Here is a 288,358-nt window from a genome sequence, read left to right as displayed (position 1 = left end):
AGAGACGGTGGTCACGTTAAGTGGAGGACCGCTGCAGGTAACCGAGGACGCTGCAGTCGAGACAGGGTGCGGCTGCAGCTGCGGCTGCGGCTGCGGCGGCTGTGCGGTTGTGCGGAAGGGCTGGCCCCGCTGTCTGTAGCGGCTGGCGACCTGCACAGAGAGACGCTGCGTGGACAGATGTATGTGTGCATACAGGTGAGAGCACAGCTCACTGTAAACAGTGCTGCCAACACGTCGTCCGCACAGAAGTAGCAGAGGCACAATTCCAAAGACTGTTGTTACGAAATATGAATTACCGCTGAGCCAATCAATATACCCAGTGCTTCTGCACAAGTAGTTTAGCACAGCAAACAACAGTTTGTACAAAATGAGGCACAAACTAAAGCTACGAGGGTGGTTTGAAAACTTCTTGCAATCACAACAAGAGGTCAGCGCTAGCACTACGATTTGTTCACGTGATATCCATTGCACTGTTGCCTGTAAACACATGCCACGGCAGTGCTCTTGGAAGAGAGCTGTGGCTGTGATGTGACTCATTTATTATTCCCACGTAGCGATTTTCGAAGATGGAAGAATATCTAGATTCGAGCAGTGATCAAGTATTCCGTAAAGAGAGGTGTGGAACCAATTACCAGAATATACTGTGGGATTCTGCCCCCTCATATTCAACTGTTGCCAAGTCGACGAATGATTTTAATTTTGGTCGGCAGAGCTCAGAAGTTGATCCGCGCTGTGGTCGTCCTTGATGTGTCACTACTTCAGAAATCATTTCAAAAGTGCACAAAATCGTCATGGAGGATCGCCGACAGATAATACGTGAAACTGCTCACTCTTGCCAGATATCGTCTGAAAAGGTGTATCACATTTTAACTGAAGAATTAGAAATGAAAAAATTATCTGCAAGAGGAGTGCCGCGACTCTTGACGCTGTAACCAAAACGCATGAGAGTGGACATATCAGAACAATGTTTTTCCTGTTTTAGGAGAAACGAACAAGATATTTAGCGTCGGTTTGTGGCCACAGATGAAACTTTCCTATTATGATCAAGGTGATTTTAGCCCGTGAACATATCACGTTTTATCCATATATCTTTATTACCACGACGTCTTTAGATTACGTCGCCTCAGCTCCCCCCCCCCCCCCCCCCAGGCTAACTACCGGCTTTAGGTTCCTCCTGTTTTCATAGGTAGCTTCCCCCCCCCCCCCCCCCGCCCCCCAGGCTAACTACCGGCTTTAGGTATAGTTTTTAAGAGTTCCTCCTGTTGTCATAGGTAGCTTCATATATAACTTACCTTCCTAGCATAAGCAACCGTGTGCGGTTATTTTTAGGTTTCATCTCCTATTTAGCTCGTCGCTTGTTATATCCATTTCATTTTCTGATATAAGTTGATCCACGGTTGGGAATATATTGGGAATAATGGGCTATTTGGCCCCGACCCATGTATAAACGTTTTCGTATTCGTATAGGCATGTGCATTCAAGTAACTTTCCTCGTCTTGCGCATGTGCATAGAAGGATATTGATTCCCCGCCACCAAAAGAAGCAAAGACAATTCCTTCAGTGGGAAAGATCATGGCATCAGTGTTCTGAAATGTTAAGGGCATTCTGTTTGTAGATTATCTCCCCACTCGGCAAACAGATACTGGAGAATACTATGCTAACCTCATGGAGAAGCTGCAACAGAAGATAGTCGAAAAAAGGCCACGGTTAGCAAGGAAGAAAGTCATCTTCCATCAAGACAATGCGCACACGCACTCATGAGCCGTCGCCATGGCAAAATTACACGAACTGACGTACGAATTGTTGCTACAACCGTCTTATTCACCTGATATGGCTCCGTCAGACTTCCATCTCTTCTCAAACCTGAAAACTTTTCTTGGTGGCCGAAGATTCGATTCACATGGATAACTGATGTTCGGAAGTGACAACTATTTTGCAGGTCTGGAGGAAACTCATTTTCGAAATGATATCAATGCACTGGTATACCGTTGGACAAACTGCATTAATCTACAAGGACACAACATTGAAAAACAAAAAGAAGTTTCAGTGATGAAAGTACTTTTTTCCAATCCATTTCGAGAACTTTTCGAACCACCATGGTACATGCAAAGGCCAACAGTTACGCTGATCCAGCAGAAGAACTATTGCACAGGACTGTTTGACTACACAACAACCACACATATTACAATGGTAACAACTTTTAAATATAAGTAATGTGGTTCTGTGATCATGAGATGATTTTTATAGATCGTCTATTAGGCAACATCTGTTCGAGGCAACATGGGGAGAGCAGAATGAAATTATCATCCTGCAGTGGAATATGATGTGATATCATATTTCTTGGCTGAGTTAAGCCCTGCCAGTAAGTATCATAGGGAGAGCAACTTTAAAACTGAGCAGGTAGTAAATTCAAACAAGGACAGACCACGCAATATATATATATATGGTGGTCCATTGATAGTGACCGGGCCAAATATCTCACGAAATAAACATCAAACGAAAAAAACCACGAAGTACGAAACTCGTCTAGCTTGAAGGGGGACGCCAGATCGCGCTATGGTTGGCCCGTTAGATGGCGCTGCCCTAAGTCAAACGGATATAACTGCGTTTTTGTTTTTAAGTAGGAACCCCCAATTTTTTATTACATATTCGTGCAGTACGTAAAGAAATATGAATGCTTTAGTTGGACCTCGTTTTTCGCTTTGTGATAGATTCAATAGTCACATACCTATAAGTGCGTGGTATCACCTAACATTCCGCCAGGGCGAATGGTATTTGCTTCTTGATACATTACCAGTGTTAAAATGGAACGTTTACCAATTGCGGAAAAGGTCGATATCGTCTTTACGTATGGCTATTGTGATCAAAATGCCCAACGGGCGTGTCCTATCTATGCTGCTCGGTATCCTGGACGACATCATCCAAGTGTCCAGACCGTTCGCCGGATAGTTACGTTATTTAAGGAAACAGGAAGTGTTCAGCCACATTTGAAACGTCAACCATTACCTGCAACAAATGATGATGCCCGAGTACGTGTTTTAGCGGCTGTCGCGGCTAATGCGCACATCAGCAGCAGACAAATTGCTCAAGAATGGGGAATCTCAAAAATGTCGGTGTTGTGAATGTTACACCAACATCGATTGCACCCGTACCATATTTCTATGCACCAGGAATTGCATGGCGGCGATTTTGAACGTCGTGTACAGTTCTGCCACTGGACACAAGAGAAATTACGAGACGTTGATAGATTTTTTGCACGCTTTCTATTTAGCGACGAAGCGTCATTCACCAACAGCGGTAACGTAAACCGGAATAATATGCACAACTGGGCAACGGAAAATCCACGATGGCTGCGACAAGTGGAACATCAGCGATCTTGGGGGATGCTCCCATTTTATCGATGGTGCAATGTTTGCTGATTTCCTACTGATGTTACTACAATACGTTTCAGTGCATGACAGAATGGCGATGTACTTCCCACATGATGGATGTCCGGCACATAGATCGCGTGCGGTTGAAGCTGCATTGAATAGCATATTTCATGACAGTTGGATTGGTCGTCGAAACACCATACCATGGGCCGCAGGTTCACCGGATCTGACGTCCCCGGATTTCCTTCTGTGGGGAAAGTTGAAAGATTTGCTATCGTGATCCACCGAGAACGCCTGACAACATGCGTCAGCGCATTGTCAATGCATGTGCGAACATTACGGAAGGCGAACCATTCTCTGTTGAGAGGAATGGGTCGTTACATTTATTGCCAAATACACCGAGGTTCACGGACGTCATTTTGAGCATTTGTAGCATTAATGTGGTATTTATAGATAATCACGCTGTAACAGCATGCATTCTCAGAAATGATAAGTTTACAAAGGTACATGTATTACATTGGAACAACCGAAATAAAATGTTCAAACGTACCTACGTTCTGTATTTCAATTCGTAAACCTACCTGTTACCATTTGTTCGTCTAAAATTGTGAGCCATATATTTGTGACTATTACAGTCCCATGTACCACAAAGTGAAAAAAGTGGTCCAACTAAAACATTCATATTTCTTTACGTACTACACGAATATGTAATAAAAATGGGGGTTCCTATTAAAAAAACGCATGTCGATATCTCTTTGAGGTATGGCAGCGGGCCAACCATAGCGCCAATTGGTTACCCCCTTCGACCTAGACAAGTTTCGCCTACCAGCGCCTGTGGACGCAGTTAGTATACCCATATTTTTCAGACTGTGATTAAACTATTTCCTGGAGAATGAGTGAGTCAATGTGATTGAAAATAATCAGAGAGACTTGACAAGAGGCAATGCTCAAAGTATATTTGTGAAAAATATCATGAAATCATTTTTGCACATAGAAAATGGTTAAAGGCTGATGTATGGTGAAGATACAAGAAAATGTAAGGAAACTCAAAGAAAATGACTGAAGGGTGCATCTGTTGTGAGTGTGTGTGTGTGTGTGTGTGTGTGTGTGAGAGAGAGAGAGAGAGAGAGAGAGTGAGAGAGAGAGAGAGAGAGAGAGAGAGAGAGAGAGAGAGAGAAAGGTAAACGATAACATTGGTTACTGGTTTAAAATTGCTCGTATGTTAATTCATAACAAATTACGAAATATAGGGCTATCATATATTTTCTCAGTGCAATACACAAGTATAACAGGTGTATTTAGACATGGCAGTTATAATAAGTAAGCCAATTGACAGAAGTTGGTATGGAACATGTTGGCAAGTAGAAACGACTGTGGCAGGAGTTTGCATTAGACATGGAATTTACAAGGGAGATAGTAATCAAGGAAACGAGGGCATGGAGAAAAAAAACTAACATTTTAACATATAAGAATAGAATTTTACGTCAGTAACCATTTGGGATGCCGATATTTCAAATGATTCATATCTTTGATCTTCCAGATCCTTTGTTGTTAAGAAAAACTGTGCAACGCTCTTTCTGACACACATGCATATTCTTTCTTGGCCAGGCGTGCTGTATTGGCCAGGTGTGCTGTTTCGGCAAGGCGCGCTGTCTTCGCGAGGTGTGCTGTCCTGGCAAGGCGTGCTGTCTTGGCAAGGCGTACTGTCTTCGCAAGGGGTGCTGCCTTGGCAAAGCGTGTTGTCTTGGCAAAGCATGCTGTCTTTGCAAGGTGTGCTGTCTTGGCAAGGCGTGCTGTCATGGCAAGACGTGCTGCCTTGGTAAGGCATGCTGTCTTTGCAAGTTATGCAGTATTGGCAAGGTGTGCTGTCTTTGCAGGGTTGCTGTCTTGGCAAGGCGTGCTATCCTGGCATGTCATGCCTACATGGCAAGGCGTGCTGCCCTAGCATGGCGTGTTGTCCTGGAAAGTTGTGCTGTTTTATCAAGGCGTGCTCTCTTGCCCAGTCGTGCTATCTTGGACAGACGTTCAGTTTTGTCAAGCTGTGCTGTCTTGTCAAGGAGTTCTGTCTTGGCCAGGCATGCTGTATTGGCCAGATGTGCTTGTCTTGGCAAGGATTGCTGCCTTGGCAAGGCATGCTGACTTCGCAAGGAATGGTGTCTTGTCAAGGCGTGCTGTTTTGACAAGCGTGCTGTCTTGAAAAGTCGTGGTCATGGCAAGGAGTGCTGTCTTGGCAAAGCGTGCTCCCTTGGCAAGGCATGCTGTCTTGGCAAGGCGTGCTTTATTAGCAAGGTGTGCTGTCTTGGCAAGGTGTGCTGTCTTGGCAAGGTGTGCTGTCTTGGCAAGGTGTGCTGTCTTGGCAAGGCGTGCTGCCTTTGCAAGGCATGCTGTATTGGCAAGGTGTGCTGTATTTGCAAGGTGTGCTGTATTGGTAAGGCGTGCTGTCTTCGCAAGGCGTGCTGTCTTGGCAAGGCATGCTGTCTTGGGAAGGCGTACTGTCTTCACAAGGGGTGCTGTCATCGCAAGGAGTGCTGTTTTGGGAAGGCGTGCTGTCTTGGCAAGGCGTGCTGTCTCTGCAAGGCGTGCTGTATTGGCAAGGTGTTCTGTCTTTGCAGGGTTGCTGTCATGGCAAGGCGTGCAGTCCTGCCAAGGTGTTCTGTCATGGCAAGGCGTGCTGTCTTGGCAAGGCGTGTTATCTTGGCAACGCGTGCTGTCTTGGCATGACGTGCTGTCTTGGCAAAGTGTGCTGTCTTGGAAAGGCGTGCTCTCTTGGGAAGGCATGCTGTCTTGGCCAGGCATGCTGTCATTGCAAGGTGTGCTGTCTTGCCAGGGTGTGTTGTCTTGGCAAGGTGTGTTGTCTTGACAAGGCGTGCTGTCTTGGCAAGGCTTGGTGTCTTGGAAAAGTGTGCTGTCTTGGCTAGCCTTTCAGTCTTTCCAAGTGTGCTGTTTTCGCAAGATGTCCTTTTTTGCAATTCATACCCTCTTGTCAAGTTGTGATGTCTTGGCACGGTGTGATGTCTTGGCAAAGTGTGCTAAAATAGCAAGGTAAGTAGTCTTGGCAAAGCGTGCTGTTTTGGGAAGGTGTGCCAACTTGGCAAAGTATGCCATCTTGGCAAATCGTTACATCTTGGCGAAGTGTGTTGTCTTTACATGGCATGCTGTCTTGGCAAGTTGTGCTGTCTTGGCAAGGAGTGCTGTCTTCAAAAGGCACCTGTCATAGGAAGGCATGCTGTCTTGGCAAAGTGTGCAGTTTTGGCAAGGCATGCTGTCTTCCCAAGCCGTGCTGTCTGGTCAAGGCATGCTGCCTTGGTGTCTTGTCTTGGCGAGGTGTGCTATCTTGGCAAGGCGTCCTCTCTTGGCAAGGAATGCTGTTTTGACAAGGCATGCTGTCTTGGAAAGGTGTGCTGTTTTTTCAAGGTGTGCTGTCGTTGCAAGGTGTGCTGTCTTGACAAGTTGTGGTGTCTTAATCTGATGTCTTGGCGAGACGTCCTGTCTTGGTAAGGCGTGCTGTCTTGGCAAGGCATGCTGTCTTGACAAGGCGTGCTGTCTTTACAAGGCGTGCTGTCTTGGCAAGGCATGCTGTTTTGGCAAGGCGTACTCTCTTCGCAAGGCGTGCTGTCTTGCCCAGTCATGCTGTCTTGGAACGACAATGCAATTTTGTCACGCCATGCTGTCTTGTCAAGGCCCTCTGTCTTGGCCAGGTGTGCTGTATTGGCCAGGTGTGCTGTCTTTGTAAGGTGTGTATTCTTGGCAACTCGCGCTTTCTTGACAAGGCGTGCTGTTTTGGCAAGTCGTGGTGTCTTGGCAAGGTGTGCTATCTTGGCAAGGCGTGCTGTCATGGCATGGCATGCTGTATTGACAAGGTGTGGTGTCTTGGGAAACGTGATGCCTTGGCAAGGCATACTGTCTTCGGATAGCGTGCTGTCTTGGCAAGGTGTTCTGTCATGACAAGGCATGCTGTCTTTGCAAGGCGTGCTGTCTTCGCAAGCATTGCTCTCTTGTCAAGGCATGCTGTATTTGCAAGGACTGCTGTATTGGCAAGGTGTGCTCTCTTTGCAGGGTTGCTGTCTTGGCAAGGCGTGCTGTCCTGGAAAGGCGCGCTGTCATGACAAGGCGTATTGTCCTGGCATGGCGTGCTGTCCTGGCAAGGCGTGCTGTTTTATCAAGGTGTGCTGTCTTGGCCAATCGTGCTTACTTGGACAGACGTGCAGTTTAGTCAAGCCGTTCTGTCTTGTCAAGGAGTTCTGTCTTGGCCAGGCTTGCTGTATTGGGGAGGTGTGCTTGTCTTGGCAATTTGTGCTGTCTTGGCAAGGCATGCTGTCTTCGCAAGGCGTGCTGTCTTGGTGTCTTGTCTTGGCGAGGCGTGCTGTCTTGGCAAGGCATGATGTCTTGGCAAGGTGTGATGTTTTGGCAAGGCATGCTGTCGTTGCAAAGCGTGATTTCTTGGCAAAACTTGCTGTCTTGGCAAGGTATGCTTTTTTAGCAAGGCGTGCTGTCATTGCAAGACGTGCTATCTTGGCAAGGCATGCTGTCTTTGTCTGCTGTCTTGACAAGGCGTGCTCTCTTGGCAAGGCGTGCTGTTTAGGCAAGGCGTGATGTCTTTGCAAGGTGTGCTATCTTGGCAAGGCTTTCTGTCTTGGCCACGTGTGCTGTCTTGGCAAAGCGTGCTGTCTTTGCAAGTCATGCTGTCTTGGCAAGACGTTCTCTCTTGGCAAAGCATGCTGTCTTTGCAAGGCATGCTGTATTGGCAAGGTGTTCTCTCTTTGCAAAGTGTGCTGTCTTGGCAAGGCGTGCTGTAGTGGCAAGGTGTGCTGTCATGGCAGGGCGTGTTGTCCTGGCATGGCCTGCTGTCCTGGCAAGACATGCTGTTTTGTCAAGGCGTGCTGTCTTGTCCAGTCGTGCTGTCTTGGACAGACGTGCAGCTTTGTCAAGTCGTGCTGCCTTGTCAAGGCGTTCTTTCTTGGCCAGGCGTGCTGTATTGGCCAGGTGTGCTGTTTTGGCAAGGCACACTGTATTGACAAGGCGTACTGTCTTCACAAGGGGTGCGCCTTGGCAAAGCTTGTTGTCTTGGCAAGGCATGCTGTGTTTGCAAGTTATGCAGTATTGGCAAGGTGTGTTGTCTTTGCAGGGTTGCTGTCTTGGCAAGGCGTGCTGTCCTGGCATGTAATGCCTACATGGCAAGGCGTGCTGTCCTAGCATGGCGTGTTGTCCTGGAAAGGTGTGCTGTTTTATCAAGGCGTGCTCTCTTGCCCAGTCGTGCTGTCTTGGACAGACGTTCAGTTTTGTCAAGCTGTGCTGTCTTGTCAAGGAGTTCTGTCTTGGCCAGGCATGCTGTAATGGCCAGGTGTGCTTGCCTTGACAAGGATTGCTGCCTTGGCAAGGCATGCTGCCTTTGCAAGGAATGGTGTCTTGTCACGGCGTTCTGTTTTGACAAGGCGTGCTGTCTTGACAAGTCGTGCTGTCATGGCAAGGCGTGCTATCTTGGCAAAGCGTGCTTCCTTAGCAAGGCATGCTGTCTTGGCAAGGTGTGCTTTATTAGCAAGGTGTGCTGTCTTGGCGTGCTCTCTTGGGAAGGCATGCTGTCTTGGCCAGGCATGCTGTCTTGGCAAGGTGTGCTGTCTTGGCAAGGTGTGTTGTCTTGGCTAGGCTTTCAGTCTTTCCAAGTGTGCTGTTTTTGCAAGACGTCCTTTTTTGCAAATTCATACCCTCTTGTCAAGTTGTGCTGTCATGGCAAGGTGTGCTGTCTTGGCAAAGCGTGCTCCCTTGGCAAGGCATGCTGTCTTGGCAAGGCGTGCTTTATTAGCAAGGTGTGTTGTCTTGACAAGGCGTGCTGTCTTGGCAAGGCTTGCTGTCTTGGAAAGGTGTGCTGTCTTGGCTAGGCTTTCAGTCTTTCCAAGTGTGCTGTTTTCACAAGATGTCCTTTTTTGCAATTCATACCCTCTTGTCAAGTTGTGATGTCTTGGCACGGTGTGATGTCTTGGCAAAGGGTGCTAAAATAGCAATGTAAGTAGTCTTGGCAAAGCGTGCTGTCTTGGCAAGGTGTGCCAACTTGGCAAAGCATGCCAACTTGGCAAATCGTTACATCTTGGCGAAGTGTGTTGTCTTTACAAGGCATGTTGTCTTGGCAAATTGTGCTGTCTTGGCAAGGAGTGCTGTCTTTGCAAGGCAGCTGTCATAGGAAGGCGTGCTGTCTTAGCAAGGTGTGCAGTTTTGGCAAGGCATGCTGTCTTCCCAAGCTGTGCTGCCTGGGCAAGGCATGCTGCCTTGGTGTCTTGTCTTGGCGAGGTGTGCTATCTTGGCATGGCGTGCTCTCTTGGCAAGAAATGCTATTTTGAAAACGCATGCTGTCTTGGCAAGGTGTGCTGTTTTGGCAAGGTGTGCTGTCGTTGCAAGGTGTGCTGTCTTGGCAAGTTGTGGTGTCTTAATCTGATGTCTTGGCGAGACGTCCTGTCTTGGTAAGGCGTGCTGTCTTGGCAAGGCATGCTGTCTTGACAAGGCATGCTGTCTTGACAAGGCGTGCTGTCTTGGCAAGGCATGCTGTTTTGGCAAGGCGTACTCTCTTTGCAAGGCGTGATGTCTTGGAACGACGTGCAATTTTGTCAAGCCATGCTGTCTTGTCAAGGCCCTCTGTCTTGGCCAGGTGTGCTGTATTTGCCAGGTGAGCTGTCTTTGTAGGGTGTGCATTCTTGGCAACTCGCGCTTTCTTGGCAAGGCGTGCTGTTTTGGCAAGGTGTGGTGTCTTGGCAAAGTGTGGTATCTTGGCAAGGCGTGCTGTCTTGGCAAGGCATGCTGTATTGACAAGGTGTGCTGTCTTGGAAGGCGTGATGTCTTGGCAAGGGATACTGTCTTCTGATAGCGTGCTGTCTTGGCAAGGGGTGCTGTCTTGGCAAGGCATGCTGTCTCTGCATGGCGTGCTGTCCTGTCAAGGCGTGCTCTCTTGGCAAAGCATGCTGTCATGGCAAAGCATGCTGTATTGGCAATGTGTGCTGTCTTTCCAAGGTGTGCAGTTTTGGCAAAGCGTGCTGTCGTACTGTCTTCGCTAGGGGTGCTGTCTTTGCAAGTTGTGCTGTCTTGCCAAGTTGTGCTGTCTTGGCAAGGCGTGCTGTTTTGGCAAGGCATATTGTCTTGGCAAGGCATACCGTCTTGGCAAGTTGTGCTGTCTTGGCAAGGTGTGGTCCTTTCTCAAGGCGTTCTGTCATAGCATGGTTTTCTATCTCAGCAAGCCATGCTTTCTTTGCAAGGTGTAGTGTCTTGGGAAGACATGATGTTTGGCCAGGCGTCCTGCCTTGGCACACACTGCAATGGCAGCACACACTTCAATGGCAGCACACACTGCAATGGCAACACACTGCAATGGCAACACACTGCAATGGCAGCACACACAGCAATGGCAGCACACATGGCAAGGGTTGCAGATATTGGAAAGGCAGCACACATTGGAAAGTCACTCCATATTTTAAAGGCACCACACATTGTTAAGGCTGCAGTTGCAACGTGTGCTCCCTCTCGTTGTATGTGGTTTTCTAATGATGTGGCTTTACAGTCTGTTCTGCGTTTCCAGTGGGTTTTGCCTATCCAGTTTCTGATTCTTTGCCAATAACTGCGCCATTCCAGTGTGTGCTGCCTTTACAGTATGTGCTGCTTTCCAGTGTGTGCTGCCTTTACAGCGTGTTTCAGGGTTAGCAATGTGTGCTTCCTTTGCAGCATGTGGTGCTTTTGCAGTATGTGCTGACTTTGCAACATGTGCTTTCTTTGCAGCATGTGCCTCTTTGCAGTGTGTGCTGCATTTGAGCATGTGTTGCATTTTCAGTGTGTGCTGCCTTTGTAGCTTCTGCTGCTTTCACAGGGCAAGCAACCTTCACAGGGTATGCATCCTTCATAAGATGTGTAGTATTTGTAATGCTTGCAGTGATTGCAAGGTGTGCAGCATTTGCAAGGTGTGCAGCATTCGCAATGTGTGCAGCTTTCACAAGGTATGCTGCCTTAGCAAGTTGTGCTTTGTTCACAATGTGTGCTGCCTTTGCGATGTTTGCAGTCTCCACAAGTGAAGCTGTCTTCGCAGTGTGTGCTGCCTTCACAATATGTGCTGCATTTACACAGTCTACTGGCTTCACAGGGTGTGCTGCCTTCACAAGTTGGTCCTTCTTCACAATATGTACTGCCCTTGCAGTGCCTTATTTCTTTACATGGTCTTCTTCCTTTGCATGGTGTGCTACCTTCGCAAGTTTTGCTACTTTCGAAAGGTTGACTGCCTTCACCAGATATGCAGCTTTTGCAAGGTAACCTTTCAATGGCAGCACACATTGTGAAGGCAGCACACCTAGCAAATGCAGTACAACTTGTGAAGCAGCACTCCTTGAGAAGGCAGCACATCTTGTGAAGGTAGCACATGTTCTGAAAATTGCACATCTTGTGGAGGCAGAAAACAAAGCATAGGCTGCACATCTTGCAAAGGCTACACACTGTGTCATGGCAGCACAGCTTGCAAAGGCAGCACACCAAGCGAAAGTAGCACACATTGCAAAGACAAAACACAATGCAATGGCAAAAAATCTTGGAAAGAGGGAAAACCTTGAAGAGAACAACTGCCTTCCAAAGGCAGCACACCTTATGGAGGCTGCACACATTGCAAATGCAGGACACCTTGCAAAGACAGCACATTTCCTAAATACAGCACTCCTCCAAAAGACAGCACATATCCCAAAGGCAGCACACCTTCTGGAGACAGTTTACTCTTGTGCATAATGTCCACAAACTCAGGGAAGAAACATAGGATGTGAACTTACCTTCGCATTCCTGCCGATTTTTGCGGGAACGGTCGCAGCATTGGGCACCTGGCAGTATGAGTGCTGGGTTGAGCTTCCGTCATGACTTCTGGTGTGGTGGGCGCCCTGTCGCTCCACATCAGCTGTGCACACGAGTGCTGCTTGCTCAGTGCAGCTGCTGCGCCACACTTCTGTGTGCAGCACGTTCGTCTCTGTTCCACAGGTGTAGCTTATACGAGCGACCTTCCAAGCAGTTAATAATTAATGTATACCCAGCCATGTCGCTGTTTTGTGCTCTCATGTGTCAATTTAGTGGTACTCTTTTCTTATGTTGTATAATTCAATAGAAGAGTTCTAATTAGGAGATTGACCTCTTTGACATAGAACACCTTTGATATTTTCTGCTAAAATGATATTACTTTAATGAAATCTGAAGAGAGGGACAATTTCGTATTTAAAGAAACTCTTCTCGATTACGTCGTATACTGCTGGAAGATATATATTAAATATCCAGGTATAGCACTCAGTACAAGCTACAACTGTATGACATGTCAATTTTCAATGTGATCGATTATTATACGCTCTTTCGCCAGTATCACCGTCTCCATTTCATCTCCAGTTCCAGCATTAATTACAGCACTATATCCCAACACATCGTGTAGTGCAGTACCCTTTACTTCTCTAACTAGAATAATACCTATGTTTGCCTCATACATAAAGTCTTTCGAGCTACTTGCTTTTAGGGAGCTCCCTACGCTGTTTGTGTTTAAAGCAGCAATCCTCTAAGCTTGAGATGGGTTCATAATGTATCACATTTCATAAATCCAACTCTTTCATCCCATGCAATCAGTATGAAAGCTGTGGATAAGTGTCACATACATATCCACCTCTTTCGCTTGGTTTGGATAAGGTAACCATTCCCCTCCCCTCATGCAATCTTAGTAAGCATGCAGCGAAAATCGTGCACAGACACACATGTGAAACTTTTAACTTGACCGAATCTGTTCGACAGCTGTGATTCAGGTCCTAGTGTAATGCCACCATGTGTTTGAAACCTCCGGAAACAATTCTGTTGCATGGTTCATACTGATGTCTCGATATCGCCATCGTGTAACTTACAGCAAGTATTACATTAAGGAATATGGGAAACATTTACCACCTTCCGATATTGTTGAAATTGTTAGTAAGTAGAATAAAAGTAATCTCTGGTCAGGAGAAAGTAAAAGCGATTATTTGTTTCCACAGACAGAGCTTAACACTTCGTATCAGTACACTGTCCCATCCAAGGGGCAGATTCGTTACTCTGTCGTATGCATATAACGAGATAACGGAAAGACTTCACGTCACAGCTACTCAGATTATGGGGCTAGGTAACCTACACACATCGACATAACTCACTTCTTGTTTGCTCAGATAATATTAATTTCGTAAGTAAAATGACATTGCAAGTTGTTGTTGTAGTGAACATATTCTAAACGCTTAATGCAAAGACATTATTAACACACGGTCGTCCTGACTGACTATGCGAGGAAGTAAATTAACTGGCTCTGTTAAGAGATGTATATAATTTTGAATCGAATGGCCTGTGACACACTTGTCTTTATCAAGGGCATCAAGTACAGCTTTTGTGAATTCTACTATGGGTGACTCCGTATTTTTGCCACTTTGGAAACCAAACTATCATTCGCTTAAAAGATTGTATTTATTAAGGTAATTCATTAATTTTACATTCATAATTGCTTCTATTATTTTTGAGAATGCTGATAGCAGGAAAATGGGCCGGTAGTTTTCTATGTTTTCTGCATTACCTTTCTTAGGCAAAGGTACAACTCTTGCCTGTTTTAACTGCATTGGAAATCTCCTTGATGTGAAGGATTCATTTACTACATTTGTTAAGGGGCACTGTATAATCTCCATGCCTTGTTTCATCACACACATTGGTACCTCATCTAAGCCTACTTAGTTTTTGTTTTTAGTTTTTAATTGTTTTACTGACTTCATTGTCTGTGGTTGGAAGTAACATCATTGTATTTTATGCAACATTATTTACAGGTGTTATATTTGTTTAGAGGAATTTTTACTGTAACTTCTCTGAAATATTTGAAAAATGCTCGTTTAAATAGTTTGCTAAGTGCTGTGGATCATTTATTACTTTATACCCTTCCTTAGCCGTATGTTATTCTGCATTTGTTTGCCTCTCCCCGTTTCCTTTTGCATAACATCCCAGACTGCTTTGCTTTTATTCTCTGCATTAGGTATTATTTTTTCATTAAATGACTTTTTTGCAGCAATCAGAACCTTCCTATAGATGTTGTTATATCTGTGATGGAAATGTAAGAATTCTGGATGGTTGGGAACCTTTTTCGTGAAACTGAGGTGTTTAAGTGTTTGGGAGGACTTATAATACCTGCTGTTATCCATCTGTTTTTGTGAGATGTTGATACAGGCATGCATACTTCTGGAAATGCCTTTTCAAAGTTCAATATAAACAATGTGGAGAATTAAGAGAATTTCATATTCACATTGGTTTCCTTATACACTTCATCCCAGCTTGTATTTCTAGTTCTTTTGAAAAATCTTTTATTTTGATTTGTGATAGATGTCATTTGTAGGCTTGTAGTTTAGGGACTGATACAATGCTTGACTTTACTGTGGTTATTTGACAAAGATGGTCTGGTAGTCCGAGATCTTTTACAGCTACATCATGTTTTTTCCTGTCGATATTTGAAGCCGCATGGTCAATTACTGATGTCATTCCCATAACTCTTGTTGCACTATTGGCCAATAGGGACATGTAAAAACTCTGAATGATATGAAACTTCCTGGCAGATTAAAACTGTGTGCCCGACCGAGACTCGAACTCGGGACCTTTGCCTTTCGCGGTCAAGTGCTCTGCCATCTGAGCTACCGAAGCACGACTCACGCCCGGTACTCACAGCTTTACTTCTGCCAGTATCCGTCTACTACCTTCTAAACTTTACAGAAGCTCTCCTGCGAAACTTGCAGAACTAGCACTCCTGAGAAACTATCTTATATGTAGGGACGCCTTTCATACCACCATTATAGCTCATTACAAAAATTACTGCAAAATATTGAAAAAGGTTATCCAGAAAGCTAAACACCTGCATTATGAGAAGGAGATAAACACGTCCAGCAATAAAATAAAAACAGTATGGGATATAGTTAAGTCAGAGAGAGGTAAGACCAGAAATGAGGAGGAACAAATAGCTCTAAAAATAAATGGTACCCTCGTAACAAATGCATGTTGTGTTGCAAACCATTTAAACAAGTATTTTGTCTCTGTTACTGGTAGCATGGGGTAGTCCGGTTCAGTAAATAATGCAATGGAATATCTGAGACCAGTGCATGCAAACCATCTCAGTAAAATTGAATTGACACTTACTTCACACATTGAAATGGAATCCATCACAAAGTCCTTGAAATCAAAGCATTCTAGTGTTTATGATAACATATCAACAAAGTTAATAAAGAGTGTTCATGTGAGCTTTGTCATATCTTAATTTCTTTGTGTAATCAATCACTTTTCACAGGAACACGATGTTGGGGCGTGAGCGGAAGACGGCCTAACGGTGTGTGGGACCGTAGCCCAGCTTCATGGAGACGGTTGCGAATGGTCCTCGCCGATACCCCAGGAGCAACAGTGTCCCTAATTTGCTGGGAAGTGGCGGTGCGGTCCCCTACGGCACTGCGTAGGATACTAATGTCTTGGCGTGCATCCGTTCATCGCTGCGGTCTGGTCCCAGGTTGACGGGCACGTGCACCTTCCGCCGACCACTGGCGACAAGATCGATGTACTGTGGAGACCTCACGCCCCACGTGTTGAGCAATTCGGTGGTACGTCCACCCGGCCTCCCACACGCCCACTATATGACCTCGCTCAAAGTCCGTCAACTGCACATATGGTTCATGTCCACGCAGTCGCGGCATGCTACCAGTGTTAAAGACTGCAATGGAGCACCGTATGCCACAGCAAACTGGCTGACACTGACGGCGGCGGTGCACAAATGCTGCGCAGCTAGCGCCATTCGACGGCCAACACCGCAGTGCCTGTGTGTCCGCTGTGCCGTGCGTGTGATCATTGCTTGTATAGCCCTCTTGCAGTGTCCAGAGCAAGTATGGTGGGTCTGACACACCGGTGTCAATGTGGTCTTTTTTCCATTTCCAGGAGTGTGTGTATATATATATATAAAGAAACTTCCACATGGGAAAAATACATTGAAAACAAATATTCCAAGACTTACCAAGCGGGAAAGCGCCGGTAGATAGGCACAATGAATAAAACACACAAACACACACACAGAATTTCGAGCATTCACAACCGGCGGCTGCTTCATCAGGAAAGAGGGAAGGAAAAGGAAAGATGAAAGGATGTGGGTTTTAAGGGAGGGGGTAAGGAGTCATTCCAATCCCGGGAGCGGAAAGACTTACCTTGGGGGGGAAAAAAGGATAGGTATACACTCGCGCACACACACATATACGCATATTCATCCATACATACACAGACATAAGCGGACATATATGTCTGTGTATGTGCGGATGGATATGTGTGTGTGTGTGCGAGTGTACACCTGTCCTTTTTTCCCCCAAGGTAAGTCTTTCCGCTCCCGGGATTGGAATGACTCCTTACCCTCTCCCTTAAAACCCACATCCTTTCGTCTTTCCCTCTCCTTCCTGAAGGAGCAATCATCGGTTGTGAAAGCTAGTAATGTGTGTTTGTGTGTGTGTTTGTGTGTTTTGTTCATTGTGCCTGTCTGCCGGCGCTTTCCCGCTTGGTAAAATATTTCTGTCAGCTTCTTTCCTCTTATACAACTCTTCTATTTATTCCTTCTATCATTCCTTTGACATGAGACATATCTGTGACTTGAAATATGAGTCGGCTAAGTTTAAATGAAACTATGGTATAGTATTTAGCCTAAGTAAGATTGAACATATAGGTATGTTATAGGAGTTGCTTATAGGCTTGCATTGTGTCACTGAAAAAGCTGTTCAGTTAATAGTGTAATAGGCTGCCATGATATATTGTATCAAAAGTACTGGCAGCACAAATGGGTTACAATTTTGGAACACATTTCAGTAAAATTAGTTTGCTGAGTACCTCACACTAAGATCTTAGTGCTCTAGAATTTTCTTACAAACTTTTTCCATCTGGAGACTGTTCAGGGAATTACATCAGTGTGGAATGGTTTGCTAAGAAGTGTGAGGTCTCACCCTTCAGTGCTATAGAACTACATCATACTCCATTTTGTACAATATAAAATCTACTATGGCCAGTCTCTCACTGTCAGTAGATGAAAATTGTACACTACAGCTTCAGAAAACTGTGACACCAAGAATGTGTGTCAGTGAAATTAAGTTATGCCAAAACAGGTGGCTTTTGCTTAGGGTTGTGTTTGGAAACAAATTTAAATTGAGTAAACACATACACAAACTTGCCAAGAAATTCAGTTCAGCATGTTTTGCTCCTAGAGGCATATTTTCACTCCTTCTTGTCTTATGGAATTATCTTCTTGGGCATGCACCTCAAGTTAATCAAGTGTTCATTCACTAGAAGTGGGCAAAGAGAATATAGTATGAAGTAGATAACCAAACATCTTGTAGAAGTCCTTTTGAGAATCTTGGAATAATGTCATTAACTTCAATATACATCTAAGCCTGCTCCTTAACAGTTTTTGTTGCCTACAATAAAAATCAAATTTCAGCTGAGCTCCAATTTCTCATTCCCAGTATTCGCCTTGGGAACATGGGGAAACCATGGAAAACACATGTCAGGATAGTACATGACAAAATCATTTTTCATTAGACTTTGCCTCAATGTTTTGTGTTCAATGGTGAGTTATGTATTGCAGCATAGGCAACTGCAGAGTGGAGCAAGAAAAGGCACTTGCCCCATCCTAGAATCTGTGTACAGCATTTTAATTCAGTACATAACTCAGTACAGAATTCTCTAGAATTTCTGGCAGTAACATTTATAAAGCTACTAATGTGCAGATTAATGCTGCTTGGCAAAATGAAAAATAGTTTGACTTTAGCAATGACTGCCTAATTTGGGAATATTTTGGTTTTCATGTTGATCACAAGAAAATAATGTTTTTCCTTTGCATGGTGGCAGTTTTGGCTCTATTTGGTTTTATTCATTCATTCATTCATTCATAGACTATTCTGCACAAAAGCACCAAACATGTCAGATACATTACAGAAATTATATATGTAGGGATATAAAACATTAACAATGTGGGATAGGATTAGATGAGAACAGGGCACATGGCCTAATCAATGGTGCCATACCCAGTATTCGCCTTGGCAAGATGGGCAAACCATGGAAAACACATGTCAGGATAGTCAGATAGGGGATAAACTGTGGTCCTGAAATGTGAATCCAGTGCATTAAGACTGGTGTAGCCACCTCACATGGTACGTGATTGAAAGGGGGTGAGAAATATGTAGTCTACATTTGGCCCATTCACCTATCTGCTTGTGCAAGCAGGCTCATGCTTGTACCTCACTAGTGAGCTACCAGCTGACTCACAGTAAGTACTGGTAGGGCTAGAGCAGTGGAGGGAAGAACAAATTGGAACTAGGCAGCTCAGCATGAAAAGTTGTTGTCAAAGAGGCTATCCTGCTGTCTCTATCAGTTCTAAGCAGATGTTAATTTCTAGGTGGCTAATTAACACCTTTTGTTACAGATTTATATCTTAAAGCTGTTGTACTGGTGAGAAATTATGATGAAATTAAACTTACATTTCCTTTTATTGTTGAGGCAAAGAACACGGAGCAGTTATATACTAGATATGACATTTGTTAAGTCAGATGCAGCTGTATGATGAATGTCAGTTTCAGATGAAGTTTAAATTGATATCTGCTTCTATTTTGTTACTACTTTATTCACACAATAAATATAGAAACACTACCTGTCAGGGAATACTGCTTATTTTGCTTTTCGATAAGGAATTAATGTCAGGAACCACTTTTTTTAGCACTGCTGATTTGAACATAAGCTCTTAAGTTTGGTCTGTCAACAAGCTTCTGTGAATAGATGTCACTCTTTTCGTGGGGGGAAATGTTGCTCACACAAACATATAAGTGCTGGCGTTGACGTAACTTTAGCTGTAAACTGGTGAAGTTGTGGAAACTTGTGTTGAAAAAGTTTTTATATAGGTCGACGAGAATTATTTTTTTACAAATCTCAATACTCAACTTGCAGTCACATACAACACTATAAGTTCTAACTGTAGTTAGACACCCTGCACTAATCTGTTATAATGTGACACTGGTGCATCTGACCTCTGTTTTGAAGCTCCTAACCTGACCGTGCTGCTGCTTTTCATTACATTTTAAAAGAACTACTCTCCACTTTAAGCACTGCACCATTAACTATAGGTTTGTGTATAAAACTATGGCAGGCTTAACATACTCTCATTCTTCTTGAGACAGTGCACCCTTTGCACTTCCCCCACACTACATAGTGATGGCTGACAGACACATTTCACTATGAGCACTCACCATCCAGGTAGCAAGTGAGCGTGACCACTACTGCTCACACAGCTGCCCCCTGTTGTAAATTGAAATGCACAAGAAGTAAATCAGTGATGGTACATCATGTAAGATTGATCTAAAAATACCCAGAAAAAAAGATGTTGGAAACATTATGTAACACTGCCAGAAAGTATAATGCTCATACACCTGCTGAGACTGTATCAGCCACAACTAGGCAGGCATCACATTCCTTTTCAGAGAAGGTGTACTGCATTGCATCTGAACAGAGGCCACAGAAAAGCAACAGAGGAACATTCTCTGCAGGGACATAGATAGTACATCAGTTAAGAGAATCAAAAGAACTCAACCAGAAATGAGGGCTTAGTATGTCTATAAGCTAAAATATTCTTTCATAAATGCTTAGCTGGGTGGTAACATACTCACCTCCCATGAATGCAGGCCCAGGTTCGATTCCTGGCCAGGTTGTAGATTTTCTCAGCTCATGGACTGGGTGTTGTGTTGTCCTCATCATCATTATATCCTCATCCCAGCACGTAAGTCATCCAGTGTTGCATCGATTGAAATAAGACTCACACTTGGTGGCTGAACACACCCAAATAGGGACCTCATGGCCACTGATGCCATATGATCATTTTCATTTTTGTTTTATATTGTAGAGGCATCTCTTAAAAGAAATGATTTTTATTTTGCTCTAAAAGCCACTTCCATCTCCAACCTCTTTATGTGTGTTGGCAGTGCATTGTAAAGAATGACATGGAAGTGGCTTGCATGAACTTGATGGAGGGAGGAGGGAGGGGGGGGGGGTGTTCTACCTTGTTCTATATGGAGGGACCCACACTTGTAAGTATTGTAAGTGTGGAAACTGAAGTTAGTTTGTAGGTCATCAAATCTATCTCTCATCATCAACACACATTTATATATGTAAGCAAACACAGCTTTTTAACTAAGGGCTGGCATTGAGCTGTAGCAGAACTTTGTGACAAGATTTGAATAGCCCTTTTCTGTAATCTAAAAATTTCATTTAACAGACTATTGATTTTACCCCATAAAACTATTCCAAAAGCTACAAGAGACAGAAAGTAATCAAAATAAGCCATTCTGGCACAAACTGAGGAGTAAGCCTTAGAAATAATTCTTAGAGCTAAACATGCAGAACCGAGTCTCTGAAAATGTTTGATTACATAGTCTTTCCAGATTAAGTCTTGGTCAACATACGTTCCTCAAAATTTTATGCATGATTGCTTTTTTGACTCATTTCCACCCAGTACCAGAAGGAGATCTTGGTTTTGATTAACTATCCCAAATTGTATACAGTTTGTTTTCTTCACATTATGGGTCAGCTAATGGGCATTGAACCTTAACTGCAATGACTTGAGGTCTATATCAGTTGTGTTGGACAGAGATTCATTAACATCACTCACTATTACACTAGTGTCATCTGCAGCCAATATGGATGCGAATCTCTACAGGAGAGTGCTCTAATGTTGTCACCACTGTTTTTGCTATCTCATCCTCATGTAGCTCTTTTTGAACTGAGAAATGAATTGACCCAACACGCTATGGTGTGGATTCCAGCAAAACATAAGCACAGCAGCCCTATGCATGCCTTGTGTCTGTCCCCAGCTTCTTGAAGTATGCTGTCTTCCATGGATACACAATAGAATTTCAATACTAGATTACTGTTCATCTGTGGACAAAGACACTCAGTGATGCTTTGCAAATGCTACTTTCATGATGCAACTGGGCAGATAGAAAACCTACTTACTAAGCAATGGCAGGAGAACACACATGAAAAAGGTATAACGTAAGCAAGTTTCTGCATCCAGTGTTTCATTCTTCCAACAGCATGGATGACGGGCATTGAAGAAGGGTGAAGGAAAGGGACTGGTGAGGTTCAGGGAATGAGGCAAAGTGTGGATAAGTCAACAAGAAAGCCAGTCAGGGGACATTTATTGGACAGAGTGAGAAGCTTATCCCATGCTTATGGTCTTTCCTTCTCATCCAATCCAGCAAGTTTTCCAAACCAGAGTTCTGTCTGACTTTTCCAAACTGTTCTCCATTTCCTAAACCTAAGCAGTCCTTTTCCTTCACCACTATTCCTTCCCCTTATCCTTTCTGCCATTAGGAGGAGTTACTGGCTCCAGAAACTTGTATGTGTAATATGATTTTGATTGATAAATTCTACTTTCAGTTTTATATGGCAAAAGTATTGCAGTGGTTTCTGGAGAACACAGTCACCTCTATTTATCGTATGAGTCCAGATGTTTCAGTTGAACCAGTAAATCTCATTTTACGATTGAGCAGTGAGAAAAAAGTGTGAATTTTCAAGGTCATAAAGATGTCCTCTCCAGTAATTAAACTTCTTTTCCTTTCAAGTTGTAACACAGTGTGAAATGCAGTCAAAGAGCAACAAAGTTTGCTCTCTATTTGTCCTGAGTTTGCAATATAGCAACAATCTGAAGAGATGAGAACTTACTAGTTTCTCTCCTAGGCTGTTAATAGTAGTTACTACAGGCCAACTTGAGGGTGGTTTTGAAAGATTTCTTACATTCATCTACTTGGTTGTGGGTCTTACATTATGCTTTATGTTGCCAAGCCTCGAGAGGGTCATTCTCAAAATACGTTTTGTTCCATTTCAGTTCAGTCAGCCAAATAGCATAAAAAGACCATGAGACTGATGAAATAAAGCCGTTAAGGTGATAAGATGTGTTTTTCAAGCAGAGAAAATGTTTTAGATGGCAGAACAAATAATCTTCAGTTGCCCAAGTTGCAATACATTTTGTGTGCTTCTTGTCAAATTTAGTTCCCGAGGCACAGCACATTGTCTGACTCTTGGAGTTGATAATATAAAAAACTGGATATTTCACAACTAGGAGTCCCAGCCAGTTCAAAAGAAGATAGAAAACATTCCTCATTAGCTACTTATTGTACAAATTATCTGAATATCCTGATTCGTGGAATGATAAGTTCTGTTTGCCACAGTGCAAGTATCAGTCTTTCTAGTGAAGCAGTAGTGTACTGCGAGCAAGACCCAGATTTAGGGCTGTACATAACAATTTTCTTTGAAAAATACCAGTGATATCAAGTAAATATTAAGCTACCAGTAGGAGATGAAACTGGTAATGCGCCAGTATTTTTAAAGTACTAGCTTTTAAATCAATGATTAATGTGATTGGCATTAACATGTACAACATTAGGCAAGATGGTTATAGCTTATTGTCAATATAGACTTAATTTCTCTGATTTCTTTGTCTTTTGTCAATGTATGTCTTTGTTCATTCCATATTATGGAAGGTTATCTGTCTTTATTTTGTCTATGGAACAAATCTACACTTCAAAAGTCAAGGGTAGTGTGTAATGGGTCCACCTCTATCTTGGGATATGCCTGAAATGTTGAATAGAATAAACTCCATATACATAATTAAGGTGAGGAAACTAGTAAGTTCTCTTCTCTTCAGATTGTCACTCTATTGCAAACTCAGATCAACTAGAGAGCAAAATTTGTTGCTCTTTGCAGATGCACAGCATGCTCAAACTCCTACAGGATTCAGTGAAATGCCCTGAGGAATGAGAATAATGAGCAAGGAGTGCCATCAGCAGAACATGAGTGTGGTGGTATTCCCTGCAGTTGTAACGTCCACTGTGTGTATGTGGCACAGTTGTCGGTGCATCTGCCTAGTAAGTTTCTCTTCCCCTCCAACCCTTGTACCAGAAGAAGAACCCAGTTGGACAGAAATCTTGGAAATTTCAATACCTTTATGTGTGTTTTGTCTTGCTGCCACTTGCAGAATAGCTTTGTTATCTGTTCAGTTACATTATATTTTAAAAATTGATTATTCTTAGTGATATGTGAGATGATGGACTGATAAATCTTCAGTGCTCCATGTGGTCTGGCAACAAACAAAGGTTGTGTTGCAAAAGTAGCTGTATGAGTTTCACCTCTGCAGTGTCTTATTTACTGTGCACTCTTAATACTCACTTCTGAAAATTTATTTTTTAATTCAGCATTGGATCACTGTTTAGTGTGATAATGGATATAGCAGAGCACACTTACAGTTCACAGGTACAGGGTAAATTGCAGCTTCAGCACTTATGTTACACTCCTGGAAATGGAAAAAAGAACACATTGACACCGGTGTGTCAGACCCACCATACTTGCTCCAGACACTGCGAGAGGGCTGTACAAGCAATGATCACACGCACGGCACAGCGGACACACCAGGAACCGCGGTGTTGGCCGTCGAATGGCGCTAGCTGCACAGCATTTGTGCACCGCCACTGTCAGTGTCAGCCAGTTTGCCGTGGCATACGGAGCTCCATCGCAGTCTTTAACACTGGTAGCATGCCACGACAGCGTGGACGTGAACCGTATGTGCAGTTGACAGACTTTGAGTGAGGGCGTATAGTGGGCATGCGGGAGGCCGGGTGGACGTACCGCCGAATTGCTCAACACGTGGGGCGTGAGGTCTCCACAGTACATCGATGTTGTCGCCAGTGGTCGGCGGAAGGTGTACGTGCCCGTCGACCTGGGACCAGACCGCGGCGACGCACAGATGCACGCCAAGACCGTAGAATTCTACGCAGTGCCGTAGGGGACCGCACCGCCACTTCCCAGCAAATTAGGGACACTGTTGCTTCTGGGGAATCAGCGAGGACCATTCGCAACCATCTCCATGAAGCTGGGCTACGGTCCCGCACACCGTTAGGCCGTCTTCCGCTCACGCCCCAACATCGTGCAGCCCACCTCCAGTTGTGTCGCGACAGGTGTGAATGGAGGGACGAATGGAGACGTGTCGTCTTCAGCGATGAGAGTCGCTTCTGCCTTGGTGCCAATGATGGTCGTATGCATGTTTGGCGCCATGCAGGTGAGCGCCACAATCAGGACTGCATACGACCGAGGCACACAGAGCCAACACCCGGCATCATGGTGTGGGGAGCAATCACCTACACTGGCCGTACACCTCTGGTGATCGTCGAGGGGACACTGAATAGAGCACGGTACATCCAAACCGTCATCGAACCCATCATTCTACCATTCCTAGACCGGCAAGGGAACTTGCTGTTCCAACAGGACAATGCACGTCCGCATGTATCCCGTGCCACCCAACGTGCTCTAGAAGGTGTAAGTCAACTACCCTGGCCAGCAAGATCTCCGGATCTGTCCCCCATTGAGCATGTTTGGGACTGGATGAAGCGTCGTCTCACACGGTCTGCACGTCCAGCACGAACGCTGGTCCAACTGAGGCGCCAGGTGGAAATGGCATGGCAAGCCGTTCCACAGGACTACATCCAGCATCTCTACGATCATCTCCATGGGAGAATAGCAGCCTGCATTGCTGCGAAAGGTGGATATACACTGTACTAGTGCCGACATTGTGCATGCTCTGTTGCCTGTGTCTATGTGCCTGTGGTTCTGTCAGTGTGATCATGTGATGTATCTGACCCCAGGGGTGTGTCAATAAAGTTTCCCCTTCCTGGGACAATGAATTCATGGTGTTCTTATTTCAATTTCCAGGAGTGTATTTTACAGTAGTCTTTCATACACTTATATGTATAAACTACCTTATTGCCTGCTGCTTTGCTCATGTAGACTGCATGCTTTGCAGAGATTTTTGTTTCTCTTTAATTGAATCTTTATGTTATTCACAACTGCAACTTCTTCTAAATGTTTCACACTATGTAAGGGCCTAGAAGCCTAGTCTTTTCTGAATGTATCTCTGGCCAAAAAGTAACTGTGATAGATGGGTTCCAATGTTTTTGTCAACCATACCTTTTGAATTCTGGCAGTGATATTTCCACAGAAACTATCATGCCCTGACAAATATTTCTTAATATTCAACCAAGAAGCTATGTACCAACATTCATAAAAATGGCTTAAAAATTTTTTTTATGTAACAAAATATTTTCTTTAAAATGGCCATACAATGTTTCACCTGCTTAGGGGTTGAATTTCTAAAAACAGTGAAAAGTGTATTTTTTTATTTCCTACAGAGTACCAAAATTAAAAATTTATAGATTTTGCCTTAAAATGCTTTCATGATGAAACAGTTTCATGAAACATTTCAATGTTACGGGTTGAATTTCCAAAAACATGAAACAGGTATTCCTTTATTTCTAATTGAGAATTCAAAAAACCAATTTTCATAAATGTTGTTTTCATATTAGTTCTTTAATAATGATTTATTTCCCACAAAACATCAGTTTTCATAGACCTGTCTTCAAAATTGCCTTATTAGTGCTATATTTTGAAAAAATATTTCATCCCCTTTTTCACCCACCTAGGAGCTGAACTTCAAGATTTCTCTTCTTTAACAATACCTATAGTGTAAGATCAGCACCCACCACAAATTTCAAGTTCCTACCCTCAGTGGTTTGGACTTGGTGATGCTGAGACAGTCAGCAAGTAAATGAGAAAGTCTGTCAGGACTTTGCCTAATTTTATGGATAGATTTAACAAATGAAACCACAGGTGAATTTAAAACTTTGCTACTAATCTAATTTGCTAGTTACCAGCATCAAATTTCAGCTTCTGCTCCAACACTTAACTGTCCATTAAACACAAGAAAAATTCCATGCGTTTTTCACTGGCACCATCTATATAGCATGTTATAGGATTTTGCCTTATTACCACAATTCTTTCTAGTTGTTTTCGATTAGTCTCAATGTATTCCTTGACATTGTATAAACATGGTGTGTTCATGTATTCTCTTAGTTTCATTTTGAAGATTGGTAGAGCTTTTACATTTTTCAACTGTGGTAATCTGTAGTCAGCTGCTGTTGATGTAATAATCATCTTTGATTGTTGTTGTGTAATTGTGCAGTTCTGAGCTTAACACTAACACATAAATTTACTTGGATATACATGAGTGTCACATATACGTACATAGAGTGGACTGTTAAAATTTTAAATTTCTTGAGTAACTTTTGAGAGGACAGTCTTCCAGTATACCTGATTGCTTTTGTTGCAGTTTCAGCAATTTGTTGATATGCACTTTTGCTCCACTCTCCTGTATTACTGTATTATACAATAAATGTGGACGAGTTCTGCAATAGTACAGCTTTGCCGGTGCATCTATATCAACTGTGTGTGACATTTTCTTCATTTAAAATACACTGCTGCTTTCTTTTGAGCAGGTCTTTTGCATATGATTTTCCCAAGACATAAATCTATCCATTGTCAGTTAATATCAACTTCTGCAATGTCCAATGTGTACTTCCTTTTCATTTCTTCTTCTCTTTGCAAGTATTTCCAAGAAGTTTGTTTTCTTTTTATGTACAAGTGGATTGCTTACACTTAAATTTTTGTTTGCTTTTCCAGTGTCTGTAATAGCTATTATTTCTAAAAGATTTAACAAACTATAACTTACAGTGAGCTTCTCTCACGGTTTCTGTCAAATAATTCACATAAAGTGGAGATATTATGGACTGAGTATTGAGTCAAGTACTATCCTGTACATTACTACCTTAAAACTTGGTTAAAAAGCTCTCACTGTATTGTTTATTTTTGTATTTTAAGTCTACACATTACACTCTGTTTTCCACAAACGATTTCATTAGACCAGCTTCATACCGATAACATCTCATCTATACATATTATCTAAGTGAATAGTATGGCACACATAGTCTTAGGCTTTTGAGATATCCTGAAATAAACAACAAACTTTCCCCTGTACTGATTCTGTTTACCATCGAGCTAGTTACTGCTGTTTTTCTGTACTTTGCTTACCTAAATCAGTGCTGTGCTTCATCCAGGATGTTTATTTTTCTATGAGTTTTATAACTCACATTCAGATTCTTGTTAACCTGTTGGAACATGGTTGATTTATGTTGATAATATTGGCTGTGTCAATAGGGATCTCAACAGTGATTATTATCTTTTTACTATACAATAGTTATTGAGTTAGTTCTGTGGTATTAATGTGATCACTGTGTCAAGACCGATGTATGTCATTTACTTTTTTCTAAATAAACATTCTTGACATGGTAGCAGTCTGACATCGTAAATTTAAAAAAAGAAGACTGTCATTCAGAAAGGTACGGACCAGTTGCAAACAAAAAAAGAAGATTGTAATTCAAAAAGTGTGGTTGGTGAAATTGGACATGGCTGAGATTAAGGTACTGTTGTCTGTTCAAGAAGGCTATGGGAACTGGAAATGGAAAACAAAAATGTAACTGAAAATGAAGGAATGAGAAAAACCATTAATAAGTGGTAGAATGAGAAATACCCTCTGCAACGTATTTAATACTGGTCTTCAGAGAATGGATTTACATGTAGATAAACCTCATTGTTTTATGCAGATTTCCAGTCCTATAAGTGACATTTCCAATATGTTGAGAGTTTCAGCATTTTCCTGCATTTGCACTCAAACTATATTTCCAGTTCCAGTTTTATTATTTTGTAGTTCAATTACCTGACCATGGAGATCTGGAATAAGTGTGTTAATTATGTGTCCCATTAATTTGTTTAAATGTACATTTGTAAAAATATTATCTATTAACAAGTTTGATGATTCAGTGCTCCTTGTTGGGTATTTACTTGCAGCTTCATGTTATGTGTATTAAAAATATCATCAAAATACTTTCAACAACTGCTCAATTTCATTGTATTTATATTTAGCTCAGCAACTGCTGTTACATAAAGGAAGTTCATTAATAGCTTTGTAAAATAGTATTTAAAATTCTGCAAGGAAATCTTTAATCAAAGCAGTCAGAGGGTGGTATAACTCTAATTGCTATCACAAGACACTTGACCACCTGCAAATTTCTTTGAAGTACTGATGCTTCAAAATGAATTTTTCTGCAGTTTGTAAATGGCCACTGAACACACTCACTTTGATTACTATCCACATACAGTCTATCTCATCACTTTTATGTTGAAATATGGAAAAAATGACACACTATTATAAGCTTGTAAATTGTACATCTGTATTGCATTTACAACAAGTCCATGTTCTGTTATTACAAAGATATTTGGTTCATCAGTAGCAAGTAATGGTTCCGTTGTCTGTTTTTTTCCCTTCTTATTTTAAATCACCTCTACTATTTAAATCTCTTCTTGTCTGTCCATAAGCTGTGGAGTTCCTACCACACAGTAAGTTGCTGTCAGTCCATTAATCCACTTAGACACTGCATTTTTCATCTTGGTATCACTTCCAAAATGTTTCCCACTCAGAAAAGCTTTGAGCTTTATTCAAAAGTGAGTCTTGCACAATTTTGTTGTTCTCTTGATTCCTCAAATTGTTGGTGACAAGCATTGGATGTCCAGTTCCATCACACAAACTTGTTCATTCTTTGTCAATTGCTTAACAAAATTTTCTCATTTTTTGTTCCTTCATTACTCTACCAGCATACATTTCCTTTTACTGGCTGTAAATTTCTGCAGGTTTCAATTTCCAAGTGCTCAAAAATCATGTAACATCTATGGCTTTGCAATTGGCAGAACTATGAATTATACAGTTCCAATTTGAACCATCAGGAAAGGCAAAATAACAACTTGTTGGGCTGGCAGTGACAAGCAATCCAGTCACTAATTTGAGCAGGGCCTGATATCAGTCAATACAATGGTAGTGAGCAGTACATCACTATTTGCTAGATCACCCTAATTTCCAGAAAGGAAAATGTGTTTCAATTTCTTTTCTGTGTTACATTTTTGTTTCTTTCACATTGCAGACATCGTAATCCTAGGTTTTCATGTCTTCAGCTTACATAGTCCTTAGTGACTTTCCATCTTCTTATACTGCAGCTGCTGCTTTTAGCAATAAGATAGCTGCTTAAATTTCCTTTAATTTTGTATGCTAGGCTTCCAGTGATTTTGCCTTTGTGGGAAAAGTGGTATGGGATGCACTCAGCCTAGTGAGGCCATTTAGTAGTGGTTTCAAGGTCATTCGAGATTCATAGGAAGAATGTTAAGTAAACGTAACTCAACCATGGAGGAAGTGGATAGTAAGGCACTTCCTTGAGAATTGTTCATCAGCCTGTACCTTTAGGAGATAGGACTGATAGAAGAGAGAAAGAGAGAGAGAGAGTGAGGTAGAGATAGATAGATAGAGAGAGAGAGAGAGAGAGAGAGAGAGAGAGAGAGAGAGAGAGAGAGAGAGAGAGAGAGAGAGAGAGAGAGAGAGAGATGCTTTTCAGCATTGGATTGTTTAGCCAGCAGTAGAGCGTTACGGTTATGTTTAACAAACTCCATTGGTAGATGTTACAAAAGAGGTGTTGTGAATCATAGAGAGGTTTGCAGATTGAAATTCTGAAAGAGCAAGTTCTGGGAAGAATCAGACAACATGTTACCTCCTCCCACATACATCTGAGGTAATGGCTTTGATGAAAATATTGAAGAACTTAGAGTCAATACAGAGGATTACTGACAATCATTCTTCCCATGCACCATCAGCAAGTGGAACAGCAAAGGGGGAACAGTCAGTGGTACCAGAAGTACCCTCTGCCACGTGCCATTTCTTGGCTTATGAAGTAAAGTGTAGATGTAGATGAAGAAACCTGACAATGACTGGGAGAGTGGTGTGCAAAACACATACCCCTACATACCGCACCTGGTGATGCCATTGGCAGAGGATGAATGACAATTGGCTGGGACCAGTTGGCCCATCTAGGGTCAGAACATGGAACTTTACTTGTATTTCTTTTAGGATACAATTTTTTTGAAAAAAGTGGTCCATTTCTATTCATAACACCTCGTAACTGTATCATAGTGCCTCGTGCCTAGTAATGTAACTGAACTAGAAGGAAAGAGAAATATACCTATATTTACACAAACATATCTTAATAGTTGAACTTACCTATTCCTTATACACCAAATCAATTTCTCAGTGATGCCTTCAAGGAATGGCTTTTTTTTACTTATTGTGCCATAAATTCTTTCTGAATTGAAGTATTTGCTAAAGAAGAAAGTCTCTCTTCTAAAATTACATTTCTCAGGTGTGTTTTTATATGCTTCAAGCAAGAAAAACTTTATTTGACAGATGCTGTAATTGAAGAAATGGACAAAATAAAGGCGAATGGTATACAATGATCTGTAAAAATGACCTTATCATCATTAAGCAATTTGAACATCTTTCTGGTGAAAATTTTTGTTTACTTCTCATCAACATATGAAATAGGGAGTTCACTTCATAAGCATTGTGTCTTGGAAAACACGGGTGCAGAGAAATGTTGTAAGTTGTCATGCATACAAACAAAGACATATGTTTGGAGTAAAAACCAGTATTCATAGTAGATAAATAAAATTTTTCAAAGTGTTGCAAGGAAAAAAAAATTACTGAATGCCACTTCACTTACTACATGTGCACTGCTGCCCCTGTACTGATTTCCACATGACAGTAATTGTAGGAGACACAAGTTGAAATAAACATTGTTGCAGAATTATTAATTGAATCATTTTCGATTTTTCTGAACTAAATACAGAAATTTTAATGAAATAAGAACAAGTTGTTGTGTCCCAGGTACAAACTACTAAATGGAAAGTCAGAATTAATTACAACTTGGAAAATTAATTCTGAAAACAAGATGAAACGTAACTGAGTGTAATGACTTGTGTCCATGTCTGTACCAAAAGTTTGTCTCCTCTAAACACTATCACAGTAACAACCCATGACTGAGAGAAGATCTGCTCCATATTCCAGGAGGTCCACCAGATGACACCCCTTCAGAGCCATGACAGCCTGACGTAATCATGTGGCGTTGCATCCTCATTGGCTCCATCCACTCCAGCAGTATGACTGCTGCATCTCCTGTGCCTCCTCCCCCCTCCACCTCCTATGAGCACTTTGATCTATGCTGTGCTGGAGAATTGGCACACAGTGCTCAAGAAGAGTGTGACCGTGTCTTACATGCAGTGATTGCACTTCTATGAATGCACAGCACAACACAACACAAGTGATCAGTTTATAAGCATACCTTAATTGTGTTTCAGAGATGCAGACACCAAATATAACTAAACGTAGTTAAAATAATTTAATTACTCTGTTGTGGCTACATATACCTACTATAACAGCAAGATTAATGAGGTCAATGGCTGTTCTCTAAATTCATAGGCCAATGCTTTTCCAGGTATATTTTACATATTTAGAATATCAATGTAGAGTTTTTAGTAATGACTGAACATTATCTAGGAAATGTATTTAGTTGACTTTTATGTAGTATCAAAGTATAGATAAACAGCAACAACATTTTAAACAAGAGTTCAATATACTTACTGACCACCAAAACAGCAGCATGTACAAAAGCTGTGAAAACAAAGATGTCTCAGGGGATGTTTATCAAATCCTGGTATATCAGTTAGAGACAGTGAAACTCACTTATAATGCAGAGAAAAATGAGACTTTGTTGTTGTGGTCTTCCATCTGAAGACTGTTTTGATGCAAGTCTTTACATTAGTCTACTTCTGTGCAAGCCTCTTCATCCGTGAATATCTACTGTACATACTACAATTTCAAGCTGCTTATTGTATTCATCTCCTGGTCTCCCTCTACAATTTAACCACTCACACAACCTCCCACTACCAAACTGATGCTTCCTTGGTAGCTCAATATGTGTGCTACCAACCAATACCTTCTTTTACTCAAGTTGTGCCATAGATTCCTCTTCTCGCCAATCTCTTTGAGTATCTCCTCAACTAGATTGGTCTACCAATATAGTATTCAGCATTCTTCAGCAGCCCCATATTTTAAAAGCTTCTCTTCTTTTCAAACCTGATCTGTTTATCATCCACGTTTTATTTCAGTAGAAAGCCACATTTCCAAGAACTACCTTCACAAAATACTACTGACTCTTAAATTTATATTGAGGCTAACAAATTCCAATTTTTGAAACATCTGTAACATGCTATAGCAAGTCTGCATTATGTTTCCTCTCTACTTCAGCCATTATCAGTTGTTTTGCTGCCCTAACAGAAAACTGATTTACCACTTTTAGTTTCTCATTTCGTATTTAATTCCTTCAGCATCTCCTGATATAACTCAATTGCCTTCTATCACCCTTGCTTTATTTTTGTTGATATTCATCTTATAATCTCTGTTCTAGATGTTATCCATTATTTTCACCATATGCATCTGCAAAGTGCGTAAGAGGGGGCATTACTGCCCTCCCCCCCCCCAAACCCCCCTTCCCCCATGGATCTGGATCCAGAGATTCTATTCATACATTGATTGGATAAACATTAACTCTTTGGGATATAATAAGTTATTTTGTGCCACCTGTAAAAATTAGTTTTATGGCATGATGTGAATCAAAACTGACCAGCTCATTATTATAAAGAATGACAGTTTTAGAGTCTTGACCTCCCCTAGCCCACACTCACTGGAAAAATTTCTGTGAGTGTCCATGCATTCAACTGCTCTCCAGGTCCTTTTCTGTCTCTGATAGGATGACAGTGTCATTGGAAAACCTTGAAGTTTTTATTTCTTCTCCCAAAACTTAAATTCCCCTTTCAAGTTTCTCCTTGGTTTCCTTTGAGTCTTCTCACCATATGGGTTGAATAACATTGTGGATAAGCTACAACCCTGTCTAACTCCCTTCTCAGTTATTGCTTCTCTTCCAAGTCCTTTGACTCCTATAGCTGCAGTTTGGTTTTGTATAAATTGTGGATAACCTTTTGCTCCCTGTATCTTATCTCTGGCACCTTCATAAATTCATAGAGTATATTCCAGTTCGTATTGTCAAAAAATTTCTCAACATCTACAAATGCCATGAACATAGGTGTGCTTCCTCCAACCTATCTTCTCAGATTAGTCATAGGCAGATTATTGCCTCATGTGTTCCTGCCTTTTTTCATATCTCTAACAGACATTTACTGGGTGACCATCTACCAATTTCTCCATTCTTCTCTAAATAATGTATGTAAATATTTTGCAATATGACTTATAAAATTGATGGTTTGATAGTTTTCACACCTGTTTGCATCTGCCTTCTTTGATATTGAAATTATTACACTCTGCTTAAAGTCTGAAGGGTTTGCCTTGTCTCATATGTTTTGCACACCAGATGAAACAGCTTTATCATGGCTGGCTGTACCAAGAATTTTCGTAACTCTGAAGAAATGTTGTCCACTGCAGGTGCCATGTTCCATTTTCGGTTTCTCATAGTTCTGCCAGATACTTGTCACAGTATATCACGTCCAGTTGATCTTCATCTACATCCTCAGTCTTTCTAAAATATTGCTTTCAAGTTGTTTTCCCTTTTTCCTTTTCTATTTATTTCTTCCACCTTTCCCTTAACATGAGATATTTCTGTTACTTACAATATAGGAGGTGGTTAAGTTTAAATGAAATTATGATATTGTATGCATATTAAGCAAGACTTGATGTTTTGGTGGTGTTACAGCAGTTGCTGAAAGGCTCTGAAAAAGCTATTCAGTTAAAAGCTTCATGAGTTGCAGGGGTATATTATATCAAAAGTTTTGGTAATGCAAATGGGCAATATAAAGAGTGGGAGCATAATTCACTGCTATTTGTTTTGCTGAGTACCTCAGACCAAAATTACTAGTGGTATACAATGTTGTTACGAGTGAGGTTATTAAGATATCCAACAGTGGGGTATTAGTTTGTAATTACATAAGCATGGAATCGTTTGCTAAGACCTGTCAAGTCTCCAACCTCAATGTCCAAGTGCTACATTATATTCCATTATGGAGAATGTAAGGCCTTCTATAGCCAATCTGTCACTGCCAGTAATTGATAATTGTACAACACAATTGAAGAAAATTGCAGCTCCAAGGATACATGTGACTGATTATTCTTTTGCGTCATTTTTGGTAACAAGTTAAAACTGAGTAAACATATAAATAAACTGTTCAATATGTACAATTGAGTATGATTTGCTCCTAGCAACATCTCTTATTGTCTTGGTATAAACAATAGTTTATTGGCTTATACTGCATATTTTCATTCCTTTCACTCCCACAGAATTCTCTTCCTGTGCAGTGCAACTCAGGTAAACATAGAGTTTATCCAGCAAAGTGGCCACAGAAAATATTATATAAAGTAGGTAACTGTACATCTTGTAGAAGACCTTTCATGGATATTAAGATACTTGCACTAACTCCTCTTAGTAGTTTTCATTACAATAAAAATTAAGTTTAAATTGAACTGCAATTTACATAACATTACCAGATAGAAAATAATTGTCACATTGACACTGCCTCATGTGTCTTGGGTTCAGAGAGGAGTTATGTACTCTGACACAGGTAACAGCAAGGGGGAACAAGGGTACAGGCTTATTATTGAGTACAGAATTCTCTAGACCTTCTGGAAATGATTCTCTGTGACATTACTAATCTGCAGGTTAACACTTCCTGGTACAAGAGGAAATACTGTGACTTTTGTGATGACTTGCTGTCTTGGGAATATATTTGGTTTTCACATCATCCACAACAAATTATACTGATTCCTTGGCACAGCAGCAGTTTTGATGTCATTCCATTTTATTTATTTATTTATTCACCCTAGATGATTTAATACAACGGTATTTGACATGTGAAGATACAGTATACAAATAATATGTACATATATAAAACATTAAAAGACAATTAGGTGAGAATAGGGTAGGAAGTTAACCATATTATATAACACTGCCATAAAGTATAATGCACAAACACACGAAAACCTGCTGACACTATATCCACCACAACTAGGCAGAGACCACATCCATTTTCAGGGGAGGTGCATTCCATTGCATTTGAACAGGGGCCACAGAAAACCAACAGGGAAACGTTCTTTGGAAGGAAAAACACAGCATAGACTGTACATCAGTTAAGAGAATCAAAATAACTCAATAAGTTAAATAGCTAAATAGCTAAAATATTCATTAACATTGTAGAAACACTTCTCAACAAGAAACGATTTAAATTTTGCTCTAATAGCCATTTCCCTCTCCAACTTCTTTATATGTGTTGAAAGTGCATTAAAAAGAATGACAAAAAATGGTTCACATGTCTTTGAACATAGGTCTTTCTTCCTTGTCCTATGTGTATGGACCCACAGTTGCAAGTATTATACCTGGGGTAATTAGAGTTAGTTTTCCGGTCACCAAGTCTAGCTCCTGGAATCAACACATATTTGCATATGTTCAAGGAGGGAATACGACTTTTTTGTGTTAGCACTAGCAGAGCTATGTGATAAGACATGAATAGCCCTTTTCTGTAATCTAAAAATCTCATTTGACAGACTATTGATTAAACACCAAAAAATTATTCCATGGGCTGAAGGTATCCAAAAAACCTATTCTGGAACCATCTGGAGAGCAAACTTTAGAAATAATTCAGATAGCAAATCTTGCAGAACTGAATCTCTGAGAAAGTTTGATTACATGGTCTTCATAGTTTGTCTTGGTCAATACACATTCCTCAAAATCTTATGCATCATGCCCTTTCTAACTCATTTCCATCCAATACCAGAGAGAGACCTTGGTTTTGATTCACCTTTCAAAATTGTATATAGTTTGTTTTCTTCACATTAAGGGTCACCCTATTGGCACTGAATCTTTAACTGTGAGGACTTGAGGCCTCTTATCAGTTGTAGTGGGCAGATATTCCTTAACATCCCTCACTATTATACCAATGACATTTGCAGTCAAGATGGATGTGAATCTGTACAGAAGATAACTGTAATAGTGTCAAAAATGTTTTCTCTATCTTCTTCTCATGCCTCTATCTCTGAACTAACACAGTACCCTGTGGTGTGGATTCCAGCCTGTCATCTGTCTACATCTACATCTATACTCTACAAACCACTGTGAGGTGCATGGCAAAGGTTACATCCCATTAAACCAGTTATTAGGGTTTCTTCCTGTTCCACTCATGAATGGAGTGTGGGAAGAATGATTGTTTGAATACCTCTGTGCATTCAGTAAATTTCCTAATCTCATACTCACATGACTTGTAAGGGGTTTTAGTAGATCCCTAGAGTAATCATTTAAAGCCCATAGTCAAAACTTTGTTAACAAACATTCTCAGGACAGTTTACATCTTCCTTCATGAGTCTTCAATTTCAGTTCCTTCAGTATCCCTGTGACACTCTCTCATGGATTAAACAAACCTGTGACCATTCATGCTGCCCTTCTCTGTATACATACCTGTTAATCCTATCTGGATTAATCCACAATTCAGCAATATTCTAGGATGGGTCACACAAGTCATTTGTAAGCAGTCTCTTATGTAGACTTATTGTACATCCCCAATATTCTGCCAATAAACTGAAGACTGTCACCTGCTCTACCCACAACTGAACCTATGTGATCATCCTATTTCATACCCCTTCACAGTGTTACGCCTAGGTATTTGTATGAGTTGGTCGATTCCAACTGTGACTCACTGATATCATCATAGGGTACCACATTTTTTTCATTCTTTCAAGTGCACAATTTTACATTTGTGAACATCTAGAGCAAGTTGCCAGTCTCTGCACCATATTGAAATCTTCACACTTTGTAATCTTACCCTTGCTCAAACCACCAGCTGATGTTCACTCACTTCATAATTGACACATTTCATAAGCTTTGAGAGGAGTAAGATTTACAAATAAACTTTCTTACTTATCTTCTTTTCTTGTCATTGGCTGCAGTTTGATATGTCTGGTGGTTGATTCATGAGGCTGAAATTTATGACATTTTAGTTTCCATATGACATGATAATGTTTTTTTAATGATATTGTTAATACACATAACATGAAGCTGCAAGTAAATACCCAACAAGGAGCACTGAATCATCAAACTTGTAAATAGATAATATTTTTACAAATGTACATTTAAACAAATTAATGGGACACATAATTAACACACTTATTCCAGATCTCCATGGTCAGATAATTGAACTACAAAATGATAAAACTGGAACTGCAAATATAGTTTGAGTGCAAATGCTGAAAAATGCTGAAACTCTCAACATATTGGAAATGTCACTTAGAGGACTGGAAATCTGCATATAACAACGAGGTTCATCTACATCTAAATCCATTCTCTGAAGAGATTTTCAAGACTCATTATGCTAGGAAAAGCCTACGTAATCACAGCTTCATGTTATGTGTATTAACAATATCATCAAAATACTTTGAACAACTGCTCAATTTCATTGTATTTATATTTAGCTCAGCAACTGCTGTTACATAAAGGAAGTTCATTAATAGCTTTGTATAATAGTATTTAAAATTCTGCAAGGAAATCTTTAATCAAAGCAGTCAGAGGGTGGTATAACTCTATTTGCTATCACAAGACACTTGACCACCTGCAAATTTCTTTGAAGTACTGATGCTTCAAAATGAATTTTTCTGCAGTTTGTAAATGGCCACTGAACACACTCACTTTGATTACTATCCACATACAGTCTATCTCATCACTTTTATGTTGAAATATGGAAAAAAATGACACACTATTATAAGCTTGTAAATTGTACATCTGTATTTCATTTACAACAAGTCCATGTTCTGTTATTACAAAGATATTTGGTTCATCAGTAGCAAGCAATGCTTCTGTTGTCTGTTTCTTTCCTTCTTATTTTAAATCACCTCTACTATTTAAATCTCTTCTTGTCTGTCCATAAGCTGTGGAGTCCCTACCACACAGTAACTTGCTGTCAGTCCATTAAGCCATTTAGACACTGCATTTTTCATCTTGGTATCACTTCCAAAATGTTTCCCACTCAGGAAAACTTTGAGTGTTATTCAAAAGTGAGTCTTACACAATTCTGTTGTTCTCTTTATTCCTCAAATTGTCATTGACAAACATTGGATGTCCAGTTCCATCATTCAAACTTGTTCATTCTTTGTCAATTGCTTAACAAAATTTTCTGATTTTTTGTTCCTTCATTACTCTACCAGCATACATTTCCTTTTACTGGCTGTAAATTTCTGCAGGTTTCAATTTCCAAGTGTTCAAAAATCATGTAACATCTATGGCTTTGCAATTGGCAATACTCTGAATTACACAGTTTCAATTTGAACCGTCAGGAAAGGCAAAATAACAACTTGTTTGGCTGGCAGTGACAAGCAATCCAGTCAATAATTTGAGCAGGGCCTGATATCAGTCAATACAATGGTAGTGAGCAGTACATCACTACTTGCTAGATCACCCTCATTTCCAGGAAGGAAAATATGTTTCAATTTCTTTTCTGTGTTACAATTTGATTTCTTTCACATTGCAGACATCATAATCCAAGGTTTTTATATCTTCAGCTTACATAGTTCAGCTTACATAGTACTTTCCATCTTCTTACACGGCAGCTGCTGCTTTTGGCAATAAGAATAGCTGCTTCAATTTCCTTTAATTTTGTATGCTAGACTTCCAGTGATTTTGCCTTTGTGGGAAAAGTGGTTTGGGATGCACTCAGCCTAGTGAGGCCATTTAGTAGTGGTTTCAAGATCATTCGAGATTCATAGGAGGAATGTTAAGTAAACGTAACTCAACCATGGAGGAAGTGGATTGTAAGGCACTTCCTTGAGAATTGTTCATCAGCCTGAGGCCTTTAGGAGATAGGACTGATAGAAGAGAGAGAGAGAGAGAGAGAGAGAGAGAGAGAGAGAGAGAGAGAGAGAAGATCCAAGAAAGAGTGATGCTTTTCAGCATTGGATTGTTTAGCCAGCAGTAGAGCATTACTGTTATGTTTAACAAACTCCATTGGTAGATGTTACAAAAGAGGTGTTGTGAATCATAGAGAGGTTTGCAGATTGAAATTCTGAAAGAGCATGTTCTGGGAAGAATCAGACAACATGTTACCTCCTTCCACATACATCCCATGCAATGGCCCTGATGAAAATATTGAAGAACTTAGAGTCAATACAGAGGATTACTGACAATCATTCTTCCCATGCACCATTAGCAAGTGGAACAGCAAAGGGGGAATAGTTAGTGGTACCAGAAGTACCCTCTGCCGCGTGCCATTTCTTGGCTTATGAAGTAAAGTATGTAGATGAAGAAACCTGACAATGACTGGGAGAGTGGTGGGCAAAGCACATACCCCTACATACCGCACCTGCTGATGCCATTGGCAGAGGATGAATGACAATTGGCTGGGACCAGTTGGCCCATCTAGGGTCAGAACATGGAACTTTACTTACTTAATTACATTTGTTTTTTTAGGCTATAATTTTTTTGAAAAAAGTCGTCCAGTTCTATTCATAACACATAATAACTGTATCATATTGCCCATGCCTAGTAAGTTAAAATTACATTTCTCAGGTGTGTTTTAGCTTCAAGCAGGAAAAGCTTTATTTGAAAGACGCTGTAATAGAAGAAATGAACAGAATAAAGAAGAATAGTATATCATTAAGCAATTCGAACACCTTTCTGGTGGAAATTTTTGTTTTCTTCCCATCAACATATGATTAGGGAGTTCATTTCATAAGCATTGTGTCTTGAAAAACAGAGGCACAAAGAAATTCTGTAAGTTTTCAAGTGCACAAGTAACAAAATATGTGGTATTCTTTAAATTGTTTTGTGGTATAAGCAAGGTGAACAAACTGAATCACATCTCTCTTACATTGCCATCAAGCAGTGATCCAGAATTTCCTGACAAAGCTCAATACAATGAGGAAAACTCAATTCTAAAAAAAATACAGACTAGCACATTAGCAGGATTCATATTTATAACACACAGCACTAAACACTCTACAGATGGAAGCATGCTCCAAGTACACACAGCCACTGCTTTAAAGTCTGCCATCTGGAACCAGAAGTAGCTGGGAATAAAACTTCTATCTATATCACTGCATGATCCCTCCACAGACAAAGTCAAGCAGGTGATGTCACAATAGCCATAGCATACCATACATGTTTGGCCTGTGGTTCCAACCATGAGTCTGGGCCATGAGAGAGGAAAGCTTCTTATTGCAACAAGGACATATGTTTGCAGTAAAAACCAGCATTCATAGTAGATAAACAAACTTTTTTAAAGTGTTGCAAGAAAAAAATATTGCTAAATGCCACTTCACTTACTACATCTGCACTGCTGCCCCTGTACTGATTTCCACATGACAGTAATTGTAGGAGACACAAGTTGAAATAAACATTGTTGCAGAATTATTAATTGAAACTTTTTCAACTTTTCTGAACTAAAGATACAAATTTTAATGAAATCGGAACAGCAAGTTGTTGTGTCCCAGGTACAAACTACTAAATGGAAAGTCAGAATTAATTACAACTTAGAAAATTTATTCTGAAAACAAGATGAAACATAACTCAGTGTAAGAAAATTTATTCTGAAAACAAGATGAAACATAACTCAGTGTAATGACTTGTGTCCATGTCTGTAGCAAAAGTTTTTCTCCTCTAAACACTATCACAGTAACAACCCATGACAGAGAGAAGATCTGCTCCTTACTCCAGGATATCCACCAGATGACTCCCCTTCAGGGCCATGACAGCCTGACATAATCACGTGGAGTTGCATCCTCATTGGCTCCATCCACTCCAGCAGTATGACTGCTGCATCTCCTGTGCCTCCTCCCCCCTCCACCTCCTATGAGCACTTTGATCTATGCTGTGCTGGAGAATTGGCACACAGTGCTCAAGAAGAGTGTGACCGTGTCTTACATACAGTGATTGCACTTCTATGAATGCACAACACAACATAAGTGATCAGTTTATAAGCATACCTTAATTGTGTTTCAGAGATGCAGACACCAAATATAACTAAAAATATAACTAAACATAGTTAAAATAATTTAATTACTCTGTTGTGGCTACATATAACTACTACAACAGCAAGCTTAACGAGGTCAATGGCTGTTCTCTAAATTCACAGGCCAATGCTTTTCCAGATATATTTTACATATTTAGAATATCAATGTAGAGTTTTTAGTAATGACTGAACATTATCTAGGAAATGTATTTAGTTGACTTTTATGTAGTATCAAAGTATAGATAAACAGCAACAACATTTTAAACAAGAGTTCAATATACTTACTGACCACCAAGACAGCAGCATGTACAAAAGCTGTGAAAACAAAAATGTCTCAGGGGATGTTTATCAAATCCTGCTATATCAGTTAGAGACAGTGAAACTCACTTATAATGCAGAGAAAAATGTGACTTTGTTGTTGTGGTCTTCCATCTGAAGACTGTTTTGATGCAAGTCTTTACATTAGTCTAATATCCGTGAACATCTACTGTACATACTACAATTTCAAGCTGCTTATTGTATTCATCTCCTGGTCTCCCTCTACAATTTTAAGCACTCACACAACCTTCCACTACCAAACTGATGCTTCCTTGGTAGCTCAATATGTGTGCTACCAACCAATACCTTCTTTTACTCAAGTTGTGCCATAGATTCTTTTTCTCACCAATCTCTTTGAGTATCTCCTCAACTAGATTGGTCTACCAATATAGTATTCAGCATTCTTCAGCAGCCCCATATTTTAAAAGCTTCTATTCTTTTCAAACCTGAACTGTTTATCATCCACATTTTATTTCAGTGTACAGGCATACTCCCAGTTACTACCTTCACAAATTACTACTGACTCTTAAATTAATATTGAGTCTAACAAATTCCAATTTTTCAAAAATCTTTATCATGCTATAGCAAGTATGCATAAATGTTTCCTCTATACTTCAGCCATTATCATTTATTTTGCTGCCCAAACAGAAAATTAATTTACCATTTTTAGTTTCTCATTTCCTATTTAATTCTAATTTCATAAGTTTTGAGAGGAGTAAGATTTACAAATAAACTTTCTTACTTATCTTCTTTTCTTGTCATTGGCTCTAGTTTGTTATGTCTGGAGGTTGATTCATGAGACTGAAATTTATGACATTTTAGTTTCCATATGACACAATAATGTTTAAGTAAGCCTGCTCCATATTTCTCTTTTTTTCCTTTTTCGTTATGTCACATTCCTCTATATCACACTGTCTTTACAATTTTCACTTCTATATCACCACAAATTACGTTGTTATTGCTAAACATAAAAGAAACTTCTGATCACTTCAGAGGCATGCCTGCTACTACCGCATTCTGAGGTATTAACAATATTCCAAAGAGTTTTCAAATCAAAACTGTTTAGAGACTTACTTGACAAAAGAAGAATCTTCACCAAGCTACATCATTATTTTGTAAATAAATCCAGAAATAAATTTATTAATTAGTGTCAGATTGTGTGATTAATAATAGGAATTTTAAGTGCACCATATACTTTGTAATTTCAAATGTTTTCAAAAGAAGAGTAATTTTAACTGTACATACAGAGGTAGTACATATTACTTGTAACAAAGTAATTTCTTTTTACACATTTTAGCCTTAAATGTATGACATCATATACAATACAATATGAAATTATTTTAGTTAAACAACTGAGATATTATCAACCTATACAATATTTGAAAATATTTTTCATATTGATTACTTCTGTTCAATAAAGGTGATGTTAGAGGAGAGTGTCCCTTTACAACTTAGTTATAGGTAACTACATCATTTGGAAGAAGACTAATTTTACTATTAATATTTTCTGCAAGATCGTTAATAAACAACGTGAACAGCAAGGGCCCCAACACACTCACCTGGGGCACATAGAAAGTTACTTCTACAGCTGATGATGACAACATCCATACATTTTAAGATTTCCACAGACGGCTAAATAAATAAATACATAAATGATAACATGTTGTGTCCTCCATACCAAAAAGTCCTCAATCCAGTAACAAATTTCACTTGATACCCCATATGATTGTACTTTTGACATTAAGCATAGGAGCAGTTCTGAGGCAAATTCTTTTTGGAAATCAAGAAACACTGCACCCACCAGGTTGCCTTGATCCACAGCTTTCAGTATGTCATTTGAGAAAAGTGTGAGTTGGGCTTCACACAATTGATGTTTTTGGAAACCATGCTGGTTGGCATTGAGGAGGTCATTCTGTACAAGGAACTTCATTATATTTGAGTTCAGAACGTGTTTTAAGATTCCACAACAAGACAGTGTCAAGTATACTGGATGACAGTTTTGTGCATCACTTCCTGTGTATCTTGTACACAGGTGTAACCTGATCCCTTTTCCAAGAACTGAACTAGATGAATATGACAAATCAACCAGAAACACCGTCATATTGGCTGGGACAATCTATTTTTAATAGCCTAGGACAGAACCTAGGCCAACACACTATTGTGCAAGCTGGACAACTACACAGTATAATTTGTTGCTCTATGACTGTACTTCACACTATGGTAAAACACCAAGCGAGGCTTACTGGACAGGATGAGTAGGAAAGGCCATAAGCATGTCATAAGCTTCTCATTCTGTCTGGTAAGTTTCCCTGAACTGGGGTTCCAAGGGACTTTTCCAAACTCAAACCCTTTCTCTAAACCTCAGCAGTCCTTTCCTTTAACTCATCTTCCTTGCCTATCAACCATTGTGTCGGAAGATGGAGCCATTGGCTATGAAACCTTGCATATGTAATACTTTTTATGTGTGTTCCCCTGCTGCCTCGTGGTGAGCAGAATTCTTATCTATCTGATTAAATTATGAAATTAGAACTTGAATTGTATCACTAGTCTTCTTGTTTGACACATGAACAGTAATCTGCTACTGAGATTCTGTGGTTCGTTCATGAGAGATAGCATTTCTGAGGAAGCAGGGGACAGTAAAACAAAGTGTAGGGCTATAAATATAGAGAGATGCTGAATGAAACATTTTTGGCTGTCAAGACAGCAGTGTGTGATGCCCTCACAAAATACAAGGAAATTCTGGTCACGTGTAAAGACCACAAACATGCATTGTGTGTAAGGGCTATGAAGATGATGATATGAGAAATTAGGGCTCATATGGAGGCCTATAGACAGCAATTGTTTCCTTGCTCTATTTGCAAGTAGAACAGGAGGGCAAATGACAAGTATTGCTGCAGGGTACCCTCTGCTATCCACCGTATGGTGGCTTGTGGAGTACCTGTGTCAATGAAGGTGTAAAATCTGGGATGGAATGTAACAACATTATGAAAAGGAAAATTGCCACTCAGCATGTAATGGAAATGCTAAATTGCAGACAGGCACAACAGAAAGACTGTCACAAGTAAAGTTTCTGCCAGCAGGGTTCTCTCTCTCTCTCTCTCTCTCTCTCTCTCTCTCTCTCTCTCTCTCTCTCTCTCTCTCTCTCTCACATACACACACACAGAAAAAACCCTTGCAATGCATGTGTCTGTGTATGTGTGGAAAAAAAACCCCTTGCGATGCATGTGTGTGTGTGTGTGTGTGTGTGTGTGTGTGTGTGTGTGTGTGTGTGTGTGTGTGTGTGTGCTAGTGTACACCTGTCCTTTTTTCCCCCTAAGGTAAGTCTTTCCGCTCCCGGGATTAGAATGACTCCTTACCGTCTCCCTTAAAACCAACATCCTTTCGTCTTTCCCTCTCCTTCCCTTTTTCCTGAAGAAGCAACCGTCGGTTGCGAAAGCTAGTAATTCTGTGTGTGTGTTTGTGTGTTTTGTTCATTGTGCCTATCTACCGGCGCTTTCCCGCTTGGTAAGTCTTGGAATCTTTGTTTTTAATATATTTTTCCCATGTGGAAGTTTCTTTTATATATATAAACCTTGCTATGCATGTGTCTGTGTATGTGCGGATGGATATGTGTGTGTGTGTGTGTGTGCTAGTGTACACCTGTGCTTTTTTCCCCCAAGATATATAAATGCAACTCCCACACACATGACTGCGGTCTCTGGCAATTGTGTGCTTTAGTCTATTTTTGATGAAGGCCTTGTTGGGCGAAAGCTTATTTGTGACAGTCTTTTTGTTGTGCCTATCTGTGACTCATCATCTCCACTATTTGGTGAGTGGCAACCTTCCTTTTCATAATAGCGGTAGATGTAGATGGATATGCACTGGCACCAGAGTGAGTGTCTAGTTCATAGTGAATGAGACAGAAACTGAAATTGAGAGTAGAATAGCAAAAGCTGAAAGTCTTAACTCTGTTTTCAAATGTCTCTTTACAAAGGAAAATTCAGGAGAATTCCACCAATTTCAAAGATGAATGAAATAAGAATTAGTGTCAGTGGTGTTAACAAACAGCTGAAATCGTTGAAATTGAACAAAGCTCCAGGCTCTGATGTAACCGCTTTCAAATTCTATACAAGATATGCAGCTGAGTTAGGTCCTCTTCTTACTGTAACCTATTGTAGATATCTCTAGTCGGTTACAGGCCCTAGATTACACTTTATGTTTCCAAGTCATAAAAGCATAGTTATCAAAATACACTTTGCTCCACTTCAGTCCTGTCAGCCTATCAGTACAAAAAGAAGCATGATAGTGATGTAATAAAACCATTAAGATGATCAGATGTGTTTTGCAAGCAAAGAAAATGTTGTAGAAGGCAGAACACCTAAAGAGCCTTTTTTTTCAAATTTGCGCTTTCGGGAGTATTAATGTTGGTTATTTTTTATATTCAACTGTGTTTTCTCAGTTCTTGTAATTTTTTATGTTCCAGATTTTTTATTTTCATTTCATACATTGTGCAACTATAAATACATGTTCTGCAAACATTCTAAAGCTTTGTTTCTTAACTCGTGGATATGGTGAATTTAATCATATGAGGTTGAAAGTTTAGATTGTAAAATGAAAAAAGTAGCATCCATTTTAATATTAATAATATAAAGAAAGTATTTTAGATATATAATTCAAAATGGTTAGCAGTACATTAAAATAGCAAAGTAATTTATTTTAAAAATATTAATTACATAACTATCAGTTGCTTGAGGTATAATAAAGTTTGTGCACTTCTTGTAAAATTTAGTTGCTTAGTCACAAAACGTGTCCTGTCTCACTGAATTAATAACATAAAAAACCTTGCTATTTCAGAATTTTGTTCCCTCTTGCAAAAATTTCTGAAGATACGCAAAAGTATTCAACAAGCTCTCATCTAACATAAAGCAAAAAACTAAGAATCCCAGTCAGTTCAAAAGAAGATAGAAAACTTACCTCATTAGCCACTTCTTGTATAAATTATCTAAATGTATATATTCAAGGCCTGAAAATTTCTGTTTGCTACAGTGCTAGTAGCAATCTGCACAGTAAAGAAGTAATGTACTGAAAAAAGGACACAGTATTTACAGTTGCATGCAACTATTTTCTTTGAAAAACACCAGTGATAGCAAGTAAATTTTAAGCCACCAGTATGAGATCAAACTAGTGATGCAACAGTATTTTTGAAGTAGCAGCTTTCTTTCTGAATTATGCGACTAAATTTAACTGGCATTAGCATTTGTAATGTCAGGTAGTATGGTTATGTATTATTGTTGGTACAGGGTGGTATATGGACCAAATTTCTGTGATTTGCTTGTCTGTGCTTTACGTATGCCTTAATTCATTTCATATCCCTGTGGAGCCCCCTTCTTCTTTTGGTCTACAGAACATAAAGTTTTTTGGTCTATGGAACATGATGGATGAATGACTGAATGAATGAATAAACTGATTGGATACCTAACCAAACACAGATAGTTACAAGCAAAGATGGGTACATCATCTGAGAATTCGATACATCAGTACTGTGTGAGCCTTAATATGTCTCCAAACATTATGGTGTGCAATTGTAGGAGCTCAGTTAGTGTTCCTTGTGACCTCCTTGACATGGTTCAAATATGTGTCCAGCAAGTATTGGCAGTGATTTCTGGAGAACTGCTGTGAATGTGTTGTGAATCAGCTTCGTCTCACATGTACTGTATCAGTGGCACACCAGGAGTGTGTGTGGTTGCAGAAAGCAGTGAAAAGCATCATTCTTCTGAGATTCCTGCACTTTCCTCACTGCTTGTGTTTAGGAATTGCCCTGCTGATGTATGACACCCACAGTTGCTAAGTATAACAGCAGCTTGCACTGTCTAATTACTCTGATCTACATCTATATCTACACTTCACAAATCAAGGGTAAAGTATAATGTGCCTACAACACTAGCTCAGGGCACTCCCAAAGTTAATTTTACAGCTGTTAATTTTGTCCCATTAACAAGAACAAGGTGAAAATTGTCTACAAAGGCATCCAGGATTCAGTCACAGAAACTACTTCCAATACTCAGTAAGAAATGTAGATATTGGTATTCAAATTTCTCTTCATACTTAGGAGAGATAATCACCTGTTGTATCCAGTGCCAGCCCAAACCTTCACTCTTTTAATTCAGGCAATTGAATTATTAAGTGTGACAGCCTAAGAAGCATGTACTCAAGATCCCACAACTCAGTGTGCTGTACCCTATATGTCCTCTCTGCTGTGCTACAGAGTTTCATGTTGGTTGTAGGAAGACAAGCTGGAAGGGGCAGACAGAAAGAAACAGTTGGCTCAGTCACACCTCTTGCTGTCTACTTCTGAGGCAGGTAAAGCGTGCTTCATTAGGCCACACATTGAGCTCAGGACACATGGTTTTCTGATCTGCCAGAGGGTACTTAACATTGTAGCAGTTATTAGAGTGTTTGATACATTCATATTTCAGCACACAACGTTTTAACTGATTGTAGTTCACATTCATACAGAAGGGTAGGGATTAGTTTACCAGCTGATCAGCCCTTTAATATAGCTGTTGGTGAGGTGGTAAATGTGTGGCTTTTCAATCATAGTACATTGTCTGACTTTCTCTTTAAATTGTTAGGGAGAAGGTTTTAAGTTTTATCTGGGTTGTTTTCACTTTTTCAGTTTAGCTGATGGGTAACCCACAGTTTCATGATTTATTTTACCTGCATTTCTTCAATAGATGAACTAGAATTTGAACAGTACAGTTAAATGTTGACAAAGTCAATCACACACTCTCTCTCTCACACACACACACACACACACACACACACACACACACACACACATACACACACACACACACACACACAAACACAAACACAAACAGCTATAAGCTCATTTTTCTGAATATTAGGCTGATAACAGGCTCCTTGACATTGACGAGGTTTACAGACATTTTTTTTTTCTTTTTGCACTTCTTTTGACAGCTCTTCATGAGCTAACCTGGGTGTAAAGTTGTCATTACTGGTCACACATATTGCTGTACAACTCATTCAACCATCATGTTTTCAATAGTTACTCAGTTCCATGTTCTGTATCTCAGGAATCTGTCAACTAATACATATACATGAATGCAACAACTTGTAGGGATTAGGAACGGAACAGTCACATTATTTGAAAGAGAGTGTTCCAGTCAACATTGTCAAAAGCTTTCTCTAAGTCTACAAATGTTAGAAAGGTAGGTTTACCTTTCCTAAATCTTTCTTCTAAGATAAGGCATAAGGTTAGTATTGCCTCACGTGTTCCAACATTTCTACAGAGTCCAAACTGATCTCCCCCGAGGTCGACTTCTACCAGTTTTTCCATTCGTTTGTAAAGAATTCGTGTTAGTACTTTGCAGCTGTGACATTAAACTGATAGTTCGGTAATTTTCACATCTGTCTACACCTGCTTTCTTTGGGATTGAAATTATTATATTCTTCTTGAAGTCTGAGGGTATTTCACCTGTCTCCTACATCTTGCTCACCAGTTGGTAGAGTTTTGTCAGGACTGGCTCTCCCAAGGGTGTTAGTAGTTTTAATGGAATGTTGTCTACTCCCGGGCCCTTGTTTCAACTCAGGTCTTTCAGTGCTCTGTCAAATTCTTCATGAAGGATCGTATCTCCCATTTCATCTTCATCTACATCCTCTTCCATTTCCATAATATTGTCCTCAAGTACATCGCCCTTGTATAGACCTTCCATATACTCCTTCCACCTTTCTGCTTTCTTTTCTCTGCTTAGAACTGGGTTTCCATCTGAGCTCATGGTATTCATACAAGTGATTCTCTTTTCTAGAAAGGTCGCTTTAATTTTCCTGTTGGCAGTATCTATCTTACCCCTAGCCTCTACATCCTTACATTTATCGTCTAGCCATCCAAGCTTAGCCATTTTGCACTTCCTCTCGATCTCATTTTTGAGACGTTTGTATTCCTTTTTGCCTGCTTCATTTACTGCAGTTTTATATTTTCTCCTTTCATCAATTAAATCCAATATTTCTTCTGTTACCCAAGGATTTCTACCAGCCCTCGTCTTTTCACCTATTTGATCCTCTGCTGCCTTCACTACTTCATCCCTCAAAGCTACCCATTCTTCCTCTACAGTATTTCTTTCCCCATTACTGTCAATTGTTCTCTTATACTCTCCCTGAAACTCTCTACAACCTCTGGTTTAGTCAGTTCATCCAGGTCCGATCTCCTTAAATTCCCAGCTTTTTGCAGTTTCTTCAGTTTTAATCTACAGTTCATAACCAATAGATTGTGGTCAGAATCCACATCTGCCCCTGGAAATGTCTTACAATTTAAAACCTGGTTCCTAAATCTCTGTCTTACCATTATATAATCTATCTGATGCCTTTTAGTATCTCCAGGGTTCTTCCATGTATACAACCTTCTTTCGTGATTCTTGAAACAAGTGTTAGCTATGATTAAGTTATGCTCTTTGCAAAATTGTAATAGGTGGCTCCCTCTTTCATTTCTTATCCCCAATCCTTATTCACCTACTATGTTTCCTTCTCTCTCTTTTCCTACTCTCGAATTCCAGTCACCCATGACTATTAAATTTTCATCTTTCTTCACTTCCTAAAAAATTTCTTTTATCTCATCGTACATTTCATCAATTTCTTCATCATCTGCAGAGCTAGTTGGCATATAAAGTTGTACTACTGTAGTAGGCGTGGGCTTCGTGTATATCTTGGCAACAATAATGCGTTCACTATGCTGTTTGTAGTAGCTTACCCGCACTCCTATTTTTTTATTCATTATTCAATCTACTCCTGCATTACCCCTATTTGATTTTGTATTTATAACCCTGTATTCACCTGACCAAAACTCTTGTTCCTCGTGCCACCGAACTTCACTAATTCCCACTATATCTAACTTTAACCTATCCATTTCCCTTTTTAAATATTCTAACCTACCTGGCCTATTAACGGGTCTGACGTTCCATGCTCCAATCTGTAGAATGCCAGTTTTCTTTCTCCTGATAATGACGTACTCTCGAGTAGTCCCTGCCTGGAGATCCGAATGGGGGACTATTTTACCTCCAGAATATTTTACCGGAGAGGGCGCCATCATCATTTAATAATACAGTAAAGCTGCATCTCCTTGGGAAAAATTATGGCTCTAGTTTCTCCTTGGTTTCAGCCATTCGCAGTACCAGCACAGCAAGGCCATTTTGGTTAGTGTTACAAGGCCAGATCAGTCAATCATCTAGAATGTTGCCTCTGCAAGAACTGAATAGGCTGCTGCCCCTCTTCAGGAACCACACGTTTGTCTGGCCTCTCAACAGATACCCCTCCATTGTGGTTACACCTACAGCGTGGCCATCTGAAACACTGAGGCACGCAAGCCTCCCCACAAACAGCAAGGTCCATGGTTCATAACTACACGTAATTTTACATCTTCATTGTCAAAGCAGGTCTGTGTTGACGATTTATATGAATCTGGCACTGATATATGGAGAGTTGAAATTGCTGCTTCTGTGCCATAGGAGTGTTTTACAGCTTTAGAGGGATTGTCGTACCTTTGTGACAGGTTTCTCTTTATCGTCAGTTGAGGTGGCGGGATTACGGAAGTGTCCGATTCCACCCATATCCTTTGACTCGTGACGTAAGGGTGTTGTTTGTCACGTCATTACACCGTGGAGTTTATGGGTTGGTTGTGTTTGTAGATGTCATCTTGTTGTGTTTGATGGTCCCTCTAGTAGTCTGTGTGTATGTGCTTAGTGTAATGTGTTGTATTGCGATTATTTGAGCTCTGGTTTAGGATGTAAGTATAAGAATTTTGGTGTCAGAATGGAAAATTTTTAGATCTTCGGTGCACTGCTTAAAAAGAAAATGCTACAGGACAGACTGAATAAAAGTATGCTGTCTTTCCTCTTTGTCGGCCAGTAAAGGGGAAGGATTTCTAAGTGCAAAGCAGGCAGTACTGACATTTTTAGGTTGTGCCAAGAAGGCGAACACTCTGAACAAATGTTCCAACAGTAATTAAACTTCATTCTAGGCAACTGATTCCTCTTTTTTTGCTATTTGGCGGTCATAGTCTCATCACTATTTACTGCCTGAGGCTAATGTAAGGTTATTCGCACAAGATCAGATATTGGTACCACATCCATCTGCAGAGATGCATGTCACAACTACAATGTGGTGTGTAATGTCATGGTGAGGGTGGATGTTTTTGAGTCTGTCTGTGTTTGTAGTTGGTGTCATGTAGTATTTGGTGCCACTCTCTCATGCTGGATGTTTGTTAGTGAGTTGTTTGACATGAATTGAATGTTTCAGATGGCTGTTGGAAGAATTTGTGCTGGCATTCTGATGAGTTACTTTGAATTTGCATATTGTGGCTGATGGATTCAGATTTAAATTTTTGTTTGTTCTTCATTTGTGTATAAGATACAGATATTTGTGAGTAGGTGATTACATGTTGCAATGGGTGATGATATCATAGCTATGTCAGAGTTCCTATAGTTAGTTGGACTGATGGTGAACAGTTTTGGTTTTTTACTTCTTTTGTGTGTGTGTGTGTGGGGGGGGGGGGGGGGGGGTGTCAAGTGCTTCTGTGTTTTTTGTTATATATTCTGTGTATGGTATGAGTTTCTTGAGTATAGTTGTTTGTATATATTGAAACTGGTGATGTATTTGGAAAATAGTGATGTTGCAACATTCCATAATTTTCTGGTGTTCCTTGTTTGAGTGTTGTCATTGTGTTGGATTGTGTTTGGTAGGTATCATGGCTATTGATGTACCATCGTTGGTAAGAAATCATTTCTGTAGTTGATCGTGTGAGCATGATTTGGTTTGTTGTATTGTGGACTTTGCTTTAGCCAGAGTAAGTGAAAGTGTGGATAATGGATTTTAGAATTTTAGAGGCGGTTTTTTTGTACAGTGGGGTTCATATTTTGCTGCCATATAGGTCAAGTGAAATTTGTGTCATCGAGTTTTGGATTTGTGTGCCAGTTCACGGTATCTAGGGCTTTGTTTGAGCTATATGGATGAAGTAAAATTCGCAACACAATGTTTTAGAGTTGTATGTTTTTTCCTGGTATGGAGGGCTTTGTTGGAAATACATAGGTCAGGTGAAAATTGTGGTGTTAAGTTTCTGAGTTGTATATGGGTTATTGGTATTGTGGGCTTCATTTCAGATCTATAGACCATGCAAAAATTACAACACACATAGTTTTCATTTTTGCAATTCTTTTGTGTTAAATTTTAAAGATTTTGTGCACTTGGTATTTGGATGAATATTTGTTTTGTAGTGATATCATTGTTCTTACTGTCATATATTTCATTTGTCCCCATCAGAAACCCACTTCTTCATTCACTAGCCTTTTAAGTTTCATTCTGTTGCTGGTGTTAAATATCACATGTTATTCATGTTTGCTCGCTGGTGTAGTAAGTGGCTTCATGGTCACCATATTGTACATTTCTGAAATGGATATGTACACCATGTTGATGACATTACTACTTAAAACACTCGATTCAAGTCATGACCTTCAGTTATGCCACTCTATTTTTATAATAGCTACAGCAGAGATCCCTTTATATAGACTCACTTTGTTTTTCAGATATGGTTTGTGTGTGTTTTGAACACTTAAAAGTAATACTATGTTCCAAGGATCGTTGGTCCGCTTCTATCAAAATGGTGTATTTTACATTGGTGGATCCTGTAGTTATAGCAAGATGGGAGAACGAAACATGTGCACATTGAATGTGGTGAGAAGTATCTACAGTTCACACCTGGCCACAGCTGCCTAACTCCAACAAAGCTGCAAACATGCAATAAGTATGTACCATCTGATAATGGTGATACAAAACTAGTCATGGTAAATAAAGATTGAAAAATAATGGAAAAGGTGGCCAGTTGCTGTAATTTATGAAAACCTTTATTCATCACACTCACATTGTCCCACATATATGAGGGATAGACCTTAAAGTTTTAAAATTGTGTTGGTTAATGTCAGAATATATTAGTAGGGAAATAACATAAAACCTTTGTGGCTTTTGTTGAATGTTTTTATGAGCCTTTGGAAGATTGAGTGACAAATGATTACTATGTTTTGTTCTAAACTTTTATTATAATAACTTAGTGGATGACAAACAACTGGTATCACAGGGTTGCTGGTTGTATACAACATTCCACATACTTAGACTGAACAACAGCAGCACACACAATGCAAATGGAGCAAAACATATGCTCAGATTATTTTTACTAACGTCGTCGTCAGCATCAGTGGGAAGTTCATCAGTAGGGGTGGTGGACAGGGCAACAGTTGGCTCTCCACTTTCTGTATCCTACTACTCCAGAGAAAATCGTGTGGTGCCTAAAAGTCAGTAGTTATTGCGAGCACATTGCTGCCAGCCAGATGGCACCCTGCACCACGGGGTGTACAGGAAGAAAACACACACCAACCTATATTTGCAAGCTGTAATGTAACGGAATACTGAAGAGTGCGATAACACCCTTATAGTCGCATCTGCCCTTGCAATTTCATTTCTATGACTTCTTTTATTTAATATTATTGTATGAAGTATTAATTTTGCACAAATCTTTTTTATTATATTATTCTATAATGTGAACCTTATTTGTTTATTTCTGGAGAATATGTTGGCACCAGTGTGAGCCAAAGACATTCTTGTGTGAAAGGTAGAGAGTCGGACATTGTTAAGGTGACTGTTGGAGTGAGTTAGTTGGACTGTTGTGGGGAGAGCGTGTTTTTTGTGAGGTGGACTGTTGATGGGAGTACGGAAGGAAGTCTGTTGTCTTATATGGAGAGTATCTATAAATAGTATGTGATATGAAGATTGAAATTATTGTGAAAAAGTTAAATTAACAAAAATGAAGAATCAATAGTAAAACAAAAAGCGAGTACCAGTTTTCATTACCACACAAAGACCCGGACCTAATATTAACAATGTTAGATGGATGGAACGCACCATGGCGAGAATCAAGACAATGAGACCAAATTCAGCATCTAAATGTAAGGTATTTTAATTAGTTTTAGTATTCTGTGATGTATCATTCTTTTGTCTAAATATTAAGCTTAACATCGTCTGTTGTAGATACCGACCACCCAAGCTGGCGGGGTATCGTCAATTGATCATCATAATCTCAGGGTTTGAAATAGCATTTAAATGAATTGAAATTTTGTCGCTTGATATTTGATTTTCACCCTGGACGAAAGAGGGTACATTACAAAGCGGATAGCTGCCACCATCCTGTGCAGAGGAATGGGGTGCTAAAAACACTGGTGCACAGGGCACACACCATCTCTGATGCAGAGAGTCTGCCCCAAGGACTGGTACATCTCAAAACTGCATTCCACAAAAACGGGTACTCGGAACGGCAGATCAGATGTGCTCTCCACCCCTCCTCTACAGTACAGCGTGTGGAGACAGAGGAAGTCACAGAGAAAGAGATAGCCACTGCCTATATACCGTATACTCGCACACTATCGGGAAAAATAGGACGAATATTGAGGAAACACTGAGTAGGAGCTGTCTTTTGCCCACCAAATAAAACGCAAGCATTATTGGGAAGTGTAAAAGACAATCTCTGTTTGTGGAAGGCTGGCATATACCAGATTCCGTGTTAGTGTGGGAAGTCTAACATTGAACATACAGTGCGCACCATTGAAGATCATTGCCGAGAACATCAGAGGCACACTGGACTTGGGTACCCCAACAAGTAGCAGGTCATATGACTATGTTCATCTGAAAACCACAAAGTGGACTACCAACATACCAGGGTCTTGGCACAGACATCTAAGCGTCGTTAGAGAGGCTATTGAAATTCGTACCAAGCAGAGACTCAGCAACCGAGATTGCGGCTACAACTTCCGCAGGGCATGAGAACCCACATTGAGTCTAATTAAAAAGACACTCAGCAAAGGAAACAGACGACTCGGGCAGACGTGGCAATTATACCTATGCCACCAGAGATGTCAACGCCAGTGTCTCACCGACCGCTGACACGCGGGCACGGAGCGTGGAGAGAACGCATCGTGAGGGGAGGTGATTTAAGATGGCCGCCCATCCTCACGAGCTCAGTTCGTCAGCACACATGACGATGCCGACATGTCTGATCGGCGAAATATTGTGCCTGTTGGACACTATGGACTTACAATACACCTGTGGACTGTTTGAGCAAGAAGTACGCTGGGAGAAACTGAAGAATCACATGACAATTTCTGCTAGTCAGCAACTTGAACATGCATTTATCTCTTATTGTGAGACAATATTCCATTTAGTTTTAGGTTTGCCATCAGATGTTAATTTCAAGCAATCTGAACATGAATTGGATGAAGAAATACTGAATTTTCATCTCTCCTGGAAAACTTATCAAAGACTCACTGTGCACCTGTTTATAATATTCAAACAATGGAAAATCCAGGATGGAATGTAATGAAATGAAGTCATGTGGCTAATGCCTCCCGTCACGTAGACGGTTTGATGGGTGCAGGTGTTTCAAGTTGATACCACTTTGGCGACCTTTACATCAATGGGGAGGAAATGATGAAGATTAGGACAACACAACACCCACTCCCTGAGCAGAGAAAATCTCCGACTAGCCGGGAATAGAACCCGGGCTCAGAGGATTGACATTCTGTCGCTCTGATCATTCAGCTACTGGGGGCAGACGTGGAATGTAATAATATTGTGAAAAGCAGAGTTGCTTCTCACCATATAGTGGAGATGCTGACTTGCAAATAGGCACAACAAAAAGTTTTTTGCCAGTAAGGTGTTCGTCAGAATTAGATGACAAACACACACATACATGCTCATGCAAATGCAAATGCAAATGCAAATCACACACAAGACTGCTGTCTCGAGCAACTGAGGCCACACTGTGAGGAGCACCACCAGTGCATGATGGGGGTGGTGACTGGGTGGGGATAAGGAGCAGGCTGGGGCGGGGAGGGGGAGGGATAGTAGGGTATGGGTGGTGGACAGTGACATGCTGTTGGGGAGTGCTCAGGGATGAGATGGATAGAGGCAGCGTAGAGGGAGGGGAGGGATAGTGGGAAAGGAGAGAAGTTAAAAGACTGGGTGCGATGGAGGAATGAGGGCAGTGTAGTGCTGGAATGGGAACTGAGAAGGGGTTGGATGGGAGAGGACAATGACTGATTAACTTTGAGGCTAGGAGGTTTATGAGAATGTAGGATATATTGCCGGGAAATTTCCCACCCTGCACAATTCAGAAAAGCTGATTTTGGTGGGAAAGGTCTATATGTCACAGGCTGTCAAGCAGTCATTGAAATGAAAGATCTCGTGTTTGGCAGTGTGCTCAGCAACAAGGCAGTCCACTTGTTTCTTGGCCACAGTTTGTTGGTCACCATTCAGGCAGACAAACAGCTTATTGGTCATCATTCCCACATAGAATGCAGCTGAGCTTGTAGATCACATGGCTGGCTTCACAGTTAGCCCTGCCTTTGATGGGATAGCTGATGTTTGTGACCTGACTGGTATAAGTGGTGGTGGGAGGATGTATAGGACAGGTCTTATATCTAGGTCTATTACAGTGGTATGATCCATGAGGTAAGAGGTTGTGTAGAGGTGGATGAGTTACTGTGTGGGTTCTGTGGACAGCAGAATACTCCTCTGTGGCCAGATGGTGGGACTTTGGGAGGTGGTGGAAGACTGGAAACATAAAGCGCATGAGATTTGTTTTTGTGCAATGTTGGAGGATAATTACAGTTTGTGAAGACTTCAGTGACACCCTCAGCACGTTTTGAGAGGGACTGATGCAGATACAACCTCCAGGAGTGGCTAGTCTGTGTGGAAGGGACTTCTTGATAAGGAAGCTATATTTGGCTGAATATTTGTGACAGTCTTTTATATGGTGAGTAGCAACTCTCCTTTTAATGATATTGCTATGTTTAGAATAAGGTATAATGAGCCAATTATAACACATTCAGCTAACGATACACAGCTTCTTATTTGTCATCTGTCCAGTTCTTTTTCCTTGATTTTTCCACACATCACCTCTTCTCTGCTTCTGACTTCAGATTGATCAGTCTGTGAGAGCATATATTGGGCTATAAAAATGAACACTATTTACAACAGTTTCTCCTAGTAATAATCAGTTTGGTTTGACCTTTTGTATGTGACATGATCTTGAAGAAGTAAAACAAGCAGAAGTACCAACAATTATGACCATTGTTTAATTTGTAAAAAACAAAAAATAGAATTACCAATACTGTGACCTACCAGGCAGCATTTTTTAAAATTAATGTCTTAATACATTATTTCAATGCTTTTTTTGATCGGAGGTATTGGTATGGCACACCATCAAAAATCGGGCACTGGTTATAAAAACAAAAGCAGTTGTTTGCTTTGGAATACTGACACCAGTAACTTTATCTGAATTGCTTTGTCATCTCACAGCAATGAAAAAGGAAGATTAATGTTTCATAATATCATGAAGAGGATAGTTGTCACTCACCATATAGTGGAGATGCTGATTCGCAGACAGGCATAACAAAAAGACTGTCAAACAAAGCTTTTGGCCAATCAGGTCTTCATTGGATTTGTTATAATGACCTGTTTTATATGTCTTTTGTCAGTTATGTCCTTGCTCGCCACAACCACCCAAAGAGACTGATCAATGAAATTGATCTTATGAATTTCTGTGTGTTGGAGGAATGGGGAGGTAGAGGGATCTGCTAGTATAGATTTATCATTTAGCCAATATAACAGAATTTAAAATAATTTGATAGTAATCAATGAAATCAAAATATTTTGTGATTGGCTCTGCATGGGATCTGAACCCTGTCACATTCATCTTTTGTCATAATATATTTGGTTGCACTGATAAGAAAAAACTTCTGAAACAGTACACGACATGACCTGCATGACCTGCAGTCAAACGGAAACAAAACTAATTGAAGAGTTAAGTTAACTGTGTATTATTTAAGAAGTAATTACCATAGTTGTGAATACATTTATGCTACTGTGAGATACTTGGTCAATCCCTTCACAGATAAATGTTTGTGGTTGCCTACAGAACCATGACTGTACTCATGTGAGCACCTCTTGGTGTGAAGCAAATGGATGGCCAAGAATGTCTTTCTTCAGCACTTTAAAAAATATGGAAATAACATGGGGAGAGTTTGGGACTGTATGGAGGTTGTGTGAAGGTTTCCCAGCAAAAGTTGGCAGCATAGTTGAAACATTCGTTACTTCTTTAGTTGCTTTTATATGGATGTTATATGGCAAACTGGATAGAAGGATTGCAGAGGATCACTTCGGATTTTGAAGAGGAAAAGGAACAAGAGATGCTATTGGCCTGTTACGAACTATAGAGGAAAGATATATGAAACATGATAGTGAAATCTTTGCTGTTTTTATAAATTTAGAAAAGGCTTTTGACAGAGTTCAGTGGAACAAGCTGATGGGTATTTTGAAGAGGAAAGGAGTAGATTGGAAATACAGACGACTGATATGGCATCTATATTTACACCAGAAAGTAAGGATGAGGATTGGAAATGAAATGTCAGAAGGAAGCAGCATTGGATGAGGTGTTGGACAAAGTTGTTGCGTTTCCTCACTGTTGTTTAACGTATACCTTGAAGAGATTATTGCGAAAAGCTTAGATGGGAAAAGAGGTATATCTATTGGCGGAAAAAGGATAGAATGCATCAGATTTGCTGATGACATGGTTTAGTGGCAGAAAGTGAGCGGACAGTGAATAACATGCTGAAAGATCAGAATGAAGCTTGTGTGGAATATGGGATGCAAATAAACACAGCAAAAACAAAGAATATGGTCATCAGTACCAGACGCAGACTGTCCAATATTAAAATAGGACATTCTACCATTAGCCAAGTAAATGAACTTAAATATCTTAGAAGCACAATAACTGGAGGACTCAAACCTCCGCCGGGACCAGCCGCAACAGTCCAAGACTGCAGTGCCTCAGACCGCTCTGCTAATCCCGCGCGGCAAAACGTTAAAATATAGAGCATGGAGAAACTGTGTGATTGTGCAACTGTTACGTTCATCTGTTGCAGTTTATGTGATGAACAATTGTGTTTTCATCATTTCCTTGAGAGTGATTACACTCACATTCTGATGAACACCTAAATTGGATAAGGAGGCACACCTCACTCACTTACCAAGTGTACAAATTAGGTGTGTTGGTCATGTGACACATGTATTTTCACTAGTGGTGTGTATGACATACCAGATGTGTTTCATGGCAGAGGGCTTGGTTGACTTGTTGCCTTGTCATCAAAGGTTTGCGGTTCCCATTCGAAAGCCGCTACATTTCGGTTGCTAATAGAGTAGTTGTGTAGAATCAGCTGTCGTTATAGGTCCCTTCCTTACAGTTCACTGTTGTAAACAGGCGTTACACCACAACACAGGACAAATTTGAATACAGAGCGACTCTCTATTGCAGGTCTTATCCTTCGAGCGTCCAATACTTCTATTTTGCGTTTTTTTTCTTAAGATTGGTATACCTCCTCCTTGTTCTCATGCTTCATCTGCATCCAAGTTTTAACAGGCTGTTCACTGGGTCATCTTACCACTAAATCTGCCGGACGTGCGATTTGGAGTTTCCCTTGTCAGTGAGATATATTTATTAACAGGTTTATGTTGACAAGGTCGGTCCACAGATGTCGCTGCATGTTGCGCATCCTGTATCGACGATACAAGCACCTTCATTTGAGAAAATACCAGACTTCTCCAGTAGTACATGGCTGGAACTGCTTTAAGCAGCGTCACGCGCAAGAATCAGGCAGTTCCCATTTGAATAGCGAAATAGTGAGCTGGTGATTCTTTTTAAATGTAATACGAAGAACTATAACGCGTCAGTAATGTTTGAAGTCTTTACTGCGGGTATATATAGCGTGAAGACTATAGTGACGTGTACACTCTCCTGCGGTACTCCACAAGGTTACCGACCTTCGGTTGAGCCATTCCAGCACTAATCAAAGCGCTAGTTTTTCAGGTGCCAGCCAGCCAGCCAGCCAGCCAGAGGTACAGCTGAGCAGAATCAGCTGCTGCAGCAGCAGCTGCTGCTGCTGCAGCGCCATTCCTGCCAGTCATCGTCGGCCTCAGCTTCTGCGCCAGCAGTGTGGGACTCTGGTTGTCGTCTGTCTTCATCCGTCTTCATCTGTCCCAAGTTTTTTCCTTCTTCTTCTTCCCCTTTCCTTTTTGTCCTGTGTCTTTTTGTTTATCCTTGTCGTCATGTCAGGCCCCACCACCACTATGACCACTACCACCACAGCCACAGTTTACACGTCCCCCTCTGCCGCCACCACCACCATTACATGGTGAGCCCAGTCACACCCCCCCCCCCCTCTTTCCATCCCTCCTCTTCTCACTCTCCCTTCGCCTTTGCTTTTTGTCGCCCCCTCTCCAGCTTCTTCCTCCTGCTCCTCTCCCTCTGATCCTTTCCCCCCACTCCACCTGTCACTGCGGCTCCAGCTGGGGTGGTGGCCCGTAGGGCCGCTGCCCACACCCAACTCTCCCCATCGCCTTCGCCATCACTGCCACCACTGTCGCGTTCACCGTCACCATCTCCGGCGCCGTCTGCTGCGTCCACGCCAGGACCTGCCAGTTCCCGCCACCTCCCTATAGCTCCCATCCCTCATATCACCACCCAGCCTTCTCCCGCCGTTAAACGCCCTAGTGGCCCCGCCACCTCCTCCGCTCCCAAAAAGGCCCTGCCCCGTCCTCCTTCCCCCTCCCAGGATGCCACGGATGTCTCCCCACCTGCCCCTGCTCCCTCCGCTTCCTCCTCCTCCTCCTCCCCCCCTTCTTTATACAAATACCTCCTCTCTCATCCAGATCCTTCCATTCTCGAGGCCCGGAATCTCTCCCTCCTCCTCTGTCAACACGTCCCTGGTGCCCCCATCTCTCTCCTCACTCCCAGACGGGATTCCGTTCTCATCTCCTCCCCCAGCCCTACCATCCATACTGACATTCTCTCCCACCTCACCATCACCTGTTTTGGCCGCAACGTTTCCCTCACCCCTGCTCTTTCTCCATCTCCAACCCGCCAACCCCAACCCCCGTGTTGCCCGCCGACCCACACCGCTGTGACCACTTGGCTCAGTCCGTCGATCACGGAGGACACGGAGGAGGAGGTGTTGGCGGAGCTCAAGGCGCATCCCACACTGGAGGTGCGGGCAGTCCGCCACATTTTCAACTCAGCCTGCCCCACCCCACCCACTTTATGTGGGTTTTCTTCGAGGACACCCCTTCCATTGACCATCTCTTGAAGGAGGGTGCCCTTTTCTTCAACCAGCGCTATAAGGTCGACCCCTCCCATTCCCCTCCTCAATCCCTGCACTGCCAGAGGTGTCTGCGCTATAGCGCATACCCAACAGCTGAGTGCCGTGAGGCCCCCAACTGCACTTTCTCCAGCAGTGCCCTAACCTGCAAACCTTCCCTTCCTGCAATCTCCCCCATCCCACCTACTCCCAAAAGTGTAAAGCTCAACTCTCTCCGACCACTCCTGAGCTCACTGTACCTGTCTATCCTCTGGACGCTCCCACCCCTCCTGGCAATTCCTTCCATTCCCCCCCCCCCCCCCCCCCCCCAGCAGATAGTTAGACACTGGACTCGCACTCGGGAGGACGACGGTTTAATCCCAAGTCCGGCCATCATGATTTAGGTTTTCCGTGATTTCCCTATATTTCTCCAGGCAAATGCCGGTATGGTCCCTTTGAAAGGGCACGGCCGACTTCCTTCCCCGTTCTTCCCTAATCTGATGAGACCGATGACCTCGCTGTCTGGTCTCCTTCCCCCAACCAACCAACCAACCCCCAGCTGAGGACACATCATCAGGTTCCTCACCATTGTCTTACTAAACGTCCACAATTTCCAGCTCCCTCGCACCCTCCAACAGGTCTCCCTCATTTTCCACTTGAAAATGTATGCCACCTACTCCAACAACCAGGCCCATTTCACCTTCTCCCATCTTGACACCCTTATCTAAATCCCTGTCATGGTGCGACAGCACCTTATCCTATTCTACCACATCCGCTGCCTTCCCCCCAACAAGAACCTCTTCCTGCACACCCTTGCCACCCACCACGTGAACCCTTCCTCCTCAATGAAACGTTCCTCCAACCCCACCACATTGACTACACATTGCCCTACCTCCTTCACCGCTCCGATAATCCTCTCCCGATTGAGCGTGGCGGAGTTGCCATTGGTCACCACCGCCAGATCCCAGTTCGGCTCCAACCTCTCGTTCCCGACCCCACTGAATACCTGATCCTTAGTCTCCTCTTCCCTGGTTTTACCGTTACCTGCGCCACCATCTATGCCCGCCCTAACGTCCCCATTCCCTACAACTTCCTCTCCCACATTGACCGTACCTTCTCCTCCTACGTGATCGCCGCCAACCTCAACATCCATAGTCCTTCCGCCGCCCAGTTACGGCGGTGGCATCGGTTCCTCTCCTCCCTTCAAGGGGACCTCACCCCATCCCCCAGCACACCCGTCCCAAATCCAACTCCACTCCCGATGTTATCCTTTCCTAATCTAACCTCCTTGGCCGCATAACGGTGGATGTCCTGGAGCCTATAGGTAGCGACCATCTCCGTGTCCTCCTCACCATTTCCGATGGTCGTCGCCCCCACCCCGACCCTCGTCATGACCCTCCCTCAAAGTACATCCATGACTATTCCCGTGCCAACTGGAATGCCTACCGGGATACCCTCTCCACCCAGGTTGATAGCCAACCCTTCACCTACCACCACCCTTATGACGTAACCCATGCTGCCACCTTTCTCCAGCAGACCTCGTCTGAGGCCACGGAGGCCCACGTCCCTACTGTCGCCATCCACCCCCACTGTCCTACCTTACACCCACAGGCCGCCCTCCTCCTCCATGAATCCTGTCGTCTCTACCGTGCCTACCTCCACACGCGTGACCCGGACACATGACGATGCCACTGGCAACTCTGGCAACACATTCGTAATTTCCTCGCGGCCAAGAAACGCCGGGACTGGCGGCAGAAATGCACCCGTTTAAATGCTATCCTGCCTATCAACTCGTCCAAGTTCTGGTCCGCCTTCCGTCGCCTTACTGGAACTAAACCCTCCCCCTACTATCCTCTTCTCCATGATGATCACCCCTTCCCTGACTCCCTTATTAAGGCCAATCACTTTGCCTCCTTCCTCTCTGATGTATTTTCGATCCCCGACGATCCCCAGTTCGATTACTCCATCTTCCTGGATGTCAGCAATCGAACTGACACCTCTGTCCCTCCCCTCGTGCCAGGTTTCCAGTACTTGGACACCATTGCACACACGGAACTCAATGCCCCTATCACTACACAGGATCTCATTGCTACACTCCACACCAAACCCAACACCGCTCCTGGTCGCGATCGTGTCACCTACCGTCACCTTCGTGAAGCTCCTGTCAGTTTCCTCTCCATCCTAGCCAGGCTCTACAATGTAGTCCTGTCCACCGGTTACTACCCTGACCTGTGGAACACCTCCCGTATCCTGATGTTCCTTAAACCTGGTAAACCGCCGTATGCTGTCCCCTCCTACCGTCCCATCAGCCTTACCTCGGTCTTCAGCAAGGTCCTGGAATCTATCCTCACCTGCAGAATCCACCAGCATCTCTGCTAGCACCACCTCCTTCCCATTACCCAGTGTGGCTTTCGGCCATCCTTCTCTTCCGACGACCTTCTCCTTCACCTCACTCATCTCCTATCCAAACAGCTTAATTCCTGTTGCTCTTCAATCTTCCTCTCCCTGGACCTCAAACATGCTCCACCTCACTCATCTCTTCTCCGAATAGCTTAATTCCCATCACTCTTGAATCTTCCTCTCCCTGGACATCGAACGTGCTTATGACCGCGTATGGCATTCCGATCTCCTCTTCAAGCTCCAAACCTTTGGCCTTCCATTAATTACATCCGTCTGATTGGCTCCTTTCTCTCCTGCCGTCCTTCCTATGTCACCATCCATAACACGGATTCCTACACCTTTTTTCCTTCCGCCAGTGTGACCCAAGGCCCTGTCCTATCTCACCTTCTGTACCTTTTATATATGGCGGACATACCATCGCTGTCACCCCCCGTCCACCATCTCCAGTTTGCCGATGACACCACCTTCCTGGCCCTTGCCCCCACCCAACAGTGCTCCCAACACCTTCTCCAATCCCATCTTGAACGGTTCACTGCTTGGTGCAACCAGTGGTTGCTCAAGGTCAATCCCTCCAAAACCCAGGCGATGATTGTAGGCAAAACCACCCCTTCCTTCCGCCTCCTTGACTTCTATCTCACCGTCTATGGCCGCCCTATCGCCCTCACCCCCACCCTCAAGTACCTTGGCGTCACCCTCGACTGTCAACTCTCCTGGACCACACATCTCCGGACAATCCAAGCCAAGGCACGCTCCCGACTCTGTCTCCTCAAGCTCCTTTCTGGCTGTACGTGGGGTCTTGACCCCTCCACCATATTCCACACCTATAAATCCCTCACCCACACTATCCTTTGTTATGCCCATCTGGCATGGGTCTCCACCCCTCCTACCTTTTACAAATCCCTCCAAATACTTGAACGCCATGCTCTTCGCCTCGCCTATCGCATCCGTCTCCCCTCCCTCACACGGATCCAGTATGATCTCATTCCATTCCCCCACCTCCTCCTTTTCCTTGAGAGGGTATGGATCCTGTACGCCTCCCGCAAACTCGACCCTGCTCACCCGCTTGTCTCGCCCATCCTCTCCCGCCCCCGCCTTTATTCCCCCGTCCCACCCGGTCTCCATCTCTCCACCCTCCTTACCCTCTCCCAAGGTGTCTTCCGCCAGCTCCCCCTCACTGATGATGTCCTCCTTCCCTCCATATACCCCTCCTACCAACTTTGATCCTCCTTTCCTCTTCCTGTGTCTGTTCCTTTGGGCACCCTCCCTCCCTCCTCCCTTTCTTCCCACTCCTCCCCCGGGCTTCCCCTCCCTGACCCTCTACTCCTCCTTCCATTTCCTCAGCCACTGGCGTCTTTGTTCTCCCCTCTCCACTCCCCCCTCCCTCCCGCCCTTCTTTCCCTCTCAGCAGGTCCCCGGACTCGCACATGCTATGTGGACTTTCACGCGCCGGAGATCATTGCCATTAGTGTCTCGTGTGTGCTGTCATGTTTAGTGTTCAGTGTTCACCGTTTCACTCCATAGTTCACTTGTGCCAGACTGGACCTGTTCTGCAGATTAATTTTTACTTATGATGATGGCAGACTAACATGCTAATACTAGCAATGAATTGTTCTCCTTGTCAAAATAATTAATTTACTGACTGGACAAAAATATATACAAAAACTTGTCAGCCACACAGCAGGAGCAGCACTAATTATATATTTACTGATGAACATAAAAGACTATTCCCCTAATTTTATGAGATTGGGGTTTCACAGAGAATTTGTGATAACAAATTGATTTCTGAAAGTATTTGTATGGAGTGTAGCCATGTATGGAAGTGAAACATGGACGAGAACTAGTTTGGACAAGAAGAGAATAGAAGCTTTCGAAATGTGGTGCTACAGAAGAATGCTGAAGATTAGATGGGTAGATCACATAACTAATGAGGAAGTATTGAATAGGATTGGGGAGAAGAGGAGTTTGTGGCACAACTTGACTAGAAGAAGGGATCAGTTGGTAGGACATGTTCTGAGGCATCAAGAAATCACCAATTTAGTATTAGAGGGCAGCATGGAGGGTAAAAATTGTAGAGGGAGACCAAGAGATGACTACACTAAGCAGATTCAGAAGGATGTAGATTGCAGAACGTACTGGGAGATGAAGAAGCTTGCACAAGATAGAGTAACATGGAGAGCTGCATCAAACCAGTCTCAGGACTGAAGACCATAACAACGACAGCATATGTGTCTCGAGTAAGTTTTCTTTCATCACTACACTCTTCCCAAGAACATAACCATGAGATGAAGCACTGTAAGAATTTTTGTGTGCGACAGGATTTACTAGTCACTGGTTCTTGGAAAATATTTCTTAACCTCTGTCACTTGAGTAATGTTTTTACATTTACAATATTCCACCAACAATTTATTATTTTTATGAATGTTGCAGTACTTTCCCAGTTGCTAATTGCTTTCTTTGAACCAAATGTGTCCAAAGCAACAACTGTCATATCATTGAAAATACGCAACACTAACTTGACATTTTGGCGCTCAGTTGAGTTAGAAAATAGAGACTTCAAAGTTGAGGAACTGCCATATTGCAGTAGTTCATCTTTTTCTATCAAGTGCAATTCTTTCAGTGCTCCAACACAAGACAAACCTCCCTTCACACTATCACTGAAGTCAGGAAAACACAAGAACTGCTCCTTTTGGTTAAACTAGTTATTGCATATACACTTCAAAATATGGACAGTGTCCACAAAATAATACAATGGGCTATTTGGAGAAGACTGTACAGGGTGATCGTACTTTACTTTCACATCTGGAGGAGTAGAAAACTTAAGACACTGCTTTCTTATGAACTGCATTATTGTCTGCTACTATACCAACCACCTCAAATCCAACTGCTTCTAATTTAAGAATGACTGCTTTAATGTAAGAGAACAGAACATCACCCTGAATAGTATGAACTGGCAGAATAGATACAACATCCTTGTAAGGCGATTCCATGCTCTGAACCATAAAAACATAGGCGCTGGTTGGACACAAAATTTTTTCAGTGTTAAAGGCACATACTACAACATTTCCAGCTTTGTAATCAAGATGAGACTTCAGATGAGTTTCATCCATCAACAGGAGCACAGTTTTATCATCTGAGGATAAACTACATACTTTATTTGTGATGTAGCTCATAAACTGATGACCCTGTTGCTCAATGATGGGATTTGTTGAGAGTTTACTACAAAGCCTTGAAAGGGTGTTAGGACTAGGCATAGAAAAACAGTCAGTGTTCCTCAAAAATTTGTAAGCATGTACTAATGACCACATTATCATGGAGTTAGTATCATACCTAAATTGAGTTGAACTTCTGCACTTCAAGACTGAAATCTGTTCCTTCAAAAATGTAATTTTAGTTTCGTTTCCTGGCAACTTCTCTAATAAATTTTGCAATAACTGGTCAATTAAAGACAAAATGTTATCCACAGGAGCCTCAGAACTATTATACAGAAGATAAATGTTCTTAAGAACATCACTTACCACCTGTATGTTACTTACTTTCATGGGAAATTTCATGTTTCCAATACATTTCACTTCAATATCATTATTGAAGACACTGAGTAATAAATCAGTGCTTATAACTACTTGGCAAAAAATTCTTGGGTAAGGACTATGATTTAGTAACACTATGCTCACACTGTCAGATTTGTTTATCACTACCCAGTCACTGTGGTTTTCACACTCACTCAACTTTGTTCTCATTTGTTCTGAACTATCGAACGATATTGCATCAATCATTTTCGCATGTGTGTCCACACTTTCTTGGATAGCAACTCGAAGAGCACGATTTCCTAAACGCCCCCTACGAATTTCTGGGTCCTCTCGTACTGCAGTTTGATGACTCGACAAGTAAGATGGGCAGCCAGGCAACTTCGATGGGATAGCATCTGAAAAATTAATAACGAAGTATGAAACCGATCTCACAGCATATAAGTGAAATACAGATAGTTCTTATGCCACTGTACTTTACTAAGAGCGTGTTACGTAACTCACCTTTTCTCAAGCGTCGACGATCCAACGGTGCTGTCAAGAGTATACCAGTTTTCGGGTCATACATGCTGGTACTGCTTACAATATCGTCCTTGTTCAAATGCAGTTCACATGTCTAAAAACAAGCATACAGTATGAGATTATAAATACATTCTTCTGTTTACTGTATTTTGTTCAGGTGGACTACATTTCAAGCAACTACCACACACTAACCAAACAAATACACTGATACCTACAACAGAGTTCTTAAATGGTGTCCAGCCTCGTCAGATGGAAAATAAAATACACTGACTTTAGGTCCATTATTGTAATTGCCCGTGCAATTCGGCATACAACAGCTTCGGGGCATCGTCAGTGAGTATAGATCAAATAACTACTCACGAAATGCACAGAATACAATATGGATATGCTACGAATCACTTGTGTCGGTATCTAGCTTCTCAGACGTCACAGGCTCACGATATGAGGCCTTATTTCTATGTGGCATTGACGCAAAGCGTGTATCTTCTCTGCGACTCGGCGCTGCAGTCTGACGCCGAAATAGCTCCCATTCCCGCCGCTGAGCGGCGCTAATGGTAGCTCAGTATAAAAACTCGGCGCATCGATCTGTCGCCGAAATAAATCCCTTTCCCGCCGCTGAAAGGCGCCACTGGTAGCTCAGTGTTACAACGCCGTGTAGAATTTAAAAATAGAGAAAGCGCAAATAATTGCTGAATGTAAAACAGGAAATTATAATTCACATATATATTGTTGATTGTATTTACTATTACGGAAACATATGCCATGACTGAAGGACCAGGAAAACATCTCTACTCATTCAAATCACCAAATCGTGCGTCTATATAAAATAGTTTGTACGCTCACCTGCGCTGCGCTGTACGTTGCCAGCTTCCATTCTGATATGTTCAACAATTTTTGGAGGGTCAACGAGCCCTATAAACAGGACAATCAGAGCTGAAATTATTATATGTCATTGATATTCGTTTGTGGCCCGATATTTGCAAAGAAACTATCATGAGATTTTTGCATGATCATGTAGGTAAAATTGTCAATTTTACAATGAATTAAGAATGCTTTGATATTAGGCATAGAATTGTTAAGGCTTGCAGTGAAAAAGTAGAAGCCGCGGTGAATTTGCGTTTCCTGCAAGTTACATCATACCCTGCTTCGTATCATGGGCAGAACAAATACTACATTATTTTTTAAACTGGAAGTGATCTGTCTGCAGTCTCGAGAAAACGGATTCTATAAAAACCACTCCGTCATGAAAGTACGTGCCAAAGAAAAAACCAGAAAGAATTAGTCATAAGGCCCACATATCTCACAAACTGTTCGAGCTTTCAGAACCAGATTTTTGACAAATGATAGCACACAAAGATCAGAGTATTTTGCCATATTATTATTATGCGAAACTTTCACATCTGGTGCGACAATGAAGCAACTAAGATTTTTTCAATGCAATAATGTAATTCTTAAGGACCATCCATATCCGGTGAAACGAGAATTTCTGTGGGTTTTCTGACAAAATAAGTAAAGATTTTTGGCGTTTATGCTATTCTGAGAATGGGTTGTTTTTTAATCTGTTGACCTGACTTGCCCTCAGTTGCTAGTTTAATAACACTCTGTTTCATGATTCTGTCGCAATTTCAACTGTATTAGAATGTTAGTGAGATGAATATTTGTAAACTAATCTGTGTTTCGACAAAAGAAGCTGTGTTTAACATGGCAACAAGAGAAGTTATGTATTACTCAAAACTGGTCATAGTTCTTTGTGAATCCATCTCTCCTCTACTACCTACTTGGTATGACTGACAACTAGAGACGTGACCAGTGGTGTAACATTTCCAATGGCTTCTTCTTTCAGCATTTTAGCCTCATGGAGCATATTCTCAGTCGCTTTTAAAGTAGCGTGATATGGATAAAGGAAGATTAAACTATGTCCTTTGGCGTCAGCCAGATTGTCACCCTGGTACTGTGGGGCTTTCTGCTCGTACAGCATTTAAAGCTCCATTAACTTCACCTTATGCATGCTATGTTCAACTCTATCCAGTGGAATATTTCTTTGTACTTAGAACCAAATATCCACTTTCATCTACTGCGTTGTTGTAGCTTTATCCTTGACAACAGAGTGGTATGGCTCAGCGTCCACTATTATTCTCGAATTCAGAGACATATTTGGCAGCAGAACATTATTTTCACTGCCAGTGAATGTGTTTCTTGAACGTCCATTTTTATTGTGAATATTGAGTTTTCAGACATACTGCACTGTTGTCATTAACACAGCACTGGCACAAAACACTCATTCACAGTACCTGACGACTATAGAACACTTCAACGCCAGAAGATATCACTTCACAACGAGAGCTAATGAACATTGGTGCCTCTGATGCGTGACACCACTTCGTATTGTTTGCCGTCGGCGTGGCAACAGGGGCGTTTTACCAACCGAATTGCTGGTAGCGTGGTAGGCAAAGATGGCTCGGCTCGCCTTAGCTCTTACTTGGGCAACGGCGTCTCGTCCTCGATGCTGAGCCAAACGTCAAAAGTCGCAACTAATTTTAAATGCACAATAGTCTCTCTTATGACGATTACATGCATCTTCCATTTACGTGGGCAGTAAAACGTTGCACACACGTGGGCGGTGCAGTTGTCCCATCAATTATTAATCCCCATCTGTCCAAACCATGCCCGAGCAAAGCCTAATAGTGCACCATCATCTATAAAAACGTAAAAGTCAACAAACATTGCTGGAATTCCCCCATCAATTGTTTAAAGAACGGTTCATAAAACCGACGATGATAGCAAACATAGTTGATTTTACGAGACCTACATTCAATTTTGAAACATCAGAAAAAAGCATGCCGCAATGTTTTTATTTTTAAGTATCCCAGCAGAAGAGCGTAAGTTGTGTGTGGTCAGAGATAAACACGAACAACCAGAAATAGTTATCTATTTCCTCACAAATCTACTCACATTTCTAATGTTAAGTTACTCTTCGCGCAAAGATACCTACCGATGTGATTGATGATCTACTACTACCTTTACATAAATCAGACAGCTACACTAAATAAAATAAATCTTCCAAAGAAAAATAATTTTTTGTCATCAAATGTATTTTGTTGTATTAAATCATTTTAGTACAGAATTTAAGAAAAGAAGCTTGAATAATCTAGTCCCTAGCAGTCTGTGTCTTCCCTAACCTCCGACAACAAACAGCACATCTGTGAAGGAGACCACGTATAAGACGCTGCTGCGACCTATTCTTGAGTAACGCTGGAGTGTTCGGGACACATAGTAGGTCGGATTAAAGGAAGACATCGAAACAATTGAGAGCACGGCTATTACGTTTGTTACAGGTAGATTCGAACAACACGTATGTGTAATGGAGCTGCTTTGGGAACTCAAATGGCAATACTTGGAGAAAGATGTCGTTCTTTTCGAGAAATACCATTGGAAAAATTTAGAGAACTGGGATTTGAAGCTGGCTGCCGAACGGTTTTACTGCCGCCAACATACATTGCAGTAGGGGGGGGGGAAGAGTAGGGAGGGAGGCAGGAAGATGAGACAGGAGAAATTAGGGCTGATACAGGGGCATGTACACAGTTGTTTTCCCACTCTGTGTTTGCGAGTGCAGCAGGAAAGGAAATGACTACAAGTGGTACTGGGTACCCTTCGCTAATCGCCCTAAGTGGCTTGCGGAGGATCTATCTCTATGTGATTACTCTGCTGTTCACAAAAAAGTGCTTGGCAGAGGGTTCAATTACCAACCTTCAAGTTGTCTCTCAACCATTCCACTCTCCAACAGCTCGCGGGAAAAACGAGCACTTAAATTTTCTCTGTGAGCTTGATTTCTATTATCTTATCGTGATCATTTCTCCCTATGCCGTTGGGTGACAATAAAATGTTTTCGCGAATGGAGTAGAAAACTGGTGACTGATATTTCATGAGAAGGTCCTGTCGCAACGGAAAACGCCTTTGTTTTGATGATTGCCATTCCAATTCATGTATCATGCCTGTCGCACTATCTCCCCTACTTCGCGACAATACAAAACGAGCAGCCCTTCTTTGAACTTTTTCGATGTCATCCGTCAGTCCCACCTAATGCAGTTCCCACACCACACACCAATACTCCAGAATAGGGCGAACAAGTGTGGTGTAAGCAGTCTCTTTAGTAGACCTGTTGCTCCTTCTAAGTGTTCTGCCAATGAATAGCAGTCTTTAATTCGCTCTACCCACAACATTATCTATGTGATCGTTCCTATTTATTTACTTCTAATTGTAATCCCTAAGTATTTAATTGAATTTACAGCCTTCAGAATTGTGTGACTTATCGCCTAGTCAAAATTTGGCGGATATCTTTTAGTACTCATGTGAAAAACTTCGCACATTTCTTTATTCAGAGTCAACTGCCCGCACCTTACAGATATCTAATCTAAATCATTTTTCAAGTCGTTTTGATCATCTGATGACTTTACAAGACAGGTAAATTACAGCATCATCTACAAACAATCTAAGATGGCTACTCAGATTGTCTCCTATGTCGTTAATATAGATCAGGAACAATAGATGGCCTATAGCATTTCCTTGGGGAGCGCTGGATAATTACTTCTGTTTTACTCGATGACTTTCCTTCTGTTACTACGAACTGTGAGCTGCCTGACAGGAAATCACGAATCCAGTCGCACAACTGAGGCGATACTGTGTAGGCATGCAGTTTGGTTAGAAGACGCTTGTGAGGAACGGTGTCGAAAGCCTTCTGGAAATCTAAAAATATGGAATCAATTTTACATCCTCTGTCGACAGGACTTATTACTTCATCAATATAAAGAGCTAGTTGTGTTTCACAAAAACGATATTTTCTGAATCTGTGCTGACTACGTGTCAATAAATGGTTTTCTTCAAAGTACTTCATAATGTTCAAATACAGTATATGTTCCAAAACACTACCGCAAATCGACGTTAGTGATATAGGCCTGTAATTCAGCAAATTACACCTACTTCCCTTTTTGGGTCTGGTGTGACTTGAACAATTTTCCAGTCCTTAGGTACGGATCTCTCTGTGAGGGATTGGTTGTACATAATTGCTAAATATGGAGTTATTTTATCATCATACCATGAGAGGAACCTGACTGGTATACAATATGGACCAGAGGCCTTGCCTTTATTAAGTGATTTAAGCTACTTTGTTACACGAGGATATCTACTTCTATGTTTATCATCATGGCAGTTGTTCTTGATTGGAATTCAGGAATATTTTACTTCGTCTTCTTTGGTGAAGGAGTTTCGGAAAACCGTGTTTAATAACTCTGATCTAGTGGCACTGTCATTGGTGACTTCACCGTTGTTATCACGCATTGAAGTTATTGATTGCATCTTGCCACTGGTGTGCTTTGTGTATGACCAGAATCTCTTTGGGTTTTCTGCCAGATTTTGAGACAGCATTTCGTTGTGGAAATTATTAGAAGCATCTTGCATTGAAGAACGCGCTATATTTCGAACTTCTGTAAAACTTTGCCAATCTTGGGGAATGTGCGTTCTTTTAAATTTAGCATGCTTTTTTCATTGCTTCTGCAACAACGATCAGACCTGTTTTGTGTACTATGGGTGATAAGCACCATCACTTAATAATTTATTAGGTATATATCTCTCAAATGCTGTCGATATTATCTCTTTGGCCGTGCAGTTATAGGCGATTCAGTCTGGAACCTCGTGATCGCTACGGTCTGTAAAGGAACTGAAAATATTGTGATTTGATCGCAGAGGTGCTGAAAAATTGTTCCAGTGACACACCAGAGAAATATCTAGTAAACTTTTTATCTTTGAGAGACATAGGAACAATTTCGCCCTTCGTTTTTTGTTTCTTGTATGAACGACTACCTTTTGTTCTGATGGGCTGGTGGGATGTCATACTGTCTAATTACTAGTGTGTGTGTGTGTGGTAAATGAATGAGTTAAAAGACGCAAGATGTGTTTTATATTATTTTCATCGCACAACAAGCCTTATTCCCATGCCTATGGAGTATTTATGTTAAGCAGAGAAGGCGAGTTTTAGGTGGAACCGAAGATCTTCAAAACGGCGCTGCTCAACAATAGAGGTACGTGATTGTGCTCTCTACTTTCCTTTCGCGGCCGCTAAAATTACTTCCGATTCGTTTTGCCGAGACATTCAGAACCTGCAATCTTCTTTTTCTTATAAAAATACTAGTCCGATGCAAAAGAAATACTCTTGGATTTAAATAATTGCCATTCTTTTACCCAGGCCACGGGGAATGATAGAACGTACGTGCCTCTACTCTGAATGTACGTTCGCAATCTCCGAGTGTGATACGACGAAATTATTTCACAATGAAAATTTCTCATCAGACCGCAACCACTCGCACACGAATGTACGTACCCTCTGAATGTATCTAGTCAGTCACGCGCGTGTTCAAAAGCTTTACTTTTAATATTCAGTGGATTACATTTCCGAAATTAATTTTTGTTTATGCTGCAAATCGTACTTCACGCGAAGTATTTATTACGTAAGTTACAGGCTCAATTTAATAAAAAAAAAGATTCCGAATAATAGAAATAAAGAATAACATTCAAACAAATCAAACCTAAATAAACAGAAAGAGGGAACGTTACAGGTCGCAGGTTCGAATCCTGCCTTGGGCATGGATGTGTGTGATGTCCTTAGGTTGGTTAGGTTTAAATAGTTCTCAGTTTTAGGGGACTGGTGACTATAGATGTTAAGTGCCATTGTGTTCAGAACCATTTGAACCATTTGAACTATCTCTTTGAAAACATTCCACAACTTTTCTACACTTACATGATCAGATCGGAAGGAGCATTTTTATCAGCTTTTTAAATCGATATACTTTGCATCTCGTTTTGTTGGTTGTAGGTGTTATGGTATTAAGCGTAGCAGCAACTGCCTTGTGGTCACCAATCCCTGTATTCGTCACAATACTCACTATTTGTCCAGGATTATTTGTTGCTATAAGGTAGAGTATGCTTTCGCAACCATTTACGCTTCAAGTGGGCTCATGGATTAATTGTTCAAATTAATTTTCTGAGAAAGCATTCAGCACAATTTCGGATGACGTTTTATGCCTGCCGCCGGCTTTAAACTTATAATTTTTCGAGCATAACAATGGTAGATTGAAGTCACCACCGACTTTAATTATATGAGCAGGGCATTTATTTGAAATGAGACTCAAGTTGTCTTTGAACCGCTCAGAAACTATATCTTCTGAGACGTGGGATCGGTAAAGCAATCCAGTTAATAGTTTAGTCCAACTGTCAGGTATAACCTCTACCCCTTACTATTTCACACGAACTATCTACTTCAATTTCGCTACAAGGCAAACTACCTCTGACAGCAATAAATATTCCGCTACCAACTGTATTTAACCTACCCTTTCTGAACACTGTTAGATCGTTTGAAAAAATTTCGGCTGAACTTAATTCCAGCTGTAGCCAGCTCTCTGAACCTACAAATATTTGAGCTTCAGTGCTTTCTAAGCTCTGGTTCTTTTCCAACACAGCTACGACAATTTACAACTACAATACCAATCGCTTGTACAACTACCTTAATGTGTTTTACATGCCCACTTTTAGATGGTCGCCTCTTCTGTGGTTTCCTGAGAACCTCTAACCTAAGAAAACCGCCCAGTCCCTTCCACACAGCCACTACTACCCGTGTAGCTGCCTCCTGTGTGTAGTGGTCTCCTGACCTATTAAGTGGAACCTGGAAACACACCACCTGATGGCGCAAGTCAAGGTATCTGCAGCCTACACGTCACAGAACCGCCTGAGCCTCTGATTCAGACCCTCCACTCGTCTCTGCAGCTAAGGACCACAGTCAACAATCCTGCAGATGGTGAGCTCCGCCTTAATCTCGGAAGCAAGATTGGCAGTCTTTACCATTTCTACCAGCCGCCCGAAAACAGACATAATCTGCTCCAATGCAAGGCGACACACGTCATTGGTACCGACATGAGCCACCACCTGCAGTTGGCAGCAACCTGTGCCCTTCATGGCATCTGGAAGCACTCTTTCCACATAGGGAATAACTCCCCTCGGAATGCACATAGAGTGCACACTGGATTCCTTCCCCTCCTTGCCAGCCATGTTCCTAAGGGGCCCCAGTATGAGCCTAACGTTGGAACTTCCAACTACCAGCCAACCCACCCTCTGTGAATGCCCAGACCTTGCAGGCCGAGAAGGTTCCTCTGGAACATGGTGGATGACTGCATCCAGCTTGGATACATCGTCAGCCACAGATAACGCCCAAAACGTGTTCGTCAAATGAATCAGGGAGGCCCTATGATCGGGCCCTTGGGAAGTTTTTCGCTTCCTGCCAGACTTTGGAATGATCTCCCACTCGAGCATGGGTGTGGGGCCAGCCTCAGTGCAGACCGTGCCTAGGGTGGTCACAGCAGTGGACCAGTCAGGGGACACACGGGGTGTGCCCGACGTCCCTCGCATCCCCGCATTCGATCGCCCACAGCGACACCCCTTGGCAGCAGCCTCAAGCCGTGTGACAGAATCCAATGCAGCCTGGAGCTGTGAGTGAAGGGTCACCAACTCAGCTCGCATCTGTAGACAACAATCACAGTTCCTATCCATTACTGCAGTCGCTCCTGTCTGAAGTTTGTAGAAATAGGTGACAAGCGAATGGTGTACTCGACTTATTAGTAGCAGGAACTTGTGGTGCACTCTCACTGACCGTCTAACTGAGGGGAAATATTTTTCATTCCAGGACACAATGAGAGGTAGTCGTAACTCTGCCATTACGTGAAGTATCGTTAATGAATGCTGATGACAGAAAAATTGTTACCAACTCTTAATGCAGTAAAAGTTACCCAATCTTAGCATTTTAAGAAAACTAAAATGTGTGATTGCCTTAGTCTTAAACCAGTATTTATGTCACCAAGAATATATATTCTGTCCTTAGTTCATTATGCTAAAAAGTGGTCAATTTTCTCTCAGGACTGTGCAAATGCTTCAGTATTTGTGTCTGGCATACAGTGCAAAAATATATTTATGATTTTTAACATTCACTGTAACAGTGCAGCTGCTTCAATTTCATTTTCCATGCTTCTGTCACCCACAGTAAGCCCACTGTAATGCCCAAGAACTGTAACCCTAACAACCTGATTAATGTAGTCTCTTCTGCGATGCCTCTTCAGCACCACACCAGTCTTGTAACTCATTCCTCCATTACAAAAAAATGGTTCAAAAGGCTCTGAGCACTATGGGACTTAACTTCTGTGGTCATCAGTCCCCTAGAACTTAGAACTACTGAAACCTAACTAACCTAAAGACATCACACACATCACACACATTCCGGACTGCGCACCTAGAACCGCGAGTCCACCGCGGCCGGCCCCTCCATTACATAACTGACTTTATAATCAACTCTTTTCATAAGATTTGAGAGGAATGAGACTTACAATAACCTTTTTACATATCTCATTTGATCACATTTGGTTCCAATTCTTCATGTCTAGGGGCCCATTCCAGAAGCTGAAATTTTTGACATTGTAGGTTCTCATGATTCCAATTGATGTAAACAATGCTGAAGTATTGCCTGAGCAGAAATTTTTGCTTCTGTAATTATTATTCTTTTACATTTTCACTGTCTTTACAATCTACAATTCAGAATCAGAAATTACACTGTTATTACAAAAATTAAAACATGTCTGATCACATTTTAGTCTGAAATATAACAAATCATGCACAAAATCATAGGTAATTCTTCCAGAAAACAGCTGAGATAATACTGACCAGTTTAAAATGAAATTATTTCTGATATTGATTACTTCTGTTCAGAAAAGTAATGCTAGAGGAGGTTGTTCCTCTACAATATCCTCCTCACAAAATTTGAAAGCAATGTTTTTACAATATTTTGTGACAGACCGTAAGGTTTTCCAAATAGTGACAGAATGATGCCAAAAGATAGAATACAGCTGTATAGAAGTATCTGATATGTAACACATTACAGAAAACATAAAAGAAATATCTACTATACATATATCCGGATATGGTATTCCAATTCTCTGATCTGTGGAACATACTGCCCCAGAATACAGTTGTATAGAAGTATCTTATATGTAACACACCTCAGAACACTTAAAAGAAATATCTACTATACATATATCAGGATATGGTATTCCGATTCTCTGATCTGTGGAACATACTGCCCCCAAGACAAATAATGCAAAGTCAAAACCACAACATTACAACACTAAACTGTAGAAACAAATACAGAGACAAGATAAATTACTAGAATTACAAATTTCAAGTTTACATCCATAAATATCAAACCTTCAAATCTTCAAAGAAGAAGAGAAAAAATTCAGAGCCTAACTGTAAGACGAGTGAGCAGACTCGAAAAACACAATGATGGGTACAGATCAGAAAAATATACTTAATCATGAGAAGGAATGTAGCACAAAATCAATCAGCCACATGAAGCCGAGTATTTAAGGATACAAAGGGCATATGAACAGTCCATGCAAAGTCCGAGAGTTGGCACCACCGGCACGTATCGAGGTTATGTTTAGTTAGTAGCATCTTTGGAAAGAGCGCACAACAAGTTTCAGCCACATTGGTATATTTCTTTGTGTTTGGCATTCTTGTGAATCAAAGAAGTCGAGTGATTGTCAAAAAAATGGATGAAGAAGTATTTTGTGTGGTGATTAAACATTACTTTATGAAAGACAAAACGCCTCAGGAGACTAAAGAGAAGCTTGATAAACATCATGGTGACTCTGCACCTTTGTTTAGAACAATTTATTAATGGTTTCAAAATTTTTGAAGTGGCCATTTGGGCACAGGTGGTGCTGAATGTTCTGGACGCCCTGTGGAGGCTATGACTACAGAAATAATTGATAAAATCCTTGATATGATGATGGATGACAGAAGTGTTAAGGTGTGTGAGATTGCTTGTGCTGTGGGCATCTCGAATCAATGGGTACATAATATTTTGCATAAACATTTGAACATGAGAAAGCTATCCGCAAGGTGGGTTCCGCTATTGCTCACGGTTGACCATAAATGGAAACGTGTGAAGTGCTGCAAGGATAGTTTGCAGTTGTTCAGGAAGAATCCGCAGGACTTTAAGCACCTTTTCATCACTGTGGATCAAACATGAATCAATTACTATGCTCCTGAGACCAAAGAACAATCTAAACAACGGGTTACCAAGGCAGAATCTGAACCAAAAAATGCGAAGACAATTCCTTTGGCTGGAAATGTTATGGCAATTGTCTTTTTGGATTTGCAGCGGATAATCCTCATTGACTATCTGGAAAGGGATAAAACTATTACAGATGCATATTATTCATCTTTATTGGACCATTTGAAAAACGTGCTGCAAGATTGAACCGGTGAAAAGTCCTTTTCCATCGCGACAATGCCCAACACACACCTCAGCCATTGTGGTCGCAAAATTAATGGACATAGGATTCCAACTCGTTTCACATCCCCCCTATTCTCCAGTCCCTCAGGTTACTATTTGTTTCTCAATTTGATGAAAGTGCTGGCGGGACAAAGATTTTATTCAGATGAGGAGGTGACTGCAGCAACTAATATCTGTTTTGCAGACTTGGACAATTTCTATTATTTGAAAGGGATCAAAAAATTAGAAAAGTGTTGGATGAAGTGTATAAGTCTAAAAGGAGACTATTTTGAAAACTAAAAAAGTTTTCCCCACAGATGTAAGTAGTTTTTATTTTTGCACGGACTTCTCAAATGCTCCTCGTATGTCAATTTACGAAAGGACAAATTAATCATAAAATATTAGGGCCTATCCAGTCTCTGGACTGAAGACCACAACAACAACAACAACAACAACAACAGGCATACAATGTAGGGACCAACCCATGAATTCAAACCACACATGTACAAACCAGCAAAAAATCTTTCAACACAACTAAATGAATAAAGTTCACAATCATTTCAATCATATGTAAAGAATAATTATAAGAAGCATCTAGCCTCAATCAATAGTTGCATGCTCTCCTTGAGCACACACACAGTGTTGTGATGACAAAGGGTACACAAAACAGAGTTAAGCATGAGTTTGCCCACAATTAAAGTTTCAGTCAGACACAATAGTGCAATACTCACGATAAAAAACAGGTGAACAGAGTCATAATTAGCTTCTGAATGATGACATAATCGAGTAGCTTGAGGACAAAAATCAGTGTATGAAAGCTGACATATCTGTATCATATTATATTGTATATACTAGTAATGTCTTCCATACTATTTGCTAGTTGTTCATAAAAACAAACCTACTTATGTAAAGGCCTAATAGAATCATTTACAATTGGTAAAAAAAGAAAAACATGAATAAAGGGAAAACCATACTGATTGAAAGTTATATAATGTATTGGGATGTCAGTCCCTCTACTTAAAAAGAAACGTCTGTATATGTGGGATACCACTCTCTTTGGCAGTCTTGGCTAACAATTTACAAATCTCAGTCACAACACTGATGTAGTTGAGAGATGCATGAGTACATTACTCAGCATCTAATATCTCTTGTAAGTTGACTGGTCCAGCAGGGTACAGCCATACCACCAAATAATTGTTCCCAAGTCATTACAATGACCAGAATGTCATCAGCATGCACAATTAATTTTGAACTCACTTCACTATGCAAGACAGAATCCAGGGCTCTTATGAATTCAGCTGCATATACATTTAGCCCAAATGGCACAACACAGTATTGAAACCACTTACCTCCAGACAAAAATTCTGTATTCCTTGCAGAATTAATTTCAAGTGTTATCTGGTGAAATCCAGAGGTGAAGTCCAAGATACTCACGTATTTTACATAATCAGATTTGTGTATCAGCTCATCCATGTTCTAAGGATGGTCATTCTCTCTGATAAGAAATTTAATAACATGTCTAGAGTACAAAACATTTCTTACTCCACCATTTCTCTTATCACAAGTAAATGATTATTGAAATCACTCCTAATTCTCTCAATTACACCCCATGTCTCCATTTTATGAAGCTCTTTCCCTACAACTTTTCTTTTTGAAAATGGTATATTTCATCGCTTGAGAAAGACAGGTTGATGATCTATATGGTAGAGCATACACTGACAGCCTTTCACTTTCCCTGGTTATTTACTAAGCACATTTCTAAATCCTAATAACAAAACCCTAAGTTCTTGTTCATTAAGAGTTGTAGCTTCCCTTTCTTACTAATCTACTATACATTCAAGATCTTGATCCTCAGTCTCATCAAACACATGGTACTCACCTTGGTTCACAATGTTTTGCAAACAGTTACAACTTTTCCCACAGTTTAAAATACAGAAATTTGTTTTCACATAAGTATTAATTTCTTAGAATGCCCATCCAAAACAAGCCTCAACTTTCACTATTCAACCAATATCGAGAATTATATTTTCCTCCAGGCTAGGGGTAACCTAAAATCCATGTTCAAAAGTTTTGTTTTCTATACTAAACATTGAAAGTACCTGAGATTTTACGAATTCACATTGCTTACCTGTAGCTCCTCTTATCTTTACACCCACAATGGACATTTCCACAAAATTTGCACTATACTCAATCTTGTCTCTAAGTTATTCAGATATACCACATATTGGGCTACGTGTATCAGTTGAACACTTACCTTCCCACTCGACAGTTTCAATCTTAAAGTATGTTGTTGTTGTGGTCTTCAGTCCTGAGACTGGTTTGATGCAGCTCTCCATGCTACTCTATCTTGTGCAAGCTGCTTCATCTCCCAGTACATACCGCAGCCTACACCCTTCTGAATCTGCTTAGTTTATTCATCTCTAGGCCTCCCTCTACGATTTTTGCCCTCCATACTGCCCTCCAATACTAAATTTCTGATCCCTAGATGCCTCAGAACATGTCCTACCACCTGATCCCTTCTTTTAGTGAAGTTGTGCCACAAACTTCTCTTCTCCCCAATTCTATTCACTACCTCCTCATTAGTTATGTGATCTACCCATTTAATCTTTAGTATTCTTTTGTAGCACCACATTTCGAAAGCTTCTATTCTCTTCTGATCCAAACAATTAAGTGTCCATGTTTCACTTTCATACATGGCTACAATACGTACAAATACTTTCATAAACGACTTCCTGATAAATCTATATTTGATGTTAACAAATTTCTCTTCTTCAGTAACGCTTTCCTTGCCATTGCCAGTCTACATTTTATATCCTTTCTACTTTGACCGTCATCAGTTATTTTGCTCGCCAAATAGCAAAACTCCTTTACTACTTTAAGTGTCATTTCCTAATCTAATTCCCTCAGTATCACCCGATTTAATTCAACTACATTTCATTATCCTCGTTTTGGTTTTGTTAATGTTCATCTTATACCCTCATTTCAAGACACTGTCCATTCCGTTCAACTGCTCTTCCAAGTCCTTTGCTGTTTCTGACAGAATTACAATGTCATTGGCAAACCTCAAAGTTTTTATTTCTTCTCCATGGATTTTAATACCTACTCCAAATTTTTCTTTTGTTTCCTTTACTGCTTGCTCAATATACAGATTGAATAACATCAGGGATAGGCTACAACCCTGTCTCACTCTCTTCCCAACCACTGCTTCCCTTTCATGCCCCTCGACTCTCATAACTGCCATTTGGTTTGTGTACAAATTTTTCCTTTGTTATATTTTTCTTTGGTTTTGATGAGGATAAGGTCACCTATTCTAAAACGCACTGGATTCACTCCTTTGTCATTTCTTCTCTTCCTTCCTGCTGTTTTCTTTTTCATCATCTCTTTAGCCAGTTTTGTCTTTTAGTCTTACCTGAGGGAAATCCACTTCTGATCTGATGATGTTGCTGGGTCTCGCATTGAACATAAGCTCATATGTGGCAAATCCTGTCAATTTGTTCCATAAAATGTGGATAATATTTTCAAAATATCGAATATGACCTGCCCAGGCTGTGTGTTTCTTACTGCAATAAATCCTGCACGGTCTATTAATTCCCTTCATAACCCTTTCACTCATGTTACCTTGTGGAAAATAAGTAGAAATCTTTCTGTTTTATCTTGTGTATTGCCATACAGTGTTCAAACCTCTCTGAAACAAATTGTGGGACACTGTCAGGCAAAAGTGATTTTGGTACCACTACATTGCAGAGATAATCAGATGTCAACTTGTCCATTATAGTATTATTATTTGCCTTCTTAATTGGATACAGATTTACATATTTTGAGAATGTGTCCAACACAATGAAAATATACTTGCAACCTCATGTAGATGTAGGCAATGCTCCTAGAAGGTCACCTGCTATAATCTCTTAAGTTCGCTAGGGAAGTCAGACTGCATTAAGCCTTTTGATAGCACAACGGTTGTCTTTACTCTCTGACATTTATCACACTTTTCTAGTCTCTGATTAACCCTTCTCCACAAATTGTTAAATATTACTGTTTCCTGTATCTTAGCGACTATTCTCCTGATCCCATAATGTCCATAGCTCTCATGTCAGTAGTCAATAAATTTATCAACATGTTGGTAGGGAAGCATAACCTTCCAGTCCTGATCATTCAAATTTTTCCTGCTAAAACAACCCTTTGTGTGTATTATAGTACTGTTTCACCTTTGGAATGTTTTAATACTGCTTAACCAACCTTAAATTTGTATCCTCATTCTGGTACCTTCTCATTTGCTTGCAAATTTTCCTCATTTTATTGTTCTTCACTCCCTGCAAATAAAGCAACCTTACTTGTTCTTCATGGTTCTCAGTACTGTCAGTATCCTTCTTCCCTGCTGGTATCCTAGACAACACATCAGGCACAATATTGTCTTACATACCTTACCTCCAAATCAAATTGTTGGAAATACAAAGCCCACCTAGTTTACCTGGTGTGTTTCAGCCTGCACTTCTGAAGGTAACTCAAAACCTTATGATCTGTATACACTATGGTCTTATGTCTAATCAAATAGTACTCAAACTTTTGAGATCCAAATTTAATTGCCAAAGCCTAATTCTGAAATGGAATAGTTCTTTTGGTGTGGCTGTAATGTTCTACTAGCAAAAGGGATAGTTTTGTGTTCAGCCCCCATCCCAGTAGGTACTAATTGGAAAATTTCTACCCCCAAACCAAAAAACTTGCATACAGAAAGTCAGTGAAAAATTTGGAAGTCCTAGCATTTTATTATTTACTAATTTGTTTTTCAAACTCTTAAATGCATCCTCACACTCCTCTGTCCAATCCCACCCCACATTCTTTCTCAACAAATTACCAAGGCAAGGATAGTTAAATGACTGGTCTGATGTGAAATTTCGGTAGAAGCCATACAAGCCAAACCTAGCTTTAAGATCCTCCTTGTTTTGGGGGTGTGGGAAACCTGCAATGGCAGCAAACTTTTCTGCATCAGGATGTATACCTTCCTCATTAATCCTGTGAACCAAAATGAAATTTCCTTCTTTACAAATTCTGATTTACTTAATTTTAGTTTCGTGCTACCTCTATACATAGCCCTCAGTTCTTCATTCAGAATCTTACAGTGCTTCAAACATTCTGCACTCGCTACTAGGACAGTATCAACATAGACTGTTATTTCATTAGTTAATATCTCACATAGCACCTTGTAAACAGCTCTGATAAACACACACACAGACAAGTTCAGACCAAATGGCATCACACAGTATTCGTAACACTTAACTTCATATAAAATTGCTGTACATGGCCTAGATTCCTTGGCCAAACTGATATTCCAATAGCCACAAGTCACATCAAAAGAAGTCTGAAACTTACATCCATGGAACTTTTGCAAAATGTCATCTATGTTGGCTGGTCTATCACCCGTCCCAATAATGATTTCATTAAATTTCCTGGCATCCAGAACCAACCTGACACCACCATTCTTCTTCTTTACAACCACAAGTAGGTTATTATACCTGCTAGTTGACATTTCAATAATCCCCCATGAGAGACCATCTTTTGGATTTCTTTTCTCTCTGCTTCCTTTTTTGAAAATGGACTAATATAAGGTTTTCTGAAAAAATGGTTGAGGATCCTTAAATTTTAATTTGCACTCAAAATCTTTTACCAAACATGGGCTGTCTGAAAATGCCTTACTGGTGCTTTTAATTCTTCCCTTTGTTTATCTGTAATGTTTATTTCTCTCTTCTATACATTTACTACTCATTAATGTTAATTTCTCATTAGTATTCTGTACTGTTTTGTTTGCCCTTTCATCACAATCTTTCACTACCATCAAAACTTTCTTATTTATTTCTGAAATATTAGAGCTGAATACCTTAATTCCTTTTTAATTTTTTCTTCAATTCATCATTTAAGCTAGACAGGACAGTTTTAATGCTATCAGTTTTATTTTCCACCCTACTATCATCTTCTCTCACAGTCATACTACTCAAACTACTCATAATTTGCCTTAACATAGCTTCTAATTTTCTGCCTGCCATAAACTACTGCATTTGCTGGCTTTTTCTACTAGATCCTTCCTCCTCAACCTTAACAATTTCACCCACTTCAGCACTGTTTACATCATTGTTGCTCACATCACCACACAATGTAGATGATGCTTTTAGCATCATATCTACAATATGACCTTTGTCCCAATCATTCAAAGTTACATTCATGTCTGATTTATGACCACTATCATATACTAAATCAGTTCCCATTAAGTCTTTCTGTTCACTAAAAAACGTAACCTCTGTTGTCCATTCTCCCCCATCACACTGTCTTGCTTTTTAAGGCCACTCCTTATGAAACATTTAATATAAAATGGCTTTTGCTATTAATTACCTTATTTTTATTCACCTGTCTCCCAGTGCTGCTTCAGCTACTCCCACTCATCCAGAATCCACTTGTTTATATCAGGTGAGTTGAGTCCAGTTGGCAGCCTGATTGGCTGCTGCGGCTGATCCAATGAGCTTGATTCCTGGTTGGCTGCTGCAGCTGTCCTTCATAATGACTGCTCCAATGGGCTTCATTCAAGAATGGCTGCTGCATTAAACATTTGTAATGCCTGCAACTATAACCTTGCCCAGGATTCATTGATTGGTAAATGTTGATAAGCTCATTAATAGGTTGCAGGCAACATCAGCACAGTGCTACATTAGTTTGTTGTTGAACATCTATGGACAGTAAAAACCTAAGCACACAGTTCACAGTTCTTGCAGAATAATATGATACATGTGACACTATTTTTCAAATAAATTTAACAGACATTGTCACTGGTTGTTGTAACATGTGGCCTATTTGAGTTACACTTATTCCACTTTTAAGTTGATACATTGTTGTTAATCTAACCAGTATATGTTTCATATATGAAAATCAGCCATGGACTGCCTGTCTCTGGAAAAAAAACTGTCCTTTATATATCCTCACAATACTAGGCACTAAAACTATACATTATTTGATGTTTAAGTTACAGAAATTACAATTAAAATGTCACTCATTCAGTTAAATTAATACATCAAAAAATTCCTTCCTTATAACGGTTCCTTCTACTGAAAGGTTAGGCTGAATTATTTTTTTAAATAATGAACTTATCTGATATAGTTATACAAACAATACTTTTGACAAATCTGTAAATTATTTTGGAATTAATTAAGGGCTGGCTTTGCTAATATGTTTCTGAATAGACCCAAATAAATATTTTAAAAAGGCTAGTTCTTCATCTTCCAAATGCTTATAACTAGTACAGAATTTATATTTGTCTATAAGCCAACAATAGAATCTAAATCATGAAATAATAACTGATGTCACCCTATAATGATCTGTAGAAAAAGATAATAACTAGGAATGGTCAAAATAAATTAGAGATTTAATTATCTTCACAAAACTAAGCACAAAATTAGACCTAGTCTGCTATATTCCTTAAGACTGTGGTCAACCTTTCTCTTTTATGGAGATGCAGATGATACTCATGTATGTTATTGCTAATTAGTCAAAAATTAAAAAAATGAATTTATGGAGCCAGATTGCAAAACAAGAGAGGAAGCAAAGAGATCCCAGCTTGTTTCATCACAGTGTCAGCAGTAAGGGTAGCATGTCTGTAAAGGAGAAATGGCATTGTGCTCCTCAACATGTAGATTTTAACTATTTAAATACATTGCATAAACATCAGTTAGCTGATGGGTTACTAACAAATTTAGAATCAGAATTTAAGAAATCAAATTTGTAGCAAAAACAAAATGTGCAATTTATCTTTTGAAAACAATGCCTCAAAGCAAAAGAAACATTAGAGGTTATTCATACTGATCTGAATAGGCCTCACTCAATTCATGGTTTGCTTGGTGAAAGATTTTTCTCATTTTTATTGATGACTATGGTAAAGCAGCTAGACTCTACACTCTCAAACTTAAATATCAAGTTTGTGATTGTTTTGTGGAATATGTTAGTGAAACTGCAAATTTACCTAGGAAAAAATATTACCAAATTGAGATTTAACAATGGGAACTAATATTAAAATTCAGGTCTGTAACTGTTTATAAGAGAGAAAGGAATAATTTTAAATGCATGTCCTCTTTGTGTACACAAATTAAATAGTGAAACTGAAAGCTAAAAATGTCAGTTTTAGATATATCAGGACTCCTGTTAGTTGAAGCAAGAGCAGACAGGAGACTTGCCATGAAGTAGTTTGTGCAGTTCCATATCTTAAAAACAGAACTTTACCTAATACTATAGAAAGGAAAACTTCTTGTGAAATATTGTCTGCAAAGAAACCTAATGTTAAATATTTAAAGTTATACTGAATTGGTGAGCATAGGGAAGTGGATGGGGTTGCGGATATGTGGTGCTAAATGGGAATGTGGGTTGGTCTGGGAGTGTGTCAAAATAGTCAACGCATTTTTGGTAAACATTGCAATTAGATGGTGCAGCAGCTAATGTAGCCACATAGTAATCAATAGATTTCCTATTCAAGTCCCAGTCTGGCTTACATTTTCATTCATTGTCCCATTGCAGCTGATATCATTAGTTGCTTCTCTTCCCTTCCCCTTCTCCCCCCACCATCATCAACTTGAATAGTGTTGGAGCAGGGTATTTGTACATTGCCACAACATCTGGGAAAGACAATTTGGAATTACAAAGCAGACTAACGAATTTTAATAGGGTATAGCAATGTAGGAAGCAGAGTATTGACTTACAAAAAGGGTTATCATTTCCAGACATGTTGATGTTGCAGAAGATGATGTCAAATATATTTATGTTAAGGAGTCTGAATAAGGTTGTGAATATTTTAGTGGTTCTGAGCGAAAGGCATGTACAAAGAATCAGTAAATGAGCAAATGGAAGCAAGAGGTATCAAAATTTGTACAAGCAATCATAAACTAGAACAGGAACCAAGGTTGAGAAACTCACCTAAAGAACATAGAATGACTGATTGATTTTAATGATTGTGTCATGAGTAATGCTCTTTTAAAAACTTCTGTAGTGCTGATAGCCCAGAGAATTTTGAGGAAGTAATAAATAGTAATGAGTCAGAAATTTGTAAGTGAGCACTGGGTAAGGAAATTGGATGTTTAAATAAGAATAAACTCTGAAAACGAGTAACTGAACTAGTGAATATACACTGAGGTGACAACAGTCATGGGATACCTCACCATATCGTGTCAGTCCTACTTTTACCTGGCATAGCACAACAACCTGATGTCACATAAACTCAACAAATTGTTGGAAGTCCCCTGTAGAAATATTTAGCCAAGCTGCCTCTATAGATATCCATAATTGTGAAGGTATTGTCAGTGCAGGATTATGTACATGAATTGAGTTCTCAATTATCCATAAATGTTTGATGGCATTCACGTCTGGTGATCTGTGTAGCAAATCATTTGCTGGAATTCTCCAGAACGTTCTTCCAATCAATGATGGAAAAGTGTCGCCTTGTTGCCTGGTGTATTGTCATCCTTAAAAATTCTATTGTTGTTTCAGAATATAAAGCCCACAAATGGCTGCAAATAGTCTCCAAGTAGCTGAACATAACCAAATGGACCAGAGGATCCAGTCCATTTCATGTAAACACAGCACACATCATTATGGAGCCACCACCAGCTTACACAGTGCTTTGCTGACAATTTGGGTCCACAGAAAGCAATATGGGACATACAGAAAATATACCTGTCAGAACAGTGTGTCAAAATTTGGCGTTAATGGGCAGTGGCAGAAGAACAACAAAAAGAAATTATATTTATTTGCCACTTGCTTTGATACAAAAACTGACAATCCTTTTGTGATTCTGCTGTGAAAAGGCATTCATTGCAGAAGAAATGGATGTACAGTCTGCATTATTTTTCTCAGAACTTTATGTGGTGGAACCACCAGTACATAAGGCTGAAATAATAGTGTTTGTGAGTTACTGAAAGCATCATACGGCTTGATGGAAATTCCTGGACCATAGTATGATTGTTGGATGAGTTTTGAAGAAGTCAGGGTTTTAAAAGAAGTAAATGTTATTAATTCCTGTATGTATTGATGACTACAAATTATGTTATCTTTATAACTGAGGTTGTTAATGATTTGCAAATAATTTGTTGTAAGGGGGAAATATTAGAAATCAAAAATCTGTTATCCTGTGATTTCAGATGAAAGGCTTAAATGAATTAAAGTATATCATTAGAATGAATATTAATTATAATTATACTGAGACAGGAGAGCTATAATAAATCTTAACTAGGAAATATCAGATTGAACATTCATTGTTATGCAGTAGTCCAGTTGAAGAAAATTTGAAACTAGAAATAGCACAGGATGAAATTGTTGGTTCTAGAATAGAAAAAAGTTCATTGTCTTCTAACATACAATTTCAAGCCATTGACTTAATGTACAAGAGACCTGTCAAAACACAAAAACTAGTTTACAGTTTTCCTTATAATACCTGTAATATAAAATATAGAGTGGAACAATTACTCAATTAAGCAATTAATAATTTTTCTTCAAAACTAAAAAACTTGTAAAAATTCAGTTCTAAGTATTTTCTGCCTCCTGCACAAATTTTCTGGTTTTCATTTATGACTTCCTCTACTTACTGAATAGTAACATTTGTGCACTAGTTACTGATATAAGGACTTTTTCAGTGTTTCTAAATTTATGCTTATCAATTCACTTCCTTTCACGTTTCTATAAATTTTCATACCCATATAATTTGGAATTTGAGTATAAATTTTAAATCTGGGGCACCATAAAGTTATTTTGTTTTCTGGTGTTGTAATCATGTTGAAAATGATTTGGTACTAACAAAATCAGGGTTATTGTGTACAAAGATAACATTTAATATGCTTACATTTTTTAGGAGAGGTTGACATGGTTTCCATTGCCCTGCGTTGTGTGTATTTCTAACGATGGTTTTCCGACGTTTTAATATTCAACACATATGGTTTTAGTTCTCCAAAATAAATACCATACATGCAGGAGTAGGTTTAATAATGAATTAAGAAGGAGGAGCATGGGTAAGCTACTACAAACAGCATAGTGAACCTATTATAGTGGCCAAAATGGACACAAAGCCCATACCTACTACAGTAGTACAAGTTTATATGCCAACTAGTTGTGCATATGGCGAAGAAATTGAAGAAATGTATGATGAGATAAAAGAAATTATTCAGGTAGTGAAGGGAGATGAGAATTTAATAGCCATGGGCGACTGGAATTCGACTGTAGGAAAAGGGAGAGAAGGAAACATGTTAGGTGAATATGGATTGGGGCTAAGAAATGAAAGAGGAAGCTGTCTGGTAGAATTTTGCACAAAGCATAACTTAATCATAGCTAACACTTGGTTCAAGAATCATAAAAGAAGGTTGTATACATGGAACAATCCTGGAGATACTAAAAGGTACCAGATACATTATATAATGGTAAGACAGAGATTTAGGAAACAGGTTTTAAACTGTAGGACATTTCCAGGGGCAGGTGTGGACTCTGACCACAATCTATTGGTTATGATCTGTAGATTAAAACTGAAGAAACTGCTAAAAGGTGGGAATTTAAGGAGATGGGACCTGGATAAACTGAAAGAACCAGCGGTTGTACAAAGTTTGAGGGAGAGCATAAGGGAACAATTGACAGGAATGGGGGAAAGAAATACAGTAGAAGAAGAATGGGTAGCTTTGAGGAATGAAATAGTGAAGGCAGCAGAGGATCATGTAGGTAAAAATACGAGGGCTAGTAGAAATCCTTGGGTAACAGAAGAAAAACTGAAATTAATTGATGAAAGGAGAAAATACAAAAATGCTGTAAGTGAAGCAGGCAAAAAGGAATACAAACGTCTCAAAAATGAGATCAACAGGAAGTGAAAATGGCTAAGCAGGCTTGGCTAGAGGACAAATGTAAGGATGTAGAGGATTATCTCACTTGGGGTAAGATAGATACTGCCTACGGGAAAATTAAAGAGACCTTTCGAGAAAAGAGAACTACTTGCATGAATATCAAGAGCTCAGATGGAAACCCAGTTCTAAGCAAAGAGGGGAAAGCAGAAAAGTGGAATGAGTATATAGAGGGTCTATACAAGGGCGATATACTTGAGGACAATATTATTGAAATGGAAGAGGATGTAGATGAAGATGAAATGGGAGATACAATACTGCGTGAAGAGTTTGACAGAGCACTGAAAGACCTGAGTTGAAACAAGGCCCCAGGAGTAGGCAACATTCCATTAGAACTACTGACAGCCTTGGGAGAACCATTCCTGACAAAACTCTACCATCTGGTGAGCAAGATATATCAGACAGGCGAAATTCCTCAAGCATCAAGAGGAATATAATAATTCCAATCCCAAATAAGCACGTGTTGACAGATATGAAAATTACCAAACTATCAGTTTAATAAGACACTGCTGCAAAATACTAATGCGAATTATTTACAGATGAATGGAAAACTGGTAGAAGCCGACCTCAGGGAAGATCAGTTTGGATTCCGTAGAAATGTTGGAACACGTGAGGCAATACTGACCTTACGACTTATCTGAGAAGAAAGATTAAGGAAAGGCAAACCTATGTTTCTGGCATTTGTAGACTTAGAGAAAGCTTTTGACAATGTTGACTGGAATATTCTCTTTCATATCCTAAAGGTGGCAGGGGTAAAAAGCAAGGAGCAAAAGGCAATTTACAATTTGTACAGAAACTAGATGGCAGTTATTAGAGTCGAGGGGCATGAAAGGGAAGCAGTGGTTGGGAAAGGAGTGAGACAGGGTTGTAGCCTCTCCCCGATGTTATTCAATCTGTATATTGAGCAAGCAGTAAAGGAAACAAAAGAGAGGTTTGGAGTAGGTATTAAAATCCATGGAGAAGAAATAAAAACTTTGAGGTTCTCCCATGACATTGTAATTCTGTCAGAGACAGCAAAGGACTTGGAAGAGCAGATGAATGGAATGGACAGTGTCTTGAAAGGAGGGTATAAGATTAACATCAACAAAAGCAAATAAAGGATAATGGAATTTGGTCGAATTAAGTCGGGTGAAGCTGAGGGCTTTAGATTAGGAAATGAGACACTTAAGGTAGTAAAGGAGTTTTGCTATTTGGGGAGCAAAATAACTGATGATGGTCGAAGTAGAGAGGATATAAAATGTAGACTGGCAACAGCAAGGAAAGCATTTCTGAAGAAGAGAAATTTGTTAACATTGAGTATAGATTTAAGTGTTCAGATGTTTCTGAAAGTGGAGTGTAGCATTGTATGGAAGTGAAACATGTACAATAATTAGTTTGGACAAGAAGAGAATAGAAGCTTTCAAAATGTGGTGTCACAGAAGAATGTTGAAGATTAGATGGGTAGATCACATAACTAATGAGGAGGTACTAAATAGGATTGGGGAGAAAATAATTTTTTGGCACAACTGGACCAGAAGAAGGTATTGGTTGGTAGGACACGTCCTGAGGCATCAATGAATCACAAATTTAGCACTGGAGGGCAGCATGGAGGGTAAAACTTGTAGAGGGAGACCAAGAGATGAATACACTAAGCAGATTCAGAAGGATGTAGGTTGCAGTAGGTGCTGGGAGGTGAAGGAGCATGCACAGGATAGATTAGCATGGAGAGCTGCATCAAACCAGTCTCAGGACTGAAGATCACAACAACGACAACAACAACAACAACAACGACAACATTATTACTGACTCAAAGTAGCTGTAATGTGTTACTTTTCTTATCCTTATACTGGTAGTGTTGTACAATATCCTCAATGCAAATGCTAGGGTATTTAATTTGGTTGCAAGGTACTGTATATGTGATCCCCATGATAGATTTTTATCTAGTTGCATTCCTTGAAGTTCACATTCCTAGCTTCCTGGAAATCCTGGTTTCTATGACTGACCTGAATGTCATTTGATTTTTGTTTGTTTGCTTTAAACTGTATTAACTCAGTCTTTTCCATGTTTAATTAATAATTAATAGTAGTAATAGTAGTAGTAGATTTATTCATCCATAGATCTCTTTTTACATGGGTATAGGACATGTCAAAGTATTTACAAATTTAGATAAATTTAAAATAAGCTAATTCACATACACATATATTTACAGACTTCTAGTTAGTGACAATCATTAGTTCTACTCCTGGTATACAATACATTTTTTTTTTACAAACTAGTTATTAAATAATGTAATGCCACATTTTTCACTCATATCTCACGGTCGGTCACTGCAACTTCCCATTTGCTATCCTGAAAAGCTGAGTCAGCTTCCCTCCATAATGAGTGAGATGTTGCTCTCAGAAAGAGGAAGAGGTGTTAGCATTGTGCTACGCATAGCTTAGGGGGTAAGTATTTCTAGAAAGGAAAAAGAAAAGTGAGGGTGTTATTTGGAATGCTGGATATTTTATAATCATTATTATTATTATCATTTATTGGTACAACATTTTTTATCAATTCCCTACTCTGTTTTAACTAAGTAATCCTTCAATGTATAAAATGTATTGCATAACAGGTACTTTTCTTCTGCCTTCTCAAATAAGTGTATTTTCGAAAATTTCTTTACTCTCTTTTGGTAATTTATTGTACAGTTCCATTCCATGATGGAAAATGCTGTTTTGATTTTATGTTTATTTCTTCTTTGTAAATTTAAGTTGAGTCTATCTCTTGTTGTGCGGTCATGGACAGAGCTGTTTGAGCAGTAATTATCTATGTTATTTTGATGTGTACAGCTGACTGGTAAATGTATTCACATGGAGTAGTTAAAATCTCCAGTGTTCTTAACAGATCTTTACAATGAGCTCAACAAGTATTTTTGGTTATCATTCTCATGGCTCTTTTCTGAAGTTTGAAAATTGTGTTCATGTTTTGTGCATTTGTTCCCCAAAAAAGAATGCCAGAGCTAAGAATTGAGTGTACATATGAATAATATGTAACTAAAAGACACTGCATGTTACACACTGGTCTAGGATTCTAAGGGCATAACATGCTGATGACATTCTGTTTGCAGGTACCTTTGTATTATAGAGGTGCCATCTACATTTAATTTAACATTGTCATTTTTTCTCTTCAAAGTCAAATTCATGGCATTAGTTTTCTTTACGTTAAGTCACTTCATTACTTATTGACCAATCACAAACTTTCTTGAGAGTTTCATTTGCTTACTCAGCAATAATTTCTCTTGTTTCCTCAGTGTCTATAATATTGCTGTCATCAGTGAAGAGGACTTTTTCACCATGACTAACACTACTGGGAATGTCATAGATGTATATCAGGAACAGTATTGCTCCTAATATGCTATCTTGTGGAACCCCTGTATTAATGTATTTTGGTTCTAATAAGTGTTTTACTAAATCTTTAGATCTATTTGAAGGACGTGTTATCTCTACTCTTTGTAGCCTATTTGTTAGGTATGATCAAAACCAGTCATTAGTTATCCATCTTATTCCTAATGTTTCTAATTTATTTAATAGAATATTGTGCTCAACTGTACTAAACACCTTAGAAAGATCCAAAAATATGCCTGTGACACACTTGTCTTTATCAAGGGCATCAAGTACAGCTTTTGTGAATTCTACTATGGGTGACTCCGTATTTTTGCCACTTTGGAAACCAAACTATCATTCGCTTAAAAGATTGTATTTATTAAGGTAATTCATTAATGTTACATTCATAATTGCTTCTATTATTTTTGAGAATGCTGATAGCAGGAAAATGGGCCGGTAGTTTTCTATGTTTTCTGCATTACCTTTCTTAGGCAAAGATACAACTCTTGCCTGTTTTAACTGCATTGGAAATCTCCTTGATGTGAAGGATTCATTTACTACATTTGTTAAGGGGCACTGTATAATCTCCATGCTTTGTTTCATCACACACATTGGTACCTCATCTAAGGCTACTTAGTTTTTGTTTTTAGTTTTTAATTGTTTCACTGACTTCATTGTCTGTGGTTGGAAGTAACATCATTGTATTTTATGCAACATTATTTACAGGTGTTATATTTCTTTAGAGGAATTTTTACTGTAACTTCTCTGCAATATTTGAAAAATGCTCATTTAAATAGTTTGCTAAGTGCTGTGGATCATTTATTACTTTATACCCTTCCTTAGCCGTATGTTATTCTGCATTTGTTTGCCTCTCCCCGATTCCTTTTGCATAACATCCCAGACTGCTTTGCTTTTATTCTCTGCATTAGGTATTATTTTTTCATTAAATGACTTTTTTGCAGCAATCAGAACCTTCCTATAGATGTTTTTATATCTGTGATGGAAATGTAAGAATTCTGGATGGTTGGGAATCTTTTTCGTGAAACTGAGGTGTTTAAGTGTTTGGGAGGACTTATAATACCTGCTGTTATGCATCTGTTTTTGTGAGATGTTGATACAGGCATGCATACTTCTGGAAATGCCTTTTCAAAGTTCAATATAAACAATGTGGAGAATTAAGAGAATTTCATATTCACATTGGTTTCCTTATACACTTCATCCCAGCTTGTATTTCTAGTTCTTTTGAAAAATCTTTTATTTTGATTTGTGATAGATGTCATTTGTAGGCTTGTAGTTTAGGGACTGATACAATGCTTGACTTTACTGTGGTTATTTGACAAAGATGGTCTGGTAGTCCGAGATCTTTTACAGCTACATCATGTTTTTTCCTGTCGATATTTGAAGCCGCATGGTCAATTACTGATGTCATTCCCATAACTCTTGTTGCACTATTGGCCAATAGGGACATGTAAAAACTCTGAATGATGTTTATGAAGGTGCTGCTGGATTCAGTTATGATGTTAGTTCTGATGTTAATGTGCCCACCCAGAATTATGTTGACCTTTGTACTTGAGACCTTATCTAGAACTTCTCTTAACTTATTGAAAAAAGTGTCCACACTACCACTTGAAGATCTATAACACACAAAATGATTAATTTCTTGGTGATATCAAGCCCTGTTAACTCAATAACTGATATTTCGAAGTGTTTCTCTTTACTCACAGTACTGAGGTCATGGCTTGATTTGAACTGTGTTCCTTTTCTGATATAAATGCATGATCCTCCACCCCATGAAGTAATTCTGCAGTAAGAGTTTGCCTTTTCATACAATGATAATACTACATGTTGGATTTCTGTGTCCCTACGGAGCTTAACTTCTAATAGTTGTATTTTATTTTTTATTGATTGAATGTTTTGGTGGAGGATTGCTAAGTTTGTGAAATGCCCCATGCTACTCTTTCCAATGCTTTGTTTTTCTTTGTGACATCTGATATATGTGATAGTTGAGGTGTTAAAATCTGTCTTGTGAGTGATTGTGTCAGTACTTTTTAAAGTGCTGGAGATACTCCTTAGATTTTTCCTAAAAAAAGACCTACTTTTCCTACCTATGACAACAGGTATTTGACCATGTGTGGCCAGAGACTCCCCCCCCCCCCCCACACACACACTTCTATAAATCAGCTGTACCAAACTTCCCTTCCCAGTCTTGTTTAGGTGTAGGCCATGCCTAGTGAAACCCCACCTGTTGATAGTCCTGACTGGCACCAGAGAAACATGAACAATGTCGGCTTTCGTCAGAGCCATCCCTAACCCACAATGATTCACCTCACAGCTCCATCAAGGTGTGGTCGATCATGATGCTGGAACACCTGAACAAAGTGAACGTTGGTGTAAGATCAGCACCCACCACAAATTTCAAGTTCCTACCCTCAGTGGTTTGGACTTGGTGATGCTGAGACAGTCAGCAAGTAAATGAGAAAGTCTGTCAGGACTTTGCCTAATTTTATGGATAGATTTAACAAATGAAAACACAGGTGAATTAAAAATTTTGCTACCAATCTAATTTGCTAGTTACCAGCATCAAATTTCAGCTTCTGCTCCAACACTTAACTGTCCATTAAACACAAGAAAAATTCCATGCGTTTTTCACTGGCACCATCTATATAGCATGTTATAGGATTTTGCCTTATTACCACAATTCTTTCTAGTTGTTTTGGATTAGTCTCAATGTATTCCTTGACATTGTATAAACATGGTGCATTCATGTATTCTCTTAGTTTCATTTTGAAGATTGGTAGAGCTTTTACATTTTTCAACTGTGGTAATCTGTAGTCAGCTGCTGTTGATGTAATAATCATCTTTGATTGTTGTTGTGTAATTGTGCAGTTCTGAGCTTGACACTGACACATAAATTTACTTGGATATACATGAGTGTCACATATACGTACATAGAGTGGACTGTTAAAATTTTAAATTTCTTGAGTAACTTTTTAGAGGACAGTCTTCCAGTATACCTGATTGCTTTTGTTGCAGCTTCAGCAATTTGTTGATATGCACTTTTGCTCCACTCTCCTGTATTGCTATATTATACAATAAATGTGGACGAGTTCTGCAATAGTACAGCTTTGCTGGTGCATCTATATCAACTGTGTGTGACATTTTCTTCATTTAAAATACACTGCTGCTTTCTTTTGAGCAGGTCTTTTGCATATGATTTTCCCAAGACATAAATCTATCCATTGTCAGTTAATATCAACTTCTGCAATGTCCAATGTGTACTTCCTTTTCATTTCTTCTTCTCTTTGCAAGTATTTCCAAGAAGTTTGTTTTCTTTTTATGTACAAGTGGATTGCTTACACTTAAATTTTTGTTTGCTTTTCCAGTGTCTGTAATAGCTATTATTTCTAAAAGATTTAACAAACTATAACTTACAGTGAGCTTCTCTCACGGTTTCTGTCAAATAATTCACATAAAGTGGAGATATTATGGACTGAGTATTGAGTCAAGTACTATCCTGTACATTACTACCTTAAAATTTGGTTAAAAAGCTCTCACTGTATTGTTTATTTTTGTATTTTAAGTCTACACATTACACTCTGTTTTCCACAAACGATTTCATTAGACCAGCTTCATACCGATAACATCTCATCTATACATATTATCTAAGTGAATAGTATGGCACACATAGTCTTAGGCTTTTGAGATATCCTGAAATAAACAACAAACTTTCCCCTGTACTGATTCTGTTTACCATCGAGCTAGATACTGCTGTTTTTCTGTACTTTGCTTACCTAAATCAGTGCTATGCTTCATCCAGGATGTTTATTTTTCTATGAGTTTTATAACTCTGTTTTTAATAGCTGCTTCTAAAATTTTTGATAAAGTGGATATAACCATTATACATCTATAGTTTCCAGGATCCGAATGTAACCACCTCTATATACTGATGCTACTTTGACTGAATTCAGACACGTGGGGGACAGATGCTTCTCAGTTAACAAGCTTGCTATGTTTACCAGACGTCTTGCTGGATACTGTGATCAGTGTTTAATTACTTTTGCAGATATGTCCTCTATGTTCTCTGCATGTACATTTCTCAGTGATGTGATTTTGCAAGGTGTGGGAAAAGACAATTAACCAAAAATGCAGTACAGTGATAATTTATCTAACTGAAATTGTTATCTAAACATTTAACACATTGTTTACACATTGGTTTACATATTTTGTCACATAGTTCACCATTGTTACCAAAAATACATTCAGATTCTTGTTAACCTGTTGGAACATGGTTGATTTATGTTGATAGTATTGGCTGTGTCAATAGGGATCTCAACAGTGATTCTTATCTTTTTACTATACAATAGTTATTGAGTTAGTTCTGTGGTATTAATGTGGTCACTGTGTCAAGACCGATGTATGTCATTTACTTTTTTCTAAATAAACATTCTTGACATGGTAGCAGTCTGACATCGTAAATTTAAGAAAAGAAGACTGTCATTCATAAAGGTACGGACCAGTTGCAAACAAAAAAAGAAGATTGTAATTCAGAAAGTGTGGTTGGTGAAATTGGACATGGCTGAGATTAAGGTACTGTTGTCTGTTCAAGAAGGCTATGGGAACTGGAAATGGAAAACAAAAATGTAACTGAAAATGAAGGAATGAGAAAAACCATTAATAAGTGGTAGAATGAGAAATACCCTCTGCGACGTATTTAATACTGGTCTTCAGAGAATGGATTTACATGTAGATGAACCTCATTGTTTTATGCAGATTTCCAGTCCTCTAAGTGACATTTCCAATATGTTGAGAGTTTCAGCATTTTCCTGCATTTGCACTCAAACTATATTTCCAGTTCCAGTTTTATTATTTTGTAGTTCAATTACCTGACCATGGAGATCTGGAATAAGTGTGTTAATTATGTGTCCCATCAATTTGTTTAAATGTACATTTGTAAAAATATTATCTATTAACAAGTCTGATGATTCAGTGCTCCTTGTTGGGTATTTACTTGCAGCTTCATGTTATGTGTATTAAAAATATCATCAAAATACTTTCAACAACTCCTCAGTTTCATTGTATTTATATTTAGCTCAGCAACTGTTGTTACATAAAGGAAGTTCATTAATAGCATTGTAAAATAGTATTTAAAGTTCTGCAAGGAAATCTTTAATCAAAGCAGTCAGAGGGTGGTATAACTCTAATTGCTATCACAAGACACTTGACCACCTGCAAATTTCTTTGAAGTACTGATGCTTCAAAATGAATTTTTCTGCAGTTTGTAAATGGCCACTGAACACACTCACTTTGATTACTATCCACATACAGTCTATCTCATCACTTTTATGTTGAAATATGGAAAAAATGACACACTATTATAAGCTTGTAAATTGTACATCTGTATTTCATTTACAACAAGTCCATGTTCTGTTATTACAAAGATATTTGGTTCATCAGTAGCAAGTAATGCTTCTGTTGTCTGTTTTTTCCCTCCTTATTTTAAATCACCTCTACTATTTAAATCTCTTCTTGTCTGTCCATAAGCTGTGGAGTCCCTACCACACGGTAAGTTGCTGTCAGTCCATTAATCCACTTAGACACTGCATTTTTCATCTTGGTATCACTTCCAAAATGTTTCCCACTCAGAAAAGCTTTGAGCTTTATTCAAAAGTGAGTCTTGCACAATTTTGTTGTTCTCTTGATTCCTCAAATTGTTGGTGACAAGCATTGGATGTCCAGTTCCATCACACAAACTTGTTCATTCTTTGTCAATTGCTTAACAAAATTTTCTCATTTCTTGTTCCTTCATTACTCTACCAGCATACATTTCCTTTTACTGGCTGTAAATTTCTGCAGGTTTCAATTTCCAAGTGCTCAAAAATCATGTAACATCTATGGCTTTGCAATTGGCAGAACTATGAATTATACAGTTCCAATTTGAACCATCAGGAAAGGCAAAATAACAACTTGTTGGGCTGGCAGCGACAAGCAATCCAGTCACTAATTTGAGCAGGGCCTGATATCAGTCAATACAATGGTAGTGAGCAGTACATCACTACTTGCTAGATCACCCTAATTTCCAGAAAGGAAAATTTGTTTCAATTTCTTTTCTGTTTTACATTTTTGTTTCTTTCACATTGCAGACATCGTAATCCTAGGTTTTCATGTCTTCAGCTTACATAGTCCTTAGTGATTACACTTCTATGAATGCACAGCACAACATAAGTGATCAGTTTATAAGCATACCTTAATTGTGTTTCAGAGATGCAGACACCAAATATAACTAAAAATATAACTAAACATAGTTAAAATAATTTAATTACTCTCTTGTGGCTACATATACCTACTACAACAGCAAGATTAATGAGGTCAATGGCTGTTCTCCAAATTCATAGGCCAATGCTTTTCCAGGTATATTTTACATATTTAGAATATCAATGTAGAGTTTTTAGTAATGACTGAACATTATCTAGGAAATGTATTTAGTTGACTTTTATGTAGTATCAAAGTATAGATAAACAGCAACAACATTTTAAACAAGAGTTCAATATACTTACTGACCACCAAAACAGCAGCATGTACAAAAGCTGTGAAAACAAAGATGTCTCAGGGGATGTTTATCAAATCCTGCTATATCAGTTAGAGACAGTGAAACTCACTTATAATGCAGAGAAAAATGAGACTTTGTTGTTGTGGTCTTCCATCTGAAGACTGTTTTGATGCAAGTCTTTACATTAGTCTAATTCTGTGCAAGCCTCTTCATCCGTGAATATCTACTGTACATACTACAATTTCAAGCTGCTTATTGTATTCATCTCCTGGTCTCCCTCTACAATTTTAACCACTCACACAACCTTCCACTAGCAAACTGATGCTTCCTTGGTAGCTCAATATGTGTGCTACCAACCAATACCTTCTTTTACTCAAGTTGTGCCATAGATTCCTCTTCTCGCCAATCTCTTTGAGTATCTCCTCAACTAGATTGGTCTACCAATATAATATTCAGCATTCTTCAGCAGCCCCATATTTTAAAAGCTTCTATTCTTTTCAAACCTGAACTGTTTATCATCCACGTTTTATTTCAGTAGAAAGCCACACTTCCAAGAACTACCTTCACAAAATACTACTGACTCTTAAATTTATATTGAGGCTAACAAATTCCAATTTTTGAAAAATGTGAATCATGCTATAGCAAGTCTGCATTATGTTTCCTCTCTACTTCAGCCATTATCAGTTGTTTTGCTGCCCTAACAGAAAACTGATTTACCACTTTTAGTTTCTCATTTCGTATTTAATTCCTTCTGCATCTCCTGATATAACTCAATTGCATTCTATTACCCTTGCTTTATTTTTGTTGATTTTCATCTTATAATCTCTGTTCTAGATGTTATCCATTATGTTCACCATAGGCATCTGCAAAGGGCGTAAGAGGGGGCATGTACTGCCCCCCCCCCCCCCCCCAAACTCCCCTTCCCCCATGGATCTGGATCCAGAGATTTTATTCATACATTGATTGGATAAACATTAACTCTTTGGGATATAATAAGTTATTTTGTGCCACCTGTAAAAATTAGTTTTATGGCATGATGTGAATCAAAACTGACCAGCTCATTATTATAAAGAATGACAGTTTTAGAGTCTTGACCTCCCCTAGCCCACACTCACTGGAAAAATTTCTGTGAGTGTCCATGCATTCAACTGCTCTCCAGGTCCTTTTCTGTCTCTGATAGGATGACAGTGTCACTGGAAAACCTTGAAGTTTTTATTTCTTCTCCCAACACTTAAATTCCCTTTTCAAGTTTCTCCTTGGTTTCCTTTGAGTCTTCTCACCATATGGGTTGAATAACATTGTGGATAAGCTACAACCCTGTCTAACTCCCTTCTCAGTTATTGCTTCTCTTCCAAGTCCTTTGACTCCTATAGCTGCAGTTTGGTTTTGTATAAATTGTGGATAACCTTTTGCTCCCTGTATCTTATCTCTGGCACCTTCATAAATTCATAGAGTATATTCCAGTTCGTATTGTCAAAATATTTCTCAACATCTACAAATGCTATGAACATAGGTGTGCTTCCTCCAACCTATCTTCTCAGATAAGTCGTAGGCAGATTATTGCCTCATGTGTTCCTGCCATTTTTCATATCTCTAACAGACATTTACTGGGTGACCATCTACCAATTTCTCCATTCTTCTCTAAATAATGTATGTAAATATTTTGCAATATGACTTATAAAATTGATGGTTTGATAGTATTCACACCTGTTTGCATCTGCCTTCTTTGATATTGAAATTATTACACTCTGCTTAAAGTCTGAAGGGTTTGCCTTGTCTCATATGTTTTGCACACCAGATGAAACAGCTTTGTCATGGCTGGCTGTTCCAAGAATTTTCGTAACTCTGAAGAAATGTTGTCCACTGCAGGTGCCATGTTTCATTTTTGGGTTCTCATAGTTCTGCCAGATACTTGTCACAGTATATCACGTCCAGTTGATCTTCATCTACATCCTCAGTCTTTCTAAAATATTGCTTTCAAGTTGTTTTCCCTTTTTCCTTTTCTATTTATTTCTTCCACCTTTCCCTTAACATGAGATATTTCTGTTACTTACAATATAGGAGGTGGTTAAGTTTAAATGAAATTATGATATTGTATGCATATTAAGCAAGACTTGATGTTTTGGTGGTGTTGCAGCAGTTGCTGAAAGGCTCTGAAAAAGCTATTCAGTTAAAAGCTTCATGAGTTGCAGGGGTATATTATATCAAAAGTTTTGGTAATGCAAATGGGCAATATAAAGTGTGGGAGCATAATTCACTGCTATTTGTTTTGCTGAGTACCTCAGACCAAAATTACTAGTGGTATACAATGTTGTTACGAGTGAGGTTATTAAGATATCCAACAGTGGGGTATTAGTTTGTAATTACATAGGCGTGGAATCGTTTGCTAAGACCTGTCAAGTCTCCAACCTCAATGTCCAAGTGCTACATTATATTCCATTATGGAGAATGTAAGGCCTTCTATAGCCAATCTGTCACTGCCAGTAATTGATAATTGTACAACACAATTGAAGAAAATTGCAGCTCCAAGGATACATGTGACTGATTATTCTTTTGCGTCATTTTTGGTAACAAGTTAAAACTGAGTAAACATATAAATAAACTGTTCAATATGTACAATTGAGTATGATTTGCTTCTAGCAACATCTCTTATTGTCTTGGTATAAACAATAGTTTATTGGCTTATACTGCATATTTTCATTCCTTTCACTCCCACAGAATTCTCTTCCTGTGCAGTGCAACTCAGGTAAACATAGTGTTTATCCAGCAAAGTGGCCACAGAAAATATTGTATAAAGTAGGTAACTGTACATCTTGTAGAAGACCTTTCAAGGATATTAAGATACTTGCACTAACTCCTCTTAGTAGTTTTCATTACAATAAAAATTAAGTTTAAATTGAAATGCAATTTACATAACATTACCAGATAGAAAATAATTGTCACACTGACACTGCCTCATGTGTCTTGGGTTCAGAGAGGAGTTATGTACTCTAACACAGGTAACAGCAAGGGGGAACAAGGGTACAGGCTTATTATTGAGTACAGAATTCTCTAGACCTTCTGGAAATGATTCTCTGAGACATTACTAATCTGCAGGTTAACACTTCCTGGTACAAGAGGAAATACTGTGACTTTTGTGATGACTAGCTGTCTTGGGAATATGTTTGGTTTTCACATCATCCACAACAAATTATACTGATTCCTTGGCACAGCAGCAGTTTTGATGTCATTCCATTTTATTTATTTATTTATTTATTCACCCTAGATGATTTAATACAATGGTATCTGACATGTGAAGATACAGTACACAAATAATATGTACATATATAAAATATTAAAAGACAATTAGGTGAGAATAGGATAGGAAGTTAACCATGGTCTAAACCAAGTAATTACCTCACCATTCATCTTGGCAACTTGGGGAATTATTGTAAATCCAAGCCAGAATGCCCAGATGGGCAATTAAGTCCTCCCAAATATAATTCCAACACTAGACTGGTGTAGCTACCTCACTCAGTGCATGATTATAAGGGGACTCTTAGAAACATTGTCTGTATTGCGATTGCAACATGCAAAAGAACTTAATCAATGAACAAGAAATTTGGAAAATTAAAACTCTACTGAAAAGTACAAGAGGCACAATAAGTAAATCAGTGATGTAGCTAAGTAATGAAACATTGATCTAAGCAGCCCCATGAAAAAATAAAATTATGTGAACATATTATATAACACTGCCATAAAGTATAATGCACAAACACACGAAAACCTGCTGACACTATATCCACCACAACTAGGCAGAGACCACATCCGTTTTCAGGGGAGGTGCATTCCATTGCATTTGAACAGGGGCCACAGAAAACCAACAGGGAAACGTTCTTTGGAAGGAAAAACACAGCATAGACTGTACATCAGTTAAGAGAATCAAAATAACTCAATAAGTTAAATAGCTAAATAGCTAAAATATTCATTAACATTGTAGAAACACTTCTCAACAAGAAACGATTTAAAGTTTGCTCTAATAGCCATTTCCCTCTCCAACTTCTTTATATGTGTTGAAAGTGCATTAAAAAGAATGACAAAAAATGGTTCACATGTCTTTGAACATAGGTCTTTCTTCCTTGTCCTATGTGTATGGACCCACAGTTGCAAGTATTATACCTGGGGTAATTAGAGTTAGTTTTCCGGTCACTAAGTCTAGCTCCTGGCATCAACACATATTTGCATATGTTCAAGGAGGGAATATGACTTTTTTGTGTTAGCACTAGCAGAGCTATGTGATAAGACATGAATAGCCCTTTTCTGTAATCTAAAAATCTCATTTGACAGACTATTGATTAAACACCAAAAAATTATTCCATGGGCTGAAGGTATCCAAAAAAGCCATTCTGGAACCATCTGGAGAGCAAACTTTAGAAATAATTCAGATAGCAAATCTTGCAGAACTGAATCTCTGAGAAAGTTTGATTACATGGTCTTCATAGTTTGTCTTGATCAATACACATTCCTCAAAATCTTATGCATCATGCCCTTTCTAACTCATTTCCATCCAATACCAGAGAGAGACCTTGGTTTTGATTCACCTTTCAAAATTGTATATAGTTTGTTTTCTTCACATTAAGGGTCACCCTATTGGCACTGAATCCTTAACTGTGAGGACTTGAGGCCTCTTATCAGTTGTAGTGGGCAGATATTCCTTAACATCCCTCACTATTATACCAATGACATTTGCAGTCAAGATGGATGTGAATCTGTACAGAAGATAACTGTAATAGTGTCAAAAATGTTTTCTCTATCTTCTTCTCATGCCTCTATCTCTGAACTAACACAGTACCCTGTGGTGTGGATTCCAGCCTGTCATCTGTCTACATCTACATCTATACTCTACAAACCACTGTGAGGTGCATGGCAAAGGTTACATCCCATTAAACCAGTTATTAGGGTTTCTTCCTGTTCCACTCATGTATGGAGTGTGGGAAGAATGATTGTTTAAATACCTCTGTGCATTCAGTAAATTTCCTAATCTCATACTCACATGACTTGTAAGGGGTTTTAGTAGATCCCTAGAGTAATCATTTAAAGCCCATAGTCAAAACTTTGTTAACAGACATTCTCAGGATAGTTTACATCTTTCTTCATGAGTCTTCAATTTCAGTTCCTTCAGTATCCCTGTGACACTCTCTCATGGATTAAACAAACCTGTGACCATTCATGCTGCCCTTCTCTGTATACATACCTGTTAATCCTATCTGGATTAATCCACAATTCAGCAATATTCTAGGATGGGTCACACAAGTCATTTGTAAGCAGTCTCTTATGTAGACTTATTGTACATCCCCAATATTCTGCCAATAAACTGAAGACTATCACCTGCTCTACCCACAACTGAACCTATGTGATCATCCTATTTCATACCCCTTCACAGTGTTACACCTAGGTATTTGTATGAGTTGGACGATTCCAACTGTGACTCACTGATATCATCATAGAGTACCACACTTCTTTTCATTCTTTCAAGTGCACAATTTTACATTTGTGAACATCTAGAGCAAGTTGCCAGTCTCTGCACCATATTGAAATCTTCACACTTTGTAATCTTACCCTTGCTCAAACCACCAGCTGATGTTCACTCACTTCATAATTGACACATTTCATAAGCTTTGAGAGGAGTAAGATTTACAAATAAACTTTCTTACTTATGTTCTTTTCTTGTCATTGGCTGCAGTTTGATATGTCTGGTGGTTGATTCATGAGGCTGAAATTTATGACATTTTAGTTTCCATATGACATGATAATGTTTTTTTAATGATATTGTTAATACACATAACATGAAGCTGCAAGTAAATACCCAACAAGGAGCACTGAATCATCAAACTTGTAAATAGATAATATTTTTACAAATGTACATTTAAACAAATTAATGGGACACATAATTAACACACTTATTCCAGATCTCCATGGTCAGATAATTGAACTACAAAATGATAAAACTGGAACTGCTAATATAGTTTGAGTGCAAATGCTGAAAAATGCTGAAACTCTCAACATATTGGAAATGTCACTTAGAGGACTGGAAATCTGCATATAACAACGAGGTTCATCTACATCTAAATCCATTCTCTGAAGAGATTTTCAAGACTCATTACGCTAGGAAAAGCCTACGTAATCACAGCTTCATGTTATGTGTATTAACAATATCATCAAAATACTTTCAACAACTGCTCAATTTCATTGTATTTATATTTAGCTCAGCAACTGCTGTTACATAAAGGAAGTTCATTAATAGCTTTGTATAATAGTATTTAAAATTCTGCAAGGAAATCTTTAATCAAAGCAGTCAGAGGGTGGTATAACTCTAATTGCTATCACAAGACACTTGACCACCTGCAAATTTCTTTGAAGTACTGATGCTTCAAAATGAATTTTTCTGCACTTTGTAAATGGCCACTGAACAAACTCACTTTGATTACTATCCACATACAGTCTATCTCATCACTTTTATGTTGAAATATGGAAAAAAAATGACACACTATTATAAGCTTGTAAATTGTACATCTGTATTTCATTTACAACAAGTCCATGTTCTGTTATTACAAAGATATTTGGTTCATCAGTAGCAAGTAATGCTTCTGTTGTCTGTTTTTTCCCTCCTTATTTTAAATCACCTCTACTATTTAAATCTCTTCTTGTCTGTCCATAAGCTGTGGAGTCCCTACCACACAGTAAGTTGCTGTCAGTCCATTAAGCCATTTAGACACTGCATTTTTCATCTTGGTATCACTTCCAAAATGTTTCCCACTCAGGAAAACTTTGAGCGTTATTCAAAAGTGAGTCTTCCACAATTCTGTTGTTCTCTTTATTCCTCAAATTGTCATTGACAAACATTGGATGTCCAGTTCCATCATTCAAACTTGTTCATTCTTTGTCAATTGCTTAACAAAATTTTCTCATTTTTTGTTCCTTCATTACTCTACCAGCATACATTTCCTTTTACTGGCTGTAAATTTCTGCAGGTTTCAATTTCCAAGTGCTCAAAAATCATGTAACATCTATGGCTTTGCAATTGGCAATACTCTGAATTACACAGTTTCAATTTGAACCGTCAGGAAAGGCAAAATAACAACTTGTTTGGCTGGCAGTGACAAGCAATCCAGTCAATAATTTGAGCAGGGCCTGATATCAGTCAATACAATGGTAGTGAGCAGTACATCACTACTTGCTAGATCACCCTCATTTCCAGAAAGGAAAATATGTTTCAATTTCTTTTCTGTGTTACAATTTTATTTCTTTCACATTGCAGACATCATAATCCAAGGTTTTTATATCTTCAGCTTACATAGTTCAGCTTACATAGTACTTTCCATCTTCTTACACGGCAGCTGCTGCTTTTGGCAATAAGAATAGCTGCTTCAATTTCACTTCCAGTGATTTTGCCTTTGTAGGAAAAGTGGTTTGGGATGCACTCAGCCTAGTGAGGCGATTTAGTAGTGGTTTCAAGATCATTCGAGATTCATAGGAGGAATGTTAAGTAAACGTAACTCAACCATGGAGGAAGTGGATTGTAAGGCACTTCCTTGAGAATTGTTCATCAGCCTGAGACCTTTAGGAGATAGGACTGATAGGAGAGAGAGAGAGAGAGAGAGAGAGAGAGAGAGAGAGAGAGAGAAGATCCAAGAAAGAGTGATGCTTTTCAGCATTGGATTGTTTAGCCAGCAGTAGAGTATTACTGTTATGTTTAACAAACTCCATTGGTAGATGTTACAAAAGAGGTGTTGTGAATCATAGAGAGGTTTGCAGATTGAAATTCTGAAAGAGCATGTTCTGGGAAGAATCAGACAACATGTTACCTCCTTCCACATACATCTCATGCAATGGCCCTGATGAAAATATTGAAGAACTTAGAGTCAATACAGAGGATTACTGACAATCATTCTTCCCATGCACCATTAGCAAGTGGAACAGCAAAGGGGGAATAGTTAGTGGTAGCATAAGTACCCTCTGCCGCGTGCCATTTCTTGGCTTATGAAGTAAAGTATGTAGATGAAGAAACCTGACAATGACTGGGAGAGTGGTGGGCAAAGCACATACCCCTACATACCGCACCTGCTGATGCCATTGGCAGAGGATGAATGACAATTGGCTGGGACCAGTTGGCCCATCTAGGGTCAGAACATGGAACTTTACTTACTTAATTACATTTGTTTTTTTAGGCTATAATTTTTTTGAAAAAAGTCATCCAGTTCTATTCATAACACATCATAACTGTATCATATTGCCCATGCCTAGTAAGTTAAAATTACATTTCTCAGGTGTGTTTTAGCTGCAAGCAGGAAAAGCTTTATTTGAAAGACGCTGTAATAGAAGAAATGAACAGAATAAAGAAGAATAATATATCATTAAGCAATTCGAACACCTTTCTGGTGGAAATTTTTGTTTTCTTCCCATCAACATATGATTAGGGAGTTCATTTCATAAGCATTGTGTCTTGAAAAACAGAGGCACAAAGAAATTCTGTAAGTTTTCAAGTGCACAAGTAACAAAATATGTGGTATTCTTTAAATTGTTTTGTGGTATAAGCAAGGTGAACAAACTGAATCACATCTCTCTTACATTGCCATCAAGCAGTGATCCAGAATTTCCTGACAAAGCTCAATACAATGAGGAAAACTCAATTCTAAAAAAAATACAGACTAGCACATTAGCAGGATTCATATTTATAACACACAGCACTAAACACTCTACAGATGGAAGCATGCTCCAAGTACACACAGCCACTGCTTTAAAGTCTGCCATCTGGAACCAGAAGTAGCTGGGAATAAAACTTCTATCTATATCACTGCATGATCCCTCCACAGACAAAGTCAAGCAGGTGATGTCACAATAGCCATAGCATACCATACATGTTTGGCCTGTGGTTCCAACCATGAGTCTGGGCCATGAGAGAGGAAAGCTTCTTATTGCAACAAGGACATATGTTTGCAGTAAAAACCAGCATTCATAGTAGATAAACAAACTTTTTTAAAGTGTTGCAAGAAAAAAATATTGCTGAATGCCACTTCACTTACTACATCTCCACTGCTGCCCCTGTACTGATTTCCACATGACAGTAATTGTAGGAGACACAAGTTGAAATAAACATTGTTGCAGAATTATTAATTGAAACTTTTTCAACTTTTCTGAACTAAAGATACAAATTTTAATGAAATCGGAACAGCAAGTTGTTGTGTCCCAGGTACAAACTACTAAATGGAAAGTCAGAATTAATTACAACTTAGAAAATTTATTCTGAAAACAAGATGAAACATAACTCAGTGTAAGAAAATTTATTCTGAAAACAAGATGAAACATAACTCAGTGTAATGACTTGTGTCCATGTCTGTAGCAAAAGTTTTTCTCCTCTAAACACTATCACAGTAACAACCCATGACAGAGAGAAGATCTGCTCCTTACTCCAGGATATCCACCAGATGACTCCCCTTCAGGGCCATGACAGCCTGACATAATCACGTGGAGTTGCATCCTCATTGGCTCCATCCACTCCAGCAGTATGACTGCTGCATCTCCTGTGCCTCCTCCCCCCTCCACCTCCTATGAGCACTTTGATCTATGCTGTGCTGGAGAATTGGCACACAGTGCTCAAGAAGAGTGTGACCGTGTCTTACATACAGTGATTGCACTTCTATGAATGCACAACACAACATAAGTGATCAGTTTATAAGCATACCTTAATTGTGTTTCAGAGATGCAGACACCAAATATAACTAAAAATATAACTAAACATAGTTAAAATAATTTAATTACTCTGTTGTGGCTACATATAACTACTACAACAGCAAGCTTAATGAGGTCAATGGCTGTTCTCTAAATTCATAGGCCAATGCTTTTCCAGATGTATTTTACATATTTAGAATATCAATGTAGAGTTTTTAGTAATGACTGAACATTATCTAGGAAATGTATTTAGTTGACTTTTATGTAGTATCAAAGTATAGATAAACAGCAACAACATTTTAAACAAGAGTTCAATATACTTACTGACCACCAAAACAGCAGCATGTACAAAAGCTGTGGAAACAAAAATGTCTCAGGGGATGTTTATCAAATCCTGCTATATCAGTTAGAGACAGTGAAACTCACTTATAATGCAGAGAAAAATGAGACTTTGTTGTTGTGGTCTTCCATCTGAAGACTGTTTTGATGCAAGTCATTACATTAGTCTAATTCTATGCAAGCCTCTTCATCCGTGAACATCTACTGTACATACTACAATTTCAAGCTGCTTATTGTATTCATCTCCTGGTCTCCCTCTACAATTTTAACCACTCACACAACCTTCCACTAGCAAACTGATGCTTCCTTGGTAGCTCAATATGTGTGCTACCAACCAATACCTTCTTTTACTCAAGTTGTGCCATAGATTCTTTTTCTCACCAATCTCTTTGAGTATCTCCTCAACTAGATTGGTCTACCAATATAGTATTCAGCATTCTTCAGCAGCCCCATATTTTAAAAGCTTCTATTCTTTTCAAACCTGAACTGTTTATCATCCACATTTTATTTCAGTGTACAGGCATACTCCCAGTTACTACTTTCACAAATTACTACTGACTCTTAAATTAATATTGAGTCTAACAAATTCCAATTTTTCAAAAATCTTTATCATGCTATAGCAAGTATGCATAAATGTTTCCTCTATACTTCAGCCATTATCATTTATTTTGCTGCCCAAACAGAAAATTAATTTACCATTTTTAGTTTCTCATTTCCTATTTAATTCTAATTTCATAAGTTTTGAGAGGAGTAAGATTTACAAATAAACTTTCTTACTTATCTTCTTTTCTTGTCATTGGCTCTAGTTTGTTATGTCTGGAGGTTGATTCATGAGACTGAAATTTATGACATTTTAGTTTCCATATGACACAATAATGTTTAAGTAAGCCTGCTCCATATTTCTCTTTTTTTCCTTTTTCGTTATGTCACATTCCTCTATATCACACTGTCTTTACAATTTTCACTTCTATATCACCACAAATTACGTTGTTATTGCTAAACATAAAAGAAACTTCTGATCACTTCAGAGGCATGCCTGCTACTACCGCATTCTGAGGTATTAACAATATTCCAAAGAGTTTTCAAATCAAAACTGTTTACAGACTTACTTGACAAAAGAAGAATCTTCACCAAGCTACATCATTATTTTGTAAATAAATCCAGAAATAAATTTATTAATTAGTGTCAGATTGCGTGATTAATAATAGGAATTTTAAGTGCACCATATACTTTGTAATTTCAAATGTTTTCAAAAGAAGAGAAATTTTAACTGTACATACAGAGTTAGTACATATTACTTGTAACAAAGTAATTTCTTTTTACACATTTTAGCCTTAAATGTATGACATCATATACAATATAATATGAAATTATTTTAGTTAAACAACTGAGATATTATCAACCTATACAATATTCGAAAATATTTTTCATATTGATTACTTCTGTTCAATAAAGGTGATGTTAGAGGAGAGTGTCCCTTTAGAACTTAAGTTATAGGTAACTACATCATTTGGAAGAAGACTAATTTTACTATTAATATTTTCTGCAAGATCGTTAATAAACAACGTGAACAGCAAGGGCCCCAACACACTCACCTGGGGCACATCGAAATTTACTTCTACAGCTGATGATGACAACATCCATACATTTTAAAATTTCCACAGACGGCTAAATAAATAAATACATAAATGATAACATGTTGTGTCCTCCATACCAAAAAGTCCTCAATCCAGTAACAAATTTCACTTGATACCCCATACGATTGTACTTTTGACATTAAGCATAGGAGCAGTTCTGAGGCAAATTCTTTTTGGAAATCAAGAAACACTGCACCCACTAGGTTGCCTTGATCCACAGCTTTCAGTATGTCATTTGAGAAAAGTGTGAGTTGGGCTTCACACAATTGATGTTTTTGGAAACCATGCTGGTTGGCATTGAGGAGGTCATTCTGTACAAGGAACTTCATTATATTTGAGTTCAGAACGTGTTTTAAGATTCCACAACAAGACAGTGTCAAGTATACTGGATGACAGTTTTGTGCATCACTTCCTGTGTATCTTGTACACAGGTGTAACCTGATCCCTTTTCCAAGAACTGAACTAGATGAATATGACAAATCAACCAGAAACACCGTCATATTGGCTGGGACAATCTATTTTTAATAGCCTAGGACAGAACCTAGGCCAACACACTATTGTGCAAGCTGGACAACTACACAGTATAATTTGTTGCTCTATGACTGTCCTTCACACTATGGTAAAACACCAAGCGAGGCTTACTGGACAGGATCAGTAGGAAAGGCCATAAGCATGTCATAAGCTTCTCATTCTGTCTGGTAAGTTTCCCTGATCTGGGGTTCCAGGGGACTTTTCCAAACTCAAACCCTTTTCCTAAACCTCAGCAGTCCTTTCCTTTAACTCATCTTCCTTGCCTATCAACCATTGTGTCGGAAGATGGAGCCATTGGCTATGAAACCTTGCCTATGTAATACTTTTTATGTGTGTTCCCCTGCTGCCTCGTGGTGAGCAGATTTCTTATCTATCTGATTAAATTATGAAATTAGAACTTGAATTGTATCACTAGTCTTCCTGTTCGACACATGAACAGTAATCTGCTATTGAGATTCTGTGGTTCGTTCATGAGAGATAGCATTTCTGAGGAAGCAGGGGACAGTAAAACAAAGTGTAGGGCTATAAATATAGAGAGATGCTGAATGAAACATTTTTGGCTGTCAAGACAGCAGTGTGTGATGCCCTCACAAAATACAAGGAAATTCTGGTCACGTGTAAAGACCACAAACATGCATTGTGTGTAAGGGCTATGAAGATGATGATATGAGAAATTAGGGCTCATATGGAGGCCTATAGACAGCAATTGTTTCCTTGCTCTATTTGCAAGTAGAACAGGAGGGCAAATGACAAGTATTGCTGCAGGGTACCCTCTGCTATCCACCGTATGGTGGCTTGTGGAGTACCTGTGTCAATGAAGGTGTAAAATCTGGGATGGAATGTAACAACATTATGAAAAGGAAAATTGCCACTCAGCATGTAATGGAAATGCTAAATCGCAGACAGACACAACAGAAAGACTGTCACAAGTAAAGTTTCTGCCAGCAAGGGTTCTCACTCACTCACTCACTCACTCACTCACTCACTCACTCACACTCTCTCTCTCTCTCTCTCTCTCTCTCTCTCTCTCTCTCTCTCTCTCTCTCTCTCTCTCTCTCTCTCTCTCTCTCTCTCTCTCTCTCTCTCTCTCTCTCTCTCTCACACACACAAAAAAAAAAAAACCCTTGTGATGCATGTATATGTCTATGTGTGGAAAAAAAAACCTTGTGATGCATGTGTCTGTGTATGTGTGGATGGATATGTGTGTGTGTGCGGGTGTACACCTGTGCTTTTTTCCCCCAAGATATATAAATGCAACTCCCACACACATGACTGCGGTCTCTGGCAATTGTGTGCTTTAGTCTATTTTTGATGAAGGCCTTGTTGGGCGAAAGCTTATTTGTGACAGTCTTTTTGTTGTGCCTATCTGTGACTCAGCATCTCCACTATTTGGTGAGTGGCAACCTTCCTTTTCATAATAGCGGTAGATGTAGATGGATATGCACTGGCACCAGAGTGAGTGTCTAGTTCATAGTGAATGAGACAGAAACTGAAATTGAGAGTAGAATAGCAAAAGCTGAAAGTCTTAACTCTGTTTTCAAATGTCTCTTTACAAAGGAAAATTCAGGAGAATTCCACCAATTTCAAAGATGAATGAAATAAGAATTAGTGTCAGTGGTGTTAACAAACAGCTGAAATCGTTGAAATTGAACAAAGCTCCAGGCTCTGATGTAACCGCTTTCAAATTCTATACAGGATATGCAGCTGAGTTAGGTCCTCTTCTTACTGTAACCTATTGTAGATATCTCTAGTCGGTTACAGGCCCTAGATTACACTTTATGTTTCCAAGTCATAAAAGCATAGTTATCAAAATACCCTTTGCTCCACTTCAGTCCTGTCAGCCTATCAGTACAAAAAGAAGCATGATAGTGATGTAATAAAACCATTAAGATGATCAGATGTGTTTTGCAAGCAAAGGAAATGTTGTAGAAGGCAGAACACCTAAAGAGCCTTTTTTTTTCAAATTTGCGCTTTCGAGAGTATTAATGTTGGTTATTTTTTATATTCAACTGTGTTTTCTCAGTTCTTGTAATTTTTTATGTTCCAGATTTTTTATTTTCATTTCATACATTGTGCAACTATAAATACATGTTCTGCAAACATTCTAAAGCTTTGTTTCTTAACTCATGGATATGGTGAATTTAATCATATGAGGTTGAAAGTTTAGATTGTAAAATGAAAAAAGTAGCATCCATTTTAATATTAATAATATAAAGAAAGTATTTTAGATATATAATTCAAAATGGTTAGCAGTACATTAAAATAGCAAAGTAATTTATTTTAAAAATATTAATTACATAACTATTAGTTGCTTGAGGTATAATAAAGTTTGTGCACTTCTTGTAAAATTTAGTTGCTTAGTCACAAAACGTGTCCTGTCTCACTGAATTAATAACATAAAAAACCTTGCTATTTCAGAATTTTGTTCCCTCTTGGAAAAATTTCTGAAGATACGCAAAAGTATTCAACAAGCTCTCATCTAACATAAAGCAAAAAACTAAGAATCCCAGTCAGTTCAAAAGAAGATAGAAAACTTACCTCATTAGCCACTTCTTGTATAAATTATCTAAATGTATATATTCAAGGCCTGAAAATTTCTGTTTGCTACAGTGCTAGTAGCAATCTGCACAGTAAAGAAGTAATGTACTGAAAAAAGGACACAGTATTTACAGTTGCATGCAAACACCAGTGATAGCAAGTAAATTTTAAGCCACCAGTATGAGATCAAACTAGTGATGCAACAGTATTTTTGAAGTAGCAGCTTTCTTTCTGAATTACGTGACTAAATTTAAGTGGCATTAGCATTTGTAATGTCAGGTAGTATGGTTATGTATTATTGTTGGTACAGAGTGGTATATGGACCAAATTTCTGTGATTTGCTTGTCTGTGCTTTACGTATGCCTTAATTCATTTCATATCCCTGGTCTACAGAACATAAAGTTTTTTGGTCTATGGAACATGATGGATGAATGACTGAATGAATGAATAAACTGATTGGATACCTAACCAAACACAGATAGTTACAAGCAAAGATGGGTACATCATCTGAGAATTCGATACATCAGTACTGTGTGAGCCTTAATATGTCTCCAAACATTATGGTGTGCAATTGTAGGAGCTTAGTTAGTGTTCCTTGTGACCTCCTTGACATGGTTCAAATATGTGTCCAGCAAGTATTGGCAGTGATTTCTGGAGAACTGCTGTGAATGTGTTGTGAATCAGCTTCGTCTCACATGTACTGTATCAGTGGCACACCAGGAGAGTGTGTGGTTGCAGAAAGCAGTGAAAAGCATCATTCTTCTGAGATTCCTGCACTTTCCTCACTGCTTGTGTTTAGGAATTGCCCTGCTGATGTATGACACCCACAGTTGCTAAGTATTACAGCAGCTTGGGCTGTCTAATTACTCTGATCTACATCTATATCTACACTTGACAAATCAAGGGTAAAGTATAATGTGCCTACAACACTAGCTCAGGGCACTCCCAAAGTTAATTTTACAGCTGTTAATTTTGTCCCATTAACAAGAACAAGGTGAAAATTGTCTACAAAGGCATCCAGGATTCAGTCACAGAAACTACTTCCAATACTCAGTAAGAAATGTAGATATTGGTATTCAAATTTCTCTTCATACTTAGGAGAGATAATCACCTGTTGTATCCAGTGCCAGCCCAAACCTTCACTCTTTTAATTCAGGCAATTGAATTATTAAGTGTGGCAGCCTAAGAAGCATGTACTCAAGATCCCACAACTCAGTGTGCTGTACCCTATATGTCCTCTCTGCTGTGCTACAGAGTTTCATGTTGGTTGTAGGAAGACAAGCTGGAAGGGGCAGACAGAAAGAAACAGTTGGCTCAGTCACACCTCTTGCTGTCTACTTCTGAGGCAGGTAAAGCGTGCTTCATTAGGCCACACATTGAGCTCAGGACACATGGTTTTCTGATCTGCCAGAGGGTACTTAACATTGTAGCAGTTATTAGAGTGTTTGATACATTCATATTTCAGCACACAACGTTTTAACTGATTGTAGTTCACATTCATACAGAAGGGTAGGGATTAGTTTACCAGCTGATCAGCCCTTTAATATAGCTGTTGGTGAGGTGGTAAATGTGTGGCTTTTCAATCATAGTACATTGTCTGACTTTCTCTTTAAATTGTTAGGGAGAAGGTTTTAAGTTTTATATGGGTTGCTTCCACTTTTTCAGTTTAGCTGATGGGTAACCCACAGTTTCATGATTTATTTTACCTGCATTTCTTCAATAGATGAACTAGAATTTGAACAGTACAGTTAAATGTTGACAAAGTCAATCACACACTCTCACACACACACACACACACACACACACACACACACACACACACACACACACACACACACACACAAACACAAACAGCTATAAGCTCATTTTTCTGAATATTAGGCTGATAACAGGCTCCTTGACATTGATGAGGTTTACAGACATTTTTTTTTCTTTTTGCACTTTTTTTGACAGCTCTTCGTGAGCTAACCTGGGTGTAAAGTTGTCATTACTGGTCACACATATTGCTGTACAACTCATTCAACCATCATGTTTTCAATAGTTACTCAGTTCCATGTTCTGTATCTCAGGAATCTGTCAACTAATACATATACATGAATGCTACAACTTGTAGGGATTAGGAATGGAACAGTCACATTATTTGAAAGAGAGTGTTCCAGTCAACATTGTCAAAAGCTTTCTCTAAGTCTACAAATGTTAGAAAGGTAGGTTTACCTTTCCTAAATCTTTCTTCTAAGATATGGCATAAGGTTAGTATTGCCTCACGTGTTCCAACATTTCTACAGAGTCCAAACTGATCTCCCCCGAGGTCGACTTCTACCAGTTTTTCCATTCGTTTGTAAAGAATTCGTGTTAGTACTTTGCAGCTGTGACATTAAACTGATAGTTCGGTAATTTTCACATCTGTCTACACCTGCTTTCTTTGGGATTGAAATTATTATATTCTTCTTGAAGTCTAAGGGTATTTCGCCTGTCTCCTACACCTTGCTCACCAGTTGGTAGAGTTTTGTCAGGACTGGCTCTCCCAAGGGTGTTAGTAGTTTTAATGGAATGTTGTCTACTCCCGGGCCCTTGTTTCAACTCAGGTCTTTCAGTGCTCTGTCAAATTCTTCATGAAGGATCGTATCTCCCATTTCATCTTCATCTACATCCTCTTCCATTTCCATAATATTGTCCTCAAGTACATCGCCCTTGTATAGACCTTCCATATACTCCTTCCACCTTTCTGCTTTCCCTTCTCTGCTTAGAACTGGGTTTCCATCTGAGCTCATGGTATTCATACAAGTGATTCTCTTTTCTAGAAAGGTCGCTTTAATTTTCCTGTTGGCAGTATCTATCTTACCCCTAGCCTCTACATCCTTACATTTATCGTCTAGCCATCCATGCTTAGCCATTTTGCACTTCCTGTCAATCTCATTTTTGAGACGTTTGTATTCCTTTTTGCCTGCTTCATTTACTGCAGTTTTATATTTTCTCCTTTCATCAATTAAATTCAATATTTCTTCTGTTACCCAAGGATTTCTACCAGCCCTCGTCTTTTCACCTATTTGATCCTCTGCTGCCTTCACTACTTCATCCCTCAAAGCTACCCATTCTTCTTCTACAGTATTTCTTTCCCCATTACTGTCAATTGTTCTCTTATACTCTCCCTGAAACTCTCTACAACCTCTGGTTTAGTCAGTTCATCCAGGTCCGATCTCCTTAAATTCCCAGCTTTTTGCAGTTTCTTCAGTTTTAATCTACAGTTCATAACCAATAGATTGTGGTCAGAATCCACATCTGCCCCTGGAAATGTCTTAAATTTAAAACCTGGTTCCTAAATCTCTGTCTTACCATTATATAATCTATCTGATGCCTTTTAGTATCTCCAGGGTTCTTCCATGTATACAACCTTCTTTCATGATTCTTGAAACAAGTGTTAGCTATGATTAAGTTATGCTCTTTGCAAAATTGTAATAGGTGGCTTCCTCTTTCATTTCTTATCCCCAATCCTTATTCACCTACTATGTTTCCTTCTCTCTCTTTTCCTACTCTCGAATTCCAGTCACCCATGACTATTAAATTTTCATCTTTCTTCACTTCCTGAAAAATTTCTTTTATCTCATCGTACATTTCATCAATTTCTTCATCATCTGCAGAGCTAGTTGGCATATAAAGTTGTACTACTGTAGTAGGCGTGGGCTTCGTGTCTATCTTGGCAACAATAATGCGTTCACTATGCTGTTTGTAGTAGCTTACCCGCACTCCTATTTTTTTATTCATTATTCAACCTACTCATGCATTACCCCTATTTGATTTTGTATTTATAACCCTGTATTCACCTGACCAAAACTCTTTTTCCTCGTGCCACCGAACTTCACTAATTCCCACTATATCTAACTTTAACCTATCCATTTCCCTTTTTAAATATTCTAACCTACCTGGCCTATTAACGGGTCTGACGTTCCATGCTCCAATCTGTAGAATGCCAGTTTTCTTTCTCCTGATAATGACATACTCTCGAGTAGTCCCTGCCTGGAGATCCGAATGGGGGACTATTTTACCTCCAGAATATTTTACCGGAGAGGGCGCCATCATCATTTAATAATACAGTAAAGCTGCATCTCCTTGGGAAAAATTATGGCTCTAGTTTCTCCTTTGTTTCAGCCATTCGCAGTACCAGCACAGCAAGGCCATTTTGGTTAGTGTTACAAGGCCAGATCAGTCAATCATCTAGAATGTTGCCTCTGCAAGAACTGAATAGGCTGCTGCCCCTCTTCAGGAACCACACGTTTGTCTGGCCTCTCAACAGATACCCCTCCATTGTGGTTACACCTACAGCGTGGCCATCTGAAACACTGAGGCACGCAAGCCTCCCCACAAACAGCAAGGTCCATGGTTCATAACTACACGTAATTTTACATCTTCATTGTCAAAGCAGGTCTGTGTTGACGATTTATATGAAACTGGCACTGATATATGGAGTGTTGAAATTGCTGCTTCTGTGCCATAGCAGTGTTTTACAGCTTTAGAGGGATTGTCGTACCTTTGTGACAGGTTTCTCTTTATCGTCAGTTGAGGTGGCGGGATTACGGAAGTGTCCGATTCCACCCATGTCCTTTGACTCGTGACGTAAGGGTGTTGTTTGTCACGTCATTACACCGTGGAGTTTATGGGTTGGTTGTGTTTGTAGATGTCATCTTGTTGTGTTTGATGGTCCCTCTAGTAGTCTGTGTGTATGTGCTTAGTGTAATGTGTTGTATTGCGATTATTTGAGCTCTGGTTTAGGATGTAAGTATAAGAATTTTGGTGTCAGAATGGAAAATTTTTAGATCTTCGGTGCACTGCTTAAAAAGAAAATGCTACAGGACAGACTGAATAAAAGTATGCTGTCTTTCCACACACGCGAGACAGATAGGGGAAGGATTTCTAAGTGCAAAGCAGGCAGTACTGACATTTTTAGGTTGTACCAAGAAGGCGAACACTCTGAACAAATGTTCCAACAGTAATTAAACTTCATTTTAGGCAACTGATTCCTCTTTTTTTGCTATTTGGCGGTCATAGTCTCATCACTATTTACTGCCTGAGGCTAATGTAAGGTTATTCGCACAAGATCAGATATTGGTACCACATCCATCTGCAGAGATGCATGTCACAACTACAATGTGGTGTGTAATGTCATGGTGAGGGTGGATGTTTTTGAGTATGTCTGTGTTTGTAGTTGGTGTCATGTAGTATTTGGTGCCACTCTCTCATGCTGGATGTTTGTTAGTGAGTTGTTTGACATGAATTGAATGTTTCAGATGGCTGTTGGAAGAATTTGTGCTGGCATTCTGATGAGTTACTTTGAATTGCATATTGTGGCTGATGGATTCAGATTTAAATTTTTGTTTGTTCTTCATTTGTGTATAAGATACAGATATTTGTGAGTAGGTGATTACATGTTGCAATGGGTGACGATATCAAAGCTATGTCAGTGTTCCTATAGTTAGTTGGACTGATGGTGAACAGTTTTGGTTTTTTACTTCTTTTGTGTGTGTGTGTGGGGGGGGGGGGGGTCAAGTCTTCTGTGTTTTTTGTTATATATTCTGTGTATGGTATGAGTTTCTTGAGTATAGTTGTTTGTATATATTGAAACTGGTGATGTCTTTGGAAAATAGTGATGTTGCAACATTCCATAATTTTCTGGTGTTCCTTGTTTGAGTGTTGTCATTGTGTTGGATTGTGTTTGGTAGGTATCATGGCTATTGATGTACCATCGTTGGTAAGAAATCATTTCTGTAGTTGATCGTGTGAGCATGATTTGGTTTGTTGTATTGTGGACTTTGCTTTAGCCAGAGTAAGTGAAAGTGTGGATAATGGATTTTAGAATTTTAGAGGTGGTTCTTTTGTACATTGGGGATCATATTTTGCTGCCATATAGGTCAAGTGAAATTTGTGTCATCGAGTTTTGGATTTGTGTGCCAGTTCACGGTATCTAGGGCTTTGTTTGAGCTATATGGATGAAGTAAAATTCGCAACACAATGTTTTAGAGTTGTATGTTTTTTCCTGGTATGGAGGGCTTTGTTGGAAATACATAGGTCAGGTGAAAATTGTGGTGTTAAGTTTCTGAGTTGTATATGGGTTATTGGTATTGTGGGCTTCATTTCAGATCTATAGACCATGCAAAAATTACAACACACATAGTTTTCATTTTTGCAATTCTTTTGTGTTAAATTTTAAAGATTTTGTGCACTTGGTTTTTGGATGAATATTTGTTTTGTAGTGATATCATTGTTCTTACTGTCATATATTTCATTTGTCCCCATCAGAAACCCACTTCTTCATTCACTAGCCTTTTAAGTTTCATTCTGTTGCTGGTGTTAAATATCACATGTTATTCATGTTTGCTCGCTGGTGTAGTAAGTGGCTTCATGGTCACCATATTGTACATTTCTGAAATGGATATGTACACCATGTTGATGACATTACTACTTAAAACACTCGATTCAAGTCATGACCTTCAGTTATGCCACTCTATTTTTATAATAGCTACAGCAGAGATCCCTTTATATAGACTCTCTTTGTTTTTCAGATATGGTTTGTGTGTGTTTTGAACACTTAAAAGTAATACTATGTTCCAAGGATCATTGGTCCGCTTCTATCAAAATGGTGTATTTTACATTGGTGGATCCTGTAGTTATAGCAAGATGGGAGAACGAAACATGTGCACATTGAATGTGGTGAGAAGTATCTACAGTTCACACCTGGCCACAGCTGCCTAACTCCAACAAAGCTGCAAACATGCAATAAGTATGTACCATCTGATAATGGTGATACAAAACTAGTCATGGTAAATAAAGATTGAAAAATAATGGAAAAGGTGGCCAGTTGCTGTAATTTATGAAAACCTTTATTCATCACACTCACATTGTCCCACATATATGAGGGATAGACCTTAAAGTTTTAAAATTGTGTTGGTTAATGTCAGAATATATTAGTAGGGAAATAACATAAAACCTTTGTGGCTTTTGTTGAATGTTTTTATGAGCCTTTGGAAGATTGAGTGACAAATGATTACTATGTTTTGTTCTAAACTTTTATTATAATAACTTAGTGGATGACAAACAACTGGTATCACAGGGTTGCTGGTTGTATACAACATTCCACATACTTAGACTGAACAACAGCAGCACACACAATGCAAATGGAGCAAAACATATGCTCAGATTATTTTTACTAACGTCGTCGTCAGCATCAGTGGGAAGTTCATCAGTAGGGGTGGTGGACAGGGCAACAGTTGGCTCTCCACTTTCTGTATCCTACTACTCCAGAGAAAATCGTGTGGTGCCTAAAAGTCAGTAGTTATTGCGAGCACATTGCTGCCAGCCAGATGGCACCCTGCACCACGGGGTGTACAGGAAGAAAACACACACCAACCTATATTTGCAAGCTGTAATGTAACGGAATACTGAAGAGTGCGATAACACCCTTATAGTCGCATCTGCCCTTGCAATTTCATTTCTATGACTTCTTTTATTTAATATTATTGTATGAAGTATTAATTTTGCCCAAATCTTTTTTATTATATTATTCTATAATGTGAACCTTATTTGTTTATTTCTGGAGAATATGTTGGCACCAGTGTGAGCCAAAGACATTCTTGTGTGAAAGGTAGAGAGTCGGACATTGTTAAGGTGACTGTTGGAGTGAGTGAGTTGGACTGTTGTGGGGAGAGCGTGTTTTTTGTGAGGTGGACTGTTGATGGGAGTACGGAAGGAAGTCTGTCGTCTTATATGGAGAGTATCTATAAATAGTATGTGATATGAAGATGGAAATTATTGTGAAAAAGTTAAATTAACAAAAATGAAGAATCAATAGTAAAACAAAAAGCGTGTACCAGTTTTCATTACCACACAAAGACCCGGACCTAATATTAACAATGTTAGATGGATGGAACGCACCATGGCGAGAATCAAGACAATGAGACCAAATTCAGCATCTAAATGTAAGGTATTTTAATTAGTTTTAGTATTCTGTGATGTATCATTCTTTTGTCTAAATATTAAGCTTAACATCATCTGTTGTAGATACCGACCACCCAAGCTGGCGGGGTATCGTCAATTGATCATCATAATCTCAGGGTTTGAAATAGCATTTAAATGAATTGAAATTTTGTCGCTTGATATTTGATTTTCACCCTGGACGAAAGAGGGTACATTACAAAGCGGATAGCTGCCACCATCCTGTGCAGAGGAATGGGGTGCTAAAAACACTGGTGCACAGGGCACACACCATCTCTGATGCAGAGAGTCTGCCCCAAGGGCTGGTACATCTCAAAACTGCATTCCACAAAAACGGGTACTCGGAACGGCAGATCAGATGTGCTCTCCACCCCTCCTCTACAGTACAGCGTGTGGAGACAGAGGAAGTCACAGAGAAAGAGATAGCCACTGCCTATATACTGTATACCCGCACACTATCGGGAAAAGTAGGACGAATATTGAGGAAACACTGAGTAGGAGCTGTCTTTTGCCCACCAAATAAAACGCAAGCATTATTGGGAAGTGTAAAAGACAATCTCTGTTTGTGGAAGGCCGGCATATACCAGATTCCGTGTCAGTGTGGGAAGTCTAACATTGGACATACAGTGCGCACCATTGAAGATCATTGCCGAGAACATCAGAGGCACACTGGACTTGGGTACCCCAACAAGTAGCCGGTCATATGACTCTGTTCATCTGAAAACCACAAAACGGACTACCAACATACCAGGGTCTTGGCACAGACATCTAAGCGTCGTTAGAGAGGCTATTGAAATTCGTACCAAGCAGAGACTCAGCAACCGAGATTGCGGCTACAACTTCTGCAGGGCATGAGAACCCGCATTGAGTCTAATTAATAAGACACTCAGCAAAGGAAACAAACAGACGACTCGGGCAGACGTGGCAATTATACCTATGCCACCACAGATGCCAACGCCAGTGTCTCACCGACCGCTGACACGCGGGCACGGAGCGTGGAGAGAACGCATCGTGAGGGGAGGTGATTTAAGATGGCCGCCCATCCTCACGAGCTCAGTTCGTCAGCACACATGATGATGCCGACATGTCTGATCGGCGAAATATTGTGCCTGTTGGACACTATGGACTTACAATACACCTGTGGACTGTTTGAGCAAGAAGTACGCTGGGAGAAACTGAAGAATCACATGACAATTTCTGCTAGTCAGCAACTTGAACATGCATTTATCGCTTATTGTGAGACAATATTCCATTTAGTTTAATACTGAATTTTCACCTCTCCTGGAAAACTTATCAAAGACTCACTGTGCATCTGTTTATAATATTCAAACAATGGAAAATCCAGGATGGAATGTAATGAAATGAAGTCATGTGGCTAATGCCTCCCGTCACGTAGACGGTTTGATGGGTGCAGGTGTTTCAAGTTGATGCCACTTTGGCGACCTTTAAATCAATGGGGAGGAAATGATGAAGATTAGGACAACACAACACCCACTCCCTGAGCAGAGAAAATCTCCGACTAGCCGGGAATAGAACCCGGGCTCAGAGGATTGACATTCTGTCGCTCTGACCATTCAGCTACTGGGGGCAGACGTGGAATGTAATAATATTGTGAAAAGCAGAGTTGCTTCTCACCATATAGTGGAGATACTGAGTTGCAAATAGGCACAACAAAAAGTTTTTTGCCAGTAAGGTGTTCGTCAGAATTAGATGACAAACACACACATACATGCTCATGCAAATGCAAATGCAAATCACACACAAGACTGCTGTCTCGAGCAACTGAGGCCACACTGTGAGGAGCACCACCAGTGCATGATGGGGGTGGTGACTGGGTGGGGATAAGGAGCAGGCTGGGGCGGGGAGGGGGAGGGATAGTAGGGTATGGGTGGTGGACAGTGACATGCTGTTGGGGAGTGCTCAGGGATGAGATGGATAGAGGCAGCGTAGAGGGAGGGGAGGGATAGTGGGAAAGGAGAGAAGTTAAAAGACTGGGTGCGATGGAGGAATGAGGGCAGTGTAGTGCTGGAATGGGAACTGAGAAGGGGTTGGATGGGAGAGGACAATGACTGATTAACTTTGAGGCTAGGAGGTTTATGAGAATGTAGGATATATTGCCGGGAAATTTCCCACCCTGCACAATTCAGAAAAGCTGATTTTGGTGGGAAAGGTCTATATGTCACAGGCTGTCAAGCAGTCATTGAAATGAAAGATCTCGTGTTTGGCAGTGTGCTCAGCAACAAGGCAGTCCAATTGTTTCTTGGCCACAGTTTGTTGGTCACCATTCAGGCAGACAAACAGCTTATTGGTCATCATTCCCACATAGAATGCAGCTGAGCTTGTAGATCACATGGCTGGCTTCACAGTTAGCCCTGCCTTTGATGGGATAGCTGATGTTTGTGACCTGACTAGTATAAGTGGTGGTGGGAGGATGTATAGGACAGGTCTTATATCTAGGTCTAATACAGTGGTATGATCCATGAGGTAAGAGGTTGTGTAGAGGTGGATGAGTTACTGTGTGGGTTCTGTGGACAGCAGAAAACCACTTTGGGAGGGGAGGGAAGGAGAGTGGGCAGGGAATTTCTCATTTCAGGGCACAAGAAGAGGCAGTCGCAACCCTGGCGGAGAATGTAATTCAGTTGCTCCAGTCCTGGGTGGTGCTGAACTATGAGGGAATACTCCTCTGTGGCCAGATGGTGGGACTTTCTGAGGTGGTGGAAGACTGGAAACATAAAGCGCATGAGATTTGTTTTTGTGCAATGTTGGAGGATAATTACAGTTTGTGAAGACTTCAGTGACACCCTCAGCATGTTTTGAGAGGGACTGATGCAGATACAACCTCCACGAGTGGCTAGTCTGTGTGGAAGGGACTTCTTGATAAGGAAGCTATATTTGGCTGAATATTTGTGACAGTCTTTTTGTTCTGCCTATCTGCATCTCTTTTATATGGTGAGTAGCAACTCTCCTTTTAATGATATTGGTATGTTTGGAATGAGGTATAATGAGCCAATTATAACACATTCAGCTAATGATACACAGCTTGTTATTTGTCATCTGTCCAGTTCTTTTTCCTTGATTTTTCCACACATCACCTCTTCTCTGCTTCTGACTTCAGATTGATCAGTCTGTGAGAGCATATAATGGGCTATAAAAATGAACACTATTTACAACAGTTTCTTCTAGTAATAATCAGTCTGGTTTGACCTTTTGTATGTGACATGATCTTGAAGAAGTAAAACAATCTCCATTATGGATTTGTTATAATGACCTGTTTTATATGTCTTTTGTCAGTTATGTCCTTGCTCGCCACAACCACCCAAAGAGACTGATCAAAGAAATTGATCTTATGAATTTCTGTGTGTTGGAGGAATGGGGAGGTAGAGGGATCTGCGGGTATAGATTTATCATTGAGCCAATATAACAGAATTTAAAAATAATTTGATAGTAATCAATGAAATCAAAATATTTTGTGATTGACTCTGCATGGGATCTGAACCCTGTCACATTCATCTTCTGTCGTAATATATTTGGTTGCACGGATAAGAAAAAACGTCTGAAACAGTACACGACATGAAAGCCCCATGTATAACCGGCAGTCAAATGGAAACAAAACTAATTGAAGAGTTAAGTTAACTGTGTATTATTTAAGAAGTAATCACCATAGTTGTGAATACATTTATGCCACTGTGAGATACTTGGTCAATCCCTTCACAGATAAATGTTTGTGGTTGCCTACAGAACCATGACTGTACTCATGTGAGCACCTCTTGGTGTGAAGCAAATGGATGGCCAAGAATGTCTTTCTTCAGCACTTTAAAAAATATGGAAATAACATGGGGAGAGTTTGGGACTGTATGGAGTTTGTGTGAAGGTTTCCCAGCAAAAGTTGGCAGCATAGTTGAAACATTCGTTACTTCTGTAGTTGCTTTTATATGGATGTTATATGGCAAACTGGATAGAGGGATTGCAGAGGATCACTTCGGATTTTGAAGAGGAAAAGGAACAAGAGATGCTATTGGCCTGTTACGAACTATAGGGGAAAGATATATGAAACATGATAGTGAAATCTCTGCTGTTTTTATAAATTTAGAAAAGGCTTTTGACAGTGTTCAGTGGAACAAGTTGATGGGTATTTTGAAGAGATTTACACCAGAAAGTAAGGATGAGGATTGGAAATGAAATGTCAGAAGGAAGCAGCATTGGATGAGGTGTTAGATAAAGTTGTTGCGTTTCCTCACTGTTGTTTAATGCATACCTTGAAGAGATTATTGCGAAAAGCTTAGATGGGAAAAGAGGTATATCTATTGGTGGAAAAAGGATAGAGTGTATCAGATTTGCTGATGACATGGTTTAGTGGCAGAAAGTGAGCGGACAGTGAATAACATGCTGAAAGATCAGAATGAAGCTTGTGTGGAATATGGGATGCAAATAAACACAGCAAAAACAAAGAATATGGTCATCAGTACCAGACGCAGACTGTCCAATATTAAAATAGGACATTCTACCATTAGCCAAGTAAATGAACTTAAATATCTTAGAAGCACAATAACTGGAGGACTCAAACCTCCGCCGGGACCAGCCGCAACAGTCCAAGACTGCAGTGCCTCAGACCGCTCTGCTAATCCCGCGCGGCAAAACGTTAAAATATAGAGCATGGAGAAACTGTGTGATTGTGCAACTGTTACGTTCATCTGTTGCAGTTTATGTGACGAGCAAATGTGTTTTCATCATTTCCTTGAGAGTGATTAGACTCACATTCTGATGAACACCTAAATTGGATAAGGAGGCACACCTCACTCACTTACCAAGTGTACAAATTAGGTGTGTTGGTAAGAGATTCCTGTCATGTGACACAAGTATTTTCACTAGTGGTGTGTATGACATACCAGATGTGTTTCATGGCAGAGGGCTTGGTTGACTTGTTGCCTTGTCATCAAAGGTTTGCGGTTCCCATTCGAAAGCCGCTACATTTCGGTTGCTAATAGAGTAGTTGTGTAGAATCAGCTGTCGTTATAGGTCCCTTCCTTACAGCTCACTGTTGTAAACAGGCGTTACACCACAACACAGGACAAATTTGAATACAGAGCGACTCTCTATTGCATGTCTTGTCCTTCGAGCGTCCAATAGTTCAATTTTGCGTTTTTTTCTTAAGATTGGCATAGGTCCTCCTTGTTCTCATGCTTCATCTGCATCCAAGTTTTAACAGGCTGTTCACTGGGTCATCTTACCACTAAATCTGCCGGACGTGCGATTTGGAGTTTCCCTTGTCAGTGAGATATATTTATTAACAGGTTTATGTTGACAAGGTCGGTCCACAGATGTCGCTGCATGTTGCGCATCCTGTATCGACGATACAAGCACCTTCATTTGAGAAAATACCAGATTTCTCCAGTAGTACAGGGATGGAACTGCTTTAAGCAGCGTCACGCGCAAGAATCAGGCAGTTCCCATTTGAATAGCGAAATAGCGAGCTGGTGATTCTTTCTAAATGTAATCCGAAGAACTAGAACGCGTCAGTAATGTTTGAAGTGTTTACTGCGGGTATATATAGCGTGAAGACTATAGTGACGTGTACACTCTCCTGCGGTACTCCACAAGGTTACCGACCTTCGGTTGTGCCATTCCAGCACTAATCAAAGCGCTAGTTTTTCAGGTGCCAGCCAGCCAGCCAGAGGTACAGCTGAGCAGAATCAGCTGCTGCAGCAGCAGCTGCTGCTGCTGCAGCGCCATTCCTGCCAGTCATCGTCGGCCTCAGCTTCTGCGCCAGCAGTGTGGGACTCTGGTCGTCGTCTGTCTTCATCCGTCTTCATCTGTTCCGAGTTTTTTCCTTCTTCTTCTTCCCCTTTCCTTTTTGTCCTGTGTCTTTTTGTTTATCCTTGTCGTCATGTCAGCCCCCACCACCACTACGACACTACTACCACAGCCATAGTCTCACGTCCCCCTCTGCCACCACCACCACCATTACATGGTGAGCCCAGTCACACACCCCCCTCTTTCCATCCCTCCTCTTCTCACTCTCCCTTCGCCTTCGCTTTTTGTCGCCCCCTCTCCAGCTTCTTCCTCCTGCTCCTCTCCCTCTGATCCTTTCCCCCCACTCCACCAGCCTGTCACTGCAGCTCCAGCTGGGGTGGTGGCCCGTAGGGCCACTGCCCACACCCAACTCTCCCCATCGCCTTCGCCATCACTGCCACCACTGTCGCGTTCACCGTCACCATCTCTGGCGCCGTCTGCTGCGTCCACGCCAGGACCTGCCCGTTCCCGCCACCTCCCTATAGCTCCCATCCCTCATATCACCACCCAGCCTTCTCCCGCCGTTAAACGCCCTAGTGGCCCCGCCACCTCCTCCGCTCCCAAAAAGGCCCTGCCCCGTCCTCCTTCCCCCTCCCAGGATGCCACGGATGTCTCCCCACCTGCCCCTGCTCCCTCCGCTTCCTCCTCCTCCTCCCCCCCTTCTTTATACAAATACCTCCTCTCTCATCCAGATCCTTCCATTCTCGAGGCCCGGAATCTCTCCCTCCTCCTCTGTCAACACGTCCCTGGTGCCCCCATCTCTCTCCTCACTCCCAGACGGGATTCCGTTCTCATCTCCTCCCCCAGCCCTACCATCCATACTGACATCCTCTCCCACCTCGCCATCACCTGTTTTGGCCGCAACGTTTCCCTCACCCCTGCTCTTTCTCCATCTCCAACCCGCCAACCCCAACCCCGTGTTGCCGGCCGACCCACACCGCTGTGACCACTCGGCTCAGTCCGTCGATCACGGAGGAGGAGGTGTTGGCGGAGCTCAAGGCGCATCCCACACTGGAGGTGCGGGCGGTCCGCCGCATTTTCAACTCAGCCTGCCCCACCCCACCCACTTTATGCGGGTTTTCTTCGAGGACACCCCTTCCATTGACCATCTCTTGAAGGAGGGTGCCCTTTTCTTCAACCAGCGCTATAAGGTCGACCCCTCCCATTCCCCTCCTCAATCCCTGCACTGCCAGAGGTGTCTGCGCTATAGCGCATACCCAACAGCTGAGTGCCGCGAGGCCCCCAACTGCACTTTCTCCAGCAGTGCCCTAACCTGCAAACCTTCCCTTCCTGCAATCTCCCCCATCCCACCTACTCCCAAAAGTGTAAAGCTCAACTCTCTCCGACCACTCCTGAGCTCACTGTACCTGTCTATCCTCTGGACGCTCCCACCCCTCCTGGCAATTCCTTCCAATTCCCCCCCACCCCCCCCCCCACCCCAGCAGATGGTTAGACACTGGACTCGCACTCGGGAGGACGACGGTTTAATCCCAAGTCCGGCCATCATGATTTAGGTTTTCCGTGATTTCCCTATATTTCTCCAGGCAAATGCCGGTATGGTTCCTTTGAAAGGGCACGGAGGACTTCCTTCCCCGTTCTTCCCTAATCTGATGAGACCGATGACCTCGCTGTCTGGTCTCCTTCCCCAACAAACCAACCAACCCCTAGCTGAGGAGACATCATCAGGTTCCTCACCATTGTCTTACTAAACGTCCACAATTTCCAGCTCCCTCACACCCTCCAACAGGTCTCCCTCATTTTCCACTTGAAAATGTATGCCACCTACTCCAACAACCAGGCCCATTTCACCTTCTCCCATCTTGACACCCTTGTCTAAATCCCTGTCATGGTGCGACAGCACCTTATCCTATTCTACCACATCCGCTGCCTTCCCCCCAAGAACCTCTTCCTGCACACCCTTACCACCCACCACGTGAACCCTTCCTCCTCAATGAAACGTTCCTCCAACCCCACCACATTGACCACACATTGCCCTACCTCCTTCACCGCTCCGATAATCCTCTCCCGATTGAGCGTGGCGGAGTTACCATTGGTCACCACCGCCAGATCCCAGTTCGGCTCCAACCTCTCGTTCCCGACCCCAATGAATACCTGATCCTTAGTCTCCTCTTCCCTGGTTTTACCGTTACCTGCGCCACCATCTATGCCCGCCCTAACGTCCCCATTCCCTACAACTTCCTCTCCCACATTGACCGTACCTTCTCCTCCTACGTGATCGTCGCCGACCTCAACATCCATAGTCCTTCCGCCGCCCAGTTACGGCGGTGGCATCAGTTCCTCTCCTCCCTTCAAGGGGACCTCACCCCATCCCCCAGCACACCCGTCCCAAATCCAACTCCACTCCCGATGTTATCCTTTCCTAATCTAACCTCCTTGGCCACATAACGGTGGATGTCCTGGAGCCTATAGGTAGCGACCATCTCCGTGTCCTCCTCACCATTTCCGATGGTTGTCGCCCCCACCCCGACCCTCGTCATGACCCTCCCTCAAAGTACATCCATGACTATTCCTGTGCCAACTGGAATGCCTACTGGGATACCCTCTCCACCCAGGTTGATAGCCAACCCTTCACCTACCACCACCCTTATGACGTAACCCATGCTGCCACCTTTCTCCAGCAGACCTCGTCTGAGGCCACGGAGGCCCACGTCCCTACTGTCGCCATCCACCCCCACTGTCCTACCTTACACCCACAGGCCGCCCTCCTCCTCCATGAATCCTGTCGTCTCTACCGTGCCTACCTCCACACGCGTGACCCGGACACATGACGATGCCACTGGCAACTCTGGCAACACATTCGTAATTTCCTCGCGGCCAAGAAACGCCGGGACTGGCGGCAGACATGCACCCGTTTAAATGCTATCCTGCCTATCAACTCATCCAAGTTCTGGTCCGCCTTCCGTCGCCTTACTGGAACTAAACCCTCCCCCTACTATCCTCTTCTCCATGATGATCACCCCTTCCCTGACTCCCTTATTAAGGCCAATCACTTTGCCTCCTACCTCTCTGATGTATTTTCGATCCCCGACGATCCCCAGTTCGATTACTCCATCTTCCTGGATGTCAGCAATCGAACTGACACCTCTGTCCCTCCCCTCGTGCCAGGTTTCCAGTACTTGGACACCATTGCACACACGGAACTCAATGCCCCTATCACTACACAGGATCTCATTGCTACACTCCACACCAAACCCAACACCGCTCCTGGTCACGATCGTGTCACCTACCGTCACCTTCGTGAAGCTCCTGTCTCTTTCCTCTCCACCCTAGCCAGGCTCTACAATGTAGTCCTGTCCACCGGTTACTACCCCAACCTGAGGAACACCTCCCGTATCCTCATGTTCCTTAAACCTGGTAAACCGCCGTATGCCGTCGCCTCCTACCGTCCCATCAGCCTTACCTCGGTCTTCAGCAAGGTCCTGGAATCTATCCTCACCTGCAGAATCCACCAGCATCTCTGCTAGCACCGCCTCCTTCCCATTACCCAGTGTGGCTTTCGGCCATCCTTCTCTTCCGACGACCTTCTCCTTCACCTCACTCATCTCCTATCCGAACAGCTTAATTCCTGTTGCTCTTCAATCTTCCTCTCCCTGGACCTCAAACATGCTTCACCTCACTCATCTCTTCTCCGAACAGCTTAATTCCCATCACTCTTGAATCTTCCTCTCCCTGGACATCGAACATGCTTATGACCGCGTATGGCATTCCGATCTCCTCTTCAAGCTCCAAACCTTTGGCCTTCAATTAATTACATCCGTCTGATTGGCTCCTTTCTCTCCTGCCGTCCTTCCTATGTCACCATCTATAACACGGATTCCTACACCTTTTTTCCTTCCGCCAGTGTGACCCAAGGCTCTGTCCTATCTCACCTTCTGTACCTTTTATATATGGCGGACATACCATCGCCGTCACCCCCCGTCCACCATCTCCAGTTTGCCGATGACACCGCCTTCCTGTCCCTTGCCCCCACCCAGCAGTGCTCCCAACACCTTCTCCAATCCCATCTTGAACGGTTCACTGCTTGGTGCAACCAGTGGTTGCTCAAGGTCAATCCCTCCAAAACCCAGGCGATGATTGTAGGCAAAACCACCCCTTCCTTCCGCCTCCTTGACTTCTATCTTACTGCCTATGGCCGTCCTATCGCCCTTACTCCCACCCTCAAGTACCTTGGCGTCACCCTCGACCGTCAACTCTCCTGGACCCCACATCTCCGGACAATCCAAGCCAAGGCACGCTCCCGACTCTGTCTCCTCAAGCTCCTTTCTGGCTGTACGTGGGGTCTTGACCCCTCCACCATATTCCACACCTATAAATCCCTCACCCGCCCTATCCTTTGTTATGCCCATCTGGCATGGGTCTCCACCCCTCCTACCTTTTACAAATCCCTCCAAATCCTTGAACGCCATGCTCTTCGCCTCGCCTATCGTATCCGTCTCCCCTCCCTCACACGGATCCAGTATGATCTCATTCCATTCCCCCACCTCCTCCTTTTCCTTGAGAGGGTATGGATCCTGTACGCCTCCCGCAAACTCGACCCTCCTCACCCGCTTGTCTCGCCCATCCTCTCCCGCCCCCGCCTTTATTCCCCCGTCCCACCCGGTCTCCATCTCTCCACCCTCCTTACCCTCTCCCAAGGTGTCTTCCGCCAGCTCCCCCTCACTGATGATGTCCTCCTTCCCTCCATATACCCCTCCTACCAACTTTGATCCTCCTTTCCTCTTCCTGTGTCTGTTCCTTTGGGCACCCTCCCTCCCTCCTCCCTTTCTTCCCACTCCTCCCCCGGGCTTCCCCTCCCCTGACCCTCTACTCCTCCTTCCATTTCCTCAGCCACTGGCGTCTTTGTTCTCCCCTCTCCACCCCCCCCCCCCTCCCGCCCTTCTTTCCCTCTCGGCAGGTCCCTGGACTCGCACATGCTATGTGGACTTTCACGCGCCGGAGATCATTGCCATTAGTGTCTCGTGTGTGCCGTCATGTTTAGTGTTCAGTGTTCACCGTTGCACTCCATAGTTCACTTGTGCCAGACTGGACCTGTTCTGCAGATTAATTTTTACTTATGATGATGGCAGACTGACATGCTAATACTAGCAATGAATTGTTCTCCTTGTGAAAATAATTAATTTACTGACTGGACAAAAATATATACAAAAACTTGTCAGCCACACAGCAGGAGCAGCACTAATTATATATTTACTGATGAACATAAAAGACTATTCCCCTAATTTTATGAGATTGGGGTTTCACAGAGAATTTGTGATAACAAATTGATTTCTGAAAGTATTTGTATGGTGTGTAGCCATGTATGGAAGTGAAACATGGACGAGAACTAGTTTGGACAAGAAGAGAATAGAAGCTTTCGAAATGTGGTGCTACAGAAGAATGCTGAAGATTAGATGGGTAGATCACATAACTAATGAGGAAGTATTGAATAGGATTGGGGAGAAGAGGAGTTTGTGGCACAACTTGACTAGAAGAAGGGATCAGTTGGTAGGACATGTTCTGAGGCATCAAGAAATCACCAATTTAGTATTAGAGGGCAGCATGGAGGGTACAAATTGTAGAGGGAGACCAAGAGATGACTACACTAAGCAGATTCAGAAGGATGTAGATTGCAGAACGTACTGGGAGATGAAGAAGCTTGCACAAGATAGAGTAGCATGGAGAGCTGCATCAAACCAGTCTCAGGACTGAAGACCATAACAACGACAGCATATGTGTCTCGAGTAAGTTTTCTTTCATCACTACACTCTTCCCAAGAACATAACCATGAGATGAAGCACTGTAAGAATTCTTGTATGCGACAGGATTTACTAGTCACTGGTTCTTGGAAAATATTTCTTAACCTCTGTCCCTTGAGTAATGTTTTTACATTTACAATATTCCACCAACAATTTATTATTTTTATGAATGTTGCAGTACTTTCCCAGTTGCTAATTGCTTTCTTTGAACCAAATGTGTCCAAAGCAACAACTGTCATATCATTGAAAATACGCAACACTAACTTGACATTTTGGCGCTCAGTTGAGTTAGAAAATAGAGACTTCAAAGTTGAGGAACTGCCATATTGCAGTAGTTCATCTATTTCTATCAAGTGCAATTCTTTCAGTGCTCCAACACAAGACAAACCTCCCTTCACACTGTCACTGAAGTCAGGAAAACACATGATCTGCTCCTTTTGGTTAAACTAGTTATTGCATATACACTTCAAAATATGGACAGTGTCCACAAAATAATACAATGGGCTATTTGGAGAAGACTGTACAGGGTGATCGTACTTTACTTTCACATCTGGAGGAGTAGAAAACTTAAGACACTGCTTTCTTATGAACTGCATTATTGTCTGCTACTATACCAACCACCTCAAATCCAACTGCTTCTAATTTAAGAATGACTGCTTTAGTGTAAGAGAACAGAACATCACCCTGAATAGTATGAACTGGCAGAATAGATACAACATCCTTGTAAGGCGATTCCATGCTCTGAACCATAAAAACATAGGTGCTGGTTGGACACAAAATTTTTTCAGTGTTAAAGGCACATACTACAACATTTCCAGCTTTGTAATCAAGATGAGACTTCAGATGAGTTTCATCCATCAACAGGAGCACAGTTTTATCATCTGAGGATAAACTACATACTTTATTTGTGATGTAGCCCATAAACTGATGACCCTGTTGCTCAATGATGGGATTTGTTGAGAGTTTACTACAAAGCCTTGAAAGGGTGTTAGGACTAGGCATAGAAAAACAGTCAGTGTTCCTCAAAAATTTGTAAGCATGTACTAGTGACCACATTATCATGGAGTTAGTATCATACCTAAATTGAGTTGAACTTCTGCACTTCAAGACGGAAATCTGTTCCTTCAAAAATGTAATTTCAGTTTCGTTTCCTGGCAACTTCTCTAATAAATTTTGCAGTAACTGGTCAATTAAAGACAAAATGTTATCCACAGGAGCCTCAGAACTATTATACAGAAGATAAATGTTCTTAAGAACATCACTTACCACCTGTATGTTACTTACTTTCATGGGAAATTTCATGTTTCCAATACATTTCACTTCAATATCATTATTGAAGACACTGAGTAATAAATCAGTGCTTATAACTACTTGGCAAAAAATTCTTGGGTAAGGACTATGATTTAGTAACACTATGCTCACACTGTCAGATTTGTTTATCACTACCCAGTCACTGTGGTTTTCACACTCACTCAACTTTGTTCTCATTTGTTCTAAACTATCGAACGATATTGCATCAATCATTTTCGCATGTGTGTCCACACTTTCTTGGATAGCAACTCGAAGAGCACGATTTCCTAAACGCCCCCTACGAATTTCTTGGTCCTCTCGTACTGCAGTTTGATGACTCGACAAGTAAGATGGGCAGCCAGGCAACTTCGATGGGATAGCATCTGAAAAATTAATAACGAAGTATGAAACCGATCTCACAGCATATAAGTGAAATACAGATAGTTCTTATGCCACTGTACTTTACTAAGAGCGTGTTACGTAACTCACCTTTTCTCAAGCGTCGACGATCCAACGGTGCTGTCAAGAGTATACCAGTTTTCGGGTCATACATGCTGGTACTGCTTACAAAATCGTCCTAGTTCAAATGCAGTTCACATGTCTAAAAACAAGCATACAGTATGAGATTATAAATACATTCTTCTGTTTACTGTATTTTGTTCAGGTGGACTACATTTCAAGCAACTACCACACACTAACCAAACAAATACACTGATACCTACAACAGAGTTCTTACATGGTGTCCAGCCTCGTCAGATGGAAAATAAAATACACTGACTTTAGGTCCATCATCGTAATTGCCCGTGCAATTCGGCATACAACAGCTTCGGGGCATCGTCAGTGAGTATAGATCAAATAACTACTCACGAAATGCACAGAATACAATATGGATATGCTACGAATCACTTGTGTCGGTATCTAGCTTCTCAGACGTCACAGGCTCACGATATGAGGCCTTATTTCTATGTGGCATTGACGCAAAGCGTGTATCTTCTCTGCGACTCGGCGCTGCAGTCTGACGCCGAAATAGCTCCCATTCCCGCCGCTGAGCGGCGCTAATGGTAGCTCAGTATAAAAACTCGGCGCATCGATCTGTCGCCGAAATAAATCCCTTTCCCGCCGCTGAAAGGCGCCACTGGTAGCTCAGTGTTACAATGCCGTGTAGAATTTAAAAATAGAGAAAGCGCAAATAATTGCTGAATGTAAAACAGGAAATTATAATTCACATATATATTGTTGATTGTATTTACTATTAAGGAAACATATGCCATGACTGAAGGACCAGGAAAACATCTCTACTCATTCAAATCACCAAATCGTTCGTCTATATAAAATAGTTTGTACGCTCACCTGCGCTGCGCTGTACATTGCCAGCTTCCATTCTGATATGTTCAACAATTTTTGGAGGGTCAACGAGCCCTATAAACAGGACAATCAGAGCTGAAATTATTATATGTCATTGATATTCGTTTGTGGCCCGATATTTGCAAAGAAACTGTCATGAGATTTTCGCATGATCATGTACGTAAATTTGTCAATTTTATTATGAATTAAGAATGCTTCGATATTAGGCATAGAATTGTTAAGGCTTGCAGTGAAAATGTAGAAGCCGCGGTGAATTTGCGTTTCGTGCAAGTTACATCATACCCTGCTTCATATCATGGGCAGAACAAATACTAAATTATTTTTTAAACTGGAAGTGATCTGTCTGCAGTCTCGAGAAAACGGATTCTATAAAAACCACTCCGTCATGAAAGTACGTGCCAAAGAAAAAACCAGAAAGAATTAGGCATAAGGCCCACATATCTCACAAACTGTTCGAGCTTTCGGAACAAGATTTTTGACAAATGATAGCACACAAAGATCAGAGTATTTTGCCATATTATTATTATGCGAAACTTTCACATCTGGTGCGACAATGAAGCAACTAAGATTTTTTCAATGCAATAATGTAATTCTTAAGGACCATCCATATCCGGTGAAACGAGAATTTCTGTGGGTTTTCTGACAAAATAAGTAAAGATTTTTGGCGTTTATGCTATTCTGAGAATGGGTTGTTTTTTAATCTGTTGACCTGACTTGCCCTCAGTTACTAGTTTAATAACACTCTGTTTCATGATTCTGTCGCAATTTCAACTGTATTAGAATGTTAGTGAGATGAATATTTGTAAACTAATCTGTGTTTCGACAAAAGAAGCTGTGTTTAACATGGCAACAATAGAAGTTATGTATTACTCAAAACTGGTCATAGTTCTTTGTGAATCCATCTCTCCTCTACTACCTACTTGGTATGACTGACAACTAGAGACGTGACCAGTGGTGTAACATTTCCAATGGCTTCTTCTTTCAGCATTTTAGCCTCATGGAGCATATTCTCAGTCGCTTTTAAAGTAGCGTGATATGGATAAAGGAAGATTAAACTATGTCCTTTGGCGTCAGCCAGATTGTCACCCTGGTACTGTGGGGCTTTCTGCTCGTACAGCATTTAAAGCTCCATTAACTTCACCTTATGCATGCTATGTTCAACTCTATCCAGTGGAATATTTCTTTGTACTTAGAACCAAATATCCACTTTCATCTACTGCGTTGTTGTAGCTTTATCCTTGACAACAGAGTGGTATGGCTCAGCGTCCACTATTATTCTCGAATTCAGAGACATATTTGGCAGCAGAACATTATTTTCACTGCCAGTGAATGTGTTTCTTGAACGTCCATTTTTATTGTGAATATTGAGTTTTCAGACATACTGCACTGTTGTCATTAACACAGCACTGGCATAAAACACTCATTCACAGTACCTGACGACTATAGAACACTTCAACGCCAGAAGATATCACTTCACAACGAGAGCTAATGAACATTGGTGCCTCTGATGCGCGACACCACTTCGTATTGTTTGCCGTCGGCGTGGCAACAGGGGCGTTTTACCAACCGAATTGCTGGTAGCGTGGTAGGCAAAGATGGCTCGGCTCGCCTTAGCTCTTACTTGGGCAACGGCGTCTCGTCCTCGATGCTGAGCCAAACGTCAAAAGTCGCAACTAATTTTAAATGCACAATAGTCTCTCTTATGACGATTACATGCATCTTCCCTTTACGTGGGCAGTAAAACGTTGCACACACGTGGGCGGTGCAGTTGTCCCATCAATTATTAATCCCCATCTGTCCAAACCATGCCCGAGCAAAGCCTAATAGTGCACCATAATCTATAAAAACGTAAAAGTCAACAAACATTGCTGGAATTCCCCCATCAATTGTTTAAAGAACGGTTAATAAATCCGACGATGATAGCAAACATAGTTGATTTTACGAGACCTACATTCAATTTTGAAACATCAGAAAAAAGCACGCCGCAATGTTTTTATTTTTAAGTATCCCAGCAGAAGAGCGTAAGTTGTGTGTGGTCAGAGATAAACACGAACAACCAGAAATAGTTATCTATTTCCTCACAAATCTACTCACATTTCTAACGTTAAGTTACTCTTCGCGCAAAGATACCTACCGATGTGATTGATGATCTACTACTACCTTTACATAAATCAGACAGCTACACTAAATAAAATAAATCTTCCAAAGAAAAATAATTTTTTGTCATCAAATGTATTTTGTTGTATTAAATCATTTTAGTACAGAATTTAAGAAAAGAAGCTTGAATAATCTAGTCCCTAGCAGTCTGTGTCTTCCCTAACCTCCGACAACAAACAGCACATCTGTGAAGGAGACCACGTATAAGACGCTGCTGCGACCTATTCTTGAGTAACGCTGGAGTGTTCGGGACACATAGTAGGTCGGATTAAAGGAAGACATCGAAACAATTGAGAGCACGGCTATTACGTTTGTTACAGGTAGATTCGAACAACACGTATGTGTAATGGAGCTGCTTTGGGAACTCAAATGGCAATACTTGGAGAAAGATGTCGTTCTTTTCGAGAAATACCATTGGAAAAATTTAGAGAACTGGGATTTGAAGCTGGCTGCCGAACGGTTTTACTGCCGCCAACATACATTGCAGTAGGGGGGGGGGGGGGGGGGAAGAGTAGGGAGGGAGGCAGAAGATGAGACAGGAGAAATTAGGGCTGATACAGGGGCATGTACACAGTTGTTTTCCCACTCTGTGTTTGCGAGTGCAGCAGGAAAGGAAATGACTACAAGTGGTACTGGGTACCCTTCGCTAATCGCCCTAAGTGGCTTGCGGAGGATCTATCTCTATGTGATTACTCTGCTGTTCACAAAAAAGTGCTTGGCAGAGGGTTCAATTACCAACCTTCAAGTTGTCTCTCAACCATTCCACTCTCCAACAGCTCGCGGGAAAAACGAGCACTTAAATTTTCTCTGTGAGCTTGATTTCTATTATCTTATCGTGATGATCATTTCTCCCTATGCCGTTGGGTGACAATAAAATGTTTTCGCGAATGGAGTAGAAAACTGGTGACTGATATTTCATGAGAAGGTCCTGTCGCAACGGAAAACGCCTTTGTTTTGATGATTGCCATTCCAATTCATGTAATATGCCTGTCGCACTATCTCCCCTACTTCGCGACAATACAAAACGAGCAGCCCTTCTTTGAACTTTTTCGATGTCATCCGTCAGTCCCACCTAATGCAGTTCCCACACCACACACCAATACTCCAGAATAGGGCGAACAAGTGTGGTGTAAGCAGTCTCTTTAGTAGACCTGTTGCTCCTTCTAAGTGTTCTGCCAATGAATAGCAGTCTTTAATTCGCTCTACCCACAACATTATCTATGTGATCGTTCCTATTTATTTACTTCTAATTGTAATCCCTAAGTATTTAATTGAATTTACAGCCTTCAGAATTGTGTGACTTATCACCTAGTCAAAATTTGGGTGATATCTTTTAGTACTCATGTGAATAACTTCGCACAATTCTTTATTCAGAGTCAACTGCCCGCACCTTACAGATATCTAATCTAAATCATTTTTCAAGTCGTTTTGATCATCTGATGACTTTACAAGACAGGTAAATTACAGCATCATCTACAAACAATATAAGATGGCTACTCAGATTGTCTCCTATGTCGTTAATATAGATCAGGAACAATAGATGGCCTATAGCATTTCCTTGGGGAGCGCTGGATAATTACTTCTGTTTTACTCGATGTCTTTCCTTCTGTTACTACGAACTGTGAGCTGCCTGACAGGAAATCACGAATCCAGTCGCACAACTGAGGCGATACTGTGTAGGCATGCAGTTTGGTTAGAAGACGCTTGTGAGGAACGGTGTCGAATGACTTCTGGAAATCTAAAAATATGGAATCAATTTTACATCCTCTGTCGACAGGACTTATTACTTCATCAATATAAAGAGCTAGTTGTGTTTCACAAAAACGATATTTTCTGAATCTGTGCTGACTACGTGTCAATAAATGGTTTTCTTCAAAGTACTTCATAATGCTCAAATACAGTATATGTTCCAAAACACTACCGCAAATCGACGTTACTGATATAGGCCTGTAATTCAGCAAATTACACCTACTTCCCTTTTTGGGTCTGGTGTGACTTGAACAATTTTCCAGTCTTTAGGTACGGATCTCTCTGTGAGGGATTGGTTGTACATAATTGCTAAATATAGAGTTATTTTATCATCATACCATGAGAGGAACCTGACTGGTATACAATATGGACCAGAGGCCTTGCCTTTATTAAGTGATTTGAGCTACTTTGTTACACGAGGATATCTACTTCTATGTTTATCATCATGGCAGTTGTTCTTGATTGGAATTCAGGAATATTTTACTTCGTCTTCTTTGGTGAAGGAGTTTCGGAAAACTGTGTTTAATAACTCTGATCTAGTGGCACTGTCATTGGTGACTTCACCGTTGTTATCACGCAGTGAAGTTATTGATTGCATCTTGCCACTGGTGTGCTTTGTGTATGACCAGAATCTCTTTGGGTTTTCTGCCAGATTTTGAGACAGCATTTCGTTGTGGAAATTATTAGAAGCATCTTGCATTGAAGAACGCGCTATATTTCGAACTTCTGTAAAACTTTGCCAATCTTGGGGAATGTGCGTTCTTTTAAATTTAGCATGCTTTTTTCATTGCTTCTGCAACAACGATCAGACCTGTTTTGTGTACTATGGGTGATAAGCACCATCACTTAATAATTTATTAGGTATATATCTCTCAAATGCTGTCGATATTATCTCTTCGGCCATGCAGTTATAGGCGATTCAGTCTGGAACCTCGTGATCGCTACGGTCTGTAAAGGAACTGAAAATATTGTGATTTGATCGCAGAGGTGCTGAAAAATTGTTCCAGTGACACACCAGAGAAATATCTGGTAAACTTTTTATCTTTGAGAGACATAGGAACAATTTCGCCCTTCGTTTTTTGTTTCTTGTATGAACGACTACCTTTTGTTCTGATGGGCTGGTGGGATGTCATACTGTCTAATTACTAGTGTGTGTGTGTGTGGTAAATGAATGAGTTAAAAGACGCAAGATGTGTTTTATATTATTTTCATCGCACAACAAGCCTTATTCCCATGCCTATGGAGTATTTATGTTAAGCAGAGAAGGCGAGTTTTAGGTGGAACCGAAGATCTTCAAAACGGCGCTGCTCAACAATAGAGGTACGTGATTGTGCTCTCTACTTTCCTTTCGTGGCCGCTAAAATTACTTCCGATTCGTTTTGCCGAGACATTCAGAACCTGCAATCTTCTTTTTCTTATAAAAATACTAGTCTGATGCAAAAGAAATACTCTTGGATTTAAATAATTGCCATTCTTTTACCCAGGCCACGGGGAATGATAGAACGTACGTGCCTCTACTCTGAATGTACGTTCGCAATCTCCGAGTGTGATACGACGAAATTATTTCACAATGAAAATTTCTCATCAGACCGCAACCACTCGCACACGAATGTACGTACCCTCTGAATGTATCTAGTCAGTCACGCGCGTGTTCAAAAGCTTTACTTTTAATATTCAGTGGATTACATTTCCGAAATTAATTTTTGTTTATGCTGCAAATCGTACTTCACGCGAAGTATTTCTTACGTAAGTTTCAGGCTCAATTTAATAAAAAAAAAGATTCCGAATAATAGAAATAAAGAATAACATTCAAACAAATCAAACCTAAATAAACAGAAAGAGGGAACGTTACAGGTCGCAGGTTCGAATCCTGCCTTGGGCATGGATGTGTGTGATGTCCTTAGGTTGGTTAGGTTTAAATAGTTCTCAGTTTTAGGGGACTGGTGACTATAGATGTTAAGTGCCATTGTGTTCAGAACCATTTGAACTATCTCTTTGAAAACATTCCACAACTTTTCTACACTTACATGATCAGATCGGAAGGAGTGAAGACTGTCTCTTACAAAGGCTTTAAGAGCATTTTTATCAGCTTTTTAAATCGATATACTTTGCATCTCGTTTTGTTGGTTGTAGGTGTTATGGTATTAAGCGTAGCAGCAACTGCCTTGTGGTCACCAATCCCTGTATTCGGCACAATACTCACTATTTGTCCAGGATTATTTGTTGCTATAAGGTAGAGTATGCTTTCGCAACCATTTACGCTTCAAGTGGGCTCATGGATTAATTGTTCAAATTAATTTTCTGAGAAAGCATTCAGCACAATTTCGGATGACGTTTTATGCCTGCCGCCGGCTTTAAACTTATAATTTTTCGAGCATAACAATGGTAGATTGAAGTCACCACCGACTTTAATTATATGAGCAGGGCATTTATTTGAAATGAGACTCAAGTTGTCTTTGAACCGCTCAGAAACTATATCTTCTGAGACGTGGGATCGGTAAAGCAATCCAGTTAATAGTTTAGTCCAACTGTCAGGTATAACCTCTACCCCTTACTATTTCACACGAACTATCTACTTCAATTTCGCTACAAGGCAAACTACCTCTGACAGCAATAAATATTCCACTACCAACTGTATTTAACCTATCCTTTCTGAACACTGTTAGATCGTTTGAAAAAATTTCGGCTGAACTTAATTCCAGCTGTAGCCAGCTCTCTGAACCTACAAATATTTGAGCTTCAGTGCTTTCTAAGCTCTGGTTCTTTTCCAACACAGCTACGACAATTTACAAATACAATACCAATCGCTTGTACAACTACCTTAATGTGTTTTACATGCCCACTTTTAGATGGTCGCCTCTTCTGTGGTTTCCTGAGAACCTCTAACCTAAGAAAACCGCCCAGTCCCTTCCACACAGCCGCTACTACCCGTGTAGCTGCCTCCTGTGTGTAGTGGTCTCCTGACCTATTAAGTGGAACCTGGAAACACAACACCTGATGGCGCAAGTCAAGGAATCTGCAGCCTACACGTCACAGAACCGCCTGAGCCTCTGATTCAGACCCTCCACTCGTCTCTGCAGGTAAGGACCACAGTCAACAATGGTGCAGATGGTGAGCTCCGCCTTAATCTCGGAAGCAAGATTGGCAGTCTTTACCATTTCCACCAGCCGCCTGAAAACAGACATAATCTGCACCAATCCAAGGCGACACACGTCATTGGTACCGACATGAGCCACCACCTGCAGTTGGCAGCAACCTGTGCCCTTCATGGCATCTGGAAGCACTCTTTCCACATAGGGAATAACTCCCCTCGGAATGGACATAGAGTGCACACTGGATTCCTTCCCCTCCTTGCCAGCCATGTTCCTAAGGGGCCCCAGTATGAGCCTAACGTTGGAACTTCCAACTACCAGCCAACCCACCCTCTGTGAATGCCCAGACCTTGCGGGCCGAGAAGGTTCCTCTGGAACATGGTGGATGACTGCATCCAGCTTGGATACATCGTCAGCCACAGATAACGCCCAAAACGTGTTCGTCAAACGAATCAGGGAGGCCCTATGATCGGGCCCTTGGGAAGTTTTCTAGCTTCCTGCCAGACTTTGGAATGATCTCCCACTCGAGCATGGGTGTGGGGCCAGCCTCAGTGCAGACCGTGCCTAGGGTGGTCACAGCAGTGGACCAGTCAGGGGACACACGGGGTGTGCCCGACGTCCCTCGCATCCCCGCATTCGATCGCGCACAGTGACACCCCTTGGCAGCAGCCTCAAGCCGTGTGACAGAATCCAATGCAGCCTGGAGCTGTGACTGAAGGGTCACCAACTCAGCTCGCATCTGTAGACAACAATCACAGTTCCTATCCATTACTGCAGTCGCTCCTGTCTGAAGTTTGTAGAAATAGGTGACAAGCGAATGGTGTACTCGACTTATTGGTAGCAGGAACTTGTGGTGCACTCTCACTGACCGTCTAACTGAGGGGAAATATTTTTCATTCCAGGACACAATGAGAGGTAGTCGTAACTCTGCCATTACGTGAAGTATCGTTAATGAATGCTGATGACAGAAAAATTGTTACCAACTCTTAATGCAGTAAAAGTTACCCAATCTTAGCATTTTAAGAAAACTAAAATGTGTGGTTGCCTTAGTCTTAAACCAGTATTTATGTCACCAAGAATATATATTCTGTCCTTAGTTCATTATGCTAAAAAGTGGTCAATTTTCTCTCAGGACTGTGCAAATGCTTCAGTATTTGTGTCTGGCATACAGTGCAAAAATATATTTATGATTTTTAACATTCACTGTAACAGTGCAGCTGCTTCAATTTCATTTTCCATGCTTCTGTCACCCACAGTAAGCCCACTGTAATGCCCAAGAACTGTAACCCTAACAACCTGATTAATGTAGTCTCTTCTGCGATGCCTCTTCAGCACCACACCAGTCTTGTAACTCATTCCTCCATTACAAAAAAATGGTTCAAAAGGCTCTGAGCACTATGGGACTTAACTTCTGTGGTCATCAGTCCCCTAGAACTTAGAACTACTGAAACCTAACTAACCTAAAGACATCACACACATCACACACATTCCGGACTGTGCGCCTAGAACCGCGAGTCCACCGCGGCCGGCCCCTCCAATTATAACTGACTTTATAATCAACTCTTTTCATAAGCTTTGAGACGAATGAGACTTACAATAACCTTTTTACATATCTCATTTGCTCACATTTGGTTCCAATTCTTCATGTCTAGGGGCTCATTCCTGAAGCTGAAATTTTTGACATTGTAGGTTCTCATGATTCCAGTTGATGTAAATAATGCTGAAGTATTGCCTGAGCAGAAATTTTTGCTTCTGTAATTGTTATTCTTTTACATTTTCACTGTCTTTACAATCTACAATTCAAAATCAGAAATTACACTGTTATTACAAAAATTAAAACATGTCTGATCACATTTTAGTCTGAAATATAACATATCATGCACAAAATCATGGGTAATTCTTCCAGAAAACAGCTGAGATAATACTGACCAGTTTAAAATGTAATTATTTCTGATATTGATTACTTCTGTTCAGAAAAGTAATGCTAGAGGAGGTTGTTCCTCTACAATATCCTCCTCACAAAATTTGAAAGCAATGTTTTTACAATATTTTGTGACAGACCGTAAGGTTTTCCAAATAGTGACAGAATGATGCCAAAAGATAGAATACAGCTGTATAGAAGTATCTGATATGTAACACATTACAGAAAACATAAAAGAAATATCTACTATACATATATCCGGATATGGTATTCCAATTCTCTGATCTGTGGAACATACTGCCGCAGAATACAGTTGTATAGAAGTATCTTATATGTAACACACCTCAGAACACTTAAAAGAAATATCTACTATACATATATCAGGATATGGTATTCCGATTCTCTGATCTGTGGAACATACTGCCCCCAAGACAAATAATGCAAAGTCAAAACTACAACATTACAACACTAAACTGTAGAAACAAATACAGTGACAAGGTAAATTACTAGAATTACAAATTTCAAGTTTACATCCATAAATATCAAACCTTCAAATCTTCAAAGCAGATGAGAAAAAATTCAGAGCCTAACTGTAAGACGAGTGAGCAGACTCGAAAAACACAATGATGGGTACAGATCAGAAAATATACTTAATCATGAGAAGGAATGTAGGAAAAAATCAATCAGCCACATGAAGCCGAGTATTTAAGGATACAAAGGGCATATGAACAGTCCATGCAAAGTCCGAGAGTTGGCTCCACCGGCACGTATCGAGGTTATGTTTAGTTAGTAGCATCTTTGGAAAGAGCACACATCAAGTTTCAGCCAAATTGGTATATTTCTTTGTGTTTGGCATTCTTGTGAATCAAAGAAGTTGAGTGATTGTCAAAAAAATGGATGAAGAAGTATTTCGTGTGGTGATTAAACATTACTTTATGAATGACAAAACGCCTCAGGAGACTAAAGAGAAGCTTGATAAACATCATGGTGACTCTGCACCTTTGTTTAGAACAATTTATTAATGGTTTCAAAATTTTTGAAGTGGCCATTTGGGCACAGGTGGTGCTGAATGTTCTGGACGCCCTGTGGAGGCTATGACTACAGGAATAATTGATAAAATCCGTGATATGATGATGGATGACAGAAGTGTTAAGGTGTGTGAGATTGCTTGTGCTGTGGGCATCTCGAATCAATGGGTACATAATATTTTGCAAGAGACATTTGAACATGAGAAAGCTATCCGCAAGGTGGGTTCCACGATTGCTCACGGTTGACCATAAATGGAAACGTGTGAAGTGCTGCAAGGATAGTTTGCAGCTGTTCAGGAAGAATCCGCAGGACTTTAAGCATCTTTTCATCACTGTGGATGAAACATGAATCAATTACTATGCTCCTGAGACCAAAGAACAATCTAAACAACGGGTTACCAAGGCAGAATCTGAACCAAAAAATGCGAAGACCATTCCTTTGGCTGGAAATGTTATGGCAATTGTCTTTTTGGATTTGCAGCGGATAATCCTTATTGACTATCTGGAAAGGGATAAAACTATTACAGATGCATATTATTCATCTTAATTGGACCATTTGAAAAATGTGCTGCAAGATTGAACCGGTGAAAAGTCCTTTTCCATCACGACAATGCCCAACACACACCTCAGCCATTGTGGTCGCAAAATTAATGGACATAGGATTCCAACTCGTTTCACATCCCCCCTATTCTCCAGTCCCTCAGGTTACTATTTGTTTCTCAATTTGATGAAAGTGCTGGCGGGACAAAGATTTTATTCAGATGAGGAGGTGACTGCAGCAACTAATATCTGTTTTGCAGACTTGGACAATTTCTATTATTTGAAAGGGATCAAAAAATTAGAAAAGTGTTGGATGAAGTGTATAAGTCTAAAAGGAGACTATTTTGAAAACTAAAAAAGGTTTCCCCACATATGTAAGTAGTTTTTATTTTTGCACGGACTTGTCAAATGCCCCTCATATGTCAATTTACGAAAGGACAAATTAATCATAAAATATTAGGGCCTATCCAGTCTCTTTGGCAGTCTTGGGTAACAATTTACAAATCTCAGTCACAACACTGATGTAGTTGAGAGATGCATGAGTACATTACTCAGCATCTAATATCTCTTGTAAGTTGACTGGTCCAGCAGGGTACAGCCATACCACCAAATAATTGTTCCCAAGTCATTACAATGACCAGAATGTCATCAGCATGCACAATTAATTTTGAACTCACTTCACTATCCAAGACAGAATCCAGGGCTCTTATGAATTCAGCTGCATATACATTTAGCCCAAATGGCACAACACAGTATTGAAACCACTTACCTCCAGACAAAAATTCTGTATTCCTTGCAGAATTAATTTCAAGTGTTATCTGGTGAAATCCAGAGGTGAAGTCCAAGATACTCACGTATTTTACATAATCAGATTTGTGTATCAGCTCATCCATGTTCTAAGGATGGTCATTCTCTCTCATAAGAAATTTAATAACATGTCTAGAGTACAAAACATTTCTTACTCCACCATTTCTCTTACTTATCACAAGTAAATGATTATTGAAATCACTCCTACTTCTCTCAATTACACCCATGTCTCCATTTTATGAAGCTCTTTCCCTACAACTTTTCTTTTTGAAAATGGTATATTTCATCGCTTGAGAAAGACAGGTTGATGATCTATATGGTAGAGCATTCACTGACAGCCTTTCACTTTCCCTGGTTATTTACTAAGCACATTTCTAAATCCTAATAACAAAATCCTAAGTTCTTGTTCATTAAGAGTTGTAGCTACCCTTTCTTACTAATCTACTATACATTCAAGATCTTGATCCTCAGTCTCTTCAAACACCTGGTACTCACCTTGGTTCACAATGTTTTGCAAACAGTTACATCTTTTCCCACAGTTTAAAATACAGAAATTTGTTTTCACATAAGTATTAATTTCTTAGAATGCCCATCCAAAACAAGCCTCAACTTTCACTATTCAACCAATATTGAGAATTATATTTTCTATACTAAATATTGAAAGTACCTGAGATTTTACGAATTCACATTGCTTACCTGTAGCTCCTCTTATCTTTACACCCACAATGGACATTTCCACAAAATTTGCACTATACTCAATCTTGTCTCTAAATTATTCAGATATACCACATATTGGGCTACGTGTATCAGTTGAACACTTACCTTCCCACGCGACAGTCTCAATCTTAAAGTATGTTGTTGTTGTGGTCTTCAGTCCTGAGACTGGTTTGATGCAGCTCTCCATGCTACTCTATCTTGTGCAAGCTGCTTCATCTCCCAGTACATACCGCAGCCTACACCCTTCTGAATCTGCTTAGTTTATTCATCTCTAGGCCTCCCTCTACGATTTTTGCCCTCCATACTGCCCTCCAATACTAAATTTCTGATCCCTAGATGCCTCAGAACATGTCCTACCACCTGATCCCTTCTTTTAGTCAAGTTGTGCCACAAACTTCTCTTCTCCCCAATTCTATTCAATACCTCCTCATTAGTTATGTGATCTACCCATCTAATCTTTAGTATTCTTTTGTAGCACCACATTTCGAAAGCTTCTATTCTCTTCTGATCCAAACAATTAAGTGTCCATGTTTCACTTTCATACATGGCTACAATACGTACAAATACTTTCATAAACGACTTCCTGATAAATCTATATTTGATGTTAACAAATTTCTCTTCTTCAGTAACGCTTTCCTTGCCATTGCCAGTCTACATTTTATATCCTTTCTACTTTGACCATCATCAGTTATTTTGCTCGCCAAACAGCAAAACTCCTCTACTACTTTAAGTGTCATTTCCTAATCTAATTCCCTCAGTATCACCCGATTTAATTCAACTACATTTCATTATCCTCGTTTTGGTTTTGTTGATGTTCATCTTATACCCTCATTTCAAGACACTGTCCATTCCGTTCAACTGCTCTTCCAAGTCCTTTGCTGTTTCTCACAGAATTACAATGTCATTGGCAAACCTCAAAGTTTTTATTTCTTCTCCATGGTTTTAATACCTACTCCAAATTTTTCTTTTGTTTCCTTTACTGCTTGCTCAATATACAGATTGAATAACATCAGGGATAGGCTACAACCCTGTTTCACCCTCTTCCCAACCACTGCTTCCCTTTCATGCCCCTCGACTCTCATAACTGCCATTTGGTTTGTGTACAAATTTTTCCTTTGTTATATTTTTCTTTGGTTTTGATGAGGATAAGGTCACCTATTCTAAAACGCACTGGATTCACTCCTTTGTTATTTCTTCTCTTCCTTCCTGCTGCTTTCTTTTTCATCATCTTTTTATCCAGTTTTGTCTTTTAGTCTTACCTGAGGGAAATCCACTTCTGATCTGATGATGTTGCTGGGTCTCGCATTGAACATAAGCTCATATGTGGCAAATCCTGTCAATTTGTTCCATAAAATGTGGATAATATTTTCAAAATATCGAATATGACCTGCCCAGGCTGTGTGTTTCTTACTGCAATAAATCCTGCACGGTCTATTAATTCCCTTCATAACCCTTTCACTCATGTTACCTTGTGGAAAATAGGTAGAAATCTTTCTGTTTTATCTTGTGTATTGCCATACAGTGTTCAAACCTCTCTGAAACAAATTGTGGCACACTGTCAGGCAAAAGTGATTTTGGTACCACTACATTGCAGAGGTAATCAGATGTCAACTTGTCCATTATAGTATTATTATTTTCCTTCTTAATTGGATACAGATTTACATATTTTGAGAATGTGTCCAACACAATGAAAATATACTTGCAACCTCCTGTAGATGTAGGCAATGCTCCTAGAAGGTCACCTGCAATAATCTCTTAAGTTCGCTAGGGAGGTCAGACTGCATTAAGCCTTTTGATAGCACAACGGTTGTCTTTACTCTCTGACATTTATCACACTTTTCTAGTCTCTGATTAACCCTTCTCCAGAAATTGTTAAATATTACTGTTTCTTGTATCTTAGCGACTATTCTCCTGATCCCATAATGTCCATAGCTCTCATGTCAGTAGTCAATAAACTTATCAACATGTTGGTAGGGAAGCATAACCTTCCAGTCCTGATCATTCAAATTTTTCCTGCTAAAACAACCCTTTGTGTGTATTATAGTACTGTTTCACCTTTGGAATGTTTTAATACTGCTTAACCGACCTTAAATTTGTATCCTCATTCTGGTACCTTCTCATTTGCTTGCAAATTTTCCTCATTTTATTGTTCTTCACTCCCTGCAAATAAAGCAACCTTACTTGTTCTTCATGGTTCTCAGTACTGTCAGTATACTTCTTCCCTGCTGGTATCCTAGACAACACATCAGGCACAATATTGTCTTACATACCTTACCTCCAAATCAAATTGTTGGAAATACAAAGCCCACCTAGTTTACCTGGTGTGTTTCAGCCTGCACTTCTGAAGGTAACTCAAAACCTTATGATCTGTATACACTATGGTCTTATGTCTAATCAAATAGTACTCAAACTTTTGAGATCCAAATTTAATTGCCAAAGCCTAATTCTGAAATGGAATAGTTCTTTTGGTGTGGCTGTAATGTTCTACTAGCAAAAGGGATAGTTTTGTGTTCAGCCCCCATCCCAGTAGGTACTAATTGGAAAATTTCTACCCCCAAACCAAAAAACTTGCATACAGAAAGTCAGTGAAAAATTTTGAAGTCCTAGCATTTTATTATTTACTAATTTGTTTTTCAAACTCTTAAATGCATCCTCACACTCCTCTGTCCAATCCCACCCCACATTCTTTCTCAACAAATTACCAAGGCAATTATAGTTAAATGACTGGTCTGATGTGAAATTTCGGTAGAAGCCATACAAGCCAAACCTAGCTTTAAGATCCTCCTTGTTTTGGGGGTGTGGGAAACCTGCAATGGCAGCAAACTTTTCTGCATCAGGATGTATACCTTCCTCATTAATCCTGTGAACCAAAATGAAATTTCCTTCTTTACAAATTCTGATTTACTTAATTTTAGTTTCGTGCTTCCTCTATACATAGCCCTCAGTTCTTCGTTCAGAATCTTACAGTGCTTCAAACATTCTGCACTCGCTACTAGGACAGTATCAACATAGACTGTTATTTCATTAGTTAATATCTCACATAGCACCTTGTAAACAGCTCTGATAAACACACACACAGACAAGTTCAGACCAAATGGCATCACACAGTATTCGTAACACTTAACTTCATATAAAATTGCTGTACATGGCCTAGATTCCTTGGCCAAACTGATATTCCAATAGCCACAAGTCACATCAAAAGAAGTCTGAAACTTACATCCATGGAACTTTTGCAAAATGTCATCTATGTTGGCTGGTCTATCACTCGTCCCAATAATGATTTCATTTAATTTCCTGGCATCCAGAACCAACCTGACACCACCATTCTTCTTCTTTACAACCACAAGTAGGTTATTATACCTGCTAGTTGACATTTCAATAATCCCCCATGAGAGACCATCTTTAGGATTTCTTTTCTCTCTGCTTCATTTTTTGAAAATGGACTAATATAAGGTTTTCTGAAAAAATGGTTGAGGATCCTTAAATTTTAATTTGCACTCAAAATCTTTTACCAAACATGGGCTGTCTGAAAATGCCTTACTGGTGCTTTTAATTCTTCCCTTTGTTTATCTGTAATGTTTATTTCTCTCTTCTATACATTTACTACTCATTAATGTTAATTTCTCATTAGTATTCTGTACTGTTTTGTTTGCCCTTTCATCACAATCTTTCACTACCATCAAAACTTTCTTATTTATTTCTGAAATATTAGAGCTGAATACCTTAATTCCTTTTTAATTTTTTCTTCAATTCATCATTTAAGCTAGACAGGACAGTTTTAATGCTATCAGTTTTATTTTCCACCCTACTATCATCTTCTCTCACAGTCATACTACTCAAACTACTCATAATTTGCCTTAACGTAGCTTCTAATTTTCTGCCTGCCATAAACTACTGCATTTGCTGGCTTTTTCTACTAGATCCTTCCTCCTCAACCTTAACAATTTCACCCACTTCAGCACTGTTTACATCATTGTTGCTCACATCACCACACAATGTAGATGATGCTTTTAGCATCATATCTACAATATGACCTTTGTCCCAATCATTCAAAGTTACATTCATGTCTGATTTATGACCACTATCATATACTAAATCAGTTCCCATTAAGTCTTTCTGTTCACTAAAAAACGTAACCTCTGTTGTCCATTCTCCCCCATCACACTGTCTTGCTTTTTAAGGCCACTCCTTATGAAACATTTAATATAAAATGGCTTTTGCTATTAATTACCTTATTTTTATTCACCTGTCTCCCAGTGCTGCTTCAGCTACTCCCACTCATCCAGAATCCACTTGTTTATATCAGGTGAGTTGAGTCCAGTTGGCAGCCTGATTGGCTGCTGCGGCTGATCCAATGAGCTTGATTCCTGGTTGGCTGCTGCAGCTGTCCTTCATAATGACTGCTCCAATGGGCTTCATTCAAGAATGGCTGCTGCATTAAACATTTGTAATGCCTGCAACTATAACCTTGGCCCAGGATTCATTGATTGGTAAATGTTGATAAGCTCATTAATAGGTTGCAGGCAACATCAGCACAGTGCTACATTAGTTTGTTGTTGAACATCTATGGACAGTAAAAACCTAAGCACACAGTTCACAGTTCTTGCAGAATAATATGATACATGTGACACTATTTTTCAAATAAATTTAACAGACATTGTCACTGGTTGTTGTAAAATGTGGCCTATTTGAGTTACACTTATTCCACTTTTAAGTTGATACATTGTTGTTAATCTAACCAGTAAATGTTTCATATCTGAAAATCAGCCATGGACTGCCTGTCTCTGGAAAAAAAACTGGTACTTTATATATCCTCACAATACTAGGCACTAAACTATACATTATTTGATGTTTAAGTTACAGAAATTACAACTAATATGTCACTCATTCAGTTAAATTAATACATCAAAAAATTCCTTCCTTATAACGGTTCCTTCTACTGAAAGGTTAAGCTGAATTATTTTTTTAAATAATGAACTTATCTGATATAGTTATAAAAACAATACTTTTGACAAATCTGTAAATTATTTTGGAATTAATTAAGGGCTGGCTTTGCTAATATGTTTCTGAATAGACCCAAATAAATATTTTAAAAAGGCTAGTTCTTCATCTTCCAAATGCTTATAACTAGTACAGAATTTATATTTGTCTATAAGCCAACAATAGAATCTAAATCATGAAATAATAACTGATGTCACCCTATAATGATCTGTAGAAAAAGATAATAACTAGGAATGGTCAAAAAAATTAGAGATTTAATTATATTCACAAAACTAAGCACAAAATTAGACCTAGTCTGCTATATTCCTTAAGACTGTGGTCAACCTTTCTCTTTTATGGAGATGCAGATGATACTCATGTATGTTATTGCTAATTAGTCAAAAATGAAAAAATGAATTTATGGAGCCAGATTGCAAAACAAGAGAGGAAGCAAAGAGATCCCAGCTTGTTTCATCACAGTGTCAGCAGTAAGGGTAGCATGTTTGTAAAGGAGAAATGGCATTGTGCTCCTCAACATGTAGATTTTAACTATTTGAATACATTGCATAAACATCAGTTAGCTGATGGATTACTAAGAAATTTAGAATCAGAATTTAAGAAATCAAATTTGTAGCAAAAACAAAATGTGCAATTTATCTTTTGAAAACAATGCCTCAAAGCAAAAGAAACATTAGAGGTTATTCATACTGATCTGAATAGGCCTCACTCAATTCATGGTTTGCTTGGTGAAAGATTTTTCTCATTTTTATTGATGACTATGGTAAAGCAGCTAGACTCTACACTCTCAAACTTAAATATCAAGTTTGTGATTGTTTTGTGGAATATGTTAGTGAAACTGCAAATTTACCTAGGAAAAAATATTACCAAATTGAGATTTAACAATGGGAACTAATATTAAAATTCAGGTCTGTAACTGTTTATAAGAGAGAAAGGAATAATTTTAAATGCATGTCCTCTTTGTGTACACGAATTAAATAGTGCAACTAAAAAGCTAAAAATGTCAGTTTTAGATATATCAGGACTCTTGTTAGTTGAAGCAAGAGCAGACAGGAGACTTGCCATGAAGTAGTTTGTGCAGTTCCATATCTCAAAAACAGAACTTTACCTAATACTATAGAAAGGAAAACTTCTTGTGAAATATTGTCTGCAAAGAAACCTAATGTTAAATATTTAAAGTTATACTGAATTGGTGAGCATAGGGAAGTGGATGGGGTTGCGGATATGTGGTGCTAAATGGGAATGTGGGTTGGTCTGGGAGTGTGTCAAAATAGTCAACGCATTTTTGGTAAACATTGCAATTAGATGGTGCAGCAGCTAATGTAGCCACATAGTAATCAGTAGATTTCGTATTGAAGTCCCAGTCTGGCTTACATTTTCATTCATTGTCCCATTGCAGCTGATATCATTAGTTGCTTCTCTTCCCTTCCCCTTCTCCCCCCACCATCATCAACTTGAATAGTGTTGGAGCAGGGTATTTGTACATTGCCACAACATCTGGGAAAGACAATTTGGAATTACAAAGCAGACTAACGAATTTTAATAGGGTATAGCAATGTAGGAAGCAGAGTATTGACTTACAAAAAGGGTTATCATTTCCAGACATGTTGATGTTGCAGAAGATGATGTCAAATATATTTATGTTAAGGAGTCTGAATAAGGTTGTGAATATTTTAGTGGTTCTGAGCGAAAGGCATATACAAAGAATCAGTAAATGAGCAAATGGAAGCAAGAGGTATCAAAATTTGTACAAGCAATCATAAACTAGAACAGGAACCAAGGTTGAGAAACTCAACTAAAGAACATAGAATGACTGATTGATTTTAATGATTGTGTCATGAGTAACTCTCTTTTAAAAACTTCTGTAGTGCTGATAGCCCAGAGAATTTTGAGGAAGTAATAAATAGTAATGAGTCAGAAATTTGTAAGTGAGCACTGGGTAAGGAAATTGGATGTTTAAATAAGAACAAACTCTGATAACGAGTAACTGAACTAGTGAATATACACTGAGGTGACAACAGTCATGGGATACCTCACCATATCGTGTCAGTCCTACTTTTACCTGGCATAGCACAACAACCTGATGTCACATAAACTCAACAAATTGTTGGAAGTCCCCTGTAGAAATATTTAGCCAAGCTGCCTCTATAGATATCCATAATTGTGAAGGTATTTTCAGTGCAGGATTATGTACATGAATTGAGTTCTCAATTATCCATAAATGTTTGATGGCATTCACGTCTGGTGATCTGTGTAGCAAATCATTTGCTGGAATTCTCCAGAACGTTCTTCCAATCAATGATGGAAAAGTGTTGCCTTGTTGCCTGGTGTATTGTCATCCATAAAAATTCTATTGTTGTTTCAGAATATAAAGCCCACAAATGGCTGCAAATAGTCTCCAAGTAGCTGAACAAAACCAGATGTACCAGAGGATCCAGTCCATTTCATGTAAACACAGCACACATCATTATGGAGCCACCACCAGCTTACACAGTCCTTTGCTGACAATTTGGGTCCACAGAAAGCAATATGGGACATACAGAAAATATACCTGTCAGAACAGTGTGTCAAAATTTGGCGTTAATGGGCAGTGGCAGAAGAACAACAAAAAGAAATTATATTTATTTGCCACTTGCTTTGATACAAAAACTGACAATTCTTTTGTGATTCTGTTGTGAAAAGGCATTCATTGCAGAAGAAATGGATGTACAGTCTGCATTATTTTTCTCAGAACTTTATGTGGTGGAACCACCAGTACATAAGGCTGAAACAATAGTGTTTGTGAGTTACTGAAAGCATCATACGGCTTGATGGAAATTCCTGGAGCATAGTATGATTGTTGGATGAGTTTTGAAGAAGTCAGGGTTTTAAAAGAAGTAAATGTTATTAATTCCTGTATGTATTGATGACTACAAATTATGTTATCTTTATAACTGAGGTTGTTAATGATTTGCAAATAATTTGTTGTAAGGGGGAAATATTAGAAATCAAAAATCTGTTATCCTGTGATTTCAGATGAAAGGCTTAAATGAATTAAAGTATTATCATTAGAATGAATATTAATTATAATTATACTGAGACAGGAGAGCTATAATAAATCTTAACTAGGAAATATCAGATTGAACATTCATTGTTATGCAGTAGTCCAGTTGAAGAAAATTTGAAACTAGAAATAGCACAGGATGAAATTGTTGGTTCTAGAATAGAAAAAAAGTTCATTGTCTTCTAACATACAATTTCAAGCCATTGACTTAATGTACAAGAGACCTGTCAAAACACAAAAACTAGTTCACAGTTTTCCTTATAATACCTGTAATATAAAATATAGAGTGGAATAATTACTCAATTAAGCAATTAATAATTTTTCTTCAAAACTAAAAAACTTGTAAAAATTCAGTTCTAAGTATTTTCTGCCTCCTGCACAAATTTTCAGGTTTTCATTTATGACTTCCTCTACTTACTGAATAGTAACATTTGTGCACTAGTTACTGATATAAGGACTTTTTCAGTGTTTCTAAATTTATGCTTATCAATTCACTTCCTTTCACGTTTCTATAAATTTTCATGCCCATATAATTTGGAATTTGAGTATAAATTTTATATCTGGGGCACCATAAAGTTATTTTGTTTTCTGGTGTTGTAATCATGTTGAAAATGATTTGGTACTAACAAAATCAGGGTTATTGTGTACAAAGATAACATTTAATATGCTTACATTTCTTAGGAGAGGTTGACATGGTTTCCATTGCCCTGCATTGTGTGTATTTCTAACGATGGTTTTCCGACGTTTTAATATTCAACACATATGGTTTTAGTTCTCCAAAATAAATACCATACACGCAGGAGTAGGTTTAATAATGAATTAAGAAAGAGGAGCATGGGTAAGCTACTACAAACAGCATATTGAACCTATTATAGTGGCCAAAATGGACACAAAGCCCATACCTACTACAGTAGTACAAGTTTATATGCCAACTAGTTGTGCATATGGCGAAGAAATTGAAGAAATGTATGATGAGATAAAAGAAATTATTCAGGTAGTGAAGGGAGATGAGAATTTAATAGCCATGGGCGACTGGAATTCGACTGTAGGAAAAGGGAGAGAAGGAAACATGTTAGGTGAATATGGATTGGGGCTAAGAAATGAAAGAGGAAGCTGTCTGGTAGAATTTTGCACAAAGCTTAACTTAATCATAGCTAACACTTGGTTCAAGAATCATAAAAGAAGGTTGTATACATGGAACAATCCTGGAGATACTAAAAGGTACCAGATACATTATATAATGGTAAGACAGAGATTTAGGAAACAGGTTTTAAACTGTAGGACATTTCCAGGGGCAGGTGTGGACTCTGACCACAATCTATTGGTTATGATCTGTAGATTAAAACTGAAGAAACTGCTAAAAGGTGGGAATTTAAGGAGATGGGACCTGGATAAACTGAAAGAAACAGCGGTTGTACAAAGTTTGAGGGAGAGCATAAGGGAACAATTGACAGGAATGGGGGAAAGAAATACAGTAGAAGAAGAATGGGTAGCTTTGAGGAATGAAATAGTGAAGGCAGCAGAGGATCATGTAGGTAAAAATACGAGGGCTAGTAGAAATCCTTGGGTAACAGAAGAAAAACTGAAATTAATTGATGAAAGGAGAAAATACAAAAATGCTGTAAGTGAAGCAGGCAAAAAGGAATACAAACGTCTCAAAAATGAGATCAACAGGAAGTGAAAATGGCTAAGCAGGCACGGCTAGAGGACAAATGTAAGGATGTAGAGGATTATCTCACTTGGGGTAAGATAGATACTGCCTACAGGAAAATTAAAGAGACCTTTCGAGAAAAGAGAACTACTTGCATGAATATCAAGAGCTCAGATGGAAACCCAGTTCTAAGCAAAGAGGGGAAAGCAGAAAAGTGGAATGAGTATATAGAGGGTCTATACAAGGGCGATATACTTGAGGACAATATTATTGAAATGGAGGAGGATGTAGATGAAGATGAAATGGGAGATACAATACTGCGTGAAGAGTTTGACAGAGCACTGAAAGACCTGAGTTGAAACAAGGCCCCAGGAGTAGGCAACATTCCATTAGAACTACTGACAGCCTTGGGAGAACCAGTTCTGACAAAACTCTACCATCTGGTGAGCAAGATATATCAGACAGGCGAAATTCCTCAGGCATCAAGAAGAATATAATAATTCCAATCCCAAATAAGCACGTGTTGACAGATATGAAAATTACTAAACTATCAGTTTAATAAGACACTGCTGCAAAATACTAACGCGAATTATTTACAGACGAATGGAAAACTGGTAGAAGCCGACCTCAGGGAAGATCAGTTTGGATTCCGTAGAAATGTTGGAACACGTGAGGCAATACTGACCTCATGACTTATCTTAGAAGAAAGATTAAGGAAAGGCAAACCTATGTTTCTGGCATTTGTAGACTTAGAGAAAGCTTTTGACAATGTTGACTGGAATATTCTCTTTCATATTCTAAAGGTGGCAGGGGTAAAATGCAAGGAGCAAAAGGCTATTTACAATTTGTACAGAAACTAGATTTCAGTTATTAGAGTCGAGGGGCATGAAAGGGAAGCAGTGGTTGGGAAAGGAGTGAGACAGGGTTGTAGCCTCTCCCCGATGTTATTCAATCTGTATATTGAGCAAGCAGTAAAGGAAACAAAAGAGAGGTTTGGAGTAGGTATTAAAATCCATGGAGAAGAAATAAAAACTTTGAGGTTCTCCCATGACATTGTAATTCTGTCAGAGACAGCAAAGGACTTGGAAGAGCAGATGAATGGAATGGACAGTGTCTTGAAAGGAGGGTATAAGATTAACATCAACGAAAGCAAATAAAGGATAATGGAATTTGGTTGAATTAAGTCGGGTGAAGCTGAGGGCTTTAGATTAGGAAATGAGACACTTAAGGTAGTAAAGGAGTTTTGCTATTTGGGGAGCAAAATAACTGATGATGGTCAAAGTAGAGAGGATATAAAATGTAGACTGGCAACAGCAAGGAAAGCATTTCTGAAGAAGAGAAATTTGTTAACATCGAGTATAGATTTAAGTGTTCAGATGTTTCTGAAAATAATTGTGTGGAGTGTAGCATTGTATGGAAGTGAAACATGTACAATAATTAGTTTGGACAAGAAGAGAATAGAAGCTTTCAAAATGTGGTGTCACAGAAGAATGTTGAAGATTAGATGGGTAGATCACATAACTAATGAGGAGGTACTAAATAGGATTGGGGAGAAGATAATTTTGTGGCACAACTTGACCAGAAGAAGGTATCGGTTGGTAGGACACGTCCTGAGGCATCAATGGATCACAAATTTAGCACTGGAGGGCAGCATGGAGGGTAAAACTTGTAGAGGGAGACCAAGAGATGAATACACTAAGCAGATTCAGAAGGATGTAGGTTGCAGTAGGTGCTGGGAGGTGAAGGAGCATGCACAGGATAGATTAGCATGGAGAGCTGCATCAAACCAGTCTCAGGACTGAAGATCACAACAACAACGACAACAACAACAACAACAACGACAACATTATTACTGACTCAAAGTAGCTGTAATGTGTTACTTTTCTTATCCATATACTGGTAGTGTTGTACAATATCCTCAATGCAAATGCTAGGGTATTTAATTTGGTTGCAAGGTACTGTATATGTGATCCCCATGATAGATTTTTATCTAGTTGCATTCCTTGAAGTTCACATTCCTAGCTTCCTGGAAATCCTGGTTTCTATGACTGACCTGAATGTCATTTGATTTTTGTTTGTTTGCTTTAAACTGTATTAACTCAGTCTTTTCCATGTTTAATTTTAGTCCATTTAAATCAAACCAGTTATCTAATTTTATCTAAAGTATTTAATACAGTTTGTTGAATTTGATCAGTACTGTTAGTTTCAATGATTGAAGATGTGTCATCTGCAAGTAAAACTGACACTCAATATTAAGTTGCAGATCACTCATGTCAAAACAGAAATGGTTTTCCATTTTGAAGTATAACCTCCTCTCTATGATGATATAACCACTCTTTGTCTTTGGTTGCTTAGATAGGACTTAAGGCATTCTAATACCATACTTTTCCAGTTTATATAGTATCAAGGAGCAATTCACATTATGAAAGACTTTAGATAGTTCACAAAAATTCCTGTGACATGCAGTGAGCTGTCTGGAGATGAGCTAATTTTATCAACAAAACTATTTATAGCAGGTACTGTGGTTTTGCCTTTTTTAAATCCATACCGATTTTTTGTGATTATTTTAAATTTTTCTATGAAACTATGAATTTGAAGTAGTAATAGTAGTAGTAGATTTATTCATCCATAGATCTCTTTTTACATGGGTATAGGACATGTCAAAGTATTTACAAATTTAGATAAATTTAAAATAAGCTAATTCACATACACATATATTTACAGACTTCTAGTTAGTGACAATCATTAGTTCTACTCCTGGTATACAATACATTTTTTTTTTTTACAAACTAGTTATTAAATAATGTAATGCCACATTTGTCACTCATATCCCACGGTCGGTCACTGCAACTTCCCATTTGCTATCCTGAAAAGCTGAGTCAGCTTCCCTCCATAATGTGTGAGATGTTGATCTCAGAAAGAGGAAGAGGTGTTAGCATTGTGCTACGCATAGCTTAGGGGGTAAGTATTTCTAGAAAGGAAAAAGAAAAGTGAGGGTGTTATTTGGAATGCTGGATATTTTATAATCATTATTATTATTATCATTTATTGGTACAACATTTTTTATCAATTCCCTACTCTGTTTTAACTAAGTAATCCTTCAATGTATAAAATGTATTGCATAACAGGTACTTTTCTTCTGCCTTCTCAAATAAGTGTATTTTCGAAAATTTCTTTACTCTCTTTTGGTAATTTATTGTACAGTTCCATTCCATGATGGAAAATGCTGTTTTGATTTTATGTTTATTTCTTCTTTGTAAATTTAAGTTGAGTCTATCTCTTGTTGTGCGGTCATGGACAGAGCTGTTTGAGCAGTAATTATCTATGTTATTTTGATGTGTACAGCTGACTGGTAAATGTATTCACATGGAGTAGTTGAAATCTACAGTGTTCTTAACAGATCTTTACAATGAGCTCAACAAGTATTTTTGGTTATTATTCTCATGGCTCTTTTCTGGAGTTTGAAAATTGTGTTCATGTTTTGTGCATTTGTTCCCCAAAAAAGAATGCCAGAGCTAAGAATTGAGTGTACATATGAATAATATGTAACTAAAAGACACTGCATGTTACACACTGGTCTAGGATTCTAAGGGCATAACATGCTGATGACATTCTGTTTGCAGGTACCTTTGTATTATAGAGGTGCCACCTACATTTAATTTAACGTTGTCATTTTTTCTCTTCAAAGTGAAATTCATGGCATTAGTTTTCTTTACGTTCAGTCACTTCATTACTTATTGACCAATCACAAACTTTCTTGAGAGTTTCATTTGCTTTCTCAGCAAGAATTTCTCTTGTTTCCTCAGTGTCTATAATATTGCTGTCATCAGTGAAGAGGACTTTTTCACCATGACTAACACTACTGGGAATGTCATAGATGTATATCAGGAACAGTATTGGTCCTAATATGCTATCTTGTGGAACCCCTGTATTAATGTATTTTGGTTCTGATAAGTGTTTTACTAAATCTTTAGATCTACTTGAAGGACATGTTATCTCTACTCTTTGTAGCCTATTTGTTAGGTATGATCAAAACCAGTCATTAGTTATCCATCTTATTCCTAATGTTTCTAATTTATTTAATAGAATATTGTGCTCAACTGTACTAAACACCTTAGAAAGATCCAAAAATATGCCTGTGACACACTTGTCTTTATCAAGGGCATCAAGTACAGCTTTTGTGAATTCTACTATGGGTGACTCCGTATTTTTGCCACTTTGGAAACCAAACTATCATTCGCTTAAAAGATTGTATTTATTAAGGTAATTCATTAATTTTACATTCATAATTGCTTCTATTATTTTTGAGAATGCTGATAGCAGGAAAATGGGCCGGTAGTTTTCTATGTTTTCTGCATTACCTTTCTTAGGCAAAGATACAACTCTTGCCTGTTTTAACTGCATTGGAAATCTCCTTGATGTGAAGGATTCATTTACTACATTTGTTAAGGGGCACTGTATAATCTCCATGCTTTGTTTCATCACACACATTGGTACCTCATCTAAGCCTACTTAGTTTTTGTTTTTAGTTTTTAATTGTTTTACTGACTTCATTGTCTGTGGTTGGAAGTAACAGCATAGTATTTTATGCAACATTATTTACAGGTGTTATATTTGTTTAGAGGAATTTTTACTGTAACTTCTCTGCAATATTTGAAAAATGCTCGTTTAAATAGTTTGCTAAGTGCTGTGAATCATTTATTACTTTATACCCTTCCTTAGCCGTATGTTATTCTGCATTTGTTTGCCTCTCCCCGTTTCCTTTTGCATAACATCCCAGACTGCTTTGCTTTTATTCTCTGCATTAGGCATTATTTTTTCATTAAATGACTTTTTTGCAGCAATCAGAACCTTCCTATAGATGTTTTTATATCTGTGATGGAAATGTAAGAATTCTGGATGGTTGGGAATCTTTTTCGTGAAACTGAGGTGTTTAAGTGTTTGGGAGGACTTATAATACCTGCTGTTATGCATCTGTTTTTGTGAGATGTTGATACAGGCATGCATACTTCTGGAAATGCCTTTTCAAAGTTCAATATAAACAATGTGGAGAATTAAGAGAATTTCATATTCACATTGGTTTCCTTATACACTTCATCCCAGCTTGTATTTCTAGTTCTTTTGAAAAATCTTTTATTTTGATTTGTGATAGATGTCATTTGTAGGCTTGTAGTTTAGGGACTGATACAATGCTTGACTTTACTGTGGTTATTTGACAAAGATGGTCTGGTAGTCCGAGATCTTTTACAGCTACATCATGTTTTTTCCTGTCGATATTTGAAGCCGCATGGTCAATTACTGATGTCATTCCCATAACTCTTGTTGCACTATTGGCCAATAGGGACATGTAAAAACTCTAAATGATGTTTATGAAGGTGCTGCTGGATTCAGTTATGATGTTAGTGCTGCTGTTAATGTGCCCACCCAGAATTATGTTGACCTTTGTACTTGAGACCTTATCTAGAACTTCTCTTAACTTATTGAAAAAAGTGTCCACACTACCACTTGAAGATCTATAACACACAAAATGATTAATTTCTTGGTGATATCAAGCCCTGTTAACTCAATAACTGATATTTCGAAGTGTTTCTCTTTACTCACAGTACTGAGGTCATGGCTTGATTTGAACTGTGTTCCTTTTCTGATATAAATGCATGATCCTCCACCCCATGAAGTAATTCTGCAGTAAGAGTTTGCCTTTTCATACAATGATAATACTACATGTTGGATTTCTGTGTCCCTACGGAGCTTAACTTCTAATAGTTGTATTTTATTTTTTATTGATTGAATGTTTTGGTGGAGGATTGCTAAGTTTGTGAAACGCCCCATGCTACTCTTTCCAATGCTTTGTTTTTCTTTGTGACATCTGATATATGTGATAGTTGAGGTGTTAAAATCTGTCTTGTGAGTGACTGTGTCAGTACTTTTTAAAGTGCTGGAGATACTCCTTAGATTTTTCCTAAAAAAAAAGAGACCTACTTTTCCTACCTATGACAATAGGTATTTGACCATGTGTGGCCAGAGACTCCCCCCCCCCCCCCCCCCACACATACACACTTCTATAAATCAGCTGTACCAAACTTCCTTTCCCAGTCTTGTTTAGGTGTAGGCCACGCCTAGTGAAACCCCACCTGTTATTAGTCCTGACTGGCACCAGAGAAACATGAGCAATGTCGGCTTTCGTCAGAGCCATCCCTAACCCACAATGATTCACCTCACAGCTCCATCAAGGTGTGGTCGATCATGATGCTGGAACACCTGAACAAAGTGAACGTTGGTGTAAGATCAGCACCCACCACAAATTTCAAGTTCCTACCCTCAGTGGTTTGGACTTGGTGATGCTGAGACAGTCAGCAAGTAAATGAGAAAGTCTGTCAGGACTTTGCCTAATTTTATGGATAGATTTAACAAATGAAAACACAGGTGAATTAAAAACTTTACTACCAATCTAATTTGCTAGTTACCAGCATCAAATTTCAGCTTCTGCTCCAACACTTAACTGACCATTAAACACAAGAAAAATTCCATGCGTTTTTCACTGGCACCATCTATATAGCATGTTATAGGATTTTGCCTTATTACCACAATTCTTTCTAGATGTTTTGGATTAGTCTCAATGTATTCCTTGACATTGTATAAACATGGTGCGTTCATGTATTCTCTTAGTTTCATTTTGAAGATTGGTAGAGCTTTTACATTTTTCAACTGTGGTAATCTGTAGTCAGCTGCTGTTGATGTAATAATCATCTTTAATTGTTGTTGTGTAATTGTGCAGTTCTGAGCTTGACACTGACACATAAATTTACTTGGATATACATGAGTGTCACATATACATACATAGAGTGGACTGTTAAAATTTTAAATTTCTTGAGTAACTTTTGAGAGGACAGTCTTCCAGTATACCTGATTGCTTTTGTTGTAGCTTCAGCAATTTGTTGATATGCACTTTTGCTCCACTCTCCCGTATTGCTATATTATACAATAAATGTGGACGAGTTCTGCAATAGTACAGCTTTGCCGGTGCATCTATATCAACTGTGTGTGACATTTTCTTCATTTAAAATACACTGCTGCTTTCTATTGAGCAGGTCTTTTGCATATGATTTTCCCAAGACATAAATCTATCCATTGTCAGTTAATATCAACTTCTGCAATGTCCAATGTGTACTTCCTTTTCATTTCTTCTTCTCTTTGCAAGTATTTCCAAGAAGTTTGTTTTCTTTTTATGTACAAGTGGATTGCTTACACTTAAATTTTTGTTTGCTTTTCCAGTGTCTGTAATAGCTATTATTTCTAAAAGATTTAACAAACTATAACTTACAGTGAGCTTCTCTCATGGTTTCTGTCAAATAATTCACATAAAGTGGAGATATTATGGACTGAGTATTGAGTCAAGTGCTATCCTGTACATTACTACCTTAAAACTTGGTTAAAATGCTCTCACTGTATTGTTTATTTTTGTATTTTAAGTCTACACATTACACTCTGTTTTCCACAAACGATTTCATTTGACCAGCTTCATACCGATAACATCTCATCTATACATATTATCTAAGTGAATAGTATGGCACACATAGTCTTAGGCTTTTGAGATATCCTGAAATAAACAACAAACTTTCCCCTGTACTGATTCTGTTTACCATCGAGCTAGTTACTGCTGTTTTTCTGTACTTTGCTTACCTAAATCAGTGCTGTGCTTCATCCAGGATGTTTATTTTTCTATGAGTTTTATAACTCTGTTTTTAATAGCTGCTTCTAAAATTTTTGATAAAGTGGATATAACCATTATACAACTATAGTTTCCAGGATCCCAATGTAACCACCTCTATATACTGATGCTACTTTGACTGAATTCAGACACGTGGGGGACAGATGCTTCTCAGTTAACAAGCTTGCTATGTTTCCAGATGTCTTGCTGGATACTGTGATCAGTGTTTAATTACTTTTGCAGATATGTCCTCTATGTTCTCTGCATGTACATTTCTCAGTGATGTGATTTTGCAAGGTGTGGGAAAAGACAATTCACCAAAAATGCAGTACAGTGATAATTTATCTAACTGAAATTGTTATCTAAACATTTAACACATTGTTTAAACATTGGTTTACATATTTTGTCACATAGTTCACCATTGTTACCAAAAATACATTCAGATTCTTATTAACCTGTTGGAACATGGTTGATTTATGTTGATAATATTGGCTGTGTCAATAGGGATCTCAACAGTGATTATTATCTTTTTACTATACAATAGTTATTGAGTTAGTTCTGTGGTATTAATGTGGTCACTGTGTCAAGACCGATGTATGTCATTTACTTTTTTCTAAATAAACATTCTTGACATGGTAGCAGTCTGATATCATAAATTTAAAAAAAGAAGACTGTCATTCAGAAAGGTACGGACCAGTTGCAAACAAAAAAAGAAGATTGTAATTCAAAAAGTGTGGTTGGTGAAATTGGACATGGCTGAGATTAAGGTACTGTTGTCTGTTCAAGAAGGCTATGGGAACTGGAAATGGAAAACAAAAATGTAACTGAAAATGAAGGAATGAGAAAAACCATTAATAAGTGGTAGAATGAGAAATACCCTCTGCGACGTATTTAATACTGGTCTTCAGAGAACGGATTTACATGTAGATGAAACTCATTGTTTTATGCAGATTTCCAGTCCTCTAAGTAACATTTCCAATATGTTGAGAGTTTCAGCATTTTCCTGCATTTGCATTCAAACTATAATTCCAGTTCCAGTTTTATTATTTTGTAGTTCAATTACCTGACCATGGAGATCTGGAATAAGTGTGTTAATTATGTGTCCCATTAATTTGTTTAAATGTGCATTTGTAAAAATATTATCTATTAACAAGTCTGATGATTCAGTGCTCCTTGTTGGGTATTTACTTGCAGCTTCATGTTATGTGTATTAACAATATCATCAAAATACTTTCAACAACTCCTCAGTTTCATTGTATTTATATTTAGCTCAGCAACTGCTGTTACATAAAGGAAGTTCATTAATAGCTTTGTAAAATAGTATTTAAAATTCTGCAAGGAAATCTTTATCAAAGCAGTCAGAGGGTGGTATAACTCTAATTGCTATCACAAGACACTTGACCACCTGCAAATTTCTTTGAAGTACTGATGCTTCAAAATGAATTTTTCTGCAGTTTGTAAATGGCCACTGAACACACTCACTTTGATTACTATCCACATACAGTCTATCTCATCACTTTTATGTTGAAATATGGAAAAAATGACACACTATTATAAGCTTGTAAATTGTACATCTGTATTTCATTTACAACAAGTCCATGTTCTGTTATTACAAAGATATTTGGTTCATCAGTAGCAAGTAATGCTTCTGTTGTCTGTTTTTTCCCTTCTTATTTTAAATCACCTCTACTATTTAAATCTCTTCTTGTCTGTCCATAAGCTGTGGAGTCCCTACCACACAGTAAGTTGCTGTCAGTCCATTAATCCACTTAGACACTGCATTTTTCATCTTGGTATCACTTGCAAAATGTTTCCCACTCAGAAAAGCTTTGAGCTTTATTCAAAAGTGAGTCTTGCACAATTTTGTTGTTCTCTTGATTCCTCAAATTGTTGGTGACAAGCATTGGATGTCCAGTTCCATCACACAAACTTGTTCATTCTTTGTCAATTGCTTAACAAAATTTTCTCATTTCTTGTTCCTTCATTACTCTACCAGCATACATTTCCTTTTACTGGCTGTAAATTTCTGTAGGTTTCAATTTCCAAGTGCTCAAAAATCATGTAACATCTATGGCTTTGCAATTGGCAGAACTATGAATTATACAGTTCCAATTTGAACCATCAGGAAAGGCAAAATAACAACTTGTTGGGCTGGCAGTGACAAGCAATCCAGTCACTAATTTGAGCAGGGCCTGATATCAGTCAATACAATGGTAGTGAGCAGTACATCACTACTTGCTAGATCACCCTAATTTCCAGAAAGGAAAATTTGTTTCAATTTCTTTTCTGTTTTACATTTTTGTTTCTTTCACATTGCAGACATCGTAATCCTAGGTTTTCATGTCTTCAGCTTACATAGTCCTTAGTGATTGCACTTTTATGAATGCACAGCACAACATAAGTGATCAGTTTATAAGCATACCTTAATTGTGTTTCAGAGATGCAGACACCAAATATAACTAAAAATATAACTAAACATAGTTAGAATAATTTAATTACTCTCTCGTTAGTTAGTTAGTTTTCCGGTCACCAAGTCTAGCTCCTGGAATCAACACATATTTGCATATGTTCAAGGAGGGAATATGACTTTTTTGTGTTAGCACTAGCAGAGCTATGTGATAAGACATGAATAGCCCTTTTCTGTAATCTAAAAATCTCATTTGACAGACTATTGATTAAACACCAAAAAATTATTCCATGGGCTGAAGGTATCCAAAAAAGCCATTCTGGAACCATCTGGAGAGCAAACTTTAGAAATAATTCAGATAGCAAATCTTGCAGAACTGAATCTCTGAGAAAGTTTGATTACATGGTCTTCATAGTTTGTCTTGATCAATACACATTCCTCAAAATCTTATGCATCATGCCCTTTCTAACTCATTTCCATCCAATACCAGAGAGAGACCTTGGTTTTGATTCACTTTTCAAAATTGTATATAGTTTGTTTTCTTCACATTAAGGGTCACCCTATTGGCACTGAATCTTTAACTGTGAGGGCTTGAGGCCTCTTATCAGTTGTAGTGGGCAGATATTCCTTAACATCCCTCACTATTATACCAATGACATTTGCAGTCAAGATGGATGTGAATCTGTACAGAAGATAACTGTAATAGTGTCAAAAATGTTTTCTCTATCTTCTTCTCATGCCTCTTTCTCTGAACTAACACAGTACCCTGTGGTGTGGATTCCAGCCTGTCATCTGTCTACATCTACATCTATACTCTACAAACCACTGTGAGGTGCATGGCAAAGGTTACATCCCATTAAACCAGTTATTAGGGTTTCTTCCTGTTCCACTCATGAATGGAGTGTGGGAAGAATGATTGTTTGAATACCTCTGTGCATTCAGTAAATTTCCTAATCTCATACTCACATGACTTGTAAGGGGTTTTAGTAGATCCCTAGAGTAATCATTTCAAGCCCATAGTCAAAACTTTGTTAACAGACATTCTCAGGATAGTTTACATCTTCCTTCATGAGTCTTCAATTTCAGTTCCTTCAGTATCCCTGTGACACTCTCTCATGGATTAAACAAACCTGTGACCATTCATGCTGCCCTTCTCTGTATACATACCTGTTAATCCTATCTGGATTAATCCACAATTCAGCAATATTCTAGGATGGGTCACACAAGTCATTTGTAAGCAGTCTCTTATGTAGACTTATTGTACATCCCCAATATTCTGCCAATAAACTGAAGACTATCACCTGCTCTACCCACAACTGAAACTATGTGATCATCCTATTTCATACCCCTTCACAGTGTTATGCCTAGGTATTTGTATGAGTTGGACGATTCCAACTGTGACTCACTGATATCATCATAGGGTACTACACTTCTTTTCATTCTTTCAAGTGCACAATTTTACATTTGTGAACATCTAGAGCAAGTTGCCAGTCTCTGCACCATATTGAAATCTTCACACTTTGTAATGTTACCCTTGCTCAAACCACCAGCTGATGTTCACTCACTTCATAATTGACACATTTCATAAGCTTTGAGAGTAGTAAGATTTACAAATAAACTTTCTTACTTATCTTCTTTTCTTGTCATTGGCTGCAGTTTGATATGTCTGGTGGTTGATTCATGAGGCTGAAATTTATGACATTTTAGTTTCCATATGACATGATAATGTTTTTTTAATGATATTGTTAATACACATAACGTGAAGCTGCAAGTAAATACCCAACAAGGAGCACTGAATCATCAAACTTGTAAATAGATAATATTTTTACAAATGTACATTTAAACAAATTAATGGGACACATAATTAACACACTTATTCCAGATCTCCATGGTCAGATAATTGAACTACAAAATGATAAAACTGGAACTGCAAATATAGTTTGAGTGCAAATGCTGAAAAATGCTGAAACTCTCAACATATTGGAAATGTCACTTAGAGGACTGGAAATCTGCATATAACAACGAGGTTCATCTACATCTAAATCCATTCTCTGAAGAGATTTTCAAGACTCATTACGCCAGGAAAAGCCTACGTAATCACAGCTTCATGTTATGTGTATTAACAATATCATCAAAATACTTTCAACAACTGCTCAATTTCATTGTATTTATATTTAGCTCAGCAACTGCTGTTACATAAAGGAAGTTCATTAATAGCTTTGTATAATAGTATTTAAAATTCTGCAAGGAAATCTTTAATCAAAGCAGTCAGAGGGTGGTATAACTCTAATCACAAGACACTTGACCACCTGCAAATTTCTTCGAAGTACTGATGCTTCAAAATGATTTTTTCTGCAGTTTGTAAATGGCCACTGAACACACTCACTTTGATTACTATCCACATACAGTCTATCTCATCACTTTTATGTTGAAATATGGAAAAAAATGACACACTATTATAAGCTTGTAAATTGTACATCTGTATTTCATTTACAACAAGTCCATGTTCTGTTATTACAAAGATATTTGGTTCATCAGTAGCAAGCAATGCTTCTGTTGTCTGTTTCTTTCCTTCTTATTTTAAATCACCTCTACTATTTAAATCTCTTCTTGTCTGTCCATAAGCTGTGGAGTCCCTACCACACAGTAAGTTGCTGTCAGTCCATTAATCCATTTAGACACTGCATTTTTCATCTTGGTATCACTTCCAAAATGTTTCCCACTCAGGAAAACTTTGAGCGTTATTCAAAAGTGAGTCTTCCACAATTCTGTTGTTCTCTTTATTCCTCAAATTGTCATTGACAAACATTGGATGTCCAGTTCCATCATTCAAACTTGTTCATTCTTTGTCAATTGCTTAACAAAATTTTCTGATTTTTTGTTCCTTCATTACTCTACCAGCATACATTTCCTTTTACTGGCTGTAAATTTCTGCAGGTTTCAATTTCCAAGTGCTCAAAAATCATGTAACATCTATGGCTTTGCAATTGGCAATACTCTGAATTACACAGTTTCAATTTGAACCGTCAGGAAAGGCAAAATAACAACTTGTTTGGCTGGCAGTGACAAGCAATCCAGTCAATAATTTGAGCAGGGCCTGATATCAGTCAATACAATGGTAGTGAGCAGTACATCACTACTTGCTAGATCACCCTCATTTCCAGAAAGGAAAATATGTTTCAATTTCTATTCTGTGTTACAATTTTATTTCTTTCACATTGCAGACATCATAATCCAAGGTTTTTATATCTTCAGCTTACATAGTTCAGCTTACATAGTACTTTCCATCTTCTTACACGGCAGCTGCAGCTTTTGGCAATAAGAATAGCTGCTTCAATTTCCTTTAATTTTGTATGCTAGACTTCCAGTGATTTTGCCTTTGTGGGAAAAGTGGTTTGGGATGCACTCAGCCTAGTGAGGCGATTTAGTAGTGGTTTCAAGATCATTCAAGATTCATAGGAGGAATGTTAAGTAAACGTAACTCAACCATGGAGGAAGTGGATTGTAAGGCACTTCCTTGAGAATTGTTCATCAGCCTGAGGCCTTTAGGAGATAGGACTGACAGAAGAGAGAGAGAGAGAGAGAGAGAGAGAGAGAGAGAGAGAGAGAGAGAGAGAGAGAGAGAGAGAGAGAGAGAAGATCCAAGAAAGAGTGATGCTTTTCAGCATTGGATTGTTTAGCCAGCAGTAGAGCATTACTGTTATGTTTAACAAACTCCATTGGTAGATGTTACAAAAGAGGTGTTGTGAATCATAGAGAGGTTTGCAGATTGAAATTCTGAAAGAGCATGTTCTGAGAAGAATCAGACAACATGTTACCTCCTTCCACATACATCTCATGCAATGGCCCTGATGAAAATATTGAAGAACTTAGAGTCAATACAGAGGATTACTGACAATCATTCTTCCCATGCACCATTAGCAAGTGGAACAGCAAAGGGGGAATAGTTAGTGGTACCAGAAGTACCCTCTGCCGTGTGCCATTTCTTGGCTTATGAAGTAAAGTATGTAGATGAAGAAACCTTACAATGACTGGGAGAGTGGTGTGCAAAGCACATACCCCTACATACCGCACCTGCTGATGCCATTGGCAGAGGATGAATGACAATTGGCTGGGACCAGTTGGCCCATCTAGGGTCAGAACATGGAACTTTACTTACTTAATTACATTTGTTTTTTTAGGCTATAATTTTTTTGAAAAAAGTCGTCCAGTTCTATTCATAACACATCATAACTGTATCATATTGCCCATGCCTAGTAAGTTAAAATTACATTTCTCAGGTGTGTTTTAGCTTCAAGCAGGAAAAGCTTTATTTGAAAGACGCTGTAATAGAAGAAATGAACAGAATAAAGAAGAATAGTATATCATTAAGCAATTCGAACACCTTTCTGGTGGAAATTTTTGTTTTCTTCCCATCAACATATGATTAGGGAGTTCATTTCATAAGCATTGTGTCTTGAAAAACACAGGCACAAAGAAATTCTGTAAGTTTTCAAGTGCACTAGTAACAAAATATGTGGTATTCTTTAAATTGTTTTGTGGTATAAGCAAGGTGAACAAACTGAATCACATCTCTCTTACATTGCCATCAAGCAGTGATCCAGAATTTCCTGACAAAGCTCAATACAATGAGGAAAGCTCAATTCTAAAAAAAATACAGACTAGCACATTAGCAGGATTCATATTTATAACACACAGCACTAAACACTCTACAGATGGAAGCATGCTCCAAGTACACACAGCCACTACTTTAAAGTCTGTCATCTGGAACCAGAAGTAGCTGGGAATAAAACTTCTATCTATATCACTGCATGATCCCTCCACAGACAAAGTCAAGCAGGTGATGTCACAATAGCCATAGCATACCATACATGTTTGGCCTGTGGTTCCAACCATGAGTCTGGGCCATGAGAGAGGAACGCTTCTTATTGCAACAAGGACATATGTTTGCAGTAAAAACCAGCATTCATAGCAGATAAACAAACTTTTTTAAAGTGTTGCAAGAAAAAAAAAATTGCTGAATGCCACTTCACTTACTACATCTGCACTGCTGCCCCTGTACTGATTTCCACATGACAGTAATTGTAGGAGACACAAGTTGAAATAAACATTGTTGCAGAATTATTAATTGAAACTTTTTCAACTTTTCTGAACTAAAGATACAAATTTTAATGAAATCGGAACAGCAAGTTGTTGTGTCCCAGGTACAAACTACTAAATGGAAAGTCAGAATTAATTACAACTTACAAAATTTATTCTGAAAACAAGATGAAACATAACTCAGTGTAAGAAAATTTATTCTGAAAACAAGATGAAACATAACTCAGTGTAATGACTTGTGTCCATGTCTGTAGCAAAAGTTTTTCTCCTCTAAACACTATCATAGTAATAACCCATGACAAAGAGAAGATCTGCTCCTTACTCCAGGATATCCACCAGATGACTCCCCTTCAGGGCCATGACAGCCTGACATAATCACGTGGAGTTGCATCCTCAATGGCTCCATCCACTCCAGCAGTACAACTGCTGCATCTCCTGTGCCCCCCCCCCCCCCCCCCACCTCCCCCACCAATGAGCACTTTGATCTATGCTGTGCTGGAGAATTGGCACACAGTGCTCAAGAAGAGTGTGACCGTGTCTTACATACAGTGATTGCACTTCCATGAATGCACAGCACAACATAAGTGATCAGTTTATAAGCATACCTTAATTGTGTTTCAGAGATGCAGACACCAAATATAACTAAAAATATAACTAAACATAGTTAAAATAATTTAATTACTCTCTCGTGGCTACATATACCTACTACAACATCAAGATTAATGAGGTCAATGGCTGTTCTCCAAATTCATAGGCCAATGCTTTTCCAGGTATATTTTACATATTTAGAATATCAATGTAGAGTTTTTAGTAATGACTGAACATTATCTAGGAAATGTATTTAGTTGACTTTTATGTAGTATCAAAGTATAGATAAACAGCAACAACATTTTAAACAAGAGTTTAATATACATACTGACCACCAAAACAGCAGCATGTACAAAAGCTGTGAAAACAAAAATGTCTCAAGGGATGTTTATCAAATCCTGCTATATCAGTTAGAGACAGTGAAACTCACTTATAATGCAGAGAAAAATGAGACTTTGTTGTTGTGGTCTTCCATCTGAAGACTGTTTTGATGCAAGTCTTTACATTAGTCTAATTCTGTGCAAGCCTCTTCATCCGTGAATATCTACTGTACATACTACAATTTCAAGCTGCTTATTGTATTCATCTCCTGGTCTCCCTCTACAATTTTAACCACTCACACATCCTTCCACTACCAAACTGATGCTTCCTTGGTATCTCAATATGTGTGCTACCAACCAATACCTTCTTTTACTCAAGTTGTGCCATAGATTCTTTTTCTCACCAATCTCTTTGAGTATCTCCTCAACTAGATTGGTCTACCAATATAGTATTCAGCATTCTTCAGCAGCCCCATATTTTAAAAGCTTCTATTCTTTTCAAACCTGAACTGTTTATCATTCACATTTTATTTCAGTGTACAGGCATACTCCCAGTTACTACCTTCACAAAATACTACTGACTCTTAAATTAATATTGAGTCTAACAAATTCCAATTTTTCAAAAATCTTTATCATGCTATAGCAAGTATGCATAAATGTTTCCTCTATACTTCAGCCATTATCATTTATTTTGCTGCCCAAACAGAAAATTAATTTACCATTTTTAGTTTCTCATTTCCTATTTAATTCTAATTTCATAAGTTTTGAGAGGAGTAAGATTTACAAATAAACTTTCTTACTTATCTTCTTTTCTTGTCATTGGCTCTAGTTTGTTATGTCTGGAGGTTGATTCATGACACTGAAATTTAAGACATGTTAGTTTCCATATGACACAATAATGTTTAAGTAAGCCTGCTCCATATTTCTCTTTTTTTCCTTTTTCGCTATGTCACATTCCTCTATATCACACTGTCTTTACAATTTTCACTTCTATATCACCACAAATTACGTTGTTATTGCTAAACATAAAAGAAACTTCTGATCACTTCAGAGGCATGCCTGCTACTACCACATTCTGAGGTATTAACAATATTCCAAAGAGTTTTCAAATCAAAACTGTTTACAGACTTACTTGACAAAAGAAGAATCTTCACCAAGCTACATCATTATTTTGTAAATAAATCCAGAAATAAATTTATTAATTAGTGTCAGATTGCATGACTAATAATAGGAATTTTAAGTGCACCATATACTTTGTAATTTCAAATGTTTTCAAAAGAAGAGTAATTTTAACTGTACATACAGAGTTAGTACATATTACTTGTAAAAAAGTAATTTCTTTTTACACATTTTAGCCTTAAATGTATGACATCATATACAATATAATATGAAATTATTTTAGTTAAACAACTGAGATATTATCAACCTATACAATATTCGAAAATATTTTTCATATTGATTACTTCTGTTCAATAAAGGTGATGTTAGAGGAGAGTGTCCCTTTAGAACTTAGTTATAGGTAACTACATCATTTGGAAGAAGACTAATTTTACTATTAATATTTTCTGCAAGATCGTTAATAAACAACGTTAACAGCAAGGGCCCCAACACACTCACCTGGGGCACATCGAAAGTTTCTTCTACAGCTGATGATGACAACATCCATACATTTTAAGATTTCCACAGATGGCTAAATAAATAAATACATAAATGATAACATGTTGTTTCCTCCATACCAAAAAGTCCTCAATCCAGTAACAAATTTCACTTGATACCCCATATGATTGTACTTTTGACATTAAGCATAGGAGCAGTTCTGAGGCAAATTCTTTTTGGAAATCAAGAAACACTGCACCCACCAGGTTGCCTTGATCCACAGCTTTCAGTATGTCATTTGAGAAAAGTGTGAGTTGGGCTTCACACAATTGATGTTTTTGGAAACCATGCTGGTTGGCATTGCGGAGGTCATTCTGTACAAGGAACTTCATTATATTTGAGTTCAGAACGTGTTTTAAGATTCCACAACAAGACAGTGTCAAGTATACTGGATGACAGTTTTGTGCATCACTTCCTGTGTATCTTGTACACAGGTGTAACCTGATCCCTTTTCCAAGAACTGAACTAGATGAATATGACAAATCAACCAGAAACACCGTCATATTGGCTGGGACAATCTATTTTTAATAGCCTAGGACAGAACCTAGGCCAACACACTATTGTGCAAGCTGGACAACTACACAGTATAATTTGTTGCTCTATGACTGTCCTTCACACTATGGCAAAACACCAAGCGAGGCTTACTGGACAGGATGAGTAGGAAAGGCCATAAGCATGTCATAAGCTTCTCATTCTGTCTGGTAAGTTTCCCTGATCTGGGGTTCCAGGGGACTTTTCCAAACTCAAACCCTTTTCCTAAACCTCAGCAGTCCTTTCCTTTAACTCATCTTCCTTGCCTATCAACCATTGTGTCAGAAGATGGAGCCATTGGCTATGAAACCTTGCATATGTAATACTTTTTATGTGTGTTCCCCTGCTGCCTCGTGGTGAGCAGATTTCTTATCTATCTGATTAAATTATGAAATTAGAACTTGAATTGTATCACTAGTCTTCTTGTTCGACACATGAACAGTAATCTGCTATTGAGATTCTGTGGTTCGTTCATGAGAGATAGCATTTCTGAGGAAGCAGGGGACAGTAAAACAAAGTGTAGGGCTATAAATATAGAGAGATGCTGAATGAAACATTTTTGGCTGTCAAGAAAGCAGTGTGTGATGCCCTCACAAAATACAAGGAAATTCTGGTCACGTGTAAAGACCACAAACATGCATTGTGTGTAAGGGCTATGAAGATGATGATATGAGAAATTAGGGCTCATATGGAGGCCTATAGACAGCAATTGTTTCCTTGCTCTATTTGCAAGTAGAACAGGAGGGCAAATGACAAGTATTGCTGCAGGGTACCCTCTGCTATCCACCGTATGGTGGCTTGTGGAGTACCTGTGTCAATGAAGGTGTAAAATCTGGGATGGAATGTAACAACATTATGAAAAGGAAAATTGCCACTCAGCATGTAATGGAAATGCTAAATCGCAGACAGGCACAACAGAAAGACTGTCACAAGTAAAGTTTCTGCCAGCAGGGTTCTCACTCTCTCTCACATACACACACACAAAAAAAACCTTGCAATGCATGTGTCTGTGTATGTGTGGAAAAAAAAACCCTTGCGATGCGCGCGTGTATGTGTGTGTGTGTGTGTGTGTGTGTGTGTGTGTGTGTGTGTGTGTGTGTGTGTGTGCTAGTGTACACCTGTCCTTTTTTCCCCCTAAGGTAAGTCCTTCCGCTCCCGGGATTAGAATGACTCCTTACCGTCTCCCTTAAAACCAACATCCTTTCGTCTTTCCCTCTCCTTCCCTCTTTCCTGAAGAAGCAACTGTCGGTTGCGAAAGCTAGTAATTCTGTGTGTGTGTTTGTGTGTTTTGTTCATGTGCCTGTCTGCCGGCGCTTTCCCGCTTGGTAAGTCTTGGAATCTTTGTTTTTAATATATTTTTCCCATGTGGAAGTTTCTTTCTGTTTTATTTACATCGTCATATATATATAACATAAAAACCTTGCTATGCATGTGTCTGTGTATGTGCGGATGGATATGTGTGTGTGTGTGTGCGCTAGTGTACACCTGTGCTTTTTCCCCCCAAGATATATAAATGCAACTCCCACACACATGACTGCGGTCTCTGGCAATTGTGTGCTTCAGTCTATTTTTGATGAAGGCCTTGTTGGGCGAAAGCTTATTTGTGACAGTCTTTTTGTTGTGCCTCTCTGTGACTCAGCATCTCCACTATTTGGTGAGTGGCAACCTTCCTTTTCATAATAGCGGTAGATGTAGATGGTTATGCACTGGCACCAGAGTGAGTGTCTAGTTCATAGTGAATGAGACAGAAACTGAAATTGAGAGTAGAATAGCAAAAGCTGAAAGTCTTAACTCTGTTTTCAAATGTCTCTTTACAAAGGAAAATTCAGGAGAATTCCACCAATTTCAAAGATGAATGAAATAAGAATTAGTGTCAGTGGTGTTAACAAACAGCTGAAATCGTTGAAATTGAACAAAGCTCCAGGCTCTGATGTAACCGCTTTCAAATTCTATACAGGATATGCAGCTGAGTTAGGTCCTCTTCTTACTGTAACCTATTGTAGATATCTCTAGTCGGTTACAGGCCCTAGATTACACTTTATGTTTCCAAGTCATAAAAGCATAGTTATCAAAATACACTTTGCTCCACTTCAGTCCTGTCAGCCTATCAGTACAAAAGAAGCATGATAGTGATGTAATAAAACCATTAAGATGATCAGATGTGTTTTGCAAGCAAAGAAAATGTTGTAGAATGCAGAACACCTAAAGAGCCTTTTATTTTGAAATTTGCGCTTTCGGGAGTATTAACGTTGGTTATTTTTTATATTCAACTGTGTTTTCTCAGTTCTTGTAATTTTTTATGTTCCAGATTTTTTATTTTCATTTCATACATTGTGCAACTATAAATACATGTTCTGCAAACATTCTAAAGCTTTGTTTCTTAACTCATGGATATGGTGAATTTAATCATATGAGGTTGAAAGTTTAGATTGTAAAATGAAAAAAGTAGCATCCATTTTAATATTAATAATATAAAGAAAGTATTTTAGATATATAATTCAAAATGGTTAGCAGTACATTAAAATAGCAAAGTAATTTATTTTAAAAATATTAATTACATAACTATCAGTTGCTTGAGGTATAATAAAGTTTGTGCACTTCTTGTAAAATTTAGTTGCTTAGTCACAAAACGTGTCCTGCCTCACTGAATTAATAACATAAAAAACCTTGCTATTTCAGAATTTTGTTCCCTCTTGGAAAAATTTCTGAAGATACGCAAAAGTATTCAACAAGCTCTCATCTAACATAAAGCAAAAAACTAAGAATCCCAGTCAGTTCAAAAGAAGATAGAAAACTTACCTCATTAGCCACTTCTTGTATAAATTATCTAAATGTATATATTCAAGGCCTGAAAATTTCTGTTTGCTACAGTGCTAGTAGCAATCTGCACAGTAAAGAAGTAATGTACTGAAAAAAGGACACAGTATTTACAGTTGCATGCAAACACCAGTGATAGCAAGTAAATTTTAAGCCACCAGTATGAGATCAAACTAGTGATGCAACAGTATTTTTGAAGTAGCAGCTTTCTTTCTGAATTACGTGACTAAATTTAAGTGGCATTAGCATTTGTAATGTCAGGTAGTATGGTTATGTATTATTGTTGGTACAGAGTGGTATATGGACCAAATTTCTGTGATTTGCTTGTCTGTGCTTTACGTATGCCTTAATTCATTTCATATCCCTGTGGAGCCCCCTTCTTCTTTTGGTCTACAGAACATAAAGTTTTTTGGTCTATGGAACATGATGGATGAATGACTGAATGAATGAATAAACTGATTGGATACCTAACCAAACACAGATAGTTACAAGCAAAGATGGGTACATCATCTGAGAATTCGATACATCAGTACTGTGTGAGCCTTAATATGTCTCCAAACATTATGGTGTGCAATTGTAGGAGCTCAGTTAGTGTTCCTTGTGACCTCCTTGACATGGTTCAAATATGTGTCCAGCAAGTATTGGCAGTGATTTATGGAGAACTGCTGTGAATGTGTTGTGAATCAGCTTCGTCTCACATGTACTGTATCAGTGGCACACCAGGAGAGTGTGTGGTTGCAGAAAGCAGTGAAAAGCAACATTCTTCTGAGATTCCTGCACTTTCCTCACTGCTTGTGTTTAGGAATTGCCCTGCTGATTTATGACACCCACAGTTGCTAAGTATAACAGCAGCTTGGGCTGTCTAATTACTCTGATCTACATCTATATCTACACTTGACAAATCAAGGGTAAAGTATAATGTGCCTACAACACTAGCTCAGGGCACTCCCAAAGTTAATTTTACAGCTGTTAATTTTGTCCCATTAACAAGAACAAGGTGAAAATTGTCTACAAAGGCATCCAGGATTCAGTCACAGAAACTACTTCCAATACTCAGTAAGAAATGTAGATATTGGTATTCAAATTTCTCTTCATACTTAGGAGAGATAATCACCTGTTGTATCCAGTGCCAGCCCAAACCTTCACTCTTTTAATTCAGGCAATTGAATTATTAAGTGTGACAGCCTAAGAAGCATGTACTCAAGATCCCACAACTCAGTGTGCTGTACCCTATATGTCCTCTCTGCTGTGCTACAGAGTTTCATGTTGGTTGTAGGAAGACAAGCTGGAAGGGGCAGGCAGAAAGAAACAGTTGGCTCAGTCACACCTCTTGCTGTCTACTTCTGAGGCAGGTAAAGCATGCTTCATTAGGCCACACATTGAGCTCAGGACAAATGGTTTTCTGATCTGCCAGAGGGTACTTAACATTGTAGCAGTTATTAGAGTGTTTGATACATTCATATTTCAGCACACAACATTTTAACTGATTGTAGTTCACATTCATACAGAAGGGTAGGGATTAGTTTACCAGCTGATCAGCCCTTTAATATAGCTGCTGGTGAGGTGGTAAATGTGTGGCTTTTCAATCTTAGTACATTGTCTGACTTTCTCTTTAAATTGTTAGGGAGAAGGTTTTAAGTTTTATCTGGGTTGTTTTCACTTTTTCAGTTTAGCTGATGGGTAACCCGCAGTTTCATGATTTATTTTACCTGCATTTCTTCAATAGATGAACTAGAATTTGAACAGTACAGTTAAATGTTGACAAAGTCAATCACACACTCACACACACACACACACACACACACACACACACAAAACAGCTATAAGCTCATTTTTCTGAATATTAGGCTGATAACAGGCTCCTTGACATTGACGAGGTTTACAGACATTTTTTTTTCTTTTTGCACTTTTTTTGACAGCTCTTCAGGAGCTAACCTGGGTGTAAAGTTGTCATTACTGGTCACACATATTGCTGTACAACTCATTCAACCATCATGTTTTCAATAGTTACTCAGTTCCATGTTCTGTATCCCAGGAATCTGTCAACTAATACATATACATGAATGCAACAACTTGTAGGGATTAGGAATGGAACAGTCACATTATTTGAATGAGAGTGTTCCAGTCAACATTGTCAAAAGCTTTCTCTAAGTCTACAAATGTTAGAAAGGTAGGTTTACCTTTCCTAAATCTTTCTTCTAAGATAAGGCATAAGGTTAGTATTGCCTCACGTGTTCCAACATTTCTACAGAGTCCAAACTGATCTCCCCCGAGGTCGACTTCTACCAGTTTTTCCATTCGTTTGTAAAGAATTCGTGTTAGTACTTTGCAGCTGTGACATTAAACTGATAGTTCGGTAATTTTCACATCTGTCTACACCTGCTTTCTTTGGGATTGAAATTATTATATTCTTCTTGAAGTCTGAGGGTATTTCGCCTGTCTCCTACATCTTGCTCACCAGTTGGTAGAGTTTTGTCTGGACTGGCTCTCCCAAGGGTGTTAGTAGTTTTAATGGAATGTTGTCTACTCCCGGGCCCTTGTTTCAACTCAGGTCTTTCAGTGCTCTGTCAAATTCTTCATGAAGGATCGTATCTCCCATTTCATCTTCATCTACATCCTCTTCCATTTCCATAATATTGTCCTCAAGTACATCGCCCTTGTATAGACCTTCCATATACTCCTTCCACCTTTCTGCTTTCCCTTCTCTGCTTAGAACTGGGTTTCCATCTGAGCTCATGGTATTCATACAAGTGATTCTCTTTTCTAGAAAGGTCGCTTTAATTTTCCTGTTGGCAGTATCTATCTTACCCCTAGCCTCTACATCCTTACATTTATCGTCTAGCCATCCATGCTTAGCCATTTTGCACTTCCTGTCGATCTCATTTTTGAGACGTTTGTATTCCTTTTTGCCTGCTTCATTTACTGCAGTTTTATATTTTCTCCTTTCATCAATTAAATTCAATATTTCTTCTGTTACCCAAGGATTTCTACCAGCCCTCGTCTTTTCACCTATTTGATCCTCTGCTGCCTTCACTACTTCATCCCTCAAAGCTACCCATTCTTCTTCTACAGTATTTCTTTCCCCATTACTGTCAATTGTTCTCTTATACTCTCCCTGAAACTCTCTACAACCTCTGGTTTAGTCAGTTCATCCAGGTCCGATCTCCTTAAATTCCCAGCTTTTTGCAGTTTCTTCAGTTTTAATCTACAGTTCATAACCAATAGATTGTGGTCAGAATCCACATCTGCCCCTGGAAATGTCTTACAATTTAAAACCTGGTTCCTAAATCTCTATCTTACCATTATATAATCTATCTGATGCCTTTTAGTATCTCCAGGGTTCTTCCATGTATACAACCTTCTTTCATGATTCTTGAAACAAGTGTTAGCTATGATTAAGTTATGCTCTTTGCAAAATTGTAATAGGTGGCTTCCTCTTTCATTTCTTATCCCCAATCCTTATTCACCTACTATGTTTCCTTCTCTCTCTTTTCCTACTCTTGAATTCCAGTCAACCATGACTATTAAATTTTTATCTCTCTTCACTTCCTGAAAAATTTCTTTTATCTCATTGTACATTTCATCAATTTCTTCATCATCTGCAGAGCTAGTTGGCATATAAAGTTGTACTACTGTAGTAGGCATGGGCTTCGTGTCTATCTTGGCAACAATAATGCGTTCACTATGCAGTTTGTAGTAGCTTACCCGCACTCCTATTTTTTTATTCATTATTCAACCTACTCCTGCATTACCCCTATTTGATTTTGTATTTATAACCCTGTATTCACCTGACCAAAACTCTTGTTCCTCGTGCCACCGAACTTCACTAATTCCCACTATATCTAACTTTAACCTATCCATTTCCCTTTTTAAATATTCTAACCTACCTGGCCTATTAACGGGTCTGACGTTCCATGCTCCAATCTGTAGAATGCCAGTTTTCTTTCTCCTGATAATGACATACTCTCGAGTAGTCCCTGCCTGGAGATCTGAATGGGGGACTATTTTACCTCCAGAATATTTTACCGGAGAGGACGCCATCATCATTTAATAATACAGTAAAGCTGCATCTCCTTGGGAAAAATTATGGCTCTAGTTTCTCCTTGGTTTCAGCCATTCGCAGTACCAGCACAGCAAGGCCATTTTGATTAGTGTTACAAGGCCAGATCAGTCAATCATCTAGAATGTTGCCCCTGCAAGAACTGAATAGGCCTCTCAACAGATACCCCTCCATTGTGGTTACACCTACAGCGTGGCCATCTGAAACACTGAGGCACGCAAGCCTCCCCACAAACAGCAAGGTCCATGGTTCATAACTACACGTAATTTTACATCTTCATTGTCAAAGCAGGTCTGTGTTGACGATTTATATGAATCTGGCACTGATATATGGAGAGTTGAAATTGCTGCTTCTGTGCCATAGCAGTGTTTTACAGCTTTAGAGGGATTGTCGTACCTTTGTGACAGGTTTCTCTTTATCGTCAGTTGAGGTGGCGGGATTACGGAAGTGTCCGATTCCACCCATGTCCTTTGACTCGTGACGTAAGGGTGTTGTTTGTCACGTCATTACACCGTGGAGTTTATGGGTTGGTTGTGTTTGTAGATGTCATCTTGTTGTGTTTGATGGTCCCTCTAGTAGTCTGTGTGTATGTGCTTAGTGTAATGTGTTGTATTGCGTTTATTTGAGCTCTGGTTTAGGATGTAAGTATAAGAATTTTGGTGTCAGAATGGAAAATTTTTAGATCTTCGGTGCACTGCTTAAAAAGAAAATGCTACAGGACAGACTGAATAAAAGTATGCTGTCTTTCCTCTTTGTCGGCCAGTAAAGGGGAAGGATTTCTAAGTGCAAAGCAGGCAGTACTGACATTTTTAGGTTGTGCCAAGAAGGCGAACACTCTGAACAAATGTTCCAACAGTAATTAAACTTCATTCTAGGCAACTGATTCCTCTTTTTTTGCTATTTGGCGGTCATAGTCTCATCACTATTTACTGCCTGAGGCTAATGTAAGGTTATTCGCACAAGATCAGATATTGGTACCACATCCATCTGCAGAGATGCATGTCACAACTACAATGTGGTGTGTAATGTCATGGTGAGGGTGGATGTTTTTGAGTATGTCTGTGTTTGTAGTTGGTGTCATGTAGTATTTGGTGCCACTCTCTCATGCTGGATGTTTGTTAGTGAGTTGTTTGACATGAATTGAATGTTTCAGATGGCTGTTGGAAGAATTTGTGCTGGCATTCTAATGAATTACTTTGAATTTGCATATTGTGGCTGATGGATTCAAATTTAAATTTTTGTTTGTTCTTCATTTGTGTATAAGATACAGATATTTGTGAGTAGGTGATTACATGTTGCAATGGGTGACGATATCATAGCTATGTCAGAGTTCCTATAGTTAGTTGGACTGATGGTGAACAGTTTTGGTTTTTTACTTCTTTTGTGTGTGTGTGGGGGGGGGGGGGGGGGGGTCAAGTGCTTCTGTGTTTTTTGTTATATATTCTGTGTATGGTATGAGTTTCTTGAGTATAGTTGTTTGTATATATTGAAACTGGTGATGTATTTGGAAAATAGTGATGATGCAACATTCCATAATTTTCTGGTGTTCCTTGTTTGAGTGTTGTCATTGTGTTGGATTGTGTTTGGTAGGTATCATGGCTATTGATGTACCATCATTGGTAAGAAATCATTTCTGTAGTTGGTCGTGTGAGCATGATTTGGTTTGTTGTATTGTGGACTTTGCTTTAGCCAGAGTATGTGAAAGTGTGGATAATGGATTTTAGAATTATAGTGGTGATTTTTTTGTACAGTGGTGTTCATATTTTGCTGCCATATAGGTCAAGTGAAATTTGTGTCATCGAGTTTTGGATTTGTGTGCCAGTTCACGGTATCTAGGGCTTTGTTTGAGCTATATGGATGAAGTAAAATTCGCAACACAATGTTTTAGAGTTGTATGTTTTTTCCTGGTATGGAGGGCTTTGTTGGAAATACATAGGTCAGGTGAAAATGGTGGTGTTAAGTTTCTGAGTTGTATATGGGTTATTGGTATTGTGGGCTTCATTTCAGATCTATAGACCATGCAAAAATTACAACACACATAGTTTTCATTTTTGCAATTCTTTTGTGTTAAATTTTAAAGATTTTGTGCACTTGGTTTTTGGATGAATATTTGTTTTGTAGTGATATCATTGTTCTTACTGTCATATATTTCATTTGTCCCCATCAGAAACCCACTTCTTCATTCACTAGCCTTTTAAGTTTCATTCTGTTGCTGGTGTTAAATATCACATGTTATTCATGTTTGCTCGCTGGTGTAGTAAGTGGCTTCATGGTCACCATATTGTACATTTCTGAAATGGATATGTACACCATGTTGATGACATTACTACTTAAAACACTCGATTCAAGTCATGACCTTCAGTTATGCCACTCTATTTTTATAATAGCTACAGCAGAGATCCCTTTATATAGACTCACTTTGTTTTTCAGATATGGTTTGTGTGTGTTTTGAACACTTAAAAGTAATACTATGTTCCAAGGATCATTGGTCCGCTTCTATCAAAATGGTGTATTTTACATTGGTGGATCCTGTAGTTATAGCAAGATGGGAGAACGAAACATGTGCACATTGAATGTGGTGAGAAGTATGTACAGTTCACACCTGGCCACAGCTGCCTAACTCCAACAAAGCTGCAAACATGCAATAAGTATGTACCATCTGATAATGGTGATACAAAACTAGTCATGGTAAATAAAGATTGAAAAATAATGGAAAAGGTGGCCAGTTGCTGTAATTTATGAAAACCTTTATTCATCACACTCACATTGTCCCACATATATGAGGGATAGACCTTAAAGTTTTAAAATTGTGTTGGTTAATGTCATAATATATTAGTAGGGAAATAACATAAAACCTTTGTGGCTTTTGTTGGATGTTTTAATGAGCCTTTGGAAGATTGAGTGACAAATGATTACTATGTTTTGTTCTAAACTTTTATTATAATAACTTAGTGGAAGACAAACAACTGGTATCACAGGGTTGCTGGTTGTATACAACATTCCACATACTTAGACTGAACAACAGCTGCACACACAATGCAAATGGAGCAAAACATATGCTCAGATTATTTTTACTATCGTCATTGTCAGCATCAGTGGGAAGTTCATCAGTAGGGGTGGTGGACAGGGCAACAGTTGGCTCTCCACTTTCTGTATCCTACTACTCCAGAGAAAATCGTGTGGTGCCTAAAAGTCAGTAGTTATTGCGAGCACATTGCTGCCAGCCAGATGGCATCCTGCACCACGGGGTGTACAGGAAGAAAACACACACCAACCTATATTTGCAAGCTGTAATGTAACGGACTACTGAAGAGTGCGATAACACCCTTATAGTCGCATCTGCCCTTGCAATTTCATTTCTATGACTTCTTTTATTTAATATTATTGTATGTAGTATTTAATTTTGCCCAAATCTTTTTTATTATATTATTCTATAATGTGAACCTTATTTGTTTATTTCTGGAGAATATGTTGGCACCAGTGTGAGCCAAAGACATTCTTGTGTGAAAGGTAGAGAGTCGGACATTGTTAAGGTGACTGTTGGAGTGAGTTAGTTGGACTGTTGTGGGGAGAGCGTGTTTTTTGTGAGGTGGACTGTTGACAGGAGTACGGAAGGAAGTCTGTCGTCTTATATGGAGAGTACCTATAAATAGTATGTGATATGAAGATGGAAATTATTGTGAAAAAGTTAAATTAATAAAAATCAAGAATCAATAGTAAAACAAAAAGCGAGTACCAGTTCTCATTACCACACAAAGACCCGGACCTAATATTAACAATGTTAGATGGATGGAACGCACCATGGCGAGAATCAAGACAATGAGACCAAATTCAGCATCTAAATGTAAGGTATATTAATTAGCTTTAGTATTCTGTGATGTATCATTCTTTTGTCTAAATATTAAGCTTAACATCGTCTGTTGTAGATACCGACCACCCAAGCTGGCGGGGTATCGTCAATTGATCATCATAATCTCAGGGTTTGAAATAGCATTTAAATGAATTGAAATTTTGTCGCTTGATATTTGATTTTCACACTGGATGAAAGAGGGTACATTACAAAGCGGATAGCTGCCACCATCCTGTGCAGAGGAATGGGGTGCTAAAAACACTGGTGCACAGGACACGCACCATCTCTGATGCAGAGAGTCTGCCCCAAGGACTGGAACATCTCAAAACTGCTTTCCAGAAAAACGGGTACTCGGAACGGCAGATCAGATGTGCTCTCCACCCCTCGTCTACAGTACAGCGTGTGGAGACAGAAGAAGTCACGGAGAAAGAGATAGCCACTGCCTATGTACCGTATACTCGCACACTATCAGGAAAAATAGGACGAATATTGAGGAAACACCGAGTAGGAGCTGTCTTTTGCCCACCAAATAAAACGCAAGCATTATTGGGAGGTGTAAAAGACAATCTCTGTTTGTGGAAGGCCGGCATATACCAGATTCCGTGTCAGTGTGGGAAGTCTAACATTGGACATACAGTGCGCACCATTGAAGATCATTGCCGAGAACATCAGAGGCACACTGGACTTGGGTACCCCAACAAGTAGCCGGTCATATGACTCTGTTCATCCGAAAACCACAAATGGACTACCAACATACCAGGGTCTTGGCACAGACATCTAAGCGTCGTTAGAGAGGCTATTGAAATTCGTACCAAGCAGAGACTCAGCAACCGAGATTGCGGCTACAACTTCCGCAGGGCATGGGAACCCACATTGAGTCTAATTAAAAAGACACTCAGCAAAGGAAACAAACAGATGACTCGGGCAGACGTGGCAATTATACCTATGCCACCACAGATGCCAAAGCCAGTGTCTCGCCGACCGCTGACATGCGGGCACGGAGCGTGGAGAGAACGCATCGTGAGGGGAGGTGATTTAAGATGGCCGAGCTCAGTTCGTCAGCACACATGACGATGCCAACATGTCTGATCGGCGAAATATTGTGCCTGTTGGACACTATGGACTGACAATACACCTGTGGACTGTTTGAGCAAGAAATACGCTGGGAGAAACTGAAGAATCACATGACAATTTCTGCTAGTCAGCAACTTGCACATGCATTTATCTCTTACTGTGAGACAATATTCCATTTAGTTTTAGGTTTGCCATCAGATGTTAATTTCAAGCAATCTGAACATGAATTGGATGAAGAAATACTGAATTTTCATCTCTCCTGGAAAACTTATCAAAGACACACTGTGCATCTGTTTAGAATATTCAAACAATGGAAAATCCAGGATGGAATGTAATGAAATGAAGTCATGTGGCTAATGCCTCCCATCTCGTAGACGGTTTGATGGGTGCAGGTGTTTCAAGTTGATGCCACTTTGGCGACCTTTAAATCAATGGGGAGGAAATGATGAAGATTAGGACAACACAACACCCACTCCCTGAACAGAGAAAATCTCCGACTAGCCGGGAATAGAACCCGGGCTCAGAGGATTGACATTCTGTTGCTCTGACCATTCAGCTACTGGGGGCAGACGTGGAATGTAATAATATTGTGAAAAGCAGAGTTGCTTCTCACCATATAGTGGAGATGCTGACTTGCAAATAGGCACAACAAAAAGTTTTTTGCCAGTAAGGTGTTCGTCAGAATTAGATGACAAACACACACATACATGCTCATGCAAATGCAAATGCAAATGCAAATCACACACAAGACTGCTGTCTCGAGCAACTGAGGCCACACTGTGAGGAGCACCACCAGTGCATGATGGGGGTGGTGACTGGGTGGGGATAAGGAGCAGGCTGGGGCGGGGAGGGGGAGGGATAGTAGGGTATGGGTGGTGGACAGTGACATGCTGTTGGGGAGTGCTCAGGGATGAGATGGATAGAGGCAGCGTAGAGGGAGGGGGAGGGATAGTGGGAAAGGAGAGAAGTTAAAAGACTGGGTGCGATGGAGGAATGAGGGCAGTGTAGTGCTGGAATGGGAACTGAGAAGGGGTTGGATGGGAGAGGACAATGACTGATTAACTTTGAGGCTAGGAGGTTTATGAGAATGTAGGATATATTGCCGGGAAATTTCCCACCCTGCACAATTCAGAAAAGCTGATTTTGGTGGGAAAGGTCTATATGTCACAGGCTGTCAAGCAGTCATTGAAATGAAAGATCTCGTGTATGGCAGTGTGCTCAGCAACAAGGCAGTCCACTTGTTTCTTGGCCACAGTTTGTTGGTCACCATTCAGGCAGACAAACAGCTTATTGGTCATCATTCCCACATAGAATGCAGCTGAGCTTGTAGATCACATGGCTGGCTTCACAGTTAGCCCTACCTTTGATGGGATAGCTGATGTTTGTGACCAGACTGGTATGAGTGGTGGTGGGAGGATGTATAGGACAGGTCTTATATCTAGGTCTATTACAGTGGTATGATCCATGAGGTAAGAGGTTGTGTAGAGGTGGATGAGTTACTGTGTGGGTTCTGTGGACAGCAGAATACTCCTCTGTGGCCAGATGGTGGGACTTTGGGAGGTGGTGGAAGACTGGAAACATAAAGCGCATGAGATTTGTTTTTGTGCAATGTTGGAGGATAATTACAGTTTGTGAAGACTTCAGTGACACCCTCAGCACGTTTTGAGAGGGACTGATGCAGATACAACCTCCAGGAGTGGCTAGTCTGTGTGGAAGGGACTTCTTGATAAGGAATCTATATTTGGCTGAATATTTGTGACAGTCTTTTATATGGTGAGTAGCAACTCTCCTTTTAATGATATTGCTATGTTTAGAATAAGGTATAATGAGCCAATTATAACACATTCAGGTAATGATACACAGCTTCTTATTTGTCATCTGTCCAGTTCTTTTTCCTTGATTTTTCCACACATCACCTCTTCTCTGCTTCTGACTTCAGATTGATCAGTCTGTGAGAGCATATAATGGGCTATAAAAATGAACACTATTTACAACAGTTTCTCCTAGTAATAATCAGTTTGGTTTGACCTTTTGTATGTGACATGATCTTGAAGAAGTAAAACAAGCAGAAGTACCAACAATTATGACCATTGTTTAATTTGTAAAAAATAAAAAATAGAATTACCAATACTGTGACCTACCAGGCAGCATTTTTTAAAATTAATGTCTTAATACATTATTTCAATGCTTTTTTTGATCGGAGGTATTGGTATGGCACACCATCAAAAATCGGGCACTGGTTATAAAAACAAAAGCAGTTGTTTGCTTTGGAATACTGACACCAGTAACTTTATCTGAATTGCTTTGTCATCTCACAGCAATAAAAAAGGAAGATTAATGTTTCATAATATCATGAAGAGGATAGTTGTCACTCACCATATAGTGGAGATGCTGATTCGCAGACAGGCATAACAAAAAGACAGTCAAACAAAGCTTTTGGCCAATCAGGTCTTCATTGGATTTGTTATAATGACCTGTTTTATATGTCTTTTGTCAGTTATGTCCTTGCTCGCCACAACCACCCAAAGAGACTGATCAATGAAATTGATCTTATGAATTTCTGTGTGTTGGAGGAATGGGGAGGTAGAGGGATCTGCTAGTATAGATTTATCTTTGAGCCAATATAACAGAATTTAAAAATAATTTGATAGTAATCAATGAAATCAAAATATTTTGTGATTGGCTCTGCATGGGATCTGAACCCTGTCACATTCATCTCTTGTCGTAACATATTTGGTTGCACTGATAAGAAAAAACTTCTGAAACAGTACACGACATGAAAGCCCCATGTATAACCGGCAGTCAAATGGAAACAAAACTAATTGAAGAGTTAAGTTAACTGTGTATTATTTAAGAAGTAATCACCATAGTTGTGGATACATTTATGCCACTGTGAGATACTTGGTCAATCCCTTCACAGATAAATGTTTGTGGTTGCCTACAGAACCATGACTGTACTCATGTGAGCACCTCTTGGTGTGAAGCAAATGGATGGCCAAGAATGTCTTTCTTCAGCACTTTAAAAAATATGGAAATAACATGGGGAGAGTTTGGGACTGTATGGAGGTTGTGTGAAGGTTTCCCAGCAAAAGTTGGCAGCATAGTTGAAACATTCGTTACTTCTTTAGTTGCTTTTATATGGATGTTATATGGCAAACTGGATAGAAGGATTGCAGAGGATCACTTCGGATTTTGAAGAGGAAAAGGAACAAGATATGCTATTGGCCTGTTACGAACTATAGGGGAAAGATATATGAAACATGATAGTGAAATCTTTGCTGTTTTTATAAATTTAGTAAAAGGCTTTTGACAGAGTTCAGTGGATCAAGCTGATGGGTATTTTGAAGAGGAAAGGAGTAGATAGGAAATACAGACGACTGATATGGCATCTATATTTACACCAGAAAGTAAGGATGAGGATTGGAAATGAAATGTCAGAAGGAAGCAGCATTGGATGAGGTGTTGGACAAAGTTGTTGCGTTTCCTTACTGTTGTTTAACGTATACCTTGAAGAGATTATTGTGAACAGCTTAGATGGGAAAAGAGGTATATCTATTGGCGGAAAAAGGATAGAATGCATCAGATTTGCTGATGACATGGTTTAGTGGCAGAAAGTGAGCGGACAGTGAATAACATGCTGAAAGATCAGAATGAAGCTTGTGTGGAATATGGGATGCAAATAAACACAGCAAAAACAAAGAATATGGTCATCAGTACCAGACGCAGACTGTCCAATATTAAAATAGGACATTCTACCATTAGCCAAGTAAATGAACTTAAATATCTTAGAAGCACAATAACTGGAGGACTCAAACCTCCGCCGGGACCAGCCGCAACAGTCCAAGACTGCAGTGCCTCAGACCGCTCTGCTAATCCCGCGCGGCAAAACGTTAAAATATAGAGCATGGAGAAACTGTGTGATTGTGCAACTGTTACGTTCATCTGTTGCAGTTTATGTGATGAACAATTGTGTTTTCATCATTTCCTTGAGAGTGATTACACTCACATTCTGATGAACACCTAAATTGGATAAGGAGGCACACCTCACTCACTTACCAAGTGTACAAATTAGGTGTGTTGGTCATGTGACACACGTATTTTCACTAGTGGTGTGTATGACATACCAGATGTGTTTCATGGCAGAGGGCTTGGTTGACTTGTTGCCTTGTCATCAAAGGTTTGCGGTTCCCATTCGAAAGCCGCTACATTTCGGTTGCTAATAGAGTAGTTGTGTAGAATCAGCTGTCGTTATAGGTCCCTTCCTTACAGTTCACTGTTGTAAACAGGCGTTACACCACAACACAGGATAAATTTGAATACAGAGCGACTCTCTATTGCAGGTCTTATCCTTCGAGCGTCCAATACTTCTATTTTGCGTTTTTTTTCTTAAGATTGGTATACCTCCTCCTTGTTCTCATGCTTCATCTGCATCCAAGTTTTAACAGGCTGTTCACTGGGTCATCTTACCACTAAATCTGCCGGACGTGCGATTTGGAGTTTCCCTTGTCAGTGAGATATATTTATTAACAGGTTTATGTTGACAAGGTCAGTCCACAGATGTCGCTGCATGTTGCGCATCCTGTATCGACGATACAAGCACCTTCATTTGAGAAAATACCAGACTTCTCCAGTAGTACATGGCTGGAACTGCTTTAAGCAGCGTCACGCGCAAGAATCAGGCAGTTCCCATTTGAATAGCGAAATAGTGAGCTGGTGATTCTTTCTAAATGTAATACGAAGAACTAGAACGCGTCAGTAATGTTTGAAGTGTTTACTGCGGGTATATATAGCGTGAAGACTATAGTGACGTGTACACTCTCCGGCGGTACTCCACAAGGTTACCAACGTTCGGTTGTGCCATTCTAGCACTAATCAAAGCGCTAGTTTTTCAGGTGCCAGCCAGCCAGCCAGAGGTACAGCTGAGCAGAATCAGCTGCTGCAGCAGCAGCTGCTGCTGCTGCAGCGCCATTCCTGCCAGTCATCGTCGGCCTCAGCTTCTGCGCCAGCAGTGTGGGACTCTGGTCGTCGTCTGTCTTCATCCGTCTTCATCTGTTCCGAGTTTTTTCCTTCTTCTTCTTCCCCTTTCCTTTTTGTCCTGTGTCTTTTTGTTTATCCTTGTCGTCATGTCAGCCCCCACCACCACTACGACACTACTACCACAGCCATAGTCTCACGTCCCCCTCTGCCACCACCACCACCATTACATGGTGAGCCCAGTCACACACCCCCCTCTTTCCATCCCTCCTCTTCTCACTCTCCCTTCGCCTTCGCTTTTTGTCGCCCCCTCTCCAGCTTCTTCCTCCTGCTCCTCTCCCTCTGATCCTTTCCCCCCACTCCACCAGCCTGTCACTGCAGCTCCAGCTGGGGTGGTGGCCCGTAGGGCCACTGCCCACACCCAACTCTCCCCATCGCCTTCGCCATCACTGCCACCACTGTCGCGTTCACCGTCACCATCTCTGGCGCCGTCTGCTGCGTCCACGCCAGGACCTGCCCGTTCCCGCCACCTCCCTATAGCTCCCATCCCTCATATCACCACCCAGCCTTCTCCCGCCGTTAAACGCCCTAGTGGCCCCGCCACCTCCTCCGCTCCCAAAAAGGCCCTGCCCCGTCCTCCTTCCCCCTCCCAGGATGCCACGGATGTCTCCCCACCTGCCCCTGCTCCCTCCGCTTCCTCCTCCTCCTCCCCCCCTTCTTTATACAAATACCTCCTCTCTCATCCAGATCCTTCCATTCTCGAGGCCCGGAATCTCTCCCTCCTCCTCTGTAAACACGTCCCTGGTGCCCCCATCTCTCTCCTCACTCCCAGACGGTATTTCGTTCTCATCTCCTCCCCCAGCCCTACCATCCATACTGACATCCTCTCCCACCTCACCATCACCTGTTTTGGCTGCAATGTTTCCCTCACCCTTGCTCTTTCTCCATCTCCAACCCGCCAACCCCAACCCTCGTGTTGCATCTTATCCTATTCTACCACATCTGCTGCCTTCCCCCCCAACAAGAACCTCTTCCTGCACACCCTTGCCACCCACCACGTGAACCCTTCCTCCTCAATGAAACGTTCCTCCAACCCCACCACATTGACTACACATTGCCCTACCTCCTTCACCGCTCCGATAATCCTCTCCCGATTGAGCGTGGCAGAGTTGCCATTGGTCACCACTGCCAGATTCCAGTTCGGCTCCAACCTCTCGTTCCCGACCCCACTGAATACCTGATCCTTAGTCTCCTCTTCCCTGGTTTTACCGTTACCTGCGCCACCATCTATGCCCGCCCTAACGTCCCCATTCCATACAGCTTCCTCTCCCACATTGACCGTACCTTCTCCTCCTACGTGATCGCCGCCAACCTCAACATCCATAGTCCTTCCGCCGCCCAGTTACGGCGGTGGCATCGGTTCCTCTCCTCCCTTCAAGGGGACCTCACCCCATCCCCCAGCACACCCGTCCCAAATCCAACTCTACTCCCGATGTTATCCTTTCCTAACCTAACCTCTTTGGCTGCATAACGGTGGATGTCCTGGATCCTATAGGTAGCGACCATCTCCGTGTCCTCCTCACCATTTCCGATGGTTGTCGCCCCCACCCCGACCCTCGTCATGACCCTCCCTCAAAGTACATCCATGACTATTCCTGTGCCAACTGGAATGCCTACCGGGATACCGTCTCCACCCAGGTTGATAGCCAACCCTTCACCTACCACCACCCTTATGATGTAACCCATGCTGCCACCTTTCTCCAGCAGACCTTGCCTGACGCCATGGAAGCCCACGTCCCTACTGTCGCCATCCACCCCCATTGTCCTACCTTACACCCACAGGCCGTCCTCCTCCTCCATGAATCCTGTCGTCTCTACCGTGCCTTCCTCCACACGCGTGACCCGGACACACGACGATGCCACTGGCAACTCCGGCGACACATTCGTAATTTCCTCGCGGCCAAGAAATGCCGGGACTGACGGCAGACATGCACCCGTTTAAATGCTATCCTGCCTATCAACTCATCCAAGTTCTGGTCCGCCTTCCGTCGCCTTACTGGAACTAAACCCTCCCCCTACTATCCTCTTCTCCATGATCATCACCCCTTCCCTGACTCCCTTATTAAGGCCAATCACTTTGCCTCCTACCTCTCTGATGTATTTTCGATCCCCGACGATCCCCAGTTCGATTACTCCATCTTCCTGGATGTCAGCAATCGAACTGACACCTCTGTCCCTCCCCTCGTGCCAGGTTTCCTGTACTTGGACACCATTGCACACACGGAACTCAATGCCCCTATCACTACACAGGATCTCATTGCTACACTCCACACCAAACCCAACACCGCTCCTGGTCACGATCGTGTCACCTACCGTCACCTTCGTGAAGCTCCTGTCTCTTTCCTCTCCATCCTAGCCAGGCTCTACAATGTAGTCCTGTCCACCGGTTACTACCCCGACCTGTGGAACACCTCCCGTATCCTCATGTTCCATAAACCTGGTAAACCGCCGTATGCCGTCCCCTCCTACCGTCCCATCAGCCTTACCTCGGTCTTCAGCAAGGTCCTGGAATCTATCCTCACCTGCAGAATCCACCAGCATCTCCGCTAGCACCGCCTCCTTCCCATTACCCAGTGTGGCTTTCGGCCATCCTTCTCTTCCGACGACCTTCTCCTTCACCTCACTTCTCTCCTATCCAAACAGCTTAATTCCTGTTGCTCTTCAATCTTCCTCTCCCTGGACCTCAAACATGCTTCACCTCACTCATCTCTTCTCCGAACAGCTTAATTCCCATCACTCTTGAATCTTCCTCTCCCTGGACATCGAACGTGCTTATGACCGCGTATGGCATTCCGATCTCCTCTTCAAGCTCCAAACCTTTGGCCTTCCATTAATTACATCCGTCTGATTGGCTCCTTTCTCTCCTGCCGTCCTTCCTATGTCACCATCTATAACACGGATTCCTACACCTTTTTTCCTTCCGCCAGTGTGACCCAAGGCTCTGTCCTATCTCACCTTCTGTACCTTTTATATATGGCGGACATACCAATGCCGTCACCCCCCGTCCACCATCTCCAGTTTGCCGATGACACCGCCTTCCTGGCCCTTGCCCCCACCCAGCAGTGCTCCCAACACCTTCTCCAATCCCATCTTGAACGGTTCACTGCTTGGTGCAACCAGTGGTTGCTCAAGGTCAATCCCTCCAAAACCAAGGCGAAGATTGTAGGCAAAACCACCCCTTCCTTCCGCCTCCTTGACTTCTATCTCACCGTCTATGGCCATCCTATCGCCCTCACCCCCACCCTCAAAAACCTTGGCGTCACCCTCGACCGTCAACTCTCCTGGACCCCACATCTCCGGACAATCCAAGCCAAGGCACACTCCCGACTCTGTCTCCTCAAGCTCCTTTCTGGCTGTACGTGGGGTCTTGACCCCTCCACCATATTCCACCTATAAATCCCTCACCTTTGTTATGCCCATCTGGCATGGGTCTCCACCCCTCCTACCTTTTACAAATCCCTCCAAATCCTTGAACGCCATGCTCTTCGCCTAGCCTATCGCATCCGTCTCCTCTCCCCCACACGGATCCAGTATGATCTCATTCCATTCCCCCACCTCCTTCTTTTCCTTGAGAGGGTATGGATCCTGTACGCCTCCCGCAAACTCGACCCTCCTCATCCGCTTGTCTCGCCCATCCTCTCCCGCCCCCGCCTTTATTCCCCCGTCCCACCCGGTCTCCATCTCTCCACCCTCCTTACCCTCTCCCAAGGTGTCTTCCGCCAGCTCCCCCTCACTGATGATGTCCTCCTTCCCTCCATATACCCCTCCTACCAACTTTGATCCTCCTTTCCTCTTCCTGTGTCTGTTCCTTTGGGCACCCTCCCTCCCTCCTCCCTTTCTTCCCACTCCTCCCCCGGGCTTCCCCTCCCCTGACCCTCTACTCCTCCTTCATTTCCTCAGCCACTGGCGTCTTTGTTCTCCCCTCTCCACCCCCCCCCCCTCCCGCCCTTCTTTCCCTCTCGGCAGGTCCCTGGACTCGCACATGCTATGTGGACTTTCGCGCGCCGGAGATCATCGCCATTAGTGTCTCGTGTGTGCCGTCATGTTTAGTGTTCAGTGTTCACCGTTGCACTCCATAGTTCACTTGTACCAGACTGGACCTGTTCTGCAGATTAATTTTTACTTATGATGATGGCAGACTAACATGCTAATACTAGCAATGAATTGTTCTCCTTGTGAAAATAATTAATTTACTGACTGAACAAAAAAATATACAAAAACTTGTCAACCACACAGCAGGAGCAGCACTAATTATATATTTACTGATGAACATAAAAGACTATTCCCCTAATTTTATGAGATTGGGGTTTCACAGAGAATTTGTGATAACAAATTGATTTCTGAAAGTATTTGTATGGAGTGTAGCCATGTATGGAAGTGAAACATGGACGAGAACTAGTTTGGACAAGAAGAGAATAGAAGCTTTCGAAATGTGGTGCTACAGAAGAATGCTGAAGATTAGATGGGTAGATCACATAACTAATGAGGAAGTATTGAATAGGATTGGGGAGAAGAGGAGTTTGTGGCACAACTTGACTAGAAGAAGGGATCAGTTGGTAGGACATGTTCTGAAGCATCAAGAAATCACCAATTTAGTATTAGAGGGCAGCATGGAGGGTAAAAATTGTAGAGGGAGACCAAGAGATGACTACACTAAGCAGATTCAGAAGGATGTAGATTGCAGAACGTACTGGGAGATGAAGAAGCTTGCACAAGATAGAGTAGCATGGAGAGCTGCATCAAACCAGTCTCAGGACTGAAGACCATAACAACGACAGCATATGTGTCTCGAGTAAGTTTTCTTTCATCACTACACTCTTCCCAAGAACATAACCATGAGATGAAGCACTGTAAGAAATTTTGTATGCGACAGGATTTACTAGTCACTGGTTCTTGGAAAATATTTCTTAACCTCTGTCACTTGAGTAATGTTTTTACATTTACAATATTCCACCAACAATTTATTATTTTTATGAATGTTGCAGTACTTTCCCAGTTGCTAATTGCTTTCTTTGAACCAAATGTGTCCAAAGCAACAACTGTCATATCATTGAAAATACGCAACACTAACTTGACATTTTGGCGCTCAGTTGAGTTAGAAAATAGAGACTTCAAAGTTGAGGAACTGCCATATTGCAGTAGTTCATCTTTTTCTATCAAGTGCAATTCTTTCAGTGCTCCAACACAAGACAAACCTCCCATCACACTGTCACTGAAGTCAGGAAAACACAAGAACTGCTCCTTTTGGTTAAACTAGTTATTACATATACACTTCAAAATATGGACAGTGTCCACAAAATAATACAATGGGCTATTTGGAGAAGACTGTACAGGGTGATCGTACTTTACTTTCACATCTGGAGGAGTAGAAAACTTAAGACACTGCTTTCTTATGAACTGCATTATTGTCTGCTACTATACCAACCACCTCAAATCCAACTGCTTCTAATTTAAGAATGACTGCTTTAATGTAAGAGAACAGAACATCACCCTGAATAGTATGAACTGGCAGAATAGATACAACATCCTTGTAAGGCGATTCCATGCTCTGAACCATAAAAACATAGGCGCTGATTGGACACAAAATTTTTTCAGTGTTAAAGGTACATACTACAACATTTCCAGCTTTGTAATCAAGATGAGACTTCAGATGAGTTTCATCCATCAACAGGAGCACAGTTTTATCATCTGAGGATAAACTACATACTTTATTTGTGATGTAGCTCATAAACTGATGACCCTGTTGCTCAATGATGGGATTTGTTGAGAGTTTACTACAAAGCCTTGAAAGGGTGTTAGGACTAGGCATAGAAAAACAGTCAGTGTTCCTCAAAAATTTGTAAGCATGTACTAGTGACCACATTATCATGGAGTTAGTATCATACCTAAATTGAGTTGAACTTCTGCACTTCAAGACTGAAATCTGTTCCTTCAAAAATGTAATTTTAGTTTCGTTTCCTGGCAACTTCTCTAATAAATTTTGCAGTAACTGGTCAATTAAAGACAAAATGTTATCCACAGGAGCCTCAGAACTATTATACAGAAGATAAATGTTCTTAAGAACATCACTTACCACCTGTATGTTACTTACTTTCATGGGAAATTTCATGTTTCCAATACATTTCACTTCAATATCATTATTGAAGACACTGAGTAATAAATCAGTGCTTATAACTACTTGGCAAAAAATTCTTGGGTAAGGACTATGATTTAGTAACACTATGCTCACACTGTCAGATTTGTTTATCACTACCCAGTCACTGTGGTTTTCACACTCACTCAACTTTGTTCTCATTTGTTCTGAACTATCGAACGATATTGCATCAATCATTTTCGCATGTGTGTCCACACTTTCTTGGATAGCAACTCGAAGAGCACGATTTCCTAAACGCCCCCTACGAATTTCTGGGTCCTCTCGTACTGCAGTTTGATGACTCGACAAGTAAGATGGGCAACCAGGCAACTTCGATGTGATAGCATCTGAAAAATTAATAACGAAGTATGAAACCGATCTCACAGCATATAAGTGAAATACAGATAGTTCTTATGCCACTGTACTAACCAAACAAATACACTGATACCTACAACAGAGTTCTTACTCGGTGTCCAGTCTCGTCTGTGAACAGCCGATAAGCATTTCCGTCTTAAATTCTCGTCAGATGGAAAATAAAATACACTGACTTTAGGTCCATTATCGTAATTGCCCGTGCAATTCGGCATACAACAGCTTCGGGGCATCGTAAGTGAGTATAGATTAAATAACTACTCACGAAATGCACAGAATACAATATGGATATGCTACGAATCACTTGTGTCGGTATCTAGCTTCTCAGACGTCACAGGCTCACGATATGAGGCCTTGTTTCTAGGTGGCATTGACGCAAAGCGTGTATCTTCTCTGCGACTCGGCACTGCAGTCTGACGCCGAAATAGCTCCCATTCCCGCCGCTGAAAGGCGCCACTGCTAGCTCAGTGTTACAATGCCGTATAGAATTTAAAAATAGAGAAAGCGCAAATAATTGCTGAATGTAATACAGGAAATTATAATTCATATATATATTGTTGATTGTATTTACTATTACGGAAACATATGCCATGACTGAAGGACCAGGAAAACATCTCTACTCATTCAAATCACCAAATCGTGCGTCTATATAAAATTGCGCTGTAGATTGCCAGCTTCCATTCTGATATGTTCGACAATTTTTGGAGGGTCAACGAACCCTATAAACAGGTCAAGCTGAGTTGAAATCATTATGTGCCATTGACATTCGTTTCGGGGCCCGATATTTGCAAAGGAACTATCATGAGATTCTCGCATGATCATGTAGGTAAATTTGTCAATTTTATAATGACCTATGAATGCTTCGATATTAGGCATAGAATTGTTAAGGCTTGCAGTGAAAAAATAGAAGTCGCGGTGAATTTGCGTTGGTGGAATTTGCGTTTCGTGCAAGTTACATCATACCCTGCTTCGTATCATGGGCGGAAGAAATACTAAATTATTTCTTAAGCTTGAAGTGATCTGTCTGCAGTCTCGAGAAAACGGACTGTATAAAAACCACACCCTCATGAAAGTACGCGCCAAAGAAAAAACCAGAAAGAATTAGTCATAAGGCTCACATATCTCACAAACTGTTCGAGCTTTCGGAACAAGATTTTTGACAAATGATAGCACACAAAGATCAGAGTATTTTGCCATATGATTATTATGCGAAACTTTCATATCCGGTGCGACAATGAAGCAACCAAGATTTTTTCAATGCAATAATGTAATTCTTAAGGACCATCCATATCCGGTGAAACGAGAATATCTGTGGGTTTTCTGACAAAATAAGTAAAGATTTTTGGCGTTTATGCTATTCTGAGAATGGGTTGTTTTCTAATCTGTTGACCTGACTTGCCCTCAGTTACTAGTTTAATAACACTCTGTTTCATGATTCTGTCGCAATTTCAACTGTATTAGAATGTTAGTGAGATGAATATTTGTAAACTAATCTGTGTTTCGACAAAAGAAGCAGTGTTTAACATGGCAACAAGAGAAGTTATGTATTACTCAAAACTGGTCATAGTTCTTTGTGAATCCATCTCTCCTCTACTACCTACTTGGTATGACTGACAACTAGAGACGTGACCAGTGGTGTAACATTTCCAATGGCTTCTTCTTTCAGCATTTTAGCCTCATGGAGCATATTCTCAGTCGCTTTTAAAGTAGCGTGATATGGATAAAGGAAGATTAAACTATGTCCTTTGGCGTCAGCCAGATTGTCACCCTGGTACTGTGGGGCTTTCTGCTCGTACAGCATTTAAAGCTCCATTAACTTCACCTTATGCATGCTATGTTCAACTCTATCCAGTGGAATATTTCTTTGTACTTAGAACCAAATATCCACTTTCATCTACTGCGTTGTTGTAGCTTTATCCTTGACAACAGAGTGGTATGGCTCAGCGTCCACTATTATTCTCGAATTCAGAGACATATTTGGCAGCAGAACATTATTTTCACTGCCAGTGAATGTGTTTCTTGAACTCCCATTTTTATTGTGAATATTGAGTTTTCAGACATACTGCACTGTTGTCATTAACACAGCACCGGCACAAAACACTCATTCACAGTACCTGACGACTATAGAACACTTCAACGCCAGAAGATATCACTTCACAACGAGAGCTAATGAACATTGGTGCCTCTGATGTGCGACACCACTTCGTATTGTTTGCCGTCGGCGTGGCAACAGGGGCGTTTTACCAACCGAATTGCTGGTAGCGTGGTAGGCAAAGATGGCTCGGCTCGCCTTAGCTCTTACTTGGGCAACGGCGTCTCGTCCCCGATGCTGAGCCAAATGTCAAAAGTCGCAACTAATTTTAAATGCACAATAGTCTCTCTTCTGACGATTACATGCATCTTCCATTTATGTGGGCAGTAAAACGTTGCACACACGTGGGCGGCGCAGTTGTCCCATCAATTATTAATCCCCATCTGTCCAAACCATGCCCGAGCAAAGCCTAATAGTGCACCATAATCTATAAAAACGTAAAAGTCAACAAACATTGCTGGAATTCCCCCATCAATTGTTTAAAGAACGGTTCATAAAACCGACGATGATAGCAAACATAGTTAGTTGATTTTACGAGACCTACATTCAATTTTGAAACATCAGAAAAAAGCACGCCGCAATGTTTTTATTTTTAAGTATCCCAGCAGAAGAGCGTAAGTTGTGTGTGGTCAGAGATAAACACGAACAACCAGAAATAGTTATCTATTTCCTCACAAATCTACTCACATTTCTAACGTTAAGTTACTCTTCGCGCAAATATACCTACCGATGTGATTGATGATCTACTACTACCTTTACATAAATCAGACAGCTACACTAAATAAAATAAATCTTCCAAAGAAAAATAATTTTTTGTCATCAAATGTATTTTGTTGTATTAAATCATTTTAGTACAGAATTTAAGAAAAGAAGCTTGAATAATCTAGTCCCTAGCAGTCTGTGTCTTCCCTAACCTCCGACAACAAACAGCACATCTGTGAAGGAGACCACGTATAAGACACTGCTGCGACCTATTCTTGAGTAACGCTGGAGTGTTCGGGACACATAGTAGGTCGGATTAAAGGAAGACATCGAAACAATTGAGAGCACGGCTATTACGTTTGTTACAGGTAGATTCGAACAACACGTATGTGTAATGGAGCTGCTTTGGGAACTCAAATGGCAATACTTGGAGAAAGATGTCGTTCTTTTCGAGAAATACCATTGGAAAAATTTAGAGAACTGGGATTTGAAGCTGGCTGCCGAACGGTTTTACTGCCGCCAACATACATTGCAGTAGGGGGGGGGGGGGGGGGAAAGAGTAGGGAGGGAGGCAGGAAGATGAGACAGGAGAAATTAGGGCTGATACAGGGGCATGTACACAGTTGTTTTCCCACTCTGTGTTTGCGAGTGCAGCAGGAAAGGAAATGACTACAAGTGGTACTGGGTACCCTTCGCTAATCGCCCTAAGTGGCTTGCGGAGGATCTATCTCTATGTGATTACTCTGCTGTTCACAAAAAAATGCTTGGCAGAGGGTTCAATTACCAACCTTCAAGTTGTCTCTCAACCATTCCACTCTCCAACAGCTCGCGGGAAAAACGAGCACTTAAATTTTCTCTGTGAGCTTGATTTCTATTATCTTATCGTGATGATCATTTCTCCCTATGCCGTTGGGTGACAATAAAATGTTTTCGCGAATGGAGTAGAAAACTGGTGACTGATATTTCATGAGAAGGTCCTGTCGCAACAGAAAACGCCTTTGTTTTGATGATTGCCATTCCAATTCATGTATCATGCCTGTCGCACTATCTCCCCTACTTCGCGACAATACAAAACGAGCAGCCCTTCTTTGAACTTTTTCGATGTCATCCGTCAGTCCCACCTAATGCGGTTCCCACACCACACACCAATACTCCAGAATAGGGCGAACAAGTGTGGTGTAAGCAGTCTCTTTAGTAGACCTGTTGCTCCTTCTAAGTGTTCTGCCAATGAATAGCAGTCTTTAATTCGCTCTACCCACAACATTATCTATGTGATCGTTCCTATTTATTTACTTCTAATTGTAATCCCTAAGTATTTAATTGAATTTACAGCCTTCAGAATTGTGTGACTTATCGCCTAGTCAAAATTTGGCGGATATCTTTTAGTACTCATGTGAATAACTTCGCACATTTCTTTATTCAGAGTCAACTGCCCGCAACTTACAGATATCTAATCTAAATCATTTTTCAAGTCGTTTTGATCATCTGATGACTTTACAAGACAGGTAAATTACAGCATCATCTACAAACAATCTAAGATGGCTACTCAGATTGTCTCCTATGTCGTTAATATAGATCAGGAACAATAGATGGCCTATAACATTTCCTTGGGGAGCGCTGGATAATTACTTCTGTTTTACTCGATGACTTTCCTTCTGTTACTACGAACTGTGAGCTGCCTGACAGGAAATCACGAATCCAGTCGCACAACTGAGGCGATACTGTGTAGGCATGCAGTTTGGTTAGAAGACGCTTGTGAGGAACGGTGTCGAAAGCCTTCTGGAAATCTAAAAATATGGAATCAATTTTACATCCTCTGTCGACAGGACTTATTACTTCATCAATATAAAGAGCTAGTTGTGTTTCACAAAAACGATATTTTCTGAATCTGTGCTGACTACGTGTCAATAAATGGTTTTCTTCAAAGTACTTCATAATGTTCAAATACAGTATATGTTCCAAAACACTACCGCAAATCGACGTTAGTGATATAGGCCTGTAATTCAGCAAATTACACCTACTTCCCTTTTTGGGTCTGGTGTGACTTGAACAATTTTCCAGTCTTTAGGTACGGATCTCTCTGTGAGGGATTGGTTGTACATAATTGCTAAATATGGAGTTATTTTATCATCATACCATGAGAGGAACCTGACTGGTATACAATATGGACCAGAGGCCTTGCCTTTATTAAGTGATTTAAGCTACTTTGTTACACGAGGATATCTACTTCTATGTTTATCATCATGGCAGTTGTTCTTGATTGGAATTCAGGAATATTTTACTTCGTCTTCTTTGGTGAAGGAGTTTCGGAAAACCGTGTTTAATAACTCTAATTTAGTGGCACTGTCATTGGTGACTTCACCGTTGTTATCACGCAGTGAAGTTATTGATTGCATCTTGCCACTGGTGTGCTTTGTGTATGACCAGAATCTCTTTGGGTTTTCTGCCAGATTTTGAGACAGCATTTCGTTGTGGAAATTATTAAAAGCATCTTGCATTGAAGAATGCGCTATATTTCGAACTTCTGTAAAACTTTGCCAATCTTGGGGAATGTGCGTTCTTTTAAATTTAGCATGCTTTTTTCATTGCTTCTGCAACAACGATCAGACCTGTTTTGTGTACTATGGGTGATAAGCACCATCACTTAATAATTTATTAGGTATATATCTCTCAAATGCTGTCGATATTATCTCTTTGGCCATGCAGTTATAGGCGATTCAGTCTGGAACCTCGTGATCGCTACGGTCTGTAAAGGAACTGAAAATATTGTGATTTGATCGCAGAGGTGCTGAAAAATTGTTCCAGTGACACACCAGAGAAATATCTGGTAAACTTTTTATCTTTGAGAGACATAGGAACAATTTCGCCCTTCGTTTTTTATTTCTTGTATGAACGACTACCTTTTGTTCTGATGGGCTGGTGGGATGTCATACTGTCTAATTACTAGTGTGTGTGTGTGTGTGTGTGGTAAATGAATGAGTTAAAAGACGCAAGATGTGTTTTATATTATTTTCATCGCACAACAAGCCTTATTCCCATGCCTATGGAGTATTTATGTTAAGCAGAGAAGGCGAGTTTTAGGTGGAACCGAAGATCTTCAAAACGGCGCTGCTCAACAATAGAGGTACGTGATTGTGCTCTCTACCTTCCTTTCGTGGCCGCTAAAATTACTTCCGATTCGTTTTGCCGAGACATTCAGAACCTACAATCTTCTTTTTCTTATAAAAATACTAGTCCGGTGCAAAAGAAATACTCTTAGATTTAAATAATTGCCATTCTTTTACCCAGGCCACGGGGAATGATAGAACGTACGTGCCTCTACTCTGAATGTACGTTCGCAATCTCCGAGTGTGATACGACGAAATTATTTCAAAATGAAAATTTCTTATCAGACCGCAACCACTCGCACGCGAATGTACGTACCCACTGAATGTATCTAGTCAGTCACGCGCGTGGTTCAAAAGCTTTACTTTTAATATTTAGTGGATTACATTTCCGAAATTAATTTTTGTTTATGCTGCAAATCGTACTTCACGCGAAGTATTTATTACGTAAGTTTCAGGCTCAATTTAATAAAAAGAAAAGATTCCGAATAATAGAAATAAAGAATAACATTCAAACAAATCAAACCTAAATAAACAGAAAGAGGGAACGTTACAGGTCGCAGGTTCGAATCCTGCCTCGGTCATGGATGTGTGTGATGTCCTTAGGTTGGTTAGGTTTAAATAGTTCTCAGTTTTAGGGGACTGATGACTATAGATGTTAAGTGCCATTGTGTTCAGAACCATTTGAACCGTTTGAACTATCTCTTTGAAAACATTCCACAAATTTTCTACACTTACATGATCAGATCGGAAGGAGTGAAGACTGTCTCTTAAAAAAGCTTTAACAGCATTTTTATCAGCTTTTTAAATCGATATACTTTGCATCTCTTTTTGTTGGTTGTAGGTGTTATGGTATTAATCGTAGCAGCAACTGCCTTGTGGTCACCAATCCCTGTATTCATCACAATACTCACTATTTGTCCAGGATTATTTGTTGCTATAAGGTAGAGTATGCTTTCGCAACCATTTACGCTTCAAGTGGGCTCATGGATTAATTGTTCAAATTAATTTTCTGAGAAAGCATTCACCACAATTTTGGATGACGTTTTATGCCTGCCGCCGGCTTTAAACTTATAATTTTTCGAGCATAACAGTGGTAGATTGAAGTCACCACCGACTTTAATTATATGAGCAGGGCACTTATTTGAAATGAGACTCAAGTTGTCTTTGAACCGCTCAGAAACTATATCTTCTGAGACGTGGGATCGGTAAAGCAATCCAGTTAATAGTTTAGTCCAACTGTCAGGTATAACCTCTACCCCTTACTATTTCACACGAACTATCTACTTCAATTTCGCTACAAGGCAAACTACCTCTGACAGCAATAAATACTCCACTACCAACTGTATTTAACCTATCCTTTCTGAACACTGTTAGATCGTTTGAAAAAATTTCGGCTGAACTTAATTCCAGCTGTAGCCAGCTCTCTGAACCTACAGCTATTTGAACTTCAGTGCTTTCTAAGCTCTGGTTCTTTTCCAACACAGCTACGACAATTTACAACTACAATACCAATCGCTTGTACAACTACCTTAATGTGTTTTACATGCCCACTTTTAGATGGTCGCCTCTTCTGTTGTTCCCTAAGATCCTCTAACCTAGAAAACCGCCCAGTCCCTTCCACACAGCCCCTACTACCTGTGTAGCTGCCTCCTGTGTGTAGTGGTCTCCTGACCTATTAAGTGGAACCTGGAAACACAACACCTGATGGCGCAAGTCAAGGAATCTGCAGCCTACACGTCACAGAACCGCCTGAGCCTCTGATTCAGACCCTCCACTCGTCTCTGCAGCTAAGGACCACAGTCAACAATGGTGCAGATGGTGAGCTCCGCCTTAATCTCGGAAGCAAGATTGGCAGTCTTTACCATTTCCACCAGCTGCCCGAAAACAGACATAATCTGCTCCAATCCAAGGCGACACACGTCATTGGTACCGACATGAGCCACCACCTGCAGTTGGCAGCAACCTGTGCCCTTCATGGCATCCGGAAGCATTCCAGGACACAATGATAGGTAGTCGTAACTCTGCCATTACGTGAAGTATCGTTAATGAATGCTGATGACAGAAAAATTGTTACCAACTCTTAATGCAGTAAAAGTTACCCAATCTTAGCATTTTAAGAAAACTAAAATGTGTGGTTGCCTTAGTCTTAAACCAGTATTTATGTCACCAAGAATATATATTCTGTCCTTAGTTCATTATGCTAAAAAGTGGTCAATTTTCTCTCAGGACTGTGCAAATGCTTCAGTATTTGTGTCTGGCATACAGTGCAAAAATATATTTATGATTTTTAACATTCACTGTAACAGTGCAGCTGCTTCAATTTTATTTTCCATGCTTCTGTCACCCACACTAAGCCCACTGTAATGCCCAAGAACTGTAACCCTAACAACCTGATTAATGTAGTCTCTTCTGCGATGCCTCTTCAGCACCACACCAGTCTTGTAATTCATTCCTCCATTACAAAAAAATGGTTCAAAAGGCTCTGAGCACTATGGGACTTAACTTCTGTGGTCATCAGTCCCCTAGAACTTAGAACTACTGAAACCTAACTAACCTAAAGACATCACACACATCACACACATTCCGGACTGTGCGCCTAGAACCGCGAGTCCACCGCGGCCGGCCCCTCCATTACATAACTGACTTTATAATCAACACTTTTCATAAGCTTTGAGAGGAATGAGACTTACAATAACCTTTTTACATATCTCATTTGCTCACATTTGGTTCCAATTCTTCATGTCTAGGGGCTCATTCCTGAAGCTGAAATTTTTGACATTGTAGGTTCTCATGATTCCAATTGATGTAAATAATGCTGAAGTATTGCCTGAGCAGAAATTTTTGCTTCTGTAATTGTTATTCTTTTACATTTTCACTGTCTTTACAATCTACAATTCAAAATCAGAAATTACACTGTTATTACAAAAATTAAAACATGTCTGATCACATTTTAGTCTGAAATATAACATGCACAAAATCATGGGTAATTCTTCCAGAAAACAGCTGAGATAATACTGACCAGTTTAAAATGTAATTATTTCTGATATTGATTACTTCTGTTCAGAAAAGTAATGCTAGAGGAGGTTGTTCCTCTACAATATCCTCCTCACAAAATTTGAAAGCAATGTTTTTACAATATTTTGTGACAGACCGTAAGGTTTTCCAAATAGTGACAGAATGATGCCAAAAGATAGAATACAGCTGTATAGAAGTATCTGATATGTAACACATTACAGAAAACATAAAAGAAATATCTACTATACATATATCGGGATATGGTATTCCAATTCTCTGATCTGTGGAACATACTGCCTCAGAATACAGTTGTATAGAAGTATCTTATATGTAACACACCTCAGAACACATAAAAGAAATATCTACTATACATATATCAGGATATGGTATTCCGATTCTCTGATCTGTGGAACATACTGCCCCCAAGACAAATAATGCAAAGTCAAAACTACAACATTACAACACTAAACTGTAGAAACAAATACAGTGACAAGGTAAATTACTAGAATTACAAATTTCAAGTTTACATCCATAAATATCAAACCTTCAAATCTTCAAAGGAGATGAGAAAAAATTCAGAGCCTAACTGTAAGACGAGTGAGCAGACTCGAAAAACACAATGATGGGTACAGATCAGAAAAATATACTTAATCATGAGAAGGAATGTAGGACAAAATCAATCAGCCACATGAAGCCGAGTATTTAAGGATACAAAGGGCATATGAACAGTCCATGCAAAGTCTGAGTGTTGGCACCACCGGCACGTATCGAGGTTATGTTTAGTTAGTAGCATCTTTGGAAAGAGCACACAACAAGTTTCAGCCAAATTGGTATATTTCTTTGTGTTTGGCATTCTTGTGAATCAAAGAAGTTGAGTGATTGTCAAAAAAATGGATGAAGAAGTATTTCGTGTGGTGATTAAACATTACTTTATGAATGACAACACGCCTCAGGAGACTAAAGAGAAGCTTGATAAACATCATGGTGACTCTGAACCTTTGTTTAGAACAATTTATTAATGGTTTCAAAATTTTTGAAGTGGCCATTTGGGCACAGGTGGTGCTGAATGTTCTGGACGCCCTGTGGAGGCTATGACTACAGGAATAATTGATAAAATCCGTGATATGATGATGGATGACAGAAGTGTTAAGGTGTGTGAGATTGCTTGTGCTGTGGGCATCTCGAATCAATGGGTACATAATATTTTGCATAGACATTTGAACATGAGAAAGCTATCCGCAAGGTGGGTTCCACGATTGCTCACGGTTGACCATAAATGGAAACGTGTGAAGTGCTGCAAGGATAGTTTGCAGCTGTTCAGGAAGAATCTGCAGGACTTTAAGCACCTTTTCATCACTGTGAATGAAACATGAATCAATTACTATGCTCCTGAGACCAAAGAACAATCTAAACAACGGGTTACGAAGGCAGAATCTGAACCAAAAAATGCGAAGACCATTCCTTTGGCTGGAAATGTTATGGCAATTGTCTTTTTGGATTTGCAGCGGATAATCCTCATTGACTATCTGGAAAGGGATAAAACTATTACAGATGCATATTATTCATCTTAATTGGACCATTTGAAAAACGTGCTGCAAGATTGAACCGGTGAAAAGTCCTTTTCCATCATGACAATGCCCGACACACACCTCAGCCATTGTGGTCGCAAAATTAATGGACATAGGATTCCAACTCGTTTCACATCCCCCCTATTCTCCAGTCCCTCAGGTTACTATTTGTTTCTCAATTTGTTGAAAGTGCTGGCGGGACAAAGATTTTATTCAGATGAGGAGGTGACTGCAGCAACTAATATCTGTTTTGCAGACTTGGACAATTTCTATTATTTGAAAGGGATCAAAAAATTAGAAAAGTGTTGGATGAAGTGTATAAGTCTAAAAGGCGACTATTTTGAAAACTAAAAAAGGTTTCCCCACAGATGTAAGTAGTTTTTATTTTTGCATGGACTTGTCAAATGCTCCTCGTATGTCAATTTACGAAAGGACAAATTAATCATAAAATATTAGGGCCTATCCAGTCTCTGGACTGAAGACCACAACAACAACAACAACAACAACAACAACAACAACAGGCATACAATGTAGGGACCAAACCATGAATTCAAACCACACATGTACAAACCAGCAAAAAATCTTTCAACACAACTAAATGAATAAAGTTCACAATCATTTCAATCATATGTAAAGAATAATTATAAGAAGCATCTAGCCTCAATCAATAGTTGCATGCTCTCCTTGAGCACACACACAGTGTTGTGATGACAAGGGGTACACAAAACAGAGTTAAGCATGAGTTTGCCCACAATTAAAGTTTCAGTCAGACACAATAGTGCAATACTCACGATAAAAAACAGGTGAACAGAGTCATAATTAGCTTCTGAATGATGACATAATCGAGTAGCTTGAGGACAAAAATCAGTGTATGAAAGCTGACATATCTGTATCATATTATATTGTATATACTAGTAATGTCTTCCATACTATTTGCTAGTTGTTCATAAAAACAAACCTACTTATGTAAAGGCCTAATAGAATCATTTACAATTGGTAAAAAAAGAAAAACACGAATAAAGGGAAAACCATACTGATTGAAAGTTATATAATGTATTGGGATGTCAGTCCCTCTACTTAAAAAGAAACATCTGTATATGTGGGATACCACTCTCTTTGGCAGTCTTGGGTAACAATTTACAAATCTCAGTCACAACACTGATGTAGTTGAGAGATGCATGAGTACATTACTCAGCATCTAATATCTCTTGTAAGTTGACTGGTCCAGCAGGGTACAGCCATACCACCAAATAATTGTTCCCAAGTCATTACAATGACCAGAATGTCATCAGCATGCACAATTAATTTTGAACTCACTTCACTATCCAAGACAGAATCCAGGGCTCTTATGAATTCAGCTGCATATACATTTAGCCCAAATGGCACAACACAGTATTGAAACCACTTACCTCCAGACAAAAATTCTGTATTCCTTGCAGAATTAATTTCAAGTGTTATCTGGTGAAATCCAGAGGTGAAGTCCAAGATACTCACGTATTTTACATAATCAGATTTGTGTATCAGATCATCCATGTTCTAAGGATGGTCATTCTCTCTCATAAGAAATTTAATAACATGTCTAGAGTACAAAATATTTCTTACTACACCATTTCTCTTACTTATCACAAGTAAATGATTATTGAAATCACTCCTACTTCTCTCAATTACACCCATGTCTCCATTTTATGAAGCTCTTTCCCTACAACTTTTCTTTTTGAAAATGGTATATTTCATCGCTTGAGAAAGACAGGTTGATGATCTATATGGTAGAGCATTCACTGACAGCCTTTCACTTTCCCTGGTTATTTACTAAGTACATTTCTAAATCCTAATAACAAAATCCTAAGTTCTTGTTCATTAAGAGTTGTAGCTACCCTTTCTTACTAATCTACTATACATTCAAGATCTTGATCCTCAGTCTCTTCAAACACCTGGTACTCACCTTGGTTCACAATGTTTTGCAAACAGTTACAACTTTTCCCACAGTTTAAAATACAGAAATTTGTTTTCACATAAGTATTAATTTCTTAGAATGCCCATCCAAAACAAGCCTCAACTTTCACTATTCAACCAATATCGAGAATTATATTTTCTTCCAGGCTAGGGGTCACTTAAAATCCATGTTCAAAAGTTTTGTTTTCTATACTAAACATTGAAAGTACCTGAGATTTTACGAATTCACATTGCTTACCTGTAGCTCCTCTTATCTTTACACCCACAATGGACATTTCCACAAAATTTGCACTATACTCAATCTTGTCTCTAAATTATTCAGATATACCACATATTGGGCTACGTGTATCAGTTGAACACTTACCTTCCCACGCGACAGTCTCAATCTTAAAGTATGTTGTTGTTGTGGTCTTCAGTCCTGAGACTGGTTTGATGCAGCTCTCCATGCTACTCTATTTGTGCAAGCTGCTTCATCTCCCAGTACATACCGCAGCCTACACCCTTCTGAATCTGCTTAGTTTATTCATCTCTAGGCCTCCCTCTACGATTTTTGCCCTCCATACTGCCCTCCAATACTAAATTTCTGATCCCTAGATGCCTCAGAACATGTCCTACCACCTGATCCCTTCTTTTAGTCAAGTTGTGCCACAAACTTCTCTTCTCCCCAATTCTATTCAATACCTCCTCATTAGTTATGTGATCTACCCATCTAATCTTTAGTATTCTTTTGTAGCACCACATTTCGAAAGCTTCTATTCTCTTCTGATCCAAACAATTAAGTGTCCATGTTTCACTTTCATACATGGCTACAATACGTACAAATACTTTCATAAACGACTTCCTGATAAATCTATATTTGATGTTAACAAATTTCTCTTCTTCAGTAACGCTTTCCTTGCCATTGCCAGTCTACATTTTATATCCTTTCTACTTTGATCATCATCAGTTATTTTGCTCGCCAAATAGCAAAACTCCTTTACTACTTTAAGTGTCATTTCCTAATCTAATTCCCTCAGTATCACCCGATTTAATTCAACTACATTTCATTATCCTCGTTTTGGTTTTGTTGATGTTCATCTTATACCCTCATTTCAAGACACTGTCCATTCCGTTCAACTGCTCTTCCAAGTCCTTTGCTGTTTCTCACAGAATTACAATGTCATTGGCAAACCTCAAAGTTTTTATTTCTTCTCCATGGATTTTAATACCTACTCCAAATTTTTCTTTTGTTTCCTTTACTGCTTGCTCAATATACAGATTGAATAACATCAGGGATAGGCTACAACCCTGTTTCACTCTCTTCCCAACCACTGCTTCCCTTTCATGCCCCTCGACTCTCATAACTGCCATTTGGTTTGTGTACAAATTTTTCCTTTGTTATATTTTTCTTTGGTTTTGATGAGGATAAGGTCACCTATTCTAAAACGCACTGGATTCACTCCTTTGTTATTTCTTCTCTTCCTTCCTGCTGCTTTCTTTTTCATCATCTCTTTATCCAGTTTTGTCTTTTAGTCTTACCTGAGGGAAATCCACTTCTGATCTGATGATGTTGCTGGGTCTCGCATTGAACATAAGCTCATATGTGGCAAATCCTGTCAATTTGTTCCATAAAATGTGGATAATATTTTCAAAATATCGAATATGACCTGCCCAGGCTGTGTGTTTCTTACTGCAATAAATTCTGCACGGTCTATTAATTCCCTTCATAACCCTTTCACTCATGTTACCTTGTGGAAAATAGGTAGAAATCTTTCTGGTTTATCTTGTGTATTGCCATACAGTGTTCAAACCTCTCTGAAACAAATTGTGGCACACTGTCAGGCAAAAGTGATTTTGGTACCACTACATTGCAGAGGTAATCAGATGTCAACTTGTCCATTATAGTATTATTATTTGCCTTCTTAATTGGATACAGATTTACATATTTTGAGAATGTGTCCAACACAATGAAAATATACTTGCAACCTCCTGTAGATGTAGGCAATGCTCCTAGAAGGTCACCTGCTATAATCTCTTAAGTTCGCTAGGAAGGTCAGACTACATTAAGCCTTTTGATAGCACAACGGTTGTCTTTACTCTCTGACATTTATCACACTTTTCTAGTCTCTGATTAACCCTTCTCCACAAATTGTTAAATATTACTGTTTCCTGTATCTTAGCGACTATTCTCCTGATCCCATAATGTCCATAGCTCTCATGTCAGTAGTCAATAAATTTATCAACATGTTGGTAGGGAAGCATAACCTTCCAGTCCTGATCATTCAAATTTTTCCTGCTAAAACAACCCTTTGTGTGTATTATAGTACTGTTTCACCTTTGGAATGTTTTAATACTGCTTAACCGACCTTAAATTTGTATCCTCATTCTGGTACCTTCTCATTTGCTTGCAAATTTTCCTCATTTTATTGTTCTTCACTCCCTGCAAATAAAGCAACCTTACTTGTTCTTCATGGTTCTCAGTACTGTCAGTATACTTCTTCCCTGCTGGTATCCTAGACAACACATCAGGCACAATATTGTCTTACATACCTTACCTCCAAATCAAATTGTTGGAAATACAAAGCCCACCTAGTTTACCTGGTGTGTTTCAGCCTGCACTTCTGAAGGTAACTCAAAACCTTATGATCTGTATACACTATGGTCTTATGTCTAATCAAATAGTACTCAAACTTTTGAGATCCAAATTTAATTGCCAAAGCCTAATTCTGAAATGGAATAGTTCTTTTGGTGTGGCTGTAATGTTCTACTAGCAAAAGGGATAGTTTTGTGTTCAGCCCCCATCCCAGTAGGTACTAATTGGAAAATTTCTACCCCCAAACCAAAAAACTTGCATACAGAAAGTCAGTGAAAAATTTTGAAGTCCTAGCATTTTATTATTTACTAATTTGTTTTTCAAACTCTTAAATGCATCCTCACACTCCTCTGTCCAATCCCACCCCACATTCTTTCTCAACAAATTACCAAGGCAATTATAGTTAAATGACTGGTCTGATGTGAAATTTCGGTAGAAGCCATACAAGCCAAACCTAGCTTTAAGATCCTCCTTGTTTTGGGGGTGTGGGAAACCTGCAATGGCAGCAAACTTTTCTGCATCAGGATGTATACCTTCCTCATTAATCCTGTGAACCAAAATGAAATTTCCTTCTTTACAAATTCTGATTTACTTAATTTTAGTTTCGTGCTTCCTCTATACATAGCCCTCAGTTCTTCGTTCAGAATCTTACAGTGCTTCAAACATTCTGCACTCGCTACTAGGACAGTATCAACATAGACTGTTATTTCATTAGTTAATATCTCACATAGCACCTTGTAAACAGCTCTGATAAACACACACACAGACAAGTTCAGACCAAATGGCATCACACAGTATTCGTAACACTTAACTTCATATAAAATTGCTGTACATGGCCTAGATTCCTTGGCCAAACTGATATTCCAATAGCCACAAGTCACATCAAAAGAAGTCTGAAACTTACATCCATGGAACTTTTGCAAAATGTCATCTATGTTGGCTGGTCTATCACTCGTCCCAATAATGATTTCATTTAATTTCCTGGCATCCAGAACCAACCTGACACCACCATTCTTCTTCTTTACAACCACAAGTAGGTTATTATACCTGCTAGTTGACATTTCAATAATCCCCCATGAGAGACCATCTTTAGGATTTCTTTTCTCTCTGCTTCATTTTTTGAAAATGGACTAATATAAGGTTTTCTGAAAAAATGGTTGAGGATCCTTAAATTTTAATTTGCACTCAAAATCTTTTACCAAACATGGGCTGTCTGAAAATGCCTTACTGGTGCTTTTAATTCTTCCCTTTGTTTATCTGTAATGTTTATTTCTCTCTTCTATACATTTACTACTCATTAATGTTAATTTCTCATTAGTATTCTGTACTGTTTTGTTTGCCCTTTCATCACAATCTTTCACTACCATCAAAACTTTCTTATTTATTTCTGAAATATTAGAGCTGAATACCTTAATTCCTTTTTAATTTTTTCTTCAATTCATGATTTAAGCTAGACAGGACAGTTTTAATGCTATCAGTTTTATTTTCCACCCTACTATCATCTTCTCTCACAGTCATACTACTCAAACTACTCATAATTTGCCTTAACATAGCTTATAATTTTCTGCCTGCCATAAACTACTGCATTTGCTGGCTTTTTCTACTAGATCCTTCCTCCTCAACCTTAACAATTTCACCCACTTCAGCACTGTTTACATCATTGTTGCTCACATCACCACACAATGTAAATGATGCTTTTAGCATCATATCTACAATATGACCTTTGTCCCAATCATTCAAAGTTACATTCATGTCTGATTTATGACCACTATCATATACTAAATCAGTTCCCATTAAGTCTTTCTGTTCACTAAAAAACGTAACGTCTGTTGTCCATTCTCCCCCATCACACTGTCTTGCTTTTTAAGGCCACTCCTTATGAAACATTTAATATAAAATGGCTTTTGCTATTAATTACCTTATTTTTATTCACCTGTCTCCCAGTGCTGCTTCAGCTACTCCCACTCATCCAGAATCCACTTGTTTATATCAGTTGAGTTGAGTCCAGTTGGCAGCCTGATTGGCTGCTGCTGCTGATCCAATGAGCTTGATTCCTGGTTGGCTGCTGCAGCTGTCCTTCATAATGACTGCTCCAATGGGCTTCATTCAAGAATGGCTGCTGCATTAAACATTTGTAATGCCTGCAACTATAACCTTGGCCCAGGATTCATTGATTGGTAAATGTTGATAATCTCATTAATAGGTTGCAGGCAACATCAGCACAGTGCTACATTAGTTTGTTGTTGAACATCTATGGACAGTAAAAACCTAAGCACACAGTTCACAGTTCTTGCAGAATAATATGATACATGTGACACTACTTTTCAAATAAATTTAACAGACATTGTCACTGGTTGTTGTAACATGTGGCCTATTTGAGTTTCACTTATTCCACTTTTAAGTCGATACATTGTTGTTAATCTAACCAGTAAATGTTTCATATCTGAAAATCAGCCATGGACTGCCTGTCTCTGGAAAAAAACTGGTCCTTTATATATCCTCACAATACTAGGCACTAAAACTATACATTATTTGATGTTTAAGTTACAGAAATTACAATTAAAATGTCACTCATTCAGTTAAATTAATACATCAAAAAATTCCTTCCTTATAACGGTTCCTTCTACTGAAAGGTTAGGCTGAATTATTTTTTTAAATAATGAACTTATCTGATATAGTTATACAAACAATACTTTTGACAAATCTGTAAATTATTTTGGAATTAATTAAGGGCTGGCTTTGCTAATATGTTTCTGAATAGACCCAAATAAATATTTTAAAAAGGCCAGTTCTTCATCTTCCAAATGTTTATAACTAGTACAGAATTTATATTTGTCTATAAGCCAACAATAGAATCTAAATCATGAAATAATAACTGATGTCACCCTATAATGATCTGTAGAAAAAGATAATAACTAGGAATGGTCAAAATAAATTAGAGATTTAATTATATTCACAAAACTAAGCACAAAATTAGACCTAGTCTGCTATATTCTTTAAGACTGTGGTCAACCTTTCTCTTTTATGGAGATGCAGATGATACTCATGTATGTTATTGCTAATTAGTCAAAAATGAAAAAATGAATTTATGGAGCCAGATTGCAAAACAAGAGAGGAAGCAAAGAGATCCCAGCTTGTTTCATCACAGTGTCAGCAGTAAGGGTAGCATGTCTGTAAAGGAGAAATGTCATTGTGCTCCTCAACATGTAGATTTTAACTATTTAAATACATTGCATAAACATCAGTTAGCTGATGGATTACTAAGAAATTTAGAATCAGAATTTAAGAAATCAAATTTGTAGCAAAAACAAACTGTGCAATTTATCTTTTGAAAACAATGCCTCAAAGCAAAAGAAACATTAGAGGTTATTCATACTGATCTGAATAGGCCTCACTCAATTCATGGTTTGCTTGGTGAAAGATTTTTCTCACTTTTATTGATGACTATGGTAAAGCAGCTAGACTCTACACTCTCAAACTTAAATATCAAGTTTGTGATTGTTTTGTGGAATATGTTAGTGAAACTGCAAATTTACCTAGGAAAAAATATTACCAAATTGAGATTTAACAATGGGAACTAATATTAAAATTCAGGTCTGTAACAGTTTATAAGAGAGAAAGGAATAATTTTAAATGCATGTCCTCTTTGTGTACACAAATTAAATAGTGAAACTGAAAGCTAAAAATGTCAGTTTTAGATATATCAGGACTCCTGTTAGTTGAAGCAAGAGCAGACAGGAGACTTGCCATGAAGTAGTTTGTGCAGTTCCATATTGCAAAAACAGAACTTTACCTAATACTATAGAAAGGAAAACTTCTTGTGAAATATTGTCTGCAAAGAAACCTAATGTTAAATATTTAAAGTTATACTGAATTGGTGAGCATAGGGAAGTGGATGGTGTTGTGGATATGTGGTGCTAAATGGGAATGTGGGTTGGTCTGGGAGTGTGTCAAAATAGTCAACGCATTTGTGGTAAACATTGCACTTAGATGGTGCAGCAGCTAATGTAGCCACATAGTAATCTGTAGATTTCCTATTCAAGTCCCAGTCTGGCTTACATTTTCATTCATTGTCCCATTGCAGCTGATATCATTAGTTGCTTCTCTTCCCTTCCCCTTCTCCCCCCACCATCATCAACTTGAATAGTGTTGGAGCAGGGTATTTGTACATTGCCACAACATCTGGGAAAGACAATTTGGAATTACAAAGCAGACTAACGAATTTTAATAGGGTATAGCAATGTAGGAAGCAGAGTATTGACTTACAAAAAGGGTTATCATTTCCAGACATGTTGATGTTGCAGAAGATGATGTCAAATATATTTATGTTAAGGAGTCTGAATAAGGTTGTGAATATTTTAGTGCTTCTGAGCGAAAGGCATATACAAAGAATCAGTAAATGAGCAAATGGAAGCAAGAGGTATCAAAATTTGTACAAGCAATCATAAACTAGAACAGGAACCAAGGTTGAGTTCACTCAACTAAAGAACATAGAATGACTGATTGATTTTAATGATTGTGTCATGAGTAACTCTCTTTTAAAAACTTCTGTAGTGCTGATAGCCCAGAGAATTTTGAGGAAGTAATAAATAGTAATGAGTCAGAAATTTGTAAGTGAGCACTGGGTAAGGAAATTGGATGTTTAAATAAGTCTGAAAACGAGTAACTGAACTAGTGAATATACACTGAGGTGACAACAGTCATGGGATACCTCACCATATCGTGTCAGTCCTACTTTTACCTGGCATAGCACAACAACCTGATGTTACATAAACTCAACAAATTGTTGGAAGTCCCCTGTAGAAATATTTAGCCAAGCTGCCTCTATAGATATCCATAATTGTGAAGGTATCGTCAGTGCATGATTATGTACATGAATTGAGTTCTCAATTATCCATATATGTTTGATGGCATTCACGTCTGGTGATCTGTGTAGCAAATCATTTGCTGGAATTCTCCAGAACGTTCTTCCAATCAATGATGGAAAAGTGTCGCCTTGTTGCCTGGTGTATTGTCATCCATAAAAATTCTATTGTTGTTTCAGAATATAAAGCCCACAAATGGCTGCAAATAGTCTCCAAGTAGCTGAACATAACCAGATGTACCAGAGGATCCAGTCCATTTCATGTAAACACAGCACATATCATTATGGAGCCACCACCAGCTTACACAGTCCTTTGCTGACAATTTGGGTCCACAGAAAGCAATATGGGACATACAGAAAATATACCTGTCAGAACAGTGTGTCAAAATTTGGCGTTAATGGGCAGTGGCAGAAGAACAACAAAAAGAAATTATATTTATTTGCCACTTGCTTTGATACAAAAACTGACAATTCTTTTGTGATTCTGTTGTGAAAAGGCATTCATTGCAGAAGAAATGGATGTACAGTCTGCATTATTTTTCTCAGAACTTTATGTGGTGGAACCACCAGTACATAAGGCTGAAACAATAGTGTTTGTGAGTTACTGAAAGCATCATACGGCTTGACGGAAATTCCTGGAGCATAGTATGATTGTTGGATGAGTTTTGAAGAAGTCAGGGTTTTAAAAGAAGTAAATGTTATTAATTCCTGTATGTATTGATGACTACAAATTATGTTATCTTTATAACTGAGGTTGTTAATGATTTGCAAATAATTTGTTGTAAGGGGGAAATATTAGAAATCAAAAATCTGTTATCCTGTGATTTCAGATGAAAGGCTTAAATGAATTAAAGTATTATCATTAGAATGAATATTAATTATAATTATACTGAGACAGGAGAGCTATAATAAATCTTAACTAGGAAATATCAGATTGAACATTCATTGTTATGCAGTAGTCCAGTTGAAGAAAATTTGAAACTAGAAATAGCACAGGATGAAATTGTTGGTTCTAGAATAGAAAAAAAGTTCATTGTCTTCTAACATACAATTTCAAGCCATTGACTTAATGTACAAGGGACCTGTCAAAACACAAAAACTAGTTCACAGTTTTCCTTATAATACCTGTAATATAAAATATAGAGTGGAATAATTACTCAATTAAGCAATTAATAATTTTTCTTCAAAACTAAAAAACTTGTAAAAATTCAGTTCTAAGTATTTTCTGCCTCCTGCACAAATTTTCAGGTTTTCATTTATGACTTCCTCTACTTACTGAATAGTAACATTTGTGCACTAGTTACTGATATAAGGACTTTTTCAGTGTTTCTAAATTTATGCTTATCAATTCACTTCCTTTCACGTTTCTATAAATTTTCATACCCATATAATTTGGAATTTGAGTATAAATTTTAAATCTGGGGCACCATAAAGTTATTTTGTTTTCTGGTGTTGTAATCATGTTGAAAATGATTTGGTACTAACAAAATCAGGGTTATTGTGTACAAAGATAACATTTAATATGCTTACATGGTTTCGATTGCCCTGCATTGTGTGTATTTCTAACGATAGTTTTCCGACGTTTTAATATTCAACACATATGGTTTTAGATCTCCAAAATAAATACCATACACGCAGGAGTAGGTTTAATAATGAATTAAGAAAGAGGAGCATGGGTAAGCTACTACAAACAGCATATTGAACCTATTATAGTGGCCAAAATGGACACAAAGCCCATACCTACTACAGTAGTACAAGTTTATATGCCAACTAGTTGTGCATATGGCGAAGAAATTGAAGAAATGTATGATGAGATAAAAGAAATTATTCAGGTAGTGAAGGGAGATGAGAATTTAATAGCCGTGGGCGACTGGAATTCGACTGTAGGAAAAGGGAGAGAAGGAAACATGTTAGGTGAATATGGATTGGGGCTAAGAAATGAAAGAGGAAGCTGTCTGGTAGAATTTTGCACAAAGCTTAACTTAATCATAGCTAACACTTGGTTCAAGAATCATAAAAGAAGGTTGTATACATGGAACAATCCTGGAGATACTAAAAGGTACCAGATACATTATATAATGGTAAGACAGAGATTTAGGAAACAGGTTTTAAACTGTAGGACATTTCCAGGGGCAGGTGTGGACTCTGACCACAATCTATTGGTTATGATCTGTAGATTAAAACTGAAGAAACTGCTAAAAGGTGGGAATTTAAGGAGATGGGACCTGGATAAACTGAAAGAACCAGCGGTTGTACAAAGTTTGAGGGAGAGCATAAGGGAACAATTGACAGGAATGGGGGAAAGAAATACAGTAGAAGAAGAATGGGTAGCTTTGAGGAATGAAATAGTGAAGGCAGCAGAGGATCATGTAGGTAAAAATACGAGGGCTAGTAGAAATCCTTGGGTAACAGAAGAAAAACTGAAATTAATTGATGAAAGGAGAAAATACAAAAATGCTGTAAGTGAAGCAGGCAAAAAGGAATACAAACGTCTCAAAAATGAGATCAACAGGAAGTGAAAATGGCTAAGCAGGCATGGCTAGAGGACAAATGTAAGGATGTAGAGGATTATCTTACTTGGGGTAAGATAGATACTGCCTACAGGAAAATTAAAGAGACCTTTCGAGAAAAGAGAACTACTTGCATGAATATCAAGAGCTCAGATGGAAACCCAGTTCTAAGCAAAGAGGGGAAAGCAGAAAAGTGGAATGAGTATATAGAGGGTCTATACAAGGGCGATATACTTGAGGACAATATTATTGAAATGGAAGAGGATGTAGATGAAGATGAAATGGGAGATACAATACTGCGTGAAGAGTTTGACAGAGCACTGAAAGACCTGAGTTGAAACAAGGCCCCAGGAGTAGGCAACATTCCATTAGAACTACTGACAGCCTTGGGAGAACCAGTCCTGACAAAACTCTACCATCTGGTGAGCAAGATATATCAGACAGGCGAAATTCCTCAGGCATCAAGAGGAATATAATAATTCCAATCCCAAATAAGCACGTGTTGACAGATATGAAAATTACCAAACTATCAGTTTAATAAGACACTGCTGCAAAATACTAATGCGAATTATTTACAGACGAATGGAAAACTGGTAGAAGCCGACCTCAGGGAAGATCAGTTTGGATTCCGTAGAAATGTTGGAACACGTGAGGCAATACTGACCTTACGACTTATCTTAGAAGAAAGATTAAGGAAAGGCAAACCTATGTTTCTGGCATTTGTAGACTTAGAGAAAGCTTTTGACAATGTTGACTGGAATATTCTCTTTCATATTCTAAAGGTGGCAGGGGTAAAATGCAAGGAGCAAAAGGCTATTTACAATTTGTACAGAAACTAGATGGCAGTTATTAGAGTCGAGGGGCATGAAAGGGAAGCAGTGGTTGGGAAAGGAGTGAGACAGGGTTGTAGCCTCTCCCCGATGTTATTCAATCTGTATATTGAGCAAGCAGTAAAGGAAACAAAAGAGAGGTTTGGAGTAGGTATTAAAATCCATGGAGAAGAAATAAAAACTTTGAGGTTCTCCCATGACATTGTAATTCTGTCAGAGACAGCAAAGGACTTGGAAGAGCAGATGAATGGAATGGACAGTGTCTTGAAAGGAGGGTATAAGATTAACATCAACAAAAGCAAATAAAGGATAATGGAATTTGGTCGAATTAAGTCGGGTGATGCTGAGGGCTTTAGATTAGGAAATGAGACACTTAAGGTAGTAAAGGAGTTTTGCTATTTGGGGAGCAAAATAACTGATGATGGTCGAAGTAGAGAGGATATAAAATGTAGACTGGCAACAGCAAGGAAAGCATTTCTGAAGAAGAGAAATTTGTTAACATCGAGTATAGATTTAAGTGTTCAGATGTTGTTTCTGAAAGTATTTGTGTGGAGTGTAGCATTGTATGGAAGTGAAACATGTACAATAATTAGTTTGGACAAGAAGAGAATAGAAGCTTTCAAAATGTGGTGTCACAGAAGAATGTTGAAGATTAGATGGGTAGATCACATAACTAATGAGGAGGTACTAAATAGGATTGGGGAGAAGATAATTTTGTGGCACAACTTGACCAGAAGAAGGTATCGGTTGGTAGGACACGTTCTGAGGCATCAATGGATCACAAATTTAGCACTGGAGGGCAGCATGGAGGGTAAAACTTGTAGAGGGAGACCAAGAGATGAATACACTAAGCAGATTCAGAAGGATGTAGGTTGCAGTAGGTGCTGGGAGGTGAAGGAGCATGCACAGGATAGATTAGCATGGAGAGCTGCATCAAACCAGTCTCAGGACTGAAGATCACAACAACAACGACAACAACAACAACAACAACGACAACATTATTACTGACTCAAAGTAGCTGTAATGTGTTACTTTTCTTATCCATATACTGGTAGTGTTGTACAATATCCTCAATGCAAATGCTAGGGTATTTAATTTGGTTTCAAGGTACTGTATATGTGATCCCCATGATAGATTTTTATCTAGTTGCATTCCTTGAAGTTCACATTCCTAGCTTCCTGGAAATCCTGGTTTCTGTGACTGACCTGAATGTCATTTGATTTTTGTTTGTTTGTTTTAAACTGTATTAACTGAGTCTTTTCCATGTTTAATTTTAGTCCATTTAAATCAAACCAGTTATCTAATTTTATCTAAAGTATTTAATACAGTTTGTTGAATTTGATCAGTACTGTTAGTTTCAATGATTGAGGATGTGTCATCTGCAAGTAAAACTGACTGACACTCAATATTAAGTGGCAGATCACTCATGTCAAAACAGAAATGGTTTTCCATTTTGAAGTATAACCTCCTCTCTATGACAATATAACCACTCTTTGTCTTTGGTTGCTTAGATAGGACTTAAGGCATTCTAATACCATACTTTTCCAGTTTATATAGTATCAAGGAGCAATTCACATTATGAAAGACTTTAGATAGTTCACAAAAATTCCTGTGACATGCAGTGAGCTGTCTGGAGATGAGCTAATTTTATCAACAAAACTATTTATAGCAGGTACTGTGGTTTTGCCTTTTTTAAATCCATATCGATTTTTTGTGATTATTTTAAATTTTTCTATGAAACTATGAATTTGAAGTAGTAATAGTAGTAGTAGATTTATTCATCCATAGATCTCTTTTTACATGGGTATAGGACATGTCAAAGTATTTACAAATTTAGATAAATTTAAAATAAGCTAATTCACATACACATATATTTACAGACTTCTAGTTAGTGACAATCATTAGTTCTACTCCTGGTATACAATACATTTTTTTTTACAAACTAGTTATTAAATAATGTAATGCCATATTTTTCACTCATATCCCACGGTTGGTCACTGCAACTTCCCATTTGCTATCCTGAAAATCTGAGTCAGCTTCCCTCCATAATGTGTGAGATGTTGATCTCAGAAAGAGGAAGAGGGGGTAAGTATTTCTAGAAAGGAAAAAGAAAAGTGAGGGTGTTATTTGGAATGCTGGATATTTTATAATCATTATTATTATTATCATTTATTGGTACAACATTTTTTATCAATTCCCTACTCTGTTTTAACTAAGTAATCCTTCAATGTATAATATGTATTGCATAACAGGTACTTTTCTTCTGCCTTCTCAAATAAGTGTATTTTCGAAAATTTCTTTACTCTCTTTTGGTAATTTATTGTACAGTTCCATTCCATGATGGAAAATGCTGTTTTGATTTTATGTTTATTTCTTCTTTGTAAATTTAAGTTGAGTCTATCTCTTGTTGTGCGGTCATGGACAGAGCTGTTTGAGCAGTAATTATCTATGTTATTTTGATGTGTACAGCTGACTGGTAAATGTATTCACATGGAGTAGTTAAAATCTCCAGTGTTCTTAACAGATCTTTACAATGAGCTCAACAAGTATTTTTGGTTATTATTCTCATGGCTCTTTTCTGGAGTTTGAAAATTGTGTTCATGTTTTGTGCATTTGTTCCCCAAAAAAGAATGCCAGAGCTAAGAATTGAGTGTACATATGAATAATATGTAACTAAAAGACATTGCATGTTACACACTGGTCTAGGATTCTAAGGGCATAACATGCTGATGACATTCTGTTTGCAGGTACCTTTGTATTATAGAGGTGCCATCTACATTTAATTTAACATTGTCATTTTTTCTCTTCAAAGTGAAATTCATGGCATTAGTTTTCTTTACGTTCAGTCACTTCATTACTTATTGACCAATCACAAACTTTCTTGAGAGTTTCATTTGCTTACTCAGCAATAATTTCTCTTGTTTCCTCAGTGTCTATAATATTGCTGTCATCAGTGAAGAGGACTTTTTCACCATAACTAACACTACTGGGAATGTCATAGATGTATATCAGGAACAGTATTGGTCCTAATATGCTATCTTGTGGAACCCCTGTATTAATGTATTTTGGTTCTGATAAGTGTTTTACTAAATCTTTAGATCTATTTGAAGGACGTGTTATCTCTACTCTTTGTAGCCTATTTGTTAGGTATGATCAAAACCAGTCATTAGTTATCCATCTTATTCCTAATGTTTCTAATTTATTTAATAGATTATTGTGCTCAACTGTACTAAACACCTTAGAAAGATCCAAAAATATGCCTGTGACACACTTGTCTTTATCAAGGGCATCAAGTACAGCTTTTGGGAATTCTACTATGGGTGACTCCGTATTTTTGCCACTTTGGAAACCAAACTATCATTCGCTTAAAATATTGTATTTATTAAGGTAATTCATTAATTTTACATTCATAATTGCTTCTATTATTTTTGAGAATGCTGATAGCAGGAAAATGGGCCGGTAGTTTTCTATGTTTTCTGCATTACCTTTCTTAGGCAAACGTACAACTATTGCCTGTTTTAACTGCATTGGAAATCTCCTTGATGTGAAGGATTCATTTACTACATTTGTTAAGGGGCACTGTATAATCTCCATGCTTTGTTTCATCACACACATTGGTACCTCATCTAAGCCTACTTAGTTTTTGTTTTTAGTTTTTAATTGTTTTACTGACTTCATTGTCTGTGGTTGGAAGTAACATCATTGTATTTTATGCAACATTATTTACAGGTGTTATATTTGTTTAGAGGAATTTTTACTGTAACTTCTCTGCAATATTTGAAAAATGCTCGTTTAAATAGTTTGCTAAGTGCTGTGGATCATTTATTACTTTATACCCTTCCTTAGCCGTATGTTATTCTGCATTTGTTTGCCTCTCCCCGATTCCTTTTGCATAACATCCCAGACTGCTTTGCTTTTATTCTCTGCATTAGGTATTATTTTTTCATTAAATGACTTTTTTGCAGCAATCAGAACCTTCCTATAGATGTTTTTATATCTGTGATGGAAATGTAAGAATTCTGGATGGTTGGGAATCTTTTTCGTGAAACTGAGGTGTTTAAGTGTTTGGGAGGACTTATAATACCTGCTGTTATGCATCTGTTTTTGTGAGATGTTGATACAGGCATGCATACTTCTGGAAATGCCTTTTCAAAGTTCAATATAAACAATGTGGAGAATTAAGAGAATTTCATATTCACATTGGTTTCCTTATACACTTCATCCCAGCTTGTATTTCTAGTTCTTTTGAAAAATCTTTTATTTTGATTTGTGATAGATGTCATTTGTAGGCTTGTAGTTTAGGGACTGATACAATGCTTGACTTTACTGTGGTTATTTGACAAAGATGGTCTGGTAGTCCGAGATCTTTTACAGCTACATCATGTTTTTTCCTGTCGATTTTTGAAGCTGCATGGTCAATTACTGATGTCATTCCCATAACTCTTGTTGCACTATTGGCCAATAGGGACATGTAAAAACTCTGAATGATGTTTATGAAGGTGCTGCTGGATTCAGTTATGATGTTAGTTCTGATGTTAATGTGCCCACCCAGAATTATGTTGACCTTTGTACTTGAGACCTTATCTAGAACTTCTCTTAACTTATTGAAAAAAGTGTCCACACTACCACTTGAAGATCTATAACACACAAAATGATTAATTTCTTGGTGATATCAAGCCCTGTTAACTCAATAACTGATATTTCGAAGTGTTTCTCTTTACTCACAGTACTGAGGTCATGGCTTGATTTGAACTGTGTTCCTTTTCTGATATAAATGCATGATCCTCCACCCCATGAAGTAATTCTGCAGTAAGAGTTTGCCTTTTCATACAATGATAATACTACATGTTGGATTTCTGTGTCCCTACGGAGCTTAACTTCTAATAGTTGTATTTTATTTTTTATTGATTGAATGTTTTGGTGGAGGATTGCTAAGTTTGTGAAATGCCCCATGCTACTCTTTCCAATGCTTTGTTTTTCTTTGTGACATCTGATATATGTGATAGTTGAGGTGTTAAAATCTGTCTTGTGAGTGATTGTGTCAGTACTTTTTAAAGTGCTGGAGATACTCCTTAGATTTTTCCTAAAAAAAGACCTACTTTTCCTACCTATGACAACAGGTATTTGACCATGTGTGGCCAGAGACTCCCCCCCCCCCCCCCCCCACACACACACACTTCTGTAAATCAGCTGTACCAAACTTCCCTTCCCAGTCTTGTTTAGGTGTAGGCCATGCCTAGTGAAACCCCACCTGTTGATAGTCCTGACTGGCACCAGAGAAACATGAACAATGTCGGCTTTCGTCAGAGCCATCCCTAACCCACAATGATTCACCTCACAGCTCCATCAAGGTGTGGTCGATCATGATGCTGGAACACCTGAACAAAGTGAACGTTGGTGTAAGATCAGCACCCACCACAAATTTCAAGTTCCTACCCTCAGTGGTTTGGACTTGGTGATGCTGAGACAGTCAGCAAGTAAATGAGAAAGTCTGTCAGGACTTTGCCTAATTTTATGGATAGATTTAACAAATGAAAACACAGGTGAATTAAAAACTTTGCTACCAATCTAATTTGCTAGTTACCAGCATCAAATTTCAGCTTCTGCTCCAACACTTAACTGTCCATTAAACACAAGAAAAATTCCATGCGTTTTTCACTGGCACCATCTATATAGCATGTTATAGGATTTTGCCTTATTACCACAATTCTTTCTAGATGTTTTGGATTAGTCTCAATGTATTCCTTGACATTGTATAAACATGGTGCGTTCATGTATTCTCTTAGTTTCATTTTGAAGATTGGTAGAGCTTTTACATTTTTCAACTGTGGTAATCTGTAGTCAGCTGCTGTTGATGTAATAATCATCTTTGATTGTTGTTGTGTAATTGTGCAGTTCTGAGCTTGACACTGACACATAAATTTACTTAGATATACATGAGTGTCACATATACATACATAGAGTGGACTGTTAAAATTTTAAATTTCTTGAGTAACTTTTGAGAGGACAGTCTTCCAGTATACCTGATTGCTTTTGTTGCAGCTTCAGCAATTTGTTGATATGCACTTTTGCTCCACTCTCCTGTATTGCTATATTATACAATAAATGTGGACGAGTTCTGCAATAGTACAGCTTTGCCGGTGCATCTATATCAACTGTGTGTGACATTTTCTTCATTTAAAATACACTGCTGCTTTCTTTTGAGCAGGTCTTTTGCATATGATTTTCCCAAGACATAAATCTATCCATTGTCAGTTAATATCAACTTCTGCAATGTCCAATGTGTAATTCCTTTTCATTTCTTCTTCTCTTTGCAAGTATTTCCAAGAAGTTTGTTTTCTTTTTATGTACAAGTGGATTGCTTACACTTAAATTTTTGTTTGCTTTTCCAGTGTGTAATAGCTATTATTTCTAAAAGATTTAACAAACTATAACTTACAGTGAGCTTCTCTCACGGTTTCTGTCAAATAATTCACATAAAGTGGAGATATTATGGACTGAGTATTGAGTCAAGTACTATCCTGTACATTACTACCTTAAAATTTGGTTAAAAAGCTCTCACTGTATTGTTTATTTTTGTATTTTAAGTCTACACATTACACTCTGTTTTCCACAAATGATTTCATTAGACCAGCTTCATACCGATAACATCTCATCTATACATATTATCTAAGTGAATAGTATGGCACACATAGTCTTAGGCTTTTGAGATATCCTGAAATAAACAACAAACTTTCCCCTGTACTGATTCTGTTTACCATCGAGCTAGATACTGCTGTTTTTCTGTACTTTGCTTACCTAAATCAGTGCTGTGCTTCATCCAGGATGTTTATTTTTCTATGAGTTTTATAACTCTGTTTTTAATAGCTGCTTCTAAAATTTTTGATAAAGTGGATATAACCATTATACATCTATAGTTTCCAGGATCCGAATGTAACCACCTCTATATACTGATGCTACTTTGACTGAATTCAGACACGTGGGGGACAGATGCTTCTCAGTTAACAAGCTTGCTATGTTTACCAGACGTCTTGCTGGATACTGTGATCAGTGTTTAATTACTTTTGCAGATATGTCCTCTATGTTCTCTGTATGTACATTTCTCAGTGATGTGATTTTGCAAGGTGTGGGAAAAGACAATTAACCAAAAATGCAGTACAGTGATAATTTATCTAACTGAAATTGTTATCTAAACATTTAACACATAGTTTACACATTGGTTTACATATTTTGTCACATAGTTCACCATTGTTACCAAAAACACATTCAGTTTCTTGTTAACCTGTTGGAACATGGTTGATTTATGTTGATAGTATTGGCTGTGTCAATAGGGATCTCAACAGTGATTATTATCTTTTTACTGTACAATAGTTATTGAGTTAGTTCTGTGGTATTAATGTGGTCACTGTGTCAAGACCGATGTATGTCATTTACTTTTTTCTAAATAAACATTCTTGACATGGTAGCAGTCTGACATCGTAAATTTAAGAAAAGAAGACTGTCATTCATAAAGGTACGGACCAGTTGCAAACAAAAAAAGAAGATTGTAATTCAAAAAGTGTGGTTGGTGAAATTGGACATGGCTGAGATTAAGGTACTGTTGTCTATTCAAGAAGGCTATGGGAACTGGAAATGGAAAACAAAAATGTAACTGAAAATGAAGGAATGAGAAAAACCATTAATAAGTGGTAGAATGAGAAATACCCTCTGCGACGTATTTAATACTGGTCTTCAGAGAATGGATTTACATGTAGATGAACCTCATTGTTTTATGCAGATTTCCAGTCCTCTAAGTGACATTTCCAATATGTTGAGAGTTTCAGCATTTTCCTGCATTTGCACTCAAACTATATTTCCAGTTCCAGTTTTATTATTTTGTAGTTCAATTACCTGACCATGGAGATCTGGAATAAGTGTGTTAATTATGTGTCCCATCAATTTGTTTAAATGTACATTTGTAAAAATATTATCTATTAACAAGTCTGATGATTCAGTGCTCCTTGTTGGGTATTTACTTGCAGCTTCATGTTATGTGTATTAAAAATATCATCAAAATACTTTCAACAACTCCTCAGTTTCATTGTATTTATATTTAGCTCAGCAACTGTTGTTACATAAAGGAAGTTCATTAATAGCATTGTAAAATAGTATTTAAAGTTCTGCAAGGAAATCTTTAATCAAAGCAGTCAGAGGGTGGTATAACTCTAATTGCTATCACAAGACACTTGACCACCTGCAAATTTCTTTGGAGTACTGATGCTTCAAAATGAATTTTTCTGCAGTTTGTAAATGGCCACTGAACACACTCACTTTGATTACTATCCACATACAGTCTATCTCATCACTTTTATGTTGAAATATGGAAAAAATGACACACTATTATAAGCTTGTAAATTGTACATCTGTATTTCATTTACAACAAGTCCATGTTCTGTTATTACAAAGATATTTGGTTCATCAGTAGCAAGTAATGCTTCTGTTGTCTGTTTTTCCCTCCTTATTTTAAATCACCTCTACTATTTAAATCTCTTCTTGTCTGTCCATAAGCTGTGGAGTCCCTACCACACGGTAAGTTGCTGTCAGTCCATTAATCCACTTAGACACTGCATTTTTCATCTTGGTATCACTTGCAAAATGTTTCCCACTCAGAAAAGCTTTGAGCTTTATTCAAAAGTGAGTCTTGCACAATTTTGTTGTTCTCTTGATTCCTCAAATTGTTGGTGACAAGCATTGGATGTCCAGTTCCATCACACAAACTTGTTCATTCTTTGTCAATTGCTTAACAAAATTTTCTCATTTCTTGTTCCTTCATTACTCTACCAGCATACATTTCCTTTTACTGGCTGTAAATTTCTGCAGGTTTCAATTTCCAAGTGCTCAAAAATCATGTAACATCTATGGCTTTGCAATTGGCAGAACTATGAATTATACAGTTCCAATTTGAACCATCAGGAAAGGCAAAATAACAACTTGTTGGGCTGGCAGCAACAAGCAATCCAGTCACTAATTTGAGCAGGGCCTGATATCAGTCAATACAATGGTAGTGAGCAGTACATCACTACTTGCTAGATCACCCTAATTTCCAGAAAGGAAAATTTGTTTCAATTTCTTTTCTGTTTTACATTTTTGTTTCTTTCACATTGCAGACATCGTAATCCTAGGTTTTCATGTCTTCAGCTTACATAGTCCTTAGTGATTACACTTCTATGAATGCACAGCACAACATAAGTGATCAGTTTATAAGCATACCTTAATTGTGTTTCAGAGATGCAGACACCAAATATAACTAAAAATATAACTAAACATAGTTAAAATAATTTAATTACTCTCTTGTGGCTGCATATACCTACTACAACAGCAAGATTAATGAGGTCAATGGCTGTTCTCCAAATTCATAGGCCAATGCTTTTCCAGGTATATTTTACATATTTAGAATATCAATGTAGAGTTTTTAGTAATGACTGAACATTATCTAGGAAATGTATTTAGTTGACTTTTATGTAGTATCAAAGTATAGATAAACAGCAACAACATTTTAAACAAGAGTTCAATATACTTACTGACCACCAAAACAGCAGCATGTACAAAAGCTGTGAAAACATAGATGTCTCAGGGGATGTTTATCAAATCCTGCTATATCAGTTAGAGACAGTGAAACTCACTTATAATGCAGAGAAAAATGAGACTTTGTTGTTGTGGTCTTCCATCTGAAGACTGTTTTGATGCAAGTCTTTACATTAGTCTAATTCTGTGCAAGCCTCTTCATCCGTGAATATCTACTGTACATACTACAATTTCAAGCTGCTTATTGTATTCATCTCCTGGTCTCCCTCTACAATTTTAACCACTCACACAACCTTCCACTAGCAAACTGATGCTTCCTTGGTAGCTCAATATGTGTGCTACCAACCAATACCTTCTTTTACTCAAGTTGTGCCATAGATTCCTCTTCTCGCCAATCTCTTTGAGTATCTCCTCAACCAGATTGGTCTACCAATATAATATTCAGCATTCTTCAGCAGCCCCATATTTTAAAAGCTTCTATTCTTTTCAAACCTGAACTGTTTATCATCCACGTTTTATTTCAGTAGAAAGCCACACTTCCAAGAACTACCTTCACAAAATACTACTGACTCTTAAATTTATATTGAGGCTAACAAATTCCAATTTTTTGAAAAATGTGAATCATGCTATAGCAAGTCTGCATTATGTTTCCTCTCTACTTCAGCCATTATCAGTTGTTTTGCTGCCCTAACAGAAAACTGATTTACCACTTTTAGTTTCTCATTTCGTATTTAATTCCTTCAGCATCTCCTGATATAACTCAATTGCATTCTATTACCCTTGCTTTATTTTTGTTGATTTTCATCTTATAATCTCTGTTCTAGATGTTATCCATTATGTTCACCATAGGCATCTGCAAAGGGCGTAAGAGGGGGCATGTACTGCCCCCCCCCCCAAACTCCCCTTCCCCCATGGATCTGGATCCAGATATTTTATTCATACATTGATTGGACAAACATTAACTCTTTGGGATATAATAAGTTATTTTGTGCCACCTGTAAAAATTAGTTTTATGGCATGATGTGAATCAAAACTGACCAGCTCATTATTATAAAGAATGACAGTTTTAGAGTCTTGACCTCCCCTAGCCCACACTCACTGGAAAAATTTCTGTGAGTGTCCATGCATTCAACTGCTCTCCAGGTCCTTTTCTGTCTCTGATAGGATGACAGTGTCATTGGAAAACCTTGAAGTTTTTATTTCTTCTCCCAAAACTTTAATTCCCTTTTCAAGTTTCTCCTTGGTTTCCTTTGAGTCTTCTCACCATATGGGTTGAATAACATTCTGGATAAGCTACAACCCTGTCTAACTCCCTTCTCAGTTATTGCTTCTCTTCCAAGTCCTTTGACTCCTATAGCTGCAGTTTGGTTTTGTATAAATTGTGGATAACCTTTTGCTCCCTGTATCTTATCTCTGGCACCTTCATAAATTCATAGAGTATATTCCAGTTCGTATTGTCAAAATATTTCTCAACATCTACAAATGCTATGAACATAGGTGTGCTTCCTCCAACCTATCTTCTCAGATAAGTCGTAGGCAGATTATTGCCTCATGTGTTCCTGCCATTTTTCATATCTCTAACAGACATTTACTGGGTGACCATCTACCAATTTCTCCATTCTTCTGTAAATAATGTATGTAAATATTTTGCAATATGACTTATAAAATTGATGGTTTGATAGTATTCACACCTGTTTGCATCTGCCTTCTTTGATATTGAAATTATTACACTCTGCTTAAAGTCTGAAGGGTTTGCCTTGTCTCATATGTTTTGCACACCAGATGAAACAGCTTTGTCATGGCTGGCTGTTCCAAGAATTTTCGTAACTCTGAAGAAATGTTGTCCACTGCAGGTGCCATGTTTCATTTTTGGTTTCTCATAGTTCTGCCAGATACTTGTCACAGTATATCACATCCAGTTGATCTTCATCTACATCCTCAGTCTTTCTAAAATATTGCTTTCAAGTTGTTTTCCCTTTTTCCTTTTCTATTTATTTCTTCCACCTTTCCCTTAACATGAGATATTTCTGTTACTTACAATATAGGAGGTGGTTAAGTTTAAATGAATTTATGATATTGTATGCATATTAAGCAAGACTTGATGTTTTGGTGGTGTTGCAGCAGTTGCTGAAAGGCTCTGAAAAAGCTATTCAGTTAAAAGCTTCATGAGTTGCAGGGGTATATTATATCAAAAGTTTTGGTAATGCAAATGGGCAATATAAAGTGTGGGAGCATAATTCACTGCTATTTGTTTTGCTGAGTACCTCAGACCAAAATTACTAGTGGTATACAATGTTGTTACGAGTGAGGTTATTAAGATATCCAACAGTGGGGTATTAGTTTGTAATTACATAAGCGTGGAATCGTTTGCTAAGACCTGTCAGGTCTCCAACCTCAATGTCCAAGTGCTACATTATATTCCATTATGGAGAATGTAAGGCCTTCTATAGCCAATCTGTCACTGCCAGTAATTGATAATTGTACAATACAATTGAAGAAAATTGCAGCTCCAAGGATACATGTGACTGATTATTCTTTTGCGTCATTTTTGGTAACAAGTTAAAACTGAGTAAACATATAAATAAACTGTTCAATATGTACAATTGAGTATGATTTGCTCCTAGCAACATCTCTTATTGTCTTGGTATAAACAATAGTTTATTGGCTTATACTGCATATTTTCATTCCTTTCACTCCCACAGAATTCTCTTCCTGTGCAGTGCAACTCAGGTAAACATAGTGTTTATCCAGCAAAGTGGCCACACAAAATATTGTATAAAGTAGGTAACTGTACATCTTGTAGAAGACCTTTCGAGGATATTAAGATACTTGCACTAACTCCTCTTAGTAGTTTTCATTACAATAAAAATTAAGTTTAAATTGAACTGCAATTTACATAACATTACCAGATAGAAAATAATTGTCACACTGACACTGCCTCATGTGTCTTGGGTTCAGAGAGGAGTTATGTACTCTGACACAGGTAACAGCAAGGGGGAACAAGGGTACAGGCTTATTATTGAGTACGGAATTCTCTAGACCTTCTGGAAATGATTCTCTGTGACATTACTAATCTGCAGGTTAACACTTCCTGGTACAAGAGGAAATACTGTGACTTTTGTGATGACTAGCTGTCTTGAGAATATGTTTGGTTTTCACATCATCCACAACAAATTATACTGATTCCTTGGCACAGCAGCAGTTTTGATGTCATTCCATTTTATTTATTTATTTATTCACCCTAGATGATTTAATACAACAGTATCTGACATGTGAAGATACAGTACACAAATAATATGTACATATATAAAATATTAAAAGACAATTAGGTGAGAATAGGGTAGGAAGTTAACCATGGTCTAAACCAAGTAATTACCTCACCATTCATCTTGGCAACTTGGGGAATTATTGTAAATCCAAGTTTCCATATGACATGATAATGTTTTTTTAATGATATTGTTAATACACATAACATGAAGCTGCAAGTAAATACCCAACAAGGAGCACTGAATCATCAAACTTGTAAATAGATAATATTTTTACAAATGTACATTTAAACAAATTAATGGGACACATAATTAACACACTTATTCCAGATCTCCATGGTCAGATAATTGAACTACAAAATGATAAAACTGGAACTGCAAATATAGTTTGAGTGCAAATGCTGAAAAATGCTGAAACTCTCAACATATTGGAAATGTCACTTAGAGGACTGGAAATCTGCATATAACAACGAGGTTCATCTACATCTAAATCCATTCTCTGAAGAGATTTTCAAGACTCATTACGCTAGGAAAAGCCTACGTAATCACAGCTTCATGTTATGTGTATTAACAATATCATCAAAATACTTTGAACAACTGCTCAATTTCATTGTATTTATATTTAGCTCAGCAACTGCTGTTACATAAAGGAAGTTCATTAATAGCTTTGTATAATAGTATTTAAAATTCTGCAAGGAAATCTTTAATCAAAGCAGTCAGAGGGTGGTATAACTCTAATTGCTATCACAAGACACTTGACCACCTGCAAATTTCTTTGGAGTACTGATGCTTCAAAATGAATTTTTCTGCAGTTTGTAAATGGCCACTGAACACACTCACTTTGATTACTATCCACATACAGTCTATCTCATCACTTTTATGTTGAAATATGGAAAAAATGACACACTATTATAAGCTTGTAAATTGTACATCTGTATTTCAAGCAATGCTTCTGTTGTCTGTTTCTTTCCTTCTTATTTTAAATCACCTCTACTATTTAAATCTCTTCTTGTCTGTCCATAAGCTGTGGAGTCCCTACCACACAGTAAGTTGCTGTCAGTTCATTAAGCCATTTAGACACTGCATTTTTCATCTTGATATCACTTCCAAAATGTTTCCCACTCAGGAAAACTTTGAGCGTTATTCAAAAGTGAGTCTTCCACAATTCTGTTGTTCTCTTTATTCCTCAAATTGTCATTGACAAACATTGGATGTCCAGTTCCATCATTCAAACTTGTTCATTCTTTGTCAATTGCTTAACAAAATTTTCTGATTTTTTGTTCCTTCATTACTCTACCAGCATACATTTCCTTTTACTGGCTGTAAATTTCTGCAGGTTTCAATTTCCAAGTGCTCAAAAATCATGTAACATCTATGGCTTTGCAATTGGCAATACTCTGAATTACACAGTTTCAATTTGAACCGTCAGGAAAGGCAAAATAACAACTTGTTTGGCTGGCAGTGACAAGCAATCCAGTCAATAATTTGAGCAGGGCCTGATATCAGTCAATACAATGGTAGTGAGCAGTACATCACTACTTGCTAGATCACCCTCATTTCCAGAAAGGAAAATATGTTTCAATTTCTTTTCTGTGTTACAATTTTATTTCTTTCACATTGCAGACATCATAATCCAAGGTTTTTATATCTTCAGCTTACATAGTTCAGCTTACATAGTACTTTCCATCTTCTTACACGGCAGCTGCTGTTTTTGGCAATAAGAATAGCTGCTTCAATTTTACTTCCAGTGATTTTGCCTTTGTAGGAAAAGTGGTTTGGGATGCACTCAGCCTAGTGAGGCGATTTAGTAGTGGTTTCAAGATCATTCAAGATTCATAGGAGGAATGTTAAGTAAACGTAACTCAACCATGGAGGAAGTGGATTGTAAGGCACTTCCTTGAGAATTGTTCATCAGCCTGAGACCTTTAGGAGATAGGACTGATAGAAGAGAGAGAGAGAGAGAGAGAGAGAGAGAGAGAGAGAGAGAGAGAAGATCCAAGAAAGAGTGATGCTTTTCAGCATTGGATTGTTTAGCCAGCAGTAGAGCATTACTGTTATGTTTAACAAACTCCATTGGTAGATGTTACAAAAGAGGTGTTGTGAATCATAGAGAGGTTTGCAGATTGAAATTCTGAAAGAGCATGTTCTGGGAAGAATCAGACAACATGTTACCTCCTTCCACATACATCTCATGCAATGGCCCTGATGAAAATATTGAAGAACTTAGAGTCAATACAGAGGATTACTGACAATCATTCTTCCCATGCACCATTAGCAAGTGGAACAGCAAAGGGGTAATAGTTAGTGGTAGCAGAAGTACCCTCTGCCGCGTGCCATTTCTTGGCTTATGAAGTAAAGTATGTAGATGAAGAAACCTGACAATGACTGGGAGAGTGGTGGGCAAAGCACATACCCCTACATACCGCACCTGCTGATGCCATTGGCAGAGGATGAATGACAATTGGCTGGGACCAGTTGGCCCATCTAGGGTCAGAACATGGAACTTTACTTACTTAATTACATTGGTTTTTTAGGCTATAATTTTTTTGAAAAAAGTCATCCAGTTCTATTCATAACACATCATAACTGTATCATATTGCCCATGCCTAATAAGTTAAAATTACATTTCTCAGGTGTGTTTTAGCTTCAAGCAGGAAAAGCTTTATTTGAAAGACGCTGTAATAGAAGAAATGAATAGAATAAAGAAGAATAGTATATCATTAAGCAATTCGAACACCTTTCTGGTGGAAATTTTTGTTTTCTTCCCATCAACATATGATTAGGGAGTTCATTTCATAAGCATTGTGTCTTGAAAAACACAGGCACAAAGAAATTCTGTAAGTTTTCAAGTGCACTAGAAACAAAATATGTGGTATTCTTTAAATTGTTTTGTGGTATAAGCAAGGTGAACAAACTGAATCACATCTCTCTTACATTGCCATCAAGCAGTGATCCAGAATTTCCTGACAAAGCTCAATACAATGAGGAAAGCTCAATTCTAAAAAAAATACAGACTAGCACATTAGCAGGATTCATATTTATAACACACAGCACTAAACACTCTACAGATGGAAGCATGCTCCAAGTACACACAGCCACTACTTTAAAGTCTGTCATCTGGAACCAGAAGTAGCTGGGAATAAAACTTCTATCTATATCACTGCATGATCCCTCCACAGACAAAGTCAAGCAGGTGATGTCACAATAGCCATAGCATACCATACATGTTTGGCCTGTGGTTCCAACCATGAGTCTGGGCCATGAGTAAGGAAAGCTTCTTATTGCAACAAGGACATATGTTTGCAGTAAAAACCAGCATTCATAGTAGATAAACAAACTTTTTTAAAGTGTTGCAAGAAAAAAATATTGCTGAATGCCACTTCACTTACTACATCTCCACTGCTGCCCCTGTACTGATTTCCACATGACAGTAATTGTAGGAGACACAAGTTGAAATAAACATTGTTGCAGAATTATTAATTGAAACTTTTTCAACTTTTCTGAACTAAAGATACAAATTTTAATGAAATCGGAACAGCAAGTTGTTGTGTCCCAGGTACAAACTACTAAATGGAATGTCAGAATTAATTACAACTTAGAAAATTTATTCTGAAAACAAGATGAAAAATAACTCAGTGTAAGAAAATTTATTCTGAAAACAAGATGAAACATAACTCAGTGTAATGACTTGTGTCCATGTCTGTAGCAAAAGTTTTTCTCCTCTAAACACTATCACAGTAACAACCCATGACAGAGAGAAGATCTGCTCCTTACTCCAGGATATCCACCAGATGACTCCCCTTCAGGGCCATGACAGCCTGACATAATCACATGGCGTTGCATCTTCAATGGCTCCATCCACTCCAGCAGTACAACTGCTGCATCTCCTGTGCCCCCCCCCCCCTCACCACCCCCACCAATGAGCACTTTGATCTATGCTGTGCTGGAGAATTGGCACACAGTGCTCAAGAAGAGTGTGACCGTGTCTTACATACAGTGATTGCACTTCTATGAATGCACAGCACAACATAAGTGATCAGTTTATAAGCATACCTTAATTGTGTTTCAGAGATGCAGACACCAAATATAACTAAAAATATAACTAAACATAGTTAAAATAATTTAATTACTCTCTTGTGGCTACATATAACTACTACAACAGCAAGCTTAACGAGGTCAATGGCTGTTCTCTAAATTCATAGGCCAATGCTTTTCCAGATATATTTTACATATTTAGAATATCAATGTAGAGTTTTTAGTAATGACTGAACATTATCTAGGAAATGTATTTAGTTGACTTTTATGTAGTATCAAAGTATAGATAAACAGCAACAACATTTTAAACAAGAGTTCAATATACTTACTGACCACCAAAACAGCAGCATGTACAAAAGCTGTGAAAAAAAAAAATGTCTCAGGGGATGTTTATCAAATCCTGCTATATCAGTTAGAGACAGTGAAACTCACTTATAATGCAGAGAAAAATGAGACTTTGTTGTTGAGGTCTTCCATCTGAAGACTGTTTTGATGCAAGTCATTACATTAGTCTAATTCTATGCAAGCCTCTTCATCCGTGAACATCTACTGTACATACTACAATTTCAAGCTGCTTATTGTATTCATCTCCTGGTCTCCCTCTACAATTTTAACCACTCACACAACCTTCCACTAGCAAACTGATGCTTCCTTGGTATCTCAATATGTGTGCTACCAACCAATACCTTCTTTTACTCAAGTTGAGCCATAGATTCTTTTTCTCACCAATCTCTTTGAGTATATCCTCAACTAGATTGGTCTACCAATATAGTATTCAGCATTCTTCAGCAGCCCCATATTTTAAAAGCTTCTATTCTTTTCAAACCTGAACTGTTTATCATCCACATTTTATTTCAGTGTACAGGCATACTCCCAGTTACTACCTTCACAAAATACTACTGACTCTTAAATTAATATTGAGTCTAACAAATTCCAATTTTTCAAAAATCTTTATCATGCTATAGCAAGTATGCATAAATGTTTCCTCTATACTTCAGCCATTATCATTTATTTTGCTGCCCAAACAGAAAATTAATTTACCATTTTTAGTTTCTCATTTCCTATTTAATTCTAATTTCATAAGTTTTGAGAGGAGTAAGATTTACAAATAAACTTTCTTACTTATCTTCTTTTCTTGTCATTGGCTCTAGTTTGTTATGTCTGGAGGTTGATTCATGAGACTGAAATTTATGACATTTTAGTTTCCATATGACACAATAATGTTTAAGTAAGCCTGCTCCATATTTCTCTTTTTTTCCTTTTTCGTTATGTCACATTCCTCTATATCACACTGTCTTTACAATTTTCACTTCTATATCACCACAAATTACGTTGTTATTGCTAAACATAAAAGAAACTTCTGATCACTTCAGAGGCATGCCTGCTACTACCGCATTCTGAGGTATTAACAATATTCCAAAGAGTTTTCAAATCAAAACTGTTTACAGACTTACTTGACAAAAGAAGAATCTTCACCAAGCTACATCATTATTTTGTAAATAAATCCAGAAATAAATTTATTAATTAGTGTCAGATTGCGTGATTAATAATAGGAATTTTAAGTGCACCATATACTTTGTAATTTCAAATGTTTTCAAAAGAAGAGTAATTTTAACTGTACATACAGAGTTAGTACATATTACTTGTAACAAAGTAATTTCTTTTTACACATTTTAGCCTTAAATGTATGACATCATATACAATATAATATGAAATTATTTTAGTTAAACAACTGAGATATTATCAACCTATACAATATTCGAAAATATTTTTCATATTGATTACTTCTGTTCAATAAAGGTGATGTTAGAGGAGAGTGTCCCTTTAGAATTTAGTTATAGGTAACTACATCATTTGGAAGAAGACTAATTTTACTATTAATATTTTCTGCAAGATCGTTAATAAACAACGTGAACAGCAAGGGCCCCAACACACTCACCTGGGGCACATCGAAAGTTACTTCTACAGCTGATGATGACAACATCCATACATTTTAAGATTTCCACAGACGGCTAAATAAATAAATACATAAATGATAACATGTTGTGTCCTCCATACCAAAAAGTCCTCAATCCAGTAACAAATTTCACTTGATACCCCATATGATTGTACTTTTGACATTAAGCATAGGAGCAGTTCTGAGGCAAATTCTTTTTGGAAATCAAGAAACACTGCACCCACTAGGTTGCCTTGATCCACAGCTTTCAGTATGTCATTTGAGAAAAGTGTGAGTTGGGCTTCACACAATTGATGTTTTTGGAAACCATGCTGGTTGGCATTGAGGAGGTCATTCTGTACAAGGAACTTCATTATATTTGAGTTCAGAACGTGTTTTAAGATTCCACAACAAGACAGTGTCAAGTATACTGGATGACGGTTTTGTGGATCACTTCCTGTGTATCTTGTACACAGGTGTAACCTGATCCCTTTTCCAAGAACTGAACTAGATGAATATGACAAATCAACCAGAAACACCGTCATATTGGCTGGGACAATCTATTTTTAATAGCCTAGGACAGAACCTAGGCCAACACACTATTGTGCAAGCTGGACAACTACACAGTATAATTTGTTGCTCTATGACTGTCCTTCACACTATGGTAAAACACCAAGCGAGGCTTACTGGACAGGATGAGTAGGAAAGGCCATAAGCATGTCATAAGCTTCTCATTCTGTCTGGTAAGTTTCCCTGATCTGGGGTTCCAGGGGACTTTTCCAAACTCAAACCCTTTTCCTAAACCTCAGCAGTCCTTTCCTTTAACTCATCTTCCTTGCCTATCAACCATTGTGTCAGAAGATGGAGCCATTGGCTATGAAACCTTGCATATGTAATACTTTTTATGTGTGTTCCCCTGCTGCCTCGTGGTGAGCAGATTTCTTATCTATCTGATTAAATTATGAAATTAGAACTTGAATTGTATCACTAGTCTTCCTGTTCGACACATGAACAGTAATCTGCTATTGAGATTCTGTGGTTCGTTCATGAGAGATAGCATTTCTGAGGAAGCAGGGGACAGTAAAACAAAGTGTAGGGCTATAAATATAGAGAGATGCTGAATGAAACATTTTTGGCTGTCAAGACAGCAGTGTGTGATGCCCTCACAAAATACAAGGAAATTCTGGTCACGTGTAAAGACCACAAACATGCATTGTGTGTAAGGGCTATGAAGATGATGATATGAGAAATTAGGGCTCATATGGAGGCCTATAGACAGCAATTGTTTCCTTGCTCTATTTGCAAGTAGAACAGGAGGGCAAATGACAAGTATTGCTGCAGGGTACCCTCTGCTATCCACCGTATGGTGGCTTGTGGAGTACCTGTGTCAATGAAGGTGTAAAATCTGGGATGGAATGTAACAACATTATGAAAAGGAAAATTGCCACTCAGCATGTAATGGAAATGCTAAATCGCAGACAGGCACAACAGAAAGACTGTCACAAGTAAAGTTTCTGCCAGCAAGGGTTCTCACTCACTCTCTCTCTCTCTCTCTCTCTCTCTCTCTCTCTCTCTCTCTCTCTCTCTCTCTCTCACACACACACACAAAAAAAAACCTTGCGATGCATGTATCTGTGTATGTGTGGGAAACAAAACCTTGCTATGCATGTGTCTGTGTATGTGCGGATGGATATGTGTGTGTGTGTGTGTGTGTGTGTGTGTGTGTGTGTGTGTGTGTGTGTGTGTGTGTGTGTGTGTGTGTGTGTGTGTGTGCTAGTGTACACCTGTGCTTTTTTCCCCCAAGATATATAAATGCAACTCCCACACACATGACTGTGGTCTCTGGCAATTGTGTGCTTTAGTCTATTTTTGATGAAGGCCTTGTTGGGCGAAAGCTTATTTGTGACAGTCTTTTTGTTGTGCCTATCTGTGACTCATCATCTCCACTATTTGGTGAGTGGCAACCTTCCTTTTCATAATAGCGGTAGATGTAGATGGATATGCACTGGCACCAGAGTGAGTGTCTAGTTCATAGTGAATGAGACAGAAACTGAAATTGAGAGTAGAATAGCAAAAGCTGAAAGTCTTAACTCTGTTTTCAAATGTCTCTTTACAAAGGAAAATTCAGGAGAATTCCACCAATTTCAAAGATGAATGAAATAAGAATTAGTGTCAGTGGTGTTAACAAACAGCTGAAATCGTTGAAATTGAACAAAGCTCCAGGCTCTGATGTAACCGCTTTCAAATTCTATACAGGATATGCAGCTGAGTTAGGTCCTCTTCTTACTGTAACCTATTGTAGATACCTCTAGTCGGTTACAGGCCCTAGATTACACTTTATGTTTCCAAGTCATAAAAACATAGTTATCAAAATACATTTTGCTCCACTTCAGTCCTGTCAGCCTATCAGTACAAAAAGAAACATGATAGTGATGTAATAAAACCATTAAGATGATCAGATGTGTTTTGCAAGCAAAGAAAATGTTGTAGAAGGCAGAACACCTAAAGAGCCTTTTTTTTTAAATTTGCGCTTTCGGGAGTATTAATGTTGGTTATTTTTTATATTCAACTGTGTTTTCTCAGTTCTTGTAATTTTTTATGTTCCAGATTTTTTATTTTCATTTCATACATTGTGCAACTATAAATACATGTTCTGCAAACATTCTAAAGCTTTGTTTCTTAACTCATGGATATGGTGAATTTAATCATATGAGGTTGAAAGTTTAGATTGTAAAATGAAAAAAGTAGCATCCATTTTAATATTAATAATATAAAGAAAGTATTTTAGATATATAATTCAAAATGGTTAGCAGTACATTAAAATAGCAAAGTAATTTATTTTAAAAATATTAATTACATAACTATCAGTTGCTTGAGGTATAATAAAGTTTGTGCACTTCTTGTAAAATTTAGTTGCTTAGTCACAAAACGTGTCCTGTCTCACTGAATTAATAACATAAAAAACCTTGCTATTTCAGAATTTTGTTCCCTCTTGGAAAAATTTCTGAAGATACGCAAAAGTATTCAACAAGCTCTCATCTAACATAAAGCAAAAAACTAAGAATCCCAGTCAGTTCAAAAGAAGATAGAAAACTTACCTCATTAGCCACTTCTTGTATAAATTATCTAAATGTATATATTCAAGGCCTGAAAATTTCTGTTTGCTACAGTGCTAGTAGCAATCTGCACAGTAAAGAAGTAATGTACTGAAAAAAGGACACAGTATTTACAGTTGCATGCAAACACCAGTGATAGCAAGTAAATTTTAAGCCACCAGTATGAGATCAAACTAGTGATGCAACAGTATTTTTGAAGTAGCAGCTTTCTTTCTGAATTACGTGACTAAATTTAAGTGGCATTAGCATTTGTAATGTCAGGTAGTATGGTTATGTATTATTGTTGGTACAGGGTGGTATATGGACCAAATTTCTGTGATTTGCTTGTCTGTGCTTTACGTATGCCTTAATTCATTTCATATCCCTGTGGAGCCCCCTTCTTCTTTTGGTCTACAGAACATAAAGTTTTTTGGTCTATGGAACATGATGGATGAATGACTGAATGAATGAATAAACTGATTGGATACCTAACCAAACACAGATAGTTACAAGCAAAGATGGGTACATCATCTGAGAATTCGATACATCAGTACTGTGTGAGCCTTAATATGTCTCCAAACATTATGGTGTGCAATTGTAGGAGCTCAGTTAGTGTTCCTTGTGACCTCCTTGACATGGTTCAAATATGTGTCCAGCAAGTATTGGCAGTGATTTCTGGAGAACTGCTGTGAATGTGTTATGAATCAGCTTCGTCTCACATGTACTGTATCAGTGGCACACCAGGAGAGTGTGTGGTTGCAGAAAGCAGTGAAAAGCATCATTCTTCTGAGATTCCTGCACTTTCCTCACTGCTTGTGTTTAGGAATTGCCCTGCTGATGTATGACACCCACAGTTGCTAAGTATAACAGCAGCTTGGGCTGTCTAATTACTCTGATCTACATCTATATCTACACTTCACAAATCAAGGGTAAAGTATAATGTGCCTACAACACTAGCTCAGGGCACTCCCAAAGTTAATTTTACAGCTGTTAATTTTGTCCCATTAACAAGAACAAGGTGAAAATTGTCTACAAAGGCATCCAGGATTCAGTCACAGAAACTACTTCCAATACTCAGTAAGAAATGTAGATATTGGTATTCAAATTTCTCTTGATACTTAGGAGAGATAATCACCTGTTGTATCCAGTGCCAGCCCAAACCTTCACTCTTTTAATTCAGGCAATTGAATTATTAAGTGTGACAGCCTAAGAAGCATGTACTCAAGATCCCACAACTCAGTGTACTGTACCCTATATGTCCTCTCTGCTGTGCTACAGAGTTTCATGTTGGTTGTAGGAAGACAAGCTGGAAGGGGCAGACAGAAAGAAACAGTTGGCTCAGTCACACCTCTTGCTGTCTACTTCTGAGGCAGGTAAAGCGTGCTTCATTAGACCACACATTGAGCTCAGGACACATGGTTTTCTGATCTGCCAGAGGGTACTTAACATTGTAGCAGTTATTAGAGTGTTTGATACATTCATATTTCAGCACACAACATTTTAACTGATTGTAGTTCACATTCATACAGAAGGGTAGGGATTAGTTTACCAGCTGATCAGCCCTTTAATATACACTCCTGGAAATGGAAAAAAGAACACATTGACACCGGTGTGGCAGACCAACCATACTTGCTCCGGACACTGCGAGAGGGCTGTACAAGCAATGATCACACGCACGGCACAGCTGACACACCAGGAACCGCGGTGTAGGCTGTCGAATGGCGCTAGCTGCGCAGCATTTGTGCACCGCCGCCGTCAGTGTCAGCCAGTTTGCCGTGGCATACGGAGCTCCATCGCAGTCTTTAACACTGGTAGCATGCCCCAACAGCGTGGACGTGAACCGTATGTGCAGTTGACGGACTTTGAGCGAGGGCGTATAGTGGGCATGCGGGAGGCCGGGTGGACGTACCGCCGAATTGCTCAACACGTGGGGCGTGAGGTCTCCACAGTACATCGATGTTGTCGCCAGTGGTCGGCGGGAGGTGCACGTGCCCGTCGACCTGGGACCGGACCGAAGTGACGCACGGATGCACGCCAAGACCGTAGGATCCTACGCAGTGCCGTAGGGGACCGCACCACCACTTCCCAGCAAATTAGGGACACTGTTGCTCCTGGGGTATCGGCGAGGACCATTCGCAACCGTCTCCATGAAGCTGGGCTACGGTCCCGCACACCGTTAGGCCGTCTTCCGCTCACGCTCCAACATCGTGCAGCCCGCCTCCAGTGGTGTCACGACAGGTGTGAATGGAGGGACAAATGGAGATGTGTCGTCTTCAGCGATGAGAGTCGCTTCTGCCTTGGTGCCAATGATGGTCGTATGCGTGTTTGGCACTGTGCAGGTGAGCGCCACAATCAGGACTGCATACGACCGAGGCACACAGGGCCAACACCCGGCATCATGGTGTGGGGAGCGATCTCCTACACTGGCCGCACACCTCTGGTGATCGTCGAGGGGACACTGAATAGTGCACGGTACATCCAAACCGTCATCGAACCCATTGTTCTACCATTCTTAGATTGGCAAGGGAACTTGCTGTTCCAACAGGAAAATGCACGTCCGCATGTATCCCGTGCCACCCACCGTGCTCTAGAAGGTGTAAGTCAACTACCCTGGCCAGCAAGATCTCCGGATCTGTCCCCCATTGAGCATGTTTGGGACTGGATGAAGCGTTGTCTCACGCGGTCTGCAGGTCCAGCACGAACGCTGGTCCAACTGAGGTGCCAGGTGGAAATGGCATGGCAAGCCATTCCACAGGACTACATCCAGCATCTCTACGATCGTCTCCATGGGAGAATAGCAGCCTGCATTGCTGCGAAAGGTGGATGTACACTGTACCAGTGCCGACATTGTGCATGCTCTGTTGCCTGTGTCTATGTGCCTGTGGTTCTGTCAGTGTGATCATGTGATGTATCTGACCCCAGGAATGTGTCAATAAAGTTTCCCCTTCCTGGGACAATGAATTCACGGTGTTCTTATTTCAATTTCCAGGAGTGTAGCTGTTGGTGAGGTGGTAAATGTGTGGCTTTTCAATCATAGTACATTGTCTGACTTTCTCTTTAAATTGTTAGGGAGAAGGTTTTAAGTTTTATCTGGGTTGTTTTCACTTTTTCAGTTTAGCTGATGGGTAACCCGCAGTTTCATGATTTATTTTACCTGCATTTCTTCAATAGATGAACTAGAATTTGAACAGTACAGTTAAATGTTGACAAAGTCAATCTCTCTCTCACACACACACACACACACACACACACACACACACACACACACACACAAACAGCTATAAGCTCATTTTTCTGAATATTAGGCTGATAACAGGCTCCTTGACATTGACGAGGTTTACAGACTTTTTTTTTCTTTTTGCACTTTTTTTGACAGCTCTTCATGAGCTAACCTGGGTGTAAAGTTGTCATTACTGGTCACACATATTGCTGTACAACTCATTCAACCATCATGTTTTCAATAGTTACTCAGTTCCATGTTCTGTATCTCAGGAATCTGTCAACTAATACATATACATGAATGCAACAACTTGTAGGGATTAGGAATGGAACAGTCACATTATTTGAAAGAGAGTGTTCCAGTCAACATTGTCAAAAGCTTTCTCTAAGTCTACAAATGTTAGAAAGGTAGGTTTACCTTTCCTAAATCTTTCTTCTAAGATAAGGCATAAGGTTAGTATTGCCTCACGTGTTCCAACATTTCTACAGAGTCCAAACTGATCTCCCCCGAGGTCGACTTCTACCAGTTTTTCCATTCGTTTGTAAAGAATTCGTGTTAGTACTTTGCAGCTGTGACATTAAACTGATAGTTCGGTAATTTTCACATCTGTCTACACCTGCTTTCTTTGGGATTGAAATTATTATATTCTTCTTGAAGTCTGAGGGTATTTCGCCTGTCTCCTACATCTTGCTCACCAGTTGGTAGAGTTTTGTCTGGACTGGCTCTCCCAAGGGTGTTAGTAGTTTTAATGGAATGTTGTCTACTCCCGGGCCCTTGTTTCAACTCAGGTCTTTCAGTGCTCTGTCAAATTCTTCATGAAGGATCGTATCTCCCATTTCATCTTCATCTACATCCTCTTCCATTTCCATAATATTGTCCTCAAGTACATCGCCCTTGTATAGACCTTCCATATACTCCTTCCACCTTTCTGCTTTCCCTTCTCTGCTTAGAACTGGGTTTCCATCTGAGCTCATGGTATTCATACAAGTGATTCTCTTTTCTAGAAAGGTCGCTTTAATTTTCCTGTTGGCAGTATCTATCTTACCCCTAGCCTCTACATCCTTACATTTATCGTCTAGCCATCCATGCTTAGCCATTTTGCACTTCCTGTCGATCTCATTTTTGAGACGTTTGTATTCCTTTTTGCCTGCTTCATTTACTGCAGTTTTATATTTTCTCCTTTCATCAATTAAATTCAATATTTCTTCTGTTACCCAAGGATTTCTACCAGCCCTCGTCTTTTCACCTATTTGATACTCTGCTGCCTTCACTACTTCATCCCTCAAAGCTACCCATTCTTCTTCTACAGTATTTCTTTCCCCATTACTGTCAAATGTTCTCTTATACTCTCCCTGAAACTCTCTACAACCTCTGGTTTAGTCAGTTCATCCAGGTCCGATCTCCTTAAATTCCCAGCTTTTTGCAGTTTCTTCAGTTTTAATCTACAGTTCATAACCAATAGATTGTGGTCAGAATCCACATCTGCCCCTGGAAATGTCTTACAATTTAAAACCTGGTTCCTAAATCTCTGTCTTACCATTATATAATCTATCTGATGCCTTTTAGTATCTCCAGGGTTCTTCCATGTATACAACCTTCTTTCATGATTCTTGAAACAAGTGTTAGCTATGATTAAGTTATGCTCTTTGCAAAATTGTAATAGGTGGCTTCCTCTTTCATTTCTTATCCCCAATCCTTATTCACCTACTATGTTTCCTTCTCTCTCTTTTCCTACTCTCGAATTCCAGTCACTCATGACTATTAAATTTTTATCTTTCTTCACTTCCTGAAAAATTTCTTTTATCTCATCGTACATTTCACCAATTTCTTCATCATCTGCAGAGCTAGTTGGCATATAAAGTTGTACTACTGTAGTAGGCGTGTGCTTCGTGTCTATCTTGGCAACAATAATGCGTTCACTATGCTGTTTGTAGTAGCTTACCCGCACTCCTATTTTTTTATTCATTATTCAACCTACTCCTGCATTACCCCTATTTGATTTTGTATTTATAACCCTGTATTCACCTGACCAAAACTCTTGTTCCTCGTGCCACCGAACTTCACTAATTCCCACTATATCTAACTTTAACCTATCCATTTCCCTTTTTAAATATTCTAACCTACCTGGCCTATTAACGGGTCTGACGTTCCATGCTCCAATCTGTAGAATGCCAGTTTTCTTTCTCCTGATAATGACGTACTCTCGAGTAGTCCCTGCCTGGAGATCCGAATGGGGGACTATTTTACCTCCAGAATATTTTACCGGAGAGGGCGCCATCATCATTTAATAATACAGTAAAGCTGCATCTCCTTGGGAAAAATTATGGCTCTAGTTTCTCCTTGGTTTCAGCCATTCGCAGTACCAGCACAGCAAGGCCATTTTGGTTAGTGTTACAAGGCCAGATCAGTCAATCATCTAGAATGTTGCCCCTGCAAGAACTGAAAAGGCTGCTGCCCCTCTTCAGGAACCACACGTTTGTGTGGCCTCTCAACAGATACCCCTCCATTGTGGTTACACCTACAGCGTGGCCATCTGAAACACTGAGGCACGCAAGCCTCCCCACAAACAGCAAGGTCCATGGTTCATAACTACACGTAATTTTACATCTTCATTGTCAAAGCAGGTCTGTGTTGACGATTTATATGAATCTGGCACTGATATATGGAGAGTTGAAATTGCTGCTTCTGTGCCATAGCAGTGTTTTACAGCTTTAGAGGGATTGTCGTACCTTTGTGACAGGTTTCTCTTTATCGTCAGTTGAGGTGGCGGGATTACGGAAGTGTCCGATTCCACCCATATCCTTTGACTCGTGACGTAAGGGTGTTGTTTGTCACGTCATTACACCGTGGAGTTTATGGGTTGGTTGTGTTTGTAGATGTCATCTTGTTGTGTTTGATGGTCCCTCTAGTAGTCTGTGTGTATGTGCTTAGTGTAATGTGTTGTATTGCGATTATTTGAGCTCTGGTTTAGGATGTAAGTATAAGAATTTTGGTGTCAGAATGGAAAATTTTTAGATCTTCGGTGCACTGCTTAAAAAGAAAATGCTACAGGACAGACTGAATAAAAGTATGCTGTCTTTCCTCTTTGTCGGCCAGTAAAGGGGAAGGATTTCTAAGTGCAAAGCAGGCAGTACTGACATTTTTAGGTTGTGCCAAGAAGGCGAACACTTTGATCAAATGTTCCAACAGTAATTAAACTTCATTCTAGGCAACTGATTCCTCTTTTTTTGCTATTTGGCGGTCATAGTCTCATCACTATTTACTGCCTGAGGCTAATGTAAGGTTATTCGCACAAGATCAGATATTGGTACCACATCCATCTGCAGAGATGCATGTCACAACTACAATGTGGTGTGTAATGTCATGGTGAGGGTGGATGTTTTTGAGTCTGTCTGTGTTTGTAGTTGGTGTCATGTAGTATTTGGTGCCACTCTCTCATGCTGGATGTTTGTTAGTGAGTTGTTTGACATGAATTGAATGTTTCAGATGGCTGTTGGAAGAATTTGTGCTGGCATTCTGATGAGTTACTTTGAATTTGCATATTGTGGCTGATGGATTCAGATTTAAATTTTTGTTTGTTCTTCATTTGTGTATAAGATACAGATATTTGTGATTAGGTGATTACATGTTGCAATGGGTGATGATATCATAGCTATGTCAGAGTTCCTATAGTTAGTTGGACTGATGGTGAACAGTTTTGGTTTTTTACTTCTTTTGTGTGTGTGGGGGGGGGGGGGGGGGGTCAAGTGCTTCTGTGTTTTTTGTTATATATTCTGTGTATGGTATGAGTTTCTTGAGTATAGTTGTTTGTATATATTGAAACTGGTGATGTATTTGGAAAATAGTGATGATGCAACATTCCATAATTTTCTGGTGTTCCTTGTTTGAGTGTTGTCATTGTGTTGGATTGTGTTTGGTAGGTATCATGGCTAATCATTTCTGTAGTTGATCGTGTGAGCATGATTTGGTTTGTTGTATTGTGGACTTTGCTTTAGCCAGAGTAAGTGAAAGTGTGGATAATGGATTTTAGAATTTTAGAGGTGGTTTTTTTGTACAGTGGGGTTCATATTTTGCTGCCATATAGGTCAAGTGAAATTTGTGTCATCGAGTTTTGGATTTGTGTGCCAGTTCACGGTATCTAGGGCTTTGTTTGAGCTATATGGATGAAGTAAAATTCGCAACACAATGTTTTAGAGTTGTATGTTTTTTCCTGGTATGGAGGGCTTTGTTGGAAATACATAGGTCAGGTGAAAATTGTGGTGTTAAGTTTCTGAGTTGTATATGGGTTTTTGGTATTGTGGGCTTCATTTCAGATCTATAGACCATGCAAAAATTACAACACACATAGTTTTCATTTTTGCAATTCTTTTGTGTTAAATTTTAAAGATTTTGTGCACTTGGTTTTTGGATGAATATTTGTTTTGTAGTGATATCATTGTTCTTACTGTCATATATTTCATTTGTCCCCATCAGAAACCCTCTTCTTCATTCACTAGCCTTTTCAGTTTCATTCTGTTGCTGGTGTTAAATATCACATGTTATTCATGTTTGTTCGCTGGTGTAGTAAGTGGCTTCGTGGTCACCAAATTGTACATTTCTGAAATGGATATGTACACCATGTTGATGACATTACTACTTAAAACACTCGATTCAAGTCATGACCTTCAGTTATGCCACTCTATTTTTATAATAGCTACAGCAGAGATCCCTTTATATAGACTCACTTTGTTTTTCAGATATGGTTTGTGTGTGTTTTGAACACTTAAAAATAATACTATGTTCCAAGGATCATTGGTCTGCTTCTATCAAAATGGTGTATTTTACATTGGTGGATCCTGTAGTTATAGCAAGATGGGAGAACGAAACATGTGCACATTGAATGTGGTGAGAAGTATGTACAGTTCACACCTGGCCACAGCTGCCTAACTCCAACAAAGCTGCAAACATGCAATAAGTATGTACCATCTGATAATGGTGATACAAAACTAGTCATGGTAAATAAAGATTGAAAAATAATGGAAAAGGTGGCCAGTTGCTGTAATTTATGAAAACCTTTATTCATCACACTCGCATTGTCCCACATATATGAGGGATAGACCTTAAAGTTTTAAAATTGTGTTGGTTAATGTCAGAATATATTAGTAGGGAAATAACATAAAACCTTTGTGGCTTTTGTTGAATGTTTTTTTGAGCCTTTGGAAGATTGAGTGACAAATGATTACTATGTTTTGTTCTAAACTTTTATTATAATAACTTAGTGGATGACAAACAACTGGTATCACAGGGTTGCTGGTTGTATACAACATTCCACATACTTAGACTGAACAACAGCTGCACACACAATGCAAATGGAGCAAAACATATGCTCAGATTATTTTTACTATCGTCATTGTCAGCATCAGTGGGAAGTTCATCAGTAGGGGTGGTGGACAGGGCAACAGTTGGCTCTCCACTTTCTGTATCCTACTACTCCAGAGAAAATCGTGTGGTGCCTAAAAGTCAGTAGTTATTGCAAGCACATTGCTGCCAGCCAGATGGCACCCTGCACCACGGGGTGTACAGGAAGAAAACACACACCAACCTATATTTGCAAGCTGTAATGTAACGGAATACTGAAGAGTGCGATAACACCCTTATAGTCGCATCTGCCCTTGCAATTTCATTTCTATGACTTCTTTTATTTAATATCATTGTATGTAGTATTTAATTTTGCACAAATCTTTTTTATTATATTATTCTATAATGTGAACCTTATTTGTTTATTTCTGGAGAATATGTTGGCACCAGTGTGAGCCAAAGACATTCTTGTGTGAAAGGTAGAGAGTCGGACATTGTTAAGGTGACTGTTGGAGTGAGTTAGTTGGACTGTTGTGGGGAGAGCGTGTTTTTTGTGAGGTGGACTGTTGATAGGAGTACGGAAGGAAGTCTGTCGTCTTATATGGAGAGTACCTATAAATAGTATGTGATATGAAGATGGAAATTATTGTGAAAAAGTTAAATTAATAAAAATCAAGAATCAATAGTAAAACAAAAAGCGAGTACCAGTTCTCATTACCACACAAAGACCCGGACCTAATATTAACAATGTTAGATGGATGGAACGCACCATGGCGAGAATCAAGACAATGAGACCAAATTCAGCATCTAAATGTAAGGTATTTTAATTAGTTTTAGTATTCTGTGATGTATCACTCTTTTGTCTAAATATTAAGCTTAACATCGTCTGTTGTAGATACCGACCACCCAAGCTGGTGGAGTATCATCAATTGATCATCATAATCTCAGGGTTTGAAATAGCATTTAAATAAATTGAAATTTTGTCGCTTGACATTTGATTTTCACACTGGACGAAAGAGGGTACATTACAAAGCGGATAGCTGCCACCATCCTGTGCAGAGGAATGGGGTGCTAAAAACACTGGTGCACAGGGCACGCACCATCTCTGATGCAGAGAGTCTGCCCCAAGGACTGGTACATCTCAAAACTGCATTCCACAAAAACGGGTACTCGGAACGGCAGATCAGATGTGCTCTCCACCCCTCCTCTACAGTACAGCGTGTGGAGACAGAAGAAGTCACGGAGAAAGAGATAGCCACTGCCTATATACCGTATACTCGCACACTATCGTGAAAAATAGCACGAATATTGAGGAAACACCGAGTAGGAGCTGTCTTTTGCCCACCAAATAAAACGCAAGCATTATTGGGAAGTGTAAAAGACAATCTCTGTTTGTGGAAGGCCGGCATATACCAGATTCCGTGTCAGTGTGGGAAGTCAAACATTGGACATACAGTGCGCACCATTGAAGATCATTGCTGAGAACATCAGAGGCACACTCGACTTGGGTACCCCAACAAGTAGCCAGTCATATGACTCTGTTCATCCGAAAACCACAAAATGGACTACCAACATACCAAGGTCTTGGCACAGACATCTAAGCGTCGTTAGAGAGGCTATTGAAATTCGTACCAAGCAGAGACTCAGCAACCGAGATTGCGGCTACAACTTACGCAGGGCATGGGAACCCGCATTGAGTCTAATTAAAAAGACACTCAGCAAAGGAAACAAACAGACGACTCGGGCAGACGTGGCAATTATACCTATGCCACCACAGATGCCAACGCCAGTGTCTCACCGACCGCTGACACGCGGGCACGGAGCGTGGAGAGAACGCATCGTGAGGGGAGGTGATTTAAGATGGCCGCCCATCCTCACGAGCTCAGTTCGTCAGCACACATGACGATGCCAACATGTCTGATCGGCGAAATATTGTGCCTGTTGGACACTATGGACTGACAATACACCTGTGGACTGTTTGAGCAAGAAATACGCTGGGAGAAACTGAAGAATCACATGACAATTTCTGCTAGTCAGCAACTTGAACATGCATTTATCGCTTATTGTGAGACAATATTCCATTTAGTTTTAGGTTTGCCATCAGATGTTAATTTCAAGCAATCTGAACATGAATTGGATGAAGAAATACTGAATTTTCATCTCTCCTGGAAAACTTATCAAAGACTCACTGTGCATCTGTTTAGAATATTCAAACAATGGAAAATCCAGGATGGAATGTAATGAAATGAAGTCATGTGGCTAATGCCTCCCGTCACGTAGACGGTTTGATGGGTGCAGGTGTTTCAAGTTGATGCCACTTTGGCGACCTTGACATCAATGGGGAGGAAATGATGAAGATTAGGACAACACAACACCCACTCCCTGAGCAGAGAAAATCTCCGACTAGCCGGGAATAGAACCCGGGCTCAGAGGATTGACATTCTGTCGCTCTGATCATTCAGCTACTGGGGGCAGACATGGAATGTAATAATATTGTGAAAAGCAGAGTTGCTTCTCACCATATAGTGGAGATGCTGACTTGCAAATAGGCACAACAAAAAGTTTTTTGCCAGTAAGGTGTTCGTCAGAATTAGATGACAAACACACACGTACATGCTCATGCAAATGCAAATCACACACAAGACTGCTGTCTCGAGCAACTGAGGCCACACTGTGAGGAGCACCACCAGTGCATGATGGGGGTGGTGACTGGGTGGTGATAAGGAGCAGGCTGGGGCGGGGAGGGGGAGGGATAGTAGGGTATGGGTGGTGGACAGTGACATGCTGTTGGGGAGTGCTCAGGGATGAGATGGATAGAGGCAGCGTAGAGGGAGGGGGAGGGATAGTGGGAAAGGAGAGAAGTTAAAAGACTGGGTGCGATGGAGGAATGAGGGCAGTGTAGTGCTGGAATGGGAACTGAGAAGGGGTTGGATGGGAGAGGACAATGACTGATTAACTTTGAGGCTAGGAGGTTTATGAGAATGTAGGATATATTGCCGGGAAATTTTCCACCCTGCACAATTCAGAAAAGCTGATTTTGGTGGGAAAGGTCTATATGTCACAGGCTGTCAAGCAGTCATTGAAATGAAAGATCTCGTGTTTGGCAGTGTGCTCAGCAACAAGGCAGTCCAATTGTTTCTTGGCCACAGTTTGTTGGTCACCATTCAGGCAGACAAACAGCTTATTGGTCATCATTCCCACATAGAATGCAGCTGAGCTTGTAGATCACATGGCTGGCTTCACAGTTAGCCCTGCCTTTGATGGGATAGCTGATGTTTGTGACCTGACAGGTATAAGTGGTGGTGGGAGGATGTATAGGACAGGTCTTATATCTAGGTCTATTACAGTGGTATGATCCATGAGGTAAGAGGTTGTGTAGAGGTGGATGAGTTACTGTGTGGGTTCTGTGGACAGCAGAAAACCACTTTGGGAGGGGAGGGAAGGAGAGTGGGCAGGGAATTTCTCATTTCAGGGCACAAGAAGAGGCAGTCGCAACCCTGGCGGAGAATGTAATTCAGTTGCTCCAGTCCTGGGTGGTGCTGAACTATGAGGGCAATACTCCTCTGTGGCCAGATGGTGGGACTTTGGGAGGTGGTGGAAGACTGGAAACATAAAGCGCATGAGATTTGTTTTTGTGCAATGTTGGAGGATAATTACAGTTTGTGAAGACTTCAGTGACACCCTCAGCATGTTTTGAGAGGGACTGATGCAGATACAACCTCCAGGAGTGGCTAGTCTGTGTGGAAGGGACTTCTTGATAGGGAAGCTATATTTGGCTGAATATTTGTGACAGTCTTTTATATGGTGAGTAGCAACTCTCCTTTTAATCATATTGCTATGTTTAGAATAAGGTATAATGAGCCAATTATAACACATTCAGCTAACGATACACAGCTTCTTATTTGTCATCTGTCCAGTTCTTTTTCCTTGATTTTTCCACACATCACCTCTTCTCTGCTTCTGACTTCAGATTGATCAGCCTGTGAGAGCATATAATGGTCTATAAAAATGAACACTATTTACAACAGTTTCTTCTAGTAATAATCAGTTTGGTTTGACCTTTTTTATGTGACATGATCTTGAAGAAGTAAAACAAGCAGAAGTACCAACAATTATGACCATTGTTTAATTTGTAAAAAATAAAAAATAGAATTACCAATACTGTGACCTACCAGGCAGCATTTTTTAAAATTAATGTCTTAATACATTATTTCAATGCTTTTTTTGATCGGAGGTATTGGTATGGCACACCATCAAAAATCGGGCACTGGTTATAAAAACAAAAGCAGTTGTTTGCTTTGGAATACTGACACCAGTAACTTTATCTGAATTGCTTTGTCATCTCACAGCAATAAAAAAGGAAGATTAATGTTTCATAATATCATGAAGAGGATAGTTGTCACTCACCATATAGTGGAGATGCTGATTCGCAGACAGGCATAACAAAAAGACTGTCAAACAAAGCTTTTGGCCAATCAGGTCTTCATTGGATTTGTTATAATGACCTGTTTTATATGTCTTTTGTCAGTTATGTCCTTGCTCGCCACAACCACCCAAAGAGACTGATCAAAGAAATTGATCTTATGAATTTCTGTGTGTTGGAGGAATGGGGAGGTAGAGGGATCTGCTAGTATAGATTTATCATTGAGCCAATATAACAGAATTTAAAATAATTTGATAGTAATCAATGAAATCAAAATATTTTGTGATTGGCTCTGCATGGGATCTGAACCCTGTCACATTCATCTTTTGTCGTAACATATTTGGTTGCACTGATAAGAAAAAACTTCTGAAACAGTACACGACATGAAAGCCCCATGTATAACCGGCAGTCAATCGGAAACAAAACTAATTGAAGAGTTAAGTTAACTGTGTATTATTTAAGAAGTAATCACCATAGTTGTGAATACATTTATGCTACTGTGAGATACTTGGTCAATCCCTTCACAGATAAATGTTTGTGGTTGCCTACAGAACCATGACTGTACTCATGTGAGCACCTCTTGGTGTGAAGCAAATGGATGGCCAAGAATGTCTTTCTTCAGCACTTTGAAAAATATGGAAATAACATGGGGAGAGTTTGGGACTGTATGGAGGTTGTGTGAAGGTTTCCCAGCAAAAGTTGGCAGCATAGTTGAAACATTCGTTACTTCTTTAGTTGCTTTTATATGGATGTTATATGGCAAACTGGATAGAGGGATTGCAGAGGATCACTTCGGATTTTGAAGAGGAAAAGGAACAAGTGATGCTATTGGCCTGTTACGAACTATAGGGGAAAGATATATGAAACATGATAGTGAAATCTTTGCTGTTTTTATAAATTTAGAAAAGGCTTTTGACAGAGTTCAGTGGAACAAGCTGATGGGTATTTTGAAGAGGAAAGGAGTAGATTGGAAATACAGACGACTGATATGGCATCTATATTTACACCAGAAAGTAAGGATGAGGATTGGAAATGAAATGTCAGAAGGAAGCAGCATTGGATGAGGTGTTGGACAAAGTTGTTGCGTTTCCTTACTGTTGTTTAACGTATGCCTTGAAGAGATTATTGCGAAATGCTTAGATGGGAAAAGAGGTATATCTATTGGTGGAAAAAGGATAGAATGTATCAGATTTGCTGATGACATGGTTTAGTGGCAGAAAGGGAGCGGACAGTGAATAACATGCTGAAAGATCAGAATGAAGCTTGTGTGGAATATGGGATGCAAATAAACACAGCAAAAACAAAGAATATGGTCATCAGTACCAGACGCAGACTGTCCAATATTAAAATAGGACATTCTACCATTAGCCAAGTAAATGAACTTAAATATCTTAGAAGCACAATAACTGGAGGACTCAAACCTCCGCCGGGACCAGCCGCAACAGTCCAAGACTGCAGTGCCTCAGACCGCTCTGCTAATCCCGCGCGGCAAAACGTTAAAATATAGAGCATAGAGAAACTGTGTGATTGTGCAACTGTTACATTCATCTGTTGCAGTTTATGTGATGAACAATTGTGTTTTCATCATTTCCTTGAGAGTGATTACACTCACATTCTGATGAGCACCTAAATTGGATAAGGAGGCACACCTCACTCACTTACCAAGTGTACAAATTAGGTGTGTTGGTCATGTGACACATGTATTTTCACTAGTGATGTGTATGACATACCAGATGTGTTTCATGGCAGAGGGCTTGGTTGACTTGTTGCCTTGTCATCAAAGGTTTTTGGTTCCCATTCGAAAGCCACTACATTTCGGTTGCTAATAGAGTAGTTGTGTAGAATCAGCTGTCGTTATAGGTCCCTTCCTTACAGCTCACTGTTGTAAACAGGCGTTACACCACAACACAGGACAAATTTGAATACAGAGCGACTCTCTATTGCATGTCTTATCCTTCGAGCGTCCAATACTTCTATTTTGCGTTTTTTTCTTAAGATTGGTATACCTCCTCCTTGTTCTCATGCTTCATCTGCATCCAAGTTTTAACAGGCTGTTCACTGGGTCATCTTACCACTAAATCTGTCGGCCGTGCGATTTGGAGTTTCCCTTGTCAGTGAGATATATTTATTAACAGGTTTATGTTGACAAGGTCGGTCCACAGATGTCGCTGCATGTTGCGCATCCTGTATCGACGATACAAGCACCTTCATTTGAGAAAATACCAGACTTCTCCAGTAGTACAGGGCTGGAACTGCTTTAAGCAGCGTCACGCGCAAGAATCAGGCAGTTCCCATTTGCATAGCGAAATAGTGAGCTGGTGATTCTTTCTAAATGTAATACGAAGAACTAGAACGCGTCAGTAATGTTTGAAGTGTTTACTGCGGGTATATATAGCGTGAAGACTATAGTGACGTGTACACTCTCCGGCGGTACTCCACAAGGTTACCGACGTTCGGTTGAGCCATTCTAGCACTAATCAAAGCGCTAGTTTTTCAGGTGCCAGCCAGGCAGCCAGCCAGCCAGCCAGAGGTACAGCTGAGCAGAATCAGCTGCTGCAGCAGCAGCTGCTGCTGCTGCAGCGCCATTCCTGCCAGTCATCGTCGGCCTCAGCTTCTGCGCCAGCAGTGTGGGACTCTGGTTGTCGTCTGTCTTCATCCGTCTTCATCTGTCCCAAGTTTTTTCCTTCTTCTTCTTCCCCTTTCCTTTTTGTCCTGTGTCTTTTTGTTTATCCTTGTCGTCATGTCAGCCCCCACCACCACTATGACCACTACCACCACAGCCACAGTTTACACGTCCCCCTCTGCCGCCACCACCACCAGTACATGGTGAGCCCAGTCACACCCCCCCCCCCCTCTTTCCATCCCTCCTCTTCTCACTCTCCCTTCGCCTTCGCTTTTTGTCGCCTCCTCTCCAGCTTCTTCCTCCTGCTCCTCTCCCTCTGATCCTTTCCCCCCACTCCACCAGCCTGTCACTGCAGCTCCAGCTGGGGTGGTGGCCCGTAGGGCCGCTGCCCACACCCAACTCTCCCCATCGCCTTCGCCATCACTGCCACCACTGTCGCGTTCACCGTCACCATCTCTGGCGCCGTCTGCTGTGTCCACGCCAGGACCTGCCCGTTCCCGCCACCTCCCTATAGCTCCCATCCCTCATATCACCACCCAGCCTTCTCCCGCCGTTAAACGCCCTAGTGGCCCCGCCACCTCCTCCGCTCCCAAAAAGGCCCTGCCCCGTCCTCCTTCCCCCTCCCAGGATGCCACGGATGTCTCCCCACCTGCCCCTGCTCCCTCCGCTTCCTCCTCCTCCTCCCCCCCTTCTTTATACAAATACCTCCTCTCTCATCCAGATCCTTCCATTCTCGAGGCCCGGAATCTCTCCCTCCTCCTCTGTAAACACGTCCCTGGTGCCCCCATCTCTCTCCTCACTCCCAGACGGGATTTCGTTCTCATCTCCTCCCCCAGCCCTACCATCCATACTGACATCTTCTCCCACCTCACCATCACCTGTTTTGGCCGCAATGTTTCCCTCACCCCTGCTCTTTCTCCATCTCCAACCCACCAACCCCAAACCCCGTGTTGCACATTATCCTATTCTACCACATCTGCTGCCTTCCCCCCCAACAAGAACCTCTTCCTGCACACCCTTGCCACCCACCACGTGAACCCTTCCTCCTCAATTAAACGTTCCTCCAACCCCACCACATTGACTACACATTGCCCTACCTCCTTCACCGCTCCGATAATCCTCTCCCGATTGAGCGTGGCGGAGTTGCCATTGGTCACCACTGCCAGATCCCTGTTCGGCTCCAACCTCTCGTTCCCGACCCCACTGAATACCTGATCCTTAGTCTCCTCTTCCCTGGTTTTACCGTTACCTGCGCCACCATCTATTCCCGCCCTAACGTCCCCATTCCCTACAACTTCCTCTCCCACATTGACCGTACCTTCTCCTCCTACGTGATCGCCGCCAACCTCAACATCCATAGTCCTTCCGCCGCCCAGTTACGGCGGTGGCATCAGTTCCTCTCCTCCCTTCAAGGGGACCTCACCCCATCCCCCAGCACACCCGTCCCAAATCCAAATCCAATCCCGATGTTATCCTTTCCTAACCTAACCTCTTTGGCTGCATAACGGTGGATGTCCTGGAGCCTATAGGTAGCGACCATTTCCGTGTCCTCCTCACCATTTCCGATGGTTGTCGCCCCCACCCCGACCCTAGTCATGACCCTCCCTCAAAGTACATCCATGACTATTCCCGTGCCAACTGGAATGCCTACCGGGATACCGTCTCCACCCAGGTTGATAGCCAACCCTTCACCTACCACCACCCTTATGATGTAACCCATGCTGCCACCTTTCTCCAGCAGACCTTGCCTGACGCCATGGAAGCCCACGTCCCTACTGTCGCCATCCACCCCCATTGTCCTACCTTACACCCACAGGCCGTCCTCCTCCTCCATGAATCCTGTCGTCTCTACCGTGCCTTCCTCCACACGCGTGACCCGGACACACGACGATGCCACTGGCAACTCCGGCAACACATTCGTAATTTCCTCGCGGCCAAGAAATGCCGGGACTGGCGGCAGACATGCACCCGTTTAAATGCTATCCTGCCTATCAACTCATCCAAGTTCTGGTCCGCCTTCCGTCGCCTTACTGGAACTAAACCCTCCCCCTACTATCCTCTTCTCCATGATCATCACCCCTTCCCTGACTCCCTTATTAAGGCCAATCGCTTTGCCTCCTTCCTCTCTGATGTATTTTCGATCCCCGACGATCCCCAGTTCGATTACTCCATCTTCCTGGATGTCAGCAATCGAACTGACACCTCTGTCCCTCCCCTTGTGCCAGGTTTCCAGTACTTGGACACCATTGCACACACAGAACTCAATGCCCCTATCACTACACAGGATCTCATTGCTACACTCCACACCAAACCCAACACCGCTCCTGGTCACGATCGTGTCACCTACCGTCACCTTCGTGAAGCTCCTGTCTCTTTCCTCTCCACCCTAGACAGGCTCTACAATGTAGTCCTGTCCAACGGTTACTACCCCGACCTGTGGAACACCTCCCGTATCCTCATGTTCCTTAAACCTGGTAAACCGCCGTATGCCGTCCCCTCCTACTGTCCCATCAGCCTTACCTCGGTCTTCAGCAAGGTCCTGGAATCTATCCTCACCTGCAGAATCCACCAGCATCTCTGCTAGCACCGCCTCCTTCCCATTACCCAGTGTGGCTTTTGGCCATCCTTCTCTTCCGACGACCTTCTCCTTCACCTCACTCATCTCCTATCCAAACAGCTTAATTCCTGTTGCTCTTCAATCTTCCTCTCACTGAACCTCAAACATGCTTCACCTCACTCATCTCTTCTCCGAACAGCTTAATTCCCATCACTCTTGAATCTTCCTCACCCTGGACATCGAACGTGCTTATGACCGCGTATGGCATTCCGATCTCCTCTTCAAGCTCCAAACCTTTGGCCTTCAATTAATTACATCCGTCTGATTGGCTCCTTTCTCTCCTGCTGTCCTTCCTATGTCACCATCTATAACACGGATTCCTACACCTTTTTTCCTTCCGCCAGTGTGACCCAAGGCTCTGTCCTATCTCACCTTCTGTACCTTTTATATATGGCGGACATACCATTGCTGTCACCCCCCGTCCACCATCTCCAGTTTGCCGATGACACCGCCTTCCTGGCCCTTGCCCCCACCCAGTAGTGCTCCCAACACCTTCTCCAATCCCATCTTGAACGGTTCACTGCTTGGTGCAACCAGTGGTTGCTCAAGGTCAATCCCTCCAAAACCCAGGCGAAGATTGTAGGCAAAACCACCCCTTCCTTCCGCCTCCTTGACTTCTATCTCACCGTCTATGGCCATCCTATCGCCCTCACCCCCACCCTCAAGTACCTTGGTGTCACCCTCGACCGTCAACTCTCCTGGACCCCACATCTCCGGACAATCCAAGCCAAGGCACACTCCCGACTCTGTCTCCTCAAGCTCCTCTCTGGCTGTACGTGGGGTCTTGACCCCTCCACCATATTCCACACCTATAAATCACTCACCCGCCCTATCCTTTGTTATGCCCATCTGGCATGGGTCTCCATCCCTCCTACCTTTTACAAATCCCTCCAAATCCTTGAATGCCATGCTCTTCGCCTCGCCTATCGCATCCGTCTCCCCTCCACCACACGGATCCAGTATGATCTCATTCCATTCCCCTACCTCCTCCTTTTCTTTGAGAGGGTATGGATCCTGTACGCCTCCCGCAAACTCGACCCTGCTCACCCGCTTGTCTCGCCCATCCTCTCCCGCCCCCGCCTTTATTCCCACGTCCCACCCGGTCTCCATCTCTCCACCCTCCTTACCCTCTCCCAAGGTGTCTTTCGCCAGCTCCCCCTCACTGATGATGTCCTCCTCCCCTCCATATACCCTCCTACCAATTTTGATCCTCCTTTCCTCTTCCTGTGTCTGTTCCTTTGGGCACCCTCCCTCCCTCCTCCCTTTCTTCCCACTCCTCCCCCGGGCTTCCCCTCCCCTGGCCCTCTACTCCTCCTTCCATTTCCTCAGCCACTGGCGTCTTTGTTCTCCCCTCTCCAGCCCCCCTCCCGCCCTTCTTTCCCTCTCGGCAGGTCCCTGGACTCGCACATGCTATGGGGACTTTCACGCGCCGGAGATCATCGCCATTAGTGTCTCGTGTGTGCCGTCATATTTAGTGTTCAGTGTTCACCGTTGCACTCCATAGTTCACTTGTGAGACTGGACCTGCTCTGCAGATTAATTTTTACTTATGATGATGGCAGACTAACATGCTAATACTAGCAATGAATTGTTCTCCTTGTGAAAATAATTAATTTACTGACTGGACAAAAAAATATACAAAAACTTGTCAACCACACAGCAGGAGCAGCACTAATTATATATTTACTGATGAACATAAAAGACTATTCCCCTAATTTTATGAGATTGGGGTTTCACAGAGAATTTGTGATAACAAATTGATTTCTGAAAGTATTTGTATCGAGTGTAGCCATGTATGGAAGTGAAACATGGACGAGAACTAGTTTGGACAAGAAGAGAATAGAAGCTTTCGAAATGTGGTGCTACAGAAGAATGCTGAAGATTAGATGGGTAGATCACATAACTAATGAGGAAGTATTGAATAGGATTGGGGAGAAAAGGAGTTTGTGGCACAACTTGACTAGAAGAAGGGATCAGTTGGTAGGACATGTTCTGAGGCATCAAGGAATCACCAATTTAGTATTAGAGGGCAGCATGGAGGGTAAAAATTGTAGAGGGAGACCAAGAGATGACTACACTAAGCAGATTCAGAAGGATGTAGATTGCAGAACATACTGGGAGATGAAGAAGCTTGCACAAGATAGAGTAGCATGGAGGGCTGCATCAAACCAGTCTCAGGACTGAAGACCATAACAACGACAACATATGTGTCTCGAGTAAGTTTTCTTTCATCACTACACTCTTCCCAAGAACATAACCATGAGATGAAGCACTGTAAGAATTCTTGTATGCGACAGGATTTACTAGTCACTGGTTCTTGGAAAATATTTCTTAACCTCTGTCCCTTGAGTAATGTTTTTACATTTACAATATTCCACCAACGATTTATTATTTTTATGAATGTTGCAGTACTTTCCCAGTGGCTAATTGCTTTCTTTGAACCAAATGTGTCCAAAGCAACAACTGTCATATCATTGAAAATACGCAACACTAACTTGACATTTTGGCGCTCAGTTGAGTTAGAAAATAGAGACTTCAAAGTTGAGGAACTGCCATATTGCAGTAGTTCATCTTTTTCTATCAAGTGCAATTCTTTCAGTGCTCCAACACAAGACAAACCTCCCATCACACTGTCACTGAAGTCAGGAAAACACAAGATCTGCTCCTTTTGGTTAAACTAGTTATTGCATATACACTTCAAAATATGGTCAGTGTCCACAAAATAATACAATGGGCTATTTGGAGAAGACTGTACAGGGTGATCGTACTTTACTTTCCCATCTGGAGGAGTAGAAAACTTATGACACTGCTTTCTTATGAACTGCATTATTGTCTGCTACTATACCAACCACCTCAAATCCAACTGCTTCTAATTTAAGAATGACTGCTTTAATGTAAGAGAACAGAACATCACTCTAAATAGTATGAACTGGCAGAATAGATACCACATCCTTCCATAAAAACATAGGCGCTGGTTGCACACAAAAATTTTTCAGTGTTAAAGGCACATACTACAACATTTCCAGCTTTGTAATCAAGATGAGACTTCAGATGAGTTTCATCCATCAACAGGAGCACAGTTTTATCATCTGAGGATAAACTACATACTTTATTTGTGATGTAGCTCATAAACTGATGACCCTGTTGTTCAATGATGGGATTTGTTGAGAGTTTACTACAAAGCCTTGAAAGGGTGTTAGGACTAGGCATAGAAAAACAGTCAGTGTTCCTCAAAAATTTGTAAGCATGTACTAATGACCACATTATCATGGAGTTAGTATCATACCTAAATTGAGTTGAACTTCTGCACTTCAAGACTGAAATCTGTTCCTTCAAAAATGTAATTTTAGTTTCGTTTCCTGGCAACTTCTCTAATAAATTTTGCAGTAACTGGTCAATTAAAGACAAAATGTTATCCACAGGAGCCTCAGAACTATTATACAGAAGATAAATGTTCTTAAGAACATCACTTACCACCTGTATGTTACTTACTTTCATGGGAAATTTCATGTTTCCAATACATTTCACTTCAATATCATTATTGAAGACACTGAGTAATAAACCAGTGCTTATAACTACTTGGCAAAAAATTCTTGGGTAAGGACTATGATATAGTAACACTATGCTCACACTGTCAGATTTGTTTATCACTACCCAGTCACTGTGGTTTTCACACTCACTCAACTTTGTTCTCATTTGTTCTAAACTATCGAACGATATTGCATCAATCATTTTCGCATGTGTGTCCACACTTTCTTGGATAGCAACTCGAAGAGCACGATTTCCTAAACGCCCCCTACGAATTTCTGGGTCCTCTCGTACTGCAGTTTGATGACTCGACAAGTAAGATGGGCAGCCAGGTAACTTCGATGGGATAGCATCTGAAAAATTAATAACGAAGTATGAAACCGATCTCACAGCATATAAGTGAAATACAGATAGTTCTTATGCCACTGTACTTTACTAAGAGCGTGTTACGTAACTCACCTTTTCTGAAGCGTCGACAATCCAACGGTGATGTCAAAATTATACCAGTTTTCGGGTCATACATGCTGGTACTGCTTACAATATCATCCTTGTTCAAATGCAGTTCACATGTCTAAAAACAAGCATACAGTATGAGATTATAAATACATTCTTCTGTGGACTACATTTCAAGCAACTACCACACACTAACCAAACAAATACACTGATACCTACAACAGAGTTCTTACTCGGTGTCCACCCTCGTCAGATGGAAAATAAAATACACTGACTTTAGGTCCATTATCGTAATTGCCCGTGCAATTCGGCATACAACAACTTCGGGGCATCGTCAGTGAGTATAGATCAAATAACTACTCACGAAATGCACAGAATACAATATGGATATGCTACGAATCACTTGTGTCGGTATCTAGCTTCTCAGACGTCACAGGCTCACGATATGAGGCCTTGTTTCTAGGTAGCATTGACGCAAAGCGTGTATCTTCTCTGCGACTCGGCGCTGCAGTCTGACGCCGAAATAGCTCCCATTCCCGCCGCTGAGCGGCGCTAATGGTAGCTCAGTATAAAAACTCGGCGCATCGATCTGGCGCCGAAATAAATCCCTTTCCCGCCGCTGAAAGGCGCCACTGGTAGCTCAGTGTTACAATGCCGTATAGAATTTAAAAATAGAGAAAGCGCAAATAATTGCTGAATGTAAGACAGGAAATTATAATTCATATATATATTGTTGATTGTATTTACTATTACGGAAACATATGCCATGACTGAAGGACCAGGAAAACATCTCTACTCATTCAAATCACCAAATCGTGCGTCTATATAAAATAGTTTGTACGCTCACTTGCGCTGCGCTGTACATTGCCAGCTTCCATTCTGATATGTTCGACAATTTTTGGAGGGTCAACGATCCCTATAAACAGGACAATCAGAGCTGAAATCATTATGTATCATTGATATTCGTTTGCGGCCCGATATTTGCAAAGAAACTATCATGAGATTTACGCATGATCATGTAGGTAAAATTGTCAATTTTATAATGAATTAAGAATGCTTCGATATTAGGCATAGAATTGTTAAGGCTTGCAGTGAAAAAGTAGAAGCCGCGGTGAATTTGCGTTTCGTGCAAGTTACATCATACCCTGCTTCGTATCATGGGCAGAACAAATACTAAATTATTTTTAAACTGGAAGTGATCTGTCTGCAGTCTCGAGAAAACCGATTCTATAAAAACCACTCCGTCATGAAAGTACGTGCCAAAGAAAAAACCAGAAAGAATTAGGCATAAGGCCCACATATCTCACAAACTGTTCGAGCTTTCGGAACAAGATTTTTGACAAATGATAGCACACAAAGATCAGAGTATTTTGCCATATTATTATTATGCGAAACTTTCATATCTGGTGCGACAATGAAGCAACCAAGATTTTTTCAATGCAATAATGTAATTCTTAAGGACCATCCATATCCGGTGAAACGAGAATTTCTGTGGGTTTTCTGACAAAATAAGTAAAGATTTTTGGCGTTTATGCTATTCTGAGAATGGGTTGTTTTCTAATCTGTTGACCTGACTTGCCCTCAGTTACTAGTTTAATAACACTCTGTTTCATGATTCTGTCGCAATTTCAACTGTATTAGAATGTTAGTGAGATGAATATTTGTAAACTAATCTGTGTTTCGACAAAAGAAGCAGTGTTTAACATGGCAACAAGAGAAGTTATGTATTACTCAAAACTGGTCATAGTTCTTTGTGAATCCATCTCTCCTCTACTACCTACTTGGTATGACTGACAACTAGAGACGTGACCAGTGGTGTAACATTTCCAATGGCTTCTTCTTTCAGCATTTTAGCCTCATGGAGCATATTCTCAGTCGCTTTTAAAGTAGCGTGATATGGATAAAGGAAGATTAAACTATGTCCTTTGGCGTCAGCCAGATTGTCACCCTGGTACTGTGGGGCTTTCTGCTCGTACAGCATTTAAAGCTCCATTAACTTCACCTTATGCATGCTATGTTCAACTCTATCCAGTGGAATATTTCTTTGTACTTAGAACCAAATATCCACTTTCATCTACTGCGTTGTTGTAGCTTTATCCTTGACAACAGAGTGGTATGGCTCAGCGTCCACTATTATTCTCGAATTCAGAGACATATTTGGCAGCAGAACATTATTTTCACTGCCAGTGAATGTGTTTCTTGAACTCCCATTTTTATTGTGAATATTGAGTTTTCAGACATACTGCACTGTTGTCATTAACACAGCACCGGCACAAAACACTCATTCACAGTACCTGACGACTATAGAACACTTCAACGCCAGAAGATATCACTTCACAACGAGAGCTAATGAACATTGGTGCCTCTGATGCGCGACACCACTTCGTATTGTTTGCCGTCGGCGTGGCAACAGGGGCGTTTTACCAACCGAATTGCTGGTAGCGTGGTAGGCAAAGATGGCTCGGCTCGCCTTAGCTCTTACTTGGGCAACGGCGTCTCGTCCCCGATGCTGAGCCAAATGTCAAAAGTCGCAATTAATTTTAAATGCACAATAGTCTCTCTTCTGACGATTACATGCATCTTCCATTTATGTGGGCAGTAAAACGTTGCACACACGTGGGCGGCGCAGTTGTCCCATCAATTATTAATCCCCATCTGTCCAAACCATGCCCGAGCAAAGCCTAATAGTGCACCATAATCTATAAAAACGTAAAAGTCAACAAATATTGCTGGAATTCCCCCACCAATTGTTTAAAGAACGGTTCATAAAACCGACGATGATAGCAAACATAGTTGATTTTACGAGACCTACATTCAATTTTGAAACATCAGAAAAAAGCATGCCGCAATGTTTTTATTTTTAAGTATCCCAGCAGAAGAGCGTAAGTTGTGTGTGGTCAGAGATAAACACGAACAACCAGAAATAGTTACCTATTTCCTCACAAATCTACTCACATTTCATACGTTAAGTTACTCTTCGCGCAAAGATACCTACCGATGTGATTGATGATCTACTACTACCTTTACATAAATCAGACAGCTACACTAAATAAAATAAATCTTCCAAAGAAAAATAAATTTTTGTCATCAAATGTGTTTTGTTGTATTAAATCATTTTAGTACAGAATTTAAGAAAAGAAGCTTGAATAATCTAGTCCCTAGCAGTCTGTGTCTTCCCTAACCTCCGACAACAAACAGCACATCTGTGAAGGAGACCACGTATAAGACGCTGCTGCGACCTATTCTTGAGTAACGCTGGAGTGTTCGGGACACATAGTAGGTCGGATTAAAGGAAGACATCGAAACAATTGAGAGCACGGCTATTACGTTTGTTACAGGTAGATTCGAACAACACGTATGTGTAATGGAGCTGCTTTGGGAACTCAAATGGCAATACTTGGAGGAAGATGTCGTTCTTTTCGAGAAATACCGTTGGAAAAATTTAGAGAACTGGGATTTGAAGCTGGCTGCCGAACGGTTTTACTGCCGCCAACATACATTGCAGTAGGGGGGGGGGGCGGGAAAGAGTAGGGAGGGAGGCAGGAAGATGAGACAGGAGAAATTAGGGCTGATACAGGGGCATGTACACAGTTGTTTTCCCACTCTGTGTTTGCGAGTGCAGCAGGAAAGGAAATGACTACAAGTGGTACTGGGTACCCTTCGCTAATCGCCCTAAGTGGCTTGCGGAGGATCTATCTCTATGTGATTACTCTGCTGTTCACAAAAAAGTGCTTGGCAGAGGGTTCAATTACCAACCTTCAAGTTGTCTCTCAACCATTCCACTCTCCAACAGCTCGCGGGAAAAACGAGCACTTAAATTTTCTCTGTGAGCTTGATTTCTATTATCTTATCGTGATGATCATTTCTCCCTATGCCGTTGGGTGACAATAAAATGTTTTCGCGAATGGAGTAGAAAACTGGTGACTGATATTTCATGAGAAGGTCCTGTCGCAACGGAAAACGCCTTTGTTTTGATGATTGCCATTCCAATTCATGTATCATGCCTGTCGCACTATCTCCCCTACTTCGTGACAATACAAAACGAGCAGCCCTTCTTTGAACTTTTTCGATGTCATCCGTCAGTCCCACCTAATGCAGTTCCCACACCACACACCGATACTCCAGAATAGGGCGAACAAGTGTGGTGTAAGCAGTCTCTTTAGTAGACCTGTTGCTCCTTCTAAGTGTTCTGCCAATGAATAGCAGTCTTTAATTCGCTCTACCCACAACATTATCTATGTGATCGTTCCTATTTATTTACTTCTAATTGTAATCCCTAAGTATTTAATTGAATTTACAGCCTTCAGAATTGTGTGACTTATCGCCTAGTCAAAATTTGGCGGATATCTTTTAGTACTCATGTGAATAACTTCGCACATTTCTTTATTCAGAGTCAACTGCCCGCACCTTACAGATATCTAATCTAAATCATTTTTCAAGTCGTTTTGATCATCTGATGACTTTACAAGACAGGTAAATTACAGCATCATCTACAAACAATCTAAGATGGCTACTCAGATTGTCTCCTATGTCGTTAATATAGATCAGGAACAATAGATGGCCTATAGCATTTCCTTGGGGAGCGCTGGATAATTACTTCTGTTTTACTCGATGACTTTCCTTCTGTTACTACGAACTGTGAGCTGCCTGACAGGAAATCACGAATCCAGTCGCACAACTGAGGCGATACTGTGTAGGCATGCAGTTTGGTTAGAAGACGCTTGTGAGGAACGGTGTCGAAAGCCTTCTGGAAATCTAAAAATATGGAATCAATTTTACATCCTCTGTCGACAGGACTTATTACTTTATCAATATAAAGAGCTAGTTGTGTTTCACAAAAACGATATTTTCTGAATCTGTGCTGACTACGTGTCAATAAATGGTTTTCTTCAAAGTACTTCATAATGTTCAAATACAGTATATGTTCCAAAACACTACCGCAAATCGACGTTAGTGATATAGGCCTGTAATTCAGCAAATTACACCTACTTCCCTTTTTGGGTCTGGTGTGACTTGAACAATTTTCCAGTCTTTAGGTACGGATCTCTCTGTGAGGGATTGGTTGTACATAATTGCTAAATATGGAGTTATCTTATCATCATACCATGAGAGGAACCTGACTGGTATACAATATGGACCAGAGGCCTTGCCTTTATTAAGTGATTTAAGCTACTTTGTTACACGAGGATATCTACTTCTATGTTTATCATCATGGCAGTTGTTCTTGATTGGAATTCAGGAATATTTTACTTCGTCTTCTTTGGTGAAGGAGTTTCGGAAAACCGTGTTTAATAACTCTGATTTAGTGGCACTGTCATTGGTGACTTCACCGTTGTTATCACCCAGTGAAGTTATTGATTGCATCTTGCCACTGGTGTGCTTTGTGTATGACCAGAATCTCTTTGGGTTTTCTGCCAGATTTTGAGACAGCATTTCGTTGTGGAAATTATTAAAAGCATCTTGCATTGAAGAATGCGCTATATTTCGAACTTCTGTAAAACTTTGCCAATCTTGGGGAATGTACGTTCTTTTAAATTTAGCATGCTTTTTTCATTGCTTCTGCAACAACGATCTGACCTGTTTTGTGTACTATGGGTGATAAGCACCATCACTTAATAATTTATTAGGTATATATCTCTCAAATGCTGTCGATATTATCTCTTTGGCCATGCAGTTATAGGCGATTCAGTCTGGAACCTCGTGATCGCTACGGTCTGTAAAGGAACTGAAAATATTGTGACTTGATCGCAGAGGTGCTGAAAAATTGTTCCAGTGACACACCAGAGAAATATCTGGTAAACTTTTTATCTTTGAGAGACATAGGAACAATTTCGCCCTTCGTTTTTTATTTCTTGTATGAACGACTACCTTTTGTTCTGATGGGCTGGTGGGATGTCATACTGTCTAATTACTAGTGTGTGTGTGTGTGTGTGGTAAATGAATGAGTTAAAAGACGCAAGATGTGTTTTATATTATTTTCATCGCACAACAAGCCTTATTCCCATGCCTATGGAGTATTTATGTTAAGCAGAGAAGGCGAGTTTTAGATGGAACCAAAGATCTTCAAACCGGCGCTGCTCAACAATAGAGGTACGTGATTCTGCTCTCTACTTTCCTTTCGTGGCCGCTAAAATTACTTCCGATTCGTTTTGCCGAGACATTCAGAACCTGCAATCTTCTTTTTCTTATAAAAATACTAGTCCGATGCAAAATAAATACTCTTAGATTTAAATAATTGCCATTCTTTTACCCAGGCCACGGGGAATGATAGAACGTACGTGCCTCTACTCTGAATGTACGTTCGCAATCTCCGAGTGTGATACGACGAAATTATTTCAAAATGAAAATTTCTCATCAGACCGCAACCACTCGCACGTGAATGTACGTACCCTCTGAATGTATCTAGTCAGTCACGCGCGTGGTTCAAAAGCTTTACTTTTAATATTCAGTTGATTACATTTCCAAAATTAATTTTTGTTTATGCTGCAAATCGTACTTCACGCGAAGTATTTATTACGTAAGTTTCAGGCTCAATTTAATAAAAAAAAGATTCCGAATAATAGAAGTAAAGAATAACAATCAAACAAATCAAACCTAAATAAACAGAAAGAGGGAACATTACAGGTCGCAGGTTCGAATCCTGCCTCGGTCATGGATGTGTGTGATGTCCTTAGGTTGGTTAGGTTTAAATAGATCTCAGTTTTAGGGGACTGATGACTATAGATGTTAAGTGCCATTGTGTTCAGAACCATTTGAACCGTTTGAACTATCTCTTTGAAAACATTCCACAACTTTTCTACACTTACATGATCAGATCGGAAGGAGTGAAGACTGTCTCTTAAAAAGGCTTTAAGAGAATTTTTATCAGCTTTTTAAATCGATATACTTTGCATCTCTTTTTGTTGGTTGTAGGTGTTATGGTATTAAGCGTAGCAGCAACTGCCTTGTGGTCACCAATCCCTATATTCGTCACAATACTCACTATTTGTCCAGGATTATTTGTTGCTATGAGGTAGAGTATGCTTTCGCAACCATTTACGCTTCAAGTGGGCTCATGGATTAATTGTTCAAATTAATTTTCTGAGAAAGCATTCAGCACAATTTCGTATGACGTTTTATGCCTGCCGCCGGCTTTAAACTTATAATTTTTCGAGCATAACAATGGTAGATTGAAGTCACCCCGACTTTAATTATATGAGCAGGGCACTTATTTGAAATGAGACTCAAGTTGTCTTTGAACCGCTCAGAAACTATATATTCTGAGACGTGGGATCGGTAAAGCAATCCAGTTAATAGTTTAGTCCAACTGTCAGGTATAACCTCTATCCCTTACTATTTCACACAAACTATCTACTTCAATTTCGCTACAAGGCAAACTACCTCTGACAGCAATAAATATTCCACTACCAACTGTATTTAACCTATCCTTTCTGAACATTGTTAGATCGTTTAAAAAATTTCGGCTGAACTTAATTCCAGCTTTAGCCAGCTCTCTGAACCTACAACTATTTGAGCTTCAGTGCTTTCTAAGCTCTGGTTCTTTTCCAACACAGCTACGACAATTTACAACTACAATACCAATCGTTTGTACAACTACCTTAATGTGTTTTACATGCCCACTTTTAGATGGTCGCCTCTTCTGTGGTTCCGTAAGATCCTCTAACCTAGAAAACCGCCCAGTCCCTTCCACACAGCCCCTACTACCTGTGTAGCTGCCTCCTATGTGTAGTGGTCTCCTGACCTATTAAGTGGAACCTGGAAACACGCCACCTGATGGCGCAAGTCAAGGAATCTGCAGCCTACACGTCACAGAACCGCCTGAGCCTCTGATTCAGACCCTCCACTCGTCTCTGCAGCTAAGGACCACAGTCAACAATGCTGCAGGTGGTCAGCTCCGCCTTAATCTCGGAAGCAAGATTGGCAGTCTTTACCATTTCCACCAGCTGCCCAAAAACAGACATAATCTGCTCCAATCCAAGGAGACACACGTCATTGGTACCGACATGAGCCACCACCTGCAGTTGGCAGCAACCTGTGCCCTTCATGGCATCCGGAAGCATTCCAGGACACAATGAGAGGTAGTCGTAACTCTGCCATTACGTGAAGTATCGTTAATGAATGCTGATGACAGAAAAATTGTTACCAACTCTTAATGCAGTAAAAGTTACCCAATCTTAGCATTTTAAGAAAACTAAAATGTGTGTTTGCCTTAGTCTTAAACCAGTATTTATGTCACCAAGAATATATATTCTGTCCTTAGTTCATTATGCTAAAAAGTGGTCAATTTTCTCTCAGGACTGTGCAAATGCTTCAGTATTTGTGTCTGGCATACAGTGAAAAAATATATTTATGATTTTTAACATTCACTGTAACAGTGCAGCTGCTTCAATTTCATTTTCCATGCTTCTGTCACCCACACTAAGCCCACTGTAATGCCCAAGAACTGTAACCCTAACAACCTGATTAATGTAGTCTCTTCTGCGATGGCTCTTCAGCACCACACCAGTCTTGTAATTCATTCCTCCATTACAAAAAAATGGTTCAAAAGGCTCTGAGCACTATGGGACTTAACTTCTGTGGTCATCAGTCCCCTAGAACCTAACTAACCTAAAGACATCACACACATCACACACATTCCGGACTGCGCGCCTAGAACCGCGAGTCCACCGCGGCTGGCCCCTCCATTACATAACTGACTTTATAATCAACTCTTTTCATAAGCTTTGAGAGGAATGAGACTTACAATAACCTTTTTACATATCTCATTTGCTCACATTTGGTTCCAATTCTTCATGTCTAGGGGCTCATTCCTGAAGCTGAAATTTTTGACATTGTAGGTTCTCATGATTCCAATTGATGTAAATAATTCTGAAGTATTGCCTGAGCAGAAATTTTTGCTTCTGTAATTGTTATTCTTTTACATTTTCACTGTCTTTACAATCTACAATTCAAAATCAGAAATTACACTGTTATTACAAAAATGTCTGATCACATTTTAGTCTGAAATATAACATATCATGCACAAAATCATGGGTAATTCTTCCAGAAAACAGCTGAGATAATACTGACCAGTTTAAAATGTAATTATTTCTGATATTGATTACTTCTGTTCAGAAAAGTAATGCTAGAGGAGGTTGTCCCTCTACAATATCCTCCTCACAAAATTTGAAAGCAATGTTTTTACAATATTTTGTGACAGACCATAAGGTTTTCCAAATAGTGACAGAATGATGCCAAAGGATAGAATACAGCTGTATAGAAGTATCTGATATGTAACACATTACAGAAAACATATAGGAAATATCTACTATACATATATCCGGATATGGTAGTCCAGTTCTCTGATCTGTGGAACATACTGCCCCAGAATACAGTTGTATAGAAGTATCTTATATGTAACACACCTCAGAACACTTAAAAGAAATATCTACTATACATATATCAGGATATGGTATTCCGATTCTCTGATCTGTGGAACATACTGCCCCCAAGACAAATAATGCAAAGTCAAAACTACAACATTACAACACTAAACTGTAGAAACAAATACAGAGACAAGATAAATTACTAGAATTACAAATTCCAAGTTTACATCCATAAATATCAAACCTTCAAATCTTCAAAGGAGATGAGAAAAAATTCATAGCCTAACTGTAAGACGAGTGAGGAGACTCGAAAAACACAGTGATGGGTACAGATCAGAAAAATATACTTAATCATGAGAAGGAATGTAGGACAAAATCAATCAGCCACATGAAGCCGAGTATTTAAGGATACAAAGGGCATATGAACAGTCCATGCAAAGTCTGAGTGTTGGCACCACCGGCACGTATCGAGGTTATGTTTAGTTAGTAGCATCTTTGGAAAGAGCGCACAACAAGTTTCAGCCACATTGGTATATTTCTTTGTGTTTGGCATTCTTGTGAATCAAAGAAGTCGAGTGATTTTCAAAGAAATGGACGAAGAAGTATTTCGTGTGGTGATTAAACATTACTTTATGAAAGACAAAACGCCTCAAGAAACTAAAGAGAAGCTTGATAAACATCATGGTGACTCTGCACCTTTGTTTAGAACAATTTATTAATGGTTTCAAAATTTTTGAAGTGGCCATTTGGGCACAGGTGGTGCTGAATGTTCTGGACGCCCTGTGGAAGCTATGACTACAGGAATAATTGATAAAATCCGTGATATGATGATGGATGACAGAAGTGTTAAGGTGTGTGAGATTGCTTGTGCTGTGGGCATCTCGAATCAATGGGTACATAATATTTTGCATAAACATTTGAACATGAGAAAGCTATCCGCAAGGTGGGTTCCGCGATTGCTCACGGTTGACCATAAATGGAAACGTGTGAAGTGCTGCAAGGATAGTTTGCAGCTGTTCAGGAAGAATCCACAGGACTTTAAGCACCTTTTCATCACTGTGGATGAAACATGAATCAATTACTATGCTCCTGAGACCAAAGAACAATCTAAACAACGGGTTACCAAGGCAGAATCTGAACCAAAAAATGCGAAGACCATTCCTTTGGCTGGAAATGTTATGGCAATTGTCTTTTTGGATTTGCAGCGGATAATCCTCATTGACTATCTGGAAAGGGATAAAACTATTACAGATGCATATTATTCATCTTTATTGGACCATTTGAAAAACGTGCTGCAAGATTGAACCGGTGAAAAGTCCTTTTCCATCACGACAATGCCCAACACACACCTCAGCCATTGTGGTCGCAAAATTAATGGACATAGGATTCCAACTCGTTTCACATCCCCCCTATTCCCCAGTCCCTCAGGTTACTATTTGTTTCTCAATTTGATGAAAGTGCTGGCGGGACAAACATTTTATTCAGATGAGGAGGTGACTGCAGCAACTAATATCTATTTTGCAGACTTGGACAATTTCTATTATTTGAAAGGGATCAAAAAATTAGAAAAGTGTTGGATGAAGTGTATAAGTCTAAAAGGAGACTATTTTGAAAAATGAAAAAGGTTTCCCCACAGATGTAAGTAGTTTTTATTTTTGCACGGACTTGTCAAATGCCCCTCGTATGTCAATTTACAAAAGGACAAATTAATCATAAAATATTAGGGCCTAGCCAGTCTCTGGAGTGAAGACCACAACAACAACAACAACAACAGGCATACAATGTAGGGACCAACCTATGTATTCAAACCACACATGTACAAACCAGCAAAAAACCTTTCAACACAACTAAATGAATAAAGTTCACAATCATTTCAATCATATGTAAAGAATAATTATAAGAAGCATCTAGCCTCAATCAATAGTTGCATGCTCTCCTTGAGCACACACATAGTGTTGTGATGACAAGGGGTACACAAAACAGAGTTAAGCATGAGTTTGCCCACAATTAAAGTTTCAGTCAGACACAATAGTGCAATACTCAGGATAAAAAACAGGTGAACAGAGTCATAATTAGCTTCTGAATGATGACATAATCGAGTAGCTTGAGGACAAAAATCAGTGAATGAAAGCTGACATATCTGTATCATATTATATTGTATATACTAGTAATGTCTTCCATACTATTTGCTAGTTGTTCATAAAAACAAACCTACTTATGTAAAGGCCTAATAGAATCATTTACAATTGGTAAAAAAAGAAAAACATGAATAAAGGGAAAACCATACTGATTGAAAGTTATATAATGTATTGGGATGTCAGTCCCTCTACTTAAAAAGAAACGTCTGTATATGTGGGATACCACTCTCTTTGGCAGTCTTGGCTATCAATTTACAAATCTCAGTCACAACACTGATGTAGTTGAGAGATGCATGAGTACATTACTCAGCATCTAATATCTCTTGTAAGTTGACTGGTCCAGCAGGGTACAGCCATACCACCAAATAATTGTTCCCAAGTCATTACAATGACCAGAATGTCATCAGCATGCACAATTAATTTTGAACTCACTTCACTATCCAAGACAGAATCCAGGGCTCTTATGAATTCAGCTGCATATACATTTAGCCCAAATGGCACAACACAGTATTGAAACCACTTACCTCCAGACAAAAATTCTGTATTCCTTGCAGAATTAATTTCAAGTGCTATCTGGTGAAATCCAGAGGTGAAGTCCAAGATACTCACGTATTTTACATAATCAGATTTGTGTATCAGCTCATCCATGTTCTAAGGATGGTCATTCTCTCTGATAAGAAATGTAATAACATGTCTAGAGTACAAAACTTTTCTTACTCCACCATTTCTCTTACTTATCACAAGTAAATGATTATTGAAATCACTCCTACTTCTCTCAATTACACCCCATGTCTCCATTTTATGAAGCTCTTTCCCTACAACTTTTCTTTTTGAAAATGGTATATTTCATCGCTTGAGAAAGACAGGTTGATGATCTATATGGTAGAGCATACACTGACAGCCTTTCACTTTCCCTGGTTATTTACTAAGCACATTTCTAAATCCTAATAACAAAATCCTAAGTTCTTGTTCATTAAGAGTTGTAGCTACCCTTTCTTACTAATCTACTATACATTCAAGATCTTGATCCTCAGTCTCTTCAAACACCTGGTACTCACCTTGGTTCACAATGTTTTGCAAACAGTTACAACTTTTCCCACAGTTTAAAATACAGAAATTTGTTTTCACATAAGTATTAATTTCTTAGAATGCCCATCCAAAACAAGCCTCAACTTTCACTATTCAACCAATATCGAGAATTATATTTTCTTCCAGGCTAGGGGTCACTTAAAATCCATGTTCAAAAGTTTTGTTTTCTATACTAAACATTGAAAGTACCTGAGATTTTATGAATTCACATTGCTTACCTGTAGCTCCTCTTATCTTTACACCCACAATGGACATTTCCACAAAATTTGCACTATACTCAATCTTGTCTCTAAATTATTCAGATATACTACACATTGGGCTACGTGTATCAGTTGAACACTTACCTTCCCACTCGACAGTCTCAATCTTAAAGTATGTTGTTGTTGTTGTTGTGGTCTCCAGTCCTGAGACTGGTTTGATGCAGCTCTCCATGCTACTCTACCCTGTGCAAGCTGCTTCATCTCCCAGTACATACCGCAGCCTACACCCTTCTGAATCTGCTTAGTTTATTCATCTCTAGGCCTCCCTCTACGATTTTTGCCCTCCATACTGCCCTCCAATACTAAATTTCTGATCCCTAGATGCCTCAGAACATGTCCTACCACCTGATCCCTTCTTTTAGTCAAGTTGTGCCACAAACTTCTCTTCTCCCCAATTCTATTCACTACCTCCTCATTAGTTATGTGATCTACCCATCTAATCTTTAGTATTCTTTTGTAGCACCAAATTTCGAAAGCTTCTATTCTCTTCTGATCCAAACAATTAAGTGTCCATGATTCACTTTCATACATGGCTACAATATGTACAAATACTTTCATAAACGACTTCCTGATAAATCTATATTTGATGTTAACAAATTTCTCTTCTTCAGTAACGCTTTCCTTGCCATTGCCAGTCTACATTTTATATCCTTTCTACTTTGACCATCATCAGTTATTTTGCTCGCCAAATAGCAAAACTCTTTTACTCTTTTAAGTGTCATTTCCTAATCTAATTCCCTCAGTATCACCCGATTTAATTCAACTACATTTCATTATCCTCGTTTTGGTTTTGTTGATGTTCATCTTATACCATCATTTCAAGACACTGTCCATTCCGTTCAACTGCTCTTCCAAGTCCTTTGCTGTTTCTCACAGAATTACAATGTCATCGGCAAACCTCAAAGTTTTTATTTCTTCTCCATGGATTTTAATACCTACTCCAAATTTTTCTTTTGTTTCCTTTACTGCTTGCTCAATATACAGATTGAATAACATCAGGGATAGGCTACAACTCTGTCTCACTCTCTTCCCAACCACTGCTTCCCTTTCATGCCCCTCGACTCTCATAACTGCCATTTGGTTTGTGTACAAATTTTTCCTTTGTTATATTTTTCTTTGGTTTTGATGACGATAAGGTCACCTACTCTAAAACGCACTGGATTCACTCCTTTGTCATTTCTTCTCTTCCTTCCTGCTGCTTTTTTTTCATCATCTCTTTAGCCAGTTTTGTCTTTTAGTCTTACCTGAGGGAAATCCACTTCTGATCTGATGATGTTGCTGGGTCTCGCATTAAACATAAGCTCATATGTGGCAAATCCTGTCAATTTGTTCCATAAAATGTGGATAATATTTTCAAAATATCGAATATGACCTGCCCAGGCTGTGTGTATCTTACTGCAATAAATCCTGCACGGTCTATTAGTTCCCTTCATAACCCTTTCACTCATGTTACCTTGTGGAAAATAGGTAGAAATCTTTCTGTTTTATCTTGTGTATTGCCATACAGTGTTCAAACCTCTCTGAAACAAATTGTGGCACACTGTCAGGCAAAAGTGATTTTGGTACCACTACATTGCAGAGGTAATCAGATGTCAACTTGTCCATTATAGTATTATTATTTGCTTTCTTAATTGGATACAGATTTACATATTTTGAGAATGTGCCAAACACAATGAAAATATACTTGCAACCTCCAGTAGATGTAGGCAATGCTCCTAGAAGGTCACCTGCTATAATCTCTTAAGTTCGCTAATAAGGTCAGACTGCATTAAGCCTTTTGATAGCACAACGGTTGTCTTTACTCTCTGACATTTATCACACTTTTCTAGTCTCTGATTAACCCTTCTCCACAAATTGTTAAATATTACTGTTTCCTGTATCTTAGCGACTATTCTCCTGATCCCATAATATCCATAGCTCTCATGTCAGTAGTCAATAAATTTATCAACATGTTGGTAGGGAAGCATAACCTTCCAGTCCTGATCATTCAAATTTTTCCTGCTAAAACAACCCTTTGTGTATATTATAGTACTGTTTCACCTTTGGAATGTTTTAATACTACTTAACCAACCTTAAATTTGTATCCTCATTCTGGTACCTTCTCATTTGCTTGCAAATTTTCCTCATTTTCTTGTTCTTCACTCCCTGCAAATAAAGCAACCTTACTTTTTCTTCATGGTTCTCAGTACTGTCAGTATCCTTCTTCCCTGCTGGTATCCTAGACAACACATCAGGCACAATATTGTCTTACATACCTTACCTCCAAATCAAATTGTTGGAAATACAAAGCCCACCTAGTTTACCTGGTGTGTTTCAGCCTGCACTTCTGAAGGTAACTCAAAACCTTATGATCTGTATACACTATGGTCTTATGTCTAAGCAAATAGTACTCAAACTTTTGAAATCCAAATTTAATTTCCAAAGCCTAATTCTGAAATGGAATAGTTCTTTAGGTGTGGCTGTAATGTTCTACTAGCAAAAGGGATAGTTTTGTGTTCAGCCCCCATCCCAGTAGGTACTAATTGAAAATTTCTACCCCCAAACCAAAAAACTTGCATACAGAAAGTCAGTGAAAAATTTGGAAGTCCTAGCATTTTATTATTTACTAATTTGTTTTTCAAACTCTTAAATGCATCCTCACACTCCTCTGTCCAATCCCACCCCACATTCTTTCTCAACAAATTACCAAGGCAAGGATAGTTAAATGACTGGTCTGATGTGAAATTTCGGTAGAAGCCATACAAGCCAAACCTAGCTTTAAGATCCTCCTTGTTTTGGGGGTGTGGGAAACCTGCAATGGCAGCAAACTTTTCTGCATCAGGATGTACACCTTCCTCATTAATCCTGTGAACCAAAATGAAATTTCCTTCTTTACAAATTCTGATTTACTTAATTTTAGTTTCGTGCTTCCTCTATACATAGCCCTCAGTTCTTCGTTCAGAATCTTACAGTGCTTCAAACATTCTGCACTCGCTACTAGGACAGTATCAACATAGACTGTTATTTCATTAGTTAATATCTCACATAGCACCTTGTAAACAGCTCTGATAAACACACACACAGACAAGTTCAGACCGAATGGCATCACACAGTATTCGTAACACTTAACTTCATATAAAATTGCTGTACATGGCCTAGATTCCTTGTCCAAACTGATATTCCAATAGCCACAAGTCACATCAAAAGAAGTCTGAAACTTACATCCATGGAACTTTGGAAAATGTCATCTATGTTGGCTGGTCTACCACTCGTCCCAATAATGATTTCATTTAACTTCCTGGCATCCAGAACCAACCTGACACCACCATTCTTCTTCTTTACAACCACAAGTAGGTTATTATACCTGCTAGTTGACATTTCAATAATCCCCCATGAGAGACCATCTTTAGGATTTCTTTTCTCTCTGCTTCCTTTTTTGAAAATGGACTAATATAAGGTTTTCTGAAAAAATGGTTGAGGATCCTTAAATTTTAATTTGCACTCAAAATCTTTTACCAAACATGCCTTACTGGTGCTTTTAATTCTTCCCTTTGTTTATCTGTAATGTTTATTTCTCTCTTCTATACATTTACTACTCATTAATGTTAATTTCTCATTAGTATTCTGTACTGTTTTGTTTGCCCTTTCATCACAATCTTTCACTACCATCAAAACTTTCTTATTTATTTCTGAAATATTAGAGCTGAATACCTTAATTCCTTTTTAATTTTTTCTTCAATTCATCATTTAAGCTAGACAGGACAGTTTTAATGCTATCAGTTTTATTTTCCACCCTACTATCATCTTCTCTCACAGTCATACTACCCAAACTACTCATAATTTGCCTTAACATAGCTTCTAATTTTCAGCCTGCCATAAACTACTGCATTTGCTGGCTTTTTCTACTAGATCCTTCCTCCTCAACCTTAACAATTTCACCCACTTCAGCACTGTTTACATCATTGTTGCTCACATCACCACACAATGTAAATGATGCTTTTAGCATCATATCTACAATATGACCTTTGTCCCAATCATTCAAAGTTACATTCATGTCTGATTTATGACCACTATCATATACTAAATCAGTTCCCATTAAGTCTTTCTGTTCACTAAAAAACGTAACCTCTGTTGTCTATTCTCCCCCATCACACTGTCTTGCTTTTTAAGGCCACTCCTTATGAAACATTTAATATAAAATGGCTTTTGCTATTAATTACCTTATTTTTATTCACCTGTCTCCCAGTGCTGCTTCAGCTACTCCCACTCATCCAGAATCCACTTGTTTATATCAGGTGAGTTGAGTCCAGTTGGTAGCCTGATTGGCTGCTGCGGCTGATCCAATGAGCTTGATTCCTGGTTGGCTGCTGCAGCTGTCCTTCATAATGACTGCTCCAATGGGCTTCATTCAAGAATGGCTGCTGCATTAAACATTTGTAATGCCTGCAACTATAACCTTGGCCCAGGATTCATTGATTGGTAAATGTTGATAAGCTCATTAATAGGTTGCAGGCAACATCAGCACAGTGCTACATTAGTTTGTTGTTGAACATCTATGAGCAGTAAAAACGTAAGCACACAGTTCACAGTTCTTGCAGAATAATATGATACATGTGACACTATTTTTCAAATAAATTTAACAGACATTGTCACTGGTTGTTGTAACATGTGGCCTATTTGAGTTACACTTATTCCACTTTTAAGTTGATACATTGTTGTTAATCTAACCAGTAAATGTTTCATATCTGAAAATCAGCCATGGACTGCCTGTCGCTGGAAAAAAAAAAACTGGTCCTTTATATATCCTCACAATACTAGGCACTAAAACTATACATTATTTGATGTTTAAGTTACAGAAATTACAATTAAAATGTCACTCATTCAGTTAAATTAATACATCAAAAAATTCCTTCCTTATAACGGTTCCTTCTACTGAAAGGTTAGGCTGAATTATTTTTTTAAATAATGAACTTATCTGATATAGTTATACAAACAATACTTTTGACAAATCTGTAAATTATTTTGGAATTAATTAAGGGCTGGCTTTGCTAATATGTTTCTGAATAGACCCAAATAAATATTTTAAAAAGGCTAGTTCTTCATCTTCCAAATGTTTATAACTAGTACAGAATTTATATTTGTCTATAAGCCAACAATAGAATCTAAATCATGAAATAATAACTGATGTCACCCTATAATGATCTGTAGAAAAAGATAATAACTAGGAATGGTCAAAATAAATTAGAAATTTAATTATATTCACAAAACTAAGCACAAAATTAGACCTAGTCTGCTATATTCTTTAAGACTGTGGTCAACCTTTCTCTTTTATGGAGATGCAGATGATACTCATGTATGTTATTGCTAATTAGTCAAAAATGAAAAAATGAATTTATGGAGCCAGATTGCAAAACAAGAGAGGAAGCAAAGAGATCCCAGCTTGTTTCATCACAGTGTCAGCAGTAAGGGTAGCATGTCTGTAAAGGAGAAATGGCATTGTGCTCCTCAACATGTAGATTTTAACTATTTGAATACATTGCATAAACATCAGTTAGCTGATGGATTACTAAGAAATTTAGAATCAGAATTTAAGAAATCAAATTTGTAGCAAAAACAAAATGTGCAATTTATCTTTTGAAAACAATGCCTCAAAGCAAAAGAAACATTAGAGGTTATTCATACTGATCTGAATAGGCCTCACTCAATTCATGGTTTGCTTGGTGAAAGATTTTTCTCACTTTTATTGATGACTATGGTAAAGCAGCTAGACTCTACACTCTCAAACTTAAATATCAAGTTTGTGATTTTTTTGTGGAATATGTTAATGAAACTGCAAATTTACCTAGGAAAAAATATTACCAAATTGAGATTTAACAATGGGAACTAATATTAAAATTCAGGTCTGTAACTGTTTATAAGAGAGAAAGGAATAATTTTAAATGCATGTCCTCTTTGTGTACACGAATTAAATAGTGCAACTAAAAAGCTAAAAATGTCAGTTTTAGATATATCAGGACTCTTGTTAGTTGAAGCAAGAGCAGACAGGAGACTTGCCATGAAGTAGTTTGTGCAGTTCCATATCTCAAAAACAGAACTTTACCTAATACTATAGAAAGGAAAACTTCTTGTGAAATATTGTCTGCAAAGAAACCTAATGTTAAATATTTAAAGTTATACTGAATTGGTGAGCATAGGGAAGTGGATGGGGTTGTGGATATGTGGTGCTAAATGGGAATGTGGGTTGGTCTGGGAGTGTGTCAAAATAGTCAACGCATTTGTGGTAAACATTGCACTTAGATGGTGCAGCAGCTAATGTAGCCACATAGTAATCTGTAGATTTCCTATTCAAGTCCCAGTCTGGCTTACATTTTCATTCATTGTCCCATTGCAGCTGATATCATTAGTTGCTTCTCTTCCCTTCCCCTTCTCCCCCCACCATCATCAACTTGAATAGTGTTGAAGCGGGGTTTTTGTACATTGCCACAACATCTGGGAAAGACAATTTGGAATTACAAA

The 288,358-nt window shown here is 39.5% G+C and overlaps 1 protein-coding gene across 1 annotated transcript; it reads right to left on the bottom strand.

Moving 5' to 3' along the window:
- Positions 1 to 67,026: 67,026 nt before the first annotated feature.
- On the bottom strand, positions 67,027 to 202,081 carry LOC126295017 (uncharacterized). Its single transcript, XM_049987269.1, has 3 exons — positions 201,783 to 202,081; positions 68,239 to 68,350; positions 67,027 to 68,132 (listed from the first exon to the last, which is right to left on the bottom strand). Exons 1-3 carry the CDS (start codon positions 201,933 to 201,935, stop codon positions 67,027 to 67,029), a joined length of 1,371 nt encoding a protein of 456 aa, XP_049843226.1. The 5' UTR covers positions 201,936 to 202,081.
- Between the last annotated feature and the right edge of the window lie 86,277 nt (positions 202,082 to 288,358).

Source organism: Schistocerca gregaria, chromosome 11, assembly GCF_023897955.1.
Source record: "Schistocerca gregaria isolate iqSchGreg1 chromosome 11, iqSchGreg1.2, whole genome shotgun sequence".
Taxonomy (NCBI): domain Eukaryota; kingdom Metazoa; phylum Arthropoda; class Insecta; order Orthoptera; family Acrididae; genus Schistocerca; species Schistocerca gregaria.
Note: the sequence above shows the minus strand (reverse complement) of the source record. Positions and strands in the feature narration are given on the sequence as shown.

Coding starts and splice junctions, on each gene's coding strand:
- LOC126295017 (XM_049987269.1), bottom strand. CDS start 201,935: ATGCCCCGAAGCTGTTGTATGCCGAATTGCACGGGCAATTACGATAAT. Junction 68,351..201,782: donor CACCGAGTAAGAACTCTGTT/GTAGGTATCAGT, acceptor GCTTGTTTTTAG/ACATGTGAACTGCATTTGAA. Junction 68,133..68,238: donor TCGTCGACGCTTGAGAAAAG/GTGAGTTACGTA, acceptor TTAATTTTTCAG/ATGCTATCCCATCGAAGTTG.